The sequence below is a fragment of the Diceros bicornis genome, chromosome 16, assembly GCF_020826845.1.
Source record: "Diceros bicornis minor isolate mBicDic1 chromosome 16, mDicBic1.mat.cur, whole genome shotgun sequence".
Classification (NCBI taxonomy): Eukaryota; Metazoa; Chordata; class Mammalia; order Perissodactyla; family Rhinocerotidae; genus Diceros; species Diceros bicornis.
The window spans coordinates 7,710,580-7,998,937 of record NC_080755.1 but is presented as its reverse complement, the minus strand read 5'-3'; the positions used below and the strand labels follow the sequence as shown (position 1 = coordinate 7,998,937).

The 288,358-nt window shown below is 42.3% G+C and overlaps 3 protein-coding genes across 4 annotated transcripts; all 3 read right to left on the bottom strand.

Moving 5' to 3' along the window:
• Positions 1-59,758: 59,758 nt before the first annotated feature.
• On the bottom strand, positions 59,759-101,844 carry VAPA (VAMP associated protein A). Of its 2 annotated transcripts, XM_058556722.1 has the most exons (7): positions 101,548-101,844; positions 84,197-84,349; positions 80,778-80,881; positions 80,020-80,100; positions 68,716-68,850; positions 64,002-64,175; positions 59,759-60,516 (listed from the first exon to the last, which is right to left on the bottom strand). In XM_058556722.1, the coding sequence occupies exons 1-7, from the start codon at positions 101,624-101,626 to the stop codon at positions 60,358-60,360; spliced, it is 885 nt and encodes a 294-aa protein (XP_058412705.1). In that variant the 5' UTR covers positions 101,627-101,844; the 3' UTR covers positions 59,759-60,357. The 2 variants fall into 2 exon arrangements, with proteins under 2 accessions (XP_058412705.1, XP_058412704.1); XM_058556721.1 differs by lacking the exon at positions 68,716-68,850 and having other exon boundaries at positions 101,548-101,839.
• Positions 101,845-131,814: 29,970 nt separating this feature from the next.
• On the bottom strand, positions 131,815-133,849 carry TXNDC2 (thioredoxin domain containing 2). Its single transcript, XM_058556552.1, has 2 exons — positions 133,686-133,849; positions 131,815-133,394 (listed from the first exon to the last, which is right to left on the bottom strand). Exons 1-2 carry the CDS (start codon positions 133,768-133,770, stop codon positions 132,139-132,141), a joined length of 1,341 nt encoding a protein of 446 aa, XP_058412535.1. The 5' UTR covers positions 133,771-133,849; the 3' UTR covers positions 131,815-132,138.
• Positions 133,850-151,322: 17,473 nt separating this feature from the next.
• RAB31 (RAB31, member RAS oncogene family) lies at positions 151,323-275,157 on the bottom strand. Its single transcript, XM_058556720.1, has 7 exons — positions 274,787-275,157; positions 215,941-216,020; positions 208,521-208,602; positions 189,326-189,397; positions 188,152-188,258; positions 167,627-167,736; positions 151,323-154,803 (listed from the first exon to the last, which is right to left on the bottom strand). The coding sequence occupies exons 1-7, from the start codon at positions 274,823-274,825 to the stop codon at positions 154,706-154,708; spliced, it is 588 nt and encodes a 195-aa protein (XP_058412703.1). The 5' UTR covers positions 274,826-275,157; the 3' UTR covers positions 151,323-154,705.
• Between the last annotated feature and the right edge of the window lie 13,201 nt (positions 275,158-288,358).

Below are 288,358 nucleotides of genomic sequence, written 5' to 3'. Positions count from 1 at the left end.
CATTTATAAGGGAAATCTCCATTTGTAAAGGTATCTCCCTCTCTGTATTGGGAAGAGGAGGGATGACCTCATTTCTAGAAACTTATCAATGTAGAAAGTGAGGCCTTAAATCTACATAATAACCTTACTTTTGTTTACTGTGCTTTAGTGGTAATCTCCTGTAACTGACTCCCCCCACCCCCAACATCCTCCTTTGTCATTGGCTGAACATGGTATTTAAGACGAGAATTTCTGCTATTGTGTTGAGAAACGCAGTATCCCTGGTTTCTCCCATGTATACATGTTATTAAACTTGGTATGATTTTCTCCTGCTAACCTGTCTTGTTAATCATTTGGCCAGCCATAAGAAGCTTAAGGGAAGGGGCAGAGGGAGATTCTCCCTCTTCCCTCACAGTACGGACATGTGCTAAAATTCTGGCCAAGGAGGTAAGAGAGGAAGTAGGCTGGGGGGACTTCCAGGAAAGATTTCTTTGTTCTTAAAAAGAAATGCCCATTTTCTTCGGGATCTGATGACTGGAACTGTCAGCTATCTTGTGATAGTGAGGTATACTTGCCTAAGGGCATTAGGCAGTTGGTTACCAGGTATTTAAAGGTGTGGATGTGTAAATGTGCATGTGTGGGTATGAGCTCTTATCTACAAAGCTGTGAACTCTTGAGAACATGGACTGGGTCTCACACATCATTTTTCCATCCCACAGGATCTAGCACAGTGCCTGATTCATAGAAGACACCACCTAAATGTCTTTGAATAAATCAATACATAGAAAGTCTACTTACAACATTTATTATAATCATATGTTACTGTATAATATATAATTTTACTAAAATTTTACCAAAATATATTTCCAGTATGTGCAATGTCTTCCATTTTTGTAATTTTTCAAAATACAGCACAAGACTAATCTAGACGTGTGCTGTTTGATGTGGTAGCCCATGGGCACATGTGGCTATTCAAATTGAAATTAATTAAAATTCATTAAAAAGTCAGTTCCTCAGTCACACTAGCCATATGAGGCTAATAATTCCCATCTTAGGTAGCACAGATAATAGAACATTTCATCATCATAGAACATTCTACTGGAAGGAAGCACTGCCCACCTTGGAATCTAGCCCAGTGCATGGCACATAGGACACTCAGTAAATATTTGTTGAATTAATTAATTAATGCATTCTATTGATCATTCCAGATATTAGTAGAACAGCCAAGATAAAATATGGCAAGTCATATCCTATCAACAAAAGCAATAGAACTAAATATTTAGCATGTGGCAAAGCCAATGCCCCACTGGTCTATAAGGATGCTGAGATATCAGGAAAGCCCCAGAGGTCTCCTAGCTTATAGACTCCCCTAAGGACAAGTGTTCCCCAGCCACAAAGTCAAGAGCAAGCTGAGCTGATGAGCCCAGACTTCGCATCCATCACATCAGGGCCTTCGATGGACAAGTTTTGGTTCATAATACTATGTTCTTTAACTTGTCTACATGGACCAACTTTCCTGAAGGAAGCCGAGACAATGTACTTTTCAGAGCTTATGCCCAATCTCCATTCTCTCAAATTTCATCAAGAAACTTCACTATGAATTAGAGAGTTGAGATTATCCTCCAAGCTTTTCTGGTCCTGGGGCAGCAGATAACCAGCAAGCGTGAAAGACAGGTGGGCCTGGGCTCGAAAGCCAGTTCAGCCCTTCTTAGCTTTGCAACCACAGCAAGTTGCTCAACTTCTCCTGGCCCATGTTTTTTCATCGGTACAATGGGGATAAAAAAGCTCCACCTGACAAGACTCTTTCAGAATTTGATGGGTCAGTGTGTGTGAGCACACTTGGTTTCTCCCTGCAGTGTGCCTTGGACAAACAGCCCAGATCAACCTGAGCCAGCACACAGCTCCCTGGCACAGAGTCTGCCTGAAGTCCTTCAATATCCCTACCCCTGTTTTGGGGGGTTGTTATTTTTTTTAATGATAAGTGATAAGCTTGAATCCACCAATCAGAAGAATTTTTAAAGCCCTGAGTCTAGTGCTGCATACAAGAGATGTACTTCAGACCTAAAGACACTCACAAACTGAAAGTGAAGGGATGGAAAAAGATACTCCATGCAAATGGCAATAAAAAGAAAGTTGGGGGAGTAATACTTATATCAGACAAAATACACTTTAAAACAAAAACAGTAACAAGAGACAAAGAAGGGCACTACAAAATGATCAAGGAAAAATCCAACAAGAGGATATAACACTTATAAATATCTATGCACTCAACACAAGAGCACCTAAATATATAAAGCAATTATTAACAGATATAAAAGGAGAAATAGACAGAAACACAATAATAGTAGGGGACTTTAACACTCCACTTACACCAATGGATAGATCATCCAAACAGAAGATCAATAAGGAAACATTGGCCTTAAATGACACACCAGACCAGATGGACTTAATAGAGATATACAGAACATTCCATCCAGAAACCAAATAATACACAATTATTTTCAAATGCATATGGAACATTCTTCAGGATTGATCATGTATTAGGCCACAAAACAAGTCTCAATAAATTTAAGAAGATTGAAATAATACCAAGCATCTTTTCTGACCACAATGGTATGAAACTAGAAATCAACTACAGGAAGAAAGTCAGAAAAGCCACAAATATGTGGAGATTAAACAAAATGCTACTGAACAACAATTGGGTCAATGAAGAAATCAAAAGAGAAATCAAAAAATACCTAGAGACAAATGAAAATGAAAATACAATATGCCAGAATTTATGGGATACAGCAAAAGCAGTTCTTAGAGGGAAGTTTATAGCAATACAGGCCTACCTCAACAAACAAGAAAAATCTCAAATAAACAATCTAACAGTGCACCTAAAGGAATTGGAAAAAGAAGAACAATACAAGCCCCAAGTCAGTAGAAGGAGGGAAATAATAAAAATCAGAGGAGAAATAAATGAAATAGAGACCAAAATAACAATAGAAAAAAATCAATGAAACCAAGAGCTGGTTCTTTGAAAAGATAAACAAAACTGACAAAACTTTAGCTAGACTCACCAAGGGAAAAAAAAAAAAAGCTCAAATAAATAAAATCAGAAATGAAAGAGGAGAAATTACAACAAACACCTCAGAAATACAAAAAGTTATAAGAGAATACTATGAAAAGCTATATGCCAACAAATTGGATAATCTAGAAGAAACGGATAAATTCTTAGAATCATATAACCTTCCAAAACTGAATCAAGAAGAAATACAGAATTTGAATGGACCAATCACCAGTAAGGAGATCGAAAGAGTAATCAAAAACCTCCCCCAAAAAAAAAGTCCAGGACCAGAGGGCTTCCCTGGTGAATTCTACCAAACATTCAAAGAGACTTAATAGCTATCTTTCTCAAACTCTTCCAGAAAATTGAAGAGGAGGGGAAGCTTCCTAACTCATTCTACAAAGCCAACATTACCCTGATCCCAAAACCAGACAAGAACAACACAAAAAAGAAAATTATGGGCCAATATTACTGATGAACATCGATGCAAAAATCCTCAACAAAATACTAGCAAATCAAATACAACAATACATTAAAAAGATCATACACCATGATTAAATGGGATTTATTCCAGGGATGGAAGGATGATTCAACATCTGCAAATCAATCAACATGATACACCACATTAACAAAATGAAGAATAAAAATCACATGATCATCTCAATAGATGCAAAGAAATCATTTGACAAGATACAGCTTCCCTTTATGATAAAAACTCTGAATAAAATGAGTATAGAAGGAAAGTACCTCAACATAATAAAGGCCATACATGACAAACCCATAGCTAATATCATTAGCAATGGTGAAAAATTGAAAGCTATCCCTCTAAGAACAGGAACTAGACAAGGATACCCACTTTCACCACTCCTATGTAACATAGTATTGGAAGTCCTAGCCAGAGCAATTAGGCAAGAAAAAGAAATAAAAGGGATCTAAATTGGAAAGGAAGAAGTGAAACCATCACTATTTGCAGATGACATGATTTTATATATAGAAAACCCTAAAGAATCCACCAAAAAACTTTTAGAAATAATAAATGAATATGGTAAAGTTGTAGGATACAAAATCAACATACAAAAATCAATTGCGTTTCTATACACAAACAACGAAGCAGCAGAAAGAGAAATTAAGAATACAATCCCATTTACAATCGCAACAAAAAGAATAAAATACCTAGGAATAAACTAACCAAAGAGGTGAAAGATATGTACACTGAAAACTAGAAAACATTGTTGAAAGAAATTGAAGAAGACACAAAGAAATGGAAAGATATTCTGTGCTCTTGGATCAGAAGAATTAACATAGTTAAAATGTCCATACTTCCTAAAGCAATCTATAGATCCAACACAATCCCTATCAAGTCTCAACAACATTTTTCACAGAAATAGAACAAAGAATCCTAAAGTTTATATGGAACAACAAAAGACCCCGCATAGCCAAAGGAATCCTAAGAAAAAGAACAAAGTTGGAGGTATCATGCTCCCTGATTTCAAAATATACTACAAAGCTATAGTAACCACAACAGAATGGTACTGGCACAAAAACAGACACACAGATCAATGGAAGAAAATCAAGAGCCCAGAAATAAACCCACACATCTATGGACAGCTAATTTTCGATAAGGGAGCCAAGAACATACAATGGAGAAAGGAAAGTCTCTTCAATAAATGGTGTTGGGAAAACTGGACAGTCACATGCAAAAGAATGAAGGCAGACCATTATCTCACACCATACACAAAATTAACTCAAAATAGATTAAAGACTTGAATGAAGGACCTGAAACCATGAAAATTCTAGAAGAAAACATAGGCAGTATGCTCTTCGACATCAGTCTTAGCAACATGTTTTCAAGTACCATATCTGACTGGGCAAGGGAAACAATAGAAAAAATAAACAAATGGGACTACATCAAACTAAAAAGCTTCTGCACAGCAAAGAAACCATCAACAAAACAAAAAGAGAACCTAACAATTGGGAGAAGATATTTGCAAACTATATGTCTGATAAGGGGTTAATATCCAAAATATATAAAGAACTCATACATCCAACAAGAAAACTAACAACCCAATGAAAAAATGGGCAAAAGATCTGGTCAGACATTTCTCCAAAGAAGATATACAGATGACCAACAGGCACATGAAAAGATGTTCAACATCATTAACTATCAGGGAAATGCAAATAAAAGCTGCAATGAGATATCACCTCACTCCCATCATAATGGCTATAATTAACAACAGGAAACAACAAATGTTGAGGAGGATGCAGAGAGAGGGGAACTCTCATACACTGGTGGTGGGAATGCAAACTGGTGCAGCCACTATGGAAAACAGTATGGAGATTCCTCAAAAAATTAATAGAACTACCATACCCATCTATTCCACTGCTGGGTATTTATCCAAAGAACATGAAAACATGCATGCGTGAAGATACATGCACCCCTATGTTCATTGCAACATTATTCACAATGGCCAAGACTTGGAAGCAATCTAGGTGCCCAGCAAGGGACGAACGGGTGAAGAACATATGGTATATATACACAATGGAATACTACTCAGCCATAAGAAACGATGAAATCCAGACATTTATGACAACATGGATGGACCCTGACGGTATTATCCTAAGTGAAATAAGTCAGAGGGAGAAAGTCATACACCATATGATGTCACTCATAAGTAGAAGATAAAAGCAACAACAAACAATCACATAGAGACAGAGATTGGGTTGGTGGTTACCAGAGAGAAAGGGAGGAGGGAGGGGAGCGAAAGGGATGCTTAGGCGCATGTGTTTGGGAATGGATTATAATTAGTCTTTGGGGGGTGTACATGATGTAATCTATACAGAAATCGAAATATAATGATGTAGGCCTGAAATTTATATAATGTTATAAACCAATGTTACCACAATTAAAAAAAAAAAAAAAACCTCAGTCTAAAGAGAAATGGGTCCCTGAAAATCAACAGTCTACCCCCAGAACAGGCACCTTACCCTCAGTGACAAGTGGTTGTCGGCTGTGGTTGACAGCTCATCCTCACATCTCCACCCTCATGAAAGACTGGCCCCCCTGGGGGTGTAGTCCTGAATCCAGTCAAGAGAAAGCAAAGCTGCTCCCAGCCTGCAGTCTAGGGGCCTCTGCACCCAGGCTCCTGGGGTCTCATCCTGTCCTTTGAGACTGGCCTCCTCTAGCTCAGCAGTCCTCTCTCACTCTCCGGACACCACTCTCTGCTGGCCGGCTTTGTCTCCTTCCATCGCTCCCCCGCTGACCTGTCTCATTTCCATTCTCTTCTGGCATGCCTCTTTCTTCCCTCCAGCATCAGCCTCAACCCCACAGGATTCCTGAAAATTCTCGCTCAAACAGCAATGTCTTCTCATAAGTATATGTACATCTAATAGGGATGAATTCAAAAGGGCAAATGATATCAGAACATGAGTCCCTACTTAATTCCATGCTCCTCATCTTCAAGAGAGCTTCAGACTTAAAATGAGAGTCCATACTTATAACAGTAGCCAATAATAACGAGTTTTTTATCTCTAATAATACATTTCAATACATATCCCTCTTTCTGGGGTGATACAGCAACCTGAGTGAATTGCATTCACTCATAAGAAATGCCACACAGCTGTAGAACTAGAGGTTCATCCAGCACAATATTCTGTCACTTGTCACAAAATTCAGTCATGTCACCCAGACATAACTTAGCATCCGCATTTAGCCTTCTTGTATGTGCTTTGAGTCATTGATTCTATAAAACACTATTTTACTCCCTACATTTAAATATTTTTATTAGCTCTGAAACTACCTCTGGCCTCCAGATTGAGTTGATAATGTCTCCTTTTTCCACTTTTGTCATCCACGCTGAAAAAGTCTGAATGGTTTTATTTGCTCATCCTTGGGTCTTTGCCTGTCAAATAGTCCAAAATACATCATAAGTCTTTTAAGACATCTTAAATAATTTAGGTCTTCTTAAATATTTTTTTAATTGTGTGTGTGTGTGTGTGTGTGTGTGTGTGTGTGTGAGGATTTGCTCTGAGCTAACACCTGTTGCCAATCCTCCTCTTTTTTGCTGAGGAAGATTGGCGCTGGGCTAACATCCGTGCCCACCTTCCTCTACTTTATGTGGGACGCTGCCACAGCATGGCTTGACAAGTGGTGCATAGGTCTGCCCCCAGGATCCAAACCTGTGAACCCCAGGTCGCCGAAGCAGAGCGTGCGTACTTAACCACTACGGTACCGGGCCGGCCCCTTAAATATTTTTAAGATGAATCAGCCTTTCGATACACTTTTTTTTAAGGGATTTGTATCACCGTTGACCACGTCCTCTCCCCAAGTTAGTGTAGCAAACCTTTAACTATGGTGCATTTGCCTCATGAGGGGTAAGCTTTAAAGAAACAGAAATACCTAATCATTCATGTAAAGTTCTTAGTTCTTCCTTCACATACTTATCTATCTATGCTTAACTTAACCAAGCCCAGCGTTTTCCAGCTGAAGGAGGTCTTGCTTTGAGTCATCTCCTGGAACACGCAGGTTTCAAGTGCCCCTGGGATGCTGCAGAGGTGAGGACAACAGTGCATTAAATCAGCCGCAGGCAAACTTGGTAAGATAGTGGGGGCAGAGGACTGCTACATTTTGGAGTAGAGCATCAGCTTTCTGTAGCTCTTCCCTGAGGTCAGAAACAAAAAAGCACCATGCTTTGCCTTTTATCACTATCACCTCTGTAGGAGGTCTCTGTTTCTTCCCTGCAGACGTGCCTGTCCCAGCAGGGTGACAAGTTCCAGCGCTGAGCCTGAGCACCGGCATCCTCACATTTCAGTAACAGTGACTGTTTTCCTGACAATCAGGAAAGAGTTCCCCTAACCTACTACTGCATCCATCGACGAGCGTTTACGCAGTACTTCCTGGGTACCAAACACTGTGCTGGATCCTAGTGTATGTATTTCATTAAAGCCAGCTCTAGACTAAGACATAGAAACAAAGGGTGGCAGGACCAAAGGAGGGGTCAGGTGCCGTGGGGACACAGGAGAGCGCAACAACTCCGTCCTCACCACTTGGTGAGGGCAGCAGAGTGATAACTTTTGAGAGGGACTTGAAAGCTCAATAGTAATTCCCCATCCAGAAGAGAAAGAGTGTGGGGATTCCAGACAGAAAATAGCCTCCACTAACTTAGAAAACAGAGACACAGAAACACAATTCAGATCCGTTTTGAACATGATTAAGTATGAGATGTTTGCAGGGCGTGAAGGTGGAAATTCTAGCAAGAAGTTTGGAATTAGGGTCTAGAGCTCAGGAAAGATGGCAGAAGAGTCTTAGATTCACCACTGTTGGTTGAAGCCACAGCTGGTCTCAGCTCGGGAGTACTTACGATAAAAGGGAAAAAGACTGTGGAGCAGACCTTGGAGAAAGGGAGGCAACTCAAGGCAGCAATTACAGAGGCAGGAGTATTTCTTTCTTTTACGAAAAAATTCTATAGGCAAATGCAGAGAGATGTTCGAGAAGTCTCGTCACCACCAGAGCCAAGGGCAGAAGCTCCTCCACCTGCTAATGCGGAGGAGGTCTGCTGCCTGGGACTGCTCCGTTGTGAAGGGAGACACTTACCCTGTCCTGGTTTCTATATCCTGAATTTTATCCTTTATTTTATGTTCACTCTAACTCCCTCGGCTATTTTCTCTTTTGCATTGTAAGATCTTTGTAAATGGACTCAAAATAATTTGTGGAATAAGAAAGTTTGTAAATAAAAATAAAGATCCAAAATGTTACTCAATGCAGCATCTAGGCTATTTTATTCACCAGAGAAGACACCATCTATTTTTAAATGAATTTGTTTTTTAAGATTTTTGGATTTTAGGCATTTGTTTCACCACTAACTGCATCCTCCCGAACATAAGTGGCCCAGGGATCCCATACTACCTGAAAACACAGCTGCCGGTCCCAGGGCACAAAGCTCTTCTCTCTGAAGCTATTGTCTTCTTCATCTAAATTTCTGAAATGCTGCTAACAGAGAAGATTGTCCAGGAGATGGGCCAACACAGAATTTTCTGGAATTCTGGGACTTTTACCCAGAGTGAGGGGAGAGTGGCGGACAGTCGAGTTTCCCTTTGTGTCCCCCCTCCACACACAACCCTTGTGTTCATTGTGACCTGTCATCAAAAAGGAAAAGCAAGGCTGGGAGTCCCAGGGAGGTGGATGAGGTGGAGGATTAAGGAGTGATGCTGGACCCTCAGAGCAAGGAGAACGGCACAGAGCCCAAGGGACATCAGAACTAAGTCAGGGGGCAGTCTACAGGGCATGTATCCCTTTGGTTCTGTGCTACCTGGATGTGCCTTAACGCCCAAATAATGATAGTTCAGCCACCATCCCACCAAACTGCCAGAAATCCCATCTTTCACCAAGTTTCCTCCCAAAGGCTGACACAGTCCAGGAGTCCAGGCTGGCCGTCATTGGCCAGCTGTCTTGTCACTAGGGAGACTCACGGATCACCTGCTGCCAGATCACAGTGCACTCCCCAACCCGTACCTCTCCCCAGCATGAACACAAGCCCTTCCCTCAGTTTCCCCAACACTAAGATCAGGCTGTAACTTCCACAAAAATGAATTGAGAAATTGTGGATACGAGGGGAGAATTACACAGCAGAGAAGAAAAATCTTAAAAGTGAATGACAGATACAAGTGCATACAGTGTCCGTAGGCCCAGGCCCTCCAGAGCTCTCAGCTTGCCTAGGAAGGACAGCCCAGTCATCACCGATGTGTCCTGGACTAATCCTTACTAGCTCCCCCTTTGCTCTCTGAGTGTCCCAAAGAGATAAGAGGAACTATGGTTTTCCCACTCGCCACTCCATTCAGTAGTGCTTTATCATGATGCCTCTTTCCAGAGGCCTGGGCCTCTACCTCCCCAAAGATCCGCAAGAGGGAAGAGATACACCATGTCCCAGACCAGCTTTACAGTCCATACCATAGAGTGCAGAATGCAATTCTCTCAGTCTAGCCTATCAGCCTAGTAAGTTCAAAAGGTTCTTTTAAGAACTGCGTCACAAATGCACAATTTTTTCTTCCCTTAATAAGGCTTAACATTATCTGATTATCAACGAACCAGAATAGCCACTCACCACCCCCTGGGCAGAGTCCCAAGCAGTTCACCTGACGTCCCAAGCCAGAAGCCAAGAGAGCAACTCCGCTGGATCTGCTCCCCAACACTGGGCAAGAAAGAAAGAAGAGAGTCAGCCAGGACCTCTCCCCAGAGTCCAGGCCATTGAGGTGCCAGCTGACAGTTACCATACAACTCCATGGGTCTTGTTACCACACTTGAGGGCCACCCCATGGGAGCCGGGACCCTTTACCTGGGGCATGTGGGAGCCAAAGGTGTTTGGGGGTGGGGCAGTAAATGTCCCCTGGTTCTGCCCAAATCTGACATGGCTCAGCTTGGTCACAGACAGGAGCCGACTAGAACACCAGGAAAGGGCTCTTTGCCTCTACGTGGCTGTGGGACACTCCCTGATAAACTCCAGGACAGACATACAAGTCCTTCCCCCTTTGTACCTTTGAAGTCTTTTTCCCCCAAACAAAGATGTAATTGCAAAGAATAATCCAAACTTCCATCTAGAAAAACAGAAAAGCTGCTGGCAGTTTAAACACAGCAGTCCCCTGTGTCCCCCAGAGACCAGCCATCAAGGCTTCCACAGCACTGAGGTTCCATTCGGAGCCCCCACACACTCCACTGCCCCTCAGAGCTCTGTCTGTTGGTTGCAGGTCAGTGCTGCTCTCTCGTTTGCCTTCCAGGAGAGGGACATGCTCACTGAGGGGCCACGCTGACCATGCTCTCATCTGGAACACAGCACCATGTCCCTGGAATGAAGTGGTTCAGACTGAATCCAGTGCCTTTGGAATCAGGACAAGTGGACCTGGTTCTCTGGGCTCTTGACTGATTTATCACAAGACTTCAGGCCTCTGTCTGCTCCTCCTACTCCAGAACCTTAAAATTAAACCTGAAAGTTGCTGGACATTGAGCTGTGTGGTTTTCATGTCTGTTGCTCCATCCAACAAGAGCCTGTCAACAGAGGCGTACCCTAACGCTCCCACTGCACAGTTGCCCATCCATTCACCTCAGCAAAAGCTAAGCACTGACTTCAAAACATCGCTTCAGAAGTTAAGCGCTTCTCCCAGTGATTTCTGTCGAACAGCATCAAAAGGAATTTTAGATCTTGAGCCAAAGACTGCCTTTGTCCTTGCAAATTTCCACTGGTGTAACTTACAAGGGATCCACTGACCCCAAACAAAACTGCCTTCTCCTGTCAGTGGTTTGCTGCTTGCACCATAGAAACCAAAGTCAGCAGAATTCACTAGCCTGAGGAGCCTTGCAGATGAGTGGGAAGGGGGCAGGGACACTGGGATTGAAGCTGTGTGACAAAGAAAATATGCTGAGGACAAATCAAGGAGGAAACAGGTTAACAGTTATACTGATGGAATGAGGGGTGATTATTCTCAAAGTGGTCTTTGCTGTTCTCATATTATTTCCACAATAAAATCAGAGGTGGGGGGAAAAAAGTCCATTGGACTTCAATCAGATGTCTCAAATTATAACCTTGGCTTCACTTCTGTGGTTCTCTGGATAAATCACTGAATTTCTTGGTGCCTTGAGTTCCTCATCTGTGAAATGGGGACCGTGGTACACACTGTTGTTTTTGACCCACCAAACTCCATAACCTTTCTCTGCTGTGAGCATCTCAAATTCATTTTGGGGAATAACCTTCCTCTGCTTCTGCCCCCACTGCACCCTCCCTGGTTCATCATCTTTGCAGGACTCTGTCAGTAAAGGCCCTGCCCACACAGGGGCAGGGTGCTGACCCAACCTGGGCCTGTCAGACTCTCTCCTGGATCCTCGACTCGTAACCATAGGGTCCCAAGGATGGACACTATGAGCAGATTCATCCCAGCCCAGTTCTTTAGCTGTCCCTTCAATTATGTGAGCCCTTCCTATCCTCCCAATAAACTCCCTTTTAGCCAAAATTGGTTTTGTTGCTTGCAATCAGAGAACTCTGATTACGCTGCATTTGATAGCTGGCCTGGCCACCTCACGGACTGTTCAGAGAATCAAATAGACCACAGGTGTGAAAGCATTTTACTAACCACAAGGCTCTGTCCGGCACTTTTACTAGGTGGAATCAGACTCCCAGTGCATACACGCTGGGCGACACAAGCCCTGGATGCTGTGAAGTTTCCATCACACTGGTCTAGTTGATTCAGGACATGTTGTGCCAAGGAATTTCCCCGGAGGATGAGAGTGGTGTGCACGATGCACAGCCCTCACCCAGTCTGCACGATGTTTCCACCTGGACCCAAGCACCTGGCCAGGCAGGGCCGGCAGGGTGCCCACTCCAAGCAGGCATGGCTGCAGGTCTCCTGAGCTGGATTTACAGCACATGGATTAGTTGGGATAAATTCTCCCTGCCCTCAGAGACCGACTACAGAAACAAGGGGAGACGGTAATGTCAGAGTGAGCTTTACAGCCTGAAGGCCTAGGGATGGGCAGAATGACACAGGAGTTGTAGTTACCTTCATTGAGATGCTTTCTAAAATGCTCAGCAGTTCTGATGCTGATCATTGAGCCTGCTGTTTTCTTTCTTTTCCTTTGCGGCTATTTCCAGCCATGACATATGTGCCCAGAATGCTAGGTTTGTCCTTTTAAAAGAAAGGGCTTACGGTGAGAGTTCGGGGTGTGCTCAGAGTTTGCTTACCCAGCTGAAGGACTTCTAAATATCATTTCAAAAGGTAAGAGCTTGTCCCAGTGGTTTCTGCTGTGCAGCATCAAAAGGAATTTTAAATCTTAAGTGATGGGCTGCCTTGAAGTAGACAGAAATGATTATATAAATGAGCCGTCCTTGCCTCTTTGTTTTAAGTTATCCTTGTATAGAAGAGTTTTACAGACAAGGCATTGCATGCCTCGATTTTGTGCCTAGTATGTGCAAGGTACTATGCATGACACAAAATTCCTCCATCACAGTTCCTGCTGACCAGGAGAACGCAGGCTGGAGGGAGAGATGAGCGCTGTGCAGAAACAGCTTTAATCAAAGGGAGAAAAGTGAGAAGTGCTGTAAGAGAAGCCAAGACAAAGTTTTCTGGACATTCCAAAGAGAATACTGGGACAACGGGAGTATGCGGAGTCACCTCTTTGAGCAATGCCCTATGGTACCGGATGGCAGGAGTCGGATACTTGGAGGGGGTGGAGGATGGGAGACAAGTTCCGACTGAGAGGAAGGTCAAGTACCAGGGTGTGGCAGCTAAAACACAGGAGACCAGAGTGTAAGTGGGGTAACTTGGGCAAAGCCACTGTTACGCGGTATCGCAAAGTCTACAAAAGACTGGGACACCTCAGGGATGGCCAGTGACATCACAAGCCCCAGGATCTAGCCAAGGATGCAGGGGTCTATGGTGTGTACAAAGCAGGCTCCCCAGGCCCACACCCTCTGCTCTATGTGCACCATCAAGATCTTCAGCAGCCCCATCCCCCGGAGTACTCCTGAGGCTTCCCAAAGGAAACGTCCCATGCTCGGAAGCCAGACTTTCAGCTGCATTTACCATTTCCTTCCTCTTCTCTCAGGCCCCTCATGTTGGTGCCCATGACTCATGAAGACTGGGGAGGGTACCCACCTTGGCACTGCTTACTTTGCATGCGTGAGCACACAGATGTCCTCATCTGGGCGCTGTCTCCTGAAACCCAAAGCCACCAGCCCTTAGGGTGCCAGAGGAGTGTAGGAATCTGACAGAAATGGAAGAGCCATTGTCACAAGAGCCCTGTGCCCCACATCTCACAAAATCTTCTGTGAAAAGAGCTCCTTTAGCTTCTGGCCTCAAAGGCATCCTCCCTCAGAAAGCCAGCCCAGTCCAGAGGGCAGATGGAAACAGACGCCATGCCCTCCTTTACTCTCTTCTCTCATCCTCACTCCCGGCCCCAGCATCAAAACCAAAACAAACAACATCATACCTCCTTCAGCCAAACACAAAAGCACATTCTCATAGTAATAAGTGCCCAGAGAGGCCACTGCAGCATTAACCTGCAAATAGCCAAGTTTAGAATTCCAGGTCAAGCAATCATGCTACATATATGCATATAAAGTTGTACATAAGAGGAGATTATGTACATAAAAGGATAACTAAATATATAAGGCAGACTATACCCAATGTCAAAAGAATAATGCCCTTTGGTGAAAAATCAATCTTAGTAGAATGCCTTTCAGGGAAAGTGGAATTTAAGCAAGGATTTAAAGACAGAGAAGCAAAAGGCTCATTTATGCATGCTTCCCTAATTCCCAAAACTCCCCCTATCACAGCACTTCTCACACAAAATTGTACTTGTCTATTTATTTCTCTATTATCTTCCAATAAACTTTAAGATCCTTGAGGGAAGATCCTGTGTAGGTTTTGTTTAACATTGTAACCCAGAGGCCTTTCAGAGTGCCTGAGCCATAGCAGGTATGCAATCAATATTGGATGGATGGATGGATGGATGGATGGATGGATGGATGGATGGATGGATGGGTGGATGGTGGATGGATGGATGGATGGATGGATGGAAGGTGGATGGATGGATGGTGGATGGATGGATGGTGGATGGATGGATGGTGATGGATGTATGCATGCTTCCTTGGGTGGATGCATGAGTGGATGGGAGAATGGACATGAGAACTGCATGGACAAAAGATGTTCTTTGTATGAATCAAGATGAAGCCTTGCTCACTTTCCTTGATGCTTTTCCAAAACTGCTTATCTAATGTTTGTCCAAGAGCACAGGTGTAACGAAATACAGAAAATTGTAATCATCAAAATTCCTTTTCAGTGAAGCACCATGTAATGGAGAAATATGAATGAGGTAAGAGAGGCAGACAGTGTAAGGAGCAAGAACTGGGGAGTCTACATTCAGAGTGATTACTTGAGCAAGAATGATGGAAAATGCCCAATGGGCCATCCTCATTTTGAAGTTACAGACAGATTCAGTGTAGAATTTCTTGGGCGACAATGTGGCATAGGGTGAAAGCCCAGGATTTAGAGTCAAAACCTCTGGGTTCAAGTCTGCCACTTACTTGCTCTAATATAATGGGCAACTCACTCAATCTCTCTGGTGTTTTAGTTACTGCACCTGTAAAAGGGCAATGATAATAACATCTAGTTAGTCTTCCTGGTGGGTAAGAGGATCACAAGAGATCATGAAAGGGAAAGCTTTCTACCAACTAGCAGGCACCGTACAAATGCTGGCATTCATAGTCAAATCTTCGACCAACCCATGGACATAGAAATGTCACAAAGAGCATCCTCCTTACCCATTTCTAAGTGAAACTGGGGCACAGAGCATCCAACTAAGTTATCTCATGTTTTGATGCCAGAAAAAGCCATGAAGTACTCGTCACCTCCTGGCCTGACCATCAGACTCTGTCCCCACACCTGCTGGGGCTCCACACAACAGGAGGTGGCGAGCCAGGACCTTCAAAGAACACCAGGACATCCAGCTCTAGGAGACACGTGCAGCCTTATGATGGTGCTTTATAAAGTGGAAATTTCAGATAAAAACACAACTACCTTTCATTGTGTTCTTGGTATTCCTTGCCTGTCAGCAGAAGATGGGAGACTGTGTGTCACCTACTCCAGTGTTGACACTTTCAGCCTTTGAAGGTGTTCACTGGATCTCAGGATTCTCTAAAATAGTCTGGATTTTGTCCTGAAAGGGACCTTGAGGGTCACCTAGTTCAACTTTGTCATTATAGAAATGAGAAAACTGGTGCTAAAGAAGTGGTATGATTTACTGAACATTCACAATCTGTTGGCCCTGGGGATTTCAAAGTAGACATTGCATTTGGCAATAAAGAAATACGAATGAGCACGAAATCATAATTTATGAATTCTTTTGAGGACACAGATGGGAGGAAAACGCGAGTGCTGTTTATCAAGTGCTGCTGCCCACCGGCTAATGAGGACTTTGGGGGAAGTTATCCGTTTCATCTAACACCAGGTCATGTTCTGCCCTGAGTCTTCAGGGACAATTCTCTTTTGATTTTGCCACAAGGCTAGATGGCAGGATGTGGCTGTAGAAAGATTAAAATACATTTCTTACTCAAGGACAAAGAAACTGTGAGCATCTCAAAGCCCTCTCATCAGGCCCTTTTCTCTACCCCACCCCCATCATAAGTTACCACAGAGACTATGCCAGCATGTTTAATACGCACTGCCCAAAGTGCCAACAAACCGTGGGACAACCATCTCGGGCATAACTTCTGACCTTGAGCTGCTGAGGTGGAATACAAAGGCCACCGTAGATTGAAATACAATATTGGGAGAGTGACTCTCCCCTCCCCCCCAAGAGGCTTCTAAAAATCAAAGTGGGGGGTGGGACAGCACAAAGACCCTGCTGAGGAAGTGGAGGGGGTCTGGGGCACCGCGTGGCCTCCGAGTTAGGCAGAGTCCATGACCAGCGAGGTTCAGCGTGGCAGTGCCAGCCACATGTGAAACCAACCCTCCCTTGGAGCATTTCAGGAGATAGTGAGGAAACAGAACATCAAAAAGGTTCCATGTGCAAAAATGGAGGGCTCAAAACGTGACATTTGGAGGCCTGATCCTCTCCAATCTTTGCTTTTTCCTCTGTGTTATGAGCAATATTGTCATCTACATCTTTGAAATTATCATTTTGTACCTCATTATCAGCATTAGATTTACTTCTGCCCCACAAAAGAACACAATGTATTTCCTTATGCCCACAAAAATAACAAGGTGAAAGATTTGAGAAGGTAAAGAGAAATGAAATTGAATTAAAACCAAGGCACAATTAACCTCCCCCTGCGATGTGTCATGCACTGTGCTGGGTGTTGGGTATACAAAGGTGATACGAAAGCTGTATAGTCTTGTGCAAGATCCTTGCCATCTCAGTAACTCAGTGGTCTTGTGTGTAAAGTGTAGTCAATAGAAATTAATACTTACCTCGCATAGTTTAAAAGAATAATAGAGGGTGAATATGAAGAACTTGGTTCTGAACAACTGGAAGCTGCTAAGGTGCAGCCTTGCCCTTGAGAACGTCACAGACGAAGCCACTACTCTCGGGTCTTTGTGCAGCCTCCTTCCCGTGTACACCTTGGGGAAAGGGCATGGTGCACAGGGTGTCCCAAGACAGCAAGGGCAGGTCTCCTGAAGGACAGTCAGCATTTGCACAGGACCCAGATGGAGGAACTGACCAGGTCTGCTCTGCACCCGACATTCTGATGCTGTGGGAGAGGTGAAAATCCCCAGGAGGTACCCAGCCATCCAAGCAGTGGTACTCCAGGATACAGGTAGGTGTTGCCTGAGCTGAGCTGCTGCGTGGCACAAAATGGACCCCCTGTGGCTCACAGACCTGCCATCCTCATCGGGATTAGTGGGCCTGTTCTCATTATGTAGCTGAACCTTGTTTTAATCTGTCCAGCATTATAGCTTCTAGTTAATTAATCAGATGCAATTAGAATATCACACAGGCAAGATTTCAGAGCCTCTTCCCTCATTAGTCTGGACAAGGAAATGTTACACCCTAACGAATGGTCACTGATGTATAAACTCAAGTGAATTTCGCATCAACCTGAGCCTGACCCAGACAAGGCACTGGGCTACATCTTGCACAGGCCAAGAAGTCACATCTGCGCTCAAGGAAAGCTACAAATGCACAAGATAGCTTCAATACCAGGTAAGTGTCACAAGAAAAGTACAAAACAATACAGGAAAAGGCTTTGTGCAAGCAAGGACTTTTACATGGACTCAGAGGACCAGAGCAAGTCCAGATGTACCAGGATTTGATTTTTCATTCATTAAATGAGCCACAATTTCCGAGCACATGGGAAGTCCCCACTAGCATGTTAGAGCCATGGATATTGTTGTAGATGGGATCAGCAAGAGAGAACTCGGGTCTGTGCTGGTCATGTGGACACCCTGTTTCTGGAAAAGGATCACTTTCTATTGATGCTCCAATCCTGGACTCATCCTCAGATTCAAAATTCTCTTTTTCCTTTTTAGCCCAGAGTTCAAGGCCATGTGGCCACCATAAAACATTTTTTTAAATTCTGCTCTTTAAAATTCCATCTGGGAAGGACTAGAAGTGAGTGCCTAAGCCATTCCAGCTCCCTGCAGTGCTGGGCCCCAGTCTTAGGAGTCCCTCGCGCAGACGAAATCATCAGTTGTGGTTTCAAACCACATTTGTACAAACCATCATTTTCCCCTCTAGGATTTCTAGGTTCTGTTCTCACACACAGGCCAGGCTTATGAAGTTGTGCAAAGCTCAGGAAGTAAATTCCTCTGTAAGAAAGTGATTTATAACATTACAGTTGTAGGCCCGCATGCTGTCAGAATAAATCTAGTTCAATTTTTCTCCAAGTTCTTCATCATTTATCTCTCCTTTATTCTCTCTCCCTGCCATATCCAACCCACCCCAATGCACACGCACACGCAACACACCCATGTGAGGCCTACAGCCCCTTTGCTTCAGTCTCGTGTCAGAGGGCTGTGGTGGGATCCCCCTCCGGGGCCTGCACTCCCATTTCTGCAGTCCCACTCACTGGCTGGCCAAACCCAAGGCCTGTGACCCAGCTGTAAAGCCTGACCTGAAAGGTCAGCCTCGAGAGGACTCCATAGCAAGAGTCCTCAAATGGATGTGGTTCACACTCTGGCAGCTTAGCCACGCTGACTAAAGTCAGCAGAGCCTTTCTAGAAGTCTCTGACTGTCCAAACAGTATTGTGAATAATCAAGAAATACAGCTAATAAGCAAGTATGGTGTCTTGCTTTCATACAGCAGAAGTAGGACCAGGTATCTCATGGGCATCCCAACCACCACCAAGAGCCACAGCAGCTCACAGTGAAGAGAAATGACCGTCTGTCCTAGGAGGGGTGTCTGTGCCTCAACATGAGAAGCCAGGGGTCCGTGTCAGGAACGGTGATCTGATTGGGTCTTAGCTTTCCTCCCACCATGCAATTCTGCCTGCCTGTTTTAAACTGGGGAAAGGTAAGTGGTTATTCCCAAGATAATTTTCCTCCTGTCCCTTCTTTTTCTTGTAGCCTTAAGAAAGCATTTACACTGCCTCCAGAGATGTCCCTAAACTGGTTGCCCTGGTCCTCGCAAAGGCAATCAGCACCAACCCTTGGTTTCTCTTGCAAAAAGCAAAAGCAGGAGCATTTGCCTCCAGAGTTTAAACAGCCTGCACTGTGGCCCCAGATCAGAAACTTGGAATGACTAGGTTTTCAAGTCCATTCTGAATGTTAGATTTCTTGAAGACTGCTTGGATTTCTCTCCATGGTGTCAGCCAGGAAAGAAGCACTGGCACTCTGTTCTCCCAAAACATTCGTCAGCTCAGACGATTTCCTGTCTCTGGCCTTAGATGATAAAGTCAAAGGAGAGAAATGTATTGAATTCTGTGTTACATGCTCCCTACCAATTTTTTGATGTCCAACAAATGTTATGAATAATTAATCATCTGCTCCCAGCAAGTAAACCTCTCCTCAGGATTAAACTGGACATGCTGAAGGAGGCCCTACTAAGGGGCAGGTTCCCTGGCAGGCAGGCCTTATGCTCATCAACAGATGGCACCGGTACATCAAGAGTCAAATAGAGGAGTAGTCCCTGAGGCTGGAAGAGTGGAAATCCCACCACGGCTGGTCCAAGTAGCTCTTTCAAATTACCCAGGAGCTTGATTCTTCCCAACCCATTGATCAAATTTCACTTAAACCTATTAAAAATATAGATTTGTCCATTTGAAAATCATAAAACCTCATGTTTGGACAAGAATTTAAAGTTCCCCATTTCAACCTTCTTTCTGATGCTTACAAATAGGGCAGTTATGCAGGATTCCCCTAATGGGGTCTTCACCACTACCCACACTCAGCCGCCTTGAAGGGCTCTGTTGGAAGGTTGTCTCACACTTAGGCGCACCCCTCGGTGTCCTGGCCCAGCCGCGTGGGAACAGGACCCAAACAGTCCAGAGTCCTTGGATCCAGCAGCCCTTCAATTCCCTTAGCTAAGACAGTGTCCCCCACTCTCCTCCCCCATTTCGCGTGCAGTGTGGTTGGAGTTCCCATGTGCTCCCATTCAATTACGTGCCCTTAAAAGAGAGGTGCCTCTCATGGAACCCAGCCGCGCTCCACGGGTGGTCCAACTACACCAGAACAAGACCATCACTCCTCTCCTTCTAAAAACAACAGTTTTTATTAACACAGCCGTGGCTCATATTCTCAGCAGGCACAACATCCCAGTGCTGAATAGTAACTTTATTCTCAACCAGCCTGTAGCCTGTTTTACTCCTCTCCCCACTAAATCCCATTGCTCCACCCTGGACTTCTGCAATTCGTTTCCTGGACCCAAGAGATGGGCCGTTTGTTCGCCTGGTATTTTAATTTGGAAGTAGACAGCTAAACCACAAAACAAGCTTGTGCACAGTTATCCATGTCCTTTAAAAGGTGCCTCAGAACATACAACAAAAATTCAACAGGAGAACAAGAACTGTCAAGTTGAAATGAAGCCCAGACATTTCATTCAGATAATTGCTGCCCTATTAATTTTAGTCAGTTATTAATTGAAGTCCCTTGGTATCCAGGCAGCCTGAAAGAACGAAAGCATCTATGAAAACAACTGCCTGGGTGACAACGATGGGGCTGCTCTCCTGCTCCGGCTCCGTGGAGCACAGCTGGGCTGGGGTAAGCAGAGGGACCACGGCTGACAGGCCTCCATCTCGGTGTGGTTGGCAGAGAGCCAGCACCTCAGTGACCTGCCACACCTCCCACCTCACCCACAGGCTCACAGGTGTGAGTGGGCTCATCACCACAAAGTACTCACACTACCACTGGCTTTTCCCGCCACGAGTCTTAAGACGTGCAAGCTTCCTTCTCTGTCCCCTTGATTCTCAGTCTCTACATCGAATGGTAGGAAGAGGAGTGAGGGGAAGACGAGGAAGGAAAAGAAGAGGGAGAGGTTAGTTGCAAATATGAGTCCTGCCCCTCTTTTAAAACATGGGCAGAACTCTGCATGCTCTGGCGTTTTGTAGGAAAGCAAACTTGGAAGAGGGATGATGTCCACTGACTTCCCAACTGGGGAGAGAGAATAAATTCTCCCCTTCCAGCAGGCACTGGCAGAAGTGCGCTGCCCCTAGGACATCCAAGCCACCAGTCTGGGGCGTCCGATGCCCTGGACACAGCAAGTCAAATAGGAGGGTTATCAAGACTGAGTGACCCTGAGCTCAACCCTTCCTGCAGCAATGCTGGTCCTCATTCACTGCGGGGTGAACCAGAGTTCTCGCCTGCTGACTGGGCTTATAAATTGATCACCAAAGATTGTTAATCCTGACGATCCTCTTTGCTCCCCGTCAGTCCATAAATCACTTTTAATTACCAACCCACAAGTCGTCCTTTGGACTCACTTCTTTGACATGGCTTTTGGTTAAAAGGAAAATCAAGGGCAGTTTGAGCTTTTCCCTGAACATTTCCATTACTTTGTTGTTGTTATTGCTCTGATGTGGGGGCTGTGTTGGCCAGAGGCCCCAACTCCACTTACACACAGCTGGCAAATGAAAACACTATCAGAACATCTCCATTACGCAGCAGGCTTTTATACCGCAATGTGTCATATTTTACTGCAGTTTCCTTTGGAAATGCTCAAAGCAATGACATCTGTTTCCTTTCATTGGGATTTTTATGTTCTTCCATCCAAAAGGGGAGAGGATAGAGTTCATTAATTCAGCATAGTAATAATTACAATGTCCGTATAAATTTTGTTGGGTTTGGTGCTTTAAAATATTGAAGCATCCACCACCCTCTTCCCCTCCCACTGTCTTAGTTCAGAAGTGAAGACGAGAAAACAGGTAAACCCCAGGAGGAGACTCCAGAGGTCTTGCCGCCCATAGAGAATTTGCCACGGGCTTTCCAAGAGGAAGGTGGCATTCCTAGCCTGCCATTGGGAGCTGTCAAATCCCTCAGGACTGTACAATGAGATGGTCACTCTACATGCCATTGGCAAATTGCCAAGGACAGAAGGAGATTTAGACTGCCCCACATTTTATTTCTTGAAGAAGATAAAAATCCATCACAGATAAGCAGGGGCAGGAGGTTGGGAGTAGAAGGAGGCTGGGCCAAGACATGAAAATCCACCTCAGGTAAGAGGTTTGAACTTCTTCCTGAAAGCATGGAATCCACCGACAGTCTTAATCAGAGGAGTGACTTGATAACATGTGCATTTTTAAAAGATCGCCCTAGCTGCAGTTTGGAGAATGGATTGAGAAATAGTAATACTTGAGACAGAGTGACCTAGGAGGCAGGTGCAGTGACCTGGGTGAGAGCTGATGGTGGCCTGGATGTGGAGCCACATTGGGCTAGGAGAGACATGCACAGATTCAAAAAGCACTTAGGACAAAGAATTCACAGGATGTGGTGATTGATTGGATGGTGGGGAGGCAAGAAAGATATAGAAGTCAAGGGTGACTCCCAGGATTCTGGATCGGGCAACTGGGTGGAGAGTGGTCCCATTCACTTGAGACTGGAGATAGGCAAGGAGGAGTGGATTACAGTTGAAGGATAAAGGGCTCAGTTTGGGGCATGATGAGTTTGAGGTATCCATAAACACCCAAGTAGAGATCAACATTCATGATGGACTGTGCATACCTGGAGCTCAGGAGAAACAATTAGGCTGGATATTTAGATTTGAGTTGTCAGAGGACACAGGTAACAGTTCAAGCCATTGCATCAAGAGATGCAATCAATCAGCAGAGCACGTAGGATGAGAACAAGGAGAAACCAAGCCATAACCCCAAAGAAGCTCAACATAAAGGGGAGAGCTGAAGATACCTTCAGCAGGTATTTGAAGATACCTGCAAAGAAGACTGACAGGATCATCTGGAGAGGAATAAGGAGAAACCACAAGAGAGTCGACAGTGTCATAAAAGCTGAGAAAATGTTTCAACGATGAGGAGATGACCTGCAGTGTCAAATACTGCCAAGATTCATTGGCTTTGTAGCCACAAGATAGTCATTGGTGGCCATTGGTGGTCAAGATGGTCATTGAGAGCTGTGTTGGTGGCAACAGAATCTGGGAATGAATGAGAAGTGGGGAAGAGAAGACAAACACTAATGAACACGCCAGTAGCAGCCCGAGGGAGATGTGGGAATGAAGGTCAGGAGGAATTTTCTTTAACTTATGAATGAGACCAGAGTATGTTTGAATGCTGATGGGAAGGAGCCCATAGAAGGATCCAGAGGACACAGGTGGGGAAGGAATAATCTCAAAGAGAAGTCCCTGTGGAGGCGAGAGGGTAGAGGACCTGAGCACAGGGAGGAGAATTGGGCTCTGATGGAGAAGCCGCCTCACTTTCTCCACAGCAACAGGCTCTGAGGAGAGCAAGCAAGGAAGGAAGGTTGTAGATTTGGGCAGAAAGTTCACAGAACCGTCTTCTAGCAGTTTCTGTTTTCTCTGTGAGAGTGAGAAGGAAAGAAGGAGGGTCAGAGATTTGGAAAAAATGTAGAAATTTTAACATAACTTGAAGGAATTCCTACAGCCAAAGGAGCTCCCCTCCCGACCTGAGTAGACTAGGAAAGTGAGGAAGGAAAGAAGTTAGTGCCCAGGGGGCCATTTGGGCTTCCTGTCTGCAGTCCACCATGGGCTGGATGCCAGTGACGTTCCCCTACAGACCTGATATATTTTGTTCACTCCATCATTTATTCTTTATACATATTTACGGAACTCCTACTAAGAACCAGGCCTATTCTGAGCTGCCTTGGGCAAACAATATGACTGAATAAGGCAGCATCCCCTCCCCCCAACACCACCCCAAATTCTCTTCAGTCATCGGCTCAGATTTCCCTTTAACATCTTCAAGATCATCCTTCAGTAAGAAACTAAAGACTTTTTTTTTAACGTGCTTATTTGGGCTTTAAATATATATTTCTCCAAATACATTAGCTAGGTGGTTGTTCCAGATTTTGAAGCAGCTGAATGACAATGGGTTGATTGATTTTTTTGCTTCCTAAGATCTCAGGATATTTGAGGAATTCGAGGCCTGTAAATTTAGCAGACATAAAATGAGGCCGATCTTATGGTGACCTCCTGGCTCACCTTCCCTGGAGCTGAATGAACACTTTAGAATGAATGACTTTCTGTTTGAATGGGTCAAGTCACCTCGCAGGGCAGCCCCCTCCGTGCAGTCCCCTGGAATGGATTCCGTTTTGAAGGAAAAGACACGACTTTGGGGTGAAATGAAGCAGCTAACCGAAATGAGTTCTGAAATGTAAGATATGCAAGCTACTCCAGCAAACCCAGACAGGCTGAGGCTGCTATGTAAACTTAAGGAGGCCAGACGTGGCTGACTTAGTGGGAACCTAGCTTAGAATGTCCCCACAAAGAGATCTATAACCGCCAATGGTCTCGTCCCACACTGGTATCATTAAGCAAGTTACACAACCTCCCTGTGCCTCAGTGTCCTCATTTGTATAATCGGGATTAAAAACAGAATACCTACCACGTGTGGTTGTCACGCAGATTAAATGAGTTACTATTTCCATGAAGTGTTTAGAATAGTGCCTGGCACTCAGTAAATACCAATTAAGTAGTATTCTTATTTTTTTAATCCTCACCAAAAAGAAAGTTGGTCAAAGAGACAGAAGATTGTTACATGAAAGAGCTGCTCTCTCCTCTCTCCTCAGAGGGCGACATGCGGGGAAAGGAGGAGGGACAGTGAGATTGAGGCCTCTTCTCAGCCCCACACAAAACTGTCTCGTTCACTCGCGTCAGGAATCCGCGTCAGGGCCCACTGCGTCCCCGCCTCCCCCAGGCTGTCCTCTACACTGTGCAGACAACTCAGGGAGCCTCCAGCACTGCAGTGTGAGCTTTTCTGACAGAAAAGCTGAGGTAACAGGAATGCCCTGGACACTGGGAAGAGAGTACTGAAATCAAGGGGAAGTTGTAGAAAGGCAACTTTCCAAACCACAGTGAGGGAATGGGGTCTAAATACAGGAAGCCTGAAATCGAGGCCACCCCCCGCCCCCGCGAGCCACACCTGGAGTTCGGGGTCCACTCTGCCTTACTCTTCCAGAGGAGAGGCCAAAGTCTCCCACACTCCCGACCATCACCCCATAACTCCTTAGCCTCAAAAGGCCTGTAAATTAACTCAGGGTTACAAAATCACAAACTCCCATTTAAAAGTCACATTTAAGAAATACAGAGCCACCTCACAATGCACGCTCAGACCTGGGAAGACTCCAGATGGATTTCCAGGGACAATTTCAACTTTTCGCCCTCAGCACCTCCATCCCTGACTGCAATTTGTCTCTCAAACTGCCCAGGGGCGGGGAGTTGGTGGCGGGGGCGGGGGGGGGGGGCATGTTTCCTTGACTGGCCTACCCAGGGTCATCAGCTGCAATATTTTGAACCTTAAAGGAGAAATGGACACTCTGTGGAGTCCACATTCTCTGATCACATGGTTTAGAAGTCCGTTCTGCATTTCTACCCCATCAGACCCTGAATATTGGGTTTAGGTGCAATTGCTAGAGACCCGCAAAAGAATCCCTTTTATATTCTTACACATATGTGGGGTTGGGGCAAAAGTAAGCAAATAAGACTTTCCTTGGATTGAATAAGCAGTAGGATTGGGGCAGGAATGAAGAAAGCACTGACAGAGGACCAAGAACTTCTGCACAATGTGAAAGCTGGCCTCCAATGAGGGTCCGTGCACATTCTTATCTCCTAGTACTGCTCCCTCAGGCTCAAAACTGCGCCACATGAACTGACTCCTGCCTATTAAAAGCACGAGAAAGGGGCCAGCCCAGAGGCGCAGCCATTAAGCTTGCACATTCCACTTCGGTGGCGGTGGGGGCTCGCAGGTTCGGATCTTGGGCGCGGACCTACGCACCACTCATCAAACCATGCTGAGGTGGCGCCCCACGTGGAGCAACTAGAAGGATGTACAACTATGACACAAACTATCTACTGGGGCTTTGAAGAGAAAAAAAGGGAAAAAGGAGCAAGATTGGCAACAGATGTTAGCTCGGGGCCAGTCTTCCTCAAAAAAGAAAAAATTAAAAAGACAAGAAAGTTCATAGGAACGAATTTCTTCCAAGTTGTGATGATCATTGCCCTTGACTATTCTCAATAATTTTCATGTAGAAAAAAACACACCCGCATGCTTACTTACCTTGGCTGAGTGGGCTCAGAGACACATCCACCCAGAGGACCCTGTCCCTAAGGAATGGAGCCCACTGACAGCTCCCCTGGGTGGCCAAGGGGGATGTGAAGAATGGAAAGCACATTGGCCGTGGGAGGAGGCCAAGCCACACCTGGCAGAAGGCGGTGAGGGAAGGAGCCACATGCCTCTCTTGCCCGGAGTCAACATGTCAACTGTCTGAGGACGGGAGGAGCCATCCCTCCGGTGAAACAGCACTGGGTTGGAACAGTCGAAGGGAACAAAAGGCCTGTGTTTGCGCTCCAAGGCATTGTTTGCTCGGAGAAAAAGCCCGAGTGGACCCTAATGATGTGTCTGCCTGCGCTCCTGTGGCTCTAAACGGCCTGCACCTTCAGAGAAGGCGTTTGTAGAGACAGAGTTTGTAGAGAGAGGGAATTAAGGATGAAATTGGGTTTCTTTTTCCTCCCTGTGTTTAATAAGCTGTGTGGTATACAAAAAGTGGCCGAAATAACACTTATGACAAAAGTAAGCTTGACTGTAATTAACTAGGTCAAGGAAATGATGGCATCACTGGTCTGGATAATTCTAGATGGAACAAAGGCAACATTCTTTTTATACCAAATATAGTTGGCAAAGACAGCAGGTGGTGCCAGCTCCGTGCAGTGGAGGGTACTCGCCTGGTCTCCTAGGTGTGCTGCACTGTCCTCGAAGCCGCTCCAGCGGGCTCCTCGCAGGCACCTCAGCCTGGAGCCCAGCCTGGTGTGACTCTGCGCGGTTCACAGGTCACTCCTGGCCAGCCTCGGCCCAGTACCGGTGGAGGTCTGGATTCTCTAAGAACAAGCACATGGGACAACTCTTATCAAAGAAAGGAGGCCAGGAGGCTGTGGTCAGGGCGGGGGGGATAAAGAAGAGGTCTGTTTAGGCCCTGCTGGGCCTGCAAGCTGCGCAGTGTCCAGGCGCGGCGGCAGGACTGGAGGTGAGAGGACCAGGCAGCCTCGCGCTGCTCTTGGCTAAGCGGGGGTTAAGGATAGCAGCTTCACTCCTGTGGCCTCAGCCAGCTCATCCCTGAAACAGAGCCTCCAGCTGAGGCCAGCGCAAATGAGGGCAGCGCACAGGCGCCCCACTCTGGAGCACACTGCATGGGGGCCCGCCTTCCTCTTCTCTACCTCATCCGTTTGCGCCTCCAAGCAGAGGCTGCTCAGAAAAGGGAGCTAGAGACAAGCCAGGGGTTTGGGGCCATTAAAAATGTATTTGATAATTTTTATAAATAATTATGAATACAAATATAGTTTTATAAATATAAATTGCATTATAAATTATATAGTTTTTATAGTATATATCATACTATTATACATACGATTATATAGTACTTATGTGTAAATATATTATAATTATAAATTATTACATACTATAATAATCATGTTATATATTATAATAGATTATATTATATAAATATATTTCATATATTTGTAAATATATATATTTAATATATATTATTAAATATAATACACTGAACAAACACTTGTGTCAGGCAATGTACTGAGTACCTATACTCCCGACAACCTGTCATTATCCCCATTGTATAGATGAGGAAACTGAGAGAGGAGGTTCAGGAACTTGCCCCAAATCATCCAGACTCTTTGCCCAACCCCCTCATTATGAGAACTGCAGAGAGAAGCCTTGGTGTCAGCTCTGCTCCTCCCAGCTCTGAGCTACCCCACTGACAACAAAACCCAGTTCGAGGAGTGATGGGCCGCCCACACCCCTGGGCTCTTGTCCTATGTGGAGGTCCTGTGACACTTCCACAGCTCACCACCACCTCCTCCCTCCTCACAGCAGGTGGCAGGGTCATTGCCTTGTGTGGACAGTGCAAACAGGAGCTAGTCTTCCACAGTCACCAAAGCATGCTCTCTGGTGGACCTGGAATCCCCAGCTTATACCAAACTGAATCCCACCTCCTGCCCTTTCCCACGCTGTGGACCCCCCAGTGCCCTCCCGCCTTCCCTCCACCTATGCAAATCCTACCACTCCTTTCAGGCCAGGCTCCATCTCACCTCCTCCATAAAAACCTCCGAAGCTACTCCAGCCCACAAACTTCTTCCTTTTCAGACCCTGCTGTCCTTAGTTCAGCCCTGCACAGCTTGATTTCTCCCACAGCTCTGCCCTGAATATTCACTTCGTTGCTCCCAAACAGACTGTCAGTTCCTGGAAGGTAATGAATGACTGTGTCATATATACTTTCTGTTGTCTAAAGACATTAACCTGGTGTGCAGCACACAGTCAAAGCTCAACAGATTCTGATGAAGTGATTGATGGGTTTTAATTAAGCAGTAGTACCAAAGAAAAAACAAAAACTTGTGGCGTTTGATAATGGCCCCGGGAGGCTGGTTATTTGGGACCTCAAAAGTTTCATAAACTTTCAACCCATGCTTCTTTTGCACTGAACAAGCTAATTAGTTTTCTCTTGAAAGCATCTGGGTATACATTCTGGCACTTATCAGGGGAGCAGTCACAGACTTCATAAAGGTTGAGTCCATTTACCATCATTATTAGCCAGTGACAGCAGCGGCCTGAGCCTCCAGAGCAGGAGGCGGGCATGCTGCCCCCAGTCCTACTACCCAGCACTCCTGCAGTCACAGTGGACTGGAGGAGCATGCCTTCTTATTTGTGTTCCAGCCATTTACAACGTTGAGCTCCTACACATATGCAACCTGTCACGACCAAACAAGCAATGCGGCAGAGGGCAGCGTGAACCCTCCATTTCTCTGCTCTCTCTGTTAACTAACTAAAAAGATTCCTCTGTGCTCATTTAAAATACTAGAACAATAAAAGCAAAAAATAAACAAGTGGGACTACATCAAACTAAAAATCTTCTGCACTGCAAAGGAAACCATTGACAAAATGAAAAGGCAACTTATGGAATGAGAGAAAATATTTGCAAATCATATATTTGATAAGGGGTTAATATCCAAAATATACAAAGAACTCATACAACTCAAGAGGAAAAAAACAAATAACTCAATTAAAAAACAGTCAAAAGTCCTAAATAGATTTTTTCCAAAGAAGACATACAGATGGCCAACAGGCACATGAAAAGATGCTCAACACTACTCATCATCAGGGAAATGCAAACCAGAACCACAATGAGATAGTACATCACAGCTGTTAGAATGGCTATTAGCAAAAAGACAAGAAAACAAGTGTTGGCGAGGACGTGGGAAAACGGGAACCCTTGTTCACTATTGACGGGAATGTAAATTGGTACAGCCACCATGGAAAACAGTATGGAGGTTCTTCACACAAATTAAAAATATAACTACCATATGATCCAGCAATCCCACTTCTGGGTATATATCCAAAGGAAATGAAATCAGTATCTCAAAGAGATATCTATACTCCCATGTTCGTTGCAGCTTTATTCACAATAGCCAAGATATGGAAAGAACTTAAGTGTCCATCAATGGATGAATGGATAAAGAAGACGTGGAAGATATATACAATGGAATATTATTCAGCCATGAGAAAGAAGGACACCCTGCCACTTATGACAAAATGGATGAAACTTGATGGCATTATGCTCAGTGAAGTAAGTATGACAGAGAAAGACAAATACTGTATGATATGACTTACATATGGAATCTAAAAAAGCCAAACTTATAGAAACAGAGAGTAGAGTGGTGGTAACCAGGGGCTGCGGGGTAGGAGAAATGGGAAGATGCTGGTCAAAGAATACAAACTTCCAGTTATAAGATGAGTAAATTCTGGGGATCTAATGGACAGCATGGTGATTATAGTTAATAATACTGTATTATTATACTTGAAAGTTGCAGGGAGAGTAGATCTTAAATGTCCTCATCATGAAAAGAAATGATAATTATTTGACACAATGCAGGTGTTAGCTAACACTACAGTGGTCATCATTTTGCAATATATGTGTATATGTTGTACACCTTAAACTTATACAGTGTTATGTCTATTATATCTCAATAAAGCTGGAAAAATAATTAAAAATAAAATGCTAGAACCCAAGAATTGACCTTTGTCACTTCTCCCACTCTTTGATGTATGTGAATATCCCTACACGTTCTACTCTCTCAAGTGGTTTTACTCTGAAACAATGATGTTTCCCTTTTATTCAGCAGCTACTACCATCATAATACCCGAATGAGGCACAAGGCTCCAGTAACACCAGCCGTGTTTAGTAATGGGGCTCCAAAGCTCAGAATCCCTATGTGGTAGACCAATTCCAAAGTGATCCCAACTCTCCACACCCCCTGTATTCACACCCTTTGCAATGTGGCTACACGGTTTCTCCCATCAAGAAATGGAGTCTGTCTTCCACCTCTTGAATCTGGGCTGGCTGCTTGAGCTGCTTTAACCAATAACATGCAGCAGAAGTGAAATCGGCCAGTTCAGGACCAAGGGCTCAAGAGACCTTGACCAGCCTTTAGCCAGCCAACCCCCATACAGAGAATCCAATCAGACCTACCTGACCCACAGCTGACTCTGGATGCAGGTGCGAACCCAGCCAAGACCAGAACAACACCTGGCTGACCCAGAAACCCCTCAGCAAGAATAAGTGTGTATTGTTTTAAGCCTCTAAGTTTCGGAGTGATTTGTAATGTGGCGATAGGAAAGTGCACACCGCTTCAGTGATTGGCAGGCAAGAGATGGCCATTGTTGTCCAGTTCCTCCATAACAAACTTTTTCTCTTTGTTGGCTGGGGAAGAAGGCGTTACAGGCAGAGATGCAGAGTGGTGTATGTATACATAACTCCTAAAGAGGAAAACAACGTGAGAATACCACAGAGCAGGCAGCCCTAGCAGAAAATCCAGCTCTTTCAATTATTTGCTGTAAGCCCACTGAATCTTAGTCTTCTCACATATAAAACTGGAATGATGACACCCATCTCACAGGGTTGTTGTAAAGATCAATGAGATGATATGTGCATATGTACGTGTATGGTAGGTGCTTGTGGGACGCTGTTGGCTGACCCAACATCCAATCTCCAGCCGCCTCTTCCTTCCTTTTACTATGACATCTATACGAGCAGAGTATTTGTTTCCCAGCCTCCGTTGCAGATAGGAGCCGGGAGTGGCTGTGACACAGATCTGGCCAATAAAACCTAGAAGTCTGCTGCCTTGCCCCTATCTCCTCCCCTGCTTGCTGCCTTTACCACACACTTGGATGGAGCTGCAGCACCGTCTTACCCCCATGAGGGAAAGGCCAAGAGAGCTCCAGGAATGTCGCCTCTGACATCATTGAGTTGCTAAGCAATATCAGCACTTGCCTACCTTGAGACTTCTTGTTATAGGAAAAAATCATAAACTCCTATTTTTTTAAGCAACTGTTATTTCATTTTTGTCACTTACAGCCAAAAGCACTCCTAAGTGATATAGTGCTCCTAAACATTATCATTAAGCTATTCAAATAATATGAAAAGAGGCTTAACTGCTAGTACTCGGTAGTACTCACTTATTCTTCCCCACGTCATGAGTTAAGTTGTACAGTTATTGTGCCAGTTCAGAAAGTACAGTCTGACTGTCTGACTCAATAGGAAACTATTTTTTGTCATATGCTCTAAGAAAAGCAGTCTTCGAGCCCTGTGGAATAATGGCAGAATCCCACATTCTGCTCAGGGTATAGCACAGATCAAAGGGCACTCAAGAGCCAGAGTTTAGAAGATACATCGGTTCAGGACCTAATCAACTGACTTCTGACTCTGCTGACCTCCAAGTCTGTGACTGGGACATTTAGCATGGTCCCAGGAAGTGGGTCACAAACTATATAACGTGATTTTGACCATTCAAGGAAAATCACCTCTGAAAGCAGCTGGTGCAGACGGACATTCTATAGAAACCAGCAAATGTGGAGCCTAAACGTTCGCACAGCACCTGCCCAGGTCATCAGTGACCCATGGGAGGAGAAGCCTGTTTCCATGGGATTCTGTAGTGCACAACAGGGTGCCTGTCCACCAGCCCAAGGGGGCAGGAAGTGTGAGTGGTGATGGCCATCAAGACTGTTAATTTATCAAGGATTTGTTAAGGACCTATCAAGGAAATCGATCACATTTTACAGATCAGCTGTACACGTCCAGACAGAGCTGCGCACGAAGAAGTCAGGGTGGTCTTCATGCTTATGGTAGAGCAGTTATGAAAATCCCGGACCACATCAGGACAAGGCCCTGGGTGCCCTGGGAGGGTTTACTCACTCTTCAAGAGCTGGCATTCAGGGCCGGCCCCGTGGCTTAGTGGTTAAGTGCGCGCGCTCTGCTACTGGCGGCCCGGGTTCGGATCCCGGCGCGCACCGACGCACCGCTTCTCCGGCCATGGTGAGGCCCCGTCCCTCATACAGCAACTAGAAGGATGTGCAACTACGACATACAACTATCTGCTGGGGCTTTGGGGAAAAAAAGGAGGAGGATTGGCAGTGGATGTTAGCTCAGAGCTGATCTTCCTCAAAAAAAAAAAAAAAAAAGCTGGCACTCAGCCCCGGTCTTCACTCCCACCTGGGTACTAAAGACCAATCGATTACACTCCAAAAGCCTGCCACACCCACAGCCCCACTCTGAGGTAGGTGCCATGTCCCCATCCTCCTTCCACGGTGGGTGCCATGAGCTGGACCTTGGCATCCCACCACCATGACCCTAGCTGGTTAGACCACGGAGGTTAGGGGACCTCACCTACAAACAGCTGACCTACTAACTAGCAGAGGCTCAGGAGCTCTGGCTAAGAGAGACACCTCTACTGGATGAAGACTAACTGAACCAATCAAGTCTTCTCTTTGGGGACGCTGGCCCTTAAGACACAGGGAGAGAGGCCATTGTGGACAGCAGAGCAGCCATGGCAGGGACAGAGTGAGTGAGCAAAAGGCAAAGTTCTGAAGTCCGGTGTAAGGGCCTAATACACCCAGTCCCAGGGCTGCCCCGGTCCCAGGGCTGCCGTGCACCCTGGCTCCACTGTGACCAAGAACCTGACTGGGAACTAGATGACCTTGGTGCAAGGCCTGGTGCTGCCGCCAATGGGCTGTGTGGCTTTGGGCAACGTACTTTACTGTGCCTCAGTTTTTCCCATCTGTAAAATGGACAAATAATAGTACCCAGCTCATAAGGTTGTTATGAAAATTAAATGAGTTAATATTTATGAAGTGCTCAGAGTAGTTACTGGCACATAATAAGCACTATTTAGGTGTTTGTTGGATAGATAAAATATAATAGCCATGCAATTCCTAAGCTGTGTTGCAGTCTCCAGGAGGCCCCCCTGTATGGCTTACCTGTTTGTCCATGAGACCTGGCTTTGTAATCAAAATTCCCATCATCCTTCCTTCCTTGGTTGTGCTCACTGTGAATCCCCGTAGCTTTAAGATTCTGTGTGCATCCCAGCACATTGCAGCCTGAACCCCAATCCTAGCTCTACTCTTACTAGTTGTTTGACTTGGGCAAGTCATTTAACCCCTCTGAGCCTTCAAATCATCTGACTACTAGGAAATAATAGTGTCTAACTCATAGTGAAAATCCATGTAAAGGCTTTAGATAAACTCCAGATAGATTCAAGACCCAAATGTGAGAAAAAAACTTTAGAAAAAATATAGAACAATATTTTTATGACCTCGGAATAATGAGAGGATTTCTTAAACAAAACTCACAAGGGAAAAAATGATAACTTTGACTTCATCAAATTTAAAATATCTGTGAAAAGACAACGTCCAGCTTGAGAAAAGAAATTGGCAATACTTATTAAGAGACAAAGCATTTGTATGTATTCAAAACTTATAAAGACCCAATCAATAAGGAAAATATCAACTCAGTAGAAAAATTCCACAAGCATATGCAAAAGTTCTCAACCTCACTAATAATCAGGATTATGCAAATGGAAACAATGAGATACTGTTTTCTACCCTCAGGCGGACAAACGCCTTAAGTCTGCCCAGTGCCACAGCTCTTAGGGCCCTTCAGAGAAGGTCTAACTCTGGCCCTCCTCCAGCCACACCAGGAGAAAAGTCTTCGGGGCCAACGGATGTGCTCACTGGATGCTACATCCCCCACCTCGAGATACCCAGAGTCCTGTACCACGCTACCCAAAGGAGAAGTCTGCTTCTAGGACCTGCACAGACCTCTTCCCTGGGGTTGTCCTCCTGAGGGCAGACCACAGGTCCCCCAGGCCTAGTGTACCCTAGGGGTGTGGATGGACCTGGGACCTGCACATGTGCATGCAAGGCTTCTAGCAGTGCAGGGTGAAGCTGGGGTGGGAGGAGAGGACAGGAAGAGATCAAAGACATGGCCCACTCTCCATGCTGTCACGTGGTGACATGGGAATCCAAGGAATCTGAGAATTCTAAGTTCAAACCGAGATTTCCACGTCAACATGAAGGCATGTCCGTCAGAGGAAGAGTAGATGTTCATATTTTACTTAGATGCTTATTATCTTGATTCATAACTTTTAAATACATAGATATTCAGTATCTGGGGATTTGTACTCTTGCCCTGGGTAGGCCTGATCCAACAGTACCAAGCATTGGCAAGGATGTAGAGAAATGGGAACCGGTAGGTGTGTGTATTGACATAAGATATTGGAAAAAAATTCAGCAATTCCTAGCTCATACTCTAATAACACCTAAAAATAACTTATATTCCCTGGAAAATCTCTTGCAAAGATGATGCATTGGAAGTCACCTAGAATTACCGAGTGTGTAAACAAAGCATCAGGCTCCGAACTAAGTGCTTTACAAACAGCATGTCTGATCCTTCTAGCTACCCAGTGAAGTAGTTACCAACGGAGCCTCATTTTACAGATGAGAAAACTGAGGTTTATGGAGGCTGGGAATATTGCTCAGGGTCATGTAGAAAGTGCTAGATTTGAGCCCAAGCCCACTGCCCCCAACACCTTGCCCTTTCTCATTGTGCTATACGCCAGAATGGAAGAATTGCTGTGGAAAGGCACAGAAATGAGAATAAGCATAAACATCTGAGCATGGGTAACAACAAAGTCTGACTAACACAGAAAATTCCACTGAGGAATAAAATTGTGCAGATAGTAGGTTGCTTGGTTATGGAGAGCAGTTAGAAAGCAGAGAGAAAAAGTTGGATTTAATGTCATAGGAAGAATGAGTGAAAGTTTTTCATAAAGGGAGTGACATAATGGAAGTGGAAATTTTAAAACATTAACTTTTCAATACATGCTTACTGAATTTAATTCTATATCAACAGCAGGATTCAACAAACTTTATCCATGAGAAAAAAATTTTTGGACAAATTTAAATCTCTAACATTTTAACATTTTGCATTTTAAAAATTTGAACTTCCAGTGAAAAAGAAATGGGATGAGTCAAAGAGTTACTCTCTTCTAGTTTTGGAGAATTGGCTGCAACTTCATCACCACCCGCCACCCACACCGCCAGTCCTCACACACACGCCTCCTCCCTGGCACGGTGCCCCTGGCATTGGCGATACTGTCCCACAAGAGAAAGGTCAGCGACTTTCCCTCTGAAAGACTTACCAAGGTTAGGTCTTGAGCTGCCCCACTCTTACAAAGAATTAGCAATTCTGTGGTCCTGGTGAACTTGAATACCAGTCTCCTGCACTAACCACTTTCCTAGTCACCCTAGATTAGGGCACCTTCTTCCACTGCTCCGTACAAGTCCTCACCTTGTTTCACAACTAAAGTCACCTAATCCAGAAAGGCAGACACAGCTCAACTGACTGACGAGCGGGGCTTGCACGAGCAGGGCTTTGTAGGACAGTGCAGAGGGTCCCTAGTGATCCCTGCCATCAGTATGTAAAGGGAGATTAAAGCACTATTGAAATAAATGTGGCATCTTTATGGCTTCACTTCTTCTTTTGTTGTTATTTTTTGTTTATATTTTTAAAACCTTTATATTTTTTATGATTAGATGGATAATAACATCATCAACACATTACTAACACCTAAAAATACAAGGAAAATAGAAAAATTCACTTGAAAGCCCACTATCCTGAGATACACACCTACAATTTGGCAATTATTCTTTCATACAAACCTTTATGCAGATACACATGCACATCTATACCCACACACACGCGACGTGATCTAACTGGATCATATCACATATAACGGTAAAGGCAGGAAAACGTCTTTCTCTGTCTCTGGGTTTGGTTTGTTTGTTGGGTTTTCTTTCTTTTTTTTTGTTTGTTTTTTCTCCCTTCCCCCTCCTTCCTACACCCAACACCATAATTTCTTATTTTTTTGATTTTATAATGCATTCTAATATTTGGTTAGTCAAGTCATACATACTCCCATTTTATTTTTCAAGTTTTTCTTGGCTATTCTCATTTTGTTTTCTAAATATAATTTTGGAAAAATTGATATTCTTATGATATTGAATCTATCATGGGATGTCTTTCCATTTGTTCAGATTCTGTTATTCTACATATAGATGCTATATCTTCTTTGTTAAATTAGCTCCTAATCATTTCGTTGTGTAATTTTTACTGCTAGTGTGACTATATCCCATTTTATTATCATGTAGGGTTTTGCTACTGGGGGGAGATATATATATATATATGATAAAGTAATTGACTTTTGTATATCTATTTTATTCAGTCATCTTACCAAATTGTCCTATAAATCCCAATCATTTTTACTACTGTTTGTTGGATTTTCCGAGTATATAATTATGTTATCAGCAAAAAAAATTTATTTTCCAATATCTATACCAATTATTTCAATTTTATATCATATTGCATTAACTATACCCTCTAAAATAGTGTTATTAAGTGGCAATAGTGGACAACTCTACTTGTTTCTGTTTGTAATTGAAATGGTTTAGGATTTTATTATTTAGAATTTTTTATTTGTAATAAGATATGAGTAGGCAAAAGCATTAATCAAGAACAGAGCTCAGCAAACTATGGTCCATGGGCCAAATCTGCCACCATTTTTTGTAAATAAAGTTTTACTGGAACACAGCCATGCTTGTTCATTTACAGATTATCTGTGGTTGCTTTCTGCTCAATGGAAGCGTCGAGTAGTTGTGACAGAGACCATATGACCCGTACCATCTGAAATATTTACTATCTGGCCGTTTGCAGGAAAAGTTTTCCAACAACCTCTGGTCAAGAGAGGTTATGCTGTGGTAACAAACAACTCCAAAATCTCAGTGGTTTAACACATCTATTTCTTACTCCCACAAAGCCAGCTGTGGGTCTGGACAACCGCCAGGCGTGTTGTTCTCCGTGAAGTGACACAAAGTAGGCTGTTTCAACCCTGTGGCTCTGCCATGACAACACAAAGCCTCCTGGGTCAGCATGGTGGAAGAAGAGAGCACACAGTGTCCTCACACCCACTCTCCCATGCTGTAGCCCAGCCCATCAGCCAAAACCACTCTCACAACTCCAGCAAGTGAGCTGCGAGCGGACCGGAAAGTATAACCATCTGTATGCCTGGAAGGAGAGAGAAACCAGATATCAGTAAGCATTATTAATATCCACCAAACAGACTTCATTACAGCCTCATAATTTCTTTATGGAAAAACTATTAAAAGTTTTTATTTGGTTGTTAAAATTTCAACATCTATTGACATGTTCCTATGAGTTTTTTCCATAGGAAATGTAATGTAATAAATTATGCTCATAAATTTTCTGTGAGAGAATCATTCATGTATTGCTGCAATAAAGTCTATTTAGTCAAAGTTCATTACTTTTTATAACAATTGAATTCTATATATTAATATTTTTGCAGCTATATTCATAAGTGAGATTAGGTAATTAAGCTGTTATTTTCCCCTTTTGTACTATCTTAATTATATTTTATATTGGGGCAAGTCTCAATCCTGGTACTTATTAGACTCACTTGGGAACCTTTTGCAAAATACTGATGTCCAGGCCCAACTCTAGACCAATTGAGTCATAATCTTTGAGTATGGAGTCTAAGCAGCAGTGATTTTTAAAACTGTCTGGTAATTCTAATTGTGTAGAAGGTACTAAGGTTATATTGATTTGTATCTTCTCTGTAAGATGACAAAGTCATTCTAGGGCTCAAATTATTTAATCTTTTTCATATACAATATCTGGCATTAAAATTAAAACAACCAACCATACAAGAAAACCAACAAAATGGAAACTCACCCTTTGGATTCCAGATAATTGAGGTATAAGGCACAGGATTTAAAACAGCTACCCTTAATATGTATGAAGAGATAAAAGATAAAATTTTTAATTTTATCAGATAACTAGGAACTATTTTTAAAAAGAAATTCTAGAACCGAAAAATGCAGCAATCAGAATTAAGAACTCAGTATGTAGGTTTAACCACAGATTAGACATAGCTGAAGAGAGAAATGGTAAAGTGAAAGGCAGATCAGAAGAAAATATCCAGGAATAAAGTACAGAAAGACAAAGAAAGTAAAACACAAAAGAGAGGATAAGATACACAGGGGCTAGAATAAGAAGCTTAACACATAAATAATTGCAAACTCCTTAGGGGAGAAGAAAGAATTTAGGTAGAAGCTATGTTAGAAGAGATAATGGTGAAAAATTTTCCAAAACTGATGAATAATATCAAGTCCCAAAGTCAAGAAGTCTTTCAAGCCCCAAACAGAATAAACAAACAACAACAAAACCCACACCTCATTACATCATCATAAAACTGCTAAAAACCGAAGACAACAAGAATACCTTAAAGAAGCCTGAATAGACAAATTCCTTTAAAGGAGCAATAAATAAACTGATGGCTGACTTCTTACACAAACAGCAGAAGCCAAAGACAATGGAATGATATTTTTAAAGGACTGAAGAAAATTACTGCAAACCTAGAATTGTATACTTGGCAAAAAAATCCTCCAAGAACATAGGTGAAATAATGACATTTTCAGATAAATTTTTTAAAAGAAAAGGCTGTAGCAAAGGCAGATTAGGAAGCATCAGACGGTTCAGGAACACTTTTCAACAACAACAACCACATCATACGGTGAGCAGTAGACTCTGCTGGTGGCAATCAGGTTTTCCACTTCTCCCTCTGCCTGGTTTTAGAAGCAGGATGGATACCTTTGGTCAATTGTGAGGGGTGGGAGAGAGACAGAAAGAAGACCTGAAGAGGAAGAGACTGGACTTCCTGCAAATATGGACAGGTGGCAGCTGAAGTGTCAGCTGAGGTGTTTTAATAAGAAAAATAAAAGAAGTGTAATTATATTTATATTGGTAAAATGTGTAAATTAGAAAGGTAGAAAATTTGACCATAAGTCATTTAAATTAGGGTTGTTATTTTTCTTCTCGAGCCACATGGAATCCAGGAGTAGGTCAATTGGCACTAGGTCAGCAGCTCAAATATGTCAAGGCTGAGAGTTCTGTGACTCTCTTAGTCTTGACTTCACAGTCTCAAGAAGCCTACTAGAGGTAAAGCCAACCAAATTCATCTTTTGATCTGCAAAAAAAAGGAAAGTAACATGAGGAAAAGGTAGTGGAAGCCAAGATAAGAAAGTAAAACAGCCCCAAAACTTCTGGCAGTCTTCCACTCACTTCTGATTGTTCAGGACAGTATCACATGACCCTCCAATGTCATTTTTTTGGTGGGGCATATGCCACTCCAAACAAAGCAGGGTTCAGTCAGTAAAGAAGGGGGAATGGATGTTGCGTGGGCAAGTTGTCATGCTCCAGCCGTTCCAATCACAAATGAAATCCATCATCCTAACTTGGTAAAATTCACTGTAAAGCCTGCTTGGATTTCCAAAGTACCTTTATTCTCAGAGGTAAACGTCTTTCTAAAAGTGACGTTGTATTCTCTAAAGTCTGTGTGGTGTTTTTTGGTTTGTTGGTTTGCTTTTTACAGATGCTTCCAGGCTGAATTTGTAGAACATGGTTTGGACACCACAAAGATTGTTTTATTCTTTATGGTCAATAAAAAATGTTCTCTTAGAAGTCAAAGAACACAATTAGAAATGGTATGATAGGGAGTAAACATAAAACTATTCCCCAAAAAGTTAAAATCAGATTTTTTTAACTGAAAATGTCCTGAGGCTTTATTCCTTTCCATTGAGGTAGGTCAAGGAAATGTATTTATTCATTCTTAGGATAAACTATCTAATAATGCTAATGAACTCCACCCAGCCCCTCTCTCCCCCACACAACCTAACGAGAAGCAGACATCCCCAGTGGCACCCCCGCCCCCACCTTTGCTCGCCCTTCTAAGGTAGACAGCTTTCAGCAGAATGAGCCACTTCTGGAGAACGCTGGTAATTCCATTCCTCCTGGTAAACCACGCCCCTCCTTTAATTACAGGAGGGAGACACTGTCCTTCTCCTCCAAATGCTGGTCACGGAACCAGACTTCCTCACCCAGAGACTTTCCAGCCTCTGTCCACCTGTCCAGGTGTTATAGGGTGTGAGGAGCCTGCTCCTTAAGGGCAGAGACCCAGGCTCCAATCCCAGCTCAGCCTCTGTGTAGGGTGAATGCCTAACGATTAGCTTTTGATTACCAAGGCATCCACTTCAAAGACATCCATCTCAAATAAACACATTACCAGCCACACAACTAGATAAACAGCCAGGCCGCCTCACCCACGAAGTCCCCCTTTCAGAAAGCCCTGGGTGACCTAGATAACTGACCACTTGAGTGACCCACTTTTCCTTTCCAGCACTTTAATTCCTGCTCTTGTGTTTTAAATTCACCAAAAAAGAATGAACCCAAGAAACCCAAGGCACCCCACCCTCAACCCCAATAAAGGCAGAACCCCAGGTCCGCAATCTCTCTCTCTCTCTCTCTCTCTACCCCCGACCTCACTCTGTGGCCCAGGCGTGCTGTGTACCCTCCAGGACCTGTGGGTAATAAACCTTGTTTTCTCAAAGTTCCCTGGTGGTTGCTGCTGAGGTGCATCTTGCAATCATAATAAGAACCACAAGGGCTGGTCCAGCCACAACATCAGCTCTGGCAGCGGAAATGTCTGTGGGGACGCCTCAAAAAGTCTGGGCCCAGGTGAGGCCCTGGGCATTCCTAGCCAACAGCATCACTATCAATAGCCTGAGACGACACTAAACACTTCACTACAGAGACATTTATAGCAAATCCCAAAGCATGCATCTGAACAGCCCCTTTAAAGCACGTTCCTCTGCAGTCTCTGGATTGATTGCCCTGGGGCAAGAGAAGGCGAGCACTTGGCCGTTCAGTGGGACTAGAGGCCTGAAGAGCAGGCTTACGTCTTAAAGCGTATTACAACTTTCCGTAGTTTTTACAGGACCAAAGTTGGAGATCTCAAACCAGCTTCACCCCCTTCGCATCACTCTGACTAGACCAGGAGTTGGGGGGCAGGGGACCATGGAGGGTCAGCGGGCCCTGGGAACCTCCGAAAGGCCACCTGATGGGCCCAGGCCAACTTGGGACAGCCCTCAATCAGACGGCAGGGCCCTCCCAGCTTACATGTGCTGTGGACCCACTGGGGCAGCATCTGTGGAGGGTAGGCTGACCCTGGAGGAGAAGAGACCGCATAGCTGGGAAGAGACCAGGCGTGCAGGTTCTCCCTGTAGGCACAGACTGGGCCTGCCTGCACATGGCTGAGGTAGGGCAGAGCAGAGCAGCAGGCCCATCGCCGCCCCACTGCTACCAAGTCACCTCACACACATGCCATCAGAATAGAGCAGGTGACCAAGGAGAAAAGACAAAGTGAACAACCACAAAAAACAAAAACAGCATTGTCTGAAGGGATTTTTTAAATTATTGGATTAAGACTAGATTTCAAACGGAACAGAACTAAAAGCTAATTTCCCTTTGTCATCCACCTAGCAGGTGAAGGATGGCGAGAACTATCACTTTATCCATAAAACAAAGAACTTATGTTTCCTCGGTCCTCTGAGCCACAACATAGCTGGAATCCCCCACACTGCCCGCCTCGCCTGCACTATACAAATACACCAGGGTATTCCTTTCCTGTTGCTGCTGTAACGAGTTACCACAAATTTAGTAGCTTAAAACAACACAGATTTATTATCCTATAAGTCTGGAGGTCCAAAGTCCCAAACAGGTCTCCTGGGCTAACCCAAGGTGTCAGCAGGTAGCATCCCCTCTGGAGGCTCTAGAGGAGAATCTGTTTCTTTGCCTTTTCCAGATTCCAGCTGCTGCCACATTCCTCAGATTGTAGCCCCTTCCTCCTTCTTCAAAGTCAGGAGCCTCGGCTGAGACCCTCTCATGCTGCTATCTCACTGGCTCTCCCTCTTTCAATTGTAAGGACCCTTGTGAGGACCTTGGGCCCACCCAGATAATCCGGATAATCTCCCCATCTCAAGGTCAGCTGGTTAGCAACCTTAATTCTATCTGCTACCTTAACCTCCCTTGCCATGTACCATAACATATCCACAGTTGCCATGGATTAGGACGTGGACATCTTTGGGGGCCATTATTCTGCCTACCGCATCTGGTAAGCCTGTTTTCCCCACGGTAAAAAGGGGAGGATATGGAAGGATTGCATGAGCTAATGTAAGAGAGCTGACAGTCACAGAATAGACGCTCCTTCCGTAGTTGGGGGACTCCCACCCTTGACCCACTCACATTATTGCTAACCTGTGCACTCACTCCTTCCTCTACCCCCATGGCTATCACCTGGCCCAGATTGGGCAGCCTTTTTACCAGGTGCAATTCAGACCCTCAAGAATGAGGATTCTCGTCAAAGCTAGCCATCTTCTCAGTCCTTGGCGTTTTGCTAGGGTAGTATGTTGACGCACAGGCACGGTGGGTATTAAGATCCATTCCAAACAGGTGTGCACAAAACCAGGCGCATATACAATGCCTGCCCGAGAGCAGAGAGAAGCTAGAGCTAAACCAAGTTTCAAAAGTGATGAAGTTAATGAGATGACTCTCAGAGTTCCAAAACAGTAAACTCAAAGACAATTATGTATTAATGTTTTTAACAATAAAAAAACTTAGAGGTTTTTGCTTTGTAAATTACTGTTGTTTTTAAGCCCTATTCAAGCTTTGCTCTCCTGTTGGCCAGAGGTTTCAGTTGACAATTGGTGGATAGGACAGGCCAATTACATGTTAACCTGGGGTGGAGGGTATGTATGGAACCCAGAATTTAACCATTTCAATCACTAAATCAAAAAGTTATTCAACATTTGAGTGAAGGGCCACACACAAACACACAACACCTTATGCAGTTATAAGGAAGTATAAGAAATTAATGCTTGCAACAAAACAAATCACACAGATGAAGGTTAGTAATAAAATTAAAGGTATTATTCTATAGTATCTTTTCATCAAAGATACTACAAGGGTTTACCCACATTATCGCTTTAATTATCCCAATTTTATAATGGAAAAACAAACTTTATATCAACTATCTGATGTATTCTAAGAGGGGGGAAAAGTTTTATATTTATCCTTAGAATCAAAACAAACACTTCCTTCAGGTGATAATTACAGTGTGAATAAAATATATAATAGTTTGATTTTGCTTGAGATGTGGATTTTTAAAAGGAATTCACATATCGGTACAGATGGCATAAGCCGACTTGGGGTTTTCCGTGGCCCAGAAAAGACACCAGACATACGACATAAGACGACATTGCCACCTGGTGGCAGAATTAAGTTTTGTAACAATTCATTTTGAAAGCTCACTACCCTTAGATTTGCATTTCAAAAGCGAAAAGGGGCCGGTCTGGTGACGCAGTGGTTAGGATCTCGCGCTTCGCTTCCGTGGCCTGTGGTTCCTGGCTTGGGGGCCCGGCGCGGACCGCACACGGCTTGTGGACCCATGCTGCAGCGGCGTCCCACATATAAAGTAGAGGAAGATGGGCACGGATGTTAGCCCAGGGCCAGTCTTCCTCAGCAAAAAAAATAAATAAAAGCGAAAAGTATGTGTTTTAGGTGGTTATTGTAACTTTAAGAAGAACGAAATGGTCGGAGGGACAGGGTGTTGGAGGCGCCAAGTTAAAACAAAATGTTCTTTGAGCACCAACTCTTAGAAAAGCCCTCAGCCCAATTCCTTCTGCGGACGGAAGCTCCACCCCCACGACGACCTAGACCCCCTGTGAGCTCCCTTCCCGGCCCTGATGCGGAAAGACACATGGCCACTGCCAGGAAGCCTGCTTTCTTTCCCTTAAAATCCCGCAGGGCCATTTTGCCAAAATATAAAATAAAACAAAAGGTTTTGGAGGTTAGGAAACCACGTACAGTTAATTTACCTAGTTTTAGAAAGCCTAAGAGAAGCTCCAAGCACAGGTGTTACTTGAACTAACAAATGGTTGTGATTCCCTTCTCAGGTACATCACCGCAGTTAAATATTGGGGTGGAGATCTTAAAGAAAGTTTCCTAAGAACAAGCGATTTAGCCCAATAGCCAACACTTCAAGGACGAAGAGAGACGCACGCGGAGCTGCCTCTTCAGCGTGACGGTGGAGAAGACGTGCGGTTCTCCGACGTCTCGGGCCAGGCCGGCCGTGAGCGGCGCAGGGCACGTGGGGGTGGTTTTGCCCGCGGGCACCCGATCTCCTGTTTCGCCTGTTGCCCCTCCCGGGAGAGCCAGACACGCACGAGTCCCTCAGGCTCTTCCTCGCTCGCTGGTCTCGGTGCCCCAGCTCTGCTCCACTGCCCCTCCCAAGCAGAGGCTGAGATCACCCGGCGACTCCTCACAGGATGAAGTCTGAGGGTTTCCCTCAGGAAAACGGCCAGCTCTTCACCATCTGCTCTTCACGTTCGCACACTGGCAACATTTTCCCTCAGGGCTTGCCCATGAACTCGGGTGGCTGAGCTCAGAGGTTCTCACTTGAGCCACAGGCCCCTAGGGCAGGGAAGGGGCCCTGCTCTCCTCACCTTCCTCTCATTGCTGGAGAGTGGGGCCAGAGCACAGACACACCCCCTTAGGCAGCAAGGACCCTCCAGGGGTCTGCCACCACCATTCCCCTTCCCACCCCCCGCCCCGGGGAACAAACCGTGTTCCCCAAGAGCACAGGCAAATCCCCCACCACCCAAGCTGCCCGGCCCCCCTGTTCTTGCATCTGGGCCCAGAGAGCAGAAGTCCCTCCTTCCCCAAGGCCCAGGCTTGCCTCATTTCCAAATAACCACTACCCAGAATGACTGATAACTGGCACACCAATACCTTACCAGAAAAGTCTCCACCCAGTCCTTGAGGGCCCAACAATCAAGAAGACGCCAACACAGGTTCACGTCCTAAAGTCGGGGTTGTCTGGTCTTATACCCACATGATCATCTTGAATGCAATACTGAAAGGGCCCTAAACTAAAATGAAGGGGAATGCTCGAGCCACCTAAAGCCCTCTGTGTTTTCTAGACCTTCCCTGGGGCTAGAACATTTCCTGTGAACCCAGAGGCTGGTGTTTGCTAGATGGAGGTGGTGAGTGGAAGCAATACAGTTAAGAGTATTGTCTAAGCAGGGATTATAATCATGGACAGTGGAACCAAATAAGAATGAGGAAACCAAAAAAAAGCTATTCTTAGTGAGAAAGTGGTCAACTTTGTGGTTGGAAGAGTTAGAGTCAAAAATTATGGCAATAGAGGATATTTATTTCTGCAACCAAAATGAGAAGATAGCCGTGCTTGCAAAGTGGTACATGTGCAGTCAAGATTCCTTGACATTTCTGACCTGGTGGTGACAACCTTCAGGAAGAGAATGGGAGAGTGGGGGGCAGAGGTGGTTAAGAGGACAATGCCACTGGAGAGGGGAGGCCAGGAGCTAGACACTGCCCAGTGAGGTCACTGGGAGTGACAAGAGCAGGGTGGAGAGGAGGGCTGGGAACCAGGGGCGGCCGTGGTACATGAATGGAAAGCAACAATGTCATGCCTAGAGTACAGCAGTGCAGCAAGGAGGCAGGTTAACCACAGACAGAGTGCACTGGAAATGAGTAGAAGCTTCTGCAAGAGGAAGAGGAAATGCTAATTCAGAACAAGCATGAAAATGAGGAAGGAAACCAGCCCCTCCTCCTGGCTCTGATGTTTCTTCTCCATTTGACATCTAGGCATCTGTCAAAGCATGGTGGCCAAAGGCTGTCCCCAGAAGGTGAAGATAGAGGAAGTCTGTTGACCACACATTGTCAATTCCAGAGCTCTGTGTGGAGATTAGGACAAGGAGAAGGGCGAGGGGTAGGGTCAAATCAAGGCAGGGTTGTCAGAGTTTTCTTTTAACTAAAACCCATAGTAAGAATACATTTTACATTGTTGACCCGTGTGCCTGCATGACTGCGCCCACCGTCTTCCCCTCCCTCTGCCGCTCTCAACAAAGATTTATTGAGCACCTACTATATGCCCAGCAGTTCCAGGCTCTGGGGATACAGTAGTGACCAAAACCTATAAAATCCCTGCTCTTATGGAATTTCCATTCTGGGGGAGGAGCAGGCAATGAACACATAAATGAAGTAGGTAGCATATTCGATGGAAGTGAGGGATGTAAGGGAGCAGAGCACGGACGGAGGCGAGAGTGGGGAGAGGAGGTGTGCTGTTTCAGTTGGAGAGTCCCAAGAGCGAAGGCCTGAGAGAGGGGAGGGGTGAGCCAGGGGGACACAGAAGGAAGAGCACTTAGGCAGAAGTAATGCCAAGTGCAGTCTCCAAGACTGGAATGTGCCGGAGCATTCCACAAATATCCAAAGGCCAGCAAGATGGAGTGAAGGAAGGAGCAGGAACTGAGTCGAGAGGTAAGTGGGGGTAGGGGAGATTGTGGAGTCTTGTAGGACATTGTATGGTCTCATCTTTTACTCAGAATGAAATAGGAAGGCTCTGGAGTCTTGAGATAGGAAAGAGGTGATCTGACTTACCGGGTGCACTCCAATTCCTTTTCTAAGAACAGGCTGAAGGGGCATGGGGTGAAGTCAGGGAGACCTGTTAAAAGTCTACTGAGAACAGATGGATGTGAAGGGGACTCAGATCAGAGTGGCAGCCGGGGAGGTGGGCGGGGGGCACGAAGTTACTGGATTCTGGGTGTATTCTGAAAGTAAGGCCAGCAGAAGTTTCTGGCAAGATTGGCTGTGGCATGTGAAAGAAAGGAAAGAATCAAGGACAACTCAAGGTTTGTGGCCTCATCAACCAGAAGGATGTCAACACGGAAGACTTGGATGGAGCAAGCGAGGGAGTGAGGGCATATCTAATTTGAGGTGTCGAATGGACGTCTGAGGTAGTTGAGTATATAAGCCTGGAATTCAGTGGAGATGATATCTGGGCTGGGGAGAGCAGGGGGAAAAAAGGGGAGGAGCAAAAGGATGACAGTTTTCAGGCAGATGAGGACAGACAGAGGTCTGCTTCCTGTTGGAGACTTGGAGGCCTCCTCACAATGTGCCCCTTCCCAACAGGTGGCAGCCCCAGGAGAAGAGAAGAGAAAGGGTAGTGTGGCGTGACGAAGAAAGAGAACCAGAGAGGATGAAGCGTCCCCCTCCACCAGTCTGTTCTATGGAAGGATCCACAAGTTCCCGCTGGGGACTCAGAAACTAGCCCTGACTTGAGAGCCAGCAGCCCTGCCTCGGTGGGGGACACAAACGGGGAGGGTAAGGAGATACCAGAGCAGACACACAATGCAGAATGCTGCTGCGGCCCAGGGACCAGCAGCACTGTGGAATCCAAGTATTTAAGATGAGAATAGTGTTGATAACGACTTGAATCTTGAGTTGAATATGAGAAAGACAGAACTAATCTGAAAGGGCTGATTAAACGAGAAGAAACTGAGATCCATTTAAGGGGTAAAGTTTTATTTTCTTTCCTCCACTCTGACTAGGTCACATTCCTCTCTGAACCAGTGGGATGTACCAATTGGCTTGGATCTAGATCTTCTACTTTCCCCTCTGCTGGAGGTGGAGTCCAGCCTGAACTCGGACTGCGAGTGGGGAAATGATGGTGCCTGCGGTCAGCAGATTAATGGCCCCCCAAAGAGGTCCACATCCTAATCCTGGAACTTGTACGTTACCTCACATGAAAGATATGACTGAGTGAAGGGTCTTGAGATGGGGAGATGATCCTGGATTATCCAGGGGGGCCCAATGTCATCACAGGGTCATTATAAGAGGAAGGCAGGAGGGTCATAGTGAGAGGAGATGTGATACCGGAAGCAGAGGTCAGAGATGTGATCACTGGCTGGGGGCCACCAGCCCAGGAAAGCAGGCTGCCTCTGGATGCTGGAAAAGCCAAGAAACAGATCCTTCCATGGAGGATCCAGAAGGAATGCAGCCCTGCTCATACCTTGAGCCTATACTTTTGAGTCATACAGTGACTGATTTTGGGTTTCTAACCTCCTCCAGAACTATAGTAAATTTGTGTTGTTTTTAGCCAGGAAATTGTGGTCACCTGTTACAGCAGCAATAGGACCCTAATTCAGTTCCCCAAAGGAAATCGGAGTTGAACTACAAAAAGAGGAGGGAATGAAGTCTGGCTGCAAAAACAAATGACCTATGTCCATCTTTCCTTGTTCAGTTCTTCCACTTGATAAGCACAGCTTGTTGCTCTCCTTTTCCTTCTCTCCACCCTCCCTGTCCTAACTCACTAATGACTTGAGACAGAAGAGTCAAGGCAGGGAGGAAATATGGTGGTGTTCTCGTAGTCTGGCCAGGAAAACATTCACGAGCAGGGAGCCCCCCTAAGTCCACATATTACACCGTGCGGACTGTCAGCTGTAGGAGGCTTGGCTCTGCTTGTACGTCTACTTCACCTTCTGGAATGGAGTTTCTGGATTGCTGGGGTTTCCCCCTACAAAGTCAATGGAATCAAATCCTTTCCCAAAATAAGAAGATTGGTGTTGCTAGAGATCTAGATCAGTCTTAAGTTTAAGTGAACATCTAAGCAAACGAGGGAAGAGAAGAACCAGATTGCTTCTGATGCTTCTTCTGCCTGGTCCAATACACTGAGAGGAAGCCCAGTCCAAAAATGAAGAAAGAGAAGAGATGGCGCAGGTCCCACATTACCGCAGTTCTATGCAAACACACTTTTAAAGTCACATAAAGAGAAACTTCCAATTTTATCACAATGCCTGAGGGTTGATTTGGAAATTAACACCATTTTTACACTAAAAACCTCCAAATATTTTCCACAAATGTTCAAAGATATATCAAAATAGAATGAATCTGTTTTATCTGGTGATGCCCCTTCAGCAGTGATCACTAGATTCCAAACGAACAAGCTCCGCTCCATCTCTCCCAGGCAGGGCCACAGCAACAGCAGAGACTTCTCGAGGCAGACCGAGGAGGGGAACCACGCTGACCTTCTCTCCTAGAGGCTCTGCCACTACCTGACACAAGAATATACTCTCCCCATGTCTTTTAAATCTATGCAGTAGAAATTAGGTGCTTGCAATAGATCTTGTAAAAACCAAATAGAGATGTCACGAATAAGGAGAACTCAGAGTTAGCTTCATGAGCCTTAAAATCCCACCTGCGTGAGCTGAAACAATGCACATAGCATTTCAGCCCTTCTGAGACTTTATTTTCTTACTTTTCAAAATAGTGATAATAATTCTATCATTAGGAGAATCAGTATCGATAATGATGGCTAGTACCCCTAAGGTGTGAATTATGACAGCCACTGTTCTCAGCTCTCTGCATGTATTAACTCATTTAATTCCAAGAACAACCTTACGAGGTGGGTATCAGTGCACATTTTTTTTAAATCCTCTTTTTACAAATGCGAAACTGAGACACAACAACGTTGGAAGCTTGCCCAAGGTTCATGGTAAAGCCAGCATTCAAACCCAGGCAGTCTGAATCCAGAGCCTTAAACACCAAGTGTGGGAGGCCCCATCTCCCCCAGAACTCAGTTGTGTCTTTATTCACGAAGTAGGGAGAACCTCATGTCCCTCTGGACATGATATCCTGAGGACATAATACCACTTCCGTAGTAATCCAGCTAAGAATCCATTATTTGAATCTAATGAGGAAACGGCAAAGAAAGCCCAGTGAGAAGTATTCTATTTTGAAAGGTGGAGGCAAGAGACGACTGGATTCTTCAACAACATCAATCTAGTAAAAGAAAGAAAGGCTGAGGAACTATTTCAGATTAAAGGAGACTAAAGAGACATGACAACCAATGGAAATGTGACCCACCCTGGATCTTGTACTGGAGGAAAGGCTAGAAGTGACATTAGTCAGTGTGGATGTGGACAATGGATTTGGAAAAAACATATCTATGTCCAATTTACTGAAGTTGATGACTGTGCTGTGACTACGTAAGAGCCTTATTCTTAGGAAATACACACTGAAGTGGTTAGGGATAATATATACATGCTACATACTATATGCAACTTAGTCCTGAATGGTTTAAAGAGAAAATAAAACGTGGGTATATATGTGCATAGGTATATATCATGTGTGTGAATGTGTACATGTGCTATGCATTAGGAACACGTGCGTGTGCATATATGTTAGCATGCATATAAAATACGTATGCATCTACGTGTGGAGACAGAGAGTGCAAATGATAAGGCAAATGGGGCGAAATGTTAACAACTGAATCTGCCTAAAGGGGGCATGGGCATGGGTGTTTTTTGTACTTTTCTTACAATTTCAAAAGTTGTTTCCAGATAAAAAATGAATTATTTTAATAATTTTGTTAATTGGTCTACAAAAACATACATGTTGATTTTGATACTATTAATATATATTTACACTAAGTATATTTATAATATATATATTTATATATGATACCTAGGCATTAAAAAAGCTGTAAGTTGTCTCTGGGGAGTGGGATTTTGGAATTTTTTTCTACTATATACTTTTCTATAATTTCCAAGCCTCTATAATCAATTAGGGTTACCTTCATATTCAGAAAAAAGAAATCAAAAAACAAAAGTGCATCACACTTAACACTCACAGGCTGCTTACCTGCAAGAACAGCCTCCTCCTTTACACTGTAAAGTTTTTTAAATTTCTAACTCAAGATCATCCATTATCATTAAGCAACTATTAAAACTTTTTTAAATTCTTGGGGCCAGCCTGGTGGCATAGCGGTTAAGTTCACAAGCTCCGCTTCGGCGGCCCAGGGTTCACAGGTTCGGATCCTGGGTGCCGACCTGTGCACCGCTTATCAAGCCACGCTGTGGCGGCATCCCATATAAAGTGGAGGAAGATGGGCACGGATGTTAGCCCAGGGCCAATCTTCCGCAGCAAAAAAGAGGAGGACTGACAACGGATGTTAGCTCATGGCCGATCTTCCTCAGAAAGAAAAAAAAACTTTTAAATTCTTGCCCTATCTTTTTGATATATGATTAAAGGACAGAGTTAAAATGCCATTTTAATGTGTTTATTATGTATCAGAAACTATGCTACCTTCTTTAAAATACAGTCCTCACCACAACCCACAAGGTTACAAAAGAGGAGTGTGGAAATCAGATGGCGTCACTGACACAGAAGCTGTGCCTTGGAGAGGTTCCATCACTTGTTCAAGGGCACGTATCTAGTCCAAGGCAGAGCTGAGATCCGAATCCAAATGTGTCTATGCTCCAAAACCCGCTGCTTCTCCTATGGCCTCTACAGGTGCTCTAAGGTTGCTGCATATGGCCAGGTAATGCCTTCAGCTGCAGAACTGGTTAGTAACTCCAAAAATAAATTTCAAGCCAAATACCCAGTCTGGACACTTCGTTTTAATTTTTAACCCAAATAATCAGACATCTGCCCAATTTCCCACTGGTTGTAGGTAAACAGTAATTGCTAACATTTGCTGAGCATCTGCTGTGTGCCAAGCTCTACTCCAGGAGCTGTACCTCTTCAGTCCCGTTCATACCCAGTGAAGTCGGTATGGTAGTATCCTGTCTTACAGAAGAGAAAGCTAGGGCACAGAGAAATGAAATGCCCAACATCGTACCTAGTAAAGTGACCAAGCCAAAATTATAACCTGCACAGTGTCATTCCAGATCCCAGGCTCATAACCACTTTGATATGCTTCCTTCCCAAGCTACTCATGCTTAATATTTGAAACTATAATGCTAAATACCACTTATATAGCTACTATATCTAGGTTAACCAGTGGAAAGGCCAGTTACAAAAGCCTGAATTTCTAAATACCTTGAATTCTGAAACCATATTGCAGCCATACCCCAACTTCCAGCCACTAGTGCAGTGTGTGATAAGCTTTAGGTATATTATTAATGCCAAGATTTTCAAAAGCAGAAACACTTTTGTCTTTTATACTCCCAGTAGAGCGACTGAAACCAAAATGAGCTCTTGTTTTCATTGAACTGAACCATTAAGTCAACTTCACAGTACCATTACTTTTCTTCCAAAGGCAGCACGGCCCAGTGAAGGGCCCAAGCCTGGGACCAAGGCTTGGCTCTACCACAGTAAGTGTGGACAAGTTCATTTCTCCAAGTTCTTCTCCTGTTAAAAAGTTTGCAAGGTTGTTCTGAAAAGGAGGTAGTGTGTAACAAGTACCTGACATACAATTTTACTCCATAAAAGTGGCTTTTATTGCTCCTCAACCTTTATGCCTGTGTTTCCATTCACCAAGTTTTGGACATTCTGGGCGCAATCATCTGTTGACTAGGTATGAGTATCTTTAAGTAATTTTTGCCTCTTGACAATAAGATACCCGTAGATTCCATTCTCCAGAACTAAATTCCAACCTGGTATAATCTTATCCCACCTTCCACCCCACCCCCACTCCCACCCATGTCCAGCACAGGGGAAGTACTCAGTATTAGTAATACGTGATGACTATCTAAACCAGGGGCCACAAATCCAGATGAATACAGGGATTGTGCAGGTAACTAATAAGTAAAACAGAGTAAAAACAAGAAGTGATGGGAACTGTAGGTAAACCTGTCACTCAGTTCCAGCAAATACTTGCATGTGGGAATGCAAGTCCTGTGCTCCAAATCTTGAATTTTTCAAAAGTAGGAATTCCAGACTTTTGTGACATTTCTCCATTTTCAAAATATGCAAGAAAAACCACCTCCATACCAATACACACGCATACATACACTCAGTCTGCAGCACATGCATAAACACACAAACAGCAACAATGCACCGTGACATGAAGATCTCACACGTGTACTTGCACACCTCCTCTCTTCCCTTAGCCTTGTTTTACTTAGGTCTAAAATTACATGTTCGTAGGTACACAGACACATTCACAGTCACATACAGCAGGTGGCTTTTAGGGCAATATTCCTCTGACCAATTGTCCTCCGGCCAGCCTGCGTATCTCAGTCCTAAAACCACTACAAGATTCGGCTTCAGCAGCAGTGGCACGGCCTGCAGTAGGTACTGGTGTCATTTCAACCCTAGCGTTGGCAGCAACAGAACACATCATTACAAGGGGTCCAAGCTGGTAGAGCAGAGGAGAAAATGGTGTACTAGTTCCTGGAATACGAGTACACATATATACAAGAGCTACACTTCAAAGCATGGGGGCTTCCAAGTTACAACTTTAGGTAAGGGTAGAGCTAGAGAAATAATATTCTGAGTAAAGCACATTTATGTCACATTTTAAAACATGCAAAACACACTACCTACTGATTATTATATACATGTGTAGTAAAGTCTTGAGGCACGGACAAGAACAATACATATCAACATCAGGTTAGTGGTTGGACACTGGGAAATGTGATCAGGGAAGGGTATAAAGGGTATAAACCGAAGGGTGTAAAGTTCAGTTATCACCTTCCATGATTTGCTCCTTCAAAGAAACCAAAAGATCAAAAGCAAATACGGAAAAATAAAATCTGGGGAAAACTTCATCATGAAAAAAATGAAGTCAAAACAAAGGGGAAAGGAAACAGCATTCTCCGGCCACAACAGCCCATCTCACCCCCCATGCAGAGGGCGGGGACACAGGACTCAAAGGTAAAACCTCATTTTCTATTGGCATCTGTGGTGTGCTTTTTTGAAGTTAAGAGATCCAAGCATTGGATGGAAACAATTGTTTACATATTTGCATAGTTTAAACACAATTTATTGGGAATATTTACTTATACCATTTACTACCAAATGCACAGATGTTACAAGACTTGTTAAATACTAACAGTAGCTGACCCCTCATATTACATGGCTATGCAAATATTCTAAGGATGAACACACATTTTTAGCACCTTAAAGTTCACGTTGAGAAATTTTCAGTGTATATACTCTAAAATACTCATCTCCCTGAAATTCCCACTCCACCCACCACTCATCTTACAAAGAAACCACTTTACCCAATTAAAAACTAAGATTCTTATTAAGGCATTAACTCACTGCAGTATGTAAAATCTTGCTAAGAAACCATGATTTCTTATAACATATAAGGAAATTCCCTGGTTGACAAATTCCATGAGGGGGTCTCATATTGCAAGAGCATTTTTCCACCAGAGAGATGAAAATTCGCTTATTTGGTAAATTAAATATGATCATTAACTTTTAAGAGAAAATCTGAATTTTATTTCAATAATTTCATAAAACTTGCTTGACGGCAAAGTACACAAAAGCATCCAAAGAAATACTCTGTAACAAAACTTTCCTTTGATTCTCTTAAGTTAGATTTTTCAAGTGAAATATTTCCCCAAATTTAATTCAGAGTAGTTTGATACACACTCTCCCATATTTATGTATATATTCTACATTTAAGGATACACACTTTGGATTAAAATAGCACGCAAAGAAAAAGCAAGTTTGCCCCCAAGACTATATTAAAACTCTTTACATAACTCCTAACAAATCTCTACTTCTTTAAACAAGGAATGTACTGAGAAATTCTTATTGCTCAGGAACGTAAAATAGATTTCAATTACTTATAATTTCAACTCTCCACATTTTTTTAGAACTAGGGATCAATAACTTCTCTCCCCGCCCCAAATAACCTGTTTTTTTCCTCAAGGTTCTTAAGTATCTGTATTACTTGACATCCTTTGTTCTTTGTAGAACCATAAACAGAATCAAGAATTTAGACCACGAATTATCAAAATTCAGACACTTGGTTTAAATAATCATTAAATCTTAAAGGACCATACAGAAAAGAGTGAAGTCACACACAGTTCTCCAGTCCTGAAAGTTACATAAGCTATTTCTATAAATTCTGTAACCTCCTTCTTTAATACAGTGATAAATTGTTTAGAACATTCATGTTGGTTTCGTTTAGGAGCTGAGATCGCTAATAGGCAGTAGTTTATTTCTTCTCTTCTTTGGGAGATAAAGACGAGAAAAAAAATTCTGAGGGGCCAGCCCCATGGCCTAGTGGTTAAGTTCAGTGTGCTATGCTTTAGTGGCCCAGGTTTGGTGCCTGGGCACCGACCTACACCACTCGTCAGCAGCCAAGCTGTGGTGGCGACTCACATACAAAGTACAGGCAGATTGGCACAGATGTTAGCCCAGGGCGAATCTTCCTCAAGCAAAAAAAAAAAAAGTCTGAAAATTTAAGACCAAAAGTTTTCAGAGATTAGTATCAGTAAGTACTGCCTTTCAAGTGGAATCACAAGCATCACAAAATTACCACACTAATCTTCTGTGAAGACACTATCTGCCTTGGACAGGGTGTGAGTCATTCCTCACTCACACACATCACAGCGGTGCGCAGGGCTCAGGACCAGAACTTGGGGAGCCAACCCCTGCCCTGTTCCGGATAGCTCTGCAAACCTGAGCATGTCTAACCTCTACACCTGTCCACTCCTCCCAGAAAACGGAGAAAAGAACAAGACCTATTTCAATGGATCTGGGTGAGGATTAAATGAGTTGACATAAAACTAATACCAGGAACATTGTGATAAGTATCTTGAAGACCATCTCACACTTTGAGAAATATATGATGGGACAAATAAATTTCTTAGATGGGTAAAAACAATCACTTTGGGTGTCAATAAAGTGGCAATTAAAACTAAGCCCCATAAAATTTCTCAAAGCATTTCTTTTTGCACAGACAGCTCACATTTATTACAAAAGCCTTTACTGGTGTTCTAACAATCCTAACTTTACAGAGATAACTCTTGCATTAAGCAACAGTTCCCAGTGACTCCTGCAACTTATGTTTTTAAGATTAATATATAAAGAATTCTGAAAATGCAGTTTCCCTGTACTGTAGGACTTCAGTCCTACTTAAACCTACTTTGTATCTGGCTTTGGCATTTAAAAGCCTATAAAGCAATTGTCTGGCTGCAGATTAAAATGACTGGAGCTTAAAAACAAACGACCATGCCAGATCTCCACTCCAGACCAATTAATTCACTATCTGTGGGGGTACGGCGTATCGGTATCTTTATTTTTTTAAGCTCATCACGAGTTAACGTACTGCTGTAGTTGAATACCACTTACGAAAAACAAACAAAATGAATAGTTATCTTAATAGTTCCCTGCACCTTCTTTGAAGGTGGGTGATATATAGGAACGACTGGAAAACAAGAAACTGAGTTTTAAAACAAAAGAAATGTGGTAATAGGAGGGTATGCCTAACTTGAAAGGGCATTACCTGGCCAATCATCGGACCTAAAATGTTCATAACTTTACAGTCAAGAAAGTGATCGTATAAAGCAAAGTATTTTGCAGTCCCTTATAGTTTTCAATAAACTACAGAGAAATGATTAATTGAAAAAAATAGGATACAACATTGTATGTAATTTGTGATTATGCTTAAAGGGCATTAATATTATAGGGAAATAAATCAAATGTTCATAGAAGTTGATGCTGCTGGATGGCAGGGTTTAGCATTTCTTATTTTCCAAATTCCCTAAAATGCACACATTATTTCTACAACCAGAAATGCAGGAAGATAAAATTTTCTTTCTAAGGATGGATGTTCAAATTTCTTTGCACCAATCCCCATCAGGCTGGGCCACTGTTCCTGCATAGAACGCTCCAGAAGAATGGTTTCTAACAACAGTGAGCTATCAAATGTGGAACTGAAAAACCAGCTGTTCCTATTTCCTAGTAAAAAGTACTTTACCTCTAGGTCACTAAGCAAAAGACTATCTGTCATCAAAACCCAAGTCTCAATCAATGACTGGCTGTTAATACTTGATAAACCATCATAATCTATTGAAATCAAATTCCTTTTTTTGTTTTTTGGAAAGGAAATTGACACTTCACATTTTTAAACAGTTTATTTATTCACGCAACAGTTTAATTTCCTTTGAAAGCTAGAAAATAAAGATCATTTACCTTCTTATTTAGTCGTTTTTCCGTAACCGTAAACATTGATGTTTCCCCAACTCTCATAAAGGTCAAGTTTTTAAAATCTATGCACACACCAAAATCACAGAGTAGGAATGTGCAAAGCTCTAGGAAAACTATTACTTGAATGTTTTTAAAGTGGCAGAAGATCACAATTTGGGGATATACCCTAAAAGAACTGTCTTTTTTATCTTATTGATAAAACTTGTTTTCAAGTGGTATATTTTGAATGATTACAATCCAAAATAATTCCCAGATAATACCAATTTTAGAAAAACTTCTGAGCTAAGATACTTGAAGGAGAAATTAAGGATATTATTTTTCTTTGACCAGAATTTTTGAATTTGATACACATTTATTTCCAAGTTATTTCCAAGTGTCATTTTTTTTTTAAGATAACATACCACAAACTCAGAACACAATTCTTAAATTTGTTTTTTGTAAATATAAGACTGGGCAAAGTTAACGACCATTAGCTGTAGAAAGAATGAAGGAAGGTCGTGCATTTAACGTCACATACCAACGAACGTGAGGCCTTAGTTACTTGACTGGGATTTCAGTATTAGCAAGTGTATCTCCTTCATGCTTACATACACAAGTAAGCAGGCAGACAAAGCAAAAATTTCTAAACATATAAGGAATGAAGACAAACAATTTAATCTATATATTCTCAATTAATACAGTTGGACTCTTTTAAAAGTAACCATTGGTAGTAAAATAATCTAATCACATTTCACAGAGCACTTAAAAAGAATAGAAATTAAAAGTCCCCTCTCCAATCAGAGCATCTCTCGACACATAAAGCAGTTAAGCTCATGTATACTTGATTTTGCAGATGCTACCCAGACTACAATCTATCTCAAAACCAACCATCTCGTAACGCATTTTTTTAAATGCCTATCTAAAAATACATTGCATTTTATAATATTTATTAACAATGTGGGGGGTAGGGGAGATTTCTAGCCTAAACACTAAAACCAAACATATACATGAGACTATTCAACGGTAGCCTGTAATACAATCTTATGATAGAGTTCACGTAACACTTACTAAATAGCATCTTATGTGCATTATTCAGTCATGTCAAATTAAGACAAATATTTTTTCTACAAAGTTACCAGAAAAGACACTGAGCTCAAGTCAGGAGAGCCGATTTCTAGTTCCAGCTCTGCCTCTACCTACCTGTGAAACACAGGGAAAGTTCTCTTAACTCTTGTAAAGGCCTCAGATTCCTCAACTATAAAACAAAGGAGTTGAAATAAATAAATTCTAAAGAGCATTCCCATAAAATGGGATTTTGCTAAATTTTTTTGAGAACTGTAATTTTTTAAAAAATGATAGCTATGAAATATCAAGCTTGATACTCATGGCCAATAATGTTGATTATTACACAGAGCTTTAAGCCAAGGAATTACTGATTCTGCATTTATGGGACAAAAATGCGAAGACAAATTTTTTAGCATGCTTTTCCAGTTATCAGAAAGGGAGGAAAATTTTACAATGGCTGTAAAGCATACAATGGAAACATTACTTGCAGTAGCATGCTAGTAACAGATAGGCATTACTTGTGCTTGTTTTTAGTAACTTTTGCACATAAGCAAGAGGTTTTATAAAAGATACCCTAGAGCACAATGATATAATACATGTGATCTGACAAACTCGAAACACACTTGAAATGAAAAGGCAACCAAAGGACTTCAGAACGTTTCACTCATTTAGAAAATGTGTACACTCACCTGGGCCTAACATACTTCAGCTGCACCACATCGAGCCCCAAAGTTCAATTCCCTTTCATAGAGAAGTGCGTCGTCTTTGACAAAACCAACACCTATTTTCAGGAATCAAAACTCACTTGTATTAGATTGTACTCAGCAGGAAAACAATAAATTTTCTCTGGTTCCAAAATTTTCTATGCTAGTACGAGTGAAATAAATGAAGATATAGGACTAAGTACAGGAAAGAATCAGACCCAATTATGCATATTTATACTGAAAATCTGTTTCACAAAGTTAACAGATAGATTTACAAAGGATTAAGTCATTTTTCACAAAGAAAATTCCCAAGGCTTGCTCAGTAATTCCGAATTCCCATAATGGAAATTTACTCTGAATGTCAAATTGGGCAGGAAAAAACACCTTCTACTTTTAACTATTATTATGAAATGTTATAAATTATTAAGCTGGTTAAAAATCACTTGACTAGAACCAAGGAGAATTAGTCTTCTTTGAGAAGATACTAAAAGAACCTTCTAATGGGGTAAATTAAATGCAGCAGAGTCACAAGGTATACATATAAACTGACTAAAGTTACAGCACTTTTATTCTCATGGTATTTGCTCATTTTATATTATCTTGAAGACACACTGATTATGATCTTCTAAAATCCCAACAGTAGCTTAAAATTTTATCAATTCCTTTCCTTAATAGAATGATGAATTTTAACTACAAATATTATAATATCCAAAAAGGGTTTCAATGTGAGATAAAATGAGGCATTATAAATTTCAAATCACCACACCGTGGACTCCCTGGTATACCCGTCTAATGACACAACAGACACAAACAAGCTATGGAGCAACAATCTGTTAACAGTTTTATTTTTTTTATGTTAAATACCATGGGACAGGATTGTAAGGATGAAAAACTCAGTCAACAACTGCCTCACAAGGGATAAGAAAAATTCTGCCATGATATTAGCAAAGGTAAAGGAGAAAATTTACACTGTAAGAGGCACCATTTCCCCACAGAACACCTCTTGGCATTTCCTGAATGAGTGGGATTAGCAATCTAAATAAATCATATTTCAAGAGGTAACAGCAACAGATAAAATTTAAAGGGATTATTAAAATAACATTTACAAGACTCTGAACAACTCTCGAACTCTTATTAAAACCACAAAGAAAGAACAAATCTTTATTTATGAATTTCATAAAGGACTGAATGTGCAACTAACATCTGCTAGTGATGATCTGGTAATATACAATTTGTCCAGCAGCCGAACAGTTTCTTTTTATTGTGTTTTCTAACCATAAGAGATCATTAAAGGCAAAGCCTATATGACGCTGTACACACAAAAAAAATGGTCACCGTGGGCCATACTACCAATGAAATGGTAGGTAAACAGATCTTTTTCTGGTCAAGAGAAAACAAAAAAGAAATAGCACTCTGCATGCTTCACTCTACAAGATGAATTTCCCTAGAAAGAATCCAATGAAAATGGCTGCAATTACAACAAGAAGTGAAGGAAGAGGACTGGTGACGTTATCTCTGAAGGATGCAGCTGAGGTGGATCCAGGTTTATCCGAATGTGCTACCTTTCTGAGCCTTAAGCCTTCATCCTAGAAAAAACATACACACAAAAAGAGGTTTTAAAAAGAGATATGTATATATAGTAAGACTACTGAGCTAAAAATCTACAGACAGAAAGCAGATCAGTACGCATATGGCTGGGGACAGGAAGAGGGATTAACTGCTAACCAGCATAAGAGAACTTTCTAGGGTGATGGAAACATGCTAAAACTGGATCTTAGTGATGGCTGCAAAATTCTATAAATTTACTAAAATCACTGAACTGTACACTCACAATGAGTGTCTTTATGAAATATAAATTATACTTCAATAATGCTGACTTTAAAAACCGGAGCTGAAAAATATACTCCAAAAAAACTGAAAAATAGATATGGCTATATTTACATAGTAGGGAAAACCCACTAAAATTAATGTAATTAAAGACAAGTTCTGTGCATGTACTTACTTCCAAGGAGGCCCACCGTGTTTTTTCATGGGATACACCTGCCCTAGTGATATGCTCAACGTAAAGCAGGAGGGCTGTGTGTAAAAGGGTCAACACCGGGTCGGGACTGCTAAGTAGACACAGAATCTTGTTTCTTCGGAAACTGCACATTACAACAGCTGTGGAATGTTGTACAGAAACCCCCATCTGAAGCACTGCAGCTGGACTGGAAAGGGAGGCTGCTTTCCCATGCCAAAGTGACTTAGATACTCCCAACAAGAGCAGGCTGCTTCATTCTTACTCATATGGTTTCACACAGCAAAGTTTCTGACAGTCTATGATTTTAGGGGACAAGGTTTCTCAGTAAGAAAGCAGTTGTCCCTCAAAGTAGGAGCTTGTTATGATAGTTTACCAGCCGCAGTGCAACCTTGGGAAAAAAAACTGATACCTGTTTCCTAGGCAGCTGGTTTATCTGTGTCCATCATCCCACCAGATGAATGGCAGGGTAGATTTTTACTTCCTCAGTGCAAGCTAATTTTTATTTTCTCACACTGATTCCTCTAGTTGCTTACTAATACAACTCAAAGAGCCCCCCTGATGTCATACTGTTTTACTTGCATTACTAGATCTTCTGAGGGTTTGTGGGCTTTTTTGGTCTTGTGCTAATTAAGTCCTATGTGGAGACAGCAATGCTTCTCAATCTTAGCAAGAACTTTAAAAAAATACTCCTGGTGATTCTGCTTCACTAAGTCTGGGCAGGGCCTAGACGTGTATTTTTAAGACGCTGACTAGGAGATTCAAATGCACAGTATGGATTAAGAACCACAGGTCTAGAGGAATAAAAAAGGGTAGTGATCAGACATGCTTGAGATGGGAATTATGATGGGCCTTATGTATGAAATGTTAAGGGCCTGAAATTGATTCTATAAGCCAGTAGTCTTCAAGGTTCTTTTGTTTTGTCTTATCTTTTAAACAGCAGAATGCTTTTTCAAAAAAGATCTCCTACAGAACAGCCTATCAAGAACAGAGACCAGGAAACAAGTCGCACTCACCATCTCCCTGTTCATTCTTCCTATTTTCCAGCCCTACCTATGCCATCCCTACTGTTTCCACTTCTGCCCTCCCTGCCAAGAGATGAACAAATCTGAGCATGCTAAGGAGTGTATCTTTCATCAAAGAACAGAACTGTGGAAGTCATGGTAGATAAAGTACAAGTAACAAAGAACAACATCCTTAAAAATCCACAGGGTGTCGGTGTGAACTGGACATAATCTTTCCACTATCCAGACAGGTGCTGGTGCAGGGGTCCCCTAAGGGGGTACTATAGAATATGAAGAGAAAGCCAGACACAGATCAATTCAAGATATAGTACTTTTGATTCAGAGTGTAGTTCCTATATTTACTTAACAGATAGAAAAATCAAACGTAGATTAAGTCCCATAATTTAGCTTATTATACATTTTTATATCGTCTACTCTGATATGAAGAGCTTCAAACAAAGCCTAAAAAAGCAATTTAAAGGTATTCAGGTCTTGAAATAAGTAATTACTTGTCAAAGGCAAACTATTAATAAACTCCACACATATTCAAATTAGTCCTCATTCACCAGTCCATCCACTTACCCATTCAAATATATGAATGACTACTATATGCATGCGCTATGAATACAAAGAAGAACACAGTCCTAGCCCCAAAGAAACTACTGCCCACTAGAGGGAGAAAGACCTCCAACAAATAGAAGCACTAAGATGAAGAGGTATCGTGGAAATAAAGGAGACAGCGTTCCAAAACAATTTTTCTTTTCTTTTGGGGAGAGAGAGTCCTAGAAAAGGTTATACTGAAAAGATGACAAGAACCGAGTACCAAGAGACCAATGTGCATTTATGTACGTGCTGTCTGAGGGTAGGGACAGGATTTCAGGCCTTTCCAGTCAGAGGGAAGAGCTTAAGCTAAAGCAAAAGTGGAGTGATAAAACTGACAGGCTTCTTCAGGATATTCTAGCCCAACACTGCCCAATACAAACACAGTGGGAGCTCAAATGTGAGCCATGTATGTAATTCTAAATTTTCTAATAGCACAATAAAAAGGTGAAAAGAGGGCCCGGCCCAGTGGCATAGCAGTTAAGTGCATGCACTCTGCTTCAGCAGCCCAGGGGGGTCGCAGGTTTGGATCCCGGGCGCACACAGACACACCGCTTGTCAAGCCATGCTATGGCGGTGTGCCATATAAAGCAGAGGAAGATGGGCACAGATGTCAGCCCAGGGCCAGTCTTCCTCACCAAAAAAAAAAAAAAAAAGTGAAAAGACACAAAATTTTAATACTATATTTCATTCAATCCAATATAGCCAAAATATTATTTCAATATGTAACAAAACAAAAAAAGAGATATTCTACTTTTTTTGTACTAAAGTCTATGACATCAGTGTGTATTTTACACTCACAGCACATCTCAATTCAAACTAACCACATTCCAGTGCTCAATGGCCCCAAAGGGCTAGTGGCTACTAAATGGGACAGCACCATTCCAGGCCATTCATATGACTTCGACACAGAATGTGAAGCATGGCACCAACAAGAGGAAGCCAGCAATGCTACAGGCTAGATCACAAATAACCAGGACCTCTACTAGGAAAGGAACTTGCAGGCAATGAGAAGCCATGGTAAAACTGTGAAAAGAGGCTGGAAGTGGGGAGCAAAGGCCAGGACGTAATCAAATTGGGGGAAAGGAGAAAGAATTAACCAAGGATCAATTTTAAAACTTGATAGATAAAACGGCCTAATAAGGGCCGGCCCAGTGGCGTAGCGGTTAAGTGCACGTGCTCCGCTTCGGCGGCCCGGGTTCGGATCCCGGACGCACACAGACACACCACTTGTCAAGCCGTGCTGTGGCGGCGTCCCATATAAAGTGGAGGAAGATGGACACAGATATGAGCCCAGGGCCAGTCTGCGCAAAAACAGGAGGACTGGCGACAGATGTTAGCTCAGGGCTGATCTTACACACACACACACGCGCGCGCGCACACACACACACGCCAAATAATATTCACATATCCTATGCCTTCATTTAAATCAACTTATTTTCAAGCTCACTCTCAGGTGTCGATTTTCTTCTGACAGCTTCATCACTTCTCCCTGAAGCCTTTTGCACTCTTCCATGAGTTTCCTCGTCTCAGTATCGTTGAGGGAAACACTATGCGGTTTTGGCACGGGTCCATCTTGTTTAGAAGCGTTCACTGGAACAGCTTTGCTAGGTTCCATATCATTCTGTATTAACAAGATAGCAGGAATTTTTTAACTACCAAATCTCCTTACAGGTTTTAAGTAAATAAAAATTTAAACTCCACTTCTTCTTTTCAAGAAAATTATTTAAATGAAAAGTTTTGACAATTTTCAATTTCATTAAGAATTTTTTTAAATACCAAATACTAAATCAATAAATGTCAGCAGTTAGATATAAGCAGCCAACTCCCTCCTCTATTCCCCTAACCCTTCGCACTTACCTCCACCACAGCCCTTATCATATATCATAATAATGTATGTTTGATGTTCTTTCCTACAACATTTCAAAGGCTAGGAAAGCATTTCTCTTTGTTTTTACCCCTAAACCCAGCACTTTGGCCACCAGTAGTTATTCAATGAAAGTACGTATGCTGAATGACTGATGCCAACCAAAATCCAAATATGAAGGTCATTTTCAGTGCTCTGATTCTGCAATTCAAATGAGGTTCTGGGGAGGTGGGGGGATATTATCATAATAATTCCAATAAAATTAGGAGACTACCTAAGAAAAACATTTAAAAGAAAATCTAACTTCTACTACGAGAAAAAATAATTGAAGGATATAAACATTGAAAGATAATGAACACAAACATATGGCAAAAATAAGAGGAGAGAAGGGAGTTAATTTCATGATCTTAAACTCAAACATAAATGATTCTTTCAAAATTATTAGTAACACTCTTTGCCTTAATTCATGAAATTCAATATGGAATCACAGCAGTACTTACACTTTTAAAACTACAAGTCCCCAAATTTTAATTCTTACCAACACTTACCCATTTGAAACTAGCGACAAAGGCAAGGAAATCAAAACCAAGGACAATGCCTAAGTATTCCTGAGCCTGTGGTCTAAACTGCTTCAGAATCTCTCAATCTAACATCATTTACACCATCACACACACCATAACAGTATTAGCGCAACAATGTCATCTTTCTAATTAAAGTTTTATTGGCTAAAAATTTAACTTTTTAGATAAAAAGATAAAAACTGCTTTATTCTGATATAAACTTCTAACAAAAACATTTCCAAAATCAACTCCATGGCATTCCACAGTACTCATTAATAAGATGTAATTATAGATTGCACACACACCACACCATCTGGGCTCCCAAATTTATACTAAGTGTAAATAAATTGTTGGTTCAAGGGGCAGAATTAGTATTTCTTACGAAGGGGGTGTGATTTGATCACCATGGCTAAATCCACATAAAAACTAATAAAGTTATAATGAGGTTCTAATGAACACTAGATATTAGACCTGTCAACATTCAGACCTTGCCATTTTTCTTCAGAAGCTTCCCAGTTGTGAAGGGTTTCTAAGAAGCCTACTTCAGTTTCCTTCTCTGAGTTTTTTGCTTGCTTGCTTTCTGGGTCTTCACCTTATGCCCCCCTGTCCCCAACCAATCCCAACTCTATTATTAAAATTCGGTTTCAGGGGCCGGCCCGGTGGCGTAGTGGTTAAGTGCGTGCGCTCTGCTGTGGCAGCCAGGGTTCACGGGTTCAGATCCCGGGCGCGCACCAACGCACCACTTGTCAAGCCATGCTGTGGCACCATCCCATATAAAGTAGAGGAAGATGGGCATGGATGTTAGCCCAGGGCCAATCTTCCTCACCAAAAGAGGACTGGCATCGGATGTTAGCTCAGGGCTGATCTTCCTCACCAAAAAATAAATAAATAAAAATTCAGTTTCAGATATATTTTGCTCTCCGCCAATATTCTTTCCTATTCTTTTCCTTAATAATAATTAGAATTCATTCCAAAATGACTTTTCAACTGTGCTCCAACTCCAACCTAGAACAAGCCTAAATTCTGAAAATGAGGACAGCACACTGCCTTCCTCTGTCAAGACGAAGGCAACAGTCAACAATATGGTAACTGAGGAATCTTTAGGTTTTTGTTCGCAATTGGGAAAAAATATCATACTCATACCAGAAAGTTGACTAAGAAATTAAGAGAAGATACATGAGGCCAACAAATGAAGAAAAAAAATTAAAATGAGGAATCATCAAACTCTTCACAATTGGCTTATTTTTTTTTTTTTTTTATAATTTTATTTATTTATTTTTCCCCCCAAAGCGCCAGTAGATAGTTGTATGTCATAGCTGCACATCCTTCTAGTTGCTGTATGTGGGACGCAGCCTCAGCATGGCCGGAGAAGCAGTGCGTCGGTGCGCGCCCGGGATCCGAACCTGGGCTGCCAGCAGTGGAGCGCGCGCACTTAACCGCTAAGCCACAGGGCCGGCCCTGCAATTGGCTTATTTTTAAATAAATTCTCAAAATTCCAGAAAATTAAGAATTATGAAAGGGAGGGAAATTATCCGTTATCTCATCAACGCAGCACAACTATTATTTACATATTATCTTCTAATATTTTTTCATATGCACATTTTATAAAAGCAGCATACATGTAACATTTTTATCTTTGTTTACATGTACATCTTTTATTATCATTTTAAATGACATAATATGTCATTAAATATTCTATTCTGTGCCTTACCAAAATTACTTAAACATTTCACTCTTTAAGTAAGACATTTGATGGGTAGCTTCCCACTCTTCAGGATTTTAAATAACATGTCAATGAATACCTTTCTTATGGTGACAGAATTAGATTTTTCTTTTTTATTAAAATTTTTCTTACTGTTGTTATACTGTTTTTACAACAAAAAGAAGAAATGTCATAATCAATTTGTGCAGCATAAACATAAGATTAGAATGCAAAAGATATAGTGAAGCTTAAACATGTTTCAAAAGTGAGCCAAATAAGTGTGAAACAAGTTACTTGGAGTACACTTATACCACGAACTATTTAGGCGCCCTACAAACCAGTCAACATACACAGCAGATGCAAAGAAATCTAATTTATTTATGTATATTTAAAGTATAAGCATACATAACCTAACTTAGTTGGGGGGGTGGGGGGAGCTGAGTCATTCGTGTAGTAACAATCTGAAGAGCCTGATGGGAACACTAAGGCTGCTGTGACTTTAGTCTATGCTTGCATTCAGGAGCTCCATTAGTGAGGTTTGGCTCCAGGAAAACAGCTTGTTCCTTGAGAGTTGCTTCAGACTGGTCCAGAAAGAGGAGACTGGTTGTTCTGAGAACCATGAAACAAGCAAACTCGAGTGTGACTGTAGGAAACTGATGAAGAGTAACATTATATTAACACTGTATTTCACGCTGCAACTCAGAATAAACTGAAAGGTCAAGGCCATGACATCAATTCAGACAAGAAACTACGCCATATCCTGTACATTTTCCACTGTTTTATACCATTCAGCCTATCGGCAGTAATCTGTCTCCGTCTATGAACTGAATTTACTTCTGTATTCCTTTTTAACAACTTTCAGAATGTCAATTCCAATATTCTAAGTTATTCCTATTGGGGATAATTAGAAAAAGAGAGAGCTAGGGACTGGAAATAGAAATATAAGGCAGAGCAGGTTTTGGCAAGAAAGCCTTGGGAAGGACAAAGAAGGTAAAATGGAGCTACGTTCTTGCGACTATCATGAGTAAGGGAAGTAAATGCATAAAAAGTGAGTTAAAAGGCTAAAGCTAAAAGCCATGGCATGAAATTGTCAGAGGTATGATTAAAGGCTTAATCTAGGAAGAGGGTATATCTGAATAACAAGTCTACCCAAGATTTATTTTTTCTCTGAACAACCAATTTACTCTGTTTCTCTAGGATCATGACTGCCAGAAGTAATTAACTAAAATCACAAAATCAAAAAAGTATCAGATATTTAGATAAGGATCAGATTTTTAAGCCTTAGTATACATATTCTCCCCAAAACCAAATCAAACTACAGCAACCTGTTAGAACTGTGGGGTTCCTGAAGTTTCCAGTAAGCAAGAAACGGTAAAGGGAATCACACAGCAATCATTACACCACCAGAAAGTCACCAGTGCCTTACTGATGCGCTGTCATTTTACTTGAGTGAATGTTAAGTCTACACACACACACTAATAAATTCAACTATGACCTAAGCTCTTTAGAGCTTTAACCACAAATTCTCTACACTGGGGCACTGTAAGTAACTACCAATGATAGTTAAAGAGGGTTTCTATTATTTATATTTGATAAAACATAAAATAGCAATTTCATTTACCTTTTTTTAAATACAAATACTTGCCTGGGGAGCAATGTCTGCCAGCTCCTACCTTTACTGCTATGCCCGCAGGTCTATTTAAATAAGCTCCTAACTCCCTTTTTAGAGTATGCTCCCAAAATCTCGGTGACAGGAAATATTATACCAATTTCATAATAATGTTCACACTTATATCTGTCCTGCTCACTATTGAGATTTTAAGTGTAGAATTTGTTTTTTAGAACAGAGAATAGTTTGTGTGCTTGATTTTTAAGTGATTTGTGGTTCCACTGTAATTGTAAACATAGTTGAAAATTTCAACGCTATCTATTTCACATAACATGCTCACAGTACCACGTACATGCTAGGTAACTACATTAACATAACCAATAACACTAGTAGACTCCTATGGCTGTTAAGCTCCCTAAAACAAACCTTCTGTTTCTCCTGTTTGAACACAGTGAGTCCCCTGGGGTCATTCTTCCTGTTATAACTGGCAGGTGTTGCAACTGTGTTGTTGATGCTGCTCACTGAAGTGACAGCTGGAGCAGTCCCTGGAGGAGTTACACCCTGAGGTGGCAGGGGAAACAGTCTCAGATTCGCACCAAACTCTGATCTCTCCTGCACGGTACTGGGAAATGACTAACACAGAAAGCATTAGGCTCTAAACATTCACATTTTATTCTATAAAAATGTGTCATGCATAAGATATATACTAATAAATAATAGCTATATTAAAGCAAAAAGTACAGGTTTCTGAATTAACTTTCTATATTATTTCCCAAACAAAATCAGCTATGATCAATTTGCATTATGTTCACTAATTTAATGTATAACCTTATTAAATTTATGCTAGCTTCATGTTGCCCTAAAATGAATACCTTCCAACTATGTGGCTCTTAATTTTTGTTACTAATCAATACTTGTCAATATCTAAAAACAAGCACTTCATATTTTCTTACCTTTGATAACACTCAATCTGAACAATTTTTAAGTTAAATGAATTTTTTTCCCCTTGAAATTCAAAAAACGCCATGATTCATAAACCTCTCCTGTACTTAACACCCCACCCCCAAACAGACACAAACACACACATCTCCCAGGGGCAATAAACACTTAAAAAAAACATTCTAGTATACCATTATTTCCATACTTCTCTTCCTATCTTCTCAAATTCCTTTAATACAGATAAAAATAATATTATACAAAAGGTTAGAACAGACTCTGAAATAATACTTATTGATATCCAAGTCACTATATATAACTAAGAAAACTCCAACCCAACGTGTGTTTTGTCTCAACAGAAAATAATGTACTCTTAATCACAAAAAATCTTTACAATAAGACCCCTGAAATCCCCTGTTCTTGACAGCCCACCAGTCTTTATTTAGACAAATCAGTATTTTTTCCTAGAAAATATGTCATTAACAGATGTTAGATGGAGGGCATAAATGAAATGCAATACATTTAAGAAATCTGGAAAACGTCAAGTAGAGAGTTAGAGGCCTCAAAATAAACCCCCAAAATTTTTAATTGAACACAAAGAATTGAATGGGTGATAAAACATAAATAACAAGTTAACTAAAACCACATTCAATCCTGAAAAAACACTACCACTAATTGGACATTAGATTTCTTAATAACAGTGTTGACAATAACTAAAAAGAGCTAACAATTCATTTTTATATTGGTAGTAAGTATAAAACAGTCAACGCTTTAGTATCGTCTGCCTCCAGCTATCAACAACTCAGGGAACAGGCTGAATGGCTCTCAGTATTAGCACTGAATACAGCTCAAGTGAAGGCTCCACTGGCCATTAACTTACTGAAATATATCCAGTCAAAGACCTGCTGTCCCCTAGGACAATGGTGACCACACACTTTAGTGTGCTTACAGGACACTATCAGTTAATGCCTGTTGTCCAGGAAGCATTATTAATAATACTTCATTTATTCTAAAATGAGAGAGTTCCTGGATTCCTAGGTCACTCTATCTATGATCCAAATTAGAGAGCTATTTCCCAAAAAGAAGCCCACACTTTAATCATGGTTCAAATAAACTAGAATTGTTTTGTCACAAATAATGACTTCTTTAAACTATAAAAATAAAAAAAAACATGGACTCAACCACTATACATCTAAAGCTGGCACCTTTCCTACCCTACAAGATGACCACAAAACTTAAATCATTTTCTTATTTATATATTCAGTATCAAGGTCCTAAAAAACCTAGAGAAATCAACAAAATAATAACATATCCTTTTCCACTGTTTTTAGAACATGTACATGCCAGAACTAATAGCATACCTAAAAAGATCCAGATCCTCAAACAGCAGTGGGGTACACTTACATAACATACTTAAATTAAATGCCTTTCAACTTTTTTGGGGGGTACAGAAGGTTGGTGAGGAGCTGGGAGCAGGAGTGAGACAGCAGGATGTGGTGGTTAATATAAGAAACACTGAATCAACATCGCCAAGTCCAAGACCTGCTACCTACTCCAACTTCGAGAAGAAAGTATCAACAACTACGATGGCTACTGTGGTATCTATCTGCTTTGGATACTAACCAAATTCTTCTCAAGTTGACTACTAAAGAGCACAAATTCTGATGATCAACTCTTTAAAGTGAATGTATAAGGGACCATTAACTACATGTGGACTTCTCCATTGTTCTCAACACTAAATAAAAAGAAGGCTGAATACAAAGTACATGTGCCATCCTGAGAGAGCAATGTAAAGCAATGTAAAGTTGTCACCAGCAACTTAGTTAAAAACTAAACTGAATTTTGCTTAAATTAACATCTTTTTTACAAAATATTAATTAACAAACTAAAAAATGAATAAAGGGTCAAATGATACCAAAGAATTCACTATACAGCAATCATAACTATAAACTATAAGAAACATATTTTGTACTCTGAACTTCTAAAAATATACATTACCAACATAGTTTTCATAACATTTTTGTTAATCTTGCACATTTAGAAATGTATTTTCCTTGAATAAGGGAGTGTCATCTTTAATCAATGTGTTTTAAGTCAGGATTCAGCTTCACACAGCATTTTATCAATGTATCTGTAGTTAACTAACAAACCTGACCTAGGCATTAACAGTATTCAATAATCCCCCAATCTTCTAACAGACAAGTTTCATGCTAAATTGAAGATAAACATACAGAAAAAGGATGTTAAGTAATTTCGTAATTTCATCTACGGATGCTAGACAGAAACCAATACGTCAAAGATACTATGGTTTTTAAGCAGTTTTATCAACTTCATCTGTAGAGAATACTGAACTGGAGATGGCAAGATATAATTATCAACAGGGTCTTATTTACCACTTGAATGAAGTATTATAAAAGAAGTGCTTTACTTGTATTTATATATATATATAAAGAGTTTCATCCTTAACTGTTATAATAAATAAAAACTTTATTAAATGTTTTGTACTATTATAAGATCCCAGATTTTGTTACTTTGAGGTTTTATATTTTCTATAAAGGATGAGATGCAACACTAAAATAATGACTTAATGAAGTCACATGATCAACAACTCAGATGGAACTGGGTCTGTGCCAGGTTACATTCGATTTAAATACATTTCTCAGTAACTAAGATTTTCTTGTAGAATCTGCAAGTTAGTAGTACCACAAGAATGAATTTAAGCAGTAACAGTCAGTGTTTCCAGAAGCGTATTTTACAGAACACCATATATTCCATGAGAAGTTATTTACGTTTAAATAAAATAGAAAAAAGAAGTGCTGGGTTAAACATATTTCCTTTATTCAGGGCCTTCAGTATGCAAAGTCTATTGGTAGATACACTATTTGTAGCATTTTTCCAAACTCATTTGACCACAGAACCCTTCCAACTCAATACACTTTGGGAAATACTGCCTTAACAAAAACACAGCTGTGTTTCAGCCCATCTTTTTAACATGCACATTCATCAATTAAGGCCCCATCTAGGTTGTGTATAGTACAGATACAATTTTTTTTACACGTTTGAATTATATAAATTTGAAATACTGATATGTTGAAATATTAAAAGTTTCACTGTATATGCAAAACTTGAAATATGAATTCCAAACACTTAAAAATATCCATCAAGAATCGTAATGGCTAAGCTAGCAAGCCATGTGAGTTGCTATATCAAAACAGCACTTCAGCTGCTCAGAGCACCTGCCCATTCTTCTCAAGGTCACTGTTGGATTTCACACATTTTGAATTACTCAAGATCTTCAAGAACATATCCCAACCATAAAATGCAATCACTCTCATATGAAATAAAAGGATGCACATCACCCTACGTGCTGTTGGACACAATTTTACCATTAAAACTTTACCATTTGAAGAAGTGCTTTCAATTGACAGTCAGGTCTCCATTCCAACCTTGGCCAAAAGAATGGTTTGACAGAAATTCTGACAAAACTAAAAATCACTGTCTTACTCCCAGCGTCCAGGTTGTGGCTTAAAATACCGTCTCTCACTGAAAGGACCCAGAGTTTCTTGAAGAAATGGCTAATTCCAGGACTGGGCCTGGAAATATCTTGCCATATTAGACATCAAGAAAATGACCAAAGACTACTATGATAAAAGGACTCAGGAACCACCTTGAAGAGGCTCCTACCTGCCAATCTGAGCACCAAGAATGATAATAACTGCAAGGAGTTGAAACACAAATGTTTCAGTCCATGAGTTTATAACATGCAGAAGACAGGGAGGGAAAGAGGGTGGAGAGGAAGGAGGAAGGGAAGTTGACTGATTGTACATCCTATCAGAGGGACATGTGTGACCAATTCGTTTTTTGAAAGCCTATAATTAAAGAGAAAGACAGGCATTTATCCTGCCTTTATAAACTCTACCATTGAATGAATAACCAAATATTAGATGAGCCCAAGTTTCTCTCTACACAGGTGTTCTAACTAATATAACAAAGTGGCAATGACATAATATCACCGTAATGCAACCTTAAATGAATTAATGGACCTAAACTATATTTTGTCAATTTCAACTTCATTTAACATTTTGGGCCAGATAACTCTGTTGTAAAGGCTGTTCTATGCACCGTAGGAAGTTGAGCAGCATCCCTGGCCTCTACTCAGTAGACGCCTGCAGCACCCCTCCCCCTCTAGTTGTGACAACCAAAAATGTCTCCAGACATTGACAAATGTCCCCTGGGAAGCATAATCACCCTTGGTTGAAAACCACTCATAAACACATTGCACACCAACGGTGGCTAACTTCATCAAAGAAACAACCAGACATTACGTGCCTCCTTGAGAGAATATGTCACCACCTACAAAAGCAATCTTGCCTCTCCCCCACCAGCAAAAATAAAAATTTAATCAAGCCCCTAGATACAATTATAGGATATATCAAAGATAGTAGTTAAATGACACCACACAAACCCAGTTTCTTTAATAAATAATTTGCAAGGAAAAAAATAGAGAAGAAATCTATAAATTAAACAATTTAAGAAACGTACCATCCAATAGCAGTATGTGGACTTTATTTTGATCTGAATTCAAACAAACGGCAAAATTTTTTTTTTTTTTTTTTTTTTGGTGAGGAAGATTCACCCTGAGCTAACATCTGTGCCCATCTTCCTCTATTCTCTACGTGGGTTGCCACCACAGCATGGCTAACTAGTGGTGTAGGTCCGTGCCCAGATCTGAACCCATGAACCCAGGCCGCCAAAGCGGAGAACACCAAACTTAACCACTACGCTGTGGGGCCTGCCCCCTAAAAAATTTTTAAATGACATTTGTGAGAAAAATTTGAATGCTGCCTGGATAGTTTGACATATTAAGCTTTTAAAGGCTTAATGACAGTATTGTCATTAAACTCTCTTTTCCCTTTTTTTAAAGTCTTTATCTCTGGATGATATATACTAAAACAGTTACAGATGAAACTGTATCATGTCTGGGATTTGCCTTAAAATAATACGTGAGATGGCAAGTGGTGGGGTTTAGATGAAATAAGATTAACCATAAACTGGTCATTGGTAAAGCTGGCCATGGGTTCACAGGGATTCACTGTACTGTCTACTTTTCTAAGTGTTTAAAGTTTTGCAAAATAAAATGTTAAAAAAAAATCATTATCGAGGAGTGACGTCAGCATCATGGCGGAGTGAGCTTTCCCGTGAATTCTTCCCCCACAAAATACAACAAAAGTAACAGCCACAGACCAACAACGGAATCCCAGACAGTCAAAAGCTGGAGCGGAGGGATCCACACTGCCGCACATCTGAGAGCGGAACGTGCTGGGCCCCCGGAGGAAGTGGGGAGAGGTAAGGAGAACTCCGCTCCCTCCCCATCAGATCAGCGATCCGGTCCGCGCGGCTCCCAGAGAGGGGGGAGGGGCGGCCCTCAGCGGGAAACTGTAGCTCTTCGGGCGCTCTCAGCCAGTGGGAAACTCCCGCACAGAGGGCTCAGAGGAGCCACAGGGCTACCATCAACATCTGAGCAACCCAGAGAGCGGATAAAGAGGGGCAAACGAGAAGCCTCCCACGTCAGGGACCCAGAGGGCAAAAGAGAGAGCTCCCCCCTCCCCACAACCCGGAGTCTGCAGCTCGACCAGATCTAGCGGTCCGAGGCAGACCTGAATAAACTGGACTGGACCCGTGGATGGCAGTGGGGAAAAGAAACAAAACAAAACAAAACAAAACTGCGGATCGCAGCAGAAAAACTGGGGCAGAGCGCAGGGGGCTTAGACTACACAGCCCTTTACCACCACACAGTGGCGGCAGGTGGAAATTGCAACCAGAGACTTCCAGGATGAGGAAAATCAAAACCAACACAGGAACCACAATGCAAAAATATATGAAATCACCAGACCAGAAACAAAATGACAAGCACCCAGAAATCAACCCCGAAGACACAGAAATCCATAAACTAAATGACAGAGATTTCAAAATAGCTATCATAAAAACACTCAACGAAATACGAGACAACACAGACAAACAATTAAATGAGATTAGGAGTTTCTTCACAAAAGAGATTGAAATCATAAAGAAAAACCTATCAGGGCTGATGGAGATGAAGAACACAATGGAGGAGATAAAGGAGAATCTGGAATCTCTAAAGAACAGAGCTGACAATATGGAGGAAAGAATTAGTACTTTAGAGGATAGGAATACAGATATACTCCAGATGGAAGAAGAGAGAGAACTAAGACTAAAAAGAAATGAAGAAAGACTCCGAGAAATATCGGACTCTATTAGAAAATGTAACATAAGAATTATAGGTATTCCTGAGGGAGAGGAGAGGGAAAGAGGAACAGAGAGCCTATTCAAGGAAATAATAGCTGAAAATTTCCCAAATCTGGGGAAGGAGCAGGAAATACCAGTAAGCGAAGCCAACAGGACTCCTATATATATTAACAGACAAAGGCCTTCACCACGACACCTAGTGGTAAGGCTAGCCAGGGTCAACGACAAAGAAACAACATTAAGGGCAGCTAGACAAAAACAAAAAATAACGTACAAAGGAACTCCCATCAGGCTCTCAGCGGATTTCTCAACAGAAACTTTTCAGGCTAGAAGAGACTGGAATGATATATTCAAAATACTAAAAGACAAAAACTTTCAGCCAAGAATACTCTATCCAGCAAAAATATCCTTCAAATATGATGGAGAAATAGTAACTCTCCCAGATAAACAAAAGCTAAGGGAGTTCATGGCCACGAGACCGCCACTACAAGAAATACTCAAGAAAGCCCTCAGGCCTGAAAACAAGAAGAGAAAGGGAACACAAAGCTTGGAGTAAGGAGAAAAGTAGGTAGACAAAATCAGAGAAATAGTAGATCTTTACCGGAATAGGTTAGCAACCACTTAAATACTAAACTCAAAGATCAAAGGAAGAAATTCACCAAAAATAAATTTAACCTCATCACTGTAAACACACAGCCACAACACAAGATAGAATAAGGTATAACAAGAGCAACTTAGAAGGGGAAGAGGAAAGTGACTGAATTGACTTAGTATAAGGAAATAGGAGGCTATCAGATAATGGACTATCTCATACAGAAGATTTTTCGCCCAAACCTCAAGGTAACCACTAAACAAATAATCAAAACAAAACCACATATGATAAACAAAGAGAAAACTAGAAGAATCATAAGACAGAACAACCAAACTGAATTGGCAGTCCAAAACAAATGGGACAAGAAACAAAGGAAATGCAAAAGAACCAGAAAATAAGTGACAAAACAGCAACATTCAACCCTCATATTTCAATAATTACCCTAAATGTAAATGGATTGAACTCTCCAATCAAAAGATACAGAGTGGCAGGATGGATTAAAAAGCAAGACCCAACAATATGCTGCCTTCAGGAAACACATCTTAGCACTAAAGACAAGCACAGGCTCAGAGTGAAAGGATGGAAGACAATACTCCAAGCTAATGGCAAACAAAAGAAAGCAGGTGTTGCCATACTCATATCAGACAAAGTAGACTTCAAGATAAAACAGGTTAAGAAAGACAAAGAAGGGAAATATATAATGATAAAAGGGACACTCCATCAAGAAGACATATCACTTATAAATATATATGCACCCAACATAGGAGCACCAATGTACATAAAACAACTATTAACAAACCTAAAAGGAGAAATCAACAACAACACAATAATAGTAGGGGATCTTAACACCCCACTTACAGCAATGGATAGATCATCCACACAAAAAGTTAATAAAGAAATATTAGACTTAAATGAAAAACTGGACGAGATGGACCTAGTAGACATATACAGAGCACTCCACCCAAAAACAGCTGACTACACATTCTTCTCAAGCGCGCATGGAACATTCTCTAGGATAGACCATATGTTGGGAAACAAAGCAAGCCTCAATAAATTTAAGAAGATTGAAATCATAACAAGCATCTTTTCAGACCATAAGGCTATGAAACTGGAAATGAACCAGGAAAAAAAAACTGGGAAAGTGACAAAAATGTGGAGATTAAACAACATGCTACTGAACAACCAATGGATCATTGATGAAATTAAAGGAGAAATCAAAAACTATCTGGAAACAAACGAAAATGATAACATGCCATATCAAACCATATGGGACGCAGCAAAAGCGGTCCTGAGAGGGAAACTCATAGCGATACAAGCCCACCTTAACAAACAAGAAAAAGCCCTAATAGGCAACCTTAAATTACACCTAACAGAACTAGAAAAAGAAGAACAAACAAAGCCCAAAGCCAGCAGAAGGAGAGAAATAATAAAAATCAGAGCAGAAATAAATGATATTGAGACCAAAAAAACAGTAGAAAGGATTAATGAAAAAAAAATCATTATCTTGAACAAATATTCCCTACAACTTAATTGGTCAATAATAACTACACTGCAAGTCCCAGTAGTTCAATTAGTGGAAATACACTCTGCACCTAGGTCGTCTAAGCTCAGAATCAGATATTCTCTGGAGTACTTTGAAATTCCTGTACACACTAGGGGTTACTAATAATACCTGTTCTGAAAAGGTTCCAGGCCCAAACTACCTCTGCTCGTGCTCCATGGCATGGGACTCTGGGAACTCCACTCAGCATCTGTTCAAGCCCGTTAGCAGATCCAAAACCGCTTTCTTGGATTACTATGGGCTATACCGATACACAGGACCTGCCAGTCTCCTCTATGAGGTGCTTAAATGGTTAGGCTCAACTGTCATAGTTGTATGATTTCCATCAACTTCTGATTTGGTTTCCAAAGCAGTGAGAGCTACTCTTAATCAGCAATATCAAATTCTTGGGTTCAGCACTTTTCAGACTAGAATTTCATGTCTATGTGTGCTATCCAGAGCATAAGAGAAACCCAAATCAAAGACAGTCAGCTCTATGTTTATTAAATAATGGTAAAAAATGACAAAACTCTAAGTGAGAAAATATCCAAATGTGTTTTTAAAATAAGTCAACCCTTATTCTACTCAATTCTACTGCTGGGAATATATCCAAACGAAACAAAAACACTATGTCGAAAACACATGCACCCCATGTTCACTGCAGCATTATTTACAATAGCCAAGACATGGAAACAACCTACATGTCCATCGACGGATAAATGGATAAAGAAGTTGTGGTAGATACATACGTTGGACTATTATTCAGCCATTAAAAAAAGAAGGAAATCCTACCATTTGTGACAACACAGATGGACCTTAAGAGAATTATGCTAAATTAAATAAGGCAGACAGAGAAAGACAAATACCATATGATCGCAATTATATGTGGAATCTAAAAGAAACAAAACTAATAGAAAAAGAGATCTGATTTGTGGTAACCAGAGGTGGAGGGTGGGTGAAATGGATGAAGGTGGTCAAAGGGAACAAACTTTCAGTTATAAGATAAATAAGGACTGGGGGCATAATGTACAGAATGATGACTATCATGTTAACACTGCTGTATGGTATATCTGAACGTTGTTAAGACAGTAAATCCTAAGACTTCTCATCACAAGGAAAAAAATATTGGTTTTCCTGTTTTTTATCTATATGACATAATAGATGTTAACTAAACTTACTGTGGTAATCATTTCACTATACATGTAAGTCAAGTCATTATGCTGTACACCATAAACTTACATAGTGCTGTACGTGAATAATATCTCAACAAAACTGGAAAAAAATAACATAAAATTAGTCAACATAGACAACGTGCTGCTGTGTTTTCTTGGTTCCAATAATAAGAGCTATCTATGCAAGCTATTAGCTTCCTGGCAGCCTAGGCAAAAAAGAAAACTCCAAAGGGGGAGCATAAACATGCCATCGAACCCTCACTTTCCAGTAAGAACATAGGTATTCACATTTTTTGTCTTTGGCAAATATCTCGAAATCTCTTAAAAAATGCATTAAAAAATACAATAAATAATTTGGCCAACACCCAATTACCATTCAGGGACTTTTTCATTTCAGCTTATCCTGAAAGAGTAACACAGTAATTGAGCCCATGTATTTAATCTGCAAGTTTACTTTTCAAAAGGGCAAATGGCCTCCAGATCAAGGCAACAGTCATGACCTAATTGTGTCAAACAATTCTATTTTACCCATATTATTAAGTCAACCAAAAAAAAACCTACCTACCTTTCAAAGTTTCTCCTACAAACCATAGAAAAAGATTCAATTTGCATTTCAGAAGAGAAATGGGGAAAGTAACCACAACCCCTTCTACACATCATATACTACTTTTTAAACTACACACATATATCCCTCAGTCCCCTAAATTGTATTTGCCGCACACTAATCAAAAAGCAACATAAAAATTATTAAGGAATAAAATCAGATGGATTTTGACCAAAATCAATAGTGAGCAAAATACCTGGGAACAGCCAAACTTGGAAGAAACTGCTTGCCCACGTAAATTAAATCTTTTATCCCCAGACTGCTGGTATATAGTTGCCAAAAAGCGGTTTTTATGTCTGTTAGTAAATTATATTCATGTATACACATGTCTCATTCTAAAAAAAACTTTAAGTGTTTTAAGTGGCAAAAATTTGGTAGAACTAAATGATTCTTCTCCATCAGGCAGCTTGTATCCAAAAGCATTTTTCTTCTTGAACGAACAAAATGTTGTAAAAAGAAAAGAGAGCTCAATTTTTTTTAAAACATCAATAAGCACTGAGTCTAATCAAGTGGAATAGCCATGTCACATATCCCACAAAGGCCAAAAACAGAAGCAAAATTAATCTCAAAGTAACTGAGAGCTCAACAGCTACCAGTTTTCTTACATTTTCCTACTTACCAATTTATCATTTTCATTGGGCATTTCAAATACACATCTCAATTTAGAATCCATTAATTCGTCGGGTTTTGCCTCTTTCCACTAAAAACAAACAAAACCAAACATAAGACACAGGAGACATGATCTTGACAAATCGTTTCACCTCAAGGGACAACTAAGGATTGGTGTGGCTGCTTGGAGCAGGAATGCGGTCTTTGGCTCAGCCAGGACGTACAGGTGTACTCCGCGTACTGATCGCCCTGCATCATTATCTGACAATGAACAGAACTTTTTATACAATCCTAAAAGCTACTATCACCACCTGTTAAAATCTCATTAACATCTCTAGAGATTACAGAACTTTCTTCTTAGTACAGTTGTGCGCCTCATACCCGCATTTGGGCCAACAATGGACTGCATATACAACGGTGGTCCAATAAGATTAGAACCATATAGCCTAGGTGTGTAGTAGGCTATACCCTCTAGGTTTGTGTAAGTACACTCCGCGATGTTCACACAAGGATGAAATCACCTAATGAAATATTTCTCAGAACATGTCGTCACTAAGTGACACATAACTGTAGTAGCATTTCTAAACTGTTTCTAAAAAATACTATTTCAAAATTCTTTCACTCTTGAAATTGTCAGGATTATCTGTAACGAACAGATTTACAGATTTTTTTAAATTTTAAAAAGTAGGTTTCTCAATTGAGAACTACACAAAACCCACAGTTTAAACAACATTCCCCAAAATAATTCTGTTCAACTTCTATACTTACCACAGCTTCCATATCTGAAGTGTTTGGTGGAGCAAAAATCGTCTGTACCATAAACTTGTGTTTACTCTTTTCATTGGGGTCATAGTCAAAAGGCTGTAGCATTACTAAAGAAGAAGAAAGGACACATTACTTGGCCTTCTGCATTTGTTTGCTTATCATTCCTATTATCTCATTCATTAATATGCAAATTTAAAGAAAACCAGGAAACCTAACATTGGATCATTTACACTAAGGATCCAAAATTGACTTTATGGTTTCCAATTATTTTTAAATTGTCTACTTTTCTGATTTGCTAAGTCTTTAACAAGCCACAAAATAAACAAATGGCTATTTAAAAAATAACAATCTATAACTGTCCCCTTTAAATTTAAGTTCGGGAAAATTTTCAAAATTTTGTTAACATTATTATACTGCCTGTAAGCTCGAATTAAATCTAGTCAATTGTCTATTAAAACTAGTTATAATATAAATATAGGCTTCATTTTAGTATTTAGTGATGGTATCTCTTAAAATTAGAAAACAGAGATATTTAGGGGCCAGCTGGGTGGCACAGCAGTTAAGTGCAGGCCCTCCGCTTCAGCAGCCCAGGGTTTGCAGGTTTGGATCCTGGGCGCGGACCAACGCACCACTTGTCAAGCCATGCTGTGGCGGCATCCCATATAAAGTGCAGAAAGATGGGCACGGGTGTCAGCCCAGGGCCAATGTTCCTCAGCAAAGAGAGGGGGATTGGCAATGGATATTACCTCAGGGCTAATCCTACACACACACACACACACACACACTCTCTCTGAGATATTTAAAGGAGAAATTCTAAGTAACTTAAAAATTCACTACCATATATTAGTGTTCTAAATATAACTAATTTTTCAAAAACAGATTGTAAATAAATAGCTATTCAAGACGAGTTTATAAATTTGTTAAAATCTGATTTTAAGAAAAAGTATGAAAGGAAACCTTATAGCCTCACGATTTCTAGAATTTTTCTGGCATCCTAATAATTACATTCAAATTTTTTTCTAAGCATTCATAAATTTCAGTAGCCTGTAAGAGGGTTTTTAGAGGCTCCATGTGATATAAGTCATGCTAAATTATATAATACAAATCTAATAAGAGATTACAAAGAATGAATCAGCAACATACAAAATACGTACATCGTATTGTGGAAATTATTTCCCTGCTAATATTTAGATTATTTCTAAGATATGTGTGTGTGTGTGTGTGTGTGTGTGTGTGTGTGTGTGTATGCACCAACACTTTCAAAAAGACAAATGCAATTAAGCAAATGTGAAAAATATCAATTATATAAGAAAATCTTATTTCTAAGGTATGTCTGAGAAGTCCATCAACTCCATCATGATTAAAAACAATATTTTTAAGGGCCAAATACACAGTAGCAGAAAATGCACAGGATAAATGCCTGCGAGTCCACATAAAGCAGAATACATTTCCATTAACATCCTTCACTGAGCAATCACTGTAGGCTAATCACTAAGAACTGGATAAAAAAAAAACTTAAAACTTGGTTGTGATTTTATGACAGTTATACCCTAAGGTTGCAGACCATATAACAAGAGAAAGACAATCTTAAAATATATATATAAATATGTACAAATTAAAATAGCAAATTCACAAAACTAAGTACTAAAGGGAGACAGGAAAAAAAGGAGTGAGTACGTAGTACAGTCAATCAGGGAAAGGTGCTGGAGGAGGGCAGTCTGTGTGACTCCTTATACGGAAGGAAGGTGCCATACTAAAAACTCAAGAGCTATGTTCTAATTGGAGGAGAGGAATCTGAGGGCATGATAATCAAATAGTAACTAGTGTGTCTGAAGCTTTTAATAACTCAGGTGCTCAATACAAAGAGCTTATGTGAGAGAAAGTGCTTTGAAAAGTATACATGTTCTTAAGAAATACTAATACAATAAAACTTCAGCAATCCAGAACCCTCAAGGAAAAAGTTATTCTGAATAATTTTATGGATTCCTAGGGATATAACTGTTTGCATCAAAAACTATTTTTAATCATGTGGTTAGAAATAATTCTATCTTCTTCCAATCTAGCTAAAGACTTAAAGATTTAGAGAGCAACTTTCAGAATGCATGTACTCATTGCCTAATCTTATTTCCCATCCATCATTCCCATGCACTGACAATTTGGACAAACAAACACGAAAGCATTCCTCCCAGGCCACCATACCACAAGACTCCCTAAAAACACCTTTTCTAGGGCCTTCTAGCTCTGAGTTTTTGGATAAACCTACTAAGGGAGGATTTAGTGTCACCAAGAACTCTGATGATGGTCTGTCCTTTACTGCCTTTGCAGTCAGGTTCCACTTCTAAATACCTTCCATGAGCCTACTCTAGGCTCTCACTCTTTGTATAATTTGCTATTTTTAATCTGCTGTGGACTTGAAAACCAGAAAACTCATACAGAATTATTATTATAATATCTTAGGAATACTTACCAGGATGACTCAGGCATATTTTGTTTTCTGTCTTTAAGTATACATGTCTAGGTCATGCTCCTCGAGACTGATCTAGGAGAGGTCCATGTGTGTTCCTGCTCCCCGTGTTGTTATGACACACGGTGGGAGGTGAGAACTACTGCTAGACAGCAAGAGTAAATGGTCTCTGTGTGACCCTGAGAAGTTCTCCCATAAGTAAGATACATTCTCATACTTGCTTCTTATTTCTCAGTTCTGTTAGATGACATTGTAAGGAGTACTGTCTTGGGAAGTGTGAGGGAAGAAAGGAACAGTTTACAGAAGGCATTAACTATGGCACCAGCACAGACTCCAGAGCAGGAGTAAGCAATCCATATATGGAAGGAACCAAGCATACTCCTTGGACTATAAGTAAACATAAAAGGGCATAATGAAACTAAGGTTTTCAAGTGCAGGACGTTGTTGGCATTTACAATAAAAGCCAGAAAGACTCATCTAGTTTGATACAATAGGCAAAAAAGAGGCACTGTACATTTTTAAGCAAAAGATTTAGATTAATACTTCTATAGCTGCATGCACCACGTAACAACAGCTAGAGATCTGAATGAGAAGGATCAATCACAAAAATGATGTAGTATTTCAAAGCTAAAATAATAAGGGCAGAGAATGTGGTAGTAAACTGTAGTAAAAAAGAACAGATATAAAATTTTAAATTGACGATAACTCCTTATAAAATGACCACATACACCTCCACCATGAGATAAATGTTAGACATTTTCTCCAACAGTTTGCATGTAGTAAGATAACAGAAGGACATCATTAAAGGCATAGCCAGAATAGGGCATCATTAAAGGCATAGCCAGAATAACTTAAAAACTATTTCTCTCCCTCCAGATGAAACTCTAAAAACCAAATTAAACATAATCATAAAAAGTCAAAATTCAAAACTGTAAAAATTCAGGACATGATGTGTTACCTGAAACAGTCACAGTCAACCCTGGGTCAATAATTCCACTGTTGGGCCTCACACAGTACCGACGAGGTGCTGTAGTCTTCACTTTGAAACATACTTTTCTATCCGATGGATTTCGCAACTTAAGATTTGTAGTGACTACATCTGTGAAGGGGCCTGTAAGGTTTAAAAACAAAAAACAGGAAAAAAAAAATTTAATTGGATTCACACATACATTAAAAAAAAGTGGAATTCAAAACTGAACATATATAACCTCAATTGTATTTGAAGTATGTATTGAAGTCTGTATACATAACTATACCAGATGACTGACAGTACTTTTCTCTAGGTAGTCGACTTACAATGAGTTTTATTTTCTGTTGGCCTCCTGACCACATTTTACAAAATTTCTACAGGAACATGTATTATTCCTACCAAATAAAAAGTAATTTCAAAGTTTCAATTCATGAAGTAAGTCCAGAGTTATAGTCTTATAGTATGCTCTTACCACATTACATTATTTTCCAGTGGTCTACAAACTGGTGCCAATCTTCAAATTCATTTTACTAAGCCAACTGTAAAAATTTCTACATCTGAAGAAACTACATCCAATGAAAACAGTGCTCTTGCTTCACCTCAATTAGGTTTGATTCATTCACTCCTTCATTCGTTCACTCACATATTTGTTAGGTGTTTATTACGAGCACTGTGTCAAATGCTCTAGATACAAAGTTCTCAAGCTTTGGTTCCTCACCCAAACAACATTAAAACTGCAAAACAAAGAACCCAGAAAGTTGATCCACTCCTGCCTGAATTAAGTAAGTCCTAAACCAGTATAACCTCATTTTTTTAAAAAGGGAAGAAAGGAAAGATTATAGCCATTTTTGCTCTTGACTGAAGAAAAGCCCATAAGACATTATGCAGATTCATTTAGACAATAAAATGAATACTTGTTAATTTGGAGACAGAAGATAAACTTAAAAACATGTCCCGGGCCCAGCCCGGTGGCGCAGGTGGTTAAGTGCGCGCAGGCGGTTAAGTGCACGCACTCGGCTGCGGCGGCCTGGGGTTCACCAGTTCGGATCCCGGGTGCGCACCGACGCACCACTTGTCAGGCCATGCTGTGGTGGCGTCCCATATAAAGTGGAGGAAGATGGGCATGGATGTTAGCCCAGGGCCAGTCTTCCTCAGCAAAAAGAGGAGGATTGGCAGATGTTAGCTCAGGGCCGATCCTCCTCACAAAAAAAAACCAAAAACAAAAAAAAGTCCCAATGGAAAGCAGTAACTGCACTCTTCTAACTAACCCAAAAGCAATTTTAAATGGTTTTTAAAACAATCAGTTTTAAGTTATACTAAAAAAAAAAAGGGGGGGGAGGCTGAAATCAAAGACAACTATCATAAAGGCTATCTTTATTTAAATAAACAAGAACAAGCATGTCTCTTAAAAATTTATAGTATGGAGCCCAGATTGAGAAAATTCTCCAACTCTGTCAGATAAAGTTTCCTGTTTTGTTGAATATTGGAAAATTATCTAACACAAAAGCTTGAAGGGGAACAGCAAACATCAGCAAAGGAAAAGAGGCACTAGGAAGATGGCACAAGATGAAAACAAACAGATCTGCCTATTAGCAGCCAGAGGGAAAGAAACAGCCTTAAGGCCTGAGAAGTGAAATGATTTTATCCTATGCTTAAAGTCTGTGAGCTGTGAAATATTTTCTAACAAATAAAGATTTGGAACTGGGAAGAGAAGGAGGAGACAGAAAGGAGAGAACATTAGAAGAAAACATACAAAGGCAGAGAACCAGTTACAGAAAAGAAAAAAATTTATATAAAACGGCCATTAAAATCAACAAGTATGCGTGAATTTTGGGGGGAAAAAAGTGTACAGTATGATGTTTTGAACAGCTTGCTTTAATTGTGTGGTCAAGTTAATCATTCAATTTGTATATTATTTTACATTCTGCTTCTACCATTTTTGACAAGCAGCTGATTAACTACTCCACCATACACTGGCATATGCGAGTAAAGGAGAAAACGCCAATCTATCCATTTTGCTGCATGAATCCACAAAATGGTTGGCTAGAAATGCATTTTAAACTACTGGAAAAACTAGGAGTCTTACAAGACATAGATTCCATTTCTTAACGTCCTTAAAGTCCATAAATTACTACAGATAATTGAGAATGTGTAAATTTTTATAGGACTATTTCAACTGGGACTTCAACACTAGCAGCAAGCATGTATTTTTTAAAAACTTTCGTAGTAACATGACAGAAACATTTCATACACTTTAATTTTAAACAATCCTATATTTTCATAACATAATTATGTAACATTTTTAATTTTTAAATTCAATTTTTTAAATTCTCCCCAATTTTAGACGAAAATATCAATTATCCAAAATAGCTTAAAAAGCTAATTTTTAAAACTGATTTAGAAAATGTCTACGTGTCAATTTTCATCAACATACAAATACTGAAATAGTCCTTAAATTTTATATTGCCCAGCAGGGCTTATAAATCTTCAATAATAGATTGTGGTCTTTCAGACACAAAAATGCAAACTATTGAAAGATGAAGATAGTATGTCAAAAGGAAAAAACCCACCAATTTAAAATAAAATTCTTAACTGGTATGTTAACCTTATCAGTAAAATGTAAAATTACCTATAATAAACCCACCTAACAAATGAACATGAGATTTTCTGCTCCATTATGTCCCTCTAACCACAACTCTCAATAAGGGTTGCTCCCAGAAGACAGTTCAGAGTCTGAGCCCAGTTTCATGGTTAAAATGGAAAATCAGCAAGTACTGATGACCAACCATTAGATTAGAATAACCAGATTTAACAGTTATAATAGGTCTTGGGAAGAAACACCTGGTCCATTTTTGTGGGTCACAGAACCCTTTGAGAATCTGATGCAAGTTATATACTACTCCAGAAAAACATACATGGCAAATATTCACAAAAATTTTACACTGAATTTTTTTAGGGGTAAGAGTAAGATAGAAAGATTGGGGGGGAGGTGTATCATGGATCCCTGAAGGCTTCAGGTTAAAAACACCTGAAGAAATCGACCTTTACAGACTCTCAAAAATAGAAAAAAAGGAAAGTTATGTAACTTACTGAAAGCACCACAACACAATCCTAAATCCCAGGGTGATTCTGCCCCTAGCAGGTATTTCTGTATGACATCAATTGGGTGGTGCTGTTGCTGGGGGGAAAAGAGGAACAAGAATGTTCCTCATTCTGCAATGCCAGGGCAGACCCATACAATGAAGTATTACGCCCCTATGCCACCAAATTTTCAAATACCCCTCCAAAAATTCATAGTGGTGAAAAAAATCTCTTTTCCAGAAATATATCTAGTGGGTAAAACAGGAAAAATTTGTTCTTTTTCCTCCAAAACTTGAAAAGGTGATTTTACCATTACAGAAAACTATTCTACCAAGAGCAATGCCACTCATGACACCTGAATCACCACAACACATCTGTATCAGTCAGCAGACATTTGTAGGTGACACATTCACAGGCCTCTACCTATATGCATAAATATTCTTATTCTGCCCTTATTTCAAAAGGGTAAAAAAACCGGTCAGCCTTATTCAGATAAGTTGTCTTCTCTGAAATCCAAACTTATTTGTTATAAGGAGTTTACAAACACCTGGCTACTATATTACCTCTTCTAGTATAGTCATGCCCAAACATTCACACATTGAAATGCATATTTCATTATCAATTTACTTTCTCTTTATTTCTCCTTTATGTTATAATTAGGGTATTATATTAAACACTTTATTATATGTGTTGGTAGGTAATTTTATATATGAATTTCATTTCAGGATGGTAAAGGAGGCATTACAAAACATAAAATTTAAAAATGGGGTATTGTGTTGCATAGGGTTAAAAACCAATGCATTGTATCAATAGTCTCCCGCTTTACTAACTGAAAACATGCTTTGCAATGCTTAAGTGGCTAAACCATTAAGAAAAAGAAGTAGTTATCTTAAGAGTCAGGATAGGGGTTAACTTTGCAAGGAGGGGGCCGGCCCCATGGCGTAGTGGTTAAGTGCTCGCGCTCCACTGCTGGCGGCCCGGGCTTGGATCCTGGCGTGCACCAACACACTGACTGTCAGGCCATGCTGTGGCAGCGTCCCACATAAAGTGAAGGAAGATGCGCACGGATGTTAGCCCAGGGCCAGTCTTCTTCAGCAAAAAGAGGAGGATTAGCATGGATGTTAGTTCAGGGCTTATCTTCCTCACAAAAAAAAAATAAAATAAGAAAAATGAAAAAAAGAAAAAACTTTGCAAGGAAAAGGAGGTAGGAACTGGGAGAGGGTACAAGGAGAGCTTCTGGAATGCTGGCCAGGTTCTATTCCTTGGTCTGAGCAACGATTACATGAATATTTACTTTGTGATAATTCTTTGAACTGTACATATTTTTCCTTCATGCAAAACAATGTTTTTTTTTTTTAAGAAAAGCTCATCCTTAAGGTAACCTAAAAAAAATCTGAAAAACAAGTGCAAAGCAGTTTTGATATGAAAGTGAACATTTGAAGCAATTTATGTAGAAAACAAATACCCATGTTTTTAGGATTTCTAAAACAATCCCTCTAATTGAGGAAAATCCTGTCATCTGTCCAATATAAATGTACAGTTTAACATTTAGAAGCAATTACTAAAATAGTCTACTTTAAGATTACCTGATAGTAAAGTATAATAGTCACCAATCACAGATACCATCTGATTCATACTTCCTATGTTAGAGACGAAATTACACTGTTTATACGTAACAATGTTTCACGTAAAACAAGAAAATTCCACACAATACAGGTTACATTTCCTTGCACTCTTTTACTAGGGGGAAAAAAAAACTACAATCAAAATAACTCTACCTTTTAATTACATAGGTTGTCCTCCTTTAGTCTCCCTTTTAAACAGCCATAACATTTCCTGTCACCAAGTATTCTGACCTAATGCCACTACAACTGTCATTGCCAGTAAGCAAAAATCCTATTTCCAGCCCCAAATTCTAATAATCAGAAACGTAACATACACAAACACAGCCTCTGCGTAAAAAAGTCTGGACATAAGTTTGAAAAACCCTGGAACCTGAAATTTCAAAAATGTAGGAAAAATTTAGGGCAGCTCACCTAGAAGGATACCCCAAGTGGGACTGGCCTGCCTTCTTTGCCTAAAAATATTTTTCCAGCATGAAGCCCTTTATATTCAGGGTGTATACGTAAAACTTTAGCATTCAGGGTAATAATTTCCTTTTAAATACTGGGACCTTTATTCTCCAAACCCCCTAATCTTAACAGGAACCCCATTAAGCTAAAAACATCTAAAAGAACCATTCTGACTAAACCATTTTTAAAAATGGTTATCATCCATCCATATTTTGAAGTGAATTGCCATTGAAGTGTTCTTGAAATGCCAAGCCGAGTTTAGTTGCAAAGACAATTGACTTGGGGGAGAGAAGGGGAGAGAGTAGTTGGCTTTTTCCCTAAGGTTTTATTTTGAAAAATTTCATATAGAGAAATTAATATAATTATATAGTGAACAATCATATACCCATTACCTAAATTCTACAATTAACATTTTCTATATTTACTTTGAGACATATCTATTTATCCATCTCTCTGTTCATCCATCCATTTTTGATGCACTCCAAAGTAACTTGAAGACATCAGTATACTCACTCCTAAGCCCATCAGCATGCATATCAACTTGAGTTCAATATTTGCTTACTGTAAAGAGAACCAAATTTTAATTCAGGATAAGGAGTAGCAGATAGCACGGAGCATTTCAGAAATAGAAAAGGCCTCTGAGACATAGCTTAAGAATGAACAGGCAATGCATATGAACATTAATTCATGAAATCTGTGACATCCATTCAGGCTAGCCACTCAGAGGCCTGCTGGGAGACAATTCTCCAGGGGTCTCTAGCATTTCTGCATGTTTTGCAAGTGGAGGCATGGGGGCTTTCATCTAGACTATCTTTTCAAAGATGGATTAGATAGTGAACAGTCTTGGAAAATGATTGACGTCTCCCTCCTGAGGAGACAGCAGGTTTGTTTACTGTCTAGTATAATAAAGATAAGGTCTTCCTCTAGAAATAAGGTCAGGCAGGTTTCCATGAAGCCCATTACGAAAGATTCAAGTTCCCTAACTCTCAAGGTTTCTCAGCTATGAGGAAAACCCACTACGTGGGTAGCATCCACCTGAACTGAACCCCTTTGTGTTGCCCCCATGGAACTTGAGGGGGCAAAGGAAATCAAGACAAATATGAAGTTCATGCTGCTTGCAATGCCATGAATAATAAAGTCCTTCGATTCTAAACCCAGGAGTCTCATGTCTTCTACCATAAAAGCATAGTAGGCTCAGTTTTCAGATCCTTCAGTTCTTGGCAAGACCTTTCTGAATTCTTGACTATGAGGTACAGACTGAGTTAGTAACCTCTGGATGGCTAATATCAGAAACTGCAATGAACCAAAGCATGAATCTTGGATGAAAAACACGGCTGACCATACGATTTGCACGGCACATAATCGATACCTCTTCACTTACTGCCCTAATTAAAGAACACCTTCTACTCTATGGTAAGATGACAGATAACTCAATCCTGATGTTCTGTATAACGCTACCGTAAACATTTTAGGAGTGCTTTGTCAGACTTTCTGATGCACAGGCTGCTCACTCTGCCCTAAACAATCCCAGTGACACAGTCTTGAAAACAAGGGGGACAAAATAACCAATAAATTGCACACAGAAATGAGGCATTAAATTACGTCCTTCCACTATGTAACCTTCTAAAGAAAAATAAGATGTACACATACATAAAAAATTATTTGAAATAGAACAATGTGTTCAAGATTAAACATTAAATGTACATGCTACTTAATTTAACATCTTTATTAAAATAGAAGTATGTGCTCTGCATCTGAAGAGTTTACTTTTTAAAACGTAGATAGGTAGGAGGAGAGGAAATAAAAGAAAAATGGATATTTTAGGAGAACTTGAAATAAACATTTTTAGCACATTTATAGATCTAAAGCTCATCAGATTAGAAGCAAAATATTTATAACATGAGAAAATCACAATAATATTAACTAAAAAAATATAGAATACAAATGTGCAGAGTTATACACAGAAAACAAAAAAGAAATATATCAAATGTTAACAGTGGTTACTTCTAGGTGGTAGGACTGAGTGACTTTTATTGCTTTATACAGATGTTCTATACTTTTTCAACTTTCTACATTAAGCACTGATTTTATAATCAGAAGGGTCTTTTAAATGTGTATATATATTAGCTTAATTTGTTCATAAAACCTTTTTTTGTAAGGTCCTGGGAGAAAAAACTGAAAAGATTCAGAGAAAAACATATTTTCTGAGAATTCTGTTGTTATTGAAGTTTTTGGCAGTGTGAACAGTACTCAGAAAACAAGACTAAGCAATCTGTCTTCCCTCTAATTTATAAGAGTAAGTAAAATTTTTTCATAGAGAAAACAAATGATACAGGAAACACTCTATGATGTAAAAGTACTCTATACCTTTAAAGGTATGGCAGTCACTCCAGTTCATGTCAGATTATCCAAGCACTAAAATAAAAGTAAATACACACACACAATCATGCACTGCATATTCACGTTTCGGTCAACAACAGACCACATATACCACAGTGGCCCATAAGATTAGTACCGCAGAGCCTAAGTGTGTAGCAGGCTACTCAGTATCTAGTAGGTACACTCTACCATGTTCAGAGGACGGTGAAACTGCCTAACAATGCATTTCTCAGAATGTGTCCCTGTTGTTCAATGACGCAAGACTATATCTGAAAGTATACAGCCACAAAATAAAAGGCTGTCAAAACGTAGGCCCATAAGACACCTGTCAAATTATATTGCAAACTAGTATGAAGCCCTCTCCTGTTAACAATTCTTTTTAAATTAATATCTCTATTTTTAAAAATGGTAACTAAATCTAATCATATCCCTGAAAAGGTAAAATACACATAACTAAACTTCTCATTCATTTAAGTCTGAATTTTGAAAACAGTACAAACATTCAAAATTATTCTAGATATAGAGAACATCCCAAATGCCAGAGAAAGACAGTTAAGCAAACTATGGTATATTAACGATACATAAGTCATCAAAAATGTGGATGTTTCTTCTATAAAAATTTAAAACACTGGTCTAGATTATTTTTATTAAGTGAAATACGCGTCACAATCACTAAGTTGAACATATTTGCACAAATTATGAAGTCCAATCTTGTTTAGCCAAGGAATTGTTTTATTATGAACAAAATCATACTTGCAAGTTAATTATAAAGATATAAGCAATCTCAATGACACAAGAAAGGAAGTACGGCTGGCCTAACAAGAAGAGGCTGCAGTCAAGAGAAACTGATTCCTGGGACCACAAGATCTCTTGCCTGCTTTTCCCTCCCTCTTCTCTCTCAACTAGTTGCTTCTACTTGCACATGGCCCAAATCAGCCACTGTCTCCAAGTCTATGTGACCTTAAAGGTCTAAAGCCTGTCATCATCTAACTATAGCTGTGTTTATGGGGAGGCAACAAAATTTTGACAGGTTGGTTATCAGCATATATATTGGCTGGCCTGGGGTTAGGTGCCCACCACTGAATCAATCACCACCGTCTAGGGGAAGAGGAATCCCACAAACTTATCTGCTGCTTAGACCTACCTGCCTCTTTAACACAGTCAATAGCAGGGGCCATCTCAGAGAAATAAATACCGCCAAACAAATCTACCGTACTTCTCACAAGAGACCATCAACTGATGCCAACAATAAGAGCTCAATGAAACTTAACACATCTATGTACAGTTACGACTTGTGAACTGTTTCAGGACAGCTATCAACTTGATTTATTTTGGGGTATCCATGGTTTTCTCCTTGTCTTCATACGCCTTGATTTGTGAACTGTTACTGGGCGGTTACAAATATTAGACCTGTTTTCTATTTACCTTTATATAATTTGTCTTATTATTAAAAAAAAACAGACTTCAGACTGCATAAAATGCTTAAGTTACTAATAAACAATAAAACAAAGTAATTCACAGGGCTGGCCCCGCGGCTTAGCAGTTAAGTGCGCACGCGCTCCGCTACTGACGGCCCCGGGGTTCGGATCCTGGGCGCGCACCAACGCACCGCTTCTCCCGCCATGCTGAGGCCGCGTCCCACATACAGCAACTAGAAGGATGTGCAACTATGACATACAACTATCTACTGGGGCTTTGGGGGAAAAAAAGGAGGACTGGCAAGAGATGTTAGCTCAGAGCCAGTCTTCCTCAGCAAAAAGAGAAGGATTAGCATGGATGTTAGCTCAGGGCTGATTTTCCTCACAAAAAAAAAAAGTAATTCAGGAAAAACAAATGAAACCTTTGATTAATTTCCCAAAGGTATCAAGTCTAACAGCAAAATAATTTTAAGTTTTTCTCTCTTATTATAAAAGGCACTACATGTTCATTGTAGAAATCTTGGAAAACAAAGTAACAATATAAAAACAAAAGACACCCTAATCCTAAACTACAGCTAACGATCACTAACATTTTCTTTCTAATCTTGTTTCTCTCACATCTTAGCATAAATAGGCTCATATTTATGCAGTTCTTCAACGGAGGGATAAGGCTGTCACCGCAAATCAACTTAACATCACTACAAGTGGGACAATCAGACATTATCTACACTTGATGTGACACAATTCCATCTATGAAGAATTTTTACCAAAAAATACTGAAACTTGAATCTAATCAAGCCCTTAAATCTAACTCCAAATTTACAGAAAATACATATCAAGTATATCTAGAATATGAAACAATTTACCGAACAACAACATGGTCTTTTCAACAATAGCATGATAAAAAAAGAAGTGGGGGGAGGCACTGTTTAAGATGAAAAAGACTTGGATACATGACAACCAAATGCAATGCATACATTGAACAAACCAACCAAAAACCAGGAGTACAACTGGGGAAATTTCAATTAAGATTAAATATTACATGATATTAAAGAATTATTTTTGGTTTCATTAAGTAATAATGGTATCATGATTATGCAAAGAAAATGTCCTTTTTGTTTACAGAAATGCAAGCTCAAGTACTTAGGTTTGAAATGTTATCATATCTAGAATCTGTTTTAAAATACTACAGCAAACAAAAGAAGCAAATGTAGTAACATGCTAATAATCATTAAATAACAAGTATATGAAGTTATTCAATTTAAGTGTATAAAGGTTCATTATAATCAAATATTTCATGAATGTTTGAAACTTTTCATAAGAAATTTTAAACTTTTTATCAAGCAATTGAGTCACATTTCAATTATAATAAACCCAGTAAACAACCATTTGCAAGTAATAGCCCCCCTCCTACATTTAATTTTCTTTTAAAACAACTTTTAATAGTTGAAAGAAAGCAAGATCCATCCGACATTAACTACTCTCTCCTGTGAAAGGCACATTAAGACTTCACTGAATGGTCAGTCAAGATAAAATACAAAAGCAACAAGAACAAGGCCAGAGAGCACCTCTGAGAAATTAGAGGGTGCTCACTCACAGACCCTCTTCACAGACCACCTCTGCATGGTTAGGGAAAGTCTTACTTAAAGGAAATTTAAAAGGTAACTCATACAGTAAACCAACAACAAAATTACCACACTAACAATCACAAAATACCAAACTTGGAACAACTTAAACCAATCAACTTTTCCCGATTCTTTATATGTACTTTTTCACTTCATAGAAAAATTGTGTTTCCTTTTTGTACTCAACTGTAATATATACAAACCTTTAGGGCCAGAATAACACCCAAGAAATCACCTAGTCCTGCCTCTCACTTCACAAATGAAAAAGGTGAGGCACAGAGAATGAACAATTCATATATGGTTAGTCAGCTCTTAATAAAATACCCTATTATCCTTTTCTGGAACTACGAAATTTTAAAAACACAACCACCTGCAACGGCTTATGAAAAACCCTACTGAAAACAGATTCAAGACTAAAAACATGGGAATTACAGGAGAAATCATCTGAGTCTTACTAATGCAATCAACATTTACTAGGCAATCATCCCACGCTAGACCTTGTTACTAAGGATATAAAAAGAAAAGAAACAGGTATATACTCAAGTAGTTCACAGTATAGCTTGGGAAAGAAAAATATGTGAGTATAAATACTATGTAATGTGGTAAGCGCTGTTATTACAGGTAAGTACAAGCTTCGATAGTGACAGTGACAAAGAAGGCAGTGACCAACCTGGACTGGGAGAATCAAAGACTTCACAAGAGAAAGTGATTCTTCAACTGGAGACTGCCTGACAGATATGAGGGAGAACAATATTCTGAACAGAGCACGTGCCAAGTCTTGCAACAGCTTAAAGTGTTTTGGAAAATGGTTTCATATAACCAAAGCTACAGGTAGAAAAGAAATGGAGAGGCAGGCAGTGATTTTCGGACTTTTTCAAGTACATAGTGGAAAAATATTGTGGGTCCTTTAACCAAGGGAGCAACAGTATCAGGTTTGCATTTTTAAAAGGGTGGTTCTAGCAGCAGTGTTGAAGACAGGCTGAGGAGAGGACACTAGAGAAAAGGAGACGAGACTGCTGACTAGTAGAGAAAAGATAAAAGACAATCACCTGAAGTAAAGAAATGATTCAAAGCCCAGACCTCTCCCTGAGTAACACATCCATATAACCAAATGCCTACTAGCCACCTCCTCATTAATATCTTGAAAGGACCTAAACAAATCAAATGTATCTAATGTGATCATGATCTTCCTCCTACCACTCTCCCACACCACCCCAAATAAAATGCATAATTTGGTCCTCATCCAAACATCCAGTGTTCCTTAGCTCAGTGCATAACACTACCATTCCTCCAGTTACGCAAGCCAGAAATCACAGAGACATCCAACATACATCTATTCTTGCAGTGTATGTATCTAGTAGATCACCAAGTCTCATGGGTTTGACCCTCTAACTTAGCACCATCTCCAACACCATTCCCTCAGTCCAAGTTGTCACCCCTTGCCTGGACTGCGGCAACTGCCTAAATCATCTCTATCTTCCCTCTAATATTACTTCACATTGCTACCAGAATTATATTTTTTTAAATACAAATGTGATGTCACTCCATTCCCTCTACCTCTACCATTCCTCTCACTTAAAAATCCCTCAGTGGGTGAGGATAAAACAAAACTCCTGACTTGACCTACTAAACCATCACCACACTCATCTTGACTGTTTCCACTACCATCACACTGACCCTTTCAGCCTGCAAATAACATGAGATGTTACTTAACATGTTAATTAACATGTTCCCTCCTGCCACAGGATCTTTGGGCACGCTGCTCCTACTGCATTTTCCTTTCTTCTTCTTCTAGATAACTTCTACTCATTCTTGGAACATCTTAGTGCAATTGTGACAGTCTTTCCTGACCAGATCAAAGTCCCCTATCTTACATTCTCACAGCACTACATACCTCTTTCACAGCTACATTTCCTTCTTCTGATTACCTGATTAGTGTCTCTCTCTCCCAATAGAACTGCCTCATGAAAACAAAAGATCGTTTTACTCAAAACAATAGTTCCAACATTTCTTCACCATGTACTACATACAGCAGAAACTCAAATCTTTATTGTATAACTGAATGAATTAAAACAAATGAATCTAAAAGTAAAGATGCATTAAAGGGGACAGATTCAAGAGTTATCTCTGGGATACAGAAATACAGATTTAAATTATTAGATGTACAGAGTATTTCTGGTACGAGTAATCATGATGCCACTAAAAAATAAAAACACGGGAAGAAGAGTAGGCTCGGGTAGTAAAAAACCAGTCTGGGATATGCTGAGCTTGAGACATCTGAGTAACATTAAAATCCACATAGTAAGTAATTAGTACGTACTACTCTAAAACTAACTGTAAAGTCTGAATTAAAATACAGATAAGTGTGTACCAACGTCTGCAAAGAGAGCAAGGAAGAGAAAGAGAAGCCCTCAAAACAAAGAGACTAAACAAAAGGAAAGTTCAGAGCGAGAGAAAACTGAAACAAAATCAGAATCTCAGAAACATTAGCACTTAAGAAAAAGGCCACAAATGAAACAATAAAGGTAGCAAAGAAGAAAATCAGAAGACAATTGTATCACAGAAGTCAAAAGAATTGAGCTTTTAAAAAGAGGAACTGTCAATAATGTCAAGTGCCAAAGAGAGATCAAGTGAGATAAAAAAATGATCAATCAGTTGGCAATCAATAAGTCGTGAGGACAGAGATGGTACTACAGCGGACAAGAGGGGAGGAAGTGGAAAGAGAGTGAACATGGTCTATTTTTCCAAGAAGTCTGACTGCAAAGGTAACGAAGGACACGGAGGGACATTTACCAGGAGCTGGGGGTCAACAAAGTATTTTGTTTGCTTATTTGTTTTTAAAATGAAAGACTTGAGTGTATTTATCTGTTTAAAGGAAGAAGCCAGAGGCTGAAAACATGAGAGGGAAAGTATCTGATGGAACATGGTCTGAGTATGAGTCATGAGGGATTTTACCTTAACCAACCAAAGACGCAGAACAAACCAGCTCTGATAGGAGAAAGGATTTTTCTTTCTCAGGGAAGAAAGTATGCATGTGTGCACATGAACAGGTGTTATAAGAGGAGACAGCACATCATGGAAGAGGTTGTATTCTGCACTAAAAAAATTAGATTTTTATCCAGTGGGCAATCAAGAGCTAGTTGAAAGCTTTTAAGGAACAGAGTAATAAGATGACATCTATGTCCTGGGAGCTGAGGGGGGTGAGGGAGGGGGGATCACCCTAGGGGTTTGATGTAGCCACTGTGAAATAGAAGCTGATCTGAAACACCTAAAAATGTGCCAAATATGCACCAAGACTAGGAGTAGTCTATATCCTCCCTTGTGCTTCTTCTCAGTGATGTGCTGCTATTCGAAGATGCTCTGGCTGACGCGCCACAGGTCCCTTGGTCCCTCAGAGAGCTTAATTTTCTTTATTGATTTGATATTGTTATGGGCCACCTTCAACACAATGGTTTTGATCCATTTTCCTCTTTCTCTGATCATTAGGAGGAAGAATACATTCACATTTTAGCATTTTCTAAACTTTCTTCTTCAAACTTTCCTCCAAAACTAATAGGTAAAAAACAAAATGTATAATACAAAGAAATTTTACAATAGTAAAAATTTTAAGGACAAAAATTAGTCTCTCACATTTCACACCAAATTTAAATCTGAATTCTGGGTCAAATTACTGCCAGAGTTTAAACAACAGAATATAAAAATATCTACCTCTTTTTCTTTACTAATGCAACAAAAGAGCTACTTTGGAATTCATTACATCATTTAGGTGAAAGTGTAAGCACTTCCACACATTAACAATTGTAGAAAATAGTAAATTTTTTGAATAAAATATTGAGGTATATAGAAAACATATTAAACTGGTATCTGCTTCTCCACAATTGGGCACAATGCTGATAATTCATATCAAGATGATTATGTTAAGCATTTAACAGAAAAATTCACCGTTCTCACAATGATAAAATGAGTCACTCTTGGAGAAACCATCTTAGCCAAATGTAGACTCAAAATAATTCAAATAAACCTATTAGAAGATGACAAAGAATTTTGCAAAACTATCCTTTAACAGGCTTTTACTTAAACTAAAAATTACAGGTGATTTAGGGGAAGTCAGAATTAAATGACTTTTTACACCACCATCAAACTAAGCATAAGGAGATTGTTGATTCTATATGAGTCTCCTCATTTTAGTGTTGAACTGTGCACTGGAATACAGAAAGGTTTCCATCAAAGCAAACTATCTTGAACTAAAAGAATAACATTAAGGAGGAAGGAAGCAAATGACTCCAAATGTCACCTCCTAACTCATCCTACCCCTCCTCTTTTCCAGTCCTCCCCATTACCCCACCTTTAAATAGAAGTACACAGCAACCCACTGGGTATTTAAGGAGAAACCATACATTCTCTCACATCAGTGGTTACTAAGTACACAACCACTCCCTGGCCAAACCCTCTCCCCTCCCCAACTGAAAAGGAGCCTCTTCCCAGAAAGCTTCCTAAAGTAAAGGGGAGGGGGTTGGCAGGAGGAATGAGGAGGAAAAGGACTCTTTCCTTATACTCGGTTTGCCTCTGTTATAGCATCTAGATGCCTTTTCTGTCTCCCTCACTAGTCTCGGAGTTCTTCAAGGGCAAAGATAAAACCTAACACATTTTACTCCTGTTTAATTGTATGCTTTCCCCATTAAATCACAAATTGTGAATCTTTTCTCCACCTTGTTTACCACTGAATCCCAATATAAGCTGATACCTGTTGAATGAATTATTCATTGCTGAATACTCTTCATCAAATATAGGGATGGCACAAAGCTAAAGTATTCGCTAAATAAATGGCCCAAGTGAATGTGTCCCCCTAGGAACTTTTCAACGAAACACTTTTTTAAAGTCAATTTAAAAAGGTGGTCATTGATGTCCAAACTTTTAAAAATGTGCCTTGTGAATTACTTTCACCCATAATACAAGAACCTATTCTATAATCATAGTTAATTTTTCAATACCTAAAATAGGTGAAATATATGGATATGTCATTGGGTAGGGTTTTGGGTTGTTTTTTTAACCTGCTTCTCCGCTATTATTAGTCTTTTACTACAGCAACATTACAACTTCTCTAGGGAGAAAGCTTCAAACTCTGTGGACATTTCCTGGCCTAAAACTGGTTTTAAAGGCTTCTAAGTCCCAGATAATGGTTATCCAGTAGTGGAAATTTCCTCTGTAAAACAGCCTGTCAAAAAGTAAAAGCAAAGTACTTAAATTCTCAAAAGAACACATATACCATAAAGGTTTACATTAAATTCCTCAAACCTAAGATAATAGCTAAGTTAGGTAATTTCATGATTCCCCAAAGGTGTATTTTTTTCTTTCAGCTAAAATTATGTAAAATCATGCCACACACATAAACTTGCCACACTAAAATGCTCTTAATGCCTCTCAAACTATTTCTTAGGGTTGTCTTAAAACTAAATCCTTACCTAACAAACAGCTCATTTACAATGCCACTCAAAGAAATCTGCAAATGCAGTAAAAAGCTTTCAAAATAAAGGAGCTATAAAATACACTCATAATACCAGAAAATACTATTTTAAAATTTCTAAAACTATTACCTTTTCCTATGGAAAACAATCTAAGTGTTTTTCTTTTGGATTCAGTCTTGTACAACAATAAAGGATTTATTTTGTTTTAAGCACTGGAATGGCTACACAGTTCACAAAGTGTTCTCATCATAGCTACCCAAATTGAAATACAAGATACTGAATCTTCCAAACGGCGACTCACTTTATGCTTAACTGAAGACACGGAGAAATCTGCTTTCTATTTAGGATCTTCACGCACTTTAAGTATTCGTAAACAGAAACCTGCTCAGTTTAACTCTCTTGCCTAAACTACCCTACATACCGAAAACAAATGGGCCAAACAGCCCCTTAGATTCCTCAAGGCTCACCAAGTCAGACTATTAATTTACCACGGGCATTGCTACAAAGTAAATCGACGGCGTCCCAGAGCTGAGTGACAACTATCAGCCTTCTCCGGGGCTTATTGGGAAACCTCAAACGTAAAGGCAGAAATCACCAACAGTGAAGATTCCGCAGCAAAAAAGCAAAGCGACAAGGGGCGAAACAAGGGTCGACGAATAGCAGCTCTGGCCTAGGCGGAAAGTGAGCTGAACTGTGCCATCAGAGGCCCAGGAAGCCGTCTACTAGTGACCTACCACAAACCCTCGGCTGCCGCGAGCTGCCCCGCCGCACGCGGGTCTCTGCCCGCACGCCCGGCTAGGCCAGAACCGGAGGACCTCCCGGCTCCCCGCCTCCCGCGCTCACGGACCCGACAGCCAAGTTAGCAACTGGAGAAAAGGTGGGAGCAGCGCTCTGCGCGGGCGGGGGCCGGAGGGCCCTCTCTCGGAACCGAGTCCGGGACGGCGAACCACGGCACTCGCGCCCCCCCGAGCCCCTCCCCGCCGAGCAGAGCGCCAGGCCTCGGTCACCGCCCACCACGCCCGCCGGGACGCCGCCCGCCGCCCGGGCCAAGGACAAGCGCCGGCGCGGGCAGCGCGGCAGCACCGGGAGGCGCCCGCGGGCCCGCAAGATGGCGGCGGCGGGCTGGGCCCCCGGCTCCCCGGGCACCGAGGCGGCACCGGGCGGCACCGAGGGAGGGAGGGGGGAAGCGGGCCGGGCCCGGGGACGCCGCCGCGAGCCGAGGTGCGGGCGTGGGGGAGGGGCCGCGGCCCGGCGCCGAGCTCCCGCACGCTCCCCCGGGGCTGCCCTCTGCCTGCCTACCTTTGAATTTGAGGTCTGTGGGCGGGTCGAGGACCAGGATCTGCTCGTGCTTCGCCATGGCCCCGGAGGCGGACGCCATTGGAGACAGCGCAGAGCGGGGGCGCGCCCGCGGCGGCGGTTTGGGCTGGGGGTGGGGGACAGCGGCGCCGGCTCGGCCGAGGTCTGCGAGGGGCCAGCTCACGGCTCCCGAACCCTGACGCCCGCCGCTCTCTCGCGGGGCGCCGGGCCGCCCGCTGGGTCCGCAGCTCCGGGTCTCACAACTGACTCAACCCCACACCAGCCGCCGCGGCCACGCGCACTGCGATCCTCGGCGCCCCACGTGACGGCCTCTGCGTGCCTACGTGCGCGCCCCGGCGCCGGGGCCGCTTGCGCTCGGCCCGCCCAGCGTGGCGCGGGCTGGTGCGCCTGCGCGCTTTCGGCCTGGCCGCCGCTCGGAGCGCGGCGCAGCTGTCAAGGGATCGGGTGGGGACAGGGGAGGGACTGAGCTCCGTGGGGCCCACGCGGTGCGCGCTTCGTGGCAGGAGGGCGCAATCCTCGGTCACGTTTAGATTGGATTAGGAAACTGGAGAACCCGCTATGGGCAGTGCATTACGATCTTCCGAGCGGGAATGCCTGATAGAAGGAAGGCGTGGCTGGGCTCCTTCACTACAACTCCCAGCATGCTCCGTGCGCGCCCGGCCCGTGTGCGGCCCTGCGCGATGGCTGCCGGGAGCGGTGTTAGTGGCTGTCGGCGGGCGGGAAGGCGGACGGGTCCGTGGGAGCGAATGGGATCTGCGCCAGGCGAATGGGGTGGGCGCGCCGACACTCCCTTGGGCGCTCAGAGCGTCTCTTCTGCGCTAAAAAAGAAAAACAAAAAGTTTCGGAGACTGACCCGAGGTCCCTGGTTAGAAATATAAAATATACCCTGTGGAAAACATGCCAGGATTTGTCAGTTTGCTCTCCAATTCTATCCATCCCTCTGATGGTGGAGCTAAATTCTCCGTCGTATTCCAGTCCAACCTCGCCTGCTTCCTGAATCTCTCCAGTGATGCAAAAGCACATGAGGAAACACCTTGTTTAAGAAGCAGATGCGTCGTTGGGGAAATCTGACAAGACACGTATCAAGCTAGAAATAAAAATCAAAATCTACAGCCTTCAGTTGCTAGGGTCTATTCTTCAGTTTTGATTAAGAATAGACCCAAACCAAAACAGTTGTCACATTCACATGTTGAAAATGGGTTCCATCTGCATCATTTACGGTAGCCTGTAGTAAACTGAACCAAATGAGAAAAATCCCATGAGCAAAGTTGCTGACAAATCTGTAACCGATTGCCAGGGTAATCAGGGACAGAAAGATCAAATAACACGAGTGAATGTGCTGTAAATAAACCTTTATAGCACTCCTTGAATTTATATCCCTAGGAAGCACCACAAAACAAAGGACATATTGATGCTGCTGCGACGAATAAGCAGCCCAGTTTGTCGAGAAAATAAATGAAACAAATGGAACAATAGTCTAGGTTTAGGCACAAAGTCCAAGTTTTCATGTGCAATGCAGGTTCAGAGCCCATCTGGGTATAGCTCTTCGGAATAGCTAACGTAGCATTCACAGAAGATTGTGCTAGGCAAGAGCAGTGTATCTTCAGCCATGAAAACCTTGGAGGATGGGAGTGCTTAAACAGTCTGAAAAGCGTGTTCTAAATTTACCATTCCTTTGATTTCTTTTTATTCACAAAATTTATTTTGAAAATTCAATGATCAATAAAAGGAGAATGCAAAAATTGCATGTTTGTCAAGAGGGGGCTTAAGGTTAAAAAAAATTTTTTCTTGCAGGGGCAGCCCAGTGGCATGGTTAAACTCACAATGCTCGGCTTCTGTGGCTCAGGTTCCAGACGTTGGGATCCCAGGAGCAGACCTACACCACTGGCCAGCCATGCTGTGGAGATGTCCCACATACAAAATAGAGAAAGATGGGCACAGATGCTAGCCCGGGGCCAATCTTCCTCAGCAAAAAAAAAAAAAAAAAAAAATTTGAGGTTGACAATCACTCCACAGGATGGTGTCCCACATATGTTTAGTTGTGAACTGACAACCCTAGAGCGGTCACAAACTCCAGGTTTTTTTGCTTGCCTAAGAGCTCTTATCCACGGGCAAGTTTGCCTTGGCTGAACTGTCTCCTCCACAGCTAGATGGACACTTCTCTTACCAGAAAGCATTTGGCAGTCCCCAGTGTGCAAACAGCCAGTTAGTGGTATAGCATGCTGAGGAAGTTCCCAGTCACTCCCCTATGGGACAATGGCTGCCCATTCACCATGAGTTCAATGGGAAGCCTGAACTGGATGTAGAATTCCAGTTTCCCAGTCTGTATCATTGAGAAACCTCTGCCCATTTGAGTCATCACCTTTGGAATCAAATTTTTGTCTTCTCAATATTGCTTTGAAAATTATATAGATATAGGCTTAAAATCTGTAAGATTTTAAATATCTGGTAGTCTAAGAATACACAAAACATCTTTCGAATAATGCCCCTATTACAATTTTAAAGTGTTGCCTTAATAATGACTCAGAGTCCTCCTGACTCCTCTACTCCCCATTGAATAGTGGACTATTTAAGTGGTTTGTGCTTTGGTACTTATTAATACCTTTCTTCTAGCAGTTCAAAGAACTTTACAAACATCATCACATGCTACTCAGAACAACCTTATAACAGTTAGCAAGTGTTACTTTTGTTGTTAAATATGGAAATGAAAACACAGGTGAAAGCATGTCATGTCAGTAATAGAGCTAAATGTGGTGGAGAGGAGTTGCCCAATTTTCCGTTCTTTGCATTTTTGCTCTTCCCAAAACTACAATAAAATGATAACTGAAAGTGATTAAGGCAGCTATTTAAAATGTAATTGACTTATCTATGCTTAACATTTAAGCTAGGAATGGAGAAACGTGGGACCTAATGTTCACTGTTTACTCTTTTCACATTGATTAATGCAGCACATAAAGGTCTCTTAAGCTATTAGCAAAAAATATATACTTAACCATATTTCTCCAGCTACCAAGTTTTCATGAGTCTAAGAGGTATGAAGGCCTTGAATATTACTTTAACCTACTTGAATAACTAACAGTATTCATCTTTGGACAGGTTATCTCTAATGGGTTTGGCAAGGATCAAAAAAAAATTTGCCAGTACAAATGGCAACAAAGTATAACCATCTCCTCCATAGTTAAACATATTAACTACAGAGGTGCTCTGTATGTAATTATGAATTTGTTTATGATCAATTCTCTGCATAATTCAATTCAGTAAACATTTAAATGAGCATACTTTTATTAAATATTGAGGCAGTAAAGCATATTGAGTAAGAGTATAGGCTTTGGATCTGAACCATTGGATTCATGTCCCATTTTCCACTGTGTGGTCTTAGCATCTTACTTTACCTCTCCGTGTCTATCTGTAAATTGGGGAGAATAATTGTATGTACCTCTAAAGTTTGTTCTGAGAATTAAATGAGAATACACACAAAGAGTTTAGAATGGTGACTGGTTCTAGTACTATTACCTTATTAACGTTAAATGTTAAATTATCGCTGTGCACCCGGCACTGTGGTAGGTGATGTAGTGGTGAGACAATAGACGTGGTCTCTGCCTTTAGAGACTTACATTCAAGTAGGAAAAACAAACGTGAAATAGCTCCTTTGCAGCTATGATTCTGCTCTTGAAATAAGTTTGACCAGTGAGTTACACTCATGTGATATTGGAAAGTTAGAAGTGAGTTGGAAGGCAGCTTTCTGCCCCTTCTGGCTGTTTTTCTGCTGAGGCAAGAGCACAGAGACGTGAGGCTTTCTGCAGCAGCGTTCCAGCGCCCATTGACTAGCTTCCTGGATATCAAGAGGCAGGGAATTGTTGCAGGGTCAGCAGAAGCAGTGGCTTTTTCTTGAGTCCAGCTTCCTGATCCCTAGGGTTAGAAGTAAAGTGCGGCCTCGGAGGCAGCAGCTGCTGGGTGGAGCAGTTCAGTCTTGCCCTGGGAGTCCCTTCCTGGAGAGCCAAGTCTCGAGTCTGCTCCTCTACCTCTCCTCAAAATTTTATAAACACCTAATCCCCTTTATTATGTTGCTTCCTGCTCGTGATATTAGAATGCTGCAGAGAGTGAGGTGTCAGGAAAGCTAAGAGTGGATCAAGAAGGTCAATGGTGTAGACATCTATAAGGCAAGGACTGGAAACCATTCACCTGACAGAGTAACAGGGTGCTAGGGGTAAAACGTGGATGAAACAGGGTCACTGCACACAAAGAGCTCTTCCTAACACAGATAGCTATGAGAGAGAGGGATAATCAAGTGAAATATGTATTGGGTCAGGAAGTATCACAGGGATGCAATGCTTGGTAAATGTGGATGTGTTGCTGGTGCTTACTGTAGAGCATTTGTCAGACTATGTAAGAAATATAGATTCCAGGAGAAGGCAGAGGGAAGCTTCACCAGATAAAGTCAAGGCTGGAAGAAGAAGAGTTAGAAAAAAGACTTATCCTGGGGATTTTTGTCCGTATGACCGTTTAAAGCAGTTAAAACTATAAATAATCTTTGTGGGCCGGTCCCGCGGCTTAGCGGTTAAGTGCGCGCGCTCTGCTACTGGCAGCCCGGCTTCGGATCCTGGGCGCGCACCGACGCACTGCTTCTCCGGCCATGCTGAGGCCTCGTCCCACATGCAGCAACTAGAAGGATGTGCAACTACGACATACAACTACCTACTGGGGCTTTGGGGGAAAAGATAAATAAATAAATAAAATTATAAAAAATAATAATAATCTTTGTTTATGAAAAATAATTTGAAGTGTTTTCTCTTCTATTAAGCTTTTATATCGTAAAATTAATATGTGCTTATTGTAACCAGTGACACAATCCAAAGGCCTGTGAATAAAAAGTTTCCTCCTATGCCTCACAATTTCCACTCCACTTAGAGTAACCAGTGTTAACTGGCTATGTTGTGTATCACTCCCCAACTTTATCCATACTTGTAAGAACATAGGTAGTTGTTTTTTGGGTTTTTTTTTTACAATAATTCTAACATATTGCATACTATGCAATTACTTTATTCATCTAACAATATATTATGGATATCTGACCGAGTCAATTGGCCTAGATCTAACTTCATCTTTTAACAGCTGATTCTGTAGCCTAGATTACCCTACTATGGTACCGTTTGTTCCCTTGTTGATGAACATGTAAATTGATGTAGGCTTTTATCACAACAAATAAGCACCCCGATACACATATCCTTAACATAGGGTGCGCTTATTTCCACAAGGAGATTTCCAGTTGTGGGACCACGGGATCAAAGATATTTCAATACATATTGCATACTGTTCTAGTTCACGCTTCTATCAGGACATGTAAGAGTGTCCATCTCCCCCATCTACACCAAGTGCTAGATCCCACTCCACACCAGCAGCTGAAGAAGGGGCATATATAACTATCTTTGGATTGTTTGGGTCAATAGTTTTGGCCTCCAAAATTGCACATTTTCATTGAAGACATCCTTGTACAATGAATCCATCTTCTCCTCTTGCTCGTTCCCTTTTCCTTCTCTAGATTGCAAAGACTGGAGCACCTGTAAGCAACGAAAGATTCTCCACAGCTAATAATGTGTTTTCTCCCACAAATACAGTTATTCTTCAGGGAAACCAAACAGGAAGAAATCAAAAGATGCCTATGAACATTAAATCCACACTTGACAGCTCGCCTGACTTCTCACAGTCTCTGAACACGCAGGCTTCTTTGCACAGCCCTAACAAAACCCAGAGCACGTGTGGGTGAAGAGCACAGGTTTGCACAGCAGACACACTGGCATCCAGGCTCCAGGGCTTGTTGCCGGGTTGTTGTGCAGTAAAACTCCATGGCTTTTCTATAAAACGGCAACAATACAACCTATAGTTCATATTGCTTATGAGTACTAAATGACATGATGTGTATAAAGTGCTTAGCATGGTGCTTGGCAAGTAGTAAGCTTTTAATAAATGATTGTGATACGATAGCTCACAAAATTTTATATCTCCTTTGAAATATAAGCTATATATATGTAAGTTGTTAGATATTTAAATCCACAACCAAATGTTATCTTCTTAATAAGATACTTCATACACAGAAGATAATTTTCCAGAGTTTTCTGAAAAGAATGAGGATTGGTTTTTTTGTGTTCATTTAGGCCAGTTGTTGGTTGATGACCTGTTTTGGGCCAAGCCCTGTGGTACAGACTAGGGCAGACACAAAGAAGTCTAATACCTAATTTCAGTCCTGAAGATGGTCTAAACAGACTTAAGCATAATCCCATATGTGATGTGCTTTAAGGGTAGGAACTGAAGAGAATTATGGAAGAATGGGAACAGGAGTGATTAACTTTGGGAGAGTTGGGAAATGCTTTGCAGATAGCTGACCATTTCGAGATGATGGCCTTTTTATGTCCAGGTACATATAAATACACACAAACACACTCACGTTTCCAAGATTTTCTACTAGAATGTCTAATTTATTCTCCTGGAGGGTTTTTTTTTGTTTTGTTTGGTTAATGACAAAAATATTTGATGTTCATAGCAACATTATTCACAATAGCCAAAAGCTGGAAGCAGCCCAGCTGTCCATCCACAGATGCATAGATAAGCAAAATATGGTCAATACATACAATAGGATATTATTCAGCCTTACAAAGGAAGGAAATTCTGACACATGCTATAATACAAATGAACCTTGAAGACATTATGCTAAGTGAAATAAGACAAACACAAAAGAACAAATACTGTATGATTCCACTTATACGAGGTACTTAGATCAGTAAAACTCACAGAAATGGAAAGTAGAATGGTGGTTGCCAGGGGCAGGGAAAAGGGTAACGAGGGATTAGTGTCTAATGGGTGCAGAGTTTCAGTTTAGGAAGATGAACAAAAGTTCTGTGGATGGATGATGGCGATGGTTGCACAACATTGTGAGTGTACTTAATGCAACTGAACTTACACTTAGAAATAGTTAAAATGGTAAGTTTTATGTTAGGTATTATTTTACCACAGTAAAATAAAGGAATAAAAACATTTGTTTTGTTTAGCACAAATGGGTAGTTATTTCATTATGCAACAGTGCCTCGCTCCCTCCCTCCATCTCGATGGCTCTTCTTCCTCTCTTATCCCAGCCATTTTAAGCAATAGCTTGGGGATCAGAGCTTAGGCTCTCGCAAATCTGGTTCAATTCCAGGCTCTATCACTTCTATGAAGATAATAAGACTGTTTACCTCACAGAGTTGTTATGAAAATTAAATGAGATAATACTTGTAAATATCTGAGCACAATACATGGTACTTGTAAGCACTCAATAAGTGTTACCACTATCGTCACTTACTTCATAATTGCTCATTCATAGGCAGGCATGAATGTCCATTTTTTGGCTCTCTTTTTAGAGGTTATATAGCTTGGGATAACTAGGATCGCAAATTTATCTGAAGAAAATAGAGCTCCAAAAATTGAATTGTTACCACTGAAGACTCAATGGCACAATCTGACAAATAGTTATTTCCAAGAGAATATTCTTTAGACATCCTGTTGAACTCAATGCTAGTACTGTCTCATAAGTCTGGACTATAATTTCATCAGCATATTAAGTAAGTTCTTAATCATTACATTAAAAAACAGGAACATGAATCCATTTTGGGATCACTATTTTATTGCAGAGATAAGTAATTACCTGTAGTCCTAACCAGTGGTTTAAGTGTAGGGCCCAAATGAAGTTTGGGTGACCCCATGGTTAGATAGATACCCTACCTAGTGAGGCATAACCAGTTGCCAGTTAAGAACCTGAAAAGTTTGGTCTAAACATGGATATGACAAGTTCACTCACCACAACTGGAGGACCTGTGAGGTGGAGTGGGAGTAGTGAGCTGAGAAGCAACAGTTCATTCAAGTCAGCCCGGAGGCATGCCTGGGCTCCACTGATTCGTTCATTTGGAGAGTCTGTGCCATGAAATATGTAAGTCAAGTTGATAGCACAATGTGATGGAGTGAGTGTTCAATATTGTTATGTTCCTACTACTCTACTTAGTACAATGGCTTTTGCCATTGTCAGTTTCTAATATGTTTGAATGAAGTTGAAGCCAAGTATGTAGATTTAATTTTATTTCAATGCAATTACATGGCCAGGTTATGGAAACTTGTTGAAGAAATTTATCATGCTGCTTCCTCAGATTGAAGACTTTCTTTGGAATTAAAAGAATCTGGAAAATTTAATTTATCATGGCCTCAGTGGTTCACAAAATTTCACTTTCTACAGATGTGATAAAAATACTCAAACCCTCAAAAAAACACACATACTGCCTACTTTTTTCACATTCTATTTATCTCCTCTCAGCTCCCTTTAAATGACTGATCCGCCAATGCAAGAGCATGCTGCCAAAGAGTAAAAGTCTCACCAACTCCAGAATTATAGCATCGAGCCCCTCCTCTGGCTGGATTTCACCTTCCAGGGTTACTTGAACATGCCCACAACTGCACGTTCTGTGGTCAGGGGCAAGAGTCAACATTGGGACTGACCTGCCAGGCTGCCCCTTGCCCAGTTTCCTCACCAAGGGAGGGTGATTTGACACAGCTCGGATAAATGTATTGAGTACATGGCAACTGGGATACAATTATTCCTATTTTTAATCTGGTCAAAGATCAATAGAATTACGGATTTTGAAGAATTGTAAAGCTAAAGAATGGAAATAAAATCACAATTCAGATGTGAGCCATGGGTTTTAATGTGTATGAACCATTCTTTAAGTTTCTGTGGTTACATATAAAGTGCAATCCAGATAATGTGTGGTTTATCATGCATCAATCTTACCAGCATCGTTCAATTTCAGAAGAAATACATTAAGCTGAAATTAGACTATGCTCACCAAGATGACTTAGTAACAATGCAATTTTGGAACTGAGTATATAAATCCCAAAACTGTTTGTTAATGTCGTAAAGGATGCTTGGTCCCTGATTGTACATTCCTTTTTATGAAACCATTGAAATGGAAGCTGAGTATCACTATAAATTTTGTAAATCTTGAGTCAAAATAATTCCCTCTCTAAAGAATTGCATTCTTATTGTCTTTATTTAAAATGGTCAATGATTAGTATGAGGCCTATAACTTAACGTAAACCCCCTGAAAGCAGGGACCTCATGCTGTTCACTGCTGTATCTCCAACCTCTAGAACAGGGCCTGGGATACAGAAGGTACTCAATATATAATTACTGTTTTTAAATTTTTATTTTGAAATAATTTTAGACTTACAGAAAAGTTGCAAAAAGAGTTCAGAGAGTTCCCCTAAACCCTCCCCCCAGCTTCTCCTAAAGTTAGTATCTTACATAACCATAGAACAATGATTGAAAACAGGACAATAATATTGATTCAATATTATTAACTAACCCATAGACCTTCTTAAAATTTCTCCAGTTTTCCCACTAATGCCCTTTGACTTGTCCGGGATGCTGTTCAGGACCCCACCTTGCCTTTAGTTGTCGTGTCTCCTTGGTTTCCTCCAATCTGTGACAGCTCTTCAGTCGTTTTTGTCTTCCATGACCTTGATGTTTTTGAAGAGTATTGGCCAGTTATTTTGTACAATGCCCCACATTTGGGATTTGTCTGATGTTTTCTCCTGACTGGATTGAGATTACGCATTTTTAGCAAAGATATCGCAGTAGTGATGTCCAGCCCTCCTGGATGCATCCTATGATATGTGCATGATGCCAACTTTGCTCATGTGGTTAAGGTGGTGTCTGCCTGTAAAGTTACTATAAAAAAAAGTTACTATAAAAGTCACTATTTTTCCCTTTGTAATAAGTATCTTGTGACGAGCTACTTCAAGACTTCAAATACTATGTTTCTTTTTTTTTTTTAAGATTTTATTTATTTATTTTCCCCCCACAAAGCCCCAGTAGATAGTTGTATGTCATAGCTGCACATCCTCCTAGTTGCTGTATGTGGGACACGGCCTCAGCATGGCCGGAGAAGCGGTGTGTCGGTGCGCGCCCGGGATCCGAACCCCAGGCCGCCAGCAGCGGAGTGCACGCACTTAACTGCTAAGCTACGGGACCGACCCCAAATGCTATGTTTCTAATCAGACTTTCACTTACCAATTTTAGCATCCATCAATGATTCTTGCCTATAATAATTATTACTGAGGTGTTTGCTTAATAGTGATTGTCTATATCCATCATTCTTTCTACATTTGTTCATTGGGATCTACTGTAAGGAACAGCTATCCCTTCTCCCCTATTTATTTATTTATTCATCTTTCTTTTTGTATAAGTATGGACTAATGGAAATTTATTTTATTATAATCCACTACTATCATTATATGTGTTGTTGCTTACCTTCTCCCACATTTGACCTTTCGGAGCTCCTTCCGGTTGGCTCCTGTGTTCTTTCAATGTGCCTCCATCATTGTTTGAGCACTTCCTCACTTTACAGTACCATAAGATGTTTCAGCATCTGTTACAAGAGGTTCGGGGATTCGATCGGAGACGTAAAAGACACTTTCCACTCCAAACAAATGGACTGAAGGTATATTTTATTATATAGAGGATAGTATAGGTGACAGTCTGCAAACAGATCCAAATAGGTCAAATATTAAGAGGGAAAAAACATCAGCCCGACTGGAAAGGGAAAACACCCACATCGGCTGAAGAGAAATGACACAAATCAACCAGAAAGAGAAACACCAGGTTGACCGAAAAGAGAACACATCAAATCAATTACTTCATATCAAATCAATTACTTCACATCAAATCAGTTACTCACAACATCCACGCCCCACTGCCGGGAGAGCCCTGTCAATCGACGCGGCTGGGCAAGGATCACACGTCCTGGGCAAGGTGTCCCTTCCACAGGTGGAACTCTCACCAGGTCTCAGTTTCCAGCAGTTTGTATACCATCAGTAATTTTCAGAGTAAGCAATTACAGAGTTTGCAGAGCAAGCATTTAGTGTTCCCATGCACAAAATGGTTATCAGTGGCGTACGTGCACTGAGCCCCCTGGCTAACGTCCCAGCCCAGTAGTTGTGTACGTGCATTGTTCTCTTTGGTTATCGTCCCAGCCCGGCACAGATGGCCAGTCCATCCCGTGCTACGACGCTCCAAGAGCCTTGAAATGTTACAACTTGCAACTCCCTCCGTGAGAGAAGGGCCGGTTCCCACCACGCAGAAAGCAGCTTTGTATTTCTTTTTGTGCTGGTGGCTGTAGGTCAATGGAGCGGCCAAACATGGCCGTACTCATGTCAAGACATATTCGGCCGTGGCCGTCTCCATTAACCATAAGACACCATATGCACAGACAATGAACTTTGTACACAAGTACATAAGGCACATCTAAGAATCTAAAATCCAATGACTACAATAATTATAAAACTATCTCGCAATAAAGGACCCAAACCCCAAGGTAACCAATCAAATAACCCCTTAGAATATGAAATGTTATTAACTTGATCTTGCAAATTATGTACAGCATCAAAGATAACATTAGATAAGGTAACTTAGGCCTAACAAACTAGCTTGTAGAAGTCCAGATCAGCCCCCATTACAGAGGGTAGCAGAAGGCAGGGTAATAGAGAAATTATCTGATATTGTGAAGTTGTTTGCTGTTTTTGAGACCAAATTTTTCGGCCATTCATAGTCCAGGTTATAGGTCCCACTGGTGTAGAGCAGTTGGTCCAGCAGTGCAGGGTCAAAGGTTGTCCTACAGAGACATTAGTTGGCATGTAGGTCTGCAGCAGACATGGAAGTGCAGCACAGCATAGCAAACACAGCAGGAATATCTATTTACGCAAAGAAACAGAATTTTTAGGAACATGATATAATTGTTTATTTCTTGGATACATTACTATGAGTGTTGCAGTGGGCCCTTGGGCCATTACTTCTGTGGCACGGGGAGCCGCATTGGGTGGATGTGTCATCCACACTTTTGCTCCAGGTTTCCATCTATCTGTAGATCCAAATCTTTGTATTTTTTTTTTAGTTAATTCACATGGAGGTTGTCCTTGTGACACATTTGGAGTCGAGAGGGGAAGCACCAATAATTGTCTCACTCGTTCCCCAGACTCTACAGTTAGTACTGTGTCACTACCATTATATAATATAAATTTTATTTCTCTCTGGTAATCTGGATCAATAACTCTTCCCAGTACATCAATACCTTTTGCTGACAGTCCAGAGCGTCCTTTTAACAAACCAAAGGTATTTTTGGGAAATTGTACCCCTATCCCAGTAGGGACTATAGACTGCTTCCTAGGGGGCAATTGAATAGAATGAACAGTAGATAAATCTAATCCAGCCGCTTTGGCCGTGGCACGGAAAGGCGGTTTAGCAGACTGAGTCAGGGGCCAATAGGTTAAGGTCATAAACTCATGGGTGGCGGCTGCCACTTTTGTAATCTTTGTTGGTAACAACCTTGACAGAGGAGTCTCATTAGGGCCTAGTGGCCTGTTATTTAACATATTTAGAGCAGTACTTAGATGGTTGTGCCACCCCTTTAATGAGCCATGACCAAGTTTCTTCAATTGTTGTTTAAGCAATCTATTCATTCATTCTATGAGGCCTGCAGCTTGGGGGTAATAAGGTATATGATAAATCTATTCTATATAATTTTCCTTGGTATAGGTTTGAATCAACTTACCTGTAAAGTGGGAACCGTTGTCACTCTGAATTTGCCTTGGTGTTTTATAATATAACTTGATTATATCTAATAATTTTATGGCACTCTGTTGGGTGGCCGCTTTAGCTGGTATAGCCAATAAATAACCAGAATATGTATCAACAGCAGTGCAGGCATAAGTATATCCACAAGAATTTGGCAATGGTCCAATAAAATCTATTTGCCAGGTATGGGCGGGAAATAATCTCTTTTGGATATGACCTTGGTAGGGGTGTGGGACTCCCCGTTTATTTAACTGTTGACATAACTGACATTGTTGTATTGCAGTGGCAATATCATCGTGAGTGACAAGGATTCCCCTTTGTTGTGCCCACCTGTATGACGTTTGTTCTCCCAAGTGTCCACTCTTTTCGTGGACCCATTGTGCTAAGCCTGGGTTGTGCATTGCATGAATCTGCACCAGCTGATTAGCATGAGAATTATGTTTTCGTTCTGCAGAAATTAAAGAACTGTGAGCATCAACATGAAATACAGTAACAATTGTATTTTGGCATCATAATCATATGTCTTTTTGTAATTTCTTTTTTAAGTTAAAAAAACTTTAATTTTGGCAGAAGTTTATCAAAAATATCAAAAGATTTTAAAACACTTGGTCAAATAGGAAATAATGCCTAGTTATTTATTTAATCAAGTGGATGACAAAAATAGTGAAAGGCAAACAGAGAGTTAAAACAGTCAAAAAACAAAAAGAAAAACCTTAATAGAGAGACTTCAGTCTTTTTGAACATAGGAAATTACTTTAACAAAACATAGGTGTTTTGTCTTTTATATAGACTTACTCAAAAGAACACCTTTTAATCTCTATGTAAAGAGCAGACCAAAAGTTTAAGAAAATTACCTTTATAAGAGAGAAAGCCAAATTTTAATTTTTTATCAGCTTACTTTAGCCAACTTGATTATGTGCAAAACTCCTCAGGGCTTTACTTTTACAAACCTTCTGTCATTTATTTTTTACGTTTAGAATTTGTCCTACGCCTTTTTTCTTTTCTTAGTACTTTAGGACAAATTTATCTTTTTTAATAAAACAAACAAAAATATCTCTATTCTCTATATCTTTTTTACGGACAACATACATTTTGCTTTTTGTATATAGACTTTCCAGAAATGTGTATTTTCTCATAGAAAATTTTTCAACATGCACATAACATGTTTATCAATAAATGTAAGCATCTTTCAGTTTTTTTTTTTTTTTTGAGATAAGAAACCATAGGCAGGCAAATTTATGCTTAGTAACCAATTTTTAATGTTTTATCTTATGTGGAAATGACCCAGAGACTCAATAAATTTTTATCAACTTAATTTAGCAAAACTCTAAAGCTTCAAGTTACCAAAAAGATTTTGGAAGCTGTTTTTGAAATAACTTTGTCTTTTAGAAGTCTCTGTGTATTAATTAAAGATTGCATTTCATCGTGAGAGGTTTTGAATCCTCTCTTTTAAGGGTGACCCTTAAGGTGAACTCATCTGAAACAGATTCTCCAGAATAGCCATCCCAATTTCAAATTACTTCAAAAGTTTACTTATTTTTACTTGTTTAATTTCAGATCAGGAATTCCGGGGGAGTTGAAGTGGGGAAGCTCAGCAAGAGAGGGGAGGGGAGCAGCAGATTCAGCTTAGGCTGCTGGCATGTTTAATTATTTAATTATTTTCTCTTAAAGAGGCAATATAGTATTCCTGATTTTATTTAAAAACCTCAAAAGATTAAAATAGGCTTCCCACTAGTGGTTTAACATTTTAGCTGGCTTTTTCTAATTGCATAAGCAAATATATCAGTTTTGGTAAATTGAAATTGCCCCATTTTGGTCACTTTTTCTCTCTGGAGTCTATGGAATATTGTGGCAATGTGGTGTTACAATAAAAAACTTATCTTCTTGGATATGGGCTCCTAGCTGAATATAGCCCATTTAGCCAAGAGGTGGCCCAGAGGGCTCTCCTTGGGGACAGATGGAACTTTTTCCCTTCAAAATTACAAACATACAGAACAGACAGTTAAATGGGATCCCAAACAGAACAGATAGATGCATCTAACAGATTTCGGGTAAAAGTCTTACAATTATTCCCACTCCAGTAGGGATAGCCCTGCCTCTTAAAGAGACAGGACTCCAGATGGAGGGGAAGGGAGTTGTTGGTGTAAGCAAAAACAAACAAATAGGCAAACAAACAAATAATTCTAGAGGCTGTTTCCCCGTCATAAGAAAAATGTGCCCAGGGTCAGCGGTGCCAGGTCAGATGGAAAGCACTGGGAGCAGTCCCCAGGGCAAATCACCTAGGCAGCTGCTGGACTGTTTCCCAGGACATCCCACCCGGCCCAGGCCCACCGAGCCATGGACAAAGAGCCTCCCGGCTGGCTCACCAAATTATTATTGGATACACATTTAGGCTCACTATTTGTCACTTAAGAGGGGCCAAATAAAACTAGAATGCCAGGCTCACGGCAAGGAAAGAGTTTTTATTTTGGGTGACATCAGCCGGGACTGTAAATTTGAAACTTCTTTTTTCAAGAGTACATTCTCCCTTGTATTTTATCCTTATCTTTTATAGCCCGACGATAAGCAGTCAATAAACATTAACCTCGCCGTGCCAGAAAAGAAACATTATCTCTTTTTTCTTACTGTCTGCAAAGTTTTGGTCACATCCAATGATTCATATCTTGCAGATGAACATCCCAAGATTCACGTAATCCTGACTTATGAGCCCACTCCCCAGCCAGAGTGCAAGAGGGAGGGTCCTCTCATCTTGGAATTTCTTCCACCTTGGCTTTAGTTACCTTTCGTTTGAATAGGAAAGGCATCTCTTTAATCGAATCCTGCTCACAGCGCCAATTATGTTATGAGAGGTTAAATATTAAGAGGGAAAAAACATCAGCCCGACTGGAAAGGGAAAACACCCACATCGGCTGAAGAGAAATGACACAAATCAACCAGAAAGAGAAACACCAGGTTGACCGAAAAGAGAACACATCAAATCAATTACTTCATATCAAATCAATTACTTCACATCAAATCAGTTACTCACAACATCCACGCCCCACTGCCGGGAGAGCCCTGTCAATCGACGCGGCTGGGCAAGGATCACACGTCCTGGGCAAAATGTCCCTTCCACAGGTGGAACTCTCACCGGGTCTCAGTTTCCAGCAGTTTGTATACCATCAGTAATTTTCAGAGTAAGCAATTACAGAGTTTGCAGAGCAAGCATTTAGTGTTCCCATGCACAAAATGGTTATCAGTGGCGTACGTGCACTGAGTCCCCTGGCTAACGTCCCAGCCCAGTAGTTGTGTACGTGCATTGTTCTCTTTGGTTATCGTCCCAGCCCGGCACAGATGGCCAGTCCATCCCGTGCTACGACGCTCCAAGAGCCTTGAAATGTTACAACTTGCAACTCCCTCCGTGAGAGAAGGGCCGGTTCCCACCACGCAGAAAGCAGCTTTGTATTTCTTTTTGTGCTGGTGGCTGTAGGTCAATGGAGCGGCCAAACATGGCCGTACTCATGTCAAGACAGCATCCTCCTGTATTTTCCCTGCGAGATCCCTGAGGGCCCTGTTCCTTTTATTGGATAATGATATTTAGAAACCAAGATTGGCCACTAGATATGCTCAAGCTACTGGAGTGTCATTGCCTCTAGGCCCCTTCAGTGGACAAAGCTAAGAAATACATATGCTAAAATATACCGACATGTATATTTAGTTCTATAACCATCTATATATATGTTTAAAACCATGGGTTCATACTGATACCTTCCATTCCAATCCAGCATCATAGACTTTATGCTAGCTTCCTCTCCCCTTTCCTTATTTGTAGCTCCTTTCTCCAATAGTAAGAGACCTAACTCTCATTACCCACAATAAATGTACTTATTTGCTCAATCCTAGAATGCATATAGTATAATCTCAGACTTACTAACCCACACCCCTGTGAAAGCAGATTTACTGACTAGAGTATGATATTCGTATACAGTCATTTTGTCTTTTACTATACAGTGCAGTCAAAATACTGTTTTCCAGAGTTACTCGGGCAAGTGCTTTTCTTTCCCACCCCCTTCCCTATGGTTATGTTATTCACTTGTAAATCAATTAAATTCATTTTTACCATTTGTATTCATTTTGCCCCTCCCTTTTGCTTTAATTATTTATTTTGGGGGTATGTGAAGCATTAACATGGTTCTTAGAGTCAAAAACGTACTTTTTTTTTCCTTTGGTACAAATGAGCAGATACATGTATATTTTCTGATATAACCCTCATTTTCACTTGAAGAGTAGAATATTATATTCTTTTTTGCATTTGGTTTTTATCACTTAATATATCCTGGAAATCATTCCATATCAGTTCCTAGAGGGCTTTCTTTTTCACAGCTGCATAGTACTCCATTGTGTGGATGTTATTCATCTACTTTCCTATGTATGAGCATTTAGGCATTTCCAATATTTTACAATAAGCAACTAAGGCTTCAATGAATAACAGTATATATATGTCTTTTCATTTCATTGGAGGTCTATGTGCAGGGTACATTCCTAGAATGGGATTTTTTAGATCAAAAGGTAAGTATATATGTAGTTTTAGGTATCAACAAATTCCCTTCCTTTTTGCTTGTTTTTTTTTTTTTCCTCCTCCAAAAGTTATGTGTTTCAAAGACTACTCCTTCAAAACTAGCATATTTTTAATTCTCTTGTTGGTAGTCCATGCTCTGAACTCCCAGACCCTATTTTACTAGGTTCAGACTTAGGGTGGACCTAGTCTTTCTGGCAGTGGATTTAGATCAACCTCAGACCCCATGCTAGCTGCCTTCGTCTCCGTTCCCTGCAGTTTTCTCACCTGTCTTTGCTTACCATGAAGCTTCGTCGTGGGGTGGTTATAGGACAGGAACATGAGACGCACACCCTGGGATTTTCACCTCCGCTGTTTTTTATTATCCACCCCTAAATGTGGCTATAATGCAACACCTGTCCATTTCCGCCTTGCACCCAGATGCTGAACTGACCAATCTATAAACCAAGTGTGAGCTCCTTTCTTCTCTTTCAGCTGGTTGTACAGCACCTCCATGTGGCCATGGCTGTGAACTGGAGGAGGGGTGCTGGGGCACCCCCATGGGTGACGTAGGGTTTGGGCTACCTGCTCGTGCAATTTAATTGTGCTCTCTTTTCTGTTTGCACTCAGTCCCAAATGTATCATGTCCATCTCACAATGGACTGCTGCAAGGCCTGTCCGACTTTACCACTTGGTAGATCTGATGGAAGTCCTTCCAACAGCCCATCAGGAGCAGTCCCAGACGCATAGTCACTCGGTGCCCCAGTAACACACCAGGATCTGTTTTTCAAAAGGTGTCACATTCTCTGCTACAGACAACATGATCATGCTCCAGAACACCAGGGCTTGCCATCAATTGTGCTACTGCATCTTTTCCCACCACCACCACCTCCCACATCATAGACTCTGCTGGATCTTTTGGGCCACGTGGAGAGGCTCAGGGCCCCACTCAAACCTGGCAGCCTGCCTTCTGTGTCATCTGACCCAGAACAATATTCCCAATGTGGAATGTGTTGCATCCAGAAACCCAAGAGACCCACCAGGCACTGTGCTTCCTTCTCGTGGTAGCAGATGCAAGAACAAGAATTTATTGTTTAATTTGGAGAAGGTATCTCAGCACACCTCTGATCACTGGACTCCTAAAAACTATCCCAATGTGGCGGGTCCCTGAATCTCCACCATCCTACCAAGGGTCCCGTACACTAGCCCCTCTTGCTCTCCTGCTCCATCAGCACGATGTCATCAATGTCATGGATCACTGTGACGTTACACGGGATGTCCAGACAGTCCTGATTTCTTCATACTACATTATAACAGAGAATGGAAAAGTTCACAATGCCCTGGAGCAAAACAGTATTGTTGTCTGTTCCACATGAATACACATTGTTTCTCTTCAGAATAGAAAAGAACCCATTTGCCAAATCATTGGCCACATCACATGTACCTGAGGTCTTATTAATGTTAGCAACAAAACTGCTCTGCTCAGCAGCTGCAGTGGAACTACAGTTTGGTTTAGTTTGTGGTATTCTACCATCTGTTTTCTGCAGGCACCAGACTGGCTAATCGAACAGAGGCGTGATAGGAGGGACCAGCAGCCTGCGTCCTTGCAGGCTTTCATAGCAGCACCAATCCCTGTGATGCAGCATTGCATTGGTTCACCTTTCCCACCTGAGGTGTGGGGGTAGTTTAGGGCTCCCATCTAGCCTTCCCCACTGTGATTGCTCTCTCCCCACAGGCCAAGGACCCAGAGCTGCCAGTTATACAATTGGGACCCAAGAAAATGACCACATGGTGGATGTGTGGCCATAACGGGGCCAACTGTAAGCCAGACGTTAGGCAGGACTCTAAGGTTGGGTCAGGGGAAGGGACATGCACAGGTGACATTTCAGATCTCCAGGCATCCATGTTAACTAAGACTCTGAGTCCAACAATTCTTGAAAAGTCTGGGTATTTCATTTTCCCCAGTGTATAGTGATCCAAGCGAGTGGCCAGAGGTCCTTTTGGGGCAGTGCTGAGGGAATCACCACAGTATTTATTTGCTATGGAATTGCTGCACCTGTCCTCCTGGGGACTTAGCTATCTCTTCAGTTAGTGGGTTCTGAATGCGAAAATCAGCTCGGTCCAGGACTGGGCAGGGGAATGTGCCTTTTTCTGGGGCACCTCCCCTTGGCTCACTGCTCCTCTCTTCCCACATTCCTGCACGTATTCTTTCACGCAGCCTGAGAGAAATTCCAGATTATATTTCACTTTAATCCTCAAAAATGCCTTCTGCTCAAACACCATCTTGCAATCTCTTGTTTTCCTTAAGCTTCTATTTCCCTTCCAACAAATTTGTTAATCAATATTCACAGGCCACTGAAAGATTTATGTCATATTGACCAGCCTCTCTGTTCAGAACACTGATTTAGGAGCTAAAGAAAGAGAAATAAACAAAACATACAATTGTTTTTTGCATGCAGTGGGTTATAGATTATGAAAGAATAAATAACCAAGATTTCCATACTACCTGATCCTATGATGAATGAAAATAATTAAAATATTTGTGTGAATAATATTCCCATAATTGGACAGAATACAAACTTCTCAGGCCATTAAAGAAAACATCATACTAGAAATGCTTATATCATGTGCAAGAACTCATTACTCATAAGTATATCCTAACACTGACCTATCAATGCTATTTTGTTTATGCACCTTTTGCAAAAATATTTTATTCATTAGTATATTAGTTTCTTGTGGCTACTGTAACAAATTACCACTAACTGCTGCTTAAATAAACAGATATTTATTCTCCCCGAGCTCTGGAGGCCAGAAGTCCAAAATTAAGGTATGGGCAGGGCTGCGCTCCCTGTGCAGGCTCTACAGGAGAATCTGCTCCTCGCTTCTCTCAACTTCTGGTGGCTGCCAGCGGTCTTTGACTCGAGGCCACATCACTCTAACTTCTGCCTCCACCTTCGCACGGTCTTCTCCTCTGTGTGCATGTGTTGAGTCTCCTTCTACCTCTCTTGGATAATGACACTTGTGATGGCATTTAGAGTTAACCCAGATAATCCTCATTTCAAGATCCTTAGCTTAATCACATCTGCAAAGACCCTTTTTCCAAATAAGGTAACATTTACAGGTTCCTGGGGTTAGGACCTAATACCTTTGGGGCCACAATTCAGTCCACTATAGTTGGTACTAATAAATTTCACATCAGTTTAAGAATTTAGTTAAAATTATCTCTGCCAAATAATCTGCCATAGAGAAATGTAGTAATATAAAGAGGTGCCCATATGATATGGCCTACTACTAGTTGAAAATATAAAAAACATTCAATCAACAGACTGTTTTTTATAAAGTGAAAATTATTTCCCTTTTCTAATTCTCTTATAAAAATGACTGAAGCATTGTGAAAAATAATATTCTACCTAAATTGTGTGTTAATTTACCAGTGATTATTATACACACCTAAGTGTCTCATTTTTTTAATAATAAGATTGAAAATTATCAAAAGTTGAAGTGCAAAGGATGCCAGAGGCAAATTCAGATCCACATGCTCAATTTTTTTTCTCACACATAGTAAACCTGATTGCGTCTTTTATCAAGGGACAGCAAACCCCATTATGGGATTAAATATCCTGTATTTCAGATGGACTTTTTGGCCACCCATCATATTACCTAATTTACAGTGATATTGGTAAGTAGTATCTAGTTAAGGCTATCCAGTTTCTAAAAACTGCATAAGCAATATGATTTTAGATTTCTGGTATAGCCCAATGATCTGCTTAGAAAAGAAACGACAAGTGTGTTACTAGGGTGGCACCCAAATGCTAAGATCTTGTTTGTTCTGACCACAGCCCTTAAAGTCAGGATGACCCAACTCTGTACCATACCTCTGCCCCATCCATCAGGAGTTGTCCCAGTGACGACCTCCTCCACTTCCCACACGGTCCCCACGTCATCTCACCTGAGCCCATGTTGTCTTCACGCCCAGTAACCAGATTCTGACTTTTTTCTCCACTGATCACCCCTATAGTTTAGGCAACTTCTGCAGCCCCCTCCTGGTTTCTCGGGTCACATCCTCACTGCTTCATTTTCAGCTTTGTCGGCTTCCTCTGCTGCCTGAGATGAGAAAGACCTCTGCTTTCAGCCCTCGACCTTCAGAAACTCCCCATTCCCTTACTGGTCAGCTCAACTCCTATTCGTCCTGGAGAGGGGACATTTGGAAATGTTTCACTTGAATTGTTGAAAAGGCAACTAATTTCCATCCAAGAGGATAAACTAAGGTTATCAAGATCTCACATTTAAGCAAGTCAATAAAGTATAGAAGAATCCTAAGAATTAGAAGTGAATTTATTAATTTTAATTAAAAACAGAAGAATTTTCAGTTTCACATGCACCTCTAAACAGTTTTCCCAAAGGTCAGCCTATGGGCTCTGAATATTCACTGCATTCAAAACAGTTTATGGCTTGTGAGTAGAGTTCATTCCTGAGATACGCACCTGTCTTTCTGCCTTCACCTTGAACATGAATAATAAACACGTGTAGTATCTGAATCCCACATAATAAATCTTGGACTTTTTTTTTAAGCATATAAGGAAAAGATCAGTACCATAGACGGGGCCCGAAGAGGATGAATAATGGCAGCTAGTATCCAACCTACACGACTGCCGACTTGACTTTAGCGTTTTTGTATCAATATGCATATATGAAAGTAGCAATCCAAAATGAAGTAAGATTATAATTTGAATTTATAAATAGTTTTTAAAAATCTCAGATACCAGAGCAGAGATTATTTGAAAGTAAGCATCTTTATCATATGAGTAATTTTGAGCTCAAAGGAAGAGATCAAATTTGTTGGGAAGATGAACACAGGGAGCAAATCAGCAAAATCCACTGATGTTGAATTGTTACACTAGGATGCTGCTCCGAGTCCAGCTATTTGGCTGTTTCTGGTAGCATGCCAGCACACTATAGTCTAGACATTGTTAACTGGCATGATTTAAAGGAAATCTTCTCTAAAGCCTTCTCCGGGAGGCAGCTAGCCTCATCTGACGTTTCTAAACCAAGAATCATTAGCTAGCTGGTGACTTCCTCCCGCATCTTCCTAGTGTCAGTGACAGAGATCGATCTATGAGTCATTAGACTTGCATTTAGCTTTGCCTTTCAACACCAAGGCTTTGCGGGCTTCCCAGGGCCCAGAGGGAAGCTGTCTTTCTTTCCACCTTCCTCAAGCTCTACCAATTAGGTGGCTCTCCAGAGGCCAGAGACCCTCCAGGGGCAGTGAGTGAAAACAGCAATACAGGCCCGCAGAGAGCAACCCTGCTCTTCTCCGTTCTTCCCCGTGCCAGATCTCACTCGTACTTGGAATCACCATCTTAACCTAAGAGAAGATGACTCTCAGCTTGCGTGCGTAAAAGTCATACATTTCTAATCCATGTGGAATAGAGCCATCACATTTTCTTTCAGTTTTCACAATTCACCTTTCTTCATTTCAATCAGGACCTCTCTTTACCAACCTTAACTTCCTCATTTTTATCATTTTCTATTATCAGCTTTTCATATTCAAATAAAACATCTTTTTTCCATTTTGGAATTTGAAAATCCTGATTTTCCTACACCTTGAAGCTACAGCCTTGGGCTTTCTCTGGCTCCGTGCTATCTCGATCCCAATATCTGTCATAGTTGCACTGGGCAACTGTCTTCACTGTGGGTATTAAAGGGTCTCCTGCTTAAAGTGCCACTATTATTTCAAAATTTGAAACCTAACTTGTCTTTATACCTTTTGGTTTATTTTGTTTTTCAGTTAACTTTTATCTCCATAGAATGTATCATTCCACAGTTCCCTTACAAAAACTGGGAAACAAAAATCTGCCGAAAATCACAACGGAATTCTCTAGGCAACAATATACCATAACTTTTAAATATTTGCTGAATATAATTTATTTGAAATAAACATTTCTGCCTCAAAAAGGCAAGAGTGTTGAGCACCCAAGAAGTATTCTGTGTAGACCTCCACTATTAAATTAAATTGCTTGTACTTAGAAAAAAATAAATTTCAAATGTCTCCCTTAGAAAAGTAGACTCCAAGATTGTCTTACTCTGTTCATACCCTTGGCGTCTTTCTGAGCATCCACTTCGTGAGTGTTTCGTCTCCTCTTTTGATTCAGGTTCCATATGCCATCTTTAGTGAAACTTACTGACTTTGCTACAGGGGCGCAAAGTGACCCAGGCCTGACCAATAAGAGTACCCCATCTCCCCTAAAGACACAGAATGGCTCAGAGATTGGCAAGTGATCCTGTCAATCAGAGTCTGTCCAGGACTTTTGTTGTAGTTACTAGGAAACAGGTTCACTTTTAATCTATGTTCACGAGCCGTGGAAGCAATCGATGATAAAATTAAGACAGGCAGCAGAGCTGAGAGGTGTCCTGATGATGTTTGAATGCCCGCATCCATCTGAAGCAGTTTGTCCCCTCAGAAGTTCCAGTTTCAAGGTCCAATGCACTCTCCATTTTTGCTGGAGCAGGTTTGAGTTGGGTTTCTGTCACTTGCCACCAAAAAACGAATCTATCACCCACCCCACGTCATCCACAACCACTTAGGCAGTTTGTCTCCACCAGAAGAGCGCGTACTGAGTTTGTCTCTAAGACTATTTGTAATGGACGCTGGGAAGGTGCAGAGTGCACAACTAGAACACAGACCTCAGCTGAAGTTCAGCATTCAAAGCCGCCAGAACATCCTTGACGTTGGCCATTATGCCCACTCCTCCTGCTTGAGTCCTCCTGGGCTTTGTATTTCCTAGAAGTTTCTAAGTTAGTTGGGGTCTCCAAAGTATCCCATTAATTGTTTTTTCTTTTCATTATATACATAAGAAAAAAATACAAAAATGGAATGAAAGAAAAAATACCCATACATAGAAGTAGCCAGTGATAGCAGTTTATGCCTTTTATTCAATTTTTAAATAAAATAGGGATCATTCTGTTTTTACTATCTTGACCTTTTTATTCTCTTTTTTTCTTTATCAGTGAATCTGGAAGAGCAAACCACTCCTCTCCCCCACTCCCATCCCTTGTCTAAGTAGTGACCAGGAGGAGGAAGGCCCTCCATCTAATAAATGAAGTCCAGAAATATGGCTAGACCATCAAGAGGCATAACTGAGACCCCCACATCTGTGCCCCAGGAGAATTCAGTGGGCTGTAGCCCTTGTTAAATTAATTAAACTAGGAGGCCATTAGCCTGAGGGGGCTCTAATGCCGTGGAGCCTACATAAGCAAACCAAAACCTAACCTGTAAATGCCTCAAGATTAAGAAATCGAAACCTAAGGACAAGCAACCACAAATAGCCAATGAGGCTTTTAAGCTATAGCCAATCAACCATTTTCTTTCTGTGCCTTTGCACCTTCCCTGTGTAAGGCTTTCCCCCGGCTCCTGTCAGCTGAGCACTCTTAACTATTTCCAGTTTGGCGCTGCCCAATTTAAATCAATTTTACTCAAATACACTCTTAAAATTTTTTATATGTCTCAGTTATCTTTTAACAGTCTGTAAATATTACTCAGCAATGAACCCATTTTCTTATTTCTGGTACACCTGTGGATCAATTTAAGAGAGAAAGGACGAAGTAAGGATGCTCCATATAATAATGTGAAGTCCTAGCTCCACTGGAAAAGAAGCAGCCTTGCAAATTACAGGGACAGTTAGGAAGAGGCTCCTGCAGGAAGATCCTTACGGGGTTAGGTAATTCAGTCTCTGGGGAGCGATTCTGTTGTGGGAGTATGTGTTCGTTCCAACAGTTTTACTCTGGATTATCAGAAAAATAAGGGGCATACTAGTGGGAATTCATACCAGCAGGAGATCTCAAGGAGACTGGACCCAACCAAGCTCCTTATGGAACTTGGACCGCAAGGACCTCCAGAGACCATGTAGCCTTACCTCTGGCAGTGGTATTCCAAACTGAGTAACTGAGACTTAGGAAGGAAATGCTGCTGGGAAGGTGACCAATTCTAGGATAAGACAACTCTTGTGGGCTAGGGTTGTGGGTTTCTGGAAAGGTGGGTGGAGATGAGGTAAAGGTGACACTGTGCTGGAGAGTAATTGTCCTGAGAGCAAGGAAGCACGTTTAGGAACTGCAGTCTGCACAGGATAGGCGCTTAGGGGGGCCAGAACTTGTTGGATGATTTTCCTTTAGACTGCAGTGAGAGATTCCTAGGCCCTAGCCCCAAATACTGAATCCGATTTTTCAAGTAGAGAGGCTTAGGAATCTGAATGTTTAACAGCACCTCCTGTGGTTTTGTGACCACTAGTGTGGGAAACCCTGGTTTAATATAATCCTGAGCCTTTGCTCTCTCCTGCACGGGAGAGCAGAAGAGAATTTGGTACTGCATTCCTGACCAACCGTCCAGCCAGCTTGCTTGAGGAGTAGGAAGTCAGTGGAATGCCGTTTGCCCTGAGGTACAAGAGCTGCAAGATGGCCCCCACCCCCCGAGACTTCTCTCAAGGCAGAAGAATCATTTGGAGAAACGTGCCATTGGCTTCACTGCTGTCTGAGGCCTCAGCGCTGTGATTTCTTGATCTATGCTTCAAGGCCTGTCTTCAAGAGACTGCAGACCCTTCTGGCACAGTCTTCTTCCTGGCCTTTGGAGAAGCCCCCGTTTTCACTTTTAGGGCTGACTCCACAGAACCTCGAGGCAGAGTTTCTTAGGATACCCTGCTTCTCTGAGGTCCAACATCAAGATGTGCTACTGGGGCTCCTGAGCCTGCCTCAGAAATGCTTTCTCTGGGATGCACCCGCAAAGGAGTTTTCAGGCCCAGCCCTAAGCCTTATCTTAAGCTGTTATGGGCTAAATTGTGTTCCCCCTCCACCAAATTCATGTGTTGAAACTCCACCCGCAGTACCTCAGAATGTGACTGTATTTGGAGATAGGGTCTTTAAAGAGATGATTAAGGTAAAATAAGAGGAAGTCTGGACACACAGACACCAGGGATGTGCACACAGAAGGGCGACTGAACACAAAACAGTGGGAAGGCACGATCTGCAAGCTAAAGAGAGAGGCAGCAAGAGAAACCAGCCCTGCTGATACCTTGATCTCCCACTTGCAGCCTCCAGAACAGTGCGAGATGCATTTCTGTTGTTTAAGGCCCCTGGGTCCGTGGGCCTTTCTTAGGGCAGCCAGAGCTGACTAGTGCACAAGCTACAGCTCACCACGTGGTCTGCGTCTTTGTTATGGTGCTGTGTTCTGGAAGGGTTTGTAGCAATCTTCTCTCCTCAGTAGCATGGTTGCCCCACATCCTTGCTGGCCGTACTATCAAAGTCTTGCTGACTTTTGTTTCACTCTGTCAGTGAAAATTTTCCGTGTTTACTACCCATGTGTTCTTACTCTAATATGAACTGACTGTGACTTTTACCTGTTTTCCTGTTGGGGTATTCTATTTTTCTTACTAATTTATAGGAGTACTTTTTATAGTAAATATATTGAATCTCATGTCATATATTTGGCAAATATTTTTTCAGTTTTTTGTTTCTTGTTATATTTTGGCATGGGAAAGATTAAATATTTTGTATGTTCAAATATATTTCTTTAATTGCATTTGTATTTAGAAAATCACCTTTCCATCCATGACTCAGGTAAATGTTTAACTAAATCTTCTTCAATTTTTTTAATGATTCCATATTTTATTTTTTATTCTTTAACCCAACTTTTATTTATTTTGCTGTCTGGCATGGGAATGGGATGTTAACTAATTTTTCCCCCAAATATCCAAATTTTGCCATACAACTTTTTGAAAATAATCCACTCACATTCCATCAAATTGAAATGTTTCCTTTTCCACATGTTACTACTTAAGTACCCAAGTCTAATTCTTGGTTACTATTGTGTTTCATTGCTCTCTTTTGTTCCCTCATCCATCCCACTATTGGTGTCACTACACTTATTGTACAATTACTATGCTAATCACAAATTTTACTCTCTGATAGGGCAAATTTCTCTTCATTATTTCTCATTTAAGACTTTTTCCTACCCATTCTTGGCTATGATTCTCAGTGAATTTTTAAGTATTTTGTCAAGTTCTCCCAATGATCTCATTGAGCTGTTGGTTGTGATTATATGAAGTCTACCGGTTTAGTGGAAAGGATCTTTCTTTCAATCTCTCTCTAATGGGGAAAATGGACTGTGTCTCACTTTATTCAGACCTACTTGTTGTATACCTCTCAAAACTTTTAGCTTTAGTCTTAACAATCTTTACTGTTCTTGTTAGGACTGTTGCTAGATATTTTATTTTTTGTCACTATTGTGAATGAGACCTTTTCCCATAATGATTCCCAATTACTTGTCATTGAATCAAAAGGAAACCATTAATTTTTGGATATTACTTGGAAAATTGCCACTTTTTTGAGTTCTCTTATTAATTCAAACAGCTTTTCCATTGATTCTTATTAAGGCTCTAGTTAGATTATCATCATTCAAAGCCAATATGATCACCTGGAATCTTCCTTCTCATTAGAAGTACTTTTTATTTCTCCTTCATGTTAAATATTAGAGGTGGTAACAATTGCTTGGCTCATTTTTTTAAGAAAATTCATGATTCTTTCTCAATTAGCAAAATAGAATGTCCATACTCAAGCTTTCTACCAGAGAACATAACTTTGACCTGGCTACTGTTTGATCAATATCCAAACAGTCAAGAGAAATAGTGCTTACAGTGGGTGGTTTGAAGGACAGGAATGGATGCTCTGATCGTTTAGATTTTATTCCTGGGTCAAACTAGATCATCAGAGAGCCACACGTTTGCTCCGCACTGTATTGGCCCTGCAGAATTTTCTTCATAGACTTGTGCTATCCTTCCTGCCTTGACTTACATTAGGCAGTATAAAATCACCTGAAAAATCTATCACAATTATTTTTAAAGATTTTTTTTTGTGGTCAGTGTCCATGTCATCACTTAGTAACCTAAGCATAAAGAAAGACGTATGAGAGAAATGTCTTCAATACTACAGTCCCAGAAGAAGCAGTTGGTGTAACTCACTAATGGTAGATTTTAGGATCCCTGGTCCTCCAAATTACACAGTCTAAAGTGTTGGGCTCACTAAGTTGTCCAAACATGGCATTGGTAGCAGAGCGGTTGGGTTAATTGACTGAAGTCTGGGCCTAGATGTCTACACAGAGAGAGTCATATTAAAACCAGGCTTGTTCAATACGGAAAACAATATGGGAACAAATCTGAGTGGAAAAAGTCAGAGGAAGGTCTCTCTACCAGAAGAAAAGAACCGATAGGATATATGAATCAGTAGTAAAAGCCCATTTATCTGGAAATACAAAAGCTGTATATTTGTACACCTTGAACCTAGAATCTTCTCATTGAAGAGTGCTTTATGATTACAGCTTTGGTTTCTACAAAAAATTATTACCAGAGAATAGCCATATGAAAATTTGCTGAATTTATTATAAAAAAATATTGTCAAGAACATCATCCATCGTTCAATGTCTCAAACTTAAGGACCCAGATGAAAAATTTCATTCAGGAATTTAGTAATGGGAAGGCTTTGACTCCTTTTTCAGATTCTGATGCTTGCTCCTTTCGGGTAATGACATCTGAAGATTATTGAATTTCCCTTTTCTCCCCCCGCCTCATCCTTGCTAAGAAGCTTAGAGCAAAATTTGCCACTCAATCAGAGCAGCGATATGAGCCCTCCGAGTTGAGATATTATTTATTTTCATGTTCCTAATTTCCTCTTACTAGTTTATTAGCCTTATAATTAATACTTTTTGTAGGTCATTCCAATTCTTTTTGGAAAAAAGGCCAAGTATGTATGGTATTGTTTTTGCTGTTGTTAGATGGTTGTTTTTAATGGCTCAAATGAGGTCTATGATTGAGATATTAAGGAGAGTCAGGGTAGGCACATGATGTAAGTTGCTGGAGCATTCCCACTCCTGCAGTTAACTTAAGACAGGGATTCCAACCCAACTAGATAAATGAAGAAGCCAGCCAGGTTCCTCAGCAGAGGACTGGAGAATGCATGCCCCATCTATCAGACGTAGCTGCCGCTCGCCCCTAAGATTAGATTGGTTTCTTGAGGTAATGCAAGCCCAGATTGCCATATTGTACAATTTTTCAAGAAAAGCTGGAATTCAAGATCTTAAAGGGAATCCTGGTTTTTGAAATGTTGACAACTAGTTCAAATTCTTTAAAACACTCTGGACCAACAGAAGATGGGGTGGTGGCTGACAGGGAATCGGGGGAGAAATGGGGAGTTGTAGTTCAGTGGGTGTAACATGACAGCTATGCAAGATGAAAGTTCTAGAGATCTGCTGTACAACACAGTGCCTATAGTTAACAATACGGTGTTGTGCCCTTAAAAATTTGGTAGGAGTGTAGATCTCGTGTTAAGCTCTCTTACCATAAAAAAAAAGGAAAGAAACACACAAGGAAACTTCCAGGTGTTATGGGTATGTTTATTACCTTGATGTGGTAATGGCATCATGGGTGTATGCATATGTCCAAACCCATCAAATTCCATACAGTAAATACATGCAGTTATTTGTATATATGTGTATATATATATATTTGTTTTTTTAAACCACCAAAACTCTAGACTAAGCCTCCATCGGTAGCCCAGACCTGGGTCTTTGAGCTGAGACATCTGGGAGCAGGTATCAGAAACCCAGTTACCAGGGGGACAAAGCAGAAATTTTGCCACCAGGGAGTTGATGTCATAATGGCACCAAGGATCACACTGACTTAAACCTGAATAACAAAGCTCTTGGACTGAGAAACCAGAAGTTTTGAGCTCTGTCTCAGATTCTGTGAGTATGGATTAGTAGAAAGAGGCCTGGACTTGAAATCTGGAAACATGGCCTTGGTCTCAGCTCTGCCACCAACAAAACCCATAGAGGGTTGGCGAGCCCATGGAATTCCCCGAGTCCGCCACAGCACTCCCCACACAAGGAGGTGGTTACATATGACATGTGAATCTTTCAATTCTTTATTTCCAAAAGTATCTTATCAGAAACCCAAAATGTGTGAACATGAGAAAAGAAGTTTCCATTCATCTTTAAATCATGTAATTCTACGGAAGAATTGTCTAAGTTTCCAATGTTGCTGCTAAAACTAGATGAGCTGAATTTTCAAGGGTGAGTGAAAAAAAATCAAGATTGAAAAATAGAGGACAACTGGACTTCCAATCTCCACCAAAGGAAATTCTAACATCACACTTCCCTATCAACAAAAACACAATGGCAATATGATTTAGTGCTTTGACTACATTTTGAAAAGAATAAGTTAATATTTATAATTTACAAGCAGGTGCCATTTGGACATACGTTTTCGTTATACCTCATCTTTTTTTGTAAATAAAAAATCACAAGCTATAATAAACAGCTGACTGTTCACAATGCTTTCAGAATACATGATTACTTTAATTCTGCAATGATTGTTTCAAGTTTTTCCTTAAGGGCGCCGCAAAATTCGCCCACCTTTTCTTCTTTTTTGTAAAACTGAAAGGTTGGGATGCAAATGATCTCAAGGTCTTTCACCAGCTCCTCGCAATCATCAGCGTCCACTTCCAGGAAGACCACATCATCATGCTTCACAGACAGGAAACGGAAAAGGGGCCTGATGGTTCTACAAGGCCCACACCATCTGGCGGAGAAATCCACGGCCACCAGCCTCTCCCCGGCCTCCTTGAGTGCCATCCAGAAGTCCTCCTTGCTCAGGATCACTTTCACCATGTCAATCTCCAGGAGCTCTGCTGTTTCTTCTGCTGGCTTCGGGATGTCGCCTTCTACTGGCTGGATGGTTCCTTCCAAGGACTTGGGGGTATCGCCCGCCTTGGGCTGGGCGGTTCCTTCCGAAGACTTGGGAATGTCACCCTCCTTGGGCTGGGCGGTTCCTTCCGAGGACTTGGGGGTGTCACCCTCCCTGGGCTGGGTGGTTCTGTCCGAGGACTTGGGGGTATCACCCTCCCTGGGCTGGGTGGTTCCTTCCGAAGACTTGGGGATGTCACCCTCCCTGGGCTGGGTGGTTCCTTCCAAGGACTTGGGGGTGTCACCCTCCCTTGGCTGGATGGTTCCTTCCGAGGACTTGGGGGTATCACCCTCCCTGGGTTGGATGGTTTCTTTTGCAGACTTGTGGGTGTCACCATCCTTGGCCTGGATGGTTCCTTCTGAGGACTTGGGAGTGTCACCCTGCTTAGGCAGAATGGTTTTTGCTGAGAGCTTGAGAGTGTTGCTCTGCTTTTGCAGAATAGATTTTGCTGGGGAGTTGGGGGTGTCACCTGGCTTGGTTTTTGCTAGGGAATTGGGGGTGTCAGCCTGCTTGAGTGGGATGGTTTTTGCTGATGAATTGGGGGTGTCAGCCTCCTTGAGCAGGATGGTATTTGTTTGAGAATTGTGGGTGTCACCCTGCTTGGGTGGAATGCTTTTTGCTGAGGAACTAAGGGTGTCGCCTTCCTTGGGCTGCATGGTTTTTGCTGAAGAATTGGAGATGTCACCGCCCCGCTCAAGTGGGAACGTGTCTGGGGGCTGTGGGACTTCGGACTCCTCTGCAGGTGTGTGTTGTATGTTGCTGACCTCATGGACAAAGGCCTTCTCCTGAGTGTGCGCTGAGTCCAAGAACTCTGGGATGAGGAGAGTCACGTGGCTGGACAGAACCTCTAATAACGGACTTTCTGAACAAAAAAGTAAATAAATAAAATTGCAAAAGAAAAAACAAAAAAAATTCTGATCATACACTCCAAGGAAGACAGGTGTCATTCTTAGAGCTCAAGAATATAGTCTTATGAATGATGTGCTAATCTGAATAATCACATTCAGATATCAGAAGACTGAGCAGTGTGTGATTATGTGTATCCTTTATGGAGGTTTTTTTTTTAACTACAACTTTCTCTGCTTAGTTCAACACTGCTGCTTGCTCCCTAAGCACATGGGTCCCTAAGGTGACCCTCTCCGCTCCCCCTTACCATTAGCATCACCTTCATTTGTTCCTTCTTGTTTGTCTGGCCTCACTTCCGGTTCTTCTGGGGCTCCAGCTTTATCTCTTTCCATTTCTTGTATATATCCACTGCTACTTCACAGACGCCTCATGGTGAAGACAAGGCCGTATCCTCCAACTTTTTCCAAGCTATCCAACCTAACATTGTAAAATGAGTAACAACTTATATTCAGGTAGTACTTACAGCTGGCTTTCCCTCTCTACTCACAACAGTAACATTTGAAAGTTTCATGACAACCTCGGTCACAGTGGCCCCACTGTGTGTGAGGCTGTGCCCAGTGCCTGATATGCCTTCACAGGCATTATTTCCTACAACTCAACAAACCACTGAGGTAAGTACCATTATGATCCCCGCTTTGCAAATGAGAAAATTGAGCCTTAGAGAAGTTATGTAACTCGCTCAAGGTCACAAAGCTAGTATGTGGGACAGATTCCAAGTCCACGCTCTGAAAAGTACACTGTGCTGTACTGTTTTGCCAAATGCCCTGTCCAGGATGGGTAACTTGAAACCAACTTTCCTACAGTCTCCCTCTAGGATTCTCCAGCTCCTGTTTTCTCTTTATGACTCACCCACCATAACCATCCACTCGGTGTCTCCTCCTCCTCTGCAAAGTCCTGCCCAACTGTCAGATATCCTGCTTGAGCTTTCTAGACAGGAGTAGATTGTGACACAGAGGAATTCCCTAACTGAGAGGAAGAAGTGAAACTATCACCCCTTCCATTCTGGTAGATGGGAAACCAAGAGAACAGACACTTGCGTCCTGGTCTCCCCTCTCTAGGTTGAGACCTTAACATGGATACAGGTTAGCCGTGTTCAGAAGAAAGCTGAAAGCAGAGGAGCGTTTGACTCATGCTCCATCTTGAAGGCCAGGAAGCACCCACATACACATGGCCTCCACATCAGCATAGCCGAATGGGCCGCTGGCAGAGGATGTGACCGGATTCTTGGGCCTGCAGCGGGCTCCCGGCCCAACAGCCTGCCATGTGCACATCAGGGATCCAGAAGTCCTGCACACCCCGGGGTGGGGCTGTGAGTGTTTTGAGAAGACCAGTGAACCAGTAGAGCTCTCAAGGAAGAACAAAGAAGCCACAGTGTAGGGGAATTTGTGACCAGAGGCACGGGCTCGCAGTGGGTACAGTACAGTGTCCCAGCTCCTAGGTGGGATCAGCAGTCTGCAGTAGTCCTCAGTCTAGGGACAGCCACACTAGCCACTTCATATGGGAAACCAGCAAGAGGCAGAGGCTCAGCCACAAGGAGTCCACATAGCCCCGTGCACCCATCCCTTGTGGAGAAACGGGAGGAATCAGAAAGACTGAGCTGCTACCAGAATGAAAGGCTGTTCTTTAGGCTGAAATTCCACCAAGAGGCAGATTTAATTTCATGTCCCTGATCCTCACCAAATCTCTCTGAGATCAGGCTCTTGGGGAAGAGTAGATCCACTGGAGGACAATTTTAAAGCCACATCACAGCTGCACATCTTAGTGAATGCGAGGAGACCTGTGACCCTGTTCCCTTTATACCTGGAGACCGGAGTTATGTTTTAGGCTTGGCAGAGTTGTTCCAATTATTTTTGCTCTTCATCCTGCAATTCAGATGGATTCCAAGCACCTTGAAATATTGATACCTCTCAATAATTTTCATTCAACTTGTCATAAAATGTGTTTTTTCCTTCAGCACAAGCTTGTCCCCAAATTGCTCCTGAACCCTTTATGTCAGTCGTGGTTCTGTCAGGGAAACAATCAGCTATTTTAGGCGTAGGAAAATTTAAGCATAAAATAGCTGGACAGGCTGCCTTTGGGCTGGGTGTCCAGGAGTGATTCCTAGAAAAATGAACAAGGCTGCCGACCTGACCTGCCAGGGGGGCTGCCACCTCCGTGATCTGAGGAAGGTAGGGAATCAGAAAGTCGCTGCTAGAACTATTGGCTTCAAGAACTTTCTGCTATGGCTGCAGTCCAGGGGGAGTCAGCCACTGCCACAACTCCCTTTTAGGTCAGAGCTAGAGCTGATTGCTGGAGTCTGCTCCAGGGTCCCCACCACTCGGCCCCACAGAAAGGGGCGAAGATGCGAGATGATGGTCTCTTGCTCATGCAGGTTCACCTGCTGGTAGAATCTAATTGGCGTCGAGAACCTCAGCTGCAAAGGAAAGGAAATGTGGTTTTGAGTTTTCCAGGCTCAGCAGTGCAGGGAGCCAAGCTAGCAGAATAAATGCTGAGTGGAAATTCATTTCTGCCACACACAATGACAACATGACCGTCTAGTTTTTGATACATTATGCTGGCATAATTTTTTGGTTTTATAATTGCAGAAATAATACGTATTCGCAATAGAAAAATTAGGAAACATAGATAAGTAAAAAGAAAATAAAAATTACCCATAGTGCCAATCTTCGGGTATCACAACTATTAATATTGTGATGTATATTCTTTGTGTTTTTTTCTATTCATATGTAGATAGTCTCAAATGAGATAATTTTCCAAAAGACACTGTATTGTAATCCTTTTCACTTAAGAACATATTCTGAAGATTTTCCATGTCAAAACATGTTCACCTGTAGCAGGGGTCAGCTTTTGTTTTCCTTTTTCTGTAAACGCTAGAGTGTGACTATCTCAGACTTTGCAGACCACATGGTCTTGTCACAACCACTCAACTCTGCTGTTGAAGTGTGCAAGCAGCTGTTGTGGGTTGTACTGTGTCCTTCCAAAATTCATATGCTGCAGTCTTAACCCCAGGACCTCAGAATGTGACATTTTTTTTTTGGAAATAGGGTCATTGCAGATGTAATTAGATAAGATGAGGTCATATTGGAGCAGGGTGGGCCCCTGATCCAACGTGACTGGCATCTTTATAAAAAAGGGACTTGTGGACACAGATACATGTAGAGGGAAGATGATGTGAAGACACGGGGAGAAGACAGCCATCTACAAGCCAAGGAGAGAGGCCTGGAACAGATCCTTCCCTCACAATCCTCAGAAGGAACCAACCCTGCCCACACCTTGATTTTGGACTTTTAACCTCCAGAACTGTGAGACAATACATTTCTGTTGCTTAAGCCACCCAGTCTGTGGTACTTTGTTATGAAGCCCTAGCAAACTAATATAGCAGCCATACAAATGGGCGTGGTGGCTGTGTCCTAATAAAACTTTATGTACAAAAGGAGGCAGCCAGCCAGTGGGCCATAGTTGGCCAATCTCTGACTTATAAAATCATTTTTAATGACTGATTAATGTTCTTTTGAATGTTCGAACTACAATTTATTTAAATAATTTTCTATTGATGGACATAAAGGTTGTTTTGATTATTTGCTATTATAAACAATGTAGTAGTAAACATTTATGGATAAATCGTTTCACATATTCTTTATTCTCTTAGAATAAGAGTCTAGAAATGGAATCCCTAGATCAACTGGTAGACATTTTAAAGATTTTTTTTGTTCCAATTTGTAACTATCAGCAAGGTATGAAAGTGCAATTTGATGGACAAAAAAAGTTATGTCATTAGTATTTTAATTTGCATTTCCTTATTAAGTTGACTTTTTTGGCATATTGGTCATCAATTTATATTTCTTTCTTTGCAAATTGTCATATCATGGCCTTTGCTTGATTATTCTTGAGGGGGAGGCATCTCCATATATATTCATTTCTTTAACTTTTTTTTTTTGGTGAGGAAGATTAGCCCTGAGCTAACATCCCTGCCCATCTTCCTCTACCATATATGTAGGACGCCTGCCACAGCATAGTTTGATAAGCGATGCGTAGGTCCGTGCCCGGGATCCAAACCTGCAAACCCCGGGCCACCGAAGCAGAACACAGGAACTTAACTGCTATGCCACTGGGCCGGCCCCAATTTCTTTAACTTTTTGCCCATTATTGTCATAGTTTTTTCTCAGTTTGTCTTTTAATTTTGTTTATTGTATTTTTCCAGCAATATGCAGATGCTTCCATTTTTGTGTAGTTAAATCTATCAATTTTGTCTTTTATGATCTTCACTCCTTGTGACATACCGGCATATAAACTTCTGAATTTCTGATTCTGAGACTGGCTCCTCCACAGTCCCAAATCAATAATAATAATCACAACAATAAAAATAATAGGGCTAAAACTTTCCAGGACTTAACTCAGTGGTTCTAATACATGTATCAAAGAGCCCAACAATTGACTAAGGAATAATAAAAACATTTTCCCTATAAAGATTCATACTCTTTTAGTTATTCAGCATAATGGATAGGTGATGGGAAGAGGGAAAATTTAGTACGAATCACCACTAAAACACAAATAAGATACAACATGGGTACCTTTTGTGGAATTTTGTAAGAGCCCTGCTAGAAATTGTATTTTCACTTTAAGATTTCGAAGCAGAAGGATCTTAACCCCAAGTTCTCTGTCCTAATTACAGTAAAGACTGAAGCAGGACCGGGTTCTCTGCCCTTTACCTCTTACATTCCTCCCAATCTGTACTCCAGAAGAGAAGGTCTTTCAGCATAATAATGTATTTTTATGTAAATTTTTAATTTTAGAATAGGTTTATATTTATAGAAAAGTTGTGAAGGTGGTACAGAGAGTTCCCATGTTCCCCACATCCAGTTTCCTCTGTTGTTAACATCTTACACAACTACAGTACCTTTGTCACAACTGAGGAACCAGTGCTGATATATTATTAAAGGCCACACTTGATTCAGATTTCATTACTTTTTGCCTAGTGTCCTTTTTTCTGTTCCAGGACCCCCATTACATTTAGTTGCCGTGTCTCCTTTGGCTCCTCTGGGCTGTGACACTTTCTCAGATTTTCCTTTTTTTCATGGCCTTGACAGTTTTGAGGAGTACTGGTCAGGTATTTTGGAGAATGTCCCTCAATTGGAGGTTTGTCTGGTGCGTTTCTCATAGTTAGACCAGGGTTATGTGTTTTTGGGAGGAAGACCCCGGAAGTAAAGTACCATTTTAATCACTTTATTATTAATTAAACATATCAAGAGTTCATGTTATCATGACTTACCACTGATGATGTTGACCATGGTTGCCTGGCTGAGGTAGTGACTGTCAGGTTTCTGCTCTGTAAAGTTACTCTCTCCCCGCTCCTTACTGTGCTCTGTGGAAAGAAGTCACTGTGCACAGCCCACAGTCAAGGGGTGCGGATTATGCTCCACCTCCTTCGGCAGGGGAGGAGTAGCGACGTAGATTGTTTGGAATTTTTCTGTTTGCGAGATTTGTTTCTTCCCTCCCCCACTTATTTATTTATTCAATCATTATTTGCATCCGTGTGGACTCATACATTTACTTTATATTTTGGGTTATAATCCAATGTTATGTAATTTATTTATTGTTCAAATTGTTCCAACTTTGGCCCTCGAGAACCCTTTCAGATGGCTCCTGTCTCCTTTTGATGTATATAGACTTGTAGTTTTGGTTTTTGAGTACTTCCTTACTTTCTAGCACTACAAGATGCTCTAGGCTCATACTGTAGATTCACTGCCTCAGCCCTAGAATCATCCATTTCTTTAAGGAGATCTGCTTTCTTTTATTGGAGAATGGTATTTAGAAACCAAGATCTAGGCTAGGTGTGCTCGTTGATACCCAGTGTCCTTGCATCTGGACTCTTGGTGAATATAACTAGGATGTATATATATGTATACCAACCCATGCACACCCACAAGTTTATAATTATTTCTTTATCAGTATCTGTATTAAGCTAAATATGAGTTCATATTGATGTCCTCGACTCTAATTCAGTACTACATGGTTCATTGTAGCCTTTCCCTCATGCTTGTCTTGTAATCCTCTACGCCAAAAGTGACTTGGTTCCCATGATCTGCCACCCATTTACTTATTTGTTCATTCCAGTATACATGTAGAGTGGTTTCGGAATAATCAGTCTGTACCTCCATGGTTAACAACTTTATCAACTAGAGCACAGTGCTTATGTATAGCTCTTTTGTCTTTAGTCTTATAGTTTCTGGTCATTTCCAAAGTTACTTAGCCTCTCTTTTCTCCCACTCCTTCAGTGATGTTATATCATACATTTGTCATGGATATATTCTTTTGTCACATTCTGCATTTCATTCTGGGATCTCCTGCTGTCCTGGTTGATTTTTTTCAAATTTGCATACAATAAGTTTCACTCTTCGCGCTGCGGAGTCCCACAGGTTTTAACAAATGGGTAGTATTATTACTCACCACTACAGTACTGTGTGGAAAATTTCACGGCCCTAACAAATCTCCTGTGCTTCACCTAGTCAACTTTCCTCTTTGCAAACCCATGGTAGCCACTGGTTTTTTCACTGTCTCTATAGTTTTGCCTTTTCCAGAATGCCACATAAATGGGGTCATATGGTATGCAGCCTTCTCAGATTGACTTCTTTCACTTAGCAATATGCATTTACGTTTCCTCATGTTGTATTGTGTTTCAATAGTTTGTTTCTTTTGACCGCTGAATAAATAGTAATGCATTTTAACTAAACTATGAGAAGCAGATCCTAAGATAAGAATAAGAGTGCAAGTAGTTTATTTGGGAAGTGATCCCAGGAGACATCGCTGCGGCAGTGGAGAAGGCATCAAGCCAGCTGCCTCTGTGAGCACTGGAGCTCGTACCCACCGGGGAAGTGGGAGGAAAGTACAGAGCATACCTCAGAGTGATCCTTCCTTCCTTCTTTTGAGCACTCTTTCCAGGGGCGTTAAGTCTGGCACTTCTGCTTGCCCCGTAGGTGTGCTCTACCTGTCCCCGCAGCTACCCGAGAGAATCACAGGTATGTGCAGTAAGCAATCATCTGAGAATAGAGATGAGTGCTGACAGGCTCTGCACGGAGGAGAGGGCTGGCAGTGTCTGTTACAAGAGGTGATCAGTATGGGCAGAAGAAAGTTTTGTTTATAGAGTTTGAAAACCTAACTGAGGATCCCTGGGCATCCTGCCAGGATGGAGCTAAGAGCAGTGGTCTACTCTGACCACATGGCTTTCCTGCACTCTCGAGGAGGGCAGCAGGAGGAGAGACATCTCCTGGGCACCCTGTACAGCTGGAAGGTGACCCCGCACAAAGCTGCTGTGACTTAGAAGTTGACAGAAGGGAGAAGGGAGACAAAGTTTCCCTCTTCAGTGGGGTACATGGTATCTTTTCTGAGCATCCAGAGCTCCAGAGAATGGGCCCAAATTGGCAGAGTTAGGGGGTGGTGCCCAGGAAGAATCAGCTAGACAGTGTTGCCATAGTGCCTTTGTTGGCAGTGGTGGTATGAGGCAGTTTGGCAACTGCTTCCTGGAACCACTGCCACATTGGCAGAGCCCCATGGGTCTCAGGGGCCTGGGCTCAGATGACCAGAGCAGGACAAGGGAGAGAGAGGGTGGACAGGCCTGTGATGGGGGAGCACACTGAAGAGTGCAGAAGTGCCATATAGAAGAAGGAGCTCCGTGGCCAGAAAAATGCTATTTGGAGTGTTCTTGGTATCGAAGGGTGTGTGTGTGCATGCATACTCACCATGGTGAAAACACTAATTAACACCACTTCATGATATTTTATAATACACTGGCAGACGTTGTTCAGTTCAACATTTGTTGAGCATTTACATAGGACACAGATGAGGTTACGCACCAGGGATAAAGAGGTGAGCAGACCCTGTGTCTACCTCCTTAGGGCTTTTATTCCTCGTAAGGAAAACAGACACCATAAAATGGGGTTTCTATTTATTTATGTCCAAAAATATAAGCAATACCATTGATTCATATATACGTATATATGAATATATATACGTATGTATTTATAAATGTAAAATATAAAATGAAGGAAAAACTTGGCTTGGAAGGCTATACACAACACTCAGTATACTAATTGCTCTGAGCAGATGAAGGCAGAGGGAAATGGGCCTGAGGAGAAGATCAAAAGGGACTTCAACTTTATTATATTCAATTTCCTTTTGCTTCGTTAAATATGTGTGTGCAGGTATAACACACATATCTACAACAAAATGTTAGTGTTTGTTAATTTTGGATGGTGGTTACACATGCACAAGTTCATTGCACTAATCTTTGAAATGTCCTGTATTTGTAGGACATTACATGAAAGAGGAGGGACATCAGCTGGGGGTTATTGCACACTCCAACACGGGGCGATAGGGCCACAGTGGGCGGTGGGGTGACGTCCTTCGCACAGGTGAATCATGTTGCAGTGACACGTCATCTCCTTGAGAACAGGCACTTCTGGAGGAATTTAACTAGAAGGTTCAGCTACTGAGTTTCTATGTGGTTCAAATCATATATTTGTTAACTGACAGAGACTATTACTTGAATAGAGAAGCATTTATTATACAGAATCATTCTTTTTTTTTTTTTTTGTGAGGGAGATCAGGCCTGAGCTAACATCCGTGCTAATCCTCCTCTTTTTGCTGAGGAAGACTGGCTCTGACCTAGCATCCATTGCTAATCCTCCTCCTTTTTTCCTTCCCCGAAGCCCCAGTAGATAGTTGTATGTCATAGTTGCACATCCTTCTAGTTGCTGCATGTGGGACGTGGCCTCAGCATGGCCGGACAAGCAGTGCGTCGGTGCGCGCCCGGGGTCCGAACCCAGGCTGCCAGTAGCGGAGCGCGCACACTTAACTGCTAAGCCACCGGGCCGGCCCAAAATCATTCATTCTTAATGAGGAATTTTCTGTAATCAGATCAACATAGCATGGTTGCCATGTGCTTGCCACTGGAATCTAAGAATACTTATCTTCAATAAAAGCCATCACCTCAGTACCGATTGCTCTAAGTGTAAAGTTATCTACACTGCATATTCCCATCCTAGTTTTTCTCATCAATATGACTGCTGTTTAAGTATTTTTTGCTCAAGTGATGAGACAGTAGTGAGTCATGTAAGTCATTGCACAGGACTGGATTCAGTTTCTCTTGGATTACTTGGTTCCCCCACTGTACCCTATTTTCCTTTAGAACATCCCCCAAATCTGAAAGATGTCATGGGATCACATAATATAAGTAAAGCTGTAGATCCATTTGAACGTCTACTAGAGGACTATTTTTTACCTGCTTTCTCAGTGTTATAGTAACAAACACTGGAAAAACTCCTAAAACATTCTAGGTGCTTTGAATGTCAAGGTAGTAAATTGCTTACTATTTCTTCTACTTTTCTGGACTTTCCAAATTTTCAAGAATAGACATTTATAATGAGAAAGAACATTATTTTAAAACATGCTAAATGAATGCTTTTCTGTTCAACCTCCAAATGGCTTATTATGCAGAGGATTTCTCATGAACCATCAGCATTTTACATGAGGCGCAGACCTTGTGCCCATGTACCTGGCTTTCTGAGTTCATTGCTCTGATCATTCCTCATCAGTTCTGGACACAATGAAGTCAATGTTTTGCTCAAGGGAGGATGGGTTATTGACTATATTCATTCCTTTTGTTCTAATATTTAACCTCCAACATTTTCGTGGTTGGAAAGACTTCTGATATAATATTTAAAGCTCTCCTGTGTGAGTACTTACTGGAAAATTCTGTTTGGAGCTGCTTTGGTAAGTTTCAGGTTAGTTGTAAGTTTGTCGATGTTTTAATAGCAATAGGCTCTACAAAGACTTTAAAAATGCACAGGACCCTACGTCATCACTCCTAGTGCAGGGACATTGCTCTCTGCACATGGTTCTTCGAATCTCCCAATTCTCATCTTCTAAAGGAAGCCAAGCAAGCAAGTTAGCAGACTACAGAGTATACCTGCCTCCAGAACAAAGGGTAACCACAGTAGAGTAGAGCAAAGCAACAAGTCCCAACAAACATCTCTCGGCGCATTGATTGTAGCTTTGATGTTCAGAGTCACGACGTTGAACTTCCTGGGAAGGGCCCAAGCTCATTCTCCCCATAAGTGAGTGTGGCATTCGGTGGGCACTTAATGAATGGATGGACAAAGGCATGAATGGATTACAATATGTATAATGGAAAACAGCTGAAGAAGGTTTACAGTAAAACACTTAATTTAAAGTATATTTTTGCTAAAATTATCTTTATTAGCATCTAGCAGACCATCATCCTCACCTTGGCCTCTGAATAAAGAAATAGGAGAGAGGTAAAAGAACCTATGCCCAAAAGACTTTTCCAAACCATCCATGCCAAGTACAAAATCTGAATACTGGAAACCAAATATTTAAAGCAAAAAAGAGTGAAATGTCACACACCCATACTGAATCCTAGCCACCCAGCCCCTCCTGTGAGCACCACACATTTAGTGAGGTGATGTCACATGGCATAAATCTTTCCTTCTCAGTCCAAGTATAAGCTTCTTAAGGATAAGGGATGTTGCTTGGCATCTCCAGGCTTTTCCCAGCATGCACTACACCAGACACTCAAGGAAAACTTGCAACGTAGAATTTAGGTGCCACATGACTTTCTCTCCTTTCCTGACCCTCCGGTAATTACTCCAAGGTAATACTTAATTAACTTCCTGGTCCTCTGCTACAACAATCAGTGTAGAGAATAAAAATGACAGTTTAATACCAGACTCATTGCGTTTAGTACAAAAAATGTATTCTCTCTAATAAACATATTTGATTTTAACTCAAAATCAGGCCAGGTAGCAGGCCAACCTGCTACTCCAAACTCTAAAATGATTAGAAGAGGGGGTGTGATTCCCCTGGGGGGATCTGGGAAAGTCCTAGAAGTGCCTCCCAGCCTCAGGAAGCCTGTGGTACACTGCCAGGCAGGGAGGAGCAGACAGGGATGGCCTTCCTAGTGTGCACAAGAGCAACCACTTGGAGCAGGTGGTCAGGAGCGGGGGACCCCAGCCAACGACCGGCCGAGACAGAGCCTGGGCCCAGATGGGAGGGATATTTCACCACAGGCTACAGAGTTGGAATTTTATTTAATTTGCAGTGGCGTGTCACAGAAAGTTCTAAGGAAATGACATGATCAGATCTGTACTTTAGCAGGTTCACTGTTCGCATGGTCAACGATAGACTGGAGGGCCAAAGACAGAATTCAAAGGGACCTGTTAAGACACTATCGCAATAGTTGAGCCAAAACATATGGAAAGCCTAAACTAGGACAGTGGAAAGAGGGTAAGAGGTTTAAGAAATCACAGAAATTGAATTTACATCATTTGACAAATGCTTGGAAGGAGCTGAAACTGACTTTCAAATTTGAAGCCTGAGTCACTGAGGGAAAGCAGTAAATGACGTCCACACGTGACAAGGTCGGGTAGTCTGTGTGCCCGGAAGGAGCATCGGGACCTGAAGCAGGACGCCCATGGTGCACACCCACCAGGCAGCTGGGAATCAAGATCTGATCCCTGGAAAGAAGTCAGGCCAGGCCACAATGTGGAAGCCTGAGGCAATAGTCGAAATCATAAAATTGGATGAGATCATAAAGGAGGGGGTAGAAAGTGAGCGGGATCAGGAGCATGAATTTGCGGGGAGTACCTGCATTTCAGCAGACAGGAAGTCTAAAGGCGCATGAGAGAAGCTAGGGGAACCGGGGAGCCCAGGCCCACAAGCCAGAGGAGGAGCGTCAGGAGGGAGAGGTCAACGGCCTCGAAGGCCCGCGGGAAATGGAGAGAGTGAGAAGAGAGAGGTCAGCAGTGGGGGAATCAGGTAAGTGGTGGTAATCTGTGAAAGTGCAGAATGAAGGATAGAGGTCAGATGCAGGAGATGCTAATAGATGAAGATTCTCTTTCAAGAATTTCATTAATGTGAAGGAAAGAGAGGGTAGCTTGATAGGGAAGGGGAGATGGATGGCAGCTGATCAGAGCTAGAGAAGATTGATGTATATATATATAAGTTGACGAGATTGGGGAAACAGTGCAGTGGAATTTTAAGATGGAAGCAAAAAAAAAAAAAGCTTGAGATGTGCTTTAGAAGTGAGTTGGGATCCTTTTCCAAAGGAGCCGCAAAGGAGACAAGAGGTACAAATCCAAAGAAGCCACCAGTGGAGGAGAGCAGAGAAAGCTGGCCTCTCTAGGGTCATCCAGGCCCACATGGGGACACCAGTTTGGGCACTGCATTCTCAGAAGCGGATTCAGGGCCTCAGTCCCTGCAACATCAAAATTGCTGGACCCCAACGCAGAAGTCATTTCAAAAAGCCAGTTCAGAACTCGCGTCAGGGCTAAGCAGTGGTGTCCACATCGAGGTCAGGGATACGGAAAAGATCAATCAAGCTGCCTGAGCGGCGGGATCAAGGAGAGCCACCCCAGCAGTTGGGGATCAGATGATAGCTCAGTGAAACCAACAAATCTTGTCAATGGAGTGATTCAGCTCCTCTGGCCTGAGCTGGTTCAGCCTCAGCTCCCCAGCCAACACTTCCTCCCGAGATGCAACAATGATAACACGGGCCTCACAGGAAGGCGGACTGCCCCCTGACTAACTGCCTAAAATTGAGGAAGTTAAGCTCTCCATGCTCCTTCTACACAAAGGAGAGCGATTGTGCATACTTCTCAGATTTGTTTTGTGGATAAAGTGAGATACAATTTGAAAGTATTTAGCTCACGGGAAGTATTCAATGACCGTGAATGTCCTTTCCTTCATTCCTTTATATTTACAGTACTTATAATGAGAGTAAAGAAAGGAGAAAAGAGAAGGGGGTCAAAAAGTACAAACTTCCAGTTATAAGACAAATAAGTCCTGGGGATGTAATGTACAAGATGGTGACTACAGTTAATAATACTGTATTGCATATTTGAAAGTTGCTAAAAGAGTAGATCTTAAAAGTTCCTATCACAAGAAAGAAAATTGTAACTATGTGAGGCGCCCGATGTTAACTAGACTTATTGTGGTGATCATTTTACAATATATACAAATATTGAATCGTATGTTGCACACCTGAAACTAATATACGTCAACTGTAGCACAATGAAAAAAAAATTTTTAATTAAAAAAAGAAAGGAGACAATTATAGTCGCTAATATTTGACTTCTGTCTCTCTTACTAGTCTACGGTCTTGGCAAATTTGCCTAACCTCCTATGCCTCAGTTTCCTCATCTGTAGAATGGAGACAATAACAATATCTACCTCATAAAGGGGGTTGTGAAAATAACAAGAGGTAATATGATGTAAAACACCTAGGACAGTACTGGCACATAGCAAGTCGCTGTATTTGTTAGCTATTACTGTTTTTGAGTATTTGCTCGGTGCCAGAACCATAAGAAGCGCTGTCTGTGAGTGAAACCCGCACAGCCCCACTCGGGAGGCACGGAGTGCTGACATCATGTAAACAGAGCCCCCCGTGGCTGCCTGGAGCTCCCCACGGGAAAGCCTCTTCACACACATGTTCTCATTTAATCCTCACGACACACCTGCAAGGTAGATATAACGGGCCCACAATACCTTATATGACACCTGGAGGGCAGATGTTTTCAGAATTTAGAATTTTGTGCATCTGTTACAGAACACCCAGCAGAGTTGGGGATAGGATCTTATAAGCAAAACCAGCAGTATTTCTGCAACTAAGTGTACAGATATTCACCCATGGTTGGATAAATAACAACTATAAATAGCATCACATAAGTTCCAGTCTGGTTTTACTTCCAAATGAGTCCATGCCAAACTCAAGAAAAATCCCTCCACTTACAACGCTTTTTGGATTCCAGAATTATGGATAAGTATGCATATGAATTATTCTCGGCATTTTAGATATGAGGAAACAGGCTTAGAGAGATTAATCTGCCAAACATTCACTGCCGGCAAAGTATAGAGATGGGAGTCGGAATCAGGTGGTCTGATGCTAGATTTCTTGATCTTAGGCTCTATACTACATAGCCTCCCAAGGAAAGGAACAAAAATAAGAAAGTGGCAACTAGGAGGACAGGAAAAAAGACCTCTTCCCACGTCTAGGGCAAAGGCTGAAGCCTACGGCATAATCACAGCCACTAGGCTCTGTGCTAAGTGCCTCACACGACGATTTCACTTAATCTTGATGTCAACTCTGTGATGTGCACACTATCCAGGACTATTTCAGGAGGAAACTGAGACTCAGAGAAACCAAGCCACTTGTTCAGGATCTTACGATGAGTAAGGCGAGGGCTGATTCCCAAGCCCCCCACTCCTACCGCTGTGGTCACAGGGCCCCGCTCAGTCAAGCCGCCTTTTCTGCCCTTCTCACTCCTGCCATTCTTGGTTCTCTTGTTTTCCCTTATCTTTGTTTCCTCTTTTGTAAGCTTGGAAGTTGCACATATCTGATGGGGCATGGAGGGCTAGTTCAGCACCGACTCACAAAGTGCAAAAAATACTTGCTGGATGGATGGATGGATGGTTGACTTTACGAAGACAGCTGTAACAAAGTACTCACCCAGGAACTCCTGAGTTTTCTGCCCCACTGCCCCAACACCACCTCCCACTTACTAGACGTGTAAGTGGCTAGACCAGAATGACCACGTGTCCCAGCTTGCCTGGGACTATCTGATTTACTCCTGTTGTCGCAGCTTGATGTTAGCAGCATCCCCTTCACTCTGAAAAGTGCCCCAGTTTGGGCAACAAAGTCTGCATGTAAGCAGAGGGTTTTGAACACAAAAAGGCAAGCCCTAACAAAGCTGGTTTAAAGTTATGGCCTGCCTCTCCCTGCTCCTGCAAACCCCAGGCTGTGGGAGGGGAGCCCTGGAGAAGTTGAGACAGCTTACGTGAAGACACAATCTGAGTAGGGCAGGCCCAGCACCGGCTTCCCACCACCCTCCTGCAAAGCGGGCCAAGCACTGGGCCTCACTCCAAACAGTCATCACAGGACCCCACCAATAGGGTAGGGATGCTGGCAGAGCCAACTGGACACAACCCCCCACCCAACCCCAGGCTGCTGCCCCATCAGTCTCTGAGGGCCCCAGAGAGGTTCATGCTCCCATCCAAAATCTTCCCAGGAGCCTTCAGTGGGGTGTCGAAGCAGACTTGAGAAAGCCAGGTGCACAAGACAAGGGAGACAGAGAGAGACCATTGTGTGGGCCTGGTGACCAGACAATTAGACCCAGGAATGCTACAGAAGCCCTCCAGAAGCTCACATGCATCTTTCCCACCCCTTCACCTACCCCTAGGAGAAAACATGGAGGGTTAAATCTTGGTAATAAGCTTAAGCCTAAAATGATAGAAGCTACTGAGTTGACTTGGTAAAATTAGATATGACTAAATTCAGCTTTCTGCATTAGATAGAATGGGCACTCAAGGCAGAAATTAAGTTGTTACAGAAAAAAGGGGTACATTTTGTACCTCTCAATTTTATAGCCAGTAACACTTATTTCTATACTGTAATTTTTAATGATTACAGTATTCTATTTTATGGATGTATTGTAATTTATTTAACTAATTTCCTATCATAGGACATTTGGATTATTCCAACTTTTCATTATTGATACTGGGACAAACACCTTAGTATGTGGATATCACTAATTAAACCTGTGCTAGCCAGCTACCATGTCATGAGGTCCCTTGAGCAGCCTATGGAGATGTCCACGTGGCGAGGAAATGAGGCCTCCTGCCAACAGCTGTGTGAGGGAGTCAGTCAAGGCTTCTGATGGTACAGCCCCAGCTCTCATCTCAACTCAGCCTATTGGAGCCCCCAGCCAGAACCACCCAGCTGAGCTGCTCCCAAATTCCTGCCCACAGAAACTGTAAGATAATAGATGTTTATTGTTTTAAGCCACTAAGTTTTGGATCAATGTGTTATGCAATAATATATGGATGTGTATACATGTTATATATAATACATACATATATGTATACATATACATATAATATACATCCATATATATATACACACACACAAGCACATACACTTAAATTAATTCCTAGAAAGACAGAATTAGTGGGTCACAGGATATGATCTTTTCAAATGTTTTAGATACACCTTGTCAAACCACTTTCTAGAAAGACTGCACCAATTTACTCTTACCAGCATGTATGAGAGTGCCCATTTTCAGTATACCTGCCAATGCTTGGTATTATCTGTTTGTTTTTTTAATAAACACTGGAACAGAGGGGAGAAGGTACCTTCACAAGAAGCCAGTTGAACTACACGTTGCTGCAGTGTGTCTTGGAACTTTAGGGAAGACATTCCTGGAGATGGATGCTCAAGAAATTAGGTTGAGGTCTCCCTTCTCTTCTAACCAGCAGGCTTTGCCCTTGGGACAATCCTCGCCTGAACAGGAAATGTTAAGAACTATTTAGAGCAGCCACGGGCAATGCTCAAGGTCGAGCTGAGGATAGCCCTGGACTCCTTGGCCTTGTTCTCCAGGGCCCTTAAATCAACCAAAGCTATTTTGTAAAAACATGCAAGGTGCCTCAGTGCACAACTCGTCAGACCCTGGGTGGTATTAAGTAAATCCCCAAGGTGGGACAAAGCAGGACTGAGGAATGGAGGAGAGGCGGGAATCCCCATGTAGAATACTATTGACAAAGAGGGCTGGGCTGCACACAATGTGCTGGCTAAATCCAACCATGGGATTCTTTCTAAAAACATTTCCAAAATTGCCATAAACAGGTAACCACTTTTTGTAAATGCAAAAGAAAGACTTGTTTTCTTACAAAATCAGAACACTGGGTGTCTTGGTGATGGTGGATTATGTTGTGTTGTTTTTTTCTTATGTACTGAAAGCAGCTTCCAAGCAGGTGCCTTGGGTAGTGAGTCAAACGCTGAGAACGTAAGGCACTGTCTTCCTCCCCGCTCACATCCTGCTTTCCCATGGTCGTCTATGCATCAAATGAGGCTCTGCGTGGAAGGCATAAGATCCACAGCGTGCATGAGAAGGTCTGTGTGTGCTGGCGGGCAGGCAGGGGGAGCCGGGATGGTGAAGGGATGGGAGTAAGTAGACCTGGAAAACCTACTGAAGTTTTGCCAACATTAATGCCAACATTAGGTTGGCAATTACACTTCTGAAATCTTTCCAGTGTATTTAAAAAGTCGGCCTGATTCTTCATTGTTTCTTGTCCACATAACCTGTCTCTTTGAAAAAAATTAATACAGCCAAATATAGAGTCCAATAAAACACACATCCTGAAATTACCAAATGCAACCGTTTTGTCATGTTGGCTTCAGATTTTTATATCAGGAAATACATAAAAATGACTGAGCGGTAAATGCTCTGTGTTCTCCTCCCTGAGGTTGTCTACTTCCCTCCCTCTCAGAGATAAGAACTCTCACGAAGTTGATGTTTTTCCATCTAATTCTTCTTTTATGTTAACACACACACACACATTCATAAACAACACATCTTATTGTTTTGTGAAAGTTTATACACGTTTGTACTTCTTCAGCTTGCTTTACTCACTCAGCCAGGGCCACAGCTCTGTTGTTCAGGCTGTGCACTGCACAGCTCCTGAGGGCTTCATTCCCACAGACCACTGTGAGAGTGGCTCCTTGGGGATGTGCAGTATGGTGGCCCTGCATTCCACATTCTGTTCTGAGATACATGCTGATGCCTGACAGATCTTGCATTCATTTTAATTACCCTATGGTTTTCATCACATGGCTGTGCCACATTTTATTGATTGATTTCCTTAGGGGAAGTCAGTGTTCTGCTGTTACAAACAGTGCCAGTGGATATGCTTATACTGGTCTTCATATGTACAGGTGCACAAGTTTCTGTGTGGAATCGCTATTCTTATTCTGAGGTCACTGCGATTTTAAAAAAATTATTCAACAGAACATACAATAAGAAAAAGACAAACTTGGTAAAGCTTAAAAGATTTATTAGAATGAATCAGTGTGTGTTAAACCAAAAATAACAGATACAATTGGGCGCTGTTGAGAGCAATGCTTTACTATGGAATATAAGGTGGAAAGGTCCTAATTGCAGCAGCGTCTTCTATATGCGAGAACTGGGTCCAGCCCAGACAGAAGCCCTTTATAAAAACACGAGAAAAAGGAGTTTACACAACAGAGCACTGACATTGGATCACTGGGTCTGGTTTCAACAATGATGGTTAAAAGAGTACACTAGATACCTAACAGGTCTGAGTACAGCTTAGGGCTCTTTCATTTATAAGCCAACTCATTATTCTACTTGCTATGAGCGTTGCTGAGCAATGAGAAGTGGAGTCCCCCAAAAGGAGCTCAATGTCAGCCACCACATGCCATCTTCCTTATCTTAGAGGAGGAAATATTCCCTCAGAAAATAAATTCAGTTCTCATTGGGGCACAGCCCTTTTGTTGGCTAAAGGTTGGTTTTAGGTCTTCAACTTTCTATAGTCTGAAAGGTAACGTCGTATTCAGCCCCCTAATGTACCATTTTCAACTTATAAAATGGCAAGTCAATTATGTAACTACATAAAATGTTTGTGTGACTCCTCTGCCCTCTTAGGGCTTTCCATTGGGAAATTATCCCTATGAGAGCCCCTGCCTACATTCAATAACACACAGTTGTGAGCCAAACGCAGCCAGTGAAATGGAGTACACGTTGGTGTAACAAATATGAAATCATATTTACACATATTCACACACATACCACACATGAAAGGAAAGAAAACAGAGGAAAAGGAGCAAATTTTGGAAAATTATGTGAAGGATGCTACATCACATGAAACTACTTGACAATTTGGAACAATAGTAATTTCCAGGCCTTTACATAATATTACGTGGTTACAGTTCAATTATTAGAACAGCCAGAAAGGAACCTCAAGGCAAAATAAAGGAAGACCAGAGAGCCTTGCTTCGGACAAGGCTGGCGCGTCTATCTTCAGAGAAGACTCTGTGTTTATGCAAACACTCGTGTGCTCAAGGGCCATCTACTCTTTTCACCAGTTGCTCCAAGTAGTGATTACATATATATATTGTCATCTGGCTTGAACAGTTAAGGCCGTACAGAAAGGTAAGAGTGGTTGACACCCTTATGTGCTTCAGAAATAAAACCACGAGCTCATTCATGGGTAGCTCGCTACGTGTGGTTAAGACCAGCTATTTTATGCAAGATGCAACCACTAGAGAGCCAGCCCAGAACTGCAAACGCCACTGGGAAGCGTACTACCTTAGCTAGGCAACCTAGTGGCTGTCTAGAGATAAACCCAGGTTCTCAGGGACAGTGGGATGAGGAAAGGTTCCAAATAAGCCTGCATGTCACCGGAAAGAGGTCATTTCAATTTGCCACGCAAATTTTTTAACCTTGGGAAGAGGCATGGTAATCACTAGACCTGCACGCAGAATCATGTTTAGCCAGTAACATTGACAACGTGGAGAAAACCCTAAAAACCTGGCCAAGGCCTTGCCAAGACATCCAAATGCCACTTGCTAACAGTTTTTGAGGTACTGTCTGGGAGAGCTAAGAGGCACTCTTGAACCAAAAATACACATTTCCAGCCTTCACAGCCTAAGATTGTCAACTACTCTTGCACGCTGGGTTAAGCAGTAAGAACATCAAATCGACAGCAGATTCTTGAGTTAAAAAAGCCTAAATCTGTGATTTCCACTTGTTTTCTTGATTGCAGTCCACATAAAGAAGTGTAAGCTTGGCCCTGGTCTCTCAAGGACTCTTGCTTTTTGTTGATGGCGGACTCAGTGTCTCTACTTGCCATGAGCATGGTGGGCACAGCCGGAGAGGACTCTAGGCACCAGCTCACACTGAGTTACTCAGAGTTCAAGGTCTTTACTCAGCTCGCCATCTCTTTCCTGACTTTTACACTGTAGGTGTTCAATTAATGTTTGCCTGGCCTTGAATGTTCCTGGCAAAGAAGGTACGTTGGGCCTGCTACCACGCTGCATGAGGAACCATTTCTGAGGCTGTTCTTTTGCAGTTTCCTAGCCCCAACAAGAGGCACCGATCCAAACATCCTTTAAGAATCACCTCCCATATGAGCCCTAATAGGAAACCAACTGCTTGTTGATCCCAGGTTTTTACGAAAAGTTGGAATGGTAATAGGATTTGAATTTTCCATGGAAATAGCTTTTCCCCCTTTTCATACCTTCTTTCTCTTTACTTCCATTGGATTCACATATCTTTCATTAATTGAGCAGACAGAGAATCTGAAAAGGAAGGTTTTCTTGAAGCCTATTCTCAGCCAATTTGCACTCCAGGGTTGGACCTCTGGTTAACCCTAAAACTCACCTCCCCAAGCTTGGCATCTTCTAAAATGCTGTCTCCTATTTTATAGTTTTAGGACTCTTAATCTAGAATCTAGAATCTTAAGGTTCCGGTACTTGCTCTGGCTGGCTTTCCTGTAACCTATTATTAATTGGTATTATTAGAAGTTTGCCCTACAATTTAGATTCAAACATCCTCTAGTTAATTTTTCCCCCTAGATATGACACTATGACATATTCTCTTAGTAAAATAATACTCTGTGCATTAAGCTTCTCTAAGAAAGTAGGAATTTGTTACTGTGGAGATGATGCATACCAGGTGGTGTCTGGAATAATGTTTATATCCTACATCTGCCACTGCTTACACAGTAACTATTGAAATGACTCTTCCAAACTAGGCCTCCCAATCCCAAAATTACATGCAATATTTTAGTCAGATTTGATGTGTTTGTTTATATATGACCCAAATTTTAAAAAAATGTTCATCAAGTAAAAGTCAGAGACGTAGGCAACAGTTTCTAACACATCTTTCTCCACTTTTATAATAGCTCAAGTCTACAGCTTGAGTGATAGTCCAATTACACTCCACTGAAAGGTAAATTAAATTAAATTAAATGAGCCTTTCTGTGCAGGCTGGTTAGGTAGCAAAGCAAAGGCACTGAAGAAGTTCCTGAAGTCTGGCGAGGGACACAGGAAATCTGAGTGGACTCCACTTTAGAATCTCATACACACAATGAACCAGTAAGACTTCTGTACAAATTTAAGAGTATTTTAAGACTTTTAACAAAAAACTCAACTATACTTATTACCTAACATCTGTTCCCTCCCGTGTGCATTTCATGCACTAAGGCCACTTTGTGGCGGTATGGTGGATTTTTCCAGAGTTTTCTAAAATCCTTTTCCAGGGACATTTTCTGCCCCATTCCCTGCAGGTCTTCTAGGATGCCAAGCCAGCGTGCTCACTCTCTCTAAATGAGGTGCCAAGCCACTGAGAAGGGGAGGTCCTTCAGCAGTGCACAGCGGGGTGGACCCTGGCCCACGGGTCAGCAGCACGGCCGGGTGCCTGGCATGGATGAATTCAGAACTTTGATTCCTCCATTGTTTCCATTTTCATGGGGGTCCAAAGGTGGGATCTGGCGACCTGGAACAAAAAGGAGGCCAAGGTTGAGTTCCTTTTTCCCAGTCGACACCACATACAGATTGTACCCTGCTTCAACACCTCGGCTAATGTTCTGGTTACACGGAAAGCAGAGGAGCTACAGAAGTCGCTCCTTTTCCCTCCTCCCCTCCTTTGCTCTCTCCTCTCTTCCTCTCTCCCTTCCTTCTTTCCTCACTCTGCTGCATGAAGTCAAATCACGTTTAGAAAGTTACAGGAAAGCAAAAGCAGCTTCCTGATAATATGAATTTCCCTGGACTTGGGACCCCTGGCTCCTGAGTACGGGAAAAGTCCCCATCCACCTCCTCAGCACACACGTCAGCCCCTAGTTCCTCCCCAGCCTTTTCACGGATCTGGCCCACTGGAATGAGCTACCTACAGCCCCGGGCGGGGCTTCAACAGTCATCGTGAGTGCTCGTCTTTTCTGCTTCTTAAAATAGAACTGGATTGGGAATTGCAATCTTCTTAGTAATATCATTTATTAACACTTAGCTCCCCACCCTTCATGCTGCCAATGCATTTAGAGCACTATCTGGAAAGCCCTGGGAGGCATTCTTCACAGGAAACAGTATTTCAATGTCATCCACAAGTAATCTTACTTGTATAATTTAATTTAAAAAATTATCCTACAGTCTCTGTAAATACACAAAGTAAAAATTAAAAAGGCAATGGAGGGGGAAAGGGATGTGGTAGCTAAAGGGTATGTGGTTCCTTTATAAGATGATAAAGATATTCTAAAACTGACCTTGCTGATGGTTGCACATATCTGTGAATATACTAAAAACTACTGAATTGTACACTTTAAATTGGTGAAATGCATAGTATGTGAGTTTTATCTCAATAAAGCTGTCTTTAAAAAAGGTAATGGAATCTGGAAATAACCAATATTTGTTTAGAACCTCACAGTTTTCAAAGATTTTCACAGGTACCATCTTCCCTTAATCCTGTGAAGTTGGTGTAATGGCCATTATTATTATCATTTCATTCAGAGGACCTGGGCTCTATGCTGAAGGTCACATCACAGGTGGTTCTTTGATGATAACCTGCATCTTGATTTTCCGATGGATCCCAAAGCCCGTGTTCCTCCCACTCTGCCACATTAGCTCTCTCTGCCACTTTTCTAGCCCCCATGAAAAAGGCATGAAACACCAGCTCTAAAAGAAGGATTTTTTTAAATCAGTGAATTAGTACAATATCAGTTTACTAAGTAACCAGTAATTAGAAATGGAAGGGAAATTAGTTCCACAGACAAAATCCTTCAATGCAAGTGGATGTGACCTAAGGATCATAAAGAGAGTCAAAACACCTTGGTAGAGGTTCATTTTCACAAAGGGCAGAAATAGTTAATTTCAAAGGTATTAATGATCGTGTAGATTGGGTGGTATGGCCATTCATCAAAGCTCAAGCATAAAGACCAAGGTCATTGGCAATTATCCAAAATTCAAAATCAATGGTAGAGCTCTTCATCTGATTATGGAACAGATGGCAAGGTTGTAACAATGCTGCAGCTGTTGCTGCTACCATTTTGCATAGCCCATAAAGCTATCCAAAGCTTTTTCTGGCCATTCTCAAAACAATTCAGTCTAATCCAGAAGCGGATGCAAACATAAGTATGTGTTTTCCTCTTCTGGACATGCTGTGTTTTTTTATTAGTTGTAATTAAAAGGAAGTAAACAAAAAGCCTCTTCTACTTTGTGAATCTTAAGTGATAGAGGAGAAAGTTCCAATGACCACCAGTTCTCTGATTTATTCAGATCAGATGATGCCAATCACTTACTCCTCGAGAGAAAGGGATGTATTTTGGAGGCATGATAGTGTCAAGTTATATCATTATTTAAATTATTTAAAATAATAATATTTCAGGTGCCTCCTGAGCACGTGAGGTGCTACAATAGGAGATTTTGCTTTTCCATCTGAAATATTTTTGGACAAAATTATAATTCTGATTGGTGCAAGCTGCTGCCCTGGTTAACTAAGACAGTCTTGTTTACTGATCAGTATTTCTGACAATGTCAAAATCAATATCCTACACTAACATCAACTTCATGCTATTCTGATGCTGTTAACTCTAAAGTTAGCAAGACAGCAGCACGCTTTCAGCCCTCCTATACATGACTTATGCTACACGCCTCGTGTCATAAGTTTTCACAAGTCTTTTCCCCATAAAAAGTACCCCAAATATAGAAAAAGCTTATATACAAGATATTCATTGAAGTCACAAAAGTAGAGTGAAAATCTAGCGACAAAGAGCATATAGAAAGCAAAATAGCAATGCTAGGGCAGCCCCAGCACCCTGCCTTGCTCTCCCCTCTTCCTCCCTCTTTTCTGCTCCTCACCCCTCTCCCCAGTAGACAAAAAGGAGACAATATCTGGGGTGCAAGATTAAGTGAGACCCAAGTCACACCTCAGGGAGACTCCTTCTTATTTGTTTTAAACTGTTAGCAACGATTTTTAATCAGTTGTTGAGCTTGGCTTCTTAGAGGCAGCAGGTTCTGTTTCTCTTCAGAATGTTCAAAACCTCACTTATTTAAAGACAGAATTATTGCAGTTCCCTCAGACTTTGTTTTTCTCATCTGGTAGAAAAAGTTTGGGATCTGAGAGTCAGTGTCCCAGTTAAGCAAACTTGGATAAGTTATTTAATATCTCCAAGATTTTCTTTCTTCACCTATAAAAAGAATATGAGAAAGTAACTTGATAACTACTACACAATATAGATATACGGCTATCACTAACATGCAAGAAACTCATGACAAGGCACGAAGTCCCCAGTAGTCTCAGGGTTCTGGGCACAGCTCAAGCGGAGTTTGCACGGGGAGAAACCTCTGCCTAGTGGCTCACCACGGTGGATGCTCAGGGTTCAGCTACTAAGATCAGGACCCATCCTGCTCTTCACAAAACACTCAACCTGGGAGGCATCCCACACATTCCAACTTCAAACAGTGAGAAGATAGGAAGTGCTTACACTTTAAGGCAGAGAGAGAGGAAAGCCAGGTCATAACAGTGAGGCAAGCACCTTAAGAAGAGAAGGAAGCCAGCAGTGCTGTGAAAATACAACAAGGACCTGAGTTATTTGGGACTTACCAAAAGGTTAAATGTACTTAGACAAAAGAATAGTTCTGGACAATGGCCATAGCGTTTTGTGCGAAGGTGATCACCGTAGAACACTGTTGAATCAGTATTAATTACATAGGCATAGAATAGGACAAATATATATATATACACAAACATCTGAAAGGCTCTGAGTATCATCTGCATGTTTGTGCTCTTACAAAATGCCCTCTGAGGAGGCAATCTCCACAAGTCATCCTGGAGTATAAATCCTGGGCCAGGGTGTTTATTTTAATAAGCTTTGGATTGTGTAAGATTCTGCTTGGGAAAAGTTAAGACTCTTTTTTGAAGTTCAGTTTTCCTAAAAGTTGACAGCCTAGAGAAAAAGCATGTTTTACAAATGATTCCTCAGGAATTCTGTGAAAAAACAAATTCCAAGCCTATAAATTTTATCATGGCTCTGGACGGAGGTTGTAATGCTTTTACACACAACAAAAATAAACAGCATGCTTAGCTGCAGCTGTCGTCTTTCTTTGTGTCGTGGACTGGCCATTTCCTGCGTGAGCTCAGAGTCCTCACTGACAATTTTGCTGTTTATATTCTTCTCTCCTTTTATTCCAGTTCCAGTATTTACTTTGCTCCGCCATCTTTTGTTGGGTGTTAGAGGTGCTGGTAGTTGCTGGGTAACTTCCATTTCTTGATCTTGATTTTCTGAATCATCCAGATTAGTAAACCGATCAAGTTTACTAGGACTTGGCACTATTTACTCTTAATAATGACCTTCAAGCCTCTCCATTTAGAAAGGTGTCTCTATGGAATACTGCAGTGGCTCACAATCATGGAACTTTGCCCTAAGAATACAGAATGGGACCAGGGGAGACACACATGACATTTGAAGCCGTTCTCTGAACTTTTGCTGCCAAAGAGAAGACAATATTGGAATTACTAGATGATCTTGGATATTAAAGAGTCGAGACTTGAGGAATAAGCTAACATTCTACATTGGACCCAAATGGCTTAGGAGACAGGAAGTAAATTTAGTCAGGTGGCTTGCAGAAAGTCCAAGTCAGGGAAAACGAGAGCCTTAACTTGGGTGCAGTGGAGAGAAGTAGCAAACAAAGATGGACAGAGAACTACAGGAAGACACCTGGCAGGACGTGACAACTGATTGGAAGCAGGGGTGTGTGTGTGTGTGTATGTGTGTGTGTGTGTGTGTGTCTGTGAAGAGAGGGATAAAGAAAACTGAAGTTCAAAGTCTAGGGAGCTGAAGGAATGGTGATGCTCCAACAGCAACAGAAATAAGGGGAAGGTCACCATTGTCTATTAGTCCAAGATGCCAGATGTCTTCAACATAGAGGGGCTTAAGCTACCCTAAAATCATTATGCTTCTTTACGATTCAAAAGCATTTTTTCTTTTTATTTATTTATTTTTAATTAATAGACTTATTTGGGGGGGCAGTTTTAGGTTTACAGAAAAAATTGAGCATAAATTACAGAGAATTCCCATATACTTCTCCCCTTCATCCTCAATTTCCCCTATTTTAACAACTTGTGTGAGTGTGGAACATTTATTACAATTGATGAGCCATTATTGACCATTATTAACTAAAGTCCATAGTTCACATTAGGGTTCATTCTTAATGTGGTACATGCTATGAGTTTTGATAATGAACAGTAACATATATTCACCATTACAGTATCGTACAGAATAGTTTCACTGCCCTAAAAATTCCCTGTGCTTCATCTATTCATCCCTCCTTCCTGCCCTGAGCGCCTGGCAACCACTGATCTTTTTACTGTCTCCGCAGTTTTGCCTTTTGCAGAATGTGATATAGTTGCAATCATACAGTATGTAGCCTTTTCAGACTGGCTTCTTTTACTTAGCAATATGCCTTTAAGGTTCTTCCATGTCTTTTCACGGCCTGCTAGCTCATTTTTTTATCACTGGATAATATTCCATGGTATGGATATAGCCCTTTAATTTTTTATTTTAACATTTGAAAATTATAAGACACAAAAAACACAAGCCACAAAGGAAAAAAATCTAATAAACTAGACTTCATCAAAATTAGAACTTCTGCTCTTCCAAAGACATTGTCAAGAAAATGAAAAGACAAGCCACGGCCTGGGAGAAAATATTTGAAAAACAAATATATGATGAAGAATATGTATCCAAAATATATAAATAATCTTTAGAACTCCATAAGAAGACAAACAACTCAAGACAAAATGGGCAGAATTTGAACAGACACTTCACCAAAGAAGACACTAGGATTGCAAATAAGCACAGGAAAAGGCACTCAATGTTACTAGTCATGTGGAAGATGGACATTCAAACCACAAGGAGATACCACCACACACCCATTAGAATGATCGAAATTTCATTAACTGACCATGACGAGTGTTGGCGAGGATGTGGAGCAACTGGAGGGCTCCTACATGGGTAGTGGGAAGGGAAAATGCTAAAACCGCTTTGGAAAACAGTTTGGCAGTCTCTTAAAAAGTTAAACATTACCTATCAGGTAAGCCAACCATTCCATTCCTAGGTATTTACCCACACAAAGACTTGTACATGAATGCTCACAGCAACCTCACTTGTAACTGCCCAAAACTGAAAATGACCCAAATGTTAGGTGAATGGATTAATAAATTTTTACTCATGCAATGGAATACCACTCAGCAATAAAAGGAAGTCAGCAAAATCCATACTGTGTTCAACTCTGTAAGACAACGTATCTAATTTCTTGAATAAAGGAATTGCATGAGGGAAAAAAAGAGAGAAAGATGGAAAGGGAATCTACTGCTTCAGAAAGGCTTAAAAGACATATCAACTAACTACCGTGTGTGGAATTTATTTGCATTCTGATTCAAACAAACTGTAAAATGAAACAAAAAAACCATTTATGACAATTATGAGCTATTTGGAAATTTGGACACTGAATATTTGATGATATTAATATGATAATAGCATTACGATTATTAATGTGATAATGTAATTGTTGTTATGTAAAAAAAGGTTAAATACTGAAAATATTTACAGATAAAATGATGTCTGAGATTCCCTTCAAAATAATAGAGGCAGGGGATGGGCGGGGGGGAGTTGGGGTAGAGAGGCAACCAGCTTGGTCTGGAGTACATGTCTTTTCACTATGTTACTCATTTTACTGGTGTACATGTTTAAAATTTTTCATAATAAAGTCTTTTTTTTTTTGTTCCCTGGAATCTCACCACCCTGACACAACCACTGTTAACATTTTAATGTGTATGTATCCTTCCGATCTTTACCCAGAAGACTATATTATTTACTATTATAAATTACATGGTTTATATTTTATGAAATCAAATTACACAAACTACACTATAACATTTGTTTCACACTCAACAATTTATCTCTTTATGTCAGTAAATACATATTTATATCATCATTTTAATCACTAGTTTATACTGATGTACCATGATTTTTTAAAAATTATTTCCCAACTTTTGGACAGTTAAGTCATTTCCTGTTTTTCACCATCATGAATAATGTTACCATAAACCGCCGTACGCACTGAGAAGTGACACGGACTAGAATTTGAGAGCAAGGGCTCTGGAGCCCCACTGCCTACCCCCTAACCCTGGCCCTCTCACTTACTAGCCATGTGACCTAAAGCGAGTCACAATCCTCTCCATGCCTCGGTTTCCTCATATGTAAAATAGGGAGGATCACAGTGCCTATTTCAAGGATAAATTTCAAGGATAAACTAATGAGTTAAGACATAGTTAAGCAATTGCAACAACAGCACAGGAGAACTTGTTATATGTTAAACATATTACTACATTTTGCACACCTGATCGATTTCTTCTCTAGAATCCTTGGGATAAAAGATATGCATGTTTAGGGCTTCTGACATCCAAATTAGCCCATATTCCGAAACCACATTACTTCACAGATGTCTCCTATTATTGCATTTGCGAAATTAACTTTTTTGGTGGAAGGAAAGTGGACAGGCTTGTTTCTGTCCTTTCCTTGTCCCATAATAGCTAAACTTACCTTCATCTGGCAGCTTGCTGTACTATTATAAAATTTGCAGATGTTTCATTTTGTTTTCAAATTTCTTTAACCGGCTCCAACCAAAAGTAACTAACTACCCAGGGAATTTCAAAAATCCAGTGGACTTAAAATAGCTAACACTCTGTGCAACAAATGATGACAGAACAAGACATGATTACTGCTCACAAGTCTTAACTTCCCGTCTTTCATATTAACACCCTATTCTAATTTTTCCAAACCAACATTCTTGTAACTCTAATTATATTCACTTTAGAAAAACAAATACTTCTCACCTTGTTCTAACAACAACTAACAAACAACCTAGTTTAATAATGTCTTCAGTGTCTCCAGATGTGACTTTCAGGGGGAAGCCTCATGTTCTCTTCTCTACAGTCAGTATTCAAATCAACTGAAGAAGAAGCAACAGCTGTCTGGCCGGAGGTCCGTCCCAACCAGACACATCTCTAGTGGGCCTGCAGCCCCACCTCTTTTTGCCCTCAGGGAGAGTTAAGAAAAAGAAAGATATTTGAGTTGAATAATTAAAATCCACAAACCAAAACTTGTGTTCCTCACACTCCAGAATCCAGTCTGCTAGGCTCAAGACAAATCCAGCCCCAGAGAACTTGTTCCTGTGCAAATCTTCCTCATTCCAGGAAAGGGACCCCTGGGCGTGCCTCTCGGTTCTGCTCTCCTCAGCCTCATTTCCAGCTCCTTACCCAGTGCCACTGCGTTCTACTTCCAGACAATTTCTGAAGTTCACGTCCACTTGTTTCCACCCTACTCCAAGTGACATTTCCTCCAGATTACAGTAGTCCCCGGATATCCATGGGAGATCCAGTCCAAGACCCCCGTGGATGCCTGAAACAACGGACAGTGCCCAACCTTATATACACTATGTTTTTTCCTATATGATAAACTATAAAGTTCAATTTATAAGTTAGTCACAGTAAGAGATTAACAATAATAACTGATAATAAAATAGAACAATTATAACAATATACTGTAATAAAAGTTACCGTAGATCTTAGCAATCTCAGCATACGATTTTTTTCTTTTCCTTATTAAATCAAGAACTTGCACTTTTTCACCCAAAGGAAGCACTTGATAGCTTCTCTTTGGCATATCTGAATTGCCAGCTTCACTACTCTTGCACTTTGGGGCCACTATTGAGTAAAATAAGGGGTGCTTGAACACAAGCACTGTGATACTGCACAGTTGATCTGATAACCGAGATGACTACTAAGCAACTAACAGGGAGGGGCCGGGGTGGCGCGTCCAGCGTGGATATGCTGTGCTAAGAGATGAGTTACATCCTGGGTAGGACAGTGAGGGACAGGGCAAGATTTCATCACACTACTCAGAATGGCACGTGATTTAAAACTTATGAATTATCTCTGGAATTTTCCATTTAATATTTTCGGATTGCAGTTGACCGAGGGTAACTAAAACAGCAGAAAGTGAAACCACAGATAAGGGAGGACTACTGGACTACAACAGCATCCTAACTGAGTGAGCCATTTCCAATCTTTCCTCCTCCTGATACATTGATCTTTTTGTCAACGTAAACTGGATATGCCACACCCCTGCTTAAACCACTTGAGGGGCTTCCAGCTGCATTCAGCATATCACCCCCCTCCTTTCCATTACAAGGCCATGCAAGGACCTGGCTCAGTCTCTAAGCCCGTCTCTCAGCGCTGTCCCTGATCTCCCCACCTTGCAGTCCACTGGCTTCCTTCCTCTCCCTTAAAGGCACCACATCACCTCCCACCTCAGGAACTCAGCTCTGGTGTTTACAGCCTGATAGCTCTTCTTGAGCTCTCTGCCCAACTGGCCTCTTCTCATTTTTCAAGTCCAGCTTAAAATCAATTTCTTGGGGACACCTCCTCTACCCAATCTAGAGTCCCCACCTGTTACTGTCCCCACAGTCCTTGTAATGTACAGCATTACAACGTGTAATTATACACCTGTTTGACTCTGCCCACAGCCCATCCACTCAAGTGTCAATTTGTTTTGATCGCCATGATGTCCCCGGTGTCTAGCATGGCGCCTGACTCACAAAAGAGTGTAGGATACATCTGTCGAATAAACGAGTGAAGAGAAACCAGGCCTCTCTAATTAGCTAGTATTATCCAACCTTAAGTCCCTGTAGAAAAGTGACTACATTTCACGTGATCTGTGAACCCACTGACACATTGTCTCCTGGAACATCAAGAGATGAGGCTGAAGATCCAAATTCAAAAACCTGAATTTGGCACTATCCTATTTATTAGTCTCAGCTAGTATGACAGAATATGACAGAATAAGATCTGCTCCAGAGATTGTGCAGTCTCGCCACAAGAGTAAGAGATGAATATCTGAAACACTTGGAGAATCATTTAAAGAGGGAATGTGTTCCAATGTCAAAATGATGGCGTGGACTGTTAAGAAACCTCAAATTAAAGGCAGGAACCATTGTGAGAGTCAGGGCAGATGAAGACTTCATGAAGGGAGGAGATCTGAACTGTGCCTTGAAGGAATCAAGGTTTGCAGGGATGAGCATCACACATCGGTGCGGAGTGAGCAAACTCAGGGAGGAAGGAATGAAGACCAAGCCTGCCGAGGAGCAGACGCCGGCCTCGGAGCTCCATCCCCTGCCTTTCAAGTTACGATGACAGAGACAGGCTGAGAGGGTAGTTGCATAAGGAAGACCATGAAGATTTTGGGTTTTGATTTTCATACTGTAATAAATAAACAGCAGCAGAATATTCTTTGTGTTTTCCTACACCAATTTAAAAACTCAAATGTACAATAATTTTCTTGGCCAAGAACTTTTCTTCCTATATTTTAACGCAAAGAGCAAACCTTTAATGTTCAAATTAAAGGTATAAGAACCCAAGAAAGTACAATGGACAAGCCTGGGTGGAACTGCATGGAAGAGAATTAGCCACACGCAGCAGAGTAAAGAAGCTCCAAACATGGGATTTAGAAAAGGGACCTGGGGGGCCGCCAGGCAGAGGACAGCACCTTCTGGGAGGACAGACTGTGCACAGACAACTCCAAACAGGGAAGCCCCTAAATCCTCTACAAGGTAGCTTCCGTCTTCGAAAACAGGTGATATTTTGTCAAACAATTTCCAGTTAGAAAATACATTAACTCCTGTTCAGAAAGCACAGTTGTCTCATTTCTGGTTTACAAACACTCAGGGAATGTAAAAGAGCAACATGTGTCTCTCCCTCTAAGTCAATGTGAATTAATTGTGTTTAAGCACCCCTTTTGAAAGGGTTTTTATTCTCACTACTCTTGTTGATTTTTCATTGCATCTTTTCTCCCAGGTACGTTTGTCACTGGAACATTGCTTTGGGGAGCACAGGTGTCAGCAATGTCTCATTCTATTTTGAGCTCAGGGAGGAGCACGTGGAATACAAGTAAGATTGGGGAAAAGGAAAATAAACGAAACGTCGGCTGCACTACGTTATGGGTACCCAATGCTGCCTTTGAGATGAACCTGTATTCAGCCTGCCACGCCCCGGTCCCAAGAAATTCGCCTGAAGGAAAAAGAGGCTGTTAGGCACCAGCGCTTACAGTACACATGTGGAGAGAGACCTTGCCGCGGCCTGGCCTGCGTATCAACAGGCTCTTTGCTAAGGCAATTTAACCAAAATGTAAGGAAACAGAAACAAACAATTGTTTATTTGACGTGGAAGATGAGGTGATACAAGTATTCTACAGCTTCCATAGGAATTAATTATTTTAAGCCATAATTACCTGGTGCTTTAAGCAATACACTTGTTTTTTCTTTACCAGGATCTCAGGAATTCCTTATTCAAAGTCCCCATCACTCTGAGCCAGAAATATTGCAGATGCATGAAGGGACTTATACTGGCTGGATCACACAGAGAAACACCTTTTAAATTAAGATATTGATACTTGCTGCTTAGGTTTGTTTTCTTCTTTGAGGTCCTTATTTCATTTTTTATTTTAATAATGACTTGCGTAAGCCTCAGGAGGTCTCCTAGCTCAGGCAGAGACCTCAAGCTGAACTTCAAGTAAATGGAGCGCTGCGCTTCCTTCGCTGAGCTCTGCCCACTGCACCGTCTTCCCCCCAGGGCCAGCGCTGCGGAGAGGGCTGGAGAAACATGAGGAACTGCTCAGAGGAGGGGCGTGGATGTCACTGTCATCAGGAGCTCTCTGGCTTCAGGAGTTAAAACCACTAATAAAGCGAAACATTCAATAGCTGTACAACTAGCCTAACATACCAGAAAAGCTCAACATCCCCGGAAAAGAATGAGTTTGGTCAGGAAATAAGAGGGCAATGGAATGAGTTCAAGCCCAACTCTCTTAGACGTCACCCAAAGTTCTGCAGCCACAGAGGGCAGCCGAGCAGTTTCCTCACGGCAGAGCACTGCACCACGGCCCATTTCCAGGAAGGAGCAGGAGTCTGGGGAGATGGGGTTTCCAATTTTAAGTTACAACCCTGTCTCTCTAGCGTTCACCCACTCAGGTCAATGAGCTTGGAGAACACCATTCTGTAGAGAGTGCGAAATAGCAGGAAAACGAATGCTTCTGGAGGAGGAAGGCAGGGAAGGTGGTGTGGACACCCGTGAACAGGGCCGGGGGCTGTGGAGGGCTGAGCTGCATTCTTTGGTGCATTTCTGTACCGTGCCAGAGTTCCCCATCCCCAGTGAATTCCCTGTCAAGCCAAGAGAAACAAACAAAATATTCCCTGCTGTGGGTTCTCAGAGTCTACAGTAATGAACCAAACCCAGTTAAAAGGAAATCAATCTGTTCTGGGAAGCGGCCCCCTCTGACTTCGAGAGCACCGCCAACAATGACCTCAGGCAGAAGAGAGATCAAACTATCAGTTTCCTTTTTGGAATTGTCTGGAGCCAAAATATTTGAGAACAACTGCCAACTGTTCAGGGGTTCAACTTTTCCTAAGGTGGGTACCCCAGGACTTTGTGCCCCAGCACCTCACTAAACACTTACACTTCTTGCAAAGTGCCCAATTACACTCTGAGAGCATCTCAGGACACAGTTTCCCAAGAGCAGGTGGCCTCTGAGGGGCCCCAGAAGAGAACGTCATTACCAGAGAAGCTGCAAAGGTAAAGTCTGGCCATCAGCTGGGAAACAGATCTTAGATGAAGGTTATTCATGGGGACCCAGCATAAAGAAAGGGAAGCATAACATGGTGCAGAACTGGAGACGAAGGGAGCCGTCTCCTTCCATCAATTAGCTGATCAGACTGAAGAAAATCTTTAAACATCGACTCTCCACCCAATTCCCAACTTCAGGTCATGGCAGATGGAAAGACTGTTTTTTGTTGATGATCACCAATAAAAGAAATTACTAAGTTTCTCTTACTTTGTTTGCCTAGAGTCATTCAGTTTGATGGGTGACTTCGGTTTTCTATACCTGATCACTGTCTACTTTATTTCTCCTCTCCTCGACACACTAACATAAAATGCTATCGAAGAGATAATTTTTTAATTAAAATAAATTTTATTTTGCAACACGGTTACTTCATTTCGATTCACAAAACATAGAATCAGCAGGTCAAAGCACAGAATTATGGAAAGTTAGAATTGGGAGGCACAATATAGGTCAGAATTAACAAGTGTATGCTTGTAGGTTTTACATCCACAGCATCAAACAAAGTTCACACAGAGGAAAAGCTCTATTTCAGAGTTCTACGATTTCATCCTTTACGGTCAGAGCATAAAATGTAAGCCAACAACCTCAGGTACTTACTGATTCCTTGAAAGAGCTCTTCAATATTAATAGCATTCTTTGCACTTGTTTCAACCACGATGGCACCTATGGACTCAGCATATTCCTTAGCATCCTTCAAGGGAACCTCCCTGGAAAAGAAGCCAAACCCAGATAGAAATGAATGCTCATTTGTAAAATATAAATAACCCCAACAGATCAAACAAAAGGCTCACATGGGAAAAGCTCCTTTATTTTCCTGTAGAATAACAACTCAATTGCTCAGAAAGTATTGAAAACCTGGTATGGGTGAGACTTTTTAGAGTTTAAAACCTGGTCTCCAGCATCCATGGAGGCAAGATATGCGCATATAAAATATTGTCCCCAGTCCCACAGAGGGAAAAATTCCAGAACAGTAGGAAAAATCATTATGAGTATGGCAGTATACATTCTGGCTTTCAGAGTTAGTGTTGATTTCAAATTTTTTTCCCCATAATAATGACTCAATATTTTTAAAAAATTGTATGTGTGTGCACAAGCACATGCTCATATGCCCTTGTAAGACTTTCCAAATACTGTCTTTCACAAATCAGAGAAAATATTGACATGATTTGAAAGTTTGGAAATGAACATGGTTAGCTACAATGGCTACGATACAGGACGGCCTATTTGGACTTTCACCTTTAAAAGGCTGCTCCTGCAAAGGTTTTATGATATGAACTCTATTTAAATGAATAACCTAAAAAGACATTTATTGATCTACTTTTAATGTGAAGATACTGTGGTGGATCCAAAGATAAAAAAGACACAGTTTCTATGCTCCAGAAATGTATTCATTTATTCAACAAATATTTATTGAGCAGCTATCTTGTAGGTGCCAGAGAAAACACTAGTCCCTGCCTTCTGGAATATACTTGAGAGCAAAGGCCAAAACATCCAATGGTCACTCTAATCCACAGCATGGTAACATCTGTGATATCTGGATAATAACGGCACCAATAAAGTGCTTCAGGAGTAGAGGGGTACAAAGTGATGCACTTTGATCCATGGAACCCAGAAAGGTACCCTGGAGGAGGTCACCTGAAGTGAGGCCATGAAGGGCAGAGAGAACACAGATGAGAATTTGTGAGGCAACAGCCTGACAAAGACCCGCAGTGGGGAGTACCCCAGATACGAGTAAAAGTCGATTCCGCACACAACGCTGCCTTGGGTGTAAAGGATTTATCAGTGAATGATTTGGTGTCTGAATGGAGAGAAGGTCGGAAGGCCAGGAGCTGAAAGAGAGGGTCTGGCAGGAACTGTGGGGGATGGGCAGGAACACACCCCATGGCCACCGAAGAACAGTGACAAGGCCAGCTCCACATTCTAGGAAAGCAGTGCACAAAATGGGCTAGAGTGGAGGAGTGCGAGAAGACGCTGGATGCTCCTCTAATGCTGTCGGCGAGAGAGAATACAATGCTGGACTAGAAGGATGGCTGTAGGAAATGAAAAAAGGGAGGATAGAAAACAGAAACTGGGAGGGGGTGAGGCGACTTTCTCCGTCTCCCCATCTCCCTCCCTTTCCTCCACCCCCTCCAAATTCCTCAGAAATAGTTTTAACTGGTTTGTAAAGTTACTGGGAAAATTCTACCTGGGCATTTAAATTCTTTATGTACCCCAAATCATACAAGAGGACTGTCCAGGTCCTAGCTGGAAAAGGGCCTAACTGGAGGCCACCGTACTAAAGACAGCTGTCCAGACTCCACGCCAGAGAAAAGAAGCTCTTGAGCCGTGTCAGCTGGAATCTGTACTTCCGTAGTCTTTCTTGCCAAAGACATACTGGGAAAAATTATGCTCTATGGGTCTACTCTCTGGATTGTTCTAACAGACAAGCCCTGGCCTCTCACAGGTATTAACAAAAACCAAGTTTTTGGTGGTGATGAATTTTACATTAGAAACACTCCAGAAAAGAGCTTTTCTATGTTCATTTTGGCATGTGATCCTCTTTTTTATTTCTTCCTGGAAGTCTTTATGGAAAGGTGGGGCTCATCTCTGCCCCAGTGTTGGACAGATAAGACAGGTTGTGGCCTGCTAATCTCTGCCTGGGGTGGAGGCGCATCTGGCAGTCAAGGAAGCTTCAGAGACCCGCAAGTGAGAGAAGGTTACGTACACATTAAAGGCCTCCTTAGCTCCCCTCTCATCAGTCTCATTGTGGGACAAAGAAGAGTAGACTAGGTTTTGCCAGGATTAAGGCAAGAACAAACTTGCAACACAATCCAAAATATCCACCCTCAGTATAACAGTAAACCAAGATGGGCTAACTACCTCACAGCTTACAACGCCGGACCTTAAACTGGAGAGATGAGAAAAGTGTGTCCTCATACTTCTCCCACGTTTAGAAACGGGTCTCGTTAAGTAAACGATTTGCCAAAGATGATAGAGTGAATTCGGGGTGGAGACAGGGTCTCACCCACAGTCTAACCCAAGGCCTCTGGTTCTGCCCACCTTGCTCCTGTCAGGCCTTGACAACACAACCATCCAACTGGCACCCATACTCCAGAGGCCCTTCTTTCTATCTTTATAGACAAAGAACATGTAGGTTTCAAAATGTCCCCAAACTACACTGGAGTCAGCAGTGGAGGCTTGGGAGGGGCATGTGCCATCCTCCTAAAGAACAGGTTCTTACTCTAAGAATCTGGAAGGCCAGTGCTAACCCCTCTAATATGAACTGAAATTAGAAGGACCAACCACTCTTGGGTCTGCCAAAATACATTTCCACTACTGTGGTATAATAAGAAATATGTATTTGGTCTTTGTCCTTGGTTCTTGGCACGGAGCTCCTAAAACCCACCAAGTTTCCTGAGAGAGAGGTCTGTCTTTCATTATTCATAAAGAGCCCCACTAGACTATACCTGAGTTGCTGATAGGGAAGGGGTCCTGGAAAGCTTCAGGATGGGGACTGGTCACCTGGGGAACCAACCACAAGATTGGAGGGTTGGAACTTTCAGCCCCACTCCCCAACCTTTAGGGAGGGAATAGGGGCTGGAGTTTTCATCGATTATGACTAAGTAATGAAGCCTGAATAAAAACTCTTGAACACAAGGCTTGGAGAGCTTCGGGTTGGTGAACACATGGATGTGCTGGGAGGGTGGCATGCCCAGAGAGGGCATGGAAGCTCCGCCCCTTCCCTCAAGCCTTGCCCTCTGCATCTCTTCCATCCGGCTGGTCCTGAGCTGTATCCATTATAGGAAAACTGTAATCATAAGTCTAGTGCTTTCCTGAGTTCTGTGAGTCCATTCTATCCAATTATCAAATCTGAGGCAGGGGGTGGTCATGGGAACCTCCAAATATGTAGTCTGTTGGGCAGAAGTGAGGGTAACTTCGGGATACCCAAGACATGCAGCTGGCATCTGAAGTGGGGGGGGCAGGTTTGTGGGACTGAGTCCTTAATTTGTGGGGGTCAGTGCTAACTCCAGGTATTTAGCGTCAGAATTTAACTGAATTGCCTACCCAGTTGGTACGGAAAATTGTTGTTGGAACAAATGATGCAACTACAGTCTGAAAGAAGAGCCTTAGAAATGTGAGAACGTACTTCCTCGGAGCCTCTTGGGATCACCAGGAACTCCCCCAGCTGCACTTCAGCAGAGGCCCACTGCACAGACCCACTAGGCTGAAAGGCTGCCATCCCTGGCCTTCTGTTAATTATGATTACAAGAGACTATGGCATCTAATGACTTTCACTTTTGTCAACAAATATTTATCAAGTGTCTGCCATATGTTGGACATTGTGCTGGGCATCGAAACAGGTAAATTGAAACTTGTTCGCCTAAGCCAAGATATAAACACACAGTCAATTTTGATGGGAAAGACTATTTTTAGACTTTCTAGACCAAGCTATGTCCAGATGGTCAGGACTCCCAGACACCACCCAGAAGCATTACCGCAAACCCACTGGGAATTTTCCCCACCTGTGCCTCCTCCCAAGCCTCCTTCACCCTCTTTCAGGAGCTGATTATGTTGTATCTGACCCTTCAAGGTCAGCACTACCCAGGGTTTCCGTCTTGACTATCTGAAGTCCTACCTCCACCTCAAAGCAGTGGGCACTGGCCAGCCATAGGCAGGCCGAGTAGTCAGGATGGAGGTTGGACTCAGAGCTGGCGCTGGATTCCCTCTGGAGCCAACGGGAGACATGAAGAGCAGAAGAAGTGGGAAAGCTGGAGCCCACGGGAGAGGCGACAGTCCCCTTACCAGGGAAACCCTGACTTCCAGGGACCATAAGAAAAGACCAGAGTCAGGGTTGGGGTCGAGAGCTGAGCAAAGAAGAGTGAAAGCAATCCTGCTCAGGATCCGGGATGGGAGATTGCCTCCAGCGAGACACTGTGCAGTGGAGTATTTGATGGACTCGTCTGCGCATGGCACGTGATTACAGGCTCAGAGGGCTGGAGACGCTACCCTTTCTCTTCTATATCTGGACACATCTCCCTCTAGAGCCAGCTGATCGCTGGTCATCACTACTTGAACAGCAAATGAGCTTCACAAACATAGCTTGTCAAAGCCCAGCTAACTGCCTTTCCCCCACAAATCTGCCGCTCTTCCCATAAACTTGCTACTTCCCAAGCCACAAACCCTGGGGGCGTCCTAAGTGGCTCCCCATCTCCTACCCCTCAACGCTAGTAACCGAAGCCTGCTTAACCTGCCTGGTAGTCTCCCCTCCAGGGCCCTGCCTTTGCCTAGATCAGGATTCCTGCAGCTGTCTCTGACTGCTCCTCTAGCCTCCTGCAGCCCACTGCCCGCACGCCCACCGTGGAGATCTTTCAAAACTGCAAATCTATCCAGTATTTCCGTGAATAGAATTCTTCGATGTCTTTCAATTGCCTCAGGATAAATCCCACCACCTGAGCAGGACGAGGCTTCCTGTCTTCTTCCTCCCCAGCCCGCCTGGAGCTGCGGCCGTTCCAGGCCTGTTGCCATTCTGGGAACTTGGTGTGCCCCATGTCTGTTTCTGGGTCTTGCACCTGCTCTCCCCTATGTCTGCCCCTCCCCGTTCACTTGGAGATATTCCACCCGTGGCCTCCTGAAGAGCTCAGCCCTGCACCCCCTCCTCCAGGGTAGATGCCCTTCGCCCTCTGCCCTAACACCTGTGCTTATTCTGGCATGATACTATCACCCTTGTGAAACCGTCTGGCTCCCAAAACAGGCCGTGGATTTCTTAATATCAGGACCGTGGTTTTGTTTTAGTGTGCCGGCATCCTAACAGCGCCTGGCACCTAGGATGCAATCAGTGACTATATGTTGAATGACTGAAGGGCAAAATCACCCATGTCGCCTTCAGCATAAAGGACGACTCGGGTGGAGGAGGGGCTGTGGGGAATTGCCGGGAAGTGTGGGGAGTGTTGAGAAGTCAATTGGAAAAGGCCTGGGGGGCGGAAGCTCCCCCACCTTCCAGATGAGTGGGGAGGGAGGCTTCGGGGTGAAAGCACAGGAAAGGGGGCGTCTTCTCCCAGCCCCAGGCTCTGATGTTAATCAGCTTATATGTCATCGCAGTCCACACAGCAGCCGATGGATCGTGTGCGTCAGACACAGGCAGAGCTGGTCACAGCTCTCAGAGGCTCTCTGCGGGGGAGGGAGGTCAGGAAACAACATTCCTGTGGGCTCTAGACTCTTCAACAGGCTGTGCTGCCCAATAAGGGTCCTTGTTTTGTTGTTCTTGGTGTAACCCAGCAACACAGCAGCTGGCTCATTCTAATTTCAGGGCTGTTGAATTCTCCGTGATCCTCCTCCACTGACGGCGGGGAGAGGGGAGGACACACAGTTACACCAAGGAGTTCCTGAAGCCCTACCTGCAAGGGTGGGGGATCAGTGGCGGGCTAAGGTAGAATAATGCTTTATCCCCCAGGGCTTCACTGGCAAGGTTCAGTACTGTGGCCTCCTTCTGAAAGTCAACAGATAGATGACTTCACTGAGCCCACCTGGGCTGCAGGGTAGTGCTCTGGCCATGGGTTTTAGTTCAGGATCTTGCACAGGCGGCCTAGTAAGTATCTGTGAGAACGACAATTCAAGAGTGCTGCTCACAAAAGTAAAATTATTTTCTCCTTCAGTAAACAGCCCCTTAATGTCTACTTCCCTCGGGTCTTATGCCCTTCATTCTACCACAGAGGGTGAATGCTTTACAACAATTGTAAATGCTAAGTAAGCTGATATTATAAAGTGTTCAGAACAATACGTAGCCATAGTAAGTGCTACATCAGAGTTGACTTAATAAATGTTTACAAAGATGTATCAGCAAGGATGATGGCGTGGCACCATTTTCTTACAGAATGCCAAAAAGATTGAGGAAATGATGCAAATGGAGGAAACAAGTAAATAGGAGACTCAAACTACTTCAGAGCTTGAAGGCCTTCATAGGTTTATCTGACTCAATCCCTTCATTTTATGGCCCAGGAAGGCTCCCACTCCAGAAATCACTATTCTATAGAGGAACAGGGGAACACAGGCTTCCTCAGCCAACTCATTAAATATGTTAATTTCCATAAATCACCCCAAGAGTAAAATCGCATGGTGTTTTAAAGTCCTCTCTCCCTGAGAAAAACCTGAGTAACTTTTATTCAAAGATGGTGTGCAATTTTTCATAGGCCGTGAATGTTTCTTGTGACATTCTTGTGCACGTTCTCTGCGCACTTTGGTTTGGGTTGTTTGGATTTTTTCTTATTTATTCGTAAGTGCTCTTTGCATATTAAAGAACATAGCCTTTTGCAATATTTTCCACATTTTTTTTCAGTTTACCATTTGTATTCAGAAGTAGTTTGTAACATTTTTGCCACACAGAAGTTTTTATATAGTCAGACTGCTTGATCTTTTTTTTTTTTTTTTGGTGAGGAAGATTGGCCCTGAGCTAATATCTGTTGCCAATCCTCCTCTTTTTGCTTGAGGAAGACTGTCATTAAGTTAACATCTGTGCCAACCTTCCTCTACTTAAATATGGGATGGTGGACAGCCCCCTTGGTCATTTTTCTTTATGGCTTCTGAGTTTTGTATCATAATTAAACAGTTCATTCCAATTCCAAGATTATTTTTAAAATTCAACTGCTTCCTCTAACTTTTATGGTTTTTTTACTTTACATTTAAATCTCTGTTCCATTTTGAACTTATTTTCTCTTATATTTTCCCTATGACTAGCTAATTATCCCAAAACCATTTATTGAACTATTCCTTTTTTTCATTTAAATATTATTTTTATCATATACTAAATCTCCCTATGTATTTCACCCTATTTCTTGATTCCATCCTGTGTTCATTGATTTTCTGTCTAGTTCTGTGACAATGCTATATTATTTTATTACTGAATCATTAAAATATATTTCAATATCTGCTGGGATTAGTCCCTCCAATACTAACTATTTCTGCCTGTTTATTTTTCTACATAAACTTTAGGATTATTTTGTAAAACCCCTTTTAAAGTGTTATTTTGGTAATTTGCCTGGAATCTCAGTGAATTCACAGTTTAATTTAGAGCAAACTGACATTTTTACAGAACTGAGTTTTTCTATCCAAGAAAAAAGTACAGATTTTCATTTAAGTCTTCTTTTATGTCCTATCATATAGCTGTAATATTTTATCTATATAGGTCTTGCTCATTTCTTGCTTAATTTAGTCCTAGGATTTAAAATACTCCAAATTTTAAAAATCACACATACACATCAAAAAAGCTTATTACTAGGTATTTCAAATTTGTATTGCTATTATAAAGAGGGTTTTAACTTCTACTTGATTTTCTAATTGGTTATTATTATTTGTACATAGGTGAAGAATAGTTATTCAGTAGATAATCTTGTTTTCCTAATCCTGCTAGCAATTAAAGAAATTCACATGAAAATGAGGATCACATTATTCACAGGTCTGATTGGCTAAGATGGAAAAGCTCAATATCTGCAGGGCTGCAGTTTGGGGAGAGAATAATGCTCACATATTGTCGGCAGGATAACATGTATTCCAAAGAGTTCATGGAAGGTTAACTGCAGAAAAATCACATCTTCTAAGACGTTTTCAGGTATCTTAGAGCAAGTGCAGAAAAATCTTCATTTTCCCAGAAAATTAAACACATAAGTTAAAAAACAAAAACAAAAACAAAACAACTTGAAGCTAAAAAACAAAGAGACGAAATGAGGACAAATACCCAAGATTCCGACACTCCTCTGTCACACGACAATCACAACCAAGTCTCCTCTGGACATCTTCAGAGGACCCTGGGCATCTTTAGGGCATCATTCCCAGGTGTGTTCCACAGACCAGCTACCCAGTGACGACTGGGGCTTGTTAGAAATGAAGATCCCTGTGCCCCAGACCTACTGAACCAGAATGTCTATTGGGCAAGCAACTTCCCAACAGCTTCTCATGCATTCTAAAGCTCGAGAATAACTTTTTTAGGGGTGGACTGTAAAATAGTGAGTTTGATATTTTTGCAGTCTATCCAATTCATAACCGGACGTTATGAGGTCGAGAGTTTGGAAATTTGTATTAACATGACTATGCCTACAGCACCATTTCACAATGACAGAACAAGAGTAGCAGCCTCACGAGCTCTTCCCGAAAGAAATCTTCTGGTGGTTCAGGGTGTTCTAACATGTATACTATATTTCTAAAATACCAAAACAGCAATAACCAAGCATTTTATATTTTGCCAAACTCCTGGAATACAACAGTTAAGACTTCATTTAAAAATGTTTGCCCTATATTTTTACTCTCTCCTCTAGCAACAGCCCCCTTCTAAGGTCAAGGTAATGTAGGCCAATTAAGCTGGCCATGAGGAAGTAGACAGGCAACAGTGAGCAGCAGCCAGCTGTGAAATGTCTGGTGGAACTATTTTTTTGTCAAAACCATCCCACGTGTTGAAGGTATTCTAGCCAAGAGCAACGGAAATCATTCACAACATTCCATCAAGATCCAGCGGAGGAAGGCTGCAAGCTGTCTGCAAAGGCGTGTGTGCCACGAAGCAGTCTGAGTCTCCCCCACTCCCTCAAGCAGCCCCGGAAATGAATAATCAGGGCTTGTTGTGCTCCCGTTAGCTCATATTTTCTCTAAATATCCAGATATTTGTGTAACACACAGATGAGGCAACCATTTTAGCAATAATTAAAGCAGCAAAATTTCTGTTTAAAATGTTAGTTCTTCTAGACATTTGAATTGGTTTACCTTTGAGGAACTACAACTAAAATAAACTTTTTTTAAAAAAAACAAAGACTAAGTTCCACTTTCGCAGTAAATATCTGATTGGACAATAACACTTTACAATAGTCTAAGCACTTACAGTTAAAGCACTCAACATGTGCACCCTGGGAAGAATTTCTGTTTCTCTGGGGCCTCGCTTGCTTATTAATGTGTGTCCATGACTGCTGTTCACCTGAGGTCAAGTTCCTGGTGTCAGGTTCCAACAAGCAGTGTCAGGTTCTCCCACAGACTTAAAGAGATTGTTTCTTAAGGAAAATGCCACAATTTGAATCGAATGAGGACTGAGCAGAAAACACAGGATCTCTAGGGAAACCTGGCTGTTCCTTTGCCTCTTAATACCCTTCTCCAGACAGAATAGGCTGGTCCCAAGACGCCAGACAACCATTGGGAAGAGTCATTGGCTCCAAATCCCAGGAACAGAATCATATCAGCTGCCATTGGAAATTATTCTCCCTGGCCCTGTTTGCACTTCTTATAAGATGCAACATAGCAAGATGCTCAAGAACATCAGCTCTGGCACGACTACCCGGGTTTAAAGCGAGGCCCTATACCCTCTTAGCTACAGGACCCGGGACAAGCTGCTTATTGATAAAATGGGAGAATGATAGTAACTCTTTCACAGGATCATGAGGATTAACCTAAACTACTTCTAATCGTGTGTGGCACATAATAGGCATCCAATTTGGGTTGACAGTGATGATAATGATGATGATGATGAATTTGTTTTCAGTCCACTGCCTAAGTGAACAGAATATAAATATAAGTAAATATTATGCCATTTGAAAATAATCACTGAGATTGCTATAATTCTTAATGTAAGTTACATTTTGAACTCTGAAACTTCTGGGCAATATATAAAGTGAAAGGGAAAAGATTATTGTATCTTCTAACAAAATCTCCAGGAACAAAAGATTTCCACTCCACTTAATCGTACATCAGTTGATGACTTTTTAAAACATCCCTCCCCACCCCCTAAAGAACATAAGAATGAGCCATGTGGTTCTAGATTAGAGTCAGACACATCAATATGAATTTATGTTTATCTTAATATAGATACAGATGGCTAGATATAGAATAATTATAGATATGTGTGTATACTCAAGTTAGTATACATATGTGTATTTCCTAGCTCTGTTCACTGAGAGGGCCTAGACCCAATGACACCCCAGCAGCAACGAGCATACCCAGCCCAGATCTTGGTTTCTGAATACCATTCTCCAATAAAAGGAACTAGGGCTGCTTGAATAAATGGCTGATTCTAGGGCTATAGCCTAAAATACACAAGATGAGCTTGGAACATTTTGTTGTGCCAAAAAGTAAGGAAGTACTCAAAAACCAAAATGATAGGCATATGTTAAGGAGACACAGGAGGCAACAGAAAGAGCTCCCAGTGGCCAAAGCTGAAACAATTTGAGCAACAAATTAAATAACACAGAATTGCATTATAACCCAAAGTATAAAATAAATATCCATGATTCCATACTGATATAAATAAGTGATTGAAAAAATAAATTAAGGGAGGAGAGACAAATTTCACCTGCAGAAAAATTCCAAACAATCTATGTAGCTACTCCCCACCCCCCAAGGAAGTGGAGCATAATCTGCACCCCTTGACTGTGGGCTGTGCACAGTGACTTCCTCCCACAGAGCACAGTAAGGAGGGGGGAGAAAGTAACTTTACAGAGTAGAAACCTGACAGTCACTACCTCGGCCAGGCGACCATGGTCAACATCATCAGTGGTAAGTCATGATAACAAACCCTTGATATGTTTAATTAATAATAAAGTGATTAAAATGGTACTTTACTTCTGGGGTCTTCCTCCCAAAAACACATAACCCTGGTCTAACTATGAGAAACGCACCAGACAAACCCCAATTGAGGGACATTCTCCAAAATACCTGACTAGCACTCCTTAAAATTGTCAAAGTCATCAAACACAAAGGAAGTCTAAGAAACTGTCACAGCCCAGAGAAGCCTAAAGAAACATGACAACTAAATGTCATATGATATTCTGGATGGGATCATAGAACAAAAGAAGGATATCAGGGAAAAACTAATGAAATCTGGGTGAAGTATGGATTTTGGTTAATAATAAAGTATTGATATTGGTCCCTTAGTTGTGACAAATGTACCACAGTCGTGTAAGGTGTTAACAACAGGGGAAACTGGGTGTGGGGTAAATGGGAACTCTGTACTACCTTTGCACTTTTCTGTATATATAAATCTATTCTAAAATAAGTTTATTTAAATACTTTTTAAATCAGCCATAAAAATAACCATCCTCGAACACACACATCTTCACCTCATGCAGATAATGGGTCCCAACACTCTCCTAATCTCCACCAGACCACGACATACACATCCACATCCGTACAATACACTCTCATGAAGTCTTCTCTGGGGCCAACAAACATAGGTTAAAGAGATTCCAGACCATATCATGAGTCCAGACCATTTATCAAGGCTAATGATAAAGCTTTAATAATTAAGTCAGTGCAGTATTGGTATAAGGATGAGTAAGTAGGGCAACGGAGGAGAACAGAGAGCCTTAGAGACAGACATGTGCACAAGGGACACATGATATATGACGGAGGGGGGTTGCACGTCAATGGAGAAAGAACGGACTTTACAACCAACAATGCTGACTTTACAACCAACAATGCTGAGATGACTGGATATCTGTATAGGAAAAATTAGGCAGCATATATAAAAATCAATTCCAAGTGATTTAAAGACAGATACGAAAACAAAACTGTAAAGTTTTTACAAGATAATCAATATAGGGAAATATCTTCATGGTCTTGGAGTATGGAAAAATTTATTAAATAAGACTCACCCTTCCTCCCTCTCCCCACCAAAAAAAAAAAAGGTAAAAGAAAAAACTGATAAATTCCATTACATAGGAATTAAGGACTTCTGATGCTGAAAAGACAATATAAAGAGAGAGAAAAGATAAGGCATAAATTTGAAGAAGATTTCAACACATACATATGACGAAGGAATGGCATCAAATAGATATTATTAAAAATCCTATGAATAAATAAGATTAAGGTAAACAACCCCTTAGAAAAAGCGGCAAAGACTTGAACAGGCTCTTCACATAAGAGGAAACTTGAATGGCGAATAAATACATAAAAAGATGCCAACTTCATTGGTAACTGAGGAAATGCAAACTGAAGTACTACCAGATACCACTCCACACCCTAACGTCTGACAGTACTAAGACCTGGTGAGCACGCAGAGCAACAGGAAGTCTCACGCTCCACTGGTATACACTTTGGGAAACTTCCGCTTTACCTAGGAAAACTGAGCATGTGCACACCCTGTGACTCAGAAATTAAACTCTTATACACCTCAATCTAGAGAAACACCTACACATGGCACTAGGAGATGTACACGAATGTTCAAGAAGCAATGTTCAGAACACCAAACCAGAAAGAACTCAAATATCCATCAACAGTAGGATGGATAGATAAACTGTTACACTCATAAAATAGAACAGTACACAGCAAGAAGATGTACAAACTACAGCAAACATTCATCGGGATGAATCTCCCAGGCGTGTTAAGTGCAAGGGACAAGTCATGATATAATATATAATGTACAGGGTTATTCCATTTATGTAAAGTTCAAAAACAGGCAAACTTGAATCTATTGTTTAGAAATGCAAACAGGGGTAGTAAAGTATAAAGAAAACAAAGAAATGATTATCACAAAAGTCAGAGTGGTGGTTACTTCTGGGTGGAGAGAAGGGGATCCTATTGGGGAGGGAGACTCACTGATAGTTACATATAGTTTATTTTATTCTTTAGAATTCACATTATTATTTAAAATATACATAAATGTTTTACAGATTCTTCATTAAGAATATTTTATAATTGAAAAAGAGAAAGATTCCAGATGCCCTTGCTTGGCTGTCTGGGGGACTCAGTCCTCACTTCCTTCGCTCCTGCTGCGATAATGGCGTGTGAATGCAGGCTAGCCACCTGCACAGCGTCAGAAGATGGCAGAACACACGGGAAGGGCATCTCAGAGCACAGAACACACGTTTGAAAAGCACAGACTCTACTCTGATTCCTCATCTCATGTAAAGAAAAGGCTGTGTGCATTTTAATACTTGCCATGATATTTCCAGACCTTTTGATGGCTTTTGATGTTCATTGGTTTTTGTGCTTTTAGTATTTGGAATAAATTGGATTTTTATTATCCAGCATCTCAAGTTCTGTTATGTGGTTTATATAATTTTAAAGAAACTCTTATACCCATTTTTGGCCCACTATCAATACTGGAATGAGTTTTGGAGTCACATGTAAGAAATGAGAGCAATTTATGTACTCTTAGTGAAAAATATTTATTTCCAAATACACTTTTAATCTGCGGAAGACCTCAACTTTATCCCCAAATTTGAAACTGATGCCTGGTGATTTCTGACTTGGTTGGTGTGTATTCCGGGAAGCTACAGAAGAGGCACTTGGGCTGCAGAGTCCAGTTTCTAGCTCTAGACTACACAGGAAATTGCATGAATCCTTACTTGCTCAAGAATCTAGCATGGCTCCCACAGCCTACCTTGAGGTTGGCAAATAGGTTTCATCTCTTTAACTGGTGGTGACTACCTGAAGCATTGTGTTAAGAAGGAGCCTGAGGCCACAACAGGCTCAGTGCCATTACTGATGGGCAACGTTGCCAATGGTGTGAGAGATGGGGAGTAAGACAGCAGGCCTTGGTGCTTGCCATCCTGGCCCCGCACATCAAGCCTGAACCACTCTGCCTACTTGTAAGCCATTCATAAACTCTGCCCTTGCTATCCATCTATCTTCCCCCAAACCCCAGGGCAAATCATCAGGTAGATATTCTTGATGTCCCCTCCCCCATAACACACGTCAAACTCCCTCCCACCTCCACACCTTTGTCCATCACCTTCCTTTCCTGGAATTTCCTCCTACCCAACTCATCCTAAATAGCCCAGCTTGTGACACATTTCATCCATGAGCCTTTCTCTTTGCTGAATTCCTCTGTCCTTTCTGCACCATAACATTGGGAACTTTATTAACTATAGTCTTGGATCACTCACTAGATATTTCCTCCCACGTGTACTACCCTTGGCTCCCCAAATAGAAGTAAATAGCTCTGAGGAAAATACTTTCTTCTCTTTTCTTATATTTCCCATAATGCTTTCCTGCAACAAAAGAATGACCAAAATTTATTTGCTAATCGAATGACTGAAAACTGACAGGAAGAATTTCCTTCCTCCTGCCCCACCCTAGTTTCACTTCCAAAGAGCACTCCCAGATGCCCTTTTCTTGGAAGACAACCTCTACTCCAGGAAAAAAATTTTTGACTCACCAGCAGCAGCCCCACCAATCTCTCTCAGTGTTGCTCTTAGAGATACCAGAAGTGTTGATGCAAGATCTTGGAGACTGGGGCTGGCCCGTGGCTTAGCGGTTAAGTGCGCGTGCTCCGCTGCTGGCAGCCCAGGTTGGGATCCCGGGCGTGCACCGATGCACCGCTTCTCCGGCCATGCTGAGGCCGCGTCCCACATACAGTAACTAGAAGGATGTGCAACTACGACATACAAACATACAACTATCTACTGGGGCTTTGGGAAGAAAAAGGGAAAAAAAAAGGAGGAGGATTGGCATGGATGTTAGCTCAGGGCTGATCTCCCTCACACGCACAAAAAAAAGATCTTAGAGACTATGATTCCATTCCTCAAGAAGCGAGAGGACACACATAGTCCCTCTGGGACTGTATTCATGGGGGATGGGAGGAACCTTGGGCAGAGAGGGACAGTGGTAGAAGAGCCGCCCTCAGGTCATTACCCACCACCTCTGAGCAGAAGGCTGCCCCACTCTCAGACCGCTAGTTTCCACCAGCACTTTTGCTGGGTAACTTCCCACTGCTATTATTTGCAAGATAAGATAAATTAGGCCTGAGGGGCTTTCTCCTATCAGCACTTCTACATGATCCCTCCCTCATCCTTTCTGATTCCTTCACAGCCCTAAAGATGCCAGTGAGGGGTGGAACTCCAAGAAAAGCCAACAGGAGACCCCTGAGCTTGAAGAACAGGTCAAGTTAGAATCCACTAGAGAAAGGCCAATGTCCAAATGATCAAGAAAGGCAGGCAGAGTTCCTAATTTGGAGAGGTCAAAGGGGATTTGTGTACAGAGTCAAGAGTTCAAAATCAGGAAAAGATCAAGCAAAAGAAATGTAGAACTGAAACCTGCTACGAGGGGTGGGGGTGGGGGTGGGGAGTCATTTCTCCAAGAAGTTACTTTATATGATGGCTACAGGTCAAGGCTTGCTTGAAGGCTGCCAGGGAAATGTTAAGGGGGTAATTCTGGCTAAAGGGTCAGGGGTGGGATAGGATGTCCTCTTCCTCCTCTAACCTTGACACCTAGAGGATCCTGCCCCCATTGCCAATTAAAGCAGACGGTTCCTGAAAAACTTGCAGCCCCTCTCATGAAAGTGCCACAGCCAGGTGACCCTAATCCCTTGCCCAAGCCAAAGGCAACCAAATACAAGCTGGATATGAGGGAGTCCAGCCATCCAGAATGTGGCTGAGTGCAAGATGCTGGCCCAAGGGGGAGCCTGATATTAATTAGATGGAGACAAACCAATCCAATCACATCTTTTCTGCTGATGACTATCGATGTGAGATGCAAAAGAGAGGGAGAGAATGAGCTGCTTCTGAAGAGATGCCAAGATGATGGGTCAATGGTGCTACTTCTGGTTCCTGAAAGATAATGAGCCGCTCTTTCCCTTCTCCAGGAGGTCTGAAGGGCGAGACAGAGAGCCGTCAGAGACCTGGACAGATGCCCAGCTAGGTTCCAGAACTTCCTCATTCTTCCCTGCCATCAACTTCCATCACCTAAGGCAATGCTTTTCCAAGTATGGCCCTTGGACCACTTGTAAAAAAAATCACTTTAAAAAATGTATATATCCCCAGCCTGACCCTGCCTATTGAATCAAAATCTCAGGGGCTGGATCCTGGAATCTGAATTTTTAACCACTGATTAAACTACATGATTCTTATGTTCATGGAACTTTTAAAACCAATGAAGCAAGGTGACCTATTTCTTTCTTTCTTTTCAAGACTCATTTGCCCTAATTCTTTGGCAGGGCCCAGGACTCAGCCATGTGGTCTCTTGTGGGCTCCCTAGACTTTTGGAGGTTTCTCTTCTATCTATGCCCCTGACCAAATCTGCCCTCCTTTGAGCCAGCTGGAACTAGCCCCATGCCTCACGTTACTTGTTCAGAACCTGGGTGACCTGCCCCTCCCAGCACTCATGTCAGCTTCTCCTGTCTCCTGGGGTAGGCAAACTGCATGGGGCACTCTCTTTGCTCTGAGCTGTCCATGCTCTCCAAGTCAGCTGTTACCTCAGGGCAGGCACCACCTTTGCAATTGAGGTTCTCTCATTTTCTTTCAACCCTGTATGTCCCTAAAATGTCCCCGACTTTGCAATCCCTACCCCAGCATCAGCAGATGGTAGGGAGAAGGGGAGAGCCCGATCTCCCAGGCCTCACCAGGAACCACACACGTCTTTACTGGGGAGGGAGACGAGAGGCAGGAAAGAAAGGAAGTGACACCCACCGAGCACCTACTGTGTGCGAGTCCAGGACCGTCTTACCGCAGTACCGCCCATTCTAGTTGGCTTCCACGCCTCAGATTCAGAGACTACACATTACTCCAATTTCACGATAATTTGAGCACAAAGAGATTTTGTTTAGAGTTCTTCAAGATATTCAGGAAAATCTCTCACAAAGATCAGGAGCCTAAAAAGAATCCAAACTAGAAGTCCTGACTTTACCTGACCAGATGCCTCTGAATGCCTGTCACTCTGGGTGGTGTGGTCAGACCTCCATACCGCCTCCTGGAACATGCAGGGGTATGAAACACACTGGCCCAATGATTGGGGATCTTCTCTGCGAAGCACTTCTGCACACAAATGCCTCCAGTGGGCTGAGTCAGGTTCAGGGAGCTGATCCCATTTAAATTCCAGGGCACTATCAAAATACGCCAGGCATAGCTCCTTTTAAGAATTTACAAGCTTACACAACCAAAGTCTGTTAGATGAGACTGGTTCCACCTACACACATGCACAAACACACACAGACAGACAAGCACACGTGCCAAATGTATTTATCGTTCCTCTCCAACCCCCAATGAAAAATAAAATATAGTCTTCTGGCAATTACAGAAAAGCAAAGTGTTTCAGGACTAGAATAAAAGAAGGTCAAGCTCTAAATGAGGTCTGGTGTGAGGGATCTGGCCAACTCCCCAGAAAAACCATACAGCAGGCAGAATCTAGAGCAGCCAGATTGACTGACCAAGAACCTGATTCCACCGCCATGGAAGGGTGTCAACAGCAGACGCCCATTAGGTTTGCAGGCCCCATCATGTACCAGACTATTCCTGTCTAGCGGGAGACAGTTTATACTCTGGGCAAGGACCAACACCCCGCTTTCATAAATGGGAGCTTTTAATATGGTTACCCTGTTTTTCTTTTGTACGTCAGGTGTGCGGGGAATGGTTAAATTCATCATTTGGCCCAGTGTGTTTACGAAACTTTAGTTAATCATATACAACACATATAACATGCATATATATGTGCGGATATATATATACCCACACATATACCACTGTTCTAATATTTACTTATTATTTTTATCTAATTCAACTTTTTGTTAATTGAAATTTTTGTTGAGGTAATTGTAGATTCACATGCAGTTAGAAGAAATAACACCAAGGGATTCCTTATATACTTTACCCAGTTTCCCCAAATGGCAACATTTTGCAAACTATAGTATAATATCCCAGACAGGACACTGACATGGGAGACACTCTATCTTACTCAGATATCCCCGGTTTTACTGGTATTCGTGTGTGTGTGTGTGTGTGTGTGCACGAAGTTCCACACACTTGTATCAGCTGTGTAGGTTTGAGCATCCACCCCTACGGAGAAGACACTGAACAGTTCTGACATCGCTGGGATCCTCGTGTTGCCCTTTTATGTCCATGCCCACTTCCCGCCCCTCCCCTGCCCACATCACCACTGACCATAAGCCCTGGCCACCGCTAGTCTGTCCTCTACTTCTAAAACGGTTTCATTTCAAACATGTTATGTAAATGGAGTCATATACTGTGAAACTCCTGGGACTGGCTTCATTCACCCAGCATCATTCCCCAGAGGCTCGTCCAGGCCGCATGCATCAGTGGTCTGTGTCTCTTTATTGCTGAGTAATGTTCCATGTACGGAGGCACCAGTTTGTTTAGTCGTTCACCTGCTGAAGGACATCTGGGCTGATTCCAGTTCTGGGCTATTACAAATAGAACTTCTCTGAATATTCATGTGCAGATTTTATGTGAACGTAAGTTCTCATTTCTCTGGAATAAATGCCCAAGAGTGTGATTACTGGGCATATGGTAATTGCAGATTTAGTTTTAAAAGAAACTGCAAAGTCTTTTCCAGAGGGACTGCATCATTTTACGTTTACACCAGCGATGTACGAGTGATCCAGTTTTTCTGCACCCTTGCCAGCATTAGGTGTTATCACTCTTTTTTATTTTAGCCATTCTGATAGGTCGGATAATGACAGTGAACATCTTTTCATGCCTTTGCTCACCTTATCAATATTCTCTTGGGTGAAATGTCTTTTGCCCATTTCCAAATCAGATTTTTTTTAACTGTTAAGTTTTGAGAGTTGTTTATATAGCCTTTATATACATACCCACACATCCACATGCCAGTCCTTTGTCAGATACGTGCTTTGCAAATATTTTCTCCCAGTCTGTAGCTTGACTTTCATCCACTTCACACAGGCTTTCACAGAGCAAATGTTTCAGTTTTGAAGAGGTCCAATTTATCAATTTTCCTCACATGCATTGTGTTTCTGCTGTCAAGTCTAAGAACTCTTTGTCCAGCTCCAGATCCTCAAGGTTTTCTCTTAAGAGTTTTTCCAAAAGTTTTATAGTTTTACATTTTACACTAAAGTCTACGGTTCATTTTAGAGTAACTTTTACAGAAGGTGTGAGTTTAGGTGGATGTTCTTTTTTCCCTATGGATGTCTGATGGCTCCAGCACCACTTGTTGAAAGGGCTATCCCTCCTCCATTGAACTACTTTTGCATCTCTGTCACAATTCAGTGCAGCCTATTTGTGTGGATTTATTTCTGGGTTCTCTATTCTGTTTCATGGAGGCTTAGCTCCACTCAAAGTGGCACCTTTACTGCAATTCAATGGTGTCAAATGATAGCGCCTTCTCTCAACAAAGGCGGTTTCTATCCACCCCCACCCCACCCTCTTCCAATGACAAAAATTAAAGCACCTCTGCTGGGAATTCTAGATGAGCAAGCTGTTTTAGGATTACAGTAAAGAGAAAGAGATCTGAACTAAGTCTGGGGAGATTCAAGATTTGTCCCGCCCCCAGAAAAACAAACGATTAAGTGGTGTTTATGGCTGTTATTATAAACCAACCTGATGCAATGTGATATAAACCTTTCAAAAATCCCAAAGAAACAGCAATTGTCAAAGGCCATGTTAAGAGCTTTTGCAAGATCTATTTTCACTGTTCATTAAACTCTGGTTTAATTGTATTTGGATTAGCAAAACCTGAAGCGTGATGTCATTGTCTCTGTGAAAATCAACTACTGCTATCGCTGAGAATTAAATTAACCAGGGGAAGGGAGACAATGCAAATTCACTATTTCATTTTTCATAACATTTTTATTTAGTAAAAACAGCTAGCTTATCAGACTAGATAAAGCTATCATCAAATTTCTAGTCTATGTGGACTGGGTCTCTACAATCTTCTCCCCAGGTAAAGGAAGTTCAACAATTCGGTGTCTCTGGAAGAAGCCAAAGTGTTCACATAGGATGCGTCATATTCAGATCTTAGAATGAAATAGTGAGATTATATAGACTTGACTACATCCTTAAGTTAAAGTCTAGAACTAAAACAAGCAGGGATGCTATGGAAAATGTTAAGAATTCTAATTCTCCTTACCATATGAAAGTGTTACTAAAATGGTGATGGTAATAATGACAAAAATAACAGAAAAAGTAATAATAAAAATCATAAAACCATTTGGTCCACATCTAGAGTCAGAGATGTAACTGCCCTGTACAGGAGATTTGATTTTAATATTCATTACTGGGTGGCCATCAAATTTGCATTTCTCTATTATCTTCCCTTAATTCTACTCTGGTTGAATAAATACCACCTTGACCACCACAAGTAAACGACCATCGATTAAATTATTATACTGAGAACAAACTTAACACAGGCCTGACAGCTTTTTACACATAGACAGTCAGGGGTGGAGGATATTAACCACAGAAAAGAATTTTTTAAATGCATCTTACCTAATATCTGAGAGATCACACTTGTTTCCAGCAATAGCCATTACAATGTTTTCTGGACCATGTTCTTTCAGTTCTTTTACCCATTTCTTCAAGGTATAAAACGAATCCTAAACCAAAAGTGTAAATCAATCTTGGGAAAGACCCATCAACGTAATAGTTCAACCAAGTAGAGATATAAACCCAACATAATTTAATGAAGAAAAATATTTTCAGGAGACTCATGTAGATTAACATACTACCTACCCCTGTCTTGGCACAAAATTTAATATTAGCTAAGTTATACTTAAATAGCCTGTAAAAGGTTCCTTTTCTAAAAATTGAAACTTGATGAAGTTAAGATAATCATATTAGTAATTTTCTTCTATAAATAACATTAATTTCAAATTATAGCCTTGACTCAACATGAATAAGGGCTAAGCCATAGGACTAAAATAATGTTCATGCTTACTTCAGGAAAGAAAAAGAAACAAATATATATACACACATACACATGCACACACACTTTAGAGTCCTGTTTTCCTATCTGCCCTTCACTCACAACCATAGTCCAGGAAATGAGCCAAGGTAGACACCACATTTAGGCAGAAGTGGTCAGGAACCCATGGATGGTCACAGCAATGGATCATTAAATTAATGGTCCTGAGCATTGAGTCAGCATTCCAGGAGTGGGAAAAAACGTCAGCAAACCACCTCAGTTATTTGTTGATGGATATCCTAGACCCTCAATGTGATAACAAAAAATATATTTATATTATATGCACACAAACACACTCTATATGCACAAACATTATTCTTGGCATTTTAAGTAATATGATTGAAACACTAATAGAAAATAAGTATTCCATAATTATAAAACATGCAGAACTTAAAAATAATTTTCCTTTTCCTAAAAAGCTGACATTCTGGAGAACAGCACTAGCAGGTATGACCTTGCCTCTACAAACAGACAGTCAATTTTAAAAATGAATGATCACTGCTTTAATTTAGCAGATAAATTTGAAATGCCGCTACATACAGGTGAGATAAACTAACTGTGGTGTTCATTATCCCTGACCACCAGAGTGAGAAATCTCATTCCAGGCACTGGCAAGACTCAAGCAGGGAAGTCTCTACTTTGGTCTTTCTGAAAGAATCACCATAAATGGCATCCAAGTTCTAAAGGGGACATCCTTACCTGTTTGGTGATATCGTACACTATGACGGCTGCAGCGGATCCACGATAGTACATGGGAGCCAGTGAATGAAACTGTTAAGGAACAATGAATAGTTTTAGGCCAAAGTGAACACATTATATGCATCCCAGATTAAATATAAAATTACTACCCTACATCATTGCTATAGGATCCCTGAATTCCCCCTAGAATTTTCCCAGGGTTCATATTAGATAATAAATATTCCTCCTTGACTGCACATGCGCTAGTGGTTTATAGACTGTGAAATTCACTGTTGGGCAAAGGCCAAAAATAAATTTTATTTTAAATGTTGCTATCCTATGAATTTTCTTTTCTCTGCTGCTCATCACTTATTTAATATGATTGACCCAGGGCAATCTCATTAGAATTACACAGCCGTAAGAAAAAGATGTTTGCCAAGAGGAGGAAAAGGGGAGACTGACACAGATCACAAGCCCCTCTCTGGGCCATTCATGAGGAACACAGCGGGGAGGGCCCCGGGCAGCCCGCCCTTGGGTCTGGATGGCCGAGTTGGTGGAACACAAAACAAACGGTAAAAAAGGTGACCTTCATTCCAAAATGTGAACAAAGCAAGTCTCACTGGTCACTAGAATTATTTACCCCTAAACAGGATAGATAATTATTTTGAGGATACATAATTATTCTGAGGATACATGCAGACTTTATGTATATTTTGAAGGATATGTCTTTGAATATATTTAAATATCTTTGAATATATTTGAAGAATATATTGTAGAGGGATTTTGAAAGTCAGTAAGAAAAAGACAGCTCAGTAGAAAAATGGACAAAGGATATAACATTGATAAATCACAGAGGAAGAGATACAAATTGCCAATAAATTCAAAACATGTTAAATTATAGTAAAAAAAAAACTGAAAATAAAAGCAATGATGAGGCAGGTATTAATTTATTAAATATTAAAAAGACATCACATCCACTGTTGGTGCATATTTGGAAAGGATGGCACTCTCATACACTACATGGGAATGTATTTTAAGACCTTCTTATAAAAAGATGTTCAACATTACCAATCATCAGGGAAATGCAAATGAAAACTACCACGACATATCACCTCACACCTGTTAGGATGGCTGTTATCAAAAAAATAAAACATAAGTGTTGGTGATGATGTGGAGAAAAGGAAACCTTTGTGCACTGTTGGTGGGAATGTAAATTAGTACAGCCACTATGGAAGACAGTATGGAGGTTCCTCAAAAAACTAAAAATAGAACTACAATATGATCCAGTAATTCCCCTTTTGGGCATATACCCAAAGGAAATGAAATCAGTACCTCCAAGAGATGTCTGCACTCCCATGTTCACTGCAGCATTATTTACGATGGACAAGATATGGAAACAACCTAAGTGTCCATTGACAAATATATGGATAAAGAAAATATGATGTATATATAAACACAATAGAATATTATCCAGCTTTTTAAAAAAAAAAAGGAGATTCTGCTATTTGCAACAACATGGATGAACCTAAAGGACATTATGCTAAGTGAAATAAGCCAGACACAGAAAGAAAAAAACTGCATGATCTCACTGATACGTGGAATCTAAAAATGTGGAACACACAGAAGCAGAGAGAAGCACAGGGGTTACCAGGAGCGGGGAGGTGGGGGAAGCAGGGAGATGTTGGTCAAAGGGGACAAAGCTGCAGTTATGCAGGATGAATAAGTTCTAGACGTCTAATGTACAGCATGATGACCATGGTTAATAACACTGTATTGAATCTGGAAATTTGCCAAGAAGGTAGATTTCAGGTGCTCTCCTCATAAAAAAATAAAAAAAGGTAACTGTGAGAAGATATATTAATTAGCCTGACTACAGTAATCATTTCAAAAATGTATATATACAGCAAATCATGTTATACACCTTAAATGCAGTATATATAATTTTTATTTAATAAAAGAGAGACCTTCTTTCAAAGCCACTGTTGGTCATATCTATCAAAAGTTGAAATGTGTATATTGTTTCACCCAGCAATTCCACTCATAGGAACATATACTGGAGTGATCATCACACACACAAAGATACTCATCCCTATGTTGTATATGGGAGCAAATATTTGAAAACAACCTAAAGGTTCATCATAGAGAATTCATTAATGGTATATGTATATAATGCAATATTCTGCAACCATTAAAATAACAGTGAGGACTTTATAGGAAAAGGCATCCTTGACATGCTGTTAAAATTAATCTCAAAGCAGCATATGTATCATAATATAATTTAAGGTAAAATGTATGTGGGTGTGTGTCTGTGTGTGTAGTTATAACATATTTCTCAAAATGTTAATGGTGGGATTCCTAGGGATTTGTACATTTTCATTATAAGAGTTTGTACAGTATAAATTTTTCCAATGATTTTTTAAATAAAATGGTTTTTAAGTTTAAAAAAAGCAGCCATTTTTATTGGGGAGTGGGAGAAGGAGCAGGGAGGGAAGGAAGGATGGATTCTGAAGCTTTTCTAGCAAACAACAAAACCATCGCTCATTCATTTTTATTTCCCACACAATAGGTATCATTGAATAAACACTTGCCAAACTGAATTGATCCTATTTGGAAATTTGGAGCTCGTCAGTTCCCTAGGTTTCCTTTATTGCACTGAAGAATGCTAGCACAGCACTCACAAGAGTGTGGAGGGAAGCAGGCTATCTTCCCCAACTTCACGCCCTGGTGCACTTTCCAGCTTGAAGAGAAATCACCCTAGCACCTCGCTGGTTTTCAGTAAAGGCAACAGGTTGGATGGAGCTCAGGTGAACCCGGGAGTTCCCAGCTGAAGGGCCTTGGCCACTCGCCAGGACTCACTGCAGGACAGCGGGCCATTTGCCATGTGTCCTTTTCCATGTTCACCAACTGCCCAACACTGTGTGTTTGTTGTAGTTGTTAGGCATCAATGAATCTATTTTTAATCCATCCTTTGGCAATCCACTCCACATGGAGAAAACAACATCAGAATTCCTGCCCAAAGGGAGGAAAAAGCAATGTATTTTTTAAACATTCCTGCTTTGCTAAGGGTAAGGAATGAATATAAAGTGTCCTTTTACCTCAATTATATAAAATGCCCGTTTTTTTCAAAATAGCCTCCATATAAGAAAGGTCCACTTAAATACACCAAGTATGTGCAAAATTGATATCTCAAAAAATCAAGATACTTGTGGACTCAAGCACAGAGTGGAGCAAGTTGTGGACATCTTCTGAGACAGAGTTCATTTTCCACTATAACACCATGAACTGAATCTAAAACGGTCCCTGATGTGCAGGTCTCATGCATTATTGAATAGATCTTTGTATATAATGCATTACTTGTTCTTTCCTTCCTCCAAATGGAATCATTTTGAAACAAATCTGCTGGTGAAGCCACTTAAACGACTTTATTGCCAAGGACTTCGGGGTTTTAACGAGTTAAAAGTTCACATCTCAGTTCCAAAGCCCAATAATGCATTGACCAAAGGATAATATTTGTGAAGGACAAAAAGGTAAATCACTTCTAGCCTGCCATGTGTACACTTCTCCCACACACAAAGATAAAACAAAGCACCACAATTTGGCGTCCATACTCAATATGACATAATTCAATTTCCGTAGGGTCAGAATTAAAACTGATAAAACACTCACATAAAAGATTCTTCAGGGAACAAAGATCACAATTACAGGAGGTTGATACAACTTTCTTTTAATCTCATTTTGAAAGTGAGATTAAAAAGGTTATTTGAAAGGTTATTTGAAAATTAGCACAAGAGAGGCCCATTGAAAAATCCCTTCTTCCCTAACTATCCAACAAAATACCTAAAATACCCAATTAAAGTGTTCAGATAACTCTCAGATGACATTTCATTATTTAAAAGAAGCATAGGGAATTGTGAAAAGCTAATCTGTCCACTCAAAAGAAATGGCTATTTATGTCCTTAGCATGTGTCTGTTTGTTTTTTAATTGCTGGATGTCTACAGGATAAGAGGGAAGTGAATGATCTTCAAGCTTCTTAGATTTCTCAGCTTTCACAGATGGATGCCAACCCTGCCCCCACTTCCGTCAACTGACAGAAGGACAAGTGGGCATAACCTTTCTGGAAAGCAACTGAACAATATATTTCAAGAGTCTGGAAAATGTTCATATGCTTTGACTCAACAATTCCACCTCTGAAGAGAATAATCAGAGATGGTCACAAAGTAATCAGAATTCATTCTAGAATTATTAGTTTGTTGTTAGTGCTGTCAAGTTGATTCCAGCTCCTAGTGACCCTGTGTACAGCAGAGTGGAACCCTGCCCGGTCTTTTTACCCCATCCTCTCACCTTCCAGTGCTATATCAGACAATGCTCTGCTGTTATTCATAGGGTTTTCATGGCCAATTTTTTCGGAAGTGGGTGGCCAGGTCTTTCTTCCTAGTCTGTCCTAGTCTGGAAGCTCCTCTGAAACCTGCCCACCATGGGTGACCCTGCTGGTATTTGAAATACCAGTGGCATAGCTTTCAGCATCACAGTAATACTCAGCCACCACAGTATGACAGGTGGTGTGGTTCCCTGACCAGGAGACAAATCTGGGTCGCAGAGGTGAGAACGTTGAATCTTAACCACTAGACTCCCAGGGCTGGCAGACATAGCAGTAATGCTGAAAAACTGGAACCAACATCAATGTCTAACCATTGGGTACTGGAAACATAAATTTGGCTTAGCAATGTAACGGACTACTGAGCAGCAATTAAACTCCTTTCTGAAAACTATGAAATGGCCCATGAGGCAAGATGGCATAGTGTGGTATTTCCCAAGGTCTTCTGCAGAACCCTGAGCCCTTGAGGGGATTTTGGAAAAAAGGTTTCTTGGCCAAATAAGTTTGAGAAACACTACATATAATAATACTCCCCTGGAGGTTTACAATGTATTATTAGTACATTAAAGGTTCTGAAAATTAGTAAAGAAGCCTATTTATTTTCATTTTAATTAAGAATTCCCAATTTATTTTTTGCCTTTTTTCAAGTAGTATTTATTAACATCTAGGAACCTAGTGTGCTCAGAACCCACCTCAGGGGCATAGTATGAAGAGGGAGTCTGGAGACCTGTGCCTGGCTCGACATTGGTTTTCAAATTTTGTAAAACGGGGTTGGGGGGGAGTGGGGTCGGTGGTTCTTCCAGCTCTGCAAGGACACGCATGGCCAAGGTAAGGCGGGTTCTGGTTGGAACCTCTTTCTCTTGCCCTGCTGTTGATTCTTCCTAGTGCCTTACCTGCAACACAAACCTCCCTTCTTCCCATTCCACGCCATCCTGTGTGTGCGTGCACACACAAACACACACACACCACTCAGCACACAGTGGAAAACATTATTCCAGGAAATCGCCTAATGCTTCAGACCACCCAGTCTGCTTCAGGCAAAATCCCTTAGATGCAGGTTTGTGGCATCATAAATTCCACAGCAGCAAAATCCTGCATGTCAAGAATGAGCAGTGGTGAAAAACACACGAAGTTTCCAAACAAGGACAGGCTCCAGCTGGGCTCTGCCAGGCCAGATGAGAGACACTCCAGCCAGAATGTTCTGGCATCGGGTTCCGGAACTTACAGGGATCGGTCATGTATTATGATTTTCAGAGAACGCTCTGTCCCTGGTGGGTCGCTTCAACGCAGCCTGAGAGCCCACGCTGGCCTGTGCCCAGAGCTCAGGTCTCTCTCAGGTGCCAGCCACAATCCGAATTCTCACCCTCCCTATAGAACGCCTCGGCCACGGACAGTCAAAAGCAGAAGCCAAAACTATCCAGCGGTCTACTAGGATTCAAACAAAGAGGGAAGTGGTAGAGGAAAATTCCTGACATTCTCAACATTCTCAGCTGGCAAAAGTTGAATGGAAAAACCATTACTGAATGTTCTTTGTGCCATTCAGAAGGTTTCTGATTTTTACATAGACCTGCTCCACAGAAAAGCAGAGGGCCTATTTAATATGCCTACTCAGATATCCTAAAACCCAACAGTATGCAAAGTTGAGTAGAAAAAGGGCTAGAAGACTATATACCAAATTATGAACAATGGCTATTTCTGAATAATGCTATTGTAGGTAGACCACCACTTGTTTTAATATTTCTGAATTATTTTTTTTTTAATTTTAACAAGATATATTACTTTTGCAACGAGAGGGAATCTTTTTCCCTTTCTCTTTTTTCTTTTAATGTGCTAGTTAACATCAAGGAGCTTCCTCAGCATTTTGGGATCCAAGGGTTGAAGCAAAAGTGAAAGTGGGCTTTCAGCGGTCACCCCATCTGCCTCCAACTCCCTTCTGACAAGGCGAGGTGCCAACTTTCTCCAGTAGAGAATGACACCACACAAGTCCAAACATCTTTCCACAAGACAAGTGTTGGGGGGAGGGCATGGATTAATGTGTTTTAAAAGACAGGGTAATCAGTGCGCATGTTCTGATCCATGGAATATTATATAACACAGAAGTCAAGGCTTTGAAACGCTGTAGAAATATATTTTTTCCCACCTATGAAATACCCAACCACAGGGAACCTCAGCTTTAATTCCCATGTGTTGGCAAGCCAGTAGAATTTCCTAAAAGTCCGAATTATGTCGCACCTCGTTCCTACATTATCGCCGTTTCCCATCACACACAGCCACCGTCTGTGCACATGGAGGAAATGCCATGAAGGCCGGTCACTCCTCTCCCGCTCTCTGCTCTGCTCACGTTGGTTCGCTCTTTCCCGCCCTTAGCCCTCCCGTTCACAGGAAAGTCCCATCTTGGAGGCAGGGCCCGCTGCAGCAGGGGGCGGAAGGCAGACCTCCCCGGAGGCCTCCCGCGGCTGGGACAGCGCCCCGCTGGGAAGGATTCGGATCAGGCCAACGCGGGTGGTGTCATTCACCCCAAGGCGCCGGCCCGGCTCCTGCGCTGTTCCCGAGCGCACGGGCGCGCGTGCGGACCGGCTCTCCTCCCTTCTTTCCCGAGCTGACGTCGCCCTTCCCTGACTGACTGTCCCGAAGGTTCCATTACAGCATTCGATATTGCAGTGGCCTCCACGCTGGCCACACTGAGGCCAGAGGGATCCTGTTTTCGGTTTTTTGTGTTTTTCTGTTTTTGTCCATCCTTTATTAAAAATTCCCAGCCTACTTTTTCCTGTTTATTCAACAAATCCTCCATCCTTCTTGTTTGCGCAACCCAGTCATTTGGAGTTTCTTTGTCTCTCGTGATACATATTTCCCTGAAGACATTCCAAAGGTGTTTACATAAGTACATCTTTTAATAATTAACAAATAACATTGAAGGAATGCCATATTTAAAACACTTTTAATTCCAGTTAAGTGCGAATATTACTGCAGGGCACAAGTACTTGAAGTTATGAGGAATACCCGATGGGTGAGTGTTGTATCGAATTATACTATGCTTATAGGTCCATACCTGCATGTGTCTATGATTATTTCAGGATTAATTCTCATAAGTGAAATTGCTGGGCCAAACGGGGGAAACATTCATAAGGGGCTGGAGCAAACTTGGCCCCAAGAAAAGATGAATTAATTTATAACTCTCCCAATAGTATGTGAGAGCTTGTTTCTTTACACCTTTGCTAACCTTACATATTACAAATAAACACAATCTTTGACAAATTTGTTAGGTAATAGATGTTATCCTTATTTTTTTAAATGTACAAATCACATATTTTTATAGGTTTCTTATACTTTTTGCCATTTTTTTAAATTGAAGTTTTTGTCTTATTGATTTCTAAGAACTTTTTATATATTAAGACTATTAAGCATTTACCTGTCATTTATGTTTAAAATATTTTCTCCAGTTTTTAACATGGCTTTGTTAGAAGAAATATATTTTTAAAATATATATGTGATAACTATATCAATATTTTCCTTAATATTTTTTCCCTAGATGTATTGATGTCATACCTAGAAAGTCCTTATCTATGCTAAATTTGTATAAATGTTCCCCTATAATTTCTTTTTTTTTTAATTATAATTTTGTTTATTTTTCCCCCAAAGCCCCAGTAGATAGTTGTATGTCATAGTTGCACATCCTTCTAGTTGCTGTATGTGGGACTCGGCCTCAGCATGGCCGGAGAAGCGGTGCGTCGGTGCGCACCCAGGGTTCCGAACCCGGGCCGCCAGCAGTGGAGCGAGCGCACTTAACCGCTAAGCCACGGGGCTGGCTCTCCCCTATAATTTCTTATAAAACATTTTGTTTCATTATTTCATTATAAATCTTTTATCAATCTGCAGTATGTTCTGGGGTATGTCTTGGGGGTAGTGACCCAATTTTTTTTCCCCAAATGGTAAGTTGACTCTCCCTTCTCCATTTATTAGATAAACTGCCCTCCCTCCCCTGATTTAAAGCACCACCTTACCCCACACTGAATGCTTATGTATGCTGGTACCTGGCCTCTCTGAGGACACTTTCTTGTTCCCACTGTTGGGTTTGATTCTGTGTGTCTACCCTGTTTTGATGATTGCAGATTTTTACACATTTTATACATTATATTCAGTTTTTTAATTGAGGTATAATTAACATAACATTATATTAATTTCAGGTGTACACACACAGTGGCCAGAGGGATCTTGTTTTTAACTGCAAGACTATGATATTTACTTACATATACCATTGAATCTATTTTTAACTTTTTATGGTGGAAATTTTCAAACTTATACACATATGCACAAGAAGAGAGCATAGCATAATGAATGTTCATGTTCTCATCCCCTAGCCTCAAGACCACCCCTAACACACGGCCCCCAGCTTGTTTCTACCCACTGCTCGCTTCCCACCCCACGCCACCACTGGAATCTTCTGAAGCAAACACCTGACATCACGTCATGACAAGTACTGTTCTAAGCAATGGAGTTGGTAGGTAGAATGATGGCCCTCAAAGATGTCCACCTCCCAATTCCTGGAACCTGTGGATATGCTATGGTACACGGCAAGGGGGAATTAAGGTTGCAGATGGAGTTAAGGTTGCTAACCAGCTGCTCCTGAGATGGGGAGACTATCGTGGATTGTCCAGGTGGGCCTAATGTCATCACAAGGGTCCTTACAAGTGGAAGAGGGAGGCTAGAGAGATTTGAAGATGCTCTGATGTTGGCTTTGAAGATGGAGAAGGGGCCACAAAGCAAGGAATGCAGGTGGTCTCTGAAAGGCAGGATACGGATTCTTCCCTACAGCCTCCAGAAAGGAACGCAGCCCTGCCTATACTTTGGTATTGGCCCGGTGAGACCTGTTCAGACTTCTGACCTTCAGAATGAGAAAGAGTGAATTTCTGCTGTTTTTAAGCTACTAAATGTGTGGTAATCTGTTACAGCAGCCGTAGGAAACACATAGAGAAGGGGAAGAAGACAAACAAGACCCCTGCGCTCAAAAAGCATACAGTAGACCCCCTATCCAGAGGGGGTCCAATCCAAGACCCCCAGTGGGTGCCTGAAACCACCGATAGTATCCAACCCTATGTAGACTATGTTTTTTCCTATACATACATACTTATGATAAAATTTAATTTATAAATTAGGCACAGTAAGAGATTAACAACAATAACTAATAATAAAATAGAACAATTATAACAATACACTGTAATAAAAGTTACTATAGATCTTAGCAACCTCAGCATACGATTTTTTTTCTTTCCTTATTAAGTCGAGAATTTTCACCTTTTCACTTAAACAAAGCACTTTATAGCTTCTCTTTGGCATATCCGAACTGCCAGCATCACTACTCTTGCCCTTTGGGGCCATTATCAAGGAAAACAAGGGGTACTTGAACACAAGCACTGTGGTACCGCACAGTAGATCTGATAACCGAGAGGACTACCAAGTGACTATTGAGGGTGGTGTGGATCACACGGACAGCGTGGATCCGCTGGGCTAAGGGATGAGTCACATCCTGGGCAGGATGGAGCGGGACAGCAAGAGATTTCGTCACACTACTCAGAATGGTGCACAATTTAAAACTTATGAATTATTTCTGGAATTTTCCATTTAATATTTTCAGACCATGGCTGACTATGGGTAACTGAAACGGTGGAAAGTGAAACCACGGTTAAGGGGGGACTAAGGTACATTTTTCTTGGCATGAAGGGTGGAGTCGGGCTGCCTTCAGAGGGGCTGCTTTGGATAGAAATGTCTCCAAACAGCAAGGTCTGTGTTCTAAGGACACTCCAGCTGTTCCTGTTTAGACGTGTCCTTCAGCGCCTCAGAAGCATGCTTTTTTGTTATTAACCAAAGTCCATGTGCCTAATTTCCTTGTCAAGAATGACATTCATAGGCCGTTTCTCTTGTATTTTAACCAGACTTAGGAAATTAGCTGCATAAAAGAAAGAGGGAGGGGAGCAGAGGGGGGAGGAGAAAATATAACCAGGTGAAGTGCCTCTTAGATTCTTACTACATGCAACCCCAGATCGCCCCGAAACGCCTGTGTCCTGCAAGGCTGCCTGTAATCTTTGCCACATGTCCTCTGAGAGGCGGCAGGCAGAACGGAAACTGGCCTCAACCCAAGAGGCACAGACAATGCCTCATAATTAGAAGCTACCTAGGGCGTCCCAGACTAAAATACACACCAGTAAAATGTCATTGCCCAACATAAGAAAAACCTCCATGTGGCAGAGTCGGCATCCCTCCCAGAACACGCCTGTCCTGAGGCGGGTGCAGCGCAGGCCGCTCTGGAGGCCCATGGAGGAGGGGGAGATGCCCGCTGGGGAACCAAGGGAAACTGGGGTCTGTTGTGACAGAATGCAGAAGGGGCAAGGGGCCAGGTCCCCTTTCAGGCAGGAGAAGCTCATCCTTGCTTCTGAAGATCGGCTCATGGCTGAGATGTTTCCCCCGACCTCACTGTTCCTGTCTCCCACTGCCGGGTCCCTTCCCCTCACTTCCAGCTTTCCCATCTCACTGGCTGAGGGCAGAAATGTTAAAGGGTTTCCCTAAAGACTTACTAAATTTATTTAAATATATGGACAAGTCCTTCCTCTTTCTCTCCTGTCAGTGGCATTCTGACACCCAGGAGGGCAATTCTGCACCTAAACTCCTCATTTCCTACACGACACCAATACCCAAACAGCACAACAACCCTGGGACCCGTGAGCGAGCAGAGGTGGCTCTTGCTCTGTCCACACTCCTGCCATCAGACGCCCTCCTTGAATACCACTGTCATGCTCTCCTTCTGTAGTTTCTGTCACCAATTTTTAACTATCACTGAACCTCTTTAGCTGCAACACTTTTAACTAAAGTTGATTCCTGAGGCTTCTTCTGAAAGTAGATGATTTGGCATAGCCCTATGGATAGCTGTTTATCTCATTTTTAATAGCATATGCCATATCTGCAAGCTTCTGATCTGTCTCCTTGGGGGGGCAGTAGGGATACGAAGAGAGGGAATATTTCTCTTATCAGGACCTCAATTTGCACTAATTAAAAGCACTGTTCTCTTGTGAAGGCCGGGGGAGGGAAGCAAAATCGTGTATTTACCCTCTCCCACTAAGAGAGATTCCTACAAAAACAGTTCTCTGGTGGGTTTGTGGGAAGGTGCAACAGGGTGAAGTGTTCCCCTCCAACAGCGAGCCAGGAGCAGATTCCTAGTGTGTGCTGTTTGCTGGTGGTGCTTGGAGCTGGGCCTGTATTTCCCGTGGCTGCAGGGCAAGCAGAAGACAAAACAAAGAGCAGCTCATTCCGAGCTTGTAAGAGGCCACATTCTTCAAGAACTTCTGAAGGTCAAAATTTCCTCTGACTTTAGCAACAGCCTATGAATAGTGAACCACTTTCTTCACCATAGACTCCAGGGCTCTGGAGAAAGGAGAGAGAGCAAAAAAGTTTCTTTTGATGTTTGTCAAGCCCAAACTTGACCTCAGATATTTGCCGATCAAAGGAAAAGAACTGAGTGTCCAGAATTAAACCCTCACATTTGTGGCCAACTGATTTTCAGCAAAGGTGCCAAGACAACTAACTGCGCAAGAATAGTCTTTTCAACAAATTGTGTTGGGACAACTGATTTTGTATGATATGGGCATACAAAGAACGAAGTTGAATCCCTTCCTTACAAGATACACAAAAATTAACAAAACGATCATAGAGCTAAAGGTAACAGCTAAAACTATTATAACTCCTAGGAAAACACACAGGAGTAAATCTTTGTGACCTTGGGTTAGGCAAACACAAGTCCTGGTGAGAATGTGGAGAAACTGGAACCTCATAAATTGCTAGTGGGAATATGAAGTGGTGCAGCCACTTTGGAAAACAGTTAGGCAGGTCCTTAAAATGCTAAACACAGTTACCATATGACCCATCAATTTCAGTCCTAGCTATATAACCAAGAGATTGAAAAAAAAAAAAAAACTATGTTTCTGCACAAAAACTTGCACATGAATGTTCACAGCACCATTATTCACAATAGCCAAAAAGTGGAAACAGCCCAACTGTCCATCAACTGATGAATGGATAAACAAAATGTAGTACATCCACAGAATGGAATATTAGTCAGCCATTAAAAGGAAGGAAGCACTGATCCATGTTACAGCATGGATGAACCTCGATAACATTATGCTAAGTGAAAGAAGGCAGTCAAAAAAACAAATTGTATGATTCCATTTATAGGAAACGTCCAGATTAGGCAAATCTAGAGGCAGAAAGTAGCCTAGGGCTGAGGGACTTGGAGAGAAATGGAGAATGACTGCTAATGGATTCAGGGTTTCTTTGGGGGATGATGAAAATGTTTTAAAATTGATTGTGGTGATGGTTGCACAATTTTTAATATACTACAGTCCACTGAACTGTACACTTAAAATGGGTGAGTTGTATGGTATGTGAATTATATCTCAGTAAAGCTGTTTAAAAAAAATAAAAAGAGGTCAGTAATCCTCCACATGCTGATAATCAACACAGAAACAAATGTGGACAAAAGCATTTATCAGTTGATTTGACTCCCAACCACTAAACCTGCAGGATGGATTATCCAGAAAAGGTGAAAGCATGGCGCAGCTGCTTCCGAGGTGAACCAGGGAATGAAAACAAGAAGCTCATGAGATGGAAGCTTTGAGTAAGTCTAGAACGGGTGAGGAGGTGGGCAGGAGATGAGTTCCCCTGCCAAGGAGAAAGTTAACAGAGAATTCCACACCACAGCTACCTTCATTGGGCTCTTTTTATAAACCATTTTCCAACACAGGAAGGGATCCATCTCAGGCACGAGGAAGTCATGAATATATTTTTAAAAGTCATGGAAGGTCAAACATTATCTCTACAGTTTCAGGTTTCTTAACAGGATATTTCTTTTAGATGGAACATCGTGGAGTGTGTTAACAGTAAAGCTCAATGGGAAAAGATTGAGGGAGATGTCTGAGAAAAGAGGTTGGAAGAAGTTGTGCCTCCAAGGTATACAGAGCAAGAAAACCCAATAGAGGCCTACGGAAGACACAATTATGCCCACCAATTCTTCACTTCTCCATGGATCTATGCCCTGTTTATCCCAATGTAACTTTTCAGTTCCTCTCACTAAAGGCCGTGTGTCTCTCTATCTTTTAACTTTGGGCTCAGCCATGTGACTTGCCCTGGCCAATGGAATGTAGGCCACGTGACATGTGCTAGTTCTAACCCTAGCATTAAGAGGCCTCGTGCCTGTCCCTTGCCCCTCATGCTTTTGCTTTGCCTGAGAAGAGCTTCCTCAGGCAGCTGCTGCCTCTCCAACCCAAGAATGAACAAGCAAGCAGAGCCCCCCAGCCAACACACAGACCCACAACCTGAAGCAGAGTCACCTCAGCTAGCGAGCTCTGTAATATTTTTGCAACTTTTCTGTAAATATAAGAGTATTTTTAAATAAAAAGATCAAAAAGAATTAACCCACACACTGTCATGTGTCGATTTTCAGGATTAATAATAGCATTCTGTATTCCAAATAAAGTCTTATTTACTTAAGCTCGTACTTAGAATTCTACAATAGCTCAATCTTATATTGGATAATATCAGTGTACTCAGACCCGTATAGTATTATTTAATTTGGTCTTACTTAGCATTTCTTTTATTTGCAATGTTTTATCAAATTTTTTAAAATACCAAAAAAAGAACAGTAATAATAAATTATATAATTTGCTATACAAGTCCTTGCATAATGTCGTTTTTAACATTATTACCTTCAATGCTTCAATAATTACTGCTAAATATTAGGAAGGGGAGGACATTTTTTAGTCTGTATATGTGTTCTCCAATTTCACGTTTAAAAAGCATAAAATAAAGAGCTTAATTTCAGAAGTCAATCTATTCAATTTCAGATGTGTTAGAGTAGCAGAGAGTTTTTATTCTAGTAACAGAACCATCGATTCTCCTCTGTGGAATTTGTGACTGTGGTTCATTTGAAACCCAACTTTTATAAATAAAACTATTACAACTGATGCATTAGGAAAGAGAGACAGCTGTAACACTGACTTCAACCAAAGTGAAACAAAAGAATAAAATGATATCTTTTTCCATGTTAGATTCTTAGAATAATGTTGCTCTGATGGATCAGACCAAGAGAATGAAGCCTGAAATTCTTCCAAGTTACTGACATTTTAATGGAGTTATCCTATGGATTGTGATTTTTTTTTTTTTAAAGCAGAAACAGAATGATTTGGAAGCACACATCTAGAAAATGAAGGTTGCATTTCCTGTTGATGAGACATTTTTAATAGCAATGAGGATATTCTAGCCCCCAGTGTAAGTAGACAAACAAAGAAGGGAGTCAGTAGGAGACTCACTGGGAAAGAATGACATGTTGACACATTAGGACAGAAGTCTCAGGTCCCATCACAAATCCTGACCCACGGGAGGTGGAGGACAGAGCTCCACCATAAATTCTTCTCTCTCCCCTGGGGACCACTCCGAGCTGCTATTTACATCCTTCCAGAGGCATCTGCTGACTGACTGCTGCGCTCTCCTCACAGCTCAGCATGAAGCAGAAACCAGCAGAATAACTCATCCGAAGAGGACAGGCTGAAAACCCCCAAAAGCCCATACTGATGCCACCACATAGGCACTCCAATGGCACTCTCCCCCTCAGCACCCATCTCAGTAGCAACAACTGAATGCAGAAATCTTGAAAATGTTAAGCTTCTAACTAATTGCATCCAACAAACAATTGGAAAAGACTTAAATTTTTTAAAACCTCTTTTTTACGGAGGCACTCCAAGGATTACCATTTGCCATTGAAAGAATCATAAGACGTCCCTCATATATGGTTGAATGAAAAGCAAAATTAAGACAGCATATCAAGAATGAACACCCTCTTATACAAAGAGAGGGAGGAAAAGGGGGATCCTTTCACATTTCTAGTGCTCAGAGGGAAAATTAATTTTCCAAGAGTATGGATTTGTGCCACAAACATAATATAGAATTAATATGGGGCAGTAATAGGGCATTAACGGGGACGCCAGGTATGCTAAGCAGAACTTGGTTCAATCGTTCCACAAATAAACAAATATTGAGTAATTAACACATGCAAAGCACTTCGTTGAGCATTAGCCCCCTTTGAGGACACAGAAATCTGTCTTTATATTGTCAAATCATAAATCCAAATAGATTTTGTTTATTTAAAATTATGAAAACTAAGAGGAACAGTAGCAGATTTCTACAAAGACAAAAAGGGATAACAAAATGTACAGGACTCTAACAATTAATGAGACAGAACGAATAGCAATACACTCGAGCGACGCAGGGAGTTTATTTTCAGCTCAAACATTAGGCAAGGTCATCACACGCGTGGTTACGTCCAGCAGCAAAGCTGCCCAAGCGACTGGAACCTGCCGTCACTGGAGAGGCGTGAGACTGCACGGAGACACCAGACAGCCCGAGGGCAACCAAACCAGGCATCCGAGGCGGACAGGGGTCAGAGGGCCACAACGGCCACGTAGATATTGCTCACACACTCTCCACAGATCTACATTCTAAAAAGCACTCACCTGAAATTATCACCCAAAACTCAATCCCTCTTCCCTGAAACACTACTAAGGAGTCGTGCCTTGCACACATAACACTAATAACTACAATAACATATAACACTCATAAAACATATACAGAAGGCCCCCCTTATCCGAGGTTTTGCTTTCCATGGTTTCAGTTACGCATGGTGAACCAAGGTCCAAAAATATTAAATGGAAAATTCGAGAAATAAACAATTCATGTGTTTTAAATTGCCCACCGTTCTGAGTATCATGATGAAATCTCGTGCCATCCTGCTCCATCCCGCCCGGGACATGACTCATCCCTTTGTCCAGCAGATCCACGCTGTACACACCACATGCCCTTAGTCACTTAGTAGTTAGTCTTCTTGGTTATCAGATCAACTGTGTGGTATCACAGTGCTTGCGTTCAAGTACCCCTAATTTTACTTGATAATGTCCCCAAAGCGCAACAGTAGTAATGCTGGCAATTCGGATATGCCAAAGAGAAGTTATTGTTGTTAATCTTTTATCGTGCCTAATTTATAAATTAAACTTGACCATAGGAAAAAACAGTATATGTATAGGGCTCAGTACTATCTGCAGTTTCAGGCATCCACTAGGGGTCTTGGAACGTATCCCCCACGGATAAGGGGGGACTACTGTAATACGAATATAATACATATACATAACGATACATGTAATACTAATATAATCATATGCTTTTAAACATACAGATATAGCAATATAGTCACAGATGTTTATAACCTCTAACAGTCAAATTTTAGGAAAATCAATTCAAATAATTGGAAATACGGTCATATGAAAAATTTTCTATTGCTATTTTGTTTTGAGCTAGTAAGGGGGCCAAACTACAAACTACAATAGTGACTTTAGAGTACCAAATCTCATCAAAAGCAGTCAACCCCTGAAGACTATATTAGGATACGTAAATAAGTGTCAAATACTCTGTTTAGACCATACAGAAATCTCTCCTTAGGAACACTATTATCAAGTGAAAACAGCAGGTTATAAAGAGTCACGATCCCATAGATATGAGATTATCGACACACATAGTGAGATATCTGAAGAATGGTCATCTAATGTCAACCGTGGAAATATCTGGGTAGTGGGATTTTGGATAATTTTACTTTCAGCTGTATGGTTTCTGTGTGATTTTTCTATCAGAACAAAACGATAAAGCTCAGGACGCAGACTGCTGGATTCAAATTTCAACTCTAAGCCTTATTGGCTGTGTGATCTTGAGCAAGTGACTTAAGCTCTCTGTGCCTCTCAGTGAACTCAGTGGGGATAAAAATGGTCCTACCTCAGAGTGCTGAGAGGACTAAATGCGTTAGCAGGCAGAAGGCACTCAGGACAGTGCAGGGAACACAGCAAGCCCTTAGTGCACATCAGCCAGTAGCAGAAGCAGCTAATACTAAGCCAGCTCCTTGTAAAATTGACTTAGTGCGCTCATTAAAAGCAGCTGCAAAAGCAACTATTTCGTGGCCAAGAAGTAAAAACGGAGCAAGAGAACCTCTCTGCTTACATCTAAATAACAACCAAAAACCCAAAAATAAAAACCTGGCAGACCAGCTACAAAGAACACGCAAGAACGTAAAGAAGAGATCCCTGCTTGGCCACCGTCACCCTCATCTCAGGAGTCAGAACGCACAGCTGACAGACAGAGCTCAAGAGGCCATTCAGGCAGCAGCTCGTGCGTGCGTCTGCGCTCTCAATTTAGCAGCAAAATGGAAGACATTCTAATGAGGTTAGCATTTGTAGGCCAGAAGATTCGTCCTAATTTAAAAAAAAGAAATCTTTACATCACCTTAATCTACAAACGCTGGAACATTAGTTTTAAAAGGAGATTTCTATAAGATGAAAATTATATAAACACACACTTGAATTGTTAGGAGCTGATAACAAAAACGATGGATTATCCTGAACCCTGGATTCTCTTCCTTTGAGAGAAAGAGACAATAAACAGAATCAATAAGTGAATTAAATAGAATATAAGAAGGTGGTAAGAGCTACGGAGAAAAATGAAGTGAGCGCAGCAGGGAGGGAAGGAAGGAAGTGCTGACATTTTAAATGGGGTAGTGGCGCAGGTGACATCTGAGCTTGGCTCGGACAAGGGACAGTTTAACCCTCCTTGCTCCATAATTATTAGCTCTGATGAAAATTTTGATTGGGCTGAAAGCTCACAGTTAAGACAAGACATTGGTTAACCCCACGCTTCATTGTTCCTGGCAACCCCTTTCAACTTTAATGTTATGACACAACTTCCCCCTTAACAGACAGTCTGTTGGCATTCCTTATTTCACTTTCTAAATTCTAAAGACATGATGGCCCCGTGGCTTAGCAGTTAAGTGCGCGCGCTCCGCTGTTGGCGGCCAGGGTTCGGATCCCGGGTGTGCACCGACGCACCGCTTCTCCGGCCATGCTGAGGCCACGTCCCACATACAGCAACTAGAAGGATGTGCAGCTATGACATACAACTATCTACTGGGGCTTTGGGGGAAAAATAAATAAATAAAATTATAAAAAAAATAAATAAATAAAATCTAAAGATATGACTTCTTGAATAAATAATCTTCTCCATAAATATTTTCAGCAAACAAAAAGAATTCAGAATAAGAGAGAAGTCATCTGCTGTTTCTGGTAACCCAGAGTGCATTCCCCCATTTTCCAGTAAGAGAACCCAGACTTTCCTTGAGGCACCAAGCCTCCCCGCCTTCTAGCCACAGTGCTTCAGGTGGAGCCCCTACCTCTAGGGTAGGTGTATTACCTGGCCCTACCTGTGGGAGTGCCAAATCCCCCTGAACACCACATAGCATCAAGTTCAGGGGTGAGCACATGATCCAAACCAGGCAGTGAGAACCCACAGGCTCAGAGAGGTGGGGTGCAACTCGTGGGAAAGAGGTGCTCTCCTTCCTGGAGTTGGTAAGGTGCTAGAATGTAGGCCTTGCAATTGCTTATGGGGCCATCCTTGCCACCCTTGGGAAAGGGAAGGAGGTGGGTCTGCCTAAAAATAAAGCCAATCTAGAGGTGAGCAAGCAAAAAAAAAAAGGTATGGAGTTGGGTGCCTCTGACAAGACATTTGCAGGACTTGAACTCTGCCCTGCCTTAAGATAGGCACCCCTTTACATTTTTCTCATAGCTGAGGAATACGTCTCCTTTTTTTCTTAAATCTTTTCAAGTGGGTTTCTGTCACTTGGCACCGATAGAATCTTGCCAAATACAAAGAAGCCTCCAGACACTGATCGCAGTGTTGTCCCTAGAAAGCCAACAACAGCATTTCCTTACCCGTTCCTGACCAGCAGTGTCCCAGATGAGGAATTTATGAAGTTCATTTCCACAAGCCACAGTTTTGGTCATAAAAGACGCCCTGAAAAAGAGAATCAACATCTCCACATTACCAATTACCCCTACAATCTTCACAAAGACTCCCGTTTCAAACAAGTTAAGGTTATGCCTCAGCAGGACTCCAAAAGCTCCAGTCCTGGGGGGTCCACTAAGAAGAAGGAAGGGCAAGCGTCCTGTCACCAAAAAGAAAAGATTCTGCATTTTCTGGGGTCCAACTGGAGGTTTAGCAGGGGGGAAAGGCAAATAATGCATTCAAAACACTGTTTCCAAAAACATTTATCTTCAATTGTTCTAAGATAATATGCCTGAAATCAGGAAAGAAAATAAAACCTTAGATTTTAAACACATACTGTTCTAACAGTTAAGAGTGAAAAGGGCAGCTGGCACTTGGGTGTGTTGCTGTTTGGGCCTTGCAACGGCACAGATAGAAAACTGCCTTACATATCTACCCACGCTATGAATCCAACACTAGTAGCAATGCAGAGAATACAAGATCTAATTCCCATCCTGCCAGCATAAATGCAGGGGTAAAGATCGGTAGCTTAACAAATATTTATCTTCTCTCCACGAAAAAGGAAAGATTTGAAATTCTCAGTAAATAATGTTATATATCATGATACTTTCTTTTTTGCATACTTCCTCTTAACAAGCTTTTCTTTGTGCTCATGAAAGATGTAAAAATCTAATACAAGGAATGTTTAATACCCTTGACTCTTTTTCTGTGAGATAAAGCTTCCCATTTATTAAAAAGGAGCAAGCATCCCCAACAGTGGGACAACAAGACATGATAAGCCCCCTGACGTGATGGAATAAGAAGTACATATATCACCTATGCAGCATTCTGGCCAAAAATGTTTAATCTGAATTTAATCATGAGGAAAGAATCAGGCAAATCTAGAATGTGGAACATTCTACAAGACAACTGGCCTGGATGCCTCAAGTAAGTCAATGTCATGAAAAGCAAACAAAAGACAGGGAAACTGTTCTAGAATCTAGATTAAGAGAGAAGAAAGAGATAAAACAACCAAATGTACTGTATGGACCTTGACTGGATCCTGGATTAGAAGGAAAACAGCTTGAAAAGACATTTTGAGAACAATTGGAGAAATTAAATTTAGACTGTCAGGAATCACTGAATCAAAATTAAATGTCTAGGTCTGATAATGGTGTCTGCATTATACTCCTTTTCTTAGGAGATGCACACTGGAGCTTTTAGGGGTGAAGGGCCAGGATGTCTCCTCTCACTTTCTCATGGCCCAGCTGGCCCACCCGGTCCAGTGTGGAGTCCAGCCCTGCACCCCTCAGCACCCTTCCTGGAAATATTTCCTCAACGTCTCCTACTTTTCCCCAAGACTAAGAGACAAACCACAGAAGTCCCAAGGAGAAAAGCATATGTCCTTGCAACTCCCGCACTATCCCTATAACATACATACACACACCAAAGGTTAACAGTTAGAGAGTTCTAATTATCCACGTACAATTGCACTAAATGGAAATTCTCAGTATTTTTCTAAGTGATAGGACCCAATATTATCAAAACCCACATCTGTCCCATGACATTTCATTTCTTTAAAAGTGCTTAAAATATACATCCCAGACTACTGATAAGAGCAAATGTATTCCAAAAATGGAAATATCTTTATTACTTTTCCCATTATAAAAGCAATATATGTACAAAAAAGAAATTCAAAAAATGAAAATGAAGGAAATAAAATTCAATTGTAATATCACCACTTAGCCACAATCACTGCTAATAAGTTGCTATATGTCCTTCCAAATTGTTTTCATACAACTTTTAGCTCCCAAATTGATCATACTTTACATAACTTTTGTTTCTCCTCCACTTTATATATCATGGACATCTTTCTATTTCTATGAATATAGATCACCATCATTATCTAAAATGACTGAGTATTACACACCATGTTACAGATTTACTCAACTACCCCATTGATGGGCATTTTGGTCACCTATTTTTCTCTATTATGACAATGATTAAATGAATATCCTTGTACCTAAATCTTTGTGTCCTTGTACAACTATTTCCTTGGACTTAATTCTTAGAAGTAGACACGCTCTACTTTGCTACGTTTGCCAAACTGTGGGTTGTTTCAACCTACATGCCCATAGTAGGGTGTGAGACGACCTTTTCCCCAACCAATACTAATCTTTCACATCTTTTCCAGTACGACAGGTAGAAAGTGATATCTCATTCTTGTGTTTATTATGCTTATCAGAAGTCTGGCCATCATTTTCTGGCCATCAAGTGTTGATTGTTCACTTGTATTTTTCTTTTGTAAATCTTTAGTTCATGACCTTTGCCCACTTTTCAGTTGGAGTGTTATCCTTTTCTCATGCACTTTTTGAGTATTTTATACTAACCTTTTGTAACAGTATATTTTCAAAAATATTTTTCCAGTTTAATCTTTGCCCTTTAACATTGTTTATGGAACTTTTTCCATAAACGCCTTTTAAAATTTTATGTAGACAGCTATATCAATATTTTGTTTTTGTGTTTATTTTTGTTTTTGTTTTTACTTTGATGTAAGCCAGATTTTCATTCATTCCTCACTATATTCTAGGCAAAGGGATAAATAATACATCAACCCCACCCTTAAAAAGTTCTCAGGCTTAGAAAACTAAGTTCATGCCTTTAAAATCTTAGAACCATAGACTTTTAGAGCTGGAAAAAACATAAATTATCCAAGTCAACCCCTTCACTTTACAGATAAGGTGGGGGAGGCTGGAATCTGAGACCCAAAAGACTGTCTTGTCCCTGGTCAGAGAAGAGCGTCACGGCACAGTTGGGAAAGATGTAGAGGCCCTCACAGCCAGCCCGAGTGGGGTGAGCACTCAGAAAGCCCCTGAGTTTCCTCCTCTGGGAAACAGGACCCATATCTACTCTGCATGATCTGGAGGGCCGTGGTAGGGTCAAACAGGAAATGACCCCTGTGAAATTCACGACATTTCAAAAAATAACACCTAAAGCTGTGAAATTCTCCCTTGCTACATGGTAAGCCCTGAGGAACAGTTTTAGTAACAGAAGTAATACATATCATATATGTATATTGTGTGTATATATATTGTATATGCACATATATAATGCACACACACATATATACACACACGAGCATGCATGCACACACTCCTCTCTATTCCTGATTTCTTGCAACTAGGCGAAGAACTATCAATATTTGAAATGAAGATTGACAGTCATTGCTCTGGTTTTTTCCAGCCTCTTTGCTAGCTGCAATCTTAAGAACTTCAGGCATCCTTTCTTCTCTATAGATTACCTTCCAGAGGAGTGGAGGGGGAGATTCCGCAATGCTGAACTGACTTTGTTATCTGTGGGAACCAAAATCTGGCCGAGAAGTAACACAATTTCCTTTTAAAAGTCGAAATAGAAAGGGAGATACACACGCACATGTATATGTTCAAGATGTTGACTCAATCTGCTTGAACAGCAAGCCAAGATTTTTCACTGTGAGTCACAGAAGATGATAAGAATGAACTCTTTCGATGCTGAACTGCTGCCATTTCACAGCCTGTGGCCTTTCCCGATGGTAGGTGATTACAGTGGGAGAACAAGGGTGGACTTGGAGACTGGCTCACTTGGTGTGAGTCACAAGTTTGTCACTCACGGGCTGTGTGCACTCAAACAAGTCACCTGGCTGCACTGACCTTGGGGCCAGCAGGACTACTGGAAAAACGGCTACGTGCCAGGGACACAAACTGAAATGGCTATGGGACCAGGGAGGACATGTAAACGAGCGAAGTGGGCTACATGTAAAAGCAATACTGATAAAAATAACAGTAACAAGAAGCAGTGGGAGTGACATGGAGTGGAGAGAGCCTGCCCACCCAGAGGGAGCACTGTAGCTCAGGTCCACTGGCTTCTGCCACACGAGCTTGTGCACCCAGTGCTCCAAGTCTCCTGATTTTAAAAGAGAAGCCAGAAATGCAAGTTTATTATGTAAGAATCTCCTGAGTCTTCATTATTGGCTTAAAATTTTTAAAGCACAGTAAACAAAACACCAGATTCCCAGCCTACCAAATCCACCTGTTGAGGGATAAGCACTCGATCTTTTTAAAGTATTCCATTTATGCCATCTTCCAAGAAGTCCACACGTTCCTACTAGCTTTGTTTTTCTAAAACTGGGGTTTGAAAACATTTTCTCAAAATCCCAGAAGAGAGGAGAAAGTTTGAGTGATTTTAAAATTGGGAAATTAAACTATATCAGGAAAAGATAACACACAAGAATGGAGGAACCAACCTTAATCTTGACTCCAGAGCGAGGCATGAGGTAGACAGAAAGCAGAGTAGCACAGAATTTAATGCTACAATCACTTAAAATTGTGTTTATGAAGAAATTTTAAGGTATGAGAAAACGCTTAAGTTTGAAGTTTACAGGAAAAGAACAGAATTCAAAATCACATATACAAAATTTTAAAAAATAACACCTAAAACCAGTGTGTATATGGAAGAATAAGGACAAGCTTTCTGAAAAACAATTTGGCAATATCCATCAAGAATTTCAAATATGTTCTTCTTCTTCGACTAAATTACTCCATTGCTATGAATTTAACCTAATGAAATAATCAGAGGAACACGCAAGTATTTATGCCCAAGGATATACAACACTACACTATTTATAAAAGTAAAAATATTTTAAACAACCTAAATGCCTTAAATTGAAAATATAGCCATTTAATGGCATGGAATTCACAATATAATGCTGAATAAAAAAAGATTTTATATATACATAGGAAAAAGACTGGAAGAAAATATACCAAATGTTTACAGTAGTTACTCTGGGGGGTAGATTATGGGTAATTTTTATATTTCTCCTCATTTTCAATTTTTTGTGATGAGTATATAACACTTTTATAATCAGAAAAATATTATTTTCATCATATTTTTGAAGATTATGTGATATTATAAGAAAATGTTCAAAAAAGAATAAGAAAGGATAAAAAACTGCATATATACTATAATTCTCATCTTTTATAAATTCTATATTTATTAGCTTTTTTAGAGTGAACATGAATTTTTATAATCAGAAAAATTAGACTTTAATCTTCACTCTGTCAAGGAAATGCACAGACAGCACTTCAAGCGTCCTGTTTATGCCATCTTCCCGGAGATCTGTACTCACGAAAAGAATGAGGAAGACCTACGTGGATGGAGAATGACCTGCACGGAGGGAGAACACATGCTGCAGCAGGTTACGTAGGGTGTGACACTGTTTTTGTTTTTAGAAATTATGTATTTATATACCTGCATATACATAGAAAATACTTATAAGAAATATGTTAAACATGCACTTTGGACTCTAAATATTGGTGATAAGAAGGAGACAGCAAAAGTCCCTCTTCCACCATCCAGAACCACACTTCAGAGTTTATCGCTCTTATGGGTTTTGCTTTTATTATCAAGAAACACAAACTGGCTAATTAAAGAGGAACAAAGCACAGCACAGATGAGAGTGAGAAGAATCTCCCCAGCCTACAGAAGTCCCTGTGTTGGGAGACAATGCCCCACGGCCTCTCGCATCCTGCACATCTTGCGAGCAGAAGGCATGTCTTTTTCCCAGACGTGTTTTCAAGGATGTTTGTATGGCACATAGCGTTGGAAGGGAGACAGCAAAGCACAGACATGCTTACTACCCATTAGAAAAGACTTGGGTTCCTCTCCTGTGACGCAACCCACTGCATGTGGGATGTCATCTGACCCTCTTCACGTCCCCCTCCAGGAAACTGAGGCTTGGGGAACCAATGCCAAGTGATAATACTCTGGTTACTGCTGTTTCCTGTCTCTGACCCAGGAGCCACGCATCGTCTGCCAGCACCCATGAATCGGGGGTCACTAACTTGTTCGCCTGTGGACCCTTCACAGTTCTTGATGCTTATTTTTGTGAACACATTTCTTTAAGCCATTTTTTAACTACAAAATGTGTTGGTTTTTCTCACGTCCACCACTCAAACCACTGGCCTATCAACCAGCTGCTCCTGAGCACCTACTTATGCCGTGCCCCGAAGTTTCTCCACTTACTACTGAGAGAGACAATTGCCCCTGTCCTCATCAGCACCCCCAAATATACACACCTGTTGTTTCCCTTGTGAGGAAAACAAAACCTTGCTCTCTGCAAAGAGCATGGTGTCTTCAGGGAGAAAATAAGTGAGGCCGGTTCTAAGAGAGTGAACCATCGAGCATCTGCAAAATGCCACGGCGAAAGCTTCTCTGGCGAAAGCCTCCACAGGAGAGGGAACAGGAATGGGACAATGCTCTGGCACTCCCAGATCATGGGGACTTGGAAGTGCTCCCGCCGCCCCTCCCCAAGCATAGGAACGGAAATGCTGACGTCCATTCGGTTAATCCAGAAAAGGAAAGTCAACCTGCGCCACAGGCTGCAGACGGCACAGCTGTAAATGGACAGCCTTTCCAGGTTTACTGGCAGGCAGGCAAATCCCTGGGGATTTGTCCTGTGTCTCATCTTCCATCTGGAAATAAAGCTGGCATGATTTACAGAATACTGCTCCTAGAGATCAAGGAAATGGCCTTAGGCTACAGTGTGAGGATGGTTGGCTAGGAAAAAAAAATTATTGACAGGGACAGCGTGGGGGATCAGAATTGGACACCTCAAAATATGTCTCTTTACCTTGATTATTTTCTCTAAAAGAAACTTTGACCTCCCCCACCCCTCCCCCCACTAAGGGCCTAAAAGAATTTAACTCTGGTTATGGATAGACTGGGAGGGTCATTGCTAAGCCCATTCCAAGTAAAACTAGAAGTTATCCTTTGTAAGAGACACTTAGATTTATAAGGGAAATCTCCGTTTGTAAAGGTATCTCCCTCTCTGTACCTGGAAGAAGGGAAGATGACCTCATCTCTAGAAACTTGTCAATGCAGAAGGCGAGGCCTTAAATCTGCATAATCTTGTTCACTGTGCATTTCTGGTAATCTCCCATAGCTGACCCCCCCCAACATCCTCCTTTGTCTTTACCTGACTGAATATGTTATTTAAGAAGAGAATCGCTGCCATTTGTAGAGATACTCAGTTTCCCTGGGTCTCTCCATGTATACATATTATAAAGCTTTGATTTTCTCCTGCTATTCAGTCTCATGTCGATTTAATTTGTAGCCCAGCCAGAAAGGACCCAGAGTGGGTAAAGGATAGTCTTCCTCCCCTTCAATAGTAAGCCTGGACATACTGCTTCAAGGTCCCTGACTTTCTGTCCGTTTTTACAGTCTTTTCTCATGGGCAGGGATGAAAACCATTTGAAGGGTCAGGCATAAAGTGACCTCTCTGAGTGCTGTGAAAGGAAGAAATGTGAAAGAGAAGAACATACGGGAACTTACCCAATGGTTGGGCTGATGTTGTGGTCAAAGTGGTCCTGGACAAACCGACACACAATGCTTGATTTCCCAACCCCAGTGTCCTGGAAAAGAAGAGGACACAGCCATGAAGGTCAAGGGTGCCAATTCCAACCCAGTGTAAACACAGAACCAGAGGGCAGGAGAGGTTATTTCTGATGGATAGGAGTGGGGGAGGAGGAGCGGGGATATTTTCTTCTATTTCTTACCAGTATTTTCTGAAATGAAATTGTATTGCTTTCACAGAAAGAAAAGAAATATGGTAAAAACAAGTTTTGGAAACACGCCCCATATATACAGTAATTAACTTAGAATTGGCAATGTTCACAATACATGTATTTCCAGAAATCTGGAAATTTTTAGAGGGGTCTAAAGGAGCTGTATGGCAACCCACGGCATTGTTTTGGTAGAGACAAAATTGACTTTGTTCAAAACCTTAGCACTCAAAAACTATGTAATCTGTTTTTCTAGGTATCACCCTGTAAGACCTATGAATTCTAACTTCTGCATTTCTAACATTTTCTCTTTAGAATCTGATGGCTGCATAATAACTTCCAGTTTTGCTTAATCGTATAAAGGTCTCATCTCAGCTCTTTCTCTGTTAAATAATTCTCTAAAGCTGATTAGGATAGAGGTCCACTTATACACTGGAAATTTATATACATGCATTTCTATCCACTCCCTTCCAAAACCCTTGCAAAATAGTTTAAGGAATAAAATATACAAATTCACAAGGTCAAAGAGATAGAAGACAAAACAATACCAGACAAGTGATATCAACGAAAAGCACCTGGCTGAGTGGTCACTGAGAGAGAAGCTGGAGCCTTAAGTACCTGCAGGAAGGAAAGCCAATGAGAAGCAACTCAATTCATGCCACAGAACCCCTGAACACATCAAGAACTGTAGGACAAGGCTGAACACAGGATCAGCTGAAAGGCTCACACAAACATACCCTTGGCACCCCAGGCCACATAACCAGAGGACACCCTCCTGCATTCCAGGAGGACATGGGAGGTTGACTCTCCAGGAAACCTGTATCAGACAGGGACTGGGCTGAGGGACTTGAGCTCAGGGAGCGCCCAGTGCTATTCCCTGCCCTGTGCAAGCCCAGACAGAAGAAGTCAGACTCCACGCTGGGTAAGAGAGAAAACTCTGCAGATCCTAAGACTTGGAGTCTCCCAACTCAAGGCCATGTGCACAGTCAGCAAGCCCCAGTGCACACAGAGCTTTCAGAATGCATTTTAATCTCTTAAAAGTAAACACTCGGCTAAAAACTACCAGACATTTATACCCACAAAAAAAGAGCAGGCTGCTATTTTAAAAGATCATTCAGAGAGTAAGACCGACCTCTTAGAAATTAAAACTATGATGGTAGAAGTGGAAACTTCAAAGGAAGAGTAACTAGATAAAGGCGAGAGACTGCCCAGAAAGCAGAACAAAGCAGTTGCTCTTCTGAGGGGGTGACAAGGCAAGAAGATGCACGGCTCACAGACTGTCACCACAGAGAAGTCCTGTCAGTACGTGCTTATCTGAAAGGATCATGGAGACATTGAGATCTATAAGTGAAAGGGAAACAAGACATATTTAGCCCAGGAAGGAGAAAATAGTGATACGGTTCTCTCACATTACAGGTGTAACTTTAAAAGTCTGAAGATCAAGGAGAAAACTTTGAAACTCAGAGAAATGTGTTTTTCTTTAGACACTGAAATTTGAAATACCAACTGGGAATCTGAATTATTTTGACTCTTTCTCGCTCCCATGTTGAGGGGACAGTTCCAGTGAACCTGGGGCAAGAGCAGCATTCTCCAGAATCATTCTCCAGGAGGTCTCACATCCCGGGGAGAGCAGCCCTCACTGGTTCTGAGCCATAATAAAACCGCAGTCTGCAAATCGATGTGCAGAGTTCAAAGAGGTGACAACAAAATGAAAACATTAGCTCCGAAGATTCCCAATCAATGCCACTGCTATTTCTGTGCCGCACCTTCAGTGTGCCTTCCGGCTGACGTCCCCACAGTCCCCCAAACCACAATTGAGTTCTCTTCATCTCAGCTGCTATAAAACCCCCTGTGGACAAGCAGATCCTTGCCATTCTTTAGTCCACACAACCCCAGAGAAGCTGAACACTGAGGCACTGTGCTGCCCTACCCTACCCTGGAAGATAAGGAGAATGTACTCTTTCATAAGGTGAACTGTTTTCTGCAAACTGCCCAGTAGGCAGGGTGGGAACTTCTCCCCAACACTGACCACACCAATTTTTATTTTTATGTCACCAAGCTCGTGGGGTGCAACCCCACCCCTTCCTGTAGAGAGCTTTCAAATTTACCGTTCTATGAGAAATGCTAAATGATTAATCTCCGCCCTCTCTGCACCCATTGAAGTCATTCCCATAACGGGAAGGCAGGTTAACAAAAGAGCCTGTCTCCTCCCTCTCTGGGCCTCTCCATTCAGTTTAGAGTTCTCTTTCTCAGGGTTCTTTATTTGTCCCTTCTTCACTGGTCCAGCAAGCAGTCATCAAACCCTACTGTGCCGGCACAGAAGAGCCTGACTGATGGGAGATAACACGGCCCCTCCGCAGCCTCCTGGAGTTCCACAACCGTGACAGGGGCCTGACAGAGCTAAGTGCCAGCACTCAGGCGGGCAGGGCTGCTCTGCCTCTGGCTGACCCACCGCTCAGAGGTCAGGAGACAAATCCTTACCGTCCAAGTTTTGTTCCTTTTTGGCCTTCCTTGGTGTCCTTTCGGCTTACATCCAGGCTGGCCCTACTTCCAAGCTGAGAAAATGCCCCTCGGAGGGGCCCTGCCCCCATAAGCAACATGGCGCTCACTCCCTGTGAGTGGTCCTTGGGGCACAGGCCTCTGGCTAGACTGTGTGTCCTCACAGTCAGGGCTCTGCTCTGGGAAACACGTCTGGAGTCTATCCATTCACTCTACCCAAGGGTTCTGCTCGAAACAACTGGCTCCACATCCCCAAAACAGCCCAAGAGATCCTGTAAGGCTGACCCTCAAAATGTCCTTGAAGATAAAAAAATTCAAAAGCCATCTTGAAATTATCTATCTCTACCAATCGTCTTCCACAGATAACTCAAGCTAAACACCAGCTTTTCGGAAGAGTTAAAGCAGAAGCCTGCTCAAATGGCGATTTCAGAGTCAATTCTTCAGCCAAATACATTCAGTATTTCTTTTCTTTTCACAATTTAAGTCTCAACATTTCTCTCTCTCTTACACATCTGATACGAAAGAACAAAAGGATAGGCAAAGTTTTCCTTTGTCTCAGAAAAGAAAATATTCTTACAAAAAACTTCCTCAAATAATCTCCTCTGGCCAGTCTTCCAAACGGCTCAAGAAATGACCTCCGGGCCCTCCTTCTCTCCCAGGATGACTGCAGTTCCCCAGCTGGCCAGCAGGGGAAGGCCCTGCTCCAGGAGTGCCCAGGAGAGCCTGAGGCCAGGATACCGGCCGTGCTCATGAATCACTGGGCTTTGTGGTTCTCTTTTCCTGCAGGAGCCTCATCCAGACAGTGACACACACACACAAGAGGAAAACGCCAGTGAGTCAGGACAATCGCACAGGAAAACACAAAGGCTGAAAGCAGACAGAGAAGAAAGCCGACTGGGTGGATAACAGAGTCTGTGAAGGAAGAGAAAGGAGGAGGGAGGAGGATCGTGGCTGCCTGCCATTCTTTAGAGGCCACGTTATTTTTGGTGGACTTACACCCACGGAAGGAGACTCGTCTATGCATATATTTTTCCACTTCATAAGATTATGACAATATCATAGCCCATCTTGTCCAATCTCCTAGTTTTGCAAAAGAGGAAGCTGCATGACTTCCTCAAGGTCCACAGCTGGCTACAGAGTCAGAACCAAATTTTCTGAGTCCCAGTGAAATCCTCTCAAGGCTTCACCAGGTTAAATCAACCTCCTTGCCACACGCCGACTTCTTCCCCAAAAAAGTCCATTTTCTAGAACTCACAAGGAGTCTTTTTATTACTGCTTTCCAGTTTTACCTTCCACAGTAGCATGGTGTCCTCAAGACAGATCTACTGGATTTTTGCTGGTAATGAAAGGGGGACATACTACCAACTACTGGGAGGCATTAGAATAAAACCAACTGGGATTCCACCAACCAGGAATAAAGTTTAGGAAAATCCTCCCTGGGAGATAACCAACATCACATTGTATTCTCATCTGAATGGTTGATACCAGATATGTGCTGAGGCCTTGAAACTGGTTCCATCTACTTACTGGGAAATGGGCCCCTCATATGATATTCCTCTCATGTATGTTATTATTTGGGGGTAATAATACAGTTCTCTAAGAACAACCACTTACTCTGCTGTTTGAACTGTCTGTCACATCTATTAATCACCTATAAATCTATAATTATGAAATCATCAATCACAAACTTTCAGCTGCTGCCACGTAAAACTCTAGGCGTCACTTGATTCACTCCTGGACTGTTGCAATGGACTGCAAGTAGGGGTTCCTACCTTTCAATTAAAGAATGGTAAATCCTAGGCAAATATATCACCACTACCTAAACCTGCTGTAATGGAAGACATCACTAATCCATTTGGGACGTGTTATTTTATTGAACCTGAAAAGGGCCTCAAAATCTTTTCAACACAGCTCTGCAGAGAATCACTGTGACTTGATTGAGGTGGGTTCCCAGAACAAAGGGCTGTCCTCTCCCATTGCCCCACACTTCCCAATAGTCAACACACTCCTACCAACTCCTCCACTCCAAACGCACTAACAGCTGCTCTGCAGGCCTTTGAGACATCTTTACCGGTGGGAAGGTCTTTGGGGGAAACTAATAAACAATACACACTGTTGATAACATTATAAATCAACATGCTTCTTATGGAAAGGAAGTTACAAACTATAACAAGACCCACAGACTCAAGAATTCCATTCCTAAGAATGTAGTTAAAAGAAGAAAAAAATGAGCACAGAAAAGTTCATTGACGTATTATTTATAAAAATTAGAAATGGCCTAAAAAATAACTATAAATTAAATAAATTATGGCACAGACAGTAATCTTTTAAACTTTCATTTCATGCCCATCAAAATGTCAAAGAGGCAGAATGCGACTTGCTCATATCAACTACGGGCATGATCATTCAAGCATCCATCTCTGGTCTGGGAATCAGAGAGAACCCATACAGCAAGGATTTTTGCATTAATTTCTTTCTTTATTTCATTCAGTCATCTATTTATTTAACTGTTTAGACTTTAAGCTGTACATACTTCTAAAAACTCCTAAGTGTCTTAAATTCATTGATAAATAGTTAAGTTAGGAATTTAGGAGGACTAATAGAGGACAGCCAGATCTTTTGGGAGGACAGAAACAAAACAAGGAGAGAAAAAGGCAGAACTGTGGGATGGCTAATGGTTTGATCTTCTGACCCCAAAGGTGAGAGAAGCCAAGAGCACCATCAAATCCAACCCAGTGGCATAAAGGTCTCATCAAGGACATGGGACACATCTACCCCCACCTTGCACATGAGGGCCTTGTGTAGAGATAAACCACAGCACACGAAGAGAGCAATGACTAGTAGTTTGGGGCAGTGCGTGTATGCCTGGTGAGGGAAAGAGTTTCCGTTTCCTATAGCTGTAGGGTACCCAGGCCAGGGCTCCTCGCTGGTAGCACCTGCCCTTTCCACGGCCCGAAACCTGGGTCCACCCAGAATAGAAAACAGGAGTCAACACAAAGGATTATGCCTCTGTCAGGCTCAAGAATCCCAAGCTGGGAAGCTCTGCAGTCTGCACTTAGAGATTTGAAAGAAATCTCACAGTAATGTGGCACAAATTCTATATTAATCCACCAAGCATATTTTAAAGCTTTGGCTAGGGGGGAGAGGATACACACCCCGTTCCACTCCTCTGCACTGGGTTTATAACAAAGCAACCCACAGAAAACCCCAATCACACATGCCCTTTATGAGAGTCAAAGGCCACTGCTTCTGAGGAACCTAAACTGGCGGGACCAAGGACTCGAGGTCAAAACACTGCACATCACCCCAAGAGCTTCCACTGAGCTCCTTGGAGATCTCCGACACGTCACCTTATTCTGTACCTACAACCCCCTTCTCATAGAAGGACTGAAGTACTTTGCTCCTGGATGCTGTTCAACGGCTTATTGGAATTATAGACCTAATGGATCTGTTTGCCCCAAGATAAATAATATCTTGCTGGTATAAAATAATTCCAATGTATCCCAAGCACTTTTTACCAGATTCTTCAGCACTGAAAAGAAAAGAGTTCAATATTTATAAATCACAGTAACCATTACCAAAAAAAAAAAAAAAGCCATAAAAGCAAAAAACATCATGAAACTCAAGTCCATAATATGCTTGTTTTATGACCATACATTCTACAAGGTCTCCTTTGGTGGTGGTGAGACTTCTGTCCAAGCCAAGTATATCTCAGCCTTTACACTATGTTCTAGGAAAAACTGAACTAACAATGCAAGAAAAATCCAACTCTAGGCATCTTAGTATATTTAGAAAACCATACCACAAAATTATTTGCAGAAAACACAATATAAATAAAAAGTTCCCGAGCATTCCCAGAAACAACTCTGCAATTCCTTCTGTTATGGTTATTTTGAAACATGCCAATAGTGTGTATTACAACAAAGAGGAACTAACTACATATATGACAAAAATGGAACCGAATTGTCTCATAGTGAAAAAGGTGGGTTCTGACCCGAGTCTGAGAGTCACTAGACTTCGTTTTTTCTATCTACCTCATGGGGGAAAATTGCTTACAGACCTAATTTTAAGCATATAAATAGCATAAATGAATTTAAGCATTTAGATTAATGTCCCATGCACATTAATGAACATAGCTTGGAAATGTTCACAATCCTCTAAACGTAAACTAAAGTAATCTAAAGTCTACATACAGAGAATAAAGTGCCATGTTAGAGGTGCATAAAATGACCTGGAGAAATGTTAAACAAATCCTACTAGAGGGGCCGGCCCAGTGGCAAAGCGGTTAAGTTCATGCGATCTGCTTCAGTGGCCCGGGGTTCACAGGTTCGGATCCCGAGCGTGGACAGATGCACCGCTTGTGAAGCCATGCTGTGGCGGTGTCTCACATAAAGTAGAGGAAGATGGCCATGGATGTTAGCCAAGGGCCAATCTTCCTCAGCAAAAAGAGGAGGATTGGCAACAGATGTTAGCCCAGGGCTGATCTTCCTCACCAAAAAAAAAAAAAAAAAAAAAAATCCTACTAGAGAATATGAAGAAATAAGCAGAAATAAGGAGCATGAAAGCCACAAGAAAGATATGATTAAATGGTTCAAAAGGTAACAGAGGCACACATCTTCACTTACTTTATCTCACTTGGTCCTCACCACAGCCCTTCGTAAGGAGGAAGACATGACGGCATTGTCCACATTTCCCACGTAAGGAAACTATGGTCTAAAATTTACGAGAACTACCTACGATCCTATAACTAGTAAAAGTAGCGTTCAGATTCAGACTTGATTTTCCCCATATCTAGTGCTCGTTCACCGGCCAGACCATCCCTCTCCAGAAGGCATGCAAGCATCGACACGTTCATCCATTCACTCAGTGCCTGTGCAGTCCGCAATACGCTCAGACAGGAAACAGGAAGATTAAGTCCAGATTCCTGCAGTTGGGACACTTACACATCAGGCTTAGATTTTACAAAGGAATCAAAGACAGGAGGTTAGAGTGACTGTGACCAAGGTCATTGCACAGGCAATCCCCCAAATTCCCAATACATCAACTGGATGGCTGATGGCAGTATTCCAAAAGTGCATTTGTTGGCTAATCATCTGAAATTCAGATTTGCATTTTTCCGTTGATATAAAGCTGTAAATAAATAATGATTATTTCCCAAACTTGCACTGAACTACAGCACTCTCCAAGGAAGAACCCAGTATCTATGTGCAATGTTGTTTCCACAGAAAACTTACTCTAATTTCACACTGGGGATTTCAGCCAGTGCCAACCAGACTCCCAGGCCTTTAGAACAAACAGAATGCCCCAGGAGAGTAAGGAGATCTGTGTGGAACAGTCTTGGAGATTTGGACTCCAGTAATATTGCCAATAGTACAAATGTTTCATAGGAGCAGGGGTGGGCAAATAGTAAGATGGGCAGTGACAAAAGCTGGCATTTACTGAGCACAGGAAAAGTTCCAGGCCCCCAGCCAGGCTTTGATGTGCAGCAGCATCAGCCATTGTCTCTTCAGGCAGCGCTGCTGCTCCATCAGATCGCTTCTGTCTTTCTGGGACTTGAATTATGCCTGGACTAAACGTTTCACCTTATCATATATATCTCTTATTTTCTGTTCTTTATTTTCCATCTTTTTGTCTGTTTCATTTTGGAGATTTTCTTCTGATCTATCTTCTAGTTCCTTCTGCAGATGTACCTCACATGATGGTAATCCCATTTATTGATTTTCTGATATTAGTTATTGTATTTTTTCTGTTGTAACATTTTCATTGTATAGTTTTTGATTGGCTGCCAAATTTTGAAATCATGACTTTTATTTCCTTGAACATATTAAACATATCTGTTTTGAAGTCCACGTCTGATGGTTCCATTGTCTAGACCCTCTGTGGGTCTGTTTCTATTGTCTGTGGAGAGGTTTTCAGTCAAATTGCCTTGTCTTCTCGTATCTCTGGTCGTGTTTGATTAAGTCTTAGAATCATCATTTTAGAGCAGAGAATTACAGGAGCTTGTCCAGGACATGGGTGTCAAAGCTAAGACACCACCCCAGGTCTTTTGTGGCTCTTAAAGGAGGATCTAAAAAGAACAGATGGTCCTGCCTCTGGGACATCATCTACCCCAAAGAGACTGCTCCTAGTGAGAAAATATTCACGATATTAAAAAGTACTGTCTCTTTCTACTATTGTTAAGTTGATTTGCCTCTCATTATTCCAGAGTTGGCAGATCTGGTGGATTCTGAAGTTCAGCAATCTTGCAGGAGGGAGCTCTGGCCCCCATGGTGGAGTGGCCTCTCGACCTGCTGATGGCACAGGAATGTCCTAGGAGATCCAAGGAAGCCGAAGTCACTGACATATGGGGAGTAAGGAAAGACGAGTCCTCGCCCAGCTCCAAAGAGGTCCTCACGGTCACCATCTCTCCTCCTGCCTTACCTTAGGGACAACTTAAAGAAGGAAGACGCTTTTTAAATGGGGAAGAAGAGCAGGCTCCATGACTCCTCCACTTCCGCTCCTCTTAGAATAGCCCCGCCGCCTCTCAGCGTGTCCAGAGAGAAGCTTGTCCCGATGTACAAACTCTGTGCAGCTAAGCAGAAATTTCAGTTTATCTAATGAGTCTTAGAAGGTGTGACCTTAACTGTTTTTTAAAAAAATTTAACACGGTTTTTTACTTAAATCACACTTCCTGCAAAAGGAACCAACTGCTCTTTTGTCACCCTTCTTGCCTCACATGCAACACGTGTGTGGGCTCTTGGTGGGGTAACATGGGTCACTAGACAAATGACAAAGACACAGGCTCCCCTCTTCCTAGAGGGACAACCCACTGAGTCCGTGAAATGCCCGGCCTACACAGGCACAAGCAGTAGACACTGGGTTTTATGGTTATATTCTGTAATTTTTTTACAAAGCACTAGATATTCACTGTTTCTGAGTTGCAGATCTAGCAAATAAGGGTAAACAACGATCACAATTGCAGCAGGCAGCTTCTAAAATGATTCTCAGTGATCCCTGCCTTGTGCTCTTTTTTCCCCTATGTGTAGCCTAGACCTAACGACTTGCTCCCAAAAAATAGAAAACGGCAAAAGTGATGTTTACAACCTAACCTCACTCCCGAGGTTAGGTTGTAAAATACTGTGACTGCCCTCTTCCTCTCACGCCCACTTGCCCCCTCTTGCTTGCTTGCTCTCATGAGGCAAGCTGCCATGCACAGGGGGCCACGAGGCAAGGAACTGAGAGAGGCTCCAGCCAATAGACACTGAGGCCTCAGTGTACCTCTACAATAGGACTCCAGCAACTGCATCCTGCCAGCAACCACTGAGGGGCTGGGAAGCAGACCCTGCCCCAGTTCCCCCAGTTGACACCATCAGTCCTTGTAAGAGACCCATGGAGCCTCACCCAGATTCCTGACCCACAAAACCATGAGATGATAAGTGTATGTTGTTTTAAGCCATTAAATTTGGGGGCAACTTGTTACAGAGCAGTGGATAACTATTACAGATGTAGTGGATAACATTTATTAAGCACTGATTCTGAGCCAATTTTATTTAATCCATGCAGCAACCCTAAAGAAGTAGGGTTATCCCATTTTGCAGTAGGAAATTAAGGTTGAGGGTGGGTCAGCAGTGTGAGAGGTTGGCCCTCGATGGACGACGAGGGCAAAGTTGTACAGGACGAGGCTCTGCCCTGAGAGCAGTGATGCTGGATATTCCTACAGGAATCCACTCTCTGGGCCGTGAGAAAAGAAAGATATTACATTGCTTTAACTGACAAAACATGTTTAGAGTGACTTAAGCACTGAGGATAAACCTAAAGTCAGCAAATGACGTTACCGTGGGTAAAGAGCTACAATGTAAAGCAATAATTCAATCTTAAGGGTAAAGCTCTAGGGAAGATATCGCAGCATCTGAGATCAGAAATCAGAGAAGTAGAGATTTCAGAGTTTGCTTTTAAGATCTCATTACAGACATTTCAGAATTGCTTTGAGTGACTATTCACACAGTTCCCTGTTTTATTAAGTGCCTTTTAATCTCCTTAGAACCATTCTCCTTCACTTGGCATCATTTCCACACACTGTGAGTCAAGGGGGAATCCAGCACCAGGGGGTGGGGCTGTTTTGGTTCCTCCTATCTCACCTCCTCCCTCTACACACCCTTAGTCTGGGCCAGCGGATGGGCCAGGGCCCGGATGGTTGGTGCCTGGACCTGGGTGGACAGAGGGAGAAAGGAAGCAAGGAGGACACATTCCTGGAGCTCATTTCCTCATTTCTTGGCTTTAGGTAATCCTATTAACTCACCTTAGAAGACTGTTCTAAAGAACAGCTCATTAAACTGATCCTAAATCTCTGTGGAGAAAATGTGTAATAGCCAAGTCTTAGACAAAAGGGAAGGCAAACAACAATCCAGCAATTTACCTGCCTAACACCCCCTGCGAATGTGCTTATTGGGGACCCCCTCGGCTGATGCTCCCACCTTCTCACCATGCTCCCCGCTCTCTGACCAGGGGGCTTCTGAAGCAGACACAGTCTTAATAACTGACAGATCAGAGTCACGGAACCCAAAGAGCATCGGGGACACTCTGCCCCTTATTAGAATCTGATGGCATTACCGTTATTTCTACCACCACCAACAGGCAAAAGTAAACTTTCCATCTGAGTGAGAGGCGCGGCTCCCTCCAACCTCCCCTCTGTCTCTGCTAGCTAGCCTTTCGTTTGACCTCAGGCAAGCACACTACCTCTTTAGTCCTGCCGCCACATCTGTAGGATGAGGGTCAGAAATAGATCACAGGGTTCAGGCATCTAATATCCCCCAAAATCAAACGTAAACCTTTGCAGGAAGGTAAGTTTTTCTGGTGAGAAGGTCCCTCTCCAGATTCTCAATGTCACCTATGACCTCAATATTTGTAAGATCAACTGAAAACACAGACACCTTCTGAATTCCTTCCATTCTAAATTGCTGAGCGTCGAAGGCTCAGGCTACCTCACCGATCTCTGAATGTCTACCTTCAAGGAAACACTGGGTCCGACCCCTGGAAAAGACAAAGCTCCTACCGCTCATCCATCTCAAACTCACACACTGCCTGATTCAAAGATCATAAATTCTGCTTAGTCTTCTACCGCCCTACTCCCTGTTCCATCCACCAGAGCCATCGGGCAAATTCTGAAGATGTTATGAGAAACGCTGTCTGGGGGTCCCGCCCTCCGTACAGCACTTTCAGAGCAGAGGTCCCAGCAGGGGTGGTCATCTGGTCATCCTCACAGGGAGAGACAGGGGGATGGATGAGCCCTCAACACACACACGCATGCACCCTTAGAACTTGGAATCAGAAAGGCTCGACCACTTATCACTTGTATGACATCGTGAAGGGAAGAAAATGGCTACTGCTGGTAAGCCCCGGCAAGATCCTATGTCCCTACCCCTGTAGAACTCCTGGTCCAGTGAAGAACGGACAAGTAAACTGGAGAGTACCGCATACGGTGAGAAGTGCTATGATGGAGAGACAGGGGGATAGTAACCCACACTTGAAAGATCAGGGAAGGCTTTGTAGACCTGGGGCATTAGACCTGAAACCAAAAGACACATTAGTCAGGTGAGGTGGGGAGCAGGATTGGAGAAGGGAGGAAGAGAGGAGGTGGAGTGAGTTCCAGCAACATGAGCAGAGGCCAGAGGAGAAAGAAAGTCTGTCCAAGAGTTCAGTTTAGTGGAGGTCTGAGGCTTTTCTCTCCAGGAGGCAAAGATGCCAGCAGCAACCCATTAACACGGGGATTGAGGGGCCGGGGGCTGGGAGATGCCCCTTCTGCCCCTTCCTCTGCCCCCTCCTGCTGATCCCGCTCTGACTGGAGGGAACTGGCCTTAAAGAGGCTCACTAACCCAGGGGCTCTATCTCCCCACTTCTGATGTTCCCGCAGGGCATCTGAAGCACATGTGTGCACATGCACACGCACCACACACACACATGCACACACATACACGCACATGTACAAATGCACACACATACATGTATGCACACAGGCACACACACCCCACACAGACACCACTACACTGGCCCGCTGTGCGCTGTCTTGGATTATCCTATTGTCAATTTAGCTAAAGCAGGGACGACATTTCCCAGGATCCCGTTCTCTGTAGGGTTCTGGGTTAGAGTTGACCAAAAGAGAAATTTGCAGGAAGTCAAGAACAGCTGTTACTCTGAAGGTCTTCAGCAGGCTCCTGGCAGAGCCTCTTCTCCCGACAGTGGCCCCAGGCCTCCCTCCAGCTGTAGGTGAGAGGCAGCAGCTGCCCACAGACATCTACCCCAGCCCTTCCTGGGCCACACACTGCTGGCCGTGTCAGCTTCTCAGATCTTCCGTGAAAGCCCCCACCGCCCCACCACCACGCCAGAGCTTCTCTGTTCGAGGCCTTTCCTCTGATCTTCGAGCTCCTTGTTCCAGGCCTTCCCTTCCCCAGCCGCCCACAATGGTATTAAGTGCAATTCCTGGAATAAATCCTTTTCCCATCACACAGCACTTCTGCTTCCCTGCCTGAACCCTAACTGATGCTGAAACACCCACCAGGGAAAAGCAACCTGGAAACAAAAAAGGAGGAGAGTGCAAACGGACGTGCCATGGGCTAGAGAGAGAGGTAAGCCCTGGCGGCAGCCATGTCAGAATGGTGAACCACTGGCACAGAAGGGCATCAGTTACTCAGAACAGACCCCAGGACACCCAAGGCCAAGGGTGACATCAGTCATTCTGTTAGGGAGTCAGCATTTTGTCCAGAGGGCAGTGGGAACCAATGAAATCCAACCAGTCATGGAACTTGAAAAGGCCTAGAGGGAAACCAAAACAGGAAACAGGGGCCGTTTGGGAAGCTGTTCTTTTATTTGCTGCATTTTTATTGAGCACCTACTGTGTGCCACGCATTTTTCACAGATGATGGTGGCCAGAGTCCATCACGTCAGTGCTCAGACTCTGCAATGAGCTCAGCTTACTCTGTGCTCAACTCTGTACGGCAGACAAAAGGAACAGTTCATACATCCTGACTATAATAAACCTGAAAAGTTAGTATCCTCAGACCACTCACTAATACGAATTAGCACTGAAGGCTTCACAGAGCGCCAAGTCTCGATCCTGTGTGATATAGTTAATGGTTGTATTCCCTTAATCAAGACACCAGCGAATGTGACTTAATCCAATGAGACATACCCACACTGGCAGACTGTATAGAGAAGAGCAAGCAGCCAGTACAGTTTCGAATTAGTTATAAGCCAGGGATATTACAGTCTGCTCATAACTTATCTACCTTCCTACTCCATCACTGTTCCAGTTAAATAATAACAGTTTTTGACCCGTGATACATTAGGAATCACCCCACACTTATGAAGGTCAACTATATCAAGGCCTAGACTTGATTATCACATGAGCACCAGGAAAGGGACCTGCAAAAAAGGGAGGAAGCGTGTCAGAGGAAGGAGGTGGGCCTGTGGAGCGTGAGAAACACCCTCCCCCGTTAATATCACGCCAGCCTGACTTTCTTATGGTTTAGAGTTCCTACCGTCATCCGACACTTCTGCAAGAGTTTAAGAGACTTTACAAAATACAAATAAAAGTCATCAATGAATTTCCAACTCGAGGAAACTTACTACCACCCTCACTCTCAATCTATGCTCTTTGGAAATAAATGCCAAAATATTACACTTAGTTTAAGGAATTTGACCAGGAAACACAAGGCCGCCTACATCACAGCTACCTGAAAAAACCACCCCACACTGAGGCCTCTGAGCAGAAGTCAGCAGAAGCTGTCACCTATTCCTCATCGCTCGAGCCCCTGGGTCAAAGATGAGGCACCCTTGTTCTTTCATCATCCAAAGGAGAGAGAGTGGGTGTGGCTGCTGGGACCTCGGATGAAGACAGACAGACTCACTGGACAAATGCCCCGGGACAACCTGAATCAGTGTACTGCTGATGACAAGCAGGAAAGCCATGGAAACAGGCTCTCTGATTCCTACCCAGTGTCCTCCACTGCTCCCCAGCCAAAGGCCAGCTGAAGGTCAGAGGACAGCAAGCGACTGCAGACGTGCACCTCACTGCTGCACTAGATATTAAACTGCGAGCCAACCTCATGTCGTTCATGCCAAGGTACGGCCCTGGTCTAAAAAAACACCTGCGACCCCTCCAGCATGGCAAACTCATCTGAAACCTTGCCAGAGAGTAAGAAGTTCCCACTGACAGAGGTTATGATCAAGGGTGCTGAACTGATCTTGGCCTAAAAGTGAGTGCAAGTGGCCAGCCGGGTTGAAAATGCAACAAAAATGGAGACTAAGGGAAAATTAAAGAGAAGGCAGTGAAAGGCATCAAGGCAAAATGGAGCTTTTGAGCTTCCAAATTCCGAATCACGGTTACCAATGAGCTATTAATAATGCTAATCATGTCATTCATAATGATGATGATGATAGTTAACATTTTGCTAAGCTAGACTCTGTATTAACTTGCATCATCTCATTTAATCTTCAACCCAATTCTATGAGAGATGTACTATTATTGCCCCTCACAGTTGGGAAAAGAGGCTCAGGGAGGTTCAGCAATTGAACCTGGTCTGGGCCCCAGAAGGCCAAGTTCTTGTCTTCCATCCTATACCCTACTGCCTTTTGACGAACACAGGCTGGGCTCCCCATCCCGTGACAAGTCCCAGAGATACAAATGGGTATGATGCTGCCTTTATCTTCCACTCACTAAACACATCCTGCAAGTCTAGGCCACACCAGGCCATACCGCTGTGTCAGGCACTGCAGATTCAATAGGATATCTCTTATCCTGTAAGTGTATAAGATACACTCCCAGGAACAAAATATGGAGCCAGACCTCAAGGTCTTAACAGCCCAGAGAGGTAGAGTGTCATCTTCAATTCACCTTCACGACACAGAGAGGAGCCACATGCACCACACCCAGCAGCAATCTCCCTGTCACTCCAGGGTGCAACTGCTCAGGCCCTGTGTGTTTTCCTTGGCACCTCACAATTCCCCTTACGCATGACATCCTAGAACATGCCCTTCATCAAAAAAGTTCATGAGAAACTAAACAAGGGCCTCTCTTTTTTTTTTTCCTAATGATATTTCTTTTTTTTTTCTTGCTAGGAAAGATTCACCCTGAGCTAACATCTGTTGCCAATCTTCCTTTTTTTTTTCTCTCCCCAAAGCCCCAGTACACAGTTTATACTCTAGTTGTAAGTCTTTCTAGTTCTTCTATGTGAGCCGCTGTCACAGCATGGCTACTGACAGACAAGTGGTGTGGTTCCACACCCGGGAACTGAACCTGGGCCGCCAAAGCAAAGAGTGCCAAACTTTAACCACTAGGCCATCAGGGCTGCCTCAACTATGGCCTTTCTTTATCTTAACTCTCATTCTAAAGGCTTTATGGCTTAGAGAGCACGCTCACGTTCATTACTACATCTGATCTTCACAGTGACTTTGAAGTATTATTATTCGCATCTTATAGATGAAGAACCTGAGGCCCAGTGCAATTCATAGTCACACTGCTCGAAGAAATGGGCAGGGCCAATTCCAGGCCTCTGTCTCCTAGTACTTTCTTTCCTCAACACTAAATAATCTTCAGTCCACATCTTGAGTCCTAAGAAGTCAACAAAACCTTATAGAATCTCAGCATGTGGGACCAGAAGGGGCCTTCACATACTAGGGAGGAAAAGTCCAGAGCTAAGAAATCTCAAAGAGAAGGAACAGGCAGCTTGTTTCTTGTAAATGAACAATTTTGGTTAATTTCAATATTAAATAATAATTTTATGCAACTAAGCATAGATAACGTGATAACAATCGTTGGCCACCTTCCTCCTCACTGTGATGAGAGGGTATTGGTACTTCGTGTTCCAACACCGTGAAATTCCACTTGTGGATACTTCTAGATCTGGGAATATAAATCTGTTTAAGAAGTTTATTTTAGGGTCAGGAAAGAAAATGTGTAGTTTATGCTTCTCAAGGTAGGAACTATCCCTTGTATGAATCACTGACTATTCCCACAGATATTGTGGCTAAACATCCTTTATGTAGTATAAACATTCCATAAAGTCAGGGTCTCCAAACTGCTTGGATTGCACATCCCTGGCCACAAAAAAAGTTGGCGTGCATCCTCTAGTACGTGTATATTTATTTACAAAGTGTATGCCTATACTACTGTACTAGGATGTCATACAAATATAGAACACATGCAGAAATAGACATTTTAAAAGAATGGTATGTCAATCAGGATCTTGTCAATACTGTGCCATCAAAGTACAGAAATCCACTGGATGCTGAAGCTGGTGTAAGCAGCAACTGCCCTCCACACCTCCAGATTTCACATTTCTGTTCATCAAAAAAACCTCGCGGGTGCCACAGACAGATTTATAATAAATACATGAAAGCACTGAGGGAAAGACTCGCAGGGTGCCCTTCCATACAGGCCGAGAAACACGAAGCTCCCTGAAGCTAGAACGGTAACATGTGAAGCGGAGGCTGGAGGTAGCCATCTTTTAACTCCCTGCAAGGGGAAAAAGGAAACAGAGAAATGAAGTCAGCAGCCCTAAGACAGCACACCCAGGACTGCCAGTGATCCCAGCACGTTTCCTATCTTCCTGAAGCCCAGCTGCATTCCTGCCTTTGGGTTCCATGGGACACCCTGTATCTTCTTTTTTTGAATTGGGCCTTGGGGCCTGTGGGAACCTCCTGATGTCCACCAGCAGCACAGCAGCATGCTGCCCCATCTGAAGCTTGACCCCCAGGAGGAACCATCCACAAGGACGTTATAGATGAGCCCTGGTCACGTTACACCATCGCCACACCCCTTTCCCTTCGGCCCCTTCACTTCACTGTCACACTATCACACTCACTATTTTCTTACAGGCACTAGTTCAAGTTGGTTTCTGCAACAAGCATTATTTATTATGTCCAAATCATAACTTAATAATGTGCTGCTCTATCACTGTGGTTGGAGAGTGATACATCAAAATAATGATTTCTCCTAACTAGAAAAAATCAACGTGCAGAGCCTAGAAAAGATCTCCGTGGCCTGATGACCAGGCCTTGCCAACAGCAAAGTCCATCTGCCTCTGGCGGAAGCCTCAGGAGCACTCCCTCGGCCCCAGTCTACCTCGAGCGTGTTTCATCTGCATCAGGGGCCGCGGTCATGCAGTGCTACACACACACTCAGAACCTCAGGTACAGAACACTATGTGCATCCTCTAATTTGTCAGAGAATGTTCACTTCTATATTCTAGCTTTACAAAAATACAACTGATTGACTTTAGAAAAAAAAAAAAGGAACACGAAAGAAAAATAAACGTGCAAGGAAAGATGATTACTTGCTTCAGGAGTGAAATAATCATCCTGGTTTCAGTTTGGACCCTCTGTCCGTTCATGCTTTCACTCTGGGGAGCCATGAGACGCTACCCCTGCCTCTCCCACTAAATCCTCTCTCAAGCAGGCAGGAAGATTGCAGTTAGATTGAGGCAACCAAGCTAAAAGCTTACAGATGATAATTTGGTCAGATGAACCAAAGGAAGCGTGTTTCTTCACTTAGCGGTTTGGACAACTTCAGAGGTCAAGACAGACATTGCAGACCTTCTCTGAACTCAGAGCGCAAACTTCTGCCCCACCATGATCTGAGCAAACGATCTTAGCAGCTAATTTCAGTCTCTGGTTTCCTACCCATATATTTGGTGTCTTACCCAAACTGGCAGAAAACAGACTTTCCCAAGTGTTTGACGTGTATGAAAACATGCTGGTCAATCTGCCTACCAAATCCCCTATTTTGTGTGTCTGCCCCTCTCCCCAAAAAGGATTCATATATTTACAAATGAGTTCCCTGCGTCCCAGCACATGCCAAGTCTGCATTTTTACCGCCAGACGGGATCTTTTTCCGTTAAATGGGTCTACATGGCAAACTGTATCTGCAGCAGCCGGGAACACAGGGTCAGCCAGAACACACAGACGGCAGCGGCATCCTGCCATCCTGCTGACCAAAGGAAAAACTCGGGAGCTTGAGTTTTCTATTACATTTAGTCTTGATTCTAGATCCAAACCAGCTAGCCATTTATGCTCCCTTAAAATGGAAGCAACAAGGCTGGCTGGCATCACTGTGCTATTCCTTTCACTCCTTCTCCACAAAAGCCAGAACACAAGTCCTCTCGTTCTCACGCATCTCCAAAATGTCCCCGCAACTGATAACATACCACAAATTCACAAAGCACCCCAACCCCACACCCTCTGACCTGTCCCAGTCACGCACGTTTGTTAGCTGGGCTACCAGCTACATTTCAGTCTGGAGCGCAGTTTGAGGAGACACAACGACCAGTGTGAAGAAAAGGAAGAAAGGAACAGCTACAGGCCCATTGGCCCCAGAATCAGGAGTTCTTCGCCCTGCCAGAAGGCCCCAGTCACAGCGTGGCAGGGCAGGCAGAGGAGACCATCAAGTCTCAGTGCATTTCCATGTGGCATCCCAGTGGAAGAACTAGGACTTGCCTCCCCTACAGGAGAGAATAATAGTCTCTAAAGATTTATTTTGTATGCACACCAAGCTATAAAAATTATAGACACTCTTTTCTGGGCTGATAGATCAAGATCTGGTAGCCATTCTTGGGAATAATTTTGCAAATCTTGATCATAATTATTTTATTCTTCCTAGCTATTCCCTATCTCTTTTAATTGGAAAAACGCAACATAAAGAGAACTCCAATAACACAGAGACCCCAAGAGGTCAAGGCCTGGAGTGGGAGATACACAGCACACACATCTCAGGGAACACTCTGACAAAAAACAACAGTTAAGGAATAGGATGCATGGTAACTGTAAATAATGAAAAAGCCCAGCCCTCCCACAAACTAACTGTGTAGGGGAGAATTTTGTGGTGGTCAGAGCATGGGTCTGGGATCAGACATACAGAATTTAAATTTCCTGCTGGGTCTCTCTGTGCTTCAGTTCCCTCATCTGTACAACAGGAGTCAATAGTAGATCTCATCTGTTAGGACTGCTGTGAAGATTAGATGAGATAATGTGTCTGCAGCACTTAGAACAGTGCTGGTACACTGCAAATGTTCAATGAATGCTAATTATCATCGTGATGATTATGCAGCCATTTAAAAGAACAAAGCACATCTGTAGGTGCTGATAGGAAAGAGCGCCAAGATACATGTATTGATTGAAAAAAGCCAGAGCAGACTGGTGGTTGCCGGAGACAGTGGGGGAGGTGGGAGAGGACTGGGGAGAGAGATGGGTGAAGGGGGTCAAAAGGTACAAACTTCCAGTTATAAGATAAATAAGTCCTGGGGATGTAATATACAGCATGGTGACTATAGTTAACAATTCTGTATTGTATATTTGAAAGTTGCTGAGAGAGTATATCTGAAAAGATCCCATCACAAGGGAAAAATTCTAACTATGTGTGGTGATGGACATTAACTAGACTTATTGTGGTGATCACTTCTGGATATACACAAATATCAAATCATTACATTGTATACCTAAAACTAAAACAATGTTATTTGTCAATTATATCTCAATTAAAAAAAAACAAAAAAAGCCACATGCAGATCTGTAATGACTCCTTTATTAAAAAAAAATCTGCATATGTGAGCACAAACACACAAGCACGAAACATTTCCTTAAAAAAAAAATCACAGGAACATATTAGCGGTGATTGTCTAAGGTGAGAAGCCTTCACTCTTGGTTCTGCACCTTTCTGTATCATTTGAATTTTGTAATCCTATACAAAATATTCCTTGTATTTATTTATTTATTTATTTATTTATTGGTGAGGAAGATCAGCCCTCTGCTAACATCTGTCAATCCTTTTTTTTTTTTTTTGGCTGAGGAAGACTGGCCCTGGACTAACATCTGTGCCCATCTTCTTCCACTTTATATGGGACACTGCCATAGCATGGCTTGACAAGCAGTGCGTCAGTGTGCGCCCGGGATCCAAACCAGCGAACCCCGGGCCGCCACAGCGGAGCACGCGCACTTAACTACTTGCGCCACTGGGCCGGCCCTCCTTGTATTTATTTTTAAATGTGAACAGATGTGATCTAGATGGAGAGATTGGGATACAAATTCTCTATTCTTCTTTAAAGCTTCTCTATATAAATGAAACTTTTTACACTAACATTTTCTCCCCACACTCCTGTCCCCTCACTTCATATGATCAAAATTTAAAAGGCCCATCACCTAAATCATTGCCTCTGTGAGGTATGCCACAAGTAATTTGTATTGGTCAGAGTTAATAAGCTGATAAGGCAGAATTACAGGAAACTCGCTGGAAATGGTACATAATCCTGAGAACTCCTGGGAGTGTGCTTCCTGTGTCGATGCCATTGGCTGTAGGTGTTACGTGTGTCATGTGCTTTTGGTGGGAAAATATTAGTACTGCTGATCTAAACCCTCTTCCTCCTGGGAACTAATTACTTACATTTAAACTATACCAAACATGCAAGTTGTCTACACTTATTTTTTTGTTGTTGAGGTACAATTTGCATAACACAAAATTAACCATTTTAAAGTGAACCACACAGTGGCAGTTACTACATTCACAATGCTGTGCAACCACCACCTCTATCTAGGTGGAAAACGTTTTCTTCATCCCAAAATAACTCCATACTCATTAAGCAATTACTCCCTATTCTCCCCTCCCCACAGCTCCTGGCAATCACAAATCTACTTTGTCTCTATGGATTGACCTTTCTGGATATTTCACATAAATGGAATCATACAATATGTGACCTTTTGTGACTGGCTTCTTTCACTTAGCATAATGTTTTCAAGGTTCATCCACATCGTAGCAAGTATCAGTACTTCATTCCTTTTTAAGGCTGAACAATGTTTCATTGTACGTATATACCACAATTTGTTTATCCACTCATCGATAGATAGACCTTTGGGTTGTTTCCGCCTTTTGGCTATTGTGAATAGTGCTGCTATGAACATTCATGTACAAGTATTTGTTTGAGTATCTGTTTTTAATTGTTTGCAGTATATACCTAGGAGTGAAATTGCTGGGTTGTATAGTCTAACTTTTTTCAGGAACAGTCAAACTTCAATTTTCCACAGCAGCTGCACCATTTTCTATTTCGACCAGCCATAAATGAGGGTTCCAAAATTTCTTCACATCTTCACCAACACTTATTATTTTCCATTTTTTTCCTATTATTACAGGCATCCTAGTGGATGTGAAGTGGTATTTCGTTGTGGTTTTAATTTGCATTTCCCAATGACTAACAATGTTGAGCATCCTTTCATGTACTTTTTGGCCATTTGTATATCTTCTCTTGAAAAATGTCTATTCAAATTCTTTGCCCACTTTATATTGGGTTATTTGTCTTTCTGTTGTTGAGTTGTAAGTCTACATATCTGGATACTAGACCTGTACCAGACATTTGATTTGCTAATATTTCCTCCCATTCTGTAAGCTGCCTTTTTACTTTCTTAATATTGTCATTTGATGCACATAAGTTTTAAATTTTGATGAAGTCCAATTTATGCATTTTTCTTTTGTCATTCATGCTTTTGTTGTCACACCTAAGAATCCATTGCCAATTTCAAGGTTATAAAGATTTAACCCTATGTTCTCTATTAGGAGTTTAATAGATTTAGCTCTTATATTTAGGTCATCGATCCATTTTGAGTTAATTTTTGTATATGGGATGAAATAAGGGTCCAATTTAAACATGTGGATAGAATCCAGTTGTCCCTGCACCATTTGTTGAAGAGACTATTTCTCCCCTATTGAATGATATTGGCATTCTTGTCAAAAAGCAATTGACCATAGATGTATGGGTTCATTTCTGGAATCTCAATTCTATTCCATTGGTCTATATGTGTATTCTTAGGCCAGTGCTACACTGTTTTGATTCCTATACCTTTGTAATAAATTTTGAAATCAGAAAGTGTGGGTCTTCCAACTTTGTTCTTCTTTATCAAGACTATTTTGGCTATTCAGAACCCCCTTGCAATTCCGTATGTATTTGAAGATTGGCTTCCCCATTTCTGCAAAAAGTCACTGGACTTTTGATAGGAATTGCATTGAATCTGTTGATCACTTTGGGTATTATTGCCATCTTAATAGTAAGTCTTCCAGTCCATAAACATGGTATATATTTCCATTTATTTACGTCTAGTTTAATTTCAGCAATGTTTTTAGTTTTCAGTGTACACGTCTTTCACCTCCTTGGTTAAATTTATTCCTATGTATTTTATTCTTTTGGATGCTATTGTAAATGGAATTGTTTTGTTAATTCCCTTTTCAGATTGTTCATTGCCAGTATACAGAAACACAACTGATTTCTGTGTGTTTATCTTGAATCCTGTAACTTTGCTGAATTCAGTTTTTAGCTCAAGTGTGTGTATTCCTTGAGATTTGCAGATCATGTCGTCTGCAAACGGAGATAGGTTTACATTTTCCTTTCCAATTTGAATGCCTTTTTCTTGCCTAATTGCTCTGACTAGAACTTCCAGTACAATGTCAAATAGCAGCGGCGAGAGTGGATATCCTTGCCTTGTTCCTAATCTTAGGAGGAAAGCTTTCAGTCTTTCACCATTGAGTATAATGTTAGCTGTGGGTTTTTCATAAATGTCTTTTATCATGCGGAGGCCATTGCCTTCTATTTCTAGTTTTTTTGAGTGTTTTTATCATGAAAGGGTGTTAGAATTTGCCAAATGCTTTTTCTGCATTGATTGAGATGATCATGTGGCTTTTTGCCTTCATTCTATTAACATGGTATGTTACATTGATTGATCTTATGTTGAATCACTCTGGCACTCCTGGGATAAATCTCACTTGGTTATGGTCCTTTTAATATGCTGCTGCATTCAGTTGGCTAGTACATTGTTGAGAATTTTTGCATCAATATTATAAGGAATCTTGGTCTGTAGTTTTCTTCTCCCGTAGTGTCTTTGTCTGACTTTGGTATCAGGACAATGTTAGCCTCATAAAATGAGTAAGGAAGTGTTCCTTCCTCTTCTATTTTTTGGAAGAGTTTGAGTGACACTGACGTTACTCTTCTTTAAATGTTTGGTAGAATTTCCCAGTAAAGCCATCTGGTCCTGAACTTTTCTTTGTTGGGAGTTTTTAAATAACTGAGTCTATCTGTTTACTTGTTACAGGTCTGTTCAGATTTTCTATTTCTTCTTGGGACAGTTTTGGTAGTTTGTGAGTTTCCAGGAATCTGTCCATTTAATCTAAGTTATCTCATTTCTTGGCATACAATTGCTCATGGTTATAATCTTTTCATTTCTGTAAGGTTGGTAGTACCATCCTCACTTTCATTTTTCATTTGTTATTTCTTAGCTTCTTCTGTCTTTTCTCTTAGCAATCCAGCTTTTTAGTCAATTTTGTCAAATTTTCTCAATTTTGTTGATCTTCAAAAAACCAACTTTGGTTTCACGATTTCCCTATTGTTTTTCTATTCTCTATTTCATTAAAGTTAGGTTATTGATTTGAAATCTTCTTTTTTAATGTAGGCATTTACAGCTATAAATTTCCCCCTGAGCACTACTTTTGCAGCATCCCATAAATTTTGATATGTTGTGTTTTCATTTTCATTCATCTCAAATTGTTTTCTAATTGTCATTGTAATTTCTTCTTTGGCTCATTGGTTGTTTATGAGTCTATACTCATTTTTACAGTATTAAGAGAAAAACTCCCAATGTCTTGAACCCCTTAGGAATAATTAGTTCTTCCCCTTTTTGCATCCAAGATCCTCTTACTATGTTACAGTCACTGATTAACCAGGAAGCACAGCACCTTTGTTATTTTTAATAGGGACCATAAAATGTTATGTTTAAGAATAATTATCAAAGGTAAAATCATGACTCCCATACAGATACAAAATGAACATGTGTTAAAGATTTTATTGACTTCATTATTAATGAGGGAATCAGTAAGATGCTACAACCAGCCCAAAGGAAAAGTCAGAGAAGCACAAATTCATATGGATTAAAGGAATGACCCAATTAAAGGTTGAAATGAATTTACAAAGAAACAAGAAAGTGGCTTCTTTTCTTAATGGAGGGGGAGTCATTTTAACCACACTGATAGATTTTTTTTCATGCCTATAGACAGTAATTATTTTGCATTGCTACCAGTTGTCTACAACTTACAGAAGTATAAAACAGATCAAAGGCAAGAAAAGACTAGAATCAGATACCTTGGAAGGCTATTCTCTACACAATGCATAGTTTTCCATTGGAGACACCCAGTAATCTTTTCTGCTGATTCCAAATTTCCTCACATGACATAGAAAATAAAAAGAGAAAAACTAAAGGTGTGAATGAGACAAGGAATTATCAGAGGCAACTCCATTACTAAATAAAAATGAGAACTAAAATGGGAAAAGACTAATGGGCCTATGTGCATCATGAGGCCCCACACCTACAGTGTGGTCAGGGAGGTGACATGGGCGGCGGACAGCCCTAGCACCAACAGTGAAGTGGGTCTGCTGCCCCACAGGCATGGGCCACATCACACCACAGGAGCCCACAGTGGTGGAATCTGAGGGCTAACGTCGAGATCTCTCTGCAAACTGAGACCCAGGCCTAAAAGAGAAGGACCCTAAAGGCACCAAACACAGGACAAATAAACCGATCTGGGCTGGAAGATGGCAAAACCTGGCGCTGTGTAGAGCTGCCACTGAGGTCTCCTGCACTGCTTCCTAGAGCAGGTTGTGGGGCTCAGCGTGTGTCAGGGATGACAACAGAACCAGTTGTGCATGTGGGCTGAGAAGGGAGATTTCCTGGAGCCAGGAGCAGGGAACACATGGCAGTCGAAACCCAAGCGTTTTCCCAAGCCCACCCAGGGTCCAACTCAGCAACCATCCAGGAGTTTGGACGAGGATGGGATCGGGGGCTGCCTTCCTCACCAATCAGCCCTTGTGTGAACCAGCCCTTCTAGCAATCAAGAAAATAACAGTAATTTTCAGATAAGCATTATATAAACATTAGGTTTTATAATTTGAGTTAAGGCAATACTTCATTTTCAAGTGTTTGAGATATATATAATTCAGATATTACATCTAACCTGTTTATTTTCAGTAACAAACATATTGTTTTATAGCTTTCAAGCATTTGAAAATTATTAGTACATCTGTTAATCATTCTTCCTCATATGCCAGTAATGCCTATACAGGGGAAGTCACCACACAGAACTGAAAAAAAATCATAAAGTTCAAAGAAAATAAATTATTTCAAGCAAAACTATTTCATTCAAAAGTAGGTCTAGAGGCTGAATTATTAAAGTATAGTCACTGGTCTTCATTCCACTTGGTAAGTATTTCAGAGCCTGTTTACGTTGCTTTTTATTTATTTTTTTTTCAATTTTTTGTTTATTGCAGTAACATTGGTTTATAACATTGTATAAATTTCAGGTGTACATCATTACACTTCCATTTCTGCATAGATTACATCATGTTCACCACCCAAATACTAATTACAACCCATCACCACACACATGTGCCAAATTATCCCTTTCGCCCTCCTCCCTCCCCCCTTCCCCTCTGGTAACCACCAATCCAATCTCTGTCCCTATGTGTTTGTTTATTGTTGTTTACGTTGCTTTTTAAATGGGCATTTTTCCCACCTACATTTATGAATAAAAACATATCTTTTATTAAGACAAAAAACTGCAAAGAAAACAGAGACTGTCCTTAGCATGTAAACTTGCAAAGAAAGGGTTGGCCCCTCACCCCCTTCTCCCTACTTGAACAGGGCTTGGCTGTTCCTCTGTTGCATTAGCATTTCTTTACTCTTCCTGCCCAGACAAAGGGGATGATTGTTCACTACAGGAACTTCCCAGAAGGCCCATCAACTCTTCAGTGGGAAGCATCAACAGACAGTTTACGCCCTAGGATTCTTCGAAACCCTCAAAGATTTCGCCTTGCTGTTTCCACCAATCTCATACTGTGATGTCATGATTCTTACCCAGTCCCAACCAAGCACCTGCCTTAAATCAAACTGGCCATTCTCAATCGTCAGACCTTGCCTCCCCACTCCAAGAAGCTGCCAACGCTTTGGCTTTGCCAGGTGGTCAGGAGTGAACTCAACTTTGTTTTATCAACAGGTCCGAGGATGGCTTTGGAGAGGACAGAGGGCAGTGAACTAGAGCCCCCACGACGCCACAGGCCTGGAAACCACTTTGAGAGGCACTGACTCACTTTCCCTGCCTGCCCCAGGGATCCCTGTAGCATCACGAAATCTGTGGGCATTGAATGAGGGATTGTTCACTTCATAGAAGACAAAGCCACGGAGAAAAATGAGGCAAGCATTTCCAAATGCAATTCTCCCCAACTGGCAATCTCAGGGTTCATGTGAAAATTAACCACACCTGAGGGAGCTATCAGGCCCTGTCACTTTCCAAGGCTGGAGCAGCAGGGGGTGCTGCTAACGTGCAGTGAGGCAGATGGTGGAACCACATGCTGCGGCTGCAGGAAACCCAGGCCAGGGGCAGTGGCCTCCAATCCCTCTAACAGCCCCTTGAAAGCCAGCAAAGCACTTGGAAAGCTACCTTGTGTGCACGTGTGTGTAAGCCCAGGCAGGGAAGGGATGCTGGCACATATGCATGACAGTAGTGATAGGAAGGCATGTGGCTTTCCCCATGGCCTGCCCGAGGGGGCGTGAATCCCTACTGGGCTGCTTCCAGGGCAGAGAAAGGAAGACCCTCTGGACAAACAGCGCACGGTCCCAGGAAAGCCTCGTCAGTTCTGACTCCACCACTCCAGACCTCATGATACGCCTTTGTCACTTCGAGCTGGCACCAGATTCAGAAGTGCAGCTGCCTCCCTACGGACCTCATTGGCCATGTCCCAGGGGTGCCATTAACCACCTCCCCCACTTCACAGCACACAATGTCCCAGCAGGACTGCACCTGCCTCAAAGCAGCACCTGCCAGGGGCTTGCCCAAGTCCAGCATCTTGCATGACACAGCCTCGCAGGCTACGGGCCAGGAGGAGCACGTCTACACCGCGGTGAGTGCTGCCGCTCAGGACCACCTCGAAGCCTCCTTCAGGCCACGTGCTGCCACTGCAGACCCCCGTGAGGCGGCGTGCACATGTTATTTCCCAAGGAAATCTGCTCTTTTGTTTACCCTCTTTATTCTAGCGTTGGTATGACAGGGTCAGAAGATGTGTCAGGACAGTATCAGTTGCCTCTGGGTGAACATTAGCCCATCAATAGAACTGTAATATTTGCATTTGGGGAAGTAAAAAAAAAATACCCTTACCGTAAAGTGGTGTAATTGTGGTGCAATCATGCAAATTAAACCAAGTTTCTGAGCAAATCAACTTGTTTTTCTAGAAGCGTTAGGGAAGTAGATGATTTCTACCATTCTTCCTAGAGAGGAAGAACAAACTAACTTTTATGGAGAGCTTATCAGATGATAGGCACGATCCTGGATGTTCTCATATTACTTGTGCTATATAACTATTACAACTTTGTGAGATAGATACTGTTATCAACATTTTACAAATGAGGGGTCTGAGTCTCAGAGATGTTCAACAACCCAACTTAAGACCACACGGATAGCAAGCGATAGTCAGGATCCAGTCAGCTTAGTCTGACTGGAATCATCATGCTCTTCCTCGATCCCATCCTGCTTCTCTCTCCTTAGTCCGGAGTCCAAGAGAAGAATCAATTCAAAACTCCGGTCAATGCACAAATTCATATTCTTGAAACTCGTATTCTGGCAGTGACTTTGTTGGAACATAAAAGGTGTTTAGGGGAGAAACTATTGGGGGCCCATGATACCAACTCTCCTTTCAGCCATTAGAAAAAGAGCCTTTGGGCCGGCCCTGTGGCTTGGTGGTTGGGTGCGCGCACTCCGCTGCTGGTGGCCCGGGGTTTGGATCCCGGGTGCGCACCGACGTGCCGCTTCTCCGGCCATGCTGAGGCCGCGTCCCACGTGCAGCAGCTGGAAGGATGTGCAACTGTGACATGCAACTATCTACTGGGGCTTTGGGGGAAAAATAAATAAATAAAATTTAAAAAAAGAAAAAGAGCCTTGAGTTTTAGTTGGGCACCAGATCACCCTGGCTGGTGGAGTTGGCCATGGGACTCAGTTCTGGCAAACAGGACAGAAACAGAGGCAATGTGTTGACCCCATAAGCCACCAAAGCAGCCCTGACCCAGCTACCGGACTGATAAAGAAGAAAGAAACGATTTCTATCCTGCTTAGTCACTATACTTTGGAATATCTTCTTTCAGCAGTTTAGCCTGTATCCTAATCAATACAGCACATCTAAGAAACTTAAAAACCTGTATATTGCTCTAAATAGGCTAAGAATTATCCTTATAGCTTGTTGAACCTATTTATTTTCTTAGCACACCACTTCATCAGAGGGGTACAAGGAAAATTGATCCTAGGCTCTGTGCCTGAATTCTCACAAATTCTAGATCCTAATTTATGAGATTTACGTGCATAGTATGACACTATACCAGGTATCACAATCCATTTCTTTAAACCCATATTCTTACCAATACCCTTATTTGGAAAACGCCACTCACCTGTATTTAGCTATTGGACAGCAGTGGCCCAGACTGGCGTTATGTCATTTGAACCCAGGCTACGCCCTGCCAGGTTGCACTTGTCCTTCTTCAGCAGCTGCATCTCCTTTCACACATGTAAGGCCCAGTGGTGTTGCCATGGCAGCGAGCATCATTTAAATGCTAGCAGGCTGGCTGCCTGCCAGGACCAAGTGGCTGGTAATCCTGTCTTATTGATTAGCGTTAGGGCAGACAAAACTCTTTTTGAGACCATTCAGTAATGAGAGCTTTTAAAAGAAGCAGAAGGAGGTGGGGGATCTGATGGAACCCTCTGACCTATTTAGAAATGCCGGCTTGGATGCCTTATGCATTGTAGTATTTCACTCCCTCCTCGAATAACCAACCATCATTCCGTGAGATTATGCAATAGGTATAGATTAATCTGTTCTAGCCTGCCATTTTCTGCCTTTATGACAACCTATTATCTATCCAAGATTGATTTGCTGTGACACCTGCTGCTATCCCATGACTAGAATAATAAACACAAGCAATTCACTTTGGCCGCTACATTTCTGGTGAAGAGCTGCAGTAGAGGATGACACACGTGTGGTCATTAGTAGTAATACAAAATTAACAGCATTATTTACCAGGCAGTATACAGAAAACAAATTGTTTCACAAAGAGAAATCGGCATCATCCTCTGTATAGTGATTTACAGAGCCTGTACTCTACCACCAACTCAGCCTCCACTACAACCTAAATAAATACACTTTTATATTTGTATTACATATAATATACACTTACATTATATGTGATATATATTTATATTATGTTACATACTATATAAGGAAGCTCTGTGGGTGTGTGATCGCCCACTACAGAAGCACAACTGGCACTAATCTTAAATTGAAACAGGTGGACTCGCCAGCTATGCCGACAAATGATCACTACAGAATGAAATCGGCATATGGAACGGTGCTTTCTAGCGCATTTGATTGGAATTTTATGTGCTTGACCTTGTCGCAGTAGAGAATCCATCATCTATGGCAAGTCATAAAACTGAGAGTGTCACCTTGGCACACTATTCAAAACTAGTTAACCGATCCTCTGCTAGACACATAAATCCATTGACCCATTCTAAAAATTGGTATATGAAACATTTACAAATGCAAATAGGTAATAAATTTTAATAGATATTTGAAAGAGTAAACTAGAGATATCACAGATTTAAAAACAAGAATAATGAGCCCTTCTCCTCTCATCCAACAATATCTCAAAACATTGCCACAAAAATCTTTTTAGTAATAGGGAAAGACTTGGAAATTCACATAAAAAGTACCGTACTGGGCCAGCCCGGTGGCATAGTGGTTAAGTTCGAGTGCTTGGCTTTGGCGGCCCAGGGTTCGCAGGTTTGGATCCTGGACGCGGACCTACGCACCGCTTGTCAAGCCATGCTGTGGCGGCATCCCATGTATAAAGTGGAGAAAGATAGGCACGAATGTTAGCCCAGGGCCAATCTTCCTCAGCAAAAAGAGGAGGATTGGCAATGGATATTAGCTCAGGGCTAATCTTCCTCACCAAAAAAAAAAAAAAAACTACTGTGCTTTCAAAATAAATTAGTGAACTCTAACAAATTATACACAATTTTCAAAGCAAATTTATTACCACCATAGTCTGAAGGCTTTTTAGAAACTGAAAGCATAACCCACTTAACACTTCTCTTGCCTTTGGCAAATCTAATTGTTAACAAACATTTACTGAATTGCTTTTGGATGCGTGAATTCACACACACTGCGAAATTTCAGCTCTACCAATCAACAAATGAACAAGAGCGAACCAGGAGGGTAGGAAGAGAGAAGGCTCCTCCACCATAGCCTCCAGCATCACTGAGTGTCATCTGGGAGAAGGCCCTGGGCCAGCTCTGGTCCTATATGGTCCCAACAGGGAGTCAAAGATAGGTAACAACAGTGTAGTGTGCTTCTAGAGCTTCAGTTCTAGGTACTAGAATCAAAATGAAATGTTTTAATAACAGCAAAGAAGATACTATTTACTTTCTACATCAAGATAGTAAAGAGTGAGGAAAAAAACACCCTTTTTTAAAAGAAGAAATAGATTTTGAGAGAAAAGTATCACAACCAACACATCTGGTCCACGATGCTGAGAAAGAGACAGGCTTTGGATCACTTGGCAAGTCCTTCCCTGCACGTGGCTCATGGATACGGTGATTTGGTCCTAGAGCCAAGAAGCACCGAGTGGCTGCCACCCCAGGAAGCTTTTGGTCACCAAAGCCAAAGAATGCCTCCTGGCTCTCCTTCTGACTTAAGAACTCTGTCATCCCAGGGCTGTGTCTACCAGCTCTTCTGCATCAGTCCCTCAAGCCAGGTCTGTGGAGGGGTCTATACCTTCAGGCCCTGGGCCCTGCACCTCTTCGCCTTGTTGGCCCCTTTCCCTCCATGGGCTGGCTGGACTCGCAGAGTGACTTGGAGCCACAGCTAGGTCGAGGTGCCATGCTGTCAGGTCTTTCGCAAATGCATCCTCCATGGGGAGGATTCTCTAGGCCTCCTTCATACATCTCGTCGGTGGTCCTTTCCCCCAACTCCCACCTCTCCTTTCCACTACTCATAACTTTCACTTAATATGACTTCTTCCTCCACACTTGCAGACTGCCTACCCAGGCTGCACTTCTTCAAGCTCACTGCCGCATTTCCCACCTGGCCCAACAACCTCACCACACCCTCTAGTCAGGGTTGGAGGTCAACGTGGTGCATTTAAGCAGAAAGGAATTTACTGAAAACATACTGGCACAGAAACAAAAAGACACACAATAAACACAACAGAATGGTCGGAGCTGGGTAGACAGCTGAGAATGGAGTAAAGAGATGAGTGAATTAACCAGAGCTAAAAATAAGAGAGAGGATATATATGGACCTTGGATAATAATGTGGCATGAGCTGAGCAGTACGATTCATTTAACCCTCCGCACCTGAAGAACACCAGTGTGGGGTGAAGTGAGTCATATTACCTAACTCACAGGGTTTTCAGGAAATTGGAGAGCTGAGCTGGGAAAACAGACAGTGACCACAGCCAAAATGACACCACAGTGCCAGGCTGGCAAGGTAAGTCTGCCAGACACAGCTCACCAGGGTCTGCCTGCCATGGTCACTGACCATCCCAGACAATGCATCCTCCTCCATCCCAGCTCCTTAGGGCCTGGCTCCTGGGCAAAGTCTAGGGCATGTGCCTCCAACTGGTCAAACTAGGTCATGTGCTCATAACCAAGCCGCCAAAGAGGTTTGGCCTTTTTACCTTCTATATATAAAATCATGTCATCTGCAAATAGTGAGAGTTTCACTTCTTCGTTGCCTATTTGGATTCCTTTTATTCCTTTTTCTTGCCTAATTGCTCTAGCCAAAACGTCCAGAACTATGTTGAATAAGAGTGGTGAGAGTGGGCAGCCTTGTCTCGTTCCTGTTCTCAGAGAAACGGCTTTCAGACTTTCCCCATTGAGTACGATGTTGGCTGTGGGTTTGTCATAAATAGCCTTTATTACGTTGAGGAACTTTCCTTCTATACCCATTTTGTTGAGAGTTTTAATCATAAATCGATGTTGGATCTTGTCAAATACCTTCTCTGCATCTATTGAGATGACCATGTGGTTTTTATTCCTCGTTTTGTTGATATGGTGTATCACGTTGATTGATTTGCGGATGTTGAACCATCCCTGCGTCCCTGGTGTAAGTCCCACTTGATCATGGTGTATGATCTTTTTAATGTATTGCTGTATTCAGTTTGCCAATATTTTGTTGAGGATTTTTGCATTTATGTTAACCAGCAATATTGGTCTGTAATTTTCCTTTTTTGTATTGTCTTTGTCTGGCTTTGGAATCAGGGCGATGTTGGCCTCGTAGAATGAGTTAGGAAGTGTTCCATCTTCCTCTATTTTTTGGAATAGTTTGAGAAGGATGGGTGTTAGATCTTCTTTGAATGTTTGGTAAAATTCACTGGAGAAGCCATCTGGTCCTGGACTTTTATTTTTTGGGAGGTTTTTGATTACTATTTCAATCTCTTTACTTGTGATTGGTATATTCAGATTCTCTATTTCTTCTTGGTTCAGTTTTGGGAGGGTGTATGAGTCTAAGAATTTATCTATTTCTTCTAGATTGTCCAATTTGTTGGCACACAGTTTCTCATAGTATTCTCTTATAATCCTTTGTATTTCTGTGGTATCCATTGTAATTTCTCCTCTTTCATTTCTAATTTTATTTATTTGAGCATTTTCTCTTTTTTTCTTAGTAAGTCTGGCTAAGGGTCTGTCAATTTTGTTTATCTTCTCAAAGAACCAACTCATTATTTCATTAATCCTTTCTACTGTTTTGTTTTTTTTTTTTTTTGTCTCAATTTCATTTATTTCTGCTCTAATTTTTATTATTTCTCTCCTGCTGACTTTAGGCTTTGTTTGTTCTGCTTTTTCTAGTTTTGTTAGGTGTAATTTAAGGTTGCTTATTTGCGCTTTTTCTTGTTTGTTGAGGTGGGCCTGTATTGCTATGAATTTCCCTCTCAGGACTGCTTTTGCTGCATCCCATATGAGTTGGTATGGCATATTTTCATTTCCGTTTCTGTCCAGATATTTTTTGATTTCTCCTTTAATTTCATCAATGATCCATTGGTTGTTCAGTAGCATGTTGTTGAGTCTCCACATCTCTGTCACTTTCCCAGTTTTTTTCTTGTGGTTGATTTCCAGTTTCATAGCATTATGGTCTGAAAAACTGCTTGTTATGATTTCAGTCGTCTTAAATTTATTGAGGCTGCCTTGTTTCCCAACATATGGTCTATCCTTGAGAATGTTCCATGCATGCTTGAGAAGAATGCGTAGTCAGCTGTTTTTGGATGGAATGCTCTGTGTGTCTACTAGGTTCATCTCATCCAGTTTTTCATTTAAGTCCACTGTTTCTTTATTGATTTTTTGTCGGGATGATCTATCCATTGATGTAAGTGGGGTATTAAGATCCCCTACTATCATTGTGTTGTTGTTAATATCTCCTTTTAGGTTTGTTAGTAGTTGCTTTATGTACTTTGGTGCTCCTATGTTGGGTGCATATATATTTATAATTGATATGTCTTCTTGGTGGAGTGTCCCTATTATCATTATATATTGCCCCTCTTGGTCTCTCTTAACCTGTTTTATCTTGAAGTCTGCTTTGTCTGATATGAGTATGGCAACACCTGCTTTCTTTTGTTTGCCATTAGCTTGGAGTATTGTCTTCCATCCTTTCACTCTGAGCCTGTGTTTGTCTTTAGAGCTGAGATGTTTCCTGGAGGCAGCATATTGTTGGGTCTTGCTTTTTAATCCATCCTGCCACTCTCTGTCTTTTGATTGGAGAGTTCAATCCATTTACATTTAGAGTAGTTATTGATATATGAGGGCTTAATGTTGCTGTTTTGTCACTTCTTTTCTGGTTCTTTTGCATTTCCTTTGTTTCTTGTCCCATGTATTTCAGCCTGCCAGTTCAGTTTGGTTGTTCTGTCTCATGACTCTTTTAGTTTTCTCTTTATTTATCCTATGTGATTTTGTTCTGATTATTGGTTACCTTGAGGTTTGTATAAAAAATCTTGTGTATGAGATAGTCCATTATCTGATGGCCTCTTATTCCCTTTTACTAAGTCAATTCAATCTCTTTCCTCTTCCCCTTCTAAGTTATTCTCATCACAACTTATTCTATCTTGTGTTGTGGGTGTGTGTTTAAAGTGATGAGGTTATATTTATTTTTGGTGATTTCCTTCCTTTGATCTCTGATTTTGGTATTTAACTGGTTGCTAGCCTATTCCGGTGAAGATCTACTATGTTTCTGATTTTGTCTACCTATTTTTCTCCTTGCTCCAAGCTTCGTATTCCCTTTCTCTTCTTTTTTTCAGGCCTGAGGGTCTTCTTGAGTATTTCTTGTAGTGGGGGTCTCATGGCCATGAACTCCCTTAGCTTTTGTTTATCTAGGAAAGTTATTATTTCTCCATCATATTTGAAGGATATTTTCGCTGGATAGAGTATTCTTGGCTGAAAGTTTCTGTCTTTCAGTATTTTGAATATATCATTTCAGTCTCTCCTAGCCTGTAAAGTTTCTGTTGAGAAATCCGCTGAGAGCCTGATGGTAGTTCCTTTGTACGTTATTCTTTGTTTTTGTCTAGCTGCCCTTAACATTGTTTCTTTGTCATTGACCTTTGCCAGTCTTACTACTATATGCCTTGGAGTGGGCCTTTGCCTATTGACATTATTTAGGCAACCTACTGGCTTCACTTACTGGTATTTCCTGCTCCTTCCCCAGATTTGGGAAGTTCTCAGCTATTATTTCCTTGAATAGGCTCTCTGTTCCTCTTTCCCTCTCTCGTCCCTCAGGAATACCTATAATTCTTATGTTACATCTCCTAGTTGAGTCAGATATTTCTCAGAGACTTTCTTCATTTCTTTTTAGTCTTAGTTCTCTCTCCTCCTCCATCTGGAGCATATCTGTATTCCTATCCTCTACTATGCTAATTCTTTCCTCCACGTTGTCAGCTCTGTTCTTTAAAGATTCCAGATGCTAATTTATCTCCTCCATTCTGTTCTTCATTTAAATCAATACTGATTGGTTTTTCTTTAGGATTTCAATCTCTTTTGTGAAAAAACTCCTTATCTCGTTGAATTGTTTATCTGTGTTTTCTTGTATTTCGTTGAGCTTTTTTATGATAGCTATTTTGAATTCTCTGTCATTTAGGTTACGGATTTCTATGCCTTCAGGGTTGATTTCTGGGTGCTCATCATTTTCCTTCTGGTCTGGCGATTTAATGTACTTTTGCATCATGGTTGCTGTATTAGCTTTGTTTTTCCTCATCCTGGAAATATCTGGTTGCATTTTCCACCTGCTGTCACCGTGTGGGGGTCAAGGGCTGTGTAATCTGAGCCCCCTGTGCTCCAAGGTGGGTGCTCCGCTGCCATGGGCTGACTGCGCTCCGCTCCGCCTCGGCTGTTCCGCCCCCGCGGCCACCCGCGTTCCACCCTGGCTGTTCCGCTGCTGCAGGCTGCCCACACTCCGCCAGGGATGCTCAGGCTGGTCGGTTGAGCTGCAGTGTCGGGCATGCAGGGGGCGAGGGGCACTCTCCTTTGCACGCTGGGTCTCTGGGTGGGGGGGGACTTCTCACTCACCCCTCATTATCCACTCTCCTGGAGTGCTCAGATGTTGATGGCACCCCTGCAGCAGTTCTGAGTCCTCTGTGTGGAGTTTCTCACTGGCTGAGAGAGCCTGAAGAGATACGGTTTCCCTGCAGAGGGCCGCCCCTCCCCTCTCTCTGGGAGCTGTGCAACCCAAGTTGCCAATTTGATGGGAAGGGGGAGGATTTCTCCTTACCTCTCCCCACTTCCTCTGGGGGCCCCAGCAGGTCCATTCTCAGATGTGCAGCAGTGTGGGTCTTTCCGATGTCTCTCTGTGCAGTGTGAGTGTCTCTTGTTGGTCTACGCTTGACCCTTTTGTTGTATCTTACCGGGGGAAGAGTTTACTGGAAAGCTCACCCCACCATGATGCTGATGTCACTCCCTGGCCTTTTTAGCTTCTATTCAGAAGGCAGGATCTGCTTCCCTCTGAAATTAACGCTATAAGGAATTTCCTAAAATAAAAGACCACATTCCTTTCACCTAATTTCATGGTTTCTACAACTCAGACCTGGTACTGCACCCAACCTGAGCTCCACCCACAGTCGCTGGAACTGAGGGGCCCATCACCCAGGAAGGGTGAGCCTGGAACCTTGGCATCCCTGTCCCTCCCTGCACCCAGCATACAATTCATCTCTGATTCTCAGCTCTGCCTCTTGGACGTGAGATAGTTAGCTAGGTAGATATGAGCAGGGGATCACAGCTGGAGACCTCACTACATCAAAGAAGCGCCTTGCTGGCATCCCACAAGATACAGATAAAGGGGAACTAAGACCCACCTGGCACCGCCACTGGAGTCTGAGACCTTCAACCACGACCATAAAGATAACACGAAACAACACACAAAGCCTCTAGAGGACATTGACCTTTCTTTAATTTACATAAAAATGCCATTTGCATTAGCCCCCCTTCCAGGGAGGACAACTGCCATGACAGTTCTGGAGAGTCCCCTAAAAGGTCAAGAAGTCCCCCTCTCAATGTGTGGGTGGAGAAAAAAACATTATTTGCAGATAACCAGATAATGCTAATTCTCTTCTAAACAACTCAAATAAAAATAAAACTAACGCAAGACACGGGGCAGATGCGTTCCCTGGCACTGCCCGCTCCTCACTTGGAGCATACCTGACCTTTCCTCTAAGAAATCTTTGCCTGCTTGCTGTTGCCACTGTGTCCGTGTCTGAATTCCTCTCTTACACTGACCAAGAACCTGGGTGATCAGACTCTTCAGTCCGGTTACAGAGGGGCCCCCTCCCTCCGCGTCCACGGACACCCTCCCGTCTCCCGCCGCACCTGCGCCCACCCGTCTCCTGCTCCGCCCCGTGCCCCCCTCCACCCCGCCGGGAGCAGCAGAGCGCACCCCCGTCTCCCCCCATCCTGCGGGGCCTCCGGCGGCTCCGAGCACGCAGCCCGCACCCCGGCGCCCCTCCAGTCTCTCCCCTGCGGCCCTCCCCGCCCCCCCCCAGGGACAGGGCCTGCGGCCCACCCCCGGCCTCTCTCCCCCCGCTCCCCGCACGTCTGCTCATCAAAGGCCCGCAGCAGACAGGAGCCCGCGGGGGAGAAGCGCCTGCTCCGCGCCGGAGTTCGGAGCCACAACGCCGGGGTCCAAGCCCACGTCCGCCACCAGCTGGCTGGGAGGTCCCGGGCGGAAGTGGTCTCGGCAGAAACCCGGGCGCGGACACCGCTCTGCTTCCCTTCCCGTCAGGACGGCGCCCCCTCAGCCGGCTTGAGTTTCGGAGGAGTCACCAGGGTGAGTTGACGGGGCGGGCGGGCTGTCCTCAGTGTCCCCTCCCTGTGGTTCCCGACACCTTCTCAGAGCGGGGGGACCCCTGCCCCCTCAGGCTCTGCTCTCAGGGTCGGATTAGACGCCGGCCCTGTCGGGACGACCAGCTGGAGACCGTGAGGACTCGCGTGGCGGGGCGGTGACGTGACCCCGGGCTGCACATCACAGCCACCCGGGACGCTTCCGCCTTTCCACAGTTATTCAGCCTCACGGTCATCGTGAGCTCGCCCACCTCTCGGGGAGGGACCCACATCCCACCCCAGCTCCATGTCCTCCTGGGGTGGGCGCGTGCGCGCACGTCACCCCGCGGCGTGAAAGCGTTGCCTGGAAGGCAAAAGCTTCAGGAGTCCCCGCATGTCTGGTGGAAGCTCTCCAGCTCCCGACCAGGCCTGCCGCTGGCTCCACCGCGCGGCCTGTGCTCCTGACGCCTCCCCCGCCCCCAGTCCGAGGCCCTGTCGTTAGCCTGGAGGAGCTCAGTCGGGACTCCTCTCCCTCAGGGCCTGGGTCTCCCCCAGAACTCGCTGCAAGTCCCCTTCCTCATCTCGTGCCGTGTCCAGGGAGGCCTGGTCCTCCGGCAAGTTTTTTAAATCATGTCCTTCCTGTGACACCAAGTTCACAAGCAAATGGTTCAGGTTTTGATTTTCTTCATACAGTTTTAGGAAATGCTTTAGCTCAGACACTCCCTTAGATAGATTTTTATTAATTTCTCTGCTGGTGTTAAGAGCTGTTTTGGTCAATTTCAGCTTTCCCTGAGAGTCTGTTGAAACTTTCTCTATAAGCTGGATTTCTCGGACAGATCTTCCAAGTTCCGGTCGTTCTCCTGTTCTAAGGCACGGCAGCCTTTGCTCCCTCTGAACAAGAGAACTCCCCAGAAGAAGGCTCCCCGAGTGATATGCCACCCGGACAGCAGGCCGAGTCAGTCTCAGGCCGAAGGTCTTCAGGCCATGAGCCCACCAGCACCCTGGCACAGTGACCCGTGGGGGGACAGGGCTCCGAATGGCTCCAAGCACCTGGCCGGGAACCACTGACGTTTCCGAGCCCGCCTCCGACAGAGGCAGCAACCTCTGCCTTCACTGACAGCCCCTGACCCGCCCCTCCACTGGAAGAGGGGTTTCCACCTGGACTGGGGGCCTCGGATGTCCCATGTCTGGGTCATCATGCCCCACTTTTTTGTGTTCGGTTGTTCCCCCGCCCCATTTCCTGGCCTTCTGTCTGTTTTACAGGTTGATTGAATCGTGGTAGGCGGGAGGGGCGGCTGGGACTGGTTCTTCCCTTTCTGATGGTTGGGGCCGCCCCTGGGGGCCAGGGACACGGCCAGGGCCAAGGCTGCCAGGAGGCGATGGGAAGTTTCCGAGGCCGCTGTCCTCACTGAAATTTCTGGGCTCGGATTCTCCGAGGGCAGCGTGGGGGGGGGGGCACATGACGACTACTATGAAGTGTGTTTCTCCTACCAGGGAGCAGCCTCTTCCAGCCAGCTCACCTGGGCCTGGCAGAGGTGCTGACGGCCACAGGCAGATGAGGACTCGGGGAACGGACAGGGAAGACTTGAGGCTGGACACCCGGCGTGTAGCTGGTGCCGGGGGGAGGCGGCCGGCGCAGGACGGGAGCGGGGTCCTCGGCTGCCCTGTGCTGCCCTGGGTCAAGGGGCTCGCAGTTGGCCTGGTGTCTGAGGGACTCCTTCGCCTTCTGCTGAGCCGAATCATAGGGTTCTTGTTTGACCGGCTGTTGGGGGACTCGCTAGACCTGTGCTGCGCCCGGTCAGGGGGCTCGGAGTTGGCAGCGTGTCCGGGGCCCTGAGGCGCAGGATGCGGGAGCGACGCCTCGCGGGACCCCAGAGGGGCGCAAAGGTGAACGGCAACGTGAAGGTGGAGCAGACGGTGTGGAGGAGAAGCCAGGCACAGTGCGAGCGGGCGGGGGCGCACTGCCTTCTGGGGTGGAGAACAGAACAGAGAATACTGCGAGGAACAGGGGGAGCTAAAACAGAAGCACTGTCTATCCCCTCAGTGAGGTCTCAGGCAGCCTGGCTTTTACAACCGCCCTGCCTTTGTGACTGCTCATGACACAGCCACGCCCCTGGCCGACCAATCGCCAGGCAGCTCTCAGCCCGCTCTTGCTCGTGCAGCCAATCACCAGGCAGCTGGGCCAGCCAATCGCCAGGCGGCTCTCAGCCCGGTCTTGCTCATGCAGCCAATCACCAAGCAGCTGGGCCAGCCAATCGCCAGGTGGCTCTCACTGCGGCCTCCATGATGTCAGCGCCCGGCTGCCATCCCACATCCCCATCCTGACTCCTCTAAGAGGTTGGCGGGAATGACTGTTGTAGTTAAAACTGAAAGGGCAGCGTGAGGGCCAGGGCTGCTTCTTCCTCGAAGCTACTAGAAGGTGCCTGGCAGACATCTCTCAGCCCAGAACCGTGGTCTTCCTTCTCCCTCCACCCTGACCAGAAATGTGCCCGTGCAAAACGCTATCTTGTGCTCCGAAAATACCCAGTGAGCGTGTCTGTGTCCCCACAGCCCGGTGACCAACACCTCTTTGTGACAGAGAACTCCACGGTCGTCCTCCAAATTCCTTAAGCCATTCTTCAAATGTCACCCCCGCAGTCGCCCTCGTCCCGTCGGCTCCATCCGGCACAACCTCGCAGCCCCAGGGGTGGGCACAATCCTCAGGGAAAACCAGGGCTCAGGCTACGGGCTCCCTCTTCCTCACTCAGGACGAGCAATCCCACAACCCAGCCAAGAGCGGGTCAGCCTCCTCACAGCCTTGCACCGAGCCCTGACCACACGGCCTGGTTCCACTCACTCCACCCGCCTCCTTGATGACAATAGGAGTTGCCCTCACTGGGTTGGGCAAGATAATGCAGGGGGCAGTCTGCCCAGTGCCCAGCATGGACAGAGCTTGAGGGATGTTATTGTCTACTTTCTACCTTTGGGTGCTTCACCTTATCTTACCCCTCCTTCCTTCCCCCGCTTCAGTCCCACAGGTCCCTCCCTACACAGCAATCCTCTCCCAGAAGATAGAACACGCTGCTTCCCCTCCGAAACTTTAGACACCCCTCTCTTTTCAGTGAAGGAGAATTAGACCCATGCCAGCAAAATTCACCTATTTTTGTCAGAAGTATAAGAAACAGAAATTTATTTTTAAATAATTTCTATTTTTTTAAATAATAATTTCACTTTACCAACCACTCCTTCCCCCCAAAAAAATATGCTTCGGTAGTTTCTTCTAATAGCTACCACCTCAAACTTCAGGGGTCTAATTTATCTAGAGGAACACTAGAAGACTACGGTATGAGGCTCTCTCAGGCTATGAGGGAAGGTGGGCCAGGGTCTAAAGACTAATGGGGTGGCCAGCTGCAGAAGTGCTGGGAGACAGTGCCTGAGGGCACAAGGATCTGCCCAACACAGCAGTGAACAGAGGGAGAGAGCAGGGAGGCAGGCAGCAGCCCATGGTCCCAGGAGTTCTGTCCACACCCACCTTGGGCCGACTCCTGGAGGTAATGAGGGCCCAGGAAAATGGGATGAGGCTTGGGGTTCAGGTTAGGACTCCAGGCAGAGAGTAGGAATCAGAATTGTAAGCTGAGCAATTAATCAGAATGAAGCAGGAGAGCCCATGCCTCTGGAATCGCTATCAATACAAAGAATGGGACGGCTCTATGTGTAGGAAGTGCCATCTTCCTAGATGCGGCCTGTCCCCAGTCTGACTGGCAACAAGCAATGCTGGACCCCAGCACTGTAGTATGGGACCATCGTCGTTTCATTCCTCGGAGCATATGCCCTGTAGTCCGTACACTAAGTGCATCAGAAAGCTTTCACCTGGTGCAAAGACTGACTCCAGCGCTGTGCATTATTTGGGGAGCTGAAGAACCAAGGCTCTAGGATCATTTTAAATGGACTGTGTTACATGTTAAGCTCAACTTATCCCTAAGTTTTAGACTCACAATTCCCACTGACATAGCAATTTCTGGACTGACTCCAATGGAAGTGATCCCACTCACACTGAAGCGGGAAAAAATAAAGATTTACAGCATGGAAAATACCTAAGTGCTGTAGAGGGTGGAAACTGTAACTCATCACTCCGCTTGCTTATTTTTCTACATGGATCCAAACACATAAGCCATCACACTTCAGAGCCAGGTACCACCTGGAGCTAAGGCTTAGTTCACAACACTTCTCTTTCCTTTTAGCTACCCTCAAATTTTTCACTCATTAAAGTGCCTTCTGGTAACCAACAAATGAATTCAATATATGCAATGTTCCGGATTATTATTCTCCATAAGATGAGCATTGTCATAGATGATCAAAACCCACAATACACTCAGTATCTAGCAAAACTCTTTCATGTTAATAGTGGCTCAAAAAAATATTTATTGAATGAGCAAACCAATTAACTAGCTCAGACTTGCAGCTCTGGGTGTTCAAGGCATCCTACGCTGTTCAGCTCCCATATCTTTTATGTGATTTCTAAATTTGATTGAATCAAATTGATTCAGAAATCAATTGATTTTTTAATAGAATAATATAGAGTCCAGAAAGAGATCCACATACACATAGGGATTTCATTTATGACCAAAAAAGTACATTGGATCAGTAAATAATGATGAATTAATCAATAAATGGTATCAAAACAACTACCTAGACATTTGATGTGAAAAAAAAAGACTGAACTCCCTACCTGTCTCTTTGTACCAAAATTAATTCCACATGATCAAAAAATTTTTTAAAAAGACACCATGAGGGGCCCACCCCCTGGCATAGTGGTTAAGTTTGGCATGTTGTGCCTTGGTGGCCTGGGTTCATGGGTTCGGATCCCTGGCATGGACCTATACCACTCATCAGCCATGCTGTGACGACGACCCACATACAAAATAGAGGAAGATTGGCACAGATGTTAGCTCAGGGCCAGTCTTCCTCAAGCAAAAAGAGGAAGATTGGCAACGGATGTTAGCTCAGGGCGAATCTTCCTCAAAAAAAAAGACACTATGAAAGTACTAGAGCAAAATAAAATATAGGTAGAAATTGTTAAAACATTAGAGTGTGGAAGGACTTTCTAAGCAAGACATAAAACACCAAAACCACAAAGGAAAACTCCAATATATTTAACTAAATAGATTTTAAATATTGATATGAATTTTAAAACACAGTAAACAAAGTAAAATAGAGAACAACAAACTGAGGGATATGTGCAATACAAATAAGAAAGGGTTTGGTTTCTTAATATACAAAGAGTGCTCACATATCACTAAGAAAAACAATGCAATAAAAAATAGGTAAATGATGTGAATGGGTAGGTAAAAAAATATAGTTAATCAATAAACATATGAAAAGATGCTCACAGTCATTCATAATTAAAGAAATCAAATTAGAACAGGTTATTTTTAATCTATAATATTAGCAAAGATAAAAAATTTTGATGATATTCAATGTCGGTAAAAGTATGGAAAATCATATCCTAAACACTTAAAGGGAATATAAATCGGTACAATATTTTCGAGGCTAATTTTGCATTATCTTTTTATATTATATATTATAATTTTGCATTATATATGATATAAATTTCATATATCTCTGACCCAACATTCTATTTCTAGAAATTATCCTACAGCTATACTTTACACATATACATTAAGATTCAGGTATAAGGATTTTTATTGCAGAATTGTTTGTAATAGCCAAAAATAGAAACTATCTAAAGATTTATCATTAGGGCACCAATTTTAAGTAAATCATGATATACTGCTGTGATAGAATACTAGTGACTTTTAAAATAAATGAAGTAGATCAATACATACTGACAAGGAAAGATCCCTAAGGTTTACCTTTAGATGAAAAAGGCAAGAAAATAACACTTGCATATGCATAGACCATATCTAGAAAAATATAAAAGAAGCATAAGAGATTAGGGAAGGAAGGTGGTCTTTTACTTTTCATTTTGTACCTTTATGTACCATTTTTATTATTTACAAGTCTAGTCATTAAAAAGAACTTTAAGAAAGACTGATCGTAGTGAAGGTTTTCTTCATTTAAAATGGAAACAATATTTTGAATATTTGGGAGAATTGTTTTCAAACACCCTGGAACACTTGAAAAAGGCTTATTTATCTACAACTAATATGCTTCTCATTTTAATTAATTGATTAAAATAGGTCTCCTAAGGCAATGCTTTCCAACCTTTTTCACATGCTAGCAAACACAGAAAATGATGTTATTTGTATAGCACTGGGCAAACGGGCACGGGGTGGCTGGCAGCCTGCCCAGCCCCACCTGCCAAGGTCAGCATCCGAGTCCCTGCACCCCTGCGAGCTGTCGGCAGCCCCCTCGCCCACTAGTTGGGAAGCTCCTGTTCTAGGAATTTCTATTAAGCAACACCACTTTAGTATAATTACTTCAAAATAATGAAGATCCTACAGTTAAGTATATGTTACAATTTAAAGACAAGCAAAAATAATTTTATGGTGTTAGAAATCAGGAAAGTGGGTTACTTTTTTTCTTTCTTTTTCTTTTTTTTGAAGGAGAATGCCTGGAAGGAGGAACACAATGGGCTTCTGAGGAGCTAGTATTATTCTGTTTCTGGATCTGGGTGTTTACATAGGTCTGTTCAATATGTGAAAATCCATTGTGCACTATATTTGAGATTTGTGCACTTTTTTCTATGTATATTATACTTCAATATAAAAATTAAAAGAGTATGTTACATACATATATAATTTCAATTTTTGGAAACTTTAGCTGTGCTGTCAACTTTGGAAAAAGTATCCCAGTTGTACCGTGTTGGGTTGGCATTGTACAGAAATTAACAGCCATATTGGTCTAGAAACATTAAACATAATTTTTTCCATTTGTACAGGGGTAACACACTGTATTAAATATGTTAGGTCTTATCTACATGGGTTTGATTACAGAAACTAATAAAGTATTCTCTAAATAATGCAAAAAAAAGAGTATGTTACAAATTTGGTCAAATTAGTGAAAATTATGAAGGTCTACGTATCTTATGGTAAATCAAAAGCTATTCTTAGCACCTATGCCAGCCCAGATCCCGTAGCAAAGCAGATTAAAAAAAATTAAACTGGAGATCCTCTTGTGGAAAGAATCTAAACTCCCTAAGCCTTGAGGTTATTAGGATGTAAAATGGTTTTCAGGGGAAGAGGTAAGCAAATTTTTCGAATATAATATGCCAGGCAGTGTGACCTGTCAGAGGGATTATATATGCAAACTGTCAGCATTTTACTGGAAGGAAACTGAGCCCAGAAGTTACAGGATTTGCCACGGTAATTGAGATAGTGAGCAGCCAAGCCAGAGTAAGTACCCACGTCTCTGCCCCAAGGCGCATCCACTCTCCAGCACGCTGCACCACAGGGAGCTGCACAGTTGCGTCAGTTGTAGGGCAGCCATAGAAACTTCTGAGGTCTAACAGGCCCCTACAATCCAGCAGGTTGGCCTCCCTGGCTGACTGATCACAACTCACAAACTGACATTTCCCAAGCCCTATTACAGTGCTTAACGGGGAGTGAGGGAAGAAAAGGACTGAAGTAAAGCAGCTGCTTCCTGGACAGGTGAGCTGGGAAATGTGCACCAACCGAAGGGCCTGGGCTCCAGGCCGCCCCACGCACAGGCTCGGTGACCCTGAGCAAGGCCGTCAACATCACTAAGCCTCAGTCTCTCACACCCGCAGTCAGGGACAAAATGTCCACCAAAATGAAACAACACATGGACAGCACGCTGTGAACCGTAAAGTGCTAAACAGATACGGGGCCATTGTTTTGTTGTCGTTGTCACCGTGCATTAGTGTTGTTACGATGTGTTAGGGTCATCTCACTGTCTTCAAGATCCGACCACCCCTGATACTGCACACTGCCTCTTCACATCTAATAATTCCCAGAAGCAAGAAACAGTCTTCTTACCTCCCAAAAATCCTGGCCAGGATCCTTACATTGTGGGAATCTGCCTCTTTTTCTCCCATGGAAGTACTTCAAACCTGGTTCCAATTATTAAATTATGATTCTTTTAATACAAGACCTTTTATTTTTTTAAATCCCATTCTAGTGAACCACTGGTGCGCTCCCTAAAACATGCTGATTGTAAACAAGTAATCTGTGACTAATATCAGAGTTTGCAGCACAGCAAAGAGGTTACGTGCATTGGGTTTTAGAATCACACAAAGCTAGTTCTAACCCATGAAGCATCATTTACTAGCAATGAGTCTTTGTGCATGTCATTTAACCCCGAGCTTCAGTTCCCTCATCAGTAAGATGGGGATAATAATAGAACTCGCCCTTACAAGTCCTTTAATGCCGTCATGTATGTAAAACACTTATTCAGCAGGGAGATTAAAGATGCCACAAATTCTTGCTATTCCTCCTGTTAAGACGCGAGTCTAATTCTCCTCCCTTGCTTCTAAGTTGGCCTTAATGACTTGCTTGATCAATAAAATGTGGCAGAAATGACAATCTAGGATCTGTGAGGCTAGGTCACAAGAAGCCTTTTAGCTTCCACCCAAAGCTCTTGTAACACTCACTCTGGAAACAGCCAGCCACCCTAACAAGTCTGACTACCCCGAGACTGCATGCTACGAGGAAGCCCAAGCTAACTGCATGGAGAGGCCCATGGGGAGAGACGCCTTGTTGGCCCCACTTGATCCAGCCATCCTAGCCCAGGCACCAGCCATGAGAGTGACGAGGCCTTCAGATGGCTCCAGCTCCAGCCACCATCTGACTGAAACTGCACAGGAGCCCAGTCAACCTCCAGAACTGTGAGAAAGAATAAGAAATTGTTCTTTTAAGCCACTAAGTTCAGGATGGTTTGTTACACAGCAATGGATAACTGAAACAGCATGGTGTCTGGCACATGAGTAATACTCAGTACATGTCAGCTGTTATGATTATGGTGACCTCATAAACTAGAGTGCTTTCAAGCTCCTCTGCACAGCAACATCCTCCTTAATCAAAGGCATTCTGAAGTGCTTTCTTGATGGGAAAGAACAGAGTACGTTTTGGCTTCGATTCCAGGACTGTGCACCAATCCTTCTCAACTATTACTGATGCTGCTGTGATTAAGGAAGAGGCAATTACAGATTATTATAGTGCTTGTGAATTTATAATTACTGTTTTTCTTTTACCCGTGGATATTTTTAATAAGGAAGAAGTCAAAGACATATGACCAAGACACAAGTGTCTGTAACTACCTTGCTCATAAGCAAGAATAAGGATGTGCACATTTGGTTAGTCATGACACAATAGTTATGATTAACAAATCAGAAGCCCAGGGCTGATGCAAGTAAAAGTACAATAATGCAATTCACATTACAGCAGGAACATATTCAAGTCAGTAAATTATATCAATTAAAAATTTAACAATAATATTTTTAAAATATTTCTATTTTATTGTACAATATTATATACTCAGTTATTTTACTAAGATTAACCTATGAGGTGGAGGTCTAGAAATAATACAACACATCTTTTTAAATTCTTTTAAAAATTGATATACCATATTTATGAATAGTTCCTTTTAAATTGAATTATTTTGTAAGATCTTTAAATGACTGAGTTCATGAATCACATGCTTATATAAATAATGCCTTTATGAGAAGGGCATTTTTAAAAAGGCTAATGCATCCTTCACTTAATTTTGCCACATACACTTTAAGGTTTCAACTATGTATGCACATGGGAGGATCTAGGATTTTCAAGGTTGTCCATTAGTTGTGTCACACCAGAAAAAGTAGTAAGACTGTCGAGTTGTGGCCTGCTACTCTGGGCATAGCACCGCAGGCCGACATGCGGCATACATCAGAACATTCCTCCACCTTCCCCCAGTGGTGCCCAGGGAGCCATGATCCTGGAACGGAGCCCCCCTTTCCCAGAGTCCTGCCAACACTCTGACACTTCATTAGGGAACAATGCCTCCATTAGCGCAGGGCCCACCTTAGTGGTTAGAGCAGTGTTTCTCAGGCCCTTTTAAGACTCTACAGGCTTTTTTTAAGGGGAAAAGCAATCCCATGGACCCCAATGTAGACATTAATTATTGTGTAAATACATACAAATGATAAAAGTACACACAAACTTTTTGCTATTCTAAAACTACAAAATAAAGATAAATGTATTAATTAAATACAAATTAAACTATAAAAGCAATAACATTCAAATGAATATTAGTCTATATGATGGACGATGTTACTCTGCTGAACTGAAACAGCTCAGGGCTGTGGTTGGATTCTGAGGTCAGCATGCTCTGTCACCATGTGCCATGCGATGGTTTAACTCCCTTGCACTCCACACACAATGTGTCAGCAAAGTTTTCAGTTCCACTTTCAAAACAGCTGGAATGGGACCCCGCTCACCACCCAGGCTGCTGCAGTCTGGAGGAAGTCCCCATGACGTCCCACCAGGCAGATGGCAGCAGCCTCCCACCGGCTCCCTTGCATGCATCCTCCCATGGACGACCCTCCACACCGCCACCAAGGCGATCCTCATAAAAGGTAAGTCAGATCGTGCCACTGCTCTGCACAAAAACCTCCACTGGCTCCCAGAAAATACCACAGTTCCCACACTGACCTGCAAGAACCCACACGGTCAGGCCCCAAATCTCCTTGTGTTCTGTCCACTGTCATTCTGCTCTGGCCACAGTGGCCTGCCTGCTGGTCCCCAAACTCACCAGGCATGACCCCCACCCCAGCTTTGGGGTCCCCTCTGTGGGGAGGGCCCAGACAATTCATGAATATTGTCTCTTATCTTAACTCAAAGGTCATCTCAGCGAGGCCTTTCTTAAGTGCCTACTTAAAGCACCACTCCCAACCAGCACTCCCAGGCCCCCTCCTTGCTTCTGTCTCTCCACTGCACTTATCACTATTTGTCATACTAGGAATTTATGTGCAGTTGGTCACCCCTGCTAGAATGTCAGCTCCATGAGGTCAGGGTCCCTGGGTTCATTTTGTTACCTGCTGTATGCCCACCCCTACAGCATCGCACAGAGCAGGCACTCAGTAAACACCTGTGGCCTGTGCTATGGAATCACTGGGTCATCACGTGGCGCCAGCGCATTATTTCTGTACTAACTCTGCCTCAGTTCTTTTCTCATTAGCCAGTTTTAATGGGCATTAAAGTTGTGACACAGAGTTTTGGTATAGGATGACCACCTGGAAGATCCAGGATGTAATTTTATTTATTTTTTAAAGGATAGCATCAAAATGAACAGGCACAGAAAACCTGAAGACCCCACAGAACAGATCAGCAGACTGTACCTGCCACAGAAGAGGTCCCTCACTCCCCCCTAAAGGCGGTGGCTGCCTCCCTCAGTGGAAGAGGGAGCCCGAGTAATGACCTGCATAAATAAAAGCATAAATACTGTATGATTTCACTCATATGTGAAACATAAACAAACACATGGATAAGGAAAACAGATTAGTGGTTACCAGAGGGGAAGTGGGTGAGAGGTGGGCAAAAGGGGTAAAGGGGCACATATGTATGGTGACAGATAAAAATTAGACTATTGGTGGTGAGCACGATGCAGTCTATACAGAAACTGATATATAATAATGTACATCTGTACACAATGTTATAAACCAATATGACTTCAATAAAATAATTTTTTATAAAATAGGGGCCAGCCCGGTAGCATGAGTTAAGTGCTCGCGTTCTGCTTCAGCAGCCCGGGGTTCGCTGGTTCGGATCCTGGGCGCGGACCTACTCACCACTCATGAAGCCATGCTGAGGCGGCATCCCACACAGAAGAACTAAAAGGACCTACAACTAGGATATACAACTAGGTACTGGCGCTTTGGGGAGAGAAAAAAAAGAAAAAGAGGAAGATTGGCAACAGATGTTAGCTCAGGGCCACTCTTTCTAAAAAAACAAAATAAAAGCACAGCCCTACTTGATAAGCCAATCAGTCTGTGTCCCCCTCGATGACACTCCTGTCATTTCACCACTCTAAGGCATAAACTTTCACATTTCAAGGCCCTTTTACAGTCTGACCTAAATTTACTTTCCAATTTTATCATCAGTTATTTCCAGTAACAAACAAATAGATCTCTACCTGTCAAACATCTCCTTGGGCCCCGCAGTAAATTTTTCGTGCTCGCTAAATAAGCCAACACAAAAGCAAAAGAGAAAGAAGAAGTTATTTATAAGTGCAAATCAGCACCCCTCTCGGATAACCACCTTGAACTTGAGTCTTTTCAGACTCTCTTCCTGTATATGCACATATAGTGTAAACAGAGCCACCCCATTCCCTCCCGAACAGCTCCCTCCCTGCACCCAGCCTCACCACATCAGCAGGCACCGACATGCCCTCCCTGGCACTCCCAAATCCCCGGCCCTTCCCTTGCAAACATCATGTGACATCCCACGGGGTTGTCTGGTGTTGCGACTTAACCTATCAGACCAAGTAAACTGCTGGACTGTAAACCTCAGGGACAGAGTCCCCTCTCCATGGGAAATTGTCATATGTGCCTACCCCAGAGCTCCAGGAAATCTCTATTCATCACCCACAGCACACGACCCATTAGTTAAATCCTCATTTACTTTATACACCTTCCTTTTTGTTGCTTTTAGAACTAAAACAAGACTCAAACAATACCTGCATTACTCTCCAAATGGTAAGCCTGGCCTGGTTTTGGGGTCTGCTCTGGCAGCAGGGGGAGAGGTGGCTGCACTCAGCACACGCCCCCTCCACAGGGGGGGAGGTGGGGGCGAGTGGAAAGCAGAGCCAGAAGCATCCTCCTCTGAGTGCTAAGCCCTGGAAGCCTCTCTAAAGGAGGACAGGCTAATGATTCATCAATGAGAAGTGGCAAAAATAAAAAAACAAATTAAAATGATGGAAGAAAATGCTCCTGCTGGGGCAGAAAAGAACAGAGACATAACCGAAGAAATATGGAGAATGGTGAGCTTGATGTTGATGAAAAAATAAAAAAGCAGTTGCCTGAAGATAAAAGAAAAGACAGGGAAATAAGAGCCAAGAGGTGAGCCAGGAGGTAGAGGGCAGGCAGGATATTTCTTCACACCTGCAGGATTTTGAACCAACTAGAGGAAAACAAGACATCAGCAAGTTAGTACAATTATGTGTTATTATAAAGAAATGAGGTTAAAGGTATCATCCGTATCCCCAATCTTTGTGATCTCAAACCAAAATCAATATTTATCATTTCACTACTTGATCATTTCCCCTACCTCATAATTAGATGCAAAATTCAATTAAAACAAGCATGGATTACTTAATAATGAGAAAAAATAGCTTTTTAGAAGTTTGTTATGAAAAAGTTTTAAAAATATTTTAGCTTGTAAAATGAAAGATGTCTATGAAGTATGTAGTATTGATGCTATGAGATGTTCTTTAAAAAAAAAAAGACTTTCTTAATTAAGCTTGTCATAAATGCAAATACGCCGGCAATAGCAAAAAAAAAAAACAGGAACAGTTTGCTCTTTCCCCTGGACAAATTTTATGTGACTATGTGTGTGTGCACAGGCATGTGCCTGCCATTCCCTCTCTCTCCCACACATACACACTTTTTTCCCCTTCTCTTGTTTTCTCCTCTCTTTCTCCCTTTGCCCCCCACTTCCTCTCTCTTCTTCCCTTCCAGGGAAGTCTTGGATAAACGCACTTTTTAGGACTATACATTTTATTTGCACACCTAGTTAGAATGGTGAATCCATGAGGGCAAAAAGGAAGGAATTCTGGAGAATTCAAATATCTTTTTCTTCTAGAAAAAACTACTGTTGATACAAAGGGATCCAGCCCTCTGGTATCTTGTTCAAAGAAGAGAAAAAGGGCGGGAGATGATTTCCGCTAGGTTCTGCTTGCCCTCCTGCAGGGCCCATTCCATTCCCCGACAACCCAAGTCTTCTAGGCGGCTCTAGGGGAACTGAAAGTAGCCTAGGCTACCTTCTGGGTTAAATTCTGAGCAAGCAGAAGCCACGTTCATGACCTCCAGAGAAATCAGAGCAGGTCTGAGGCATCAGAAGCAAGGAAATATATTAGAAAAAGACTCATCGAAACAGAAGATTCCACGATGAGTAACTCGGATGTTAAATCCTGCTTTTCTTCTTATTTCTGCTAGCAAAGTTAGGCAGTAAGCAAGTCAACTCCAGCTCCTCAGGACAGAAGCTACTCTCAGCAGCACAGTGACGATGCTTGGGACTGAAGGCGCAGAAGCAAAGTCAACCACTGGGTAAGTGAGAGGCAGATGCTCGCACCTGGTCTCTGACAGAGACAAACTCTCCAACCCCCAGCCCCCCACCGACCTGCTCCCCACCTCCGGGAGATCGCGCACTCCTCGCTCAGCTCTGTCGGCTCTGTGTCGTGTCTTTTTTTCCGTGTAGCACTTACCACCTTTTAACAGGCCATATAATTTATTTTTCCCACCTTTCTGCTCCAATGTAAGCTCCACAGGGTCAAAGCCCTGTGTGTGTTTCGTTGAGACACACCACTGCCCGGCTTGTAGAAGCTAGGAGGTATTTTTTGAATGAGTGTCATTGAAGTAAATGGGAAAGAATATTTTAATATTATACATGAGCACATAAAAAATAAGACCTCTCAATATCACCTATGTTGTCTTCTCACCCAAACGCTTAACTCGGAAGAAGCAATAAGGAAGCACTCAGACAAATCGAGATCTTGGGACTTTCTACAAGACACCTGGCCTGGATTCCTCACAAATGCCAATGCCGTGGCGGAAAAAAGGAGGGGAACTCTTTTCGATGAGACATATGACAAGCAAATGTAATACACGATCTTTGAGTGGATGCTGGATTTTTTAAACAGCTGTAAAGGACATTTGGGGACAACTGGAAAATCTGAATATGAACTATATGCTTGATACTACTGTCATATCTGTGTTCAATTTTGGGGGTGAGATAATGGTATTACAATTGTGCAGGAGAAGGTCTTCTTTCCTAAAAGATACATACTGAAGTATTTAGGAGTGAAGTGTCATAATATCTGCAATTTACTTTCAGATGGTTCAGGAAAAAAATTAGCATTATTTACATACATTAGAGAGAGAAAGACAAAGCAAGAGTAGCAAAATGTTACCCCTACTGAATCTGGTGAAGGGTCTAGACATTCACTGTACTCTTTCAACTGTTTTGTAAGTTTGAAATTCTTCAAAATAGAACATGGGGAAAAGGGAGTTAAAAGTTAAAGCCCCCAAGCTAGAGAGCCTAGGAGTCAGCAGGAGAGCGGGGCTGTGCTCCTCGCCTTCCCTGCCCCCCGCCCCCTCCAGGAAATACCTGAGATCCGGCCTGCTTTCCTTGGTGCCTGGGGTCCACGCCCACCTTTCCTCTCCTGTCGAAGCCCTACTCCAAGTGGGAGGCTGTTCAAATCCTTCCCAGTCCAAGAGACCTTCCCAGATTGCCCGCTTCCCCGCCCTCACTGTGGAATTTAACCTCCACAGTCCGCCCGGGGCCGCGCGGCACCTGCAGCACCCCACTTATCACCGTTGCGGCAGACGCTAGCTCCCGTGCACGCGCCTGTCTTTCCTGCCCAACTGCAGCCTCTCCGGCTCAAGCGGGGACCAGAACCCCCTAGCCATTTCCATCTCCAGCAGAGCTAGCACAGCACCTTATCCACAGCAGGCACTGAAAACAGACCTCGTGCAAAAAATTTCTGTCCCTCACGTACCCTCATGTCTAATAAGATGGAAGACAGTCGCTATTTATCATCGCCACACACTGTTACTTCTGTGGTGCATGGCTCGCTGGTAAGTGCAGTCAAGCAAGCTGCAGGAACACAAGCAATGTGGGTGAGTTCACGGTGGTGTGTCCACATCCCAGGAAAGACAGGGCACTCTTTGAAAACAGGGATCACGCTGTCCTGCCTACCTGCAGCCACCCATAGCTCCCAGTACAAGAGAAGCGCTCGATAAATGGTGAAGGGTTGAGCGAATGAATGGCTATTCCATTTTCAAGCACGTATTATAAATTATAAAAACTAAGACAAATGAAAGTGTAATATTTGCATAGACACGCAAGCATCAAAATTAGTTTAACCTGTTGGACACGATTAAATTTGAAGACCTTTTCTAATGCATGAGCTCAAAATCTTTTTATATCCTAGCAGCTTTAAATGTAAAGTTTTCTATTTTCCAATGGCTATGGCCTTGAAGCTGACCTGAGGGATACAACACAGTCACTACAACAGGGACAGTGGGCCAGGGCAGAGGTGGGCACAGCCTGAGAGCTACAGACGAGGGTGGGGAGGGACCACGGGAGGTGGAAATGCACCACAAATGATTCTGACACACACACCAGAGGCGCACTGAGCTCTGACGGCTGAGAGAGATGCAGCTGTGCTGACCCTGAATAGAACAGGAACAAAGGGACCCTGAGGGCTTCCACCAACTGGCCTGGGCACTGCTGGAGGACATCCCACTAGGTCATTTATACTCATTCTCTACCCAGCGTCACCAACACTGAACCACACTTTCCACAAGGGGTTCCATTTACTAGAGGAATCAGGTTTGGTAAGAAATAAATTAAGTTGCTAGCCTCCCTCCACGCCCCCAAGAGATACGCTAGTTTCTGGAAAGAGGAAAAAATGAGTGTGTCAACAAAATCTCAGACGCTAGTTTCTGGAAAGAAGAAAAAATGACTGTGTCAACAAAATCTCAGACTTGGGAAGCAATTTTGATGGTTACCTCACCCACTCCTCCCCATCCTATGCATTCGTCCTTCCACAATAACCCTAACAGATTCATATCACTTGGTTGAATACTTCCAGTAATGGAGCGCTCACTGTCGCTCACCATGTGAGGTTCCACAGCTCTGACTGACGTGCCTCACTATGAACAGAAATCTGTCCCACTCTTGGGTCCTAGGGCCGTCAGGGATCACACAGCCCCTTCACGTAAAGGCCCATATACTGGTCCCCACTGCCCAGATGTCACACCACATCCCAGGCATTTGACTGCTCTGTGATGAACCACCATACAGATTCTATCAAAGGCCAAAAGGAGAGGCTTTGCCAAGCTCCTTACCAGAAGCAGGGATGCCCTCAGCTATTTTTTAGTCATGTCACTCAGCTGTTGAGGAAGTGGCAGAAATCTCCAAACTGTTGTCAAGACAACCCAAGTCCAAATATAAATCTCTTTGGGATTCCATCCGGAAGCAGTTGTTAAGTGTACGAACACACACACCCAGGGGAGATAATAAAAGAAAAGATCCTCTCCTCCCTTCCTCCTCCCCTCTCCCCGGCTCCTCTCCCTTCTCCCTCTCTCCTCTTGCTTTTTGCCACGTGGTGATGTGAGTTAAAACGCATACTGGGAAGCTTTCCACCTTTGGGGTTGGAACAGCTGCTGCCTCAATATTGTTTTTGTTAGTTTTTTTTTTAACATACTTTGCTGTTTTTAAGGGTGTTGTTTTTAAGCTACATGTTTCATAATACTAGTTAAGATTACAAAAGAGGCCTATGGGCACTTTATTGGCAAAAACAAGACTCATGGGGTTCTAGATGTCCAACAAGGACCCCTGTCAAACACACCCTCCTGCGTGGCTAGTTTCCACGAATGGCCCGGCTTATCCCAGTTAAGGACATTCACAAAGGCTTGGGATAAACATGAGAAAGTCCACCCATGAAAACAATGAGTGCCAAGAATTTATAACAGGTAGCCTAAATAAACCCAGTGCTCTTGAGTCTTTGGTTTCTTCCAAGAGCACAAAGCATTCAGAGAATGTTCCACAGACTGTTGTCCAATCCCATCTGGGAGCACTCACCAAAAGCAATAAGATCAGACACGCCTAACATCAGGGTTCTGAAAGGCACAGGTACAGGGAGAAAAGACACGCCACCTGGCCCACTCTCTCTTCCACCTAATGCAAATGACCCCCATCAGGAGACTACCGCTAAGGAGGAGAGAAGTCTGCATTGCCCGGGCCTGAAACAACCTTGTGCCTGAAATGGGAAGCACGTCCCCAAGTCATCACTGAGCAGTCAGGGCAATCAACCAGACACAGAGACTGGCCCCTCAGCCTCTCCAGTGAGACAGCAAGACTTCAGCTAGGAGGTCCCCATTCTCTACCACCTTCTCAAGGGGGCCCGACAGAAAGTGATGCCAACAGTGGGTGTGGCTGCTAGGGTCTTGGTCATACTGAGACTTCAGGGAGGTGTGGCAGTGGTTGAAAAACAGGAAGCTGAGTGCTAGCCACATGCAAGACTTCATCCAGAAAAGACAGACATCCAGACACAAAGAACAAAGGAGCTTGGGGTTCCTGTTAAAATTCTGAGAGGACTTTTGGACTTGGTGTTGACTGCCTCTTCCAGCCACTGACCCACAGCCTTCTCTCTCAGATCAGGAGAGGAAACCCAAGGCAGTTAAACCGGCTTTGGCCTTACCCAAATGCCACCTCACCCAGAGAATCGCCCTATTTGGATAAGCAGCTGAGAATACAGCCTGTCACACACATCTTGCCCAGGAAAGGACTAGCCAAATGGGGGTAATTACTCAGTGTGGATAATGAGGTCACTGGCCCTTCCAAATAAGATATTCTCTGACCTCAATAAGACTAAAACCTAGAGCCACTCAAAAACAGATAGCCACGAATGTGGTGTGATATGATTGATGCTTCAAAGCCTCCATCTGCCCAGAAATACCTTCTTGCTCTGCTTTGGCACTGTTCTTCCTTTCCAGTCTCCTACCAACAGAGCCACTGCAAAGAACTAACCAACGAGGTGAGGCACCATGTCCAGGAAGCCACTAACAGAGTATGTTTCACTCTTAGAGATAAGAGAAAAAGAAGAGATTTCCTCCAGCTTTCTCATCTCCCAGGCTTGCTAACTGTCACCTTGGGATCATAGGTTAGCAGGAAATGGCACCATGTATCTCAGGAGATCATCTGGTATACTCCTCTGCCTTAAAAAATAACATGTTATTATGTCCATTTTATAGATGAGGCAACTAAGGTACTTGTCCAAAACTGCACAGCTAATGAGCGGGAAAGAATGAGAACCCAGGTTTGCTGCCTTCTCACTCGGGGCTCTTTCCACCTGATCTGTTTCATTGTAGAAGGATGGAGAGACTCATCCCTAAGCAGTGAAATCGAAAATAATTCATGCGATGGGGCAGGGCTGGTGCCACCTAAGTAGACGACAAGAGAGAGAGCATGGAGGAAAAAAAGGCAAAACATTTCATACTTCATTTATTCCCAACACCAATCTTCGGGACATGGCATTCCTTCTACGTCTCTGAAGGCCTTCCCTGAGGCTGAAATGACCCCTCACAAGGAAAAGATGGGAATCCTGGAATTTACATCTGGACTGTGTTGGAGAGCCAGGCAGACAATGAAACCCGCTCCTGCAACACTGATAAAGGTCAACAGAGTAAGACTAGAGCAGCATCCTATCCAGATCCTAGCTGTGGCTGAGCAAGCCATAGGGGTGGGAACACCACCACCCCCACCCCTCAAGCGTAGTTTGTGCTGAGGTAACATGGAAGCCAGGACCTTTGTCAGATCCCCTGGAATTCTAGACGAAACAGACAATCTAATGTAAATGGAGTTCTGGCAAAGGACAGGGATGGGAGACAGTCAAGAACACCGTCCTGCAAAGGTTCCAGAAGAGCCTAGACGGGGTGCCCTTGGTCTGGTACAATTCAATCCTAACCTAGAACCATTTCCTCTTTATGCGCTGTCTTGTACGTCCATCTTGACGGGACAGTTAGCATTTCTTTCAGACAAACAAGAACGGGTCTAGCTTTTCCTGCTCTTTGTTTAGGAGGCGGTTTTCTTGGGAGACCAGATTTGCCAAGGGCAGTACACTAGGCATCGATGCCAAAGGCTGCTAAAAACTCGGCTTAAAACCAGCTCTTTCAAAAGAAGTAATTTTGGAATTTGACGTGGGCACCCAAAAGGAAATGACTCTTCACGTTGCTGAACTCCCTGGGGCGTCATCTGACAGGTCTGCCAGTCCCCCGGCTAGGGGGTTTGTTTCTGTTTCTGGCTTCTTTCACGTTTCTTCAGGCTCAGAAAGACCCACTTTGGGAGGGAAGTGGCGGGAGGAGAGGACTTTCTCATCCCGCCTTTCTCCGGAGCACGCAAGTTTTCTGGGCGCAATCCTCTATAGTCTAGTTTCTTCACCTTCCAGTCGGGTCCTCCCCTCGCGTTTTCTCACCCTTGGTTGGGCTTTCTTTAAAGAAAAAGTGAATAAATCAATTGCCCCCGGGAGGCAAAAAGGATTCGGCGCCTTGGCTGAGTAACTTAAAGTTTCCGCCGGAAGGAAATTATCAAAGGCGAAGGAGAAAGCCCTCCGAGGCCGGAGGGGCCGCGGCCGTGGCCAGGACCGGCCGCCGCTCTTCTGGCCTCACGGAGGGTCCCGGCGCCCTGCCTGGCACTGCCCCGGGCGCGGCGAGCCCCGAGCGGACCCCGGGAAACCGGCCGGCCAGCGAGGGTAGAACGAATCGAGAAAGCTCCGGGGCAGGCTCGGACTCGGGCCGCAGCACGGCTGGGACGGGGGGACGGGCCGCAGGGGCGCACGGACTAGGGAGGGCGCGGGAGACCAGGGGGCGCACGGGCCAGGAGGGCGCACAGACCAAGGGGGTGCACGGGCCAGGGGGCTGTGGGGGACGAGGGGGCGACGAGGGGGAGCGGGGACAAGGAGGGGCGCGGGGGACGTGGGAGGCGCATGGACTAGGGGGGCGCAGGGGATGAGGGGGCGCGGGGACGAGGAGGGGGCGCAGGGGACGAGGCCGTCCCCGGGACGGCGGCGCAGGACTCACCCCGAGAAGACACACTTTAAGCTCCCGTATCGCCATCATGTGCTCGGGGCCGGGCCGGGCAGGGGCTCAGCATCCTCCGGGGCCGCGCCCGTGCCGAGCCGGCGGCCACCAGTCTCCGCCTCTCCCTCGCTCCAGCCCGCGGGCGGAACCGCCGCCGCTGCTATTTCTGGGCCCCGCCGCGGTCGATCACGTGGCCGCCCGCCGGCTCCTCCCGGGCCTCGGGTCTAACCTCGCCGGCCCCCAGCTGCCAGGAACGCCCCGGACGGCGTCAGCCACCCCGGGACCTGCGGCGCCCTGGCAGAGTGCCTCCTCCCTCAGACCAGCTCAGCAGCTGGATCCGGCGCGACAGAGCCCGCTCTGGCATCTGCCCTTCCAGTCGCCCCCGGCTGAAACGCCCCGGGGGGTGGACGGAGGACAGGACCGGCCCTAGGCAGACCTGGCCCCACGACTGGCTCGTCACTGCGGATTCCATTCATCCTCAGCCGAGGTCATTTATATGGGAGCACTTCGAATTCTGTGTAGTCCCCTCACTAAATGACGCTCTGGGCTCCTGGCAGAAATGAAGCCACTCAGAAGGTAGCTGTGTGAGGATGAGAAGGAGGGGTTAACTTTACAGCCCGCCTTCTCCTGCAGTTCCTGATATCGGGGCTTCAATTCACCCCCGTGTAGCTCTGCACTCCAGCCCTGAGTTCATTTTTCTATATGTAGTTGACAAAGGTTGTAGAAGCGATGGTCTGTTCCTCCCTCCAAAACAGGCGTGTCCGTGTCTGAGAAAGGAAACACCATTCTAGAGAGCAAGCAGCCATGCTCGCATAGAAAATGCTACCACTTGCCTGGGCGGACACCCAGCCTTCAGAACTATAGCTAGAAATACGTAGCTCCCGGCAGACCTTCTGCATCCTTCCTTAACCAGGAAATAAGGAGAGGCTCTGGCTTGAGACAGTCAAAGGAGGCTTGTGGGAACTGCCCTCCCGTCTTCTCCATACTTGGCCTGGGATACCTCATCAGCTCAGACGACTTCATTTATTGCTGCTACAGAAATGTCAGCTTTTTGGTCATATCGACCTGAATAGAACAGGCCCCAAAACAGACAAGTGGCAATTAAATTCCCCAGAGCAGCAGGGGCTTCCCCCAGCCAGGTGGAGGCTTGTGGGGGCTACTCCCTCACACAAATCTGGACTAAATTGTTCCAAAAGTAGCTATGGACAAGATACAAGTCCTATTCAACACGGAGATTATTGTATCAAGATCTGTCCTTGGTTTAGCATCCGAAGGACAGTCTTCCATGTGGGCAGGGTGAAAAGAGGCCTGCTCAGAATTACTGGGCCCTGGTCACAATACCTCACTGTCCTCAGGTTTGCTGAGCGGAGAACAATTGCTACACAGTTGCAGAGACCCAGGTGGTAAAGCATCCCCCGTGCAAGGCCTTCAGAGCCTTCCCTAGCTCCTAAGCTGGCCCTGGCGTATGACTTGAATCTCCACGTAGTGGCGCTTCCCTTTGGCATTTCTCCTCACTTATCAAAAGCCAGTCAAACCAGAGTGGGAGCCGTTTCCGCTTCCTACACCCTTTGGAATGAGTGGGAATTCATAAAATTGCAATAGGTCACTGAGAGCAGGACTAACCCTTCAGTGTGGTAGTCCTACTACCTACTCAAAAATGAGCCGACTAAGTTTCTCTTCTGTTGCCTTACTCTTCTTCATGATTCTTCTTGTTCCACCCTCTTCTCTATTAGCCTAGGTGTCTGGGATGCCGGTGTGGTTTCTAGGCTCTCCCGAAATAGTCCTTTATTCAGGCCTTCCCCCACTTCGAATGACCCGGTCTGGTTATCCTTCTCCCCACCCCCAGCCCCATTAAAAATCGCCTCATCTCTGTCTCATTCTGATCAGGCAAGTTTTTCTCATGAGACCTTTGTAAAGTAAAAGGTCATTGTACTAACTCAGACTTCTGCTCTTCTGCTGCTTTCAAGCCTTCAACAGCACCATACAAGATGAAATCCAAACTCTTCGGCATATCTTGCAAGACCCTGCCCGAACCAGCCTCTTCTCTGCCCATGTGGTGAAACCCATCATCCTTCAAAGACCTGCTCAAATCTCACCTCCTTAGTAAAATCTCCCCCCCAGCTTGCACGTACTCTGCTCACACTTCTCTTAGCATTTACTCAACATGAATAACGTAGTTAGAAACTAAATCCCTTTTACAACAAGACAGGGTCTAAGCAGATCCACAAATGTAATTATCTGTCTATATGAGAGGTACCATAGATTAAGCAAGAATTGTTGCTGTATCACCAGGGTTTAAAAATGACCAGAAATTTTTTAAAAAGAAAAGTGACTAGTAATGAATCTTTTTAACTCAGTCTACCTAGGGCTTTTTTCCAACAGGATCTTTGGCCTTTTATGCTATTCAAACAAGACTACTGTTCTGTGAGTCTCTAGGACTGGGAGACCACAGAGTCATCTTTATGATATGGCCCCAGAACCCAGGAGCTATCCACACGATAGGATGGCTGTGCCTGGAATGAGGACATCCTTGGACTTCGTCTTGGAAGGTTCTGTAAGGGGATTTCTTTTAAAAGAAAAGAGTAATTCACCAAAAAGTATTTAGTGCAAATCGACCAAGTGACCAGAAAGTGACTGGAAAAATCACCCCATTCTTTTTTTTAAATCTAGCAAAAGCCAATAACAGCCATAAAACTGATCATGTTTTTTGATCCAGCAAATCATTTTTCGGACAATAATATAGAAACAAACACAGAAAAATGAACGTATAAAGCCTCCTGTTTGTGCATAAACATGCACCCAAAAAAACAAAGAAATACATTAGAAAAACAAAAACTCATCTCTACTGAGATAAAGGGAGTACAGCTGCATTAATCATGGCATTAAAGGGAGAAACCACTGAAATCTCTTAACATTTGGAGATGACTAAGCAAACTCTGGTGTTTATTTTGTTTTTGTTTTTGTTTGCTGAGGAAGATTAGCCCTGAGCTAACATCTGTTGCCAATCTTCCTCTTTTTGCTTCAGGAAGATTCGCCCTGGGCTAATATCTATGCCAGTCTTCCTCTGTTTTGTAGGTGGGTCGCTGCCACAGCATGGTTGACACGTGGTGTAGGTCTGCACTCAGGATCTGAACCCGAGAACCAAGGCCACCAAAGCAGAGCATGCCGAACTTAACCACTACCCCACGGGGCCGGCCCCTGTGGTATCTTTATTGGGGTATATTTAACGGTGAATGGTAGTACATGTCACTTAGGTATTAATGAAGTGCGTAGATTTATAGACAAGTTTATAGCAAAGAAGTTCCTGTGAGAATAATGCGACACTAAGCTGCATGTTAAACAGTATAAGTCATACGAATTTGTTATAGCTCCCCAGGCTGCAGGCTGATCTCAGCGGACCAGTGGTGAGTCACCTGGTCTGCTCAAGGGCCAATTAAGGAAAAACCAAAATGTTTATGACCTCTGTTTTTAATAATTATATCTTTTTAATGGAACTTTAGTGTTTGCAATATGAGTGAAAAAGCCTTTTTAATATTCATCATTTTCTGAACAACTCTTTCCGTTCTCTCTTCCTTACCTCCTTCCTTCCTCTCTTCCTTAAGTTTCAGACACCTTCTAACTAGCATGTGCTGCCTTCTCCTATTTGTAACTTAGACCCTTTAAACAAATTTTGAGGAGCTGAATCCTGGACACACAAGGGTAAGAGAGGAAATTGAGGGGTTTAGGAAAGCAGAGGTGAACGGACCCCGCAATTCACCCACAGAATGGGAGAAGGAGAAAGCAGCCTATAAGGGATTCCAAGTTGCTGGGGACACCTGAGAACAGAAGGAGCCTCCATTTGTGGGGAGGAGAATGGTCCCCAGTCACCAGGAACTGGGCAGCGTGGTGGAGGGCGTGGTAGGGAACTGGACACACATCCCTTTGTGAATGACTGTCCTGCCTTGGCCACTCCAGTTGTCTTCATCTTTGTGTGGAAAGGACGGTGACATCTCTTAGAAGCTCAGGAGCAACAACCGGAGAAGTCAATGAGCTGTCAGCACTGGACAGATGGATGAGAGCAGAAGAGGGTGAGGAGCCACCTTCTTCATTTTCTCCATTACCACCTGAATGGGAGTACTCAGAAATGTTCAAGAACAAGCAAATCAACCGCACTTAAAATAAGGGAGTCCTCTCTCGGGCTCTCACAAAGGATTGGTGTCAGGCGGTAATTTTTAGATTTTCCAGATACACCTTCCTGAGTCTCAACACTGGGCACTGTGCCAGCCTCCTCATCTAACTGGCCTCTTCGAGGACACTCCTGCCATCAGCCTCTACTGTCTTTCCAATCTCTGGTTGAGCCGAAAGGGTTGAGTAAAAAGAAGATACAAGATATGTATTAACACCTCCCACAAAATGTCAATGAATGGATTCAGCTGGGAGACCACCTCCCAAAAGCCATAAACAACATGTAACCCAGTCAGTCTTATTCATTTTCGTTGCTTACTTGTAAAACTCAGAAATGAAATTACAATGATGCAGACCAAAGTCAACACTACCAGGTTTCATTTCTTAGGCCATCAATAGGTTATTCTTTCTGGCTAGACATGTAATTTTCACTACAATTGCTTAGAGTAGTACTGTGGAGCTTAGGATATATTTCTCTCTTAAAAGAGTTTGTGTTTAACGTTATTTGTTATCAAACTAGAAAACTGACTTTAGATGTTGGGAACAATTCTGATATCTTATGGAATTTGTTTTTAATTGTTCACACGCAATCATTCAGCAAATAGTAGATGCTGACTATGCTAGACACTGGGAGGGCGACCAAATGAGATAGAGAACACTCACTGGTGTGGAGCCTACCCTGGAAACAAGCAAACAAATAAACAGCCAACTATAATATGCTGTTAAATGTTTGAGGCTCAGTATATTTGCTTCATTTTTCTAATCTTTTGATTAAGAAAATGAGTATAACTTCCAGAGTCAGCAAACCTTGACTTCAATCAAACCCAGCCCCCAAGTAAGGGGAAAGATGATCAAGATGGCTAGAGTTTGAACCTAGTCAACCACAAGGTGAGAGAGAGAGAAAGAGAGTATGTGTGTGTGAGAGAGAAAAGGAGAGCGAGACACACACATATACACATAGACCACACAGACAGACAGACACAGAGCTAGACTTTGCTCTGTCTGAATTCCCAACACTGCCCTAGACTAGGAAGAGCCGAATGCTAACTATCCCCTAATTCCAAGTGCCTCTCAGAAGACCTAGGTACCTAATTTAATGGTTAACTGAGTTGCCTTAAGGCTCCAATTACATTGGAACTCTTGCAAATTTTACTTCTATTGTTGTGGTTATTATCATTGAACTATTACTCTCGCTGTTATTCATTGACTTGCTTGGTTTACCAGTGTGACAGAGCCTGCTATGAATCATCTATAATCCAGTCCTTAGCATGGCACACATTCAGTACCCTGAAAACGTTTGAGTGAGTAGATGAGAGAGTGAGCATATCAGCACAACAGATAATCTCAAGTGTGGTATGGTAGAAAGAGCGCTTTAACATCAGACAGAAAGAAGTTTAAATCTAGGCTCCTTCATCCCCAGTTTGTGTGAATTTAAGGAAGTTCCTGAATCTCTTAGACCTACACTTTCATGCTCTGTGGAAAAGTGGATATAAAAAGGTTGTTGCATTATTTGGGGGGAGCATTAAATTGGATTCATGTGTGTGTGTGTGATATGACTAACCATCCTAGTTTTCATGGAATTGTCCAAGTTTTAACACTGGAAGTCCCAAGTCCTGGGAGACTCCTCAGTCCCAGGCAAACAGCGCCGATTGGTCACCCTATTCCCTTCCCTAAGCCTGTAAAACTGTTTCTAGGTTGCTACTATCCCTTAAAAAGGAAGTGTTAACTCCCAAACATCCTCACTTCCTACCTCAGTTTCTCAGCTCTGAATGTAGAAAAGACTCTAGACTTAGAAAACAGCACCAACACTTTACACAGAGTGATAAACATCTAAATTACCTATAATCTCTCACCATCTTACACATAGTTCACAGGAAAGCCTTAAATATGCAAATTATAACTTCAGCTAAATAACAACTGTTTCACTGAAGGACATACCAGGTTTTAAAAAAGAAACAGGAAATGAGAAAAGATTGCTTAGTTTTCCAGCCCCCTGGTGAGGCCTCTTTCCCCCTTTTGGTGGTTCACAATTTCCTCTAACTCTCCTCTCTCCCTCTCTCTCTTTCTCGCTCTCCCTCTCATTCCTGATTCCCACTTGACCCCTTCCCCCCTCCCCCCTCCCCCCACCCCACAGGTCTCAAACGTTATATTCTTCTATCAAACTGAAACTTTCCTTCAGAACCAATCCATCACAGCTCTGGTAAAGGGGATTTTAAAGCAGAATCCTTTCTTGGGCAAATATTCTGGGAAGTTGACCTTCCTCCAAACAGTTATTCCGTTAGCCTGCATGTGGATCCCTCAGTTTCAGGCTATAGAATCTTTCCTGGTTCTGCCGTCAGTGATTATTCAAAAGTGGTGAGCCAGGATTATCCGGTGGTAGGCTGTGGAGAGGCTGAGGATGGAGGGGACCTAACTCTGTCTCTCCTAAATGGAGAAAGGAAAATGCAGATTTACTTTCATAAATCACAAGGAGAAAGACTGATAAATTTGAACACATAAAAGTTAACACCTCCTTTGTAGAGGAAATATTATAAACACAATTTTTTTAAACTGCAATCTAGAAGAATATTTGGCATAAATATGACAGCTAAAGATCTTACTATATTATTATTAAGAAAGAATTAATATATTAAAAAAGAAAGAAAGAAACTAAGGTCCATTAGAAAAAATGAGCAGGTACTCCCACTAAGATCAGGTACAAAGCAAGGATGTCCCCCCTCATCACTACTTTTCAATATCAAATTGGAAGTCCTTGCTAATGCAATAAAACAAGAAAAGGAAGTAAAAAGGTATACAGATTGGGAAGGAAGACATAAAACTGTCTTGTTGGCAGATGACATGATTGTCTATGTAGAAAATCTGAAAGAATCAACAACAACAAAAAAAACCCTGAAACTAGTAAGAGATTATAGCAAGGTTGCAGGATACAAGGTTAATATACTAAAGTCAATCACTTACATATATACCAGGAATGAACAAGTGGAATTTGAAGTGAAAAACACAATACCATTTACATTAGCACCCCAAAAAATGAAATACTTAGGTATAAATCTAGCAAAATAAGTATAAGATCTATATGAGGAAAACTGCAAAACTCTGATGAATGAAATCAAAGAACTAAATAAATGGAGAGATATTTCGTGTTCATGGATAGGAAGACTCAACATTCAACACGATCCCAATTCAAATTCCAGCAAGTAATTTTGTGGATATTGACAAACTTATATGGAAAGGCAAAAGACCCAGAACAACCAATACAATATTGAAGAAGAACAAAGTTGGAGGGCTCACACTACCCGACTTCAAGACTTATTACTGTAAAGCTACAGTAATCAAGACAGTGTGGTATTGGTGAAACAACAGACAGAGAGATCAATGGAACAGAATAGGGAGCCTGGAAATAACCCCCCCAAAATATAGTCAACTGATGTTTGACAAAGTAGCAAAGGCAATATAATGGAGCAAAGATATTCTCTTCAACAAATGGTGTTGGAACAACTGGACATCCACACACAGAAAAAAGGAATCTAGACACAGACCTTACATCCTTCACAAAAATTAGGATCACAGACCTAAATGTAAAATGCAAAAACTCCTAGAAGATAACAAGAGCAAACCTATGTGACTTTGGATATGACAATGACTTTTTAGATATAATACCAAAGGCAAAATCCATGAAAAAAAATTGATAAGCTGGACTTAATTAAAATTAAAAACTTCTGCTCTGCAAAAGACAATGTCAAGTGAATTAAAAGACAAGCGACAGACTGTGAGAAAATATTTGCAAAAGACACATCTGATAAAGGACTGTAATCCAAAATATACAAAGAACACTTAAAACTCAATAATAAGAAAACAAACAACCCAATTAAAAAATGGGCCAAAGACCTTAACAGACAGCTCACCAAAGAAGATATGCAGATGGCAAATAAGCCATAAATTCATAAATAGGAAAAGATGCTCAACATCATATGTCAATAGGGAATAGCAAATTAAAACAACGAGACAGCTCATGTTAGCTCTTTTTTTGGTAGTGTTGAACAATATTCCACGGCCTGGGTGTACCACAGTTTATTTTTCCATTTGCCTACTGAAGGATATCTTGCTGGGTTATAAAATTTGCTGGGTTGTATGGTACTAGCACTACACACTTATTAGAATGGCCTAAATCCAGAACACTGAAAACACCAAATGAGGCTATAGAGAAACAGGAACTCTCATTAGTTGTTGGTGGGAATGCAAAATGGTTCAGCCACTTTGGAAGACAGTTTGGCAGTTTCTTACAAAACTAAACATCCTCTTACCATATGATCCAAAATCATGCTCTTCATATTTACCCAAAGGAGTTGAAAACTTATGTCCACACAAAAACTTACACACAAATGTTTATAGTGGCTTTATTCATGATTGCCAAAACTTGGAAGCAACCAAGGTTTCCTTTGGTAGGTCGATGGATAAATAAACTGTGGTGGATGCAGACAATGGAATATTATCCAGAGCTAAGAAGAAATGAGCTATCAAGTTATGAAAGACATGGAGGAATCTTAAATGCATACTACGAAATGAAAAAGCCAATCTGAAAAACTACACACTGTATAATTCCAATTATATCATATTCTGAAAAAGGTAAAACTATGGAAACAGTAAAAGGATCAGTGGTTACCAGAGGTTAGGAGTCAGGAGGAAGGGATGAATAGGTGGAGCACAGAGGATTTTTAGGGCAGTGAAAATACTCTGTATGCAACTATAATGATGGATACACATGTCATTATACATTTGTCCAAACCCACAGAATGTACAAAAAGCGAATCCTAATGTAAACTATGGACTTTGGGTGATTATGATGTGTCGATGTAGGTTATCATCATAACCAATGTATCCACTGGTGAGGGATTTTTATAATGGGAGAGGCTATGCATGTGTAGGGGCAGGAAGTATATGGGAAATCTCTGTACCTTCCTCTGGAGGTGAACCTAAAACTGTTCTAAAAAAAAATGAGCAGACACAATCAGGCAATTCACAAGTAGAAAATGAATGTATGAAGAAAGTATTCAATTTCCAAAGTAAGTAAAAATACAGATTGAAGCATCAAGAAACAATTTTTTCCACTTATCAAATTTGCAAAGCCCTAGACCCTGGAGCTCCATGCCGCTATGAGTGGAATAGGAGGGGGAGTGCTCATGCAAGCTGGCCAGACTGTGGCGTGGGTTGTCTTTTTAGAGTCACACGTTCTTTCTTCATATATGTGTATACATATATATCCTCACAGCCGTTCTGTCATGTGGGTGCCTTGACTCGTCTTTTCTCTGAAAAAATATTTGTTTATTTTCTGTTTTACTCTCCATGAGCAAATTTATACTCTCATGAAGCTTATCTTTAGGTTCTGGTGGGAGCGGGGATAAAGAATCTGAAAGCTTTCTGCTCTTTGCCAAATATACAATATTCGCATCTAGAGGATAATGAGGGGAAGAAAAGGGACCTAGAAGGTTTAGGTCAGGATAACTGGTTGGATTTCTCCCCTTTTAATATGAAAGTCCGGAAGGGAGAATGACTCTTAAGGAGAGCAAACTCTAATGGAGTATTAATTGCTAGCTGGGTACCAGGTACCACCTTGCCAAGTATCTTATCCCAATATTGTCACTGTCCTCCTGCCTGGAAGAAGGTGCTACTGTTCTTGAAGTTGAGGCAAAAAGGTCTCTGTAAAGGTCTGTCTTTATGGGTCACAGCCAGGATTCAAGCCCAGACACTGTAAGTAGTCAATGAGCACTTTAACTACCACATGGTGTGTTTAAGTTTACTTTGTTGTAGTTTGAGGTGGTGGCAGGGATTTACAGCAATGATGAGCAGAGAATCAGGAGTTAGCTGCAAAGAGGAGAGAGCCAGTGCTGGCTTGCACAATCACACATCCCCTGCTGTCTGTGCAGATCCTACTTCTCCCTGACCACTGGAAGTTCCTAGTGGTCCAGGACAGTATCCTGAACACATTGGCATTCTCTGCAGGGCTGAGGAGTCTCTCTCAAAGAGTAAAAGTAATAAATATTTAGTGAATACATGAGATCACATCTTTGAAACACATTTTTCACTCAACTATATTATTCTTAATGCCCTAGAATTCTTAACTAAAGAGCAAACAATAAACCTGACAATAATACTTTTGATGGTTAATTTTATGTGTCAGCTTGGTTAGGCCATGTATGCAGATATTTGGTCAAACATTATTCCAGATGTTTCTGTGAAGGTATTTTTAGATGAGATTAGCATTTCAATCAGTAGATTTTGAGTAAAGCAGATTACCCTTCATAATGTAGGTGGGCCTCATCCAATCAGTTGAAGGCCTTAATAGAAAAAGACTGACCTCCCTGGAAGAAGAAGGAATTCTTCGAGCAACTGCCTTCACCCTTGAACTGTAACTCTTCCCTGAGTCTCCTGCCTGCCAGCCTAACCTACAGATTTTGGACTTGACAGCCCCTACAATCACATAAGCCAATTCCTTAAAATAAATCTCTCTATATGTACATATATACACACCCCAGTGGTGCTGCTTCTCTGGAGAACTGTGACTAATAGAATACTCAGCTAACTTTTTCCTTATCCTGAATCCACCACCTACTGTGCATACATATTGGTCCTGACTCTGTTTCCCCAAATATTAATCGGGCACCCACTGTGTGCCAGGTACAAGGCCAGGGGCTAGAGATGCAAAGTGTCAACAAGGAGCCCTGGCATCAGGAAGCCTGCAGTCTGATCTTACCTGTGACTGTGACTCTCAGAAGAAATAGACTTTTTGTTTCCCAAACCTCTGAGGCTGTGGCCACTAGGTGAGAATTCATGAACATAAATGTAGGCTTGGGCCACATCAATATTGTGAGGAGAGGGCAATGATAATTAAAAAATAAAAATAAAAATTGGAAATAATAGATCCAGGTCCAAAGTGGAAAGGATGTGGTCTGTAAAGTTTAAGCCAGTGACCCAGGAATGGCGGAACTAGAGAGAACGAGCTAGTGGAGAAGCAGAGACGGGTCAGAGCGCAAGATGGTGGTTCAGAATAAAACAGCGCGCTGCTGCGTGGAGGTGTGGACCCCAGGAGGAGAAGGCCCTACTTGGGGAAGATTGCTCTGACCACACCACCAGGATGTCGGGAACCTTGTCTGGACTGCAATATCTAGCCTGACTCAAGGGCACAATCCAGAGAAGTGAAACAAAAAGGCATCACTTCCTCACCATCCAAGGGAATTGAGAGAGGGCTGCAGCTCAGACCTGAAATAGAGAAGAGTCATGTTCAGAAAATGAAAGAGAGAAACAATACAAAAGTCTGGTGTGTTCACCAGCCCCAGCTGGCCAGAAAAACAAGACTGTGTGCTTGCACCTGAGCTGCACGGTACAGTTGCTGTGCCGGGGCCCCTGGTAGATCCTCCATAAAGACTTGTTGAGAAAATAAGGGATGACGAGTGAAATCCCTGGGACACGCTGACAGCTGAATGAAGGAAGAAAACCAAAGTGAAGTCAAAGGGGAAAGGCTGAGTACCACAGAGGAGGTCTCCACAGGAAAGTACGGCATCCTCTGGGGTGGGGAATGGCCAGTTACCACTTCTCCTTGGAGGCGCCTTGTTTCCTGACATTGGTGCCCTCCCGAGTCTCCCATATCAGTCCCGATCTCTGAGACACAGATCTGTCCCAAAGCTCATGCTCCATCCTGCCTGTGATATTGTGATTTATAAGAAATACATATATTTGGTCATTCAGACGACCAAAATATATTTCTCAGATCTATTTGGTCTTCATCCACACTTCCTGGCTCACAGCTCCCAAAATGCTTGGAGTTTCCTGAGCAGTAAGACAATGGGAGCTTCTTTTGTTATAATATTTGGTCTCTTGTCCTCAGTTCCTGAAAACGCTTCAAGGCCGTAAGAGTGAAATGGGTATCTTCCTTACGTTAATGAGGTGACTATTGGACCCCACCCAAGGGTGAGGGCTGATTGCCAGGAGAACCAGCCATGGGATCAGAGGATTGGAACTTTCAGTTTCACCCGCTGATTTCCAGAGAGGGGAGGAGGGAGCTTGAGGTTGAATCGACTGCCAATGGCCAATGACTTAGTCAATCGTGACTGTGTAAAAAGGCCTCCATAAAACCCAAAGGACAGCTCGTGGGCCCTCTTTTTTCCAGAGAGCTTCCACATTACAGAACCAGAGCCAGAGTTTCCAGGTGCCACTGTGCCAGGCCCCAAGCTCCACCAAGAGAGAAGCTCCTTTGTTGGGGACCTTGCCCCATGTATCTCTTCATTTGGCTGTTGATTCCTTTATATCCTTTAATATCCCTTGTAATAAATTGGTGATCTAGTGAGCAAATGGGTTTTCTTAAGTTCTGTGAGCCATCCTAGGAAATTAATCGAAGCTGAGGAGGGGTGGTGGGAACCTCCAGTCCTAGCCTGTCAGTCGGAAGCGCAGGTAACAACCTGGGCTTGCCACTGGGTCTGAAGTGGAGCTCTTGTGGGACTGAGCCCTTTGCCTGTGGAATACGATGCTGTCTCCAGCTAGATAGTGTCAGAATAGAGTTGAATTCTCAGGCACCTGCTGGCATCCGAGAACTGCTTGTAGGTGTGGCAAAGCTTCCACACACACATGTTGGAATTGGGTCCAGGGACCCTCTGCACCACCTTTCAGCATAACGCTCAGTTATTTTTGGAGAAGCTGTATTAGAGCTGGTGCTGGGCCGACCCCGTGGCTTAGCGGTTAAGTGCGCACGCTCCGCTGCTGGCGACCAGGGTTCGGATCCCGGGCGTGCACCGACGCCCCGCTTGTTGGGCCATGCTGATGCCGCGTCCCACATACAGCAACTAGAAGGATGTGCAGCTATGACATACAACTATCTACGGGGGCTTTGGGGGAAAAATAAATTAAAAAAAAAAATTTAAATAAAAGAGCTGGTGCTCTCCTTTGCCTCCTCTTTTAAACATTTAAAAAAATTATATAAGTAATATCTCATTATTTATTGAAAATTAAGAAAAACTCTAACAGTGAGGAAATCACGTTATTTTCACTATCCAAAACACACACACATACACACAGCTAATAGTAAGTTATTTCTGATCTTTTTTCTATATATAAAGTTGCATCCTGAAATCGTTATAACCATTCTATACATACAGTTTTGCATCTTTTATCTGTTACATTATATCCAAAATATTTTCTTGTCATATAACCTAATTTTGTGAGAAATAGGATACTGGGGTTTTTATTATAGTAAAATACATACCACATAACATAAAATTTGCCATTAGTGATATTTAGTACATTCACAATGTTGTGCAGCTATCACCATATCTAATTACAGAACATTTTCATCACCTCAAAAGGAAACCTCGGGCGGCCCAGTGGCATACTGTTCGGGTTCACACACTCCACTTCAGC

Coding starts and splice junctions, on each gene's coding strand:
- VAPA (XM_058556722.1), bottom strand. CDS start 101,626: ATGGCGTCCGCCTCCGGGGCCATGGCGAAGCACGAGCAGATCCTGGTC. Junction 84,350..101,547: donor CACAGACCTCAAATTCAAAG/GTAGGCAGGCAG, acceptor TAAACCTTACAG/GCCCCTTCACAGATGTAGTC. Junction 80,882..84,196: donor GTTGACTGTGACTGTTTCAG/GTAACACATCAT, acceptor CTTCTTCTTTAG/TAATGCTACAGCCTTTTGAC.
- TXNDC2 (XM_058556552.1), bottom strand. CDS start 133,770: ATGGAAAGAGATAAAGCTGGAGCCCCAGAAGAACCGGAAGTGAGGCCA. Junction 133,395..133,685: donor AAATGAAGGTGATGCTAATG/GTAAGGGGGAGC, acceptor TTTTTTGTTCAG/AAAGTCCGTTATTAGAGGTT.
- RAB31 (XM_058556720.1), bottom strand. CDS start 274,825: ATGATGGCGATACGGGAGCTTAAAGTGTGTCTTCTCGGG. Junction 188,259..189,325: donor TGTACGATATCACCAAACAG/GTAAGGATGTCC, acceptor CTTTTGGTTTAG/GATTCGTTTTATACCTTGAA. Junction 167,737..188,151: donor TGTGATCTCTCAGATATTAG/GTAAGATGCATT, acceptor CTTCTTTTCCAG/GGAGGTTCCCTTGAAGGATG.